This window comes from Xyrauchen texanus, chromosome 2, assembly GCF_025860055.1.
Source record: "Xyrauchen texanus isolate HMW12.3.18 chromosome 2, RBS_HiC_50CHRs, whole genome shotgun sequence".
NCBI classification, from domain to species: Eukaryota; Metazoa; Chordata; class Actinopteri; order Cypriniformes; family Catostomidae; genus Xyrauchen; species Xyrauchen texanus.
This window is the reverse complement of record NC_068277.1, coordinates 41,973,823-42,262,180: the sequence shown is the minus strand read 5'-3', so window position 1 is coordinate 42,262,180 and position 288,358 is coordinate 41,973,823. Positions and strand designations below refer to the sequence as shown.

Below are 288,358 nucleotides of genomic sequence, written 5' to 3'. Positions count from 1 at the left end.
CTGAACATGCTGTTTGGCAGAAAATGAATTTGTAATAATGGACAGACTGTTTTGCACATTTGCATTCAAGCTTGCTGTTCGTATCACTTCATAAAATTGGTATTAAACCACTGGAGTAACGTGGGTTACTTTTACCTTTATGAACTTTTTGAAGCTTGAAAGTTTTGGTTAATTGGACTGTAAATAGAGGGACAGAAATATTTAAATGGAAGGACAAAAATATCCCAGGTTTAATTAAAAATGTCTTCATTTGTGTTCCGAAGATGAACGAAAGTCTTATGGGTTTGGATTGACACGAGAGTAATTGATGACAGAATTTAAATTTTTGCGTGAAGCATCCCTTCAAAATCTGTGATATGTTTGAGTAAAATATTAAAATCTGAGTCAAGCTTCTATTGGTATTCAATATGATCTGAGGGATTCCTTTAACAAAGGAATTACATACGAGTTTGATAATGTTCTGCAACTTTTTTGGTAAAGAAAACAATAAAAGAACCATACAAATAGGATGTGATCGCTATATTTAGATGGCTGTGTACAATTCTAGTAATAACAGGATCAGACCTGCCAACCATAGGAAAATATTTTGAGTACCACATTAGTGCAATGCTTAGTTCACATGCTTTTGCAGCACTTTGCTTTGCATACTGTCATTCCCCACTCACCGCCATATCAAGTTATTCAACATGTAAATCAGCTATAAAGAAAACGATACAATCCTATATGCTTGAGAAGAACTCTTTTAATCTTTTCATATTCAAGTATTTACAGAAACTTATGTTGTGATGTACTGTCAATTATTAATAAAACCCAATGTTCTGTTCAGGATTTCCATTTTATTTAAAAATTAAATAATTAAATTTACTTTTATAGGCACACATCATATAGCCCTAATGAAAAATATTTTGCCAATTAAATTAAAAAAATTAGCTAGGAATGTAGGCCTTTGAAACTAGAGGCTTAGCTATATTATTACCTGAAGCTCCTTGGTGACTAATGTATAAATCGTAATTGCACAATGTACATGATTTGGCAGTTTTGAGACACAGCCATTGTTCCTGATACTTTGTGAGGAACTTCTTTTTAGATCTGCTTCTTTCTCTCCCTGCCAGTTCCTCCTAATCTGATGTCATGTTTATTTTAACTGCAAGGCACACACACCTCCCGGTACATTTCTAGGTAATGTTATTTATGCGACGTGCACTTGCTTTTTTTTTCATGCTGCCATTTATTTATTTATTCATTTGGCAGATGCTTTTATCCAAAGCGACTTACAAAAGAATGCCATGATCTGCTCCTCTCATTACGGTGATGGGTTTGACTGCAATAATTATTATGAATACTGTACTTTGAAAAGTAGCGTTTAACAATCTGTGACTCACCGACCATATAACTTAATGTTACTTTGCCAACTTAAATCCCTGGAGAACAAGCAAGATAGCTTGCAAATTACATAATGTTAGGCTAACGTTACTAACGTTAAACATTTTCCCAAGGTTGGCAGGTATGCGTTAACTCTGTTCACAATTTCAACTTTCACATCCACCCCAGCCCGTTTACCTTTGCAAAGGAGTTAAAAGCACCATCCTCTTTTGAGGAACCAGCCAGACAGAGTGAGGAGGGGGAACGAGAGGGATAAAACCTATTTCTTGTTGCTGTCAATTTGCAGTCTCTTGAAATGATTGACATTAAGCATTTGTCAATCATCCCTGCTTGATATTTGGGGGAATGAACCCAGCGCTATGATTGGTCAAACTCTTCTTCTTCTTTTGCTTTTTGGCAGAATAGACACAGCTGCCTCTTTCTGTAAGACTTGAGTACTGCACGTACACAATTGAACACAAAGGCATCACCAGCGTTTTGCGTAGTTTAGAGTGGCAAAGCATACCAACATATTTTGATGTCAAAATGTGTACCTGCTATGCAAAATATGTACAGGTTGGCAAGTCTGTATTAAGATACAAAACAAGTTTATATTTATAGTAGATGTATTTCAGTGACTGGGCCACTCTTACTACTTTTGAATCATTTGTATCAGCTAACGTAAAAAATTTATTAAACTCTGCTCCTTTGTTTAATTTACTCTATTTGTGAGTCAGCTTGCTGCTTTGTTTTTGTGCTGTAATTCTCAGAATTGTCTGCACAAAATGTGATCAATGTTGTATTGATGGCTAAGTTAATCCTAAACATACCTTGAGATCACAAGTTCCAAAGATCTCTAGCATCACCTCTGCTGTCTTTCCTGTCCATGACTCCTTCTGCCTGTACAAGACAATCAGTTGTGGTGTGTGTCGGTCGAGCTCTCTGTAAAACTGGTTGCGTAGGTTCACATTTGTAATGCGGTGGAACTCAGCAAACACCTGCAGACACACAAATACATATAAATGTCTACAGAATAAATTACTACTTGTTTAAATCATCTTGCTGGCTTGCAAAATGACAAAGTATAAATTAGATATAGTGATATTGGCACAGTTTTCTTCACCAGGGGTGTCCAATCTTATCCAGAAAGGGGCAGTATTGGGAACAGGTTTTAATTCCAACCAAGCAGAAGCCACACCTGAGTCTGACAGCAAAGCTCAACTGATTAAACAGGTGGAATTTTCTATCAAATGTTTGAGGATGGGCAGACTAATAAGAGTACAGTCATTAGCTGTGACTCCATTCGTAGGGCTGGCCAGCTCTTCAAAAAGTCCCTCACCAGTAGCTCTCCCTTAACAATCTTGTTGACGAAGAGCAAAGGTCGTCTGCATGAGCTTCTATCAATAACTGGTTTATCTCAGCCTTTTCAACTTCTTGTATTATTTGTAGTCTGATCTGTTCCAAAGTAGCCTGGTTCTCTCCTCTAGGAAAGTTGGGAAGGAAGTTAATTTCAGAACATCGGGCTCTTTTAATGTTGGAATGGGGGTGCTCATTCTCAGGGTTCTTTTTGCTCCTCCTGCCTGCGTTGACAGATACCTCTGCACACCCAGATCTGGCCAGATTTGTACGATAATTTCCCATCTTGAATTTTAAACTGACCTTCCATCCATACCTCCATTGTCACTTCCACGCTCTCTTAGGCAAGGATGTGCAGTAATTAGAGCTTCAGCTGCCTTAGCCACTTCCCTGTCATTTTGGTATGGTTTGAAGCTGTGCATTGTTTCAGCAATATTTTCCAGGATATTGTGTTTTTGTGATCTTGTCAATTTCAGTGTCTTTCCAGAGCTCTCAAAAACTTATTTCCTTCTTCAAGTACATGTTTCACTTCAAACGAAAAAGTTGGAAAAGAAAATAATCTGGCCAATTCTTCTGACGCTGTGTTAAAGGTACATGCAGGAGTATGTCTGTATCAGAACTTGCAGCTGAAGTGTTATCACTTTCTGATCTCATTACTTTCAATATGCCCTTCTCCTGCAATTCCTCAATGTCCACAATATGCTAAGCTGCCCATCGAAGTCAGGATCCTCATAGACTGAAGACTGAAGTCAATGTTCAGTCTTGGCTTGAACTTTCCTTGCATTATGCTCTTCAGCTCCTCTACTGACTTAGGTCGCTCATCTAGATTTAGCTTCATGGCAACATCTGTGGCAGAATATACACGTAGCACAAATGTCTGGGGAGAAGCCATCTCCTTTTTTGCGGCAGCGTTTGGCATTACACACACTGGAAACATTAATGGAGTTTTTTTTTTTTATACATTTATAGATACAAACTTGGACAAGTAAAAAGAGCTATACTTGGTGTGTCTCTTCCAAGAGGCATTATCTTCTATTAATTATGTAAGCTACCGATGGGAACATGCTAAAAGAAGTAATCTACTTTTCAGGGGAGTAATGTGTATCGTTTTGGTGTTATGAGCAGTCTTCCTTGTGTGTTGTATGCAGAGAGAGGTGAAGTGTCATTGAGCTCTGATATGGTGTGAACTATCAAATTTCCTGATAAAAGTTCATAGGATCACAGGTGTTCAATGTAGTATGATTTGTGTTCTCGGCAAAGTAAAACAACCTGGTTGTTAACAAGAAGAATCTGTTCAATTTTGCAAAACTGAGGCAGTTCTCCATCAAGTCCCACAGACACAAACATATCTACATCAAAATCAGTTCCATCAATGTTGACTCTTGATGTGCTGTAAATCATGTTGCTGTCTGTTTTTTGTGCAATGTATGCCTCTGCGATATCAGGAAGCATTGAATCCATCACAGAGGAGACATTAGATGTCTGCTGGTGAGGTTCAAAGAATGATGGGGCACTGAGATGGTATGCCAGCATGTACTGATGTCTGCTTGCTAATGTTTCTAGCACATTCTTAAAGTTTTGTGTGTCATGAACAACACGCTTAAAAAAGCGATATTTGTCCTCAAATCTCATTGTCCACAGGTGGACAAGTGGCCCAAGGCAGTGTATGAGATCAGGGTAATGTTCACTGTAGTGATGTTTAGGGCCTAGTGTGAAATAAGGAAAAACCTCCTGCAGCATTTGTCTATAATCCTGTAACTTTGTCTGCAAATACTGTATAGCTTCCTCTGTAAATGTTGAGGATAGCACCAACTCAACTACCTCTTTCAAATCCATGAGTACTCACCATCTCCCTCTGGAATTCTATCACCAATTATCAAAGGGAGCAGTCTAAGCCATGTAGCATTTTCATGACCATTACCACCAATTGTTTTCTATCATGTGTTTGGGATAGGCTGGGGTTTGTCAACCTTGTTTGTGTGCTGGTAAGGCAATGACACATTTCTTTTGTTTAAATACTCAAGAGTAAAGTATTTGCAATGAATCATCTCTCCAATGCACAGTGCCAGCTCTACAGGCATAATGCCCTCAAAGAGATTATGCAGGGCATCAGGTGGGAAACCAGTTATTGATTGAAAATACTCTAAACTTTGGTTAAGGACACAATCTCCTTGAACACCACACTGACCCTGATCCTCCCCATGCATCACAGCATGCACGTCACAGTCATGGCTGGCTTTTGCCTCAGACTAAATTCCCCACCTGCAACTTCATAAGACTGAAATTGGTCTTGAGTAGCTGTGCAGAATCTGCAAAAATATTTGGCTCTGAAAGACTTTGTAAAACCTGCTAACACATGGGCTGCAAGATTGTCAGACACCACACACATGACGGTGCCCTTAACTGCCATACCAATGGACTCAATTAATACACCATCTTGTTCAGGAGTACAAATGTCTTGTAACATAGGATGAAGTGCTCTTTCATAGACAAATCTCAGAATGTCTGAAAATGTACACAATGCTGCTAGCTGAATCACATGCAAGGGTGATCTGTATTTACTAGAGATATCAGCAAATACCCAGTACACTGCACTTAGCTTGTGGATTTTCCTTGATGTTACAAGTGGAATAGCTATTTCAAGATCATTAGTGTACAAAATGAGAGGTAGTATTAGCTACTCTGAAGACAGTAATTAATAATCTTTCAAATATGAGCCATCTTGGTGGCTCACATACTGACCGTATTGTGCTGTCTTTGTTTCTTTAATTTTGTCAAGAATGTCAGTATGTCTGAAAATTTGCTGGATCATCTCAGGAATGGAAATGAAGATAAAGCCTCGCCTTTAGCTGTTGCACTGGCTAAAATGTTAATGTCCATAACAGCACTGACTACCTCATCTAGAGTTGTTTCAATAGCAAATATGTCAGACTGTGTAAGACTGTGAAAATGTAAGACTTCTCTAATAGACTTCTTGATCAGGGGTTAGGTCAAAGAACAATTTTCAGCTTTACGATTTCCTGAGTTGCCATGTCAGATACATGAAGAACAGTTTGCATCTTTAGAAATAATGATGCTAAGTTATGTTGCAACTGGGTACTCAAATTGTCAGTGTCACATTGACTCTCAACCTCAGAATGATCACATAAGACTGTGCTCTAACATTGAGCAGCAGGTCCTTCATCAACACAGTCAGCAGAAGATTTTAGTGGCGCACTATCATTCTCTGATGACACAACATTATCATCAAAGTCTGAACTATCTACATGTTTTCTACTTTTGTGTGCGTTAAATGTTGTGTATAAATTTGTGTGGTAATTGCAGTTCTTGAATGAGCATGCTTTTGTAAATAATTTTTCAAATGACTAAACATTGCTACCTCAGAAAAGTGCTGCATAAAGTTACACATGTGGCATGAAAAAAAATGCATGTGCTTCAACTTCTATATCTGATCTGCTTGCATCATTATGAGCCCATGACAAAATAGTTTTCATTGCATTAAATGACTGAAAGGTACAAATACAATTGTCATAGAGACAAGGCAGAGGGTTAATTCTTGACAAATGGCTATGCAGCAAATGGCACTACCTAAATAATATTGCCCAGGTGTCTAAGGATACAGAACACAACTTGCGCTTCCACTCCATTGAATCACCTGCACCCTGAAATTGTAATAACACTTTTTTTTTTGAGTAAGCAGGCATTCAGTTCAACATCACTGCACAAAAAAATTCAACCCACTGTTAACAACAGTGTTCGTAAAAGCTGGCTTAATTTTTGACACATATCTGCTAAGATTTCTTTGCAAACAAATGGAGTTAAATTGCTTAACATAAATTACTCCTTAGAAAATCTGTCACAACTTATGATTTGTTTAAACCAAAATATGGGGCAAAATATCAACTCTTTCATGTGAAAATTGGATCTACTATGACATTTTGATGGCTCCTAAACTAGCAATGTATTATTTATTTTTATTTTTTTTATCTCAAGCGTGTCTAGTATTATTGATTTGACCTAGTATCTGTCATGTTCTCTGTTGTCTTTTGTTTTTGTGCTTTTATGTTGAAGTTCAGTTTAGTTCCTGTTTCCTGTTTGGTTTTTGTAGTCCTTTGTAGTTTCTTTTTATGATTGGTTTCCCTCTGATGGTTTCTCCTTCCCTGATTGCTTCACCAGGTGTCCCTCATTCCCTTGTTTGTTCCTGTGTGTATTTAAGCCCTGCCTTTTGTTCACTCCTTGTCGATTGTTGAATGTTGTTTAGCCTGGTATGTTTCCCCTGCCCGTGTATTCAGTTTTATGTTTATTTCCCCATTGAGGGTTTTCCTTTGTGTTTATTGGTTTGTCTGTTTAAATAAAGTTTGACTGCATTTGGATCCGCATCTCCTCGTCTGCCTTCGCTGCTCATTCGTAACAGAACAATCGACCACCAATGGATCCAGCGGTCCAGCAGGCTAACAACCGGCTGCTCAGCCTGAGGCAAGAAGGCCGACCTATAGAGGACCACGTCCGCGACTTCATTGAATTGGTGAGTGTCGCGGACTTCCCTGAATCCTCCCTTGTGGCCTTCTTCAGGGGTAATCTGGACGGTTCGCTGAAGGAGCGGCTGCCACAAGCGACGCGTGGCTGGACTCTCCGCAACTTCCTGGTGGCGACCCTACTGGTGTGCGACTCACCGCTTTCTGTGGGCGTTGCTGTGAAGGACCCTACCACACCATCCACAGTGGAGTCTCTTCAGCCACCCACAGCGCCCCCTATAACACCAGCCCCACCTGTCAGCGAACCGCCCCCCACGCCAGTCGCGCTCCCAGAACCCACACGGTCCACTTCGTCTGCCCGGAGGAGGGAGAGAAGACGGGCTTCCGCCTCCCGGCCCACGCCTGCCACGGTCAACCAGCCTGAGCCCTCTTCAGCCACGGTCAACCAGCCAGAGCCCATAGCCCCCGATGTCCCTGAGCCAGCACCTGTAGCCTCGACCGTCCCTGAGCCAGCGCCTGTAGCCTCGACCGTCCCTGAGCCAGCGCCTGTAGCCTCGACCGTCCCTGAGCCAGCGCCTGTAGCCTCGACCGTCCCTGAGCCAGCGCCTGTAGCCTCGACCGTCCCTGAGCCAGCTCCTCCCGAGCTATCCAGGGCTCCGCCTCCCGAGCCTTCCAGAGCTCCGCCTCCCGAGCTTTCCAGAGCTCCGCCTCCCGAGCTTTCCAGAGCTCCGCCTCCCGAGCTTTCCAGAGCTCCGCCTCCCGAGCTTTCCAGAGCTCCGCCTCCCGAGCTTTCCAGAGCTCCGCCTTCCGAGCTTCCTAGAGCTCTGCCTCCCGAGCTTTCCAGGGCTCCGCCTCTCCAGTCTCTCGAGCCTTCCAGGGCTCCACCTCTCAAGCCTCTCTAGCCTTCCAGGGCTCCGTCACTCAAGTCTCTTGAGCCTCCCAGGGCTCCACCTCTAGAGCCCCTTACGGCGCCACCTTCCTCAACACCGTCTCCTAGGTCTTCCAGGGCTCCGCCTCCAGAATTTCCCGAGCCTTCCACGGCTCCGTCTCCCGAGCCCCTTCGGCTCAGCCTCCTGCGGCTCTTCTCCCCGAGCCTCCCTCGGCTCTGCCTCCAGAGCCTTCTACGGCTCCACCTCCAGAGCCTCTTGAGCCTCCTATGGCTCCGCCTCCCGGGCCCCCTATGGCTCCGCCTCCCGGGCCCCCTACGGCTCCACCTCCCGAGCCTCCTACGGCTCCGCCTCTCGAGCCTCCCGAGCCTCCGATGGCCCCGCCCTCAGAGCCTCCCGAGCCTCCTACAGCTCCGCCTCCCAAGCCTCCTACGGCTCTGCCCCCAGAGACTCCAGAGCCTTCCTGGTCTCCGCTCCTAAAGCCTCCTACGGCGCCGCCTACCTCGGCTCCACCTCCTGAGCCTCCCTCAGCTCCGCCTTCTGAGCCTTCCAAGCCATCACCTCCCTCGGCTCTGCCTCCCAGGCCCCCTACGGCTCTGCCTCCCGGGCCCCCTACGGCTCTGCCTCCCGGGCCCCCTACGGCTCTGCCTCCCGGGCCCCCTACGGCTCTGCCTCCCGAGCCCCCTACGGCTCTGCCTCCCGAGCCCCCTACGGCTCTGCCTCCCGAGCCTCCTACGGCTCCGCCTCTCGAGCCACCCGAGCCTCCAACGGCCCCGCCCTCAGAGCCTCCCGAGCCTCCTACAGCTCCGCCTCCCGAGCCTCCTACTGCTCTGCCCCCAGAGACTCCAGAGCCTTCCTGGTCTCTGCTCCTAAAGCCTCCTACGGCGCCGCCTACCTCGGCTCCGCCTCCTGAGCCTCCCTCAGCTCCGCCTTCTGAGCCTTCCAAGCCATCACCTCCCTCGGCTTCGCCTCCCGAGCCTCCCTCGGCTCCGCCTCAGAGGCCCTCCTTGGCTCCGCCGGCTTCCCCAGTGGCCACTCCTCCTCCCAGGCCCCCTGAACCGGTCCTTGCCCCATGGCCATCTCCTAGGCCACCAAAACCAGCCTCTGTCCTGTGGCCACCTCCGAGGTCCCCTGATCCTGCCCTTGCCCCACGGCCATCTCCCAGGCCACCAAAACCGGCCTCTGTCCTGTGGCCTCCTCCTAGGCCCCCTGAGCCGGCCCTTGCCTTATGGCCAGCCCCCGGGCCATCTAAACCTGCCCCTGCCCAGTCGATACCTCCCAGGCCCCCTGAACCGGTCCCTGCCCGGTCGACGCCTCCCAGACCTCCTAAACCTGTCCCTTTGTGCCCCCCGGGACTGCCTAATTGGCCCCATGGACTGTCTCATTTCCCCGTGTGCCCCCGTGGACTGTCTCATTTCCCCTTGTGCCCCCGTGGACTGCCTAATTGCCCCTTGTGCCCCCATGGACTGCCTGTCTGCTCCCTGTGCCCCCTTGGACCGCTTTATTGCCCCCGTACCTCCTTGGACTGCCCGCCTGCCCCCTGTGCCCCCTTGGACTTCCTGCCTGCCCCTGTGCCCCCTTGGACTTCCTGCCTGCCCCTGGTGCCCTCATTTTGTTTTTTGTGGGCTTTTTTGTCTTTTGTTTTTGTGCTTTGGGATCGTCTGGAATCCGATCCTTTGAGGGGGGGTTCTGTCATGTTCTCTGTTGTCTTTTGTTTTTGTGCTTTTATGTTGAAGTTTAGTTTAGTTCCTGTTTCCTGTTTGTTTTTTTTTTAGTCCTTTGTAGTTTCTTTTTATGATTGGTTTCCCTCTGATGGTTTCTCCTTCCCTGATTGCTTCACCAGGTGTCCCTCATTCCCTTGTTTGTTCCTGTGTCTATTTAAGCCCTGCCTTTTGTTTACTCCTTGTCGATTGTTGAATGTTGTTTAGCCTGGTATGTTTCCCCTGCCCGTGTATTCAGTTTTATGTTTATTTCCCCATTGAGGGTTTTCCTTTGTGTTTATTGGTTTGTCTGTTTAAATAAAGTTTGACTGCATTTGGATCCGCATCTCCTCGTCTGCCTTCGCTGCTCATTCATAACAGTATCATTTTAATTTGCAAGATGATTTACTGCAGTTATATATTAGATTGCCAAACAGGTAGGTAGTTTAATTTGTTATTTTTCAATAATTAATTCAACAGAAATTAATACCTGAGGTTGTTGTAGAAGGGAAATTGCTGGTTGATAATCAATATGATCTGGCAGAAAACTCAGATTTTTGAACTGATTTCTGGTGAATCTGGTTTTGAGTTCAGGGGATTTTTCAACATGCTGGAACGAATTCAGTAGCACTATCTCTAGTCCTAGATGTGTACACAATATATGAACAAAAACTTTTATAATAAAAAAACAATAATAATGCCCACATAAAAGTGCAAAAATATGACAAGGGCAGTGTTTGTTGTTATGAGTAATTAACTCACAATTGACTGAGTTTAACATATTCATATTGATGTGACACTCAAGTGTGTGATACATGCACCTCTCAGATGAGCCGACCAGCCTCTGCAGAAGGAGGCCAAGGAAACCCTTACTGTGTTTCCCACAGGATTTTGTGAAACTATGGTGAGTGGACTTCCCGTCGGGGGGCATGGAAATTTTTTACAATTTAAAGTTAAATTTAAATTGAGGAGAGCAAAAAGAGGGTTTAAGAGGCTAGATCTATGAAAAATGTTGTTCTCTTGCAATTTAATCATAAACACATAGGCTGTATAGAGATGAATGGTGATGACATGGCAAAAAAAGTTTCAGCAACAAAGCATGGAACACGAAACAAGAAAAAGTTTAATACCATTCACAAATGTCCAAACACATACATATACAAGGAGATTGACAGATAATGGTGTTAGCTAACGTTTACCTCAATCACTTTGGCTATACAATTTATAGATTAACGGTAAACGTTATCAGTAACTATGTTTCCATCCAAGGATTTTTTTGTGAAAAAAGTTTTAGCACATCAAAATAAAGCTGATGGAAATGCAAATTATTGCTAAAATTTCACAAGTGTCAACATAATATTTTTACGTGTAACTAGCACATAAACTCTATGTTGATACTTCAAATGTCTCGAAAAACTGGTCTGGAAACTGCTTTTGTTGAGAAAATTAGCATTAACGCAAAAACTTAGTGTTACATTACAGAATTTACCTGAATCATGTTAATCGTGATAACAAGGTATACATCCTTGAAAGCCAATTTATTGTGTGTGATTATGGATTGATTTTTACGGGATGTAGATCTGATGCTGCAAAAATGACATTTCCAGGAGTGCCATAACAAATATCTCTTATTATGCACATTGACAAGTGCAAGCAGTATACGAAAAGTGGATGGAAACTATGCTATTTTCAAGAAAACAAACATATAACGTTATTGCAGGTGTTATCAACAGCATAGATAGATAGATAGATAGATAGATAGATAGACAAACAGACAGATAAATAGACAAACAGACAGATAAATAGACTGACTGACAGACAGTATTTATAATGTATAATTGTACTTGTGTCATTGTGGTGTAATTACATTTTTTTGGACTTTCAGGAATGAAAAACGCTTGCGCAAGTAAATTTATTTCCTGAACGAGTGCGCACCAAAGTCCAAGTTGCTTTCACATTCATGCAAATCGTGCTACAGTTCTATTGCAACCAATCTCAGACCACCTCCTCTACAGGTAGTCTAAGGTTCGATACCGCGGTGCGCACCCCGGCCCGCATGACAGCTTTCACATTACCAATTTTTTATGCGAACCGTTACATCTCATAATTCAGAACTTTTACTCGAAATTTAGACGTCTACTTGACATTTAGTAAGTTACAAAGAATGCACCCACAAAGCATCAATCATTCTCTATAAATAGGCTATACATATATACAGTTAGAACAACGCTAGTCAAGCCAAGGAAAAGCAGATGCTAGAGCACACTCATTACCTGTTGTTAGTCAAATTTGCTACTGCGCCAAGTGTAAAATGCGAGTAAAAAAGTCAGAATTGTTAGATGTAAACTCAAAATTGTGAAAAATAAAGTCAGAGTTGCGAGATTTAAAGTCGCAATTATGAAAAATATAGTCACAATTACCTTTCTCCCTCCATGGCAAAAACAGGCTTCCATATTTATCACAAGTTAAGGACTTACCACACAAACATGTTAAATAACATATTTGCTGAATCCCCCAAGACTTCTAACAAGCTGAACAAAAAAAAAGAATCCTGTGAAAAGAAAGCATGAAAAAATATTTTTTTATATGTTGCACGGCTAGTCTCATTTTGGAATAACCCCGAAATGGATTAAAAATCTCTTTTCATGCTGGAGAAGGAATTCATTTTATCAAGCTTGTTAGAAGACTCTTTATGGACTTATTATGAATTAAGTTATAAACAATGCAAACTGAAGGCTAATGTTACTTCTACGATTTACCCAGCTAAATTAATTTACCCTTCCTTTTCATTTCTGTGACTGCCAACAGATAGCTAAGCTAACTGCTTAGTTAGCTTAGCTATCAAAACATAGACTCAAATCAAATTAAAACATCATTACTCATGAAGAAATGCAGAAGCTTATTGTTGGGTTAACTAAATAACGGGTTTTAATTGCTACACCGGTAATATATATAAGTTAGTAGTACTGTTCGGTTTTACAGTACAGCATATACACATCAATAAGTTTCTCCCACTACTTGGTGCAGGTTGCCAGCTTGAAAAGGGCCAATGTCGATTTGCTGTTTGGTCGGAACTATTGGCGATAGGCGCAACATCAGGACCAATGTTACAGTCCTATCAGAAGGGCAACTGCTCCCTTTTGATTTCAATTCCTCGTCTTCTGATTGCATTTGTTTGTGAAATTAAAATGACAGTAAGCTGGTTAATTTCAATGAATTGTCTCAATACTCCCCCCATTTTACCAAAACTTCAGAGGAAAAAACATTAAGGACATTTGTGAGGCAAAAGGTACCCAATTAGTGATAAACACATTTCTGTATGCGGCTTAAGGGCAGATTTCTTTTGCGATAAACCAAAACTTATGTGACAAAGTGTTTTTTTTTTAAGCATGACGTCATCATGCACACCATTTTTATCGATAAAAGGCCATTTGAATGGAAACAGGCAGAAGACAGCAAATTCGGCTATTTTAAAAAGATTTTTGTATGCAATTTCACTTTGTCGATGACAAAATAGCGTGAAAAGGTGGATGGAAACTAGGCTACTGTTACTCATCTGCTAAAAGCTATCTATAGTTATCCACTAGCCGAGCACTCAGCCTAATAGTGATTGCTTTCTGACACTCGTCCTTGGGATGAAGCAAGGAATGCAGCAAGGGGGCAGGAAGCATAATCTTAATGCCTTAAAGCTACACTATACTGTATATACAGTATCTGTAAAGAGCACATACTATCCACAGATGTTAAGTGCAACTGCATACACACTTACAAAAAAGCAAGCAGACTCGTAATGTACAATGCACATCTTAATCCAAAATGTGCACATTTGCACTTCAGTAAGAGAAATGCATTGATGATGGTTTGAGACTTTTAGTGTGAGAATGTTTATTTTACTTAAAATTGGTCAAATTTGCATTTCATATTCAAAACATTCAAGAGCCATAAATAGTTTTGTCTTAAATATCATCCTAATGGTGTTTAGCGCTATAGCACTCTCAAGGCTGGAAATAAATTTTAATCCTAACTAAATCCCATGGGGACCTGTATGGTTGTCTAACTCTTATATTGCAGACTTTGATCCTTTTAGTTCTCTAAATTGTGTGATTGTTGGCAGCCTTCCTAAATACAAGCAATGTGAACTGAGAATGAATTGGTAGGTGGATTGGCAGCCAAAGCTTTACAGAAATTCCCTGTATAATATCATTAATAAAGTATCAAAGTGTCCAGACAGTATAAGATTAGCACAATAATAAACAAATCTTAGAATTCATCTCACTGTCTCACTTCCATCATGTGAGTGTCAGAGTGACCGACAGCACTTGCCTCTGTCTACACCCACGCTGTAATTGGCTTGGCTGGGGGAGCTGTGTGTCTGTGTGAGTGTCTTCCTTGAATGGCTATTAATTAGCATTAGAGAGCACAGTCTGCTCACACCTTGCCTCTCTTAATCCTGAGCGTGTGGCTTTCGTGAATCCATTAGCCACGGCGTGGAAGTTGCCTCTGCGCCAGAGTCAATTACTTTATTCATGCCACTTTGCCTATTTTGGAGACTCAACTTTGACATTGTCAGCAGCCAGGCTGAAACAAAAGCATGAAAAAGAACTAGCCACATTTACATTTCAGACCTCGTCTGTAATCTAACTACTTTTTAAGTAAAGATGTTATTACTTTTTGATGAAATAATCAGTAATCTGATTACATTTTTAATAAAAAATAAAAAAAAGATTTTTTTAAAACATTATAAGCTACTTTTTGAGTAACACACCAATATTGCTCATGGCACAATATTCATACAATATATTTTCCAGCATTATTTTTGCGTTAGTTTAAGTGTGAGCAGAATACATTCTTGGCAGAAACTAAAATGCAAATCATTCAGATTTGGCTGAGCTCCCAAATCTAAACCCCATTAAGAGGTACATCTAAAAGCTTTCAGATTGACAGTAAGGGGAAGCGCATCCCCTCGGTATGAAATTAGATTGTACTGTGCTACTATGGGTTAACATATGTTTCTTCATTCCCAGGAGGAGCTGTCACTTTCCTGACACAATGCTTTTCATTGTGGGGCCCTTAGCTGTTTGTGTTGTCCGTAGCTGATTGTGGGGCAATATATCCTACTTCACTACCAACTTCCCATTTATAAGTGACAAAAATAGTCTGTTCTGACCTATTCGTGACTGGCACTGGCATTTAAGAAATACCAGCAAGAAGGCAGTGCAAACTGACAGGATGGACTGGAGGAGGGGTGCATAGCATTTTAATCGTCAAGTGCTGGCAAGGACATGCTGTCACACTGTTCCTTCATGCCGTGCCTTCAACCCAAAGGGTGAATAGGGCTCATTTGTAGATGATGAGCACCATGTGAGGTCACCTGCACTGCTGAGATTGCACACTGGCAGGCTTTGGAATTCCTCTGGCAAATCAGGTAGTTTCTTGATGTGGGGACTAAAAGAAAACCAGAGCTATAGAAGGTCAGGTCTTCATGTCTGTAATGGCTTCATCTACATTACAACATATCAGTCATAGATTAGCTCATTATCACTACTGTAAATGTCTTTCACTGTGGGGCCCTCCATGATCAAAACGAATGTGTTTCTACGTTCCAGTACTTTAGCTGCTGTAGCAGCACACTGAAGCGGGAGAGGTCTACAGTTGAAGCTTAGTTGAGTTGGGTGGGTGAGAGTTGACTATGAGGGTTTATATTGATGGAACTCTGTGGGCGAGGGGAGGTAAGAGCGGATTTAGGGGAAAAGGCTGCAGTGGAAGGCCAGAATATGATGGATGTGCCATGTTCATAATGCAGGCTGAATGCTCCCTTTGCTCTGATACCACTATGAGAGGCATAAGAACCTCACTCTGGACTCAGACTTTAAGATCAATAGGATTAAAGGACTTGTTCTAAAAGCTTGTCTTAGCTCTCACTTCAGCTTGCCTTGCACTTTCATTAAAACTTCAGTTCTTTAGTAACCTCATCTCTGACTCAGAGGATCATGCAATATGTGGACTCTAAATAGTGTTACTTTATTCAACTTTTTTGGGATATTGAGAATCACTCTTCTTGGGAATGGTAATGTTGAGATAGCAAGCCTCTGAACATTTTTAATATAAATAATACATTTAATATGTATTATCCCCCCCCAACATATAAGTTTGTTGTTGTTTTTATTTTTTTTCTGTCAGGAACTGTGCAAAAGTATTTGCGTGTTCGCTTTAGTGCTCCTCTCAGTTTTTTATTGTTTAAGTTGTTTTGACCTCATTCTGAATTTCGTTGTACATATTGAAAGTCCTACCTATAGAAGTCAACAATAGTTATTTAATAAAATGTTATAATTCTAACTATAGCTGTGTACATAGACAAACATAAAAAATATTGGAGATGGAATACAAGGATGCATCCTGTGTGAACAGCCCCTAATTTGAAATAGTGTCTTAAAAACAAGGTAATGAATTGCTGTAGATTGTTGGCCAGTGATAGGCTTATGCTCAAACATATTGAAATTAAACAAACAATATGTTGACTTCTGAAGCCACTTTGTCTATTCAGTGTTGTATCATTTGCCACAATAATGTAACGTCTCTTGAATTATCTTTATTTTGGGCAGTTTTATTTTGATAGCCTTAATTAAATTATTGTACAAAAAAAAAAAAAAAAAAAATACATCCTGGGGTGGTATGTAATTAAAATCTTAAAATAACATTTATTCATTTAAATTTGTAATACTGGGTACTTGGAGAGGAAGAGAGGGCACGCAGCATTTGATACCTTTCAATCTTTTAATACTAAACGCAGGAGTGGAACAAACTGAAAGCTTAACGTGGAACAAACTATAAAGCTTAACCCTCTGGGGTCTGAGGGTGTTTTGGGACCTGGAGAATTTTGACATGCCTTGACATTTGTGCTTTTTTCAGTTGCTTAAAAACATATTAATGGCTAAAGTCTGATAACACTGTATTCAGCACAAACTGGGCTACAATAATATGTGAGCAACAAAATTCTAAGTCATTAAAATAAGGCCATATAACACATAATAAACATTTGTCCACAAGACTTTTGAGATTTTGATCTTGTAGCATATAGTGTTTGCTACAAAATGATGTGAAAACCATCCTGATCACTCATTCAAACAAAATAATTTTGTAATTTAACTTTTGTAAGACACTTTTACTGTTAGAAAGGTCATATGCGAGAACTATAATGAATATTGATGTGATTCATACCTGAGGAGACAAAAGACCCCTCCCCTGGGCCTATCAATGAGGAATGTGACAAAAAGAGAATGGATATTAGGAGACTTAATTATCAAAAATCAAGTTTTAAGTTAAAAGAAGTAATCTGACAATACATTTTCTTTACATAAAGACTTAATTTTAGATCTTCACTACTTTTTAAAAGAAGTCTCTTCTGCTCACCAAGACTGCATTTATTTGATCCAAAAAACAGTAAAAACAATGATATTGTGAAGTCCTTTTACAATTTAAAAGAACAGATTTCTATTTGAATATATTGTCAAATGCAACTTGTGATCAAAGCTGAATTTTCAGCATCATTACTGCAGTCTTCAGTGTCACATGATCCTTCAGAAATCATTCAATATGCTGATTTTCTAATATGGGCATATTTACATCACATTTAACACATTTACACAACACATATTTGCAAGCACAAGCTTCATTGATGATGAGGCAGCAAAAACACTAGTTAAATTATATTCTAAACATTCATATTATTTGTATATCATATTACATATCATATTTATATCATACATCATACAAATGAAATGCCTGCTATATCCGAAACAGCATTTAAATGTAACTAAATCTTACATATTAGGAGTCACATTTCAAATTTCAATACTCTGAATCCTGGCTGGCAAGTCTGGAAACCGTCCCACTAGTAAAATATGTGTACATGTTTATATAAAATAGCATGTCAACTAATATGTAAGTAAAACTAAATGACTTACTCAACCAAAAGTCTCTCTTCAAAATGCAAATGTTCATCGGAGTCCCGCTCTTCTTCTGAGGACTTTTCCTAACCTGTGTATAGTCCCATCTTCCAAATGCGCAGAAAAGTGAATGAACTTGTTGTTTTTAAGATACAGACTGGGGCGTTTACCATTTGCATTGATTGCCTCAGCACATTACCATATGAATAGCACCCTCTGCCCTTGGGTGTGATAAAATTAGGGATAATTAGCTGTGCCAGAAGAAACAGTACATCACTTTGTTTCATACAGATTACATTGCAGGAGAATATTTGTTTTAAATTGTAATTATTTTAATTAAAAGTAGACATTTTAAGCTTTCTTTAGACATATGTTTCATGTTTGTGTGATAATTATTCGCGGAGCTTCAGTTAATTTTTGTGACGTGTTTCAGAAATATGCTCGCGAACACACAGACAGCTGAATGCTCACCCTTTTTATTTTCTTTGTTTTACAAAAGCACTAGGTTTTGTTGTTATTGTGAGTGTACACAAATAAAAGTAAACCATTTATAGTCTCTAATGACGTCTTACACTTATCTGTATGCCTCAAAATGACAGAATATTTTATGTTGTTTCCGCTGTAATGCCGAAAAAATGCAGCAGGACGTGCCGGCGCGTCCGACGACCCCAGAGGGTTAACGTCACAAAATCACAACACAACGTAACACTTCAAGTACTGACAATCTAATGAACAAGCTTCAGGGCTGGGTATGGATCCGGAGGCGGAGCTGCTGCAGGAGGAGTCTCTAGGTGAGAGGGCGGAATTGCTGGGCGGAATTCTGCCTGTTGGAGCAGGCAGAACCTCTGGAGGAGGAGCCATGGGAGGCTTGAGGGGTGGAGACATGAGCGGCTCAAGGGGCAGAGACAGGGATCTTGGTGCCCGTAGAGTAGCCGACAGCTGGAAGGGCCAGGGTGGAGCTGAAAGTTCGGCTGACCAGGAGAAGGAGGAGGAAATGTCCTAAGTAGAGCCAGCAGAGAAGGAAGGACCAGGGCACTGGACGGAATCAGGGTGTCCAATATGCTGACCTGAACAAGTGGAGGATGAAGTCAGGGTGGGAATCAATTCTAGGTGTATTAGCTTAGGTGCAAGAGCTTGCTCTGGGACAGATGGGGCTACTGTCACTGGCTCTGGGATGGTCGAGGCTACAGGCACTGGTTCTGGGATGGTCGAGGCTACAGGCATGGGCCCTGGCTTATTAACAGTGGCAGGCTTTGAGGGAGGAGCTGTGGCAGGCTGGGGGGCGTCCACTGTGGGAGGAGATGCAAAGTCATCATCCTTCACACCCACAGTGAAAGTTGAGCAGCTAATTTGTAGAATCACCTCCACAAACTCGAGTAGCATCCAGTGAGGATCCACCACAGGCATTAGCTCCTTTAGTGCACTATTAAGACCACAGAGAGTGGTAAACTCTTGGACGTGATCCTCAACTGAATGTCCCCTTTTTCGAGGAGGAGTAACCTGACGCCAGTGGGTATCTCCAGCTTGTTCTGGTCACTCCTTTGTAATTTGAGGTACTTTGAGAGGAAGAAAGGAGATGCAGGAGTTGATACCTTTCAATCTTTTAATAGTAAACGCAGGAGAGGAACAAACTATAAAGCTTAACATCACAAAATCACAACACAACGTAACACTTCAAGGACTGACAATCAAATGAACAAAACTAGAGAGTATAAATGAGGAGCTAAATGAGGGAATGGAATACAGGTGAGGAGCTGGAAGTGATGAGGGCAGTGCACTATGGGAGATGTAGTCCGGGAGAAAACTTCAAAATAAGAGTCCCAGGGAAACCATGAGGGAGACAGACTGTGACAAAATGACTTCTAAAATGTAAATGTATTTACTTATTACATTGTGCTGCCTGCTTTGAGGATGTCAGTTGACTTCTAGGCACTAGTCCACCTGGCACCATTTTCTCCAAATTTTATATAAAATATTTCTACCAGGCTCCAAATATTGGTGTCTCTCTGTAAGGGTAGGTTGGGTATAATGTGATTCCATCTCATAAATCATAATTCTTGAGGAATTTAGATTCTGTGAAAAAGACCTACACCAATTTGCCCACGCAAAAACCTCTCCCAGTCCCAGTAGTAACCACCTAATGGGTTTGCTTCCATACCTTTCCTAAGAATTTCTAAACTCTAAATGCTGTTTTGTGGAACCATTCATTGTCGTTTCAGACATAACACTGCTGGTCAAAACATAATGAAAAAAATTAAATAAATATTAAACAGGAATACACAGGGGACTTTAACCAAAACTGTCTGTGAAAAATAGTGGGGGAATGGGGAACGTGTGTGTGTGTGTCGGTGTGAAGGAATTTAAAGAGAGAGGAAAAGAGAGAAAAGGGCCTCTTTTTGCATTGGTGAGGTGTTTGAGGCCAGGTTCTAAGAGGAATTGTGCATTATGATTCTGTGGCTGTTGTGTGTTGTACACTTCAAAGATCTTATAACAAAACATATAAGTATTCATGTGCCATTCAAAATGCAAGTCCAAACCATGCATGGTTTAAAGAGTTCTTGCATAAGGACACTTTAAAAAAGAGATAGAGAAAGCAGCTGAAGGAGATGCTTTCAGCAGTCCCTCTATGATTATTTGATCAAGGTCTCTTGGAACAAGTATTAGCAATAGCACATGATGCATTTGGGAAATAATTCACACATTATAGCATATAACAGGTTTAATCAACTATGTAGATCAAAATTTGAGAAACTGACAGAGCCTGCTTTATCACAATATAAATGCCACATTTAAAGTAGCTATTTGTCACCTTAAACAAGATTGAAAAGGGTTTATTTTAGTTGTAATATTTACTGTATATAGCAAGTGGACTATATTTGGATCATCAGGATTCTTCAAAAACGTTTTTGAATAAAACAAAATGTTGCTCTCACCCAACAGAATGTTGGTGTCTGCATTTGTATAGTGCACTTCATGTGCAAACTGAAAGTGTGGAAATGGCCTGATGCTGCAATCTCAATTTATCAGCATAATAGACACAATGTATCCTCTGGCTATTCCTTTAACATTTACGACTGTTATAATGCCACGTAAATAAATAAAAATGTATTCATATTTTGAGAATAAAGTAATAATAGTTAGTAATAATTACAAGATTAAAAACAGCATTATTAGAATAAAGTAAAAATTTCGAGAATAAAGTTGTAGCGTTACAAGATTAGTAATAATTCAAGATTTGTCAAAATTACCAGAAACGGTGCGTCATTATCACAATGATAGAACGAAGAGCCACCAACTTCATCAATGCAAGAAATGTATGTGGATGATTTAGTTAAAATCATACTTTAGTTTAGGATTTAGCAACAAAGAAATCCTTTTTCATCTTTTGGCACATCACCACAAAGTTATTTTTGGGATCCAGACACTGCAGTGGTTATCACCGCTCGCCATGGGTGATGCTTGGGCTGGTTTTCCCGAAGCTCTAAGTTGAACATTAGTTGCACTTAAATTATACTTACTACAGCACGTTTCCTAAAAGTATCGTTATCTAAGTAGCACGTAAAAATGCTCGTAAATTGACAAGAGCTATGACTTGCTCTTAGGTCCATAATTTACAGTTGATCAGATACAAAGGGACATTTAATAAATTCTATTCAAAAAAAATTTATAATTGAAAGCCATTGCACACAGATTCAAAGGATAAAAAAGAGTTGACAAAAAAATTGCATGACATCAATAGGCAGTCCCCTCATTCTGTTCATGTGATGTGATAGGTGTAAATTACGTCTGAAGATAAATGTCTCTTTGCATCTGATAAACTGTGAAAGATGCGAGAACAATACCTGTAATTGCACTTTATGGGTTTAAGAGCAGTTCATATCTCTAGTTAATTTACAAGTGTTTTTACATGCTACATAGTTAACAGTGCTTTTGGGAAACGTGCTGTAGTAAATACAAATTTAAGTGCAACTAATGTTCAACTTAGAGCTTCGGAAAACCCAGCCAAAACATCACCCATGCTGAGCGGGACTGCGCAAACCTCTATCTGGTTCTTTCTCCAGAGTAAATTTAATTCATAACCGCTGCAGTGTCCGGATCCAAATAATAACTTTGTGCTGATGTGCCAAATGATGAAAAAGGATCTCTTTGTTGCTAAATCATAAACTAAAGTATGATTGAACTAAGTCATCTACATCAGTTTCTTGCACTGATGAAGCTGCTGGCTCGACGTTCTATGTGATAATGAAGCATTTATCGTAAAAAACGAGTTTATCGTAATTTTTACTTCATTCTCAAAATATTCAGACTTTAATTTATTAATGCTACGACGTTATTCTCGTAATTCTGACTTTATTCTCAAAATAATATGACTAATCTCATAATGCTTTATTATTGTAATATTACGACTTTAATCTCGAAATGCTACGGCGATATCATCATTTTTACTTTATTCTCGAAATCTTGGATTTTTTATAATTTTTTTACGCGTCACTAAAACACAGTCATACAGTTACAATGAGAGAATTAATATAAAGAACCAACCTTTAACCGTAAACCTTTATCCTCATACCAACTTCATTAGGCTGTCTGTAGTTTGGTATTATCTATCAAATTTATTCTTGTGCAGAAGAAATGCTTGAAAACAGCTTTGGTCAAATAGTTGACTACTATACACATTAACTGATCTGCTTTATTGTCTTTAACTTTCAGGAAACAGCACAAACCTTACGTGCTGCTTGTGGCACTACACAAACTGCAAGTGAGACATGTGCTGTGTCTGGGAGACACAAGTCTCTGTACTTTACTGTTTCAATCCAGAAGCACACAGTCAAACCCTGCTACAGTATATAATTTGGTTTGCAGTTCAAAGCCATTACAGAAATGGTATGGTATTTCAGGTCTACAGTCAATACAGTTGGAGTATCATTGCTGTGGAATACGAGCAGCCCTAGAAAATGAGTTTTGATGATTTAAGAATAACTCACGGCAAACTATTTGTGCACTTTATCAAGTCACAGTGAAAGAAGAAGAAAAAAAAGATTGTATTGATGAAACATAGACCAACTTATTTACTAAAAAACTCTGTTTTGCTTAAGTAAGGGCAACTTTTGCCCTTAAATAGGGAGTGTATGCATCAATGGCTTTGACAGTCCATATAAATCCTACTGGGCTATCTTCACTGAGGTCAAGTCTGGGCTGCTGTCCTGTTATCAGCTCTTTTATATTAAACTGCATCATGAGACCCTTGGGGTGTATAGTGACAAATACAATAGTTTATATTAAGACACTACACAGTATATTTGTCTTCAGATCATCATAAACATAAAAAATGACAGTACATTTGGATATTTTGGGGGGTCTTTTTCAGTGTCTTCCTGAATTCTAAAACATAGCCATGACATTTTATGATTATGACATACTAAACACCAGTGCTGGTGTCTTCTCTCTTGCACCCTACCCTCTATGGTATGATGCAAATTAAAAAAAAAATGTTTACTGTAAATCAAAGCAGATCATTAGCTGGGCAATTTTGATATACATATTTAGGCAGTGCCTTATATGGTAACACTTTACAATACAGGTTGTATAAGTTATCATGAACAAACAATTAACAATACTTTTAAAGCATTTACTAATCTTGGTTAGTGTTAATTACAACATTCGCTAATACATTTTTTTAAATTAAAAGTAGAATATGTTAAAATTAGTTAATGCATTATGAACTAACTTGAATTAAACATGAGGGGGAAAAATCATAAATTAACATTAACCAAGATTAATAAATGCTTCAATATTTACAAAATTACCTCTAATATTTTTTGATTCAACGAGCTATAAAGTTAGAGTTTATCCCAAAACATCATTTGTTGTTGCATGCTACTTTTATTTATTTTTTTCTCTCTTTTTGTGGCTTGGTTTACTGCTCAACTGTGACAAAATGGACAACTCTACTACATCTTGCAGACCCAATGCCTGGCTAATTGGCAGGGCTGGACTTAGGGGGTGGGGACCCCTGGGTTGGATTCATTGTTGGGGGCCTTCCTACACCATGACATTTTGACAAAAAATTTGGAAAGAATAAATTAAAGGTATTTCTCAAAGAAAACTATTGGAAAGTGTTACAAAGTGCTTCATACTCTGGCTACAAACACATAGAGAACAGAAGCAGTGTATGTGATAGGAGTGGATTCCCCCTCCCTGCTTAAAGCATTCTGTAATCACTCTGCTTGAACTCCACACTGGGTTTTATATGCCACACATCATCTATTCTTAAATTTACATATATAAATGGAATGGCATACATCTATAAAATTATCAAGAAAATATATATAAAATAGGAAAAAAATTTATAAATCTAGACCATGGCTGGGTTTACCGAAGGACTAGGTAGAGCGTTAGACACAAGTACAGTAAGTAGCAGTAACTCGATTTCTATAATGCATTTCCCAAAAACATTGTAAATATGGGCAACCTAATCAATCCTTGGAAAGACATTGTACCACTGATCTACTGTATAATAGACCATTTATTGTACACTTTTTCAGAGGAAAAAATAAATAAATACATAAATAACGTGTCAGAAAGGACCAAATTTAAAACAGTCTCTGGACATGCAACGTTACAGGTGTAAATTTGACTGACCTAGCCTACATCTGAAACCTCTTACCAAAGCCAATAAGCCATCATTATTTATTTTATGAAATGCCCAGCCTCCCTGATATTGCACAATATCTGTGCAACGAGGCTCACTGGGGGAAACGCCTACTTGAGCAGCCCCCAAGGCCAGCTCTGTGCCAAGGCATCCATGCAGAGGGGAGCCTCGGACAGGGAGTACCAAATGGAGAAATCAGAAATCGATACCACCTGCCTGTTGCACACGGTGCCTCATCCCAAATTCGAGGCATCTGTCATGACCACGATGTGCCTCGAAACCTAGGATCCCCAGCCCGTAGAATTGCCAGACAAGGTCCCTGTGCGCACACAATCAATCTGACGAGAGAGCTAGGATCATCCGAAATAATTGAGGATGCGAATGCCCTTCTCCCTCAGTGGGGCCAGGGCAGCCTCGGCAACCTTGAAAGGTAGGACCTTGTACTGTATGCTCATCCCTCGAAGGCAAACCAGAAAAAGGGTCTGTGTCGAGGAAGGATTTATACGTGAATCTACGCATCCTTCATGTCGATGGCCGCAAATCAATCCATACGTTGCACTGATCTGAGAATGTGCTTCTGCGTCAATATCTTGAATGGAGGCCCGATATTCACAGCTGCCCAGGCAAGAATGGCTGTCATCTCAGCGTCCACCTCATCCTGAGCTCTAATGCCCGAGGGCAGGAGCTCTGAAGATTTGTTCGCTTCTGAAAACAGAAGCCCACCCTCCAATGCTGCGACCGATAACTCATCCTCACAGCACAAAGGCAAAAGGACATCTTTAAAAAGATGCCAAATGTTTGCATGAGCTCTTTTAGTTTTTTGAGAAATATATTATTTTACACCTGTAAACAATATATTTAATGGCATCTATGCTTACATCTTTTTATTTGTTTCCCTGTCTCAACCTCGGGACTCTTATCCTGAGGTCAGCAGAACCGGCTGGATCCAGCACAATTCCTGCTTCATGTTGGACTCCACTGCTACATGTCGCTGAATGATGATGACTAAATGCAGCCGGTGCCAGCCATATATCACTTCAGTCTATTATGATGGACTTCAGAGGATGAACTGTTGCCAACTCCAACCTGCATCACCTCGGTCTATTGATGGACTACGATCTTGAAATGGAATGCATAGACAAACTATTGCCAACAAAAGCCTTCATCAGCCAATTAACAAGGACAATTGCATCTATGTGAACTACTGCAATTAATCAAGATGGACTTCAAAGACTGTGGTCATTAATCTTACAGTTCAAACACAATCAATGTTTAAACACTGACCCTTAACCCTTACTTAGATTAATAATTTTAAACCATGATTTTAACTATACATAAGTAACATTTACATTACATTCATAATGTTAGCCAGAGGGGAACTGGCCCACACAGTGAGTCTGGTTTCTCCCAAGGTTATTTTTCTCCATTAATCTACATCTTATGGAGTTTTTGTGTTCCTTACCACAGTCGCCTACAGCTTGCTCACTGGGGTTATTAATACAATTATTATTGAATTATTTTTAAACACGATTAAGAATCGTATTTTATCTAAATTACACAATGATGATTCATCGACTTTATAGTCATTACAGTTTTATCGTCTGTTAATGCTGATCATCTGTAAAGCTGCTTTGAAACGATGTGTGTTGTGAAAGGCGATATACAAATAAAATTGACTTGACACCTGTGGACTTAGTCGCCGAAGCGCTCAGGGGAAGCACTCGACCATGCAAGGAATTCCAGCTGACAGCAATGTGACAGGACGAACACACACATGCGCTCGGCTCCGAAGAAAAAATCTGAATGAGTGGTGCACACCATCTCCTTTTATACCTGTATGCCCGGGGTGGAGAGCGGCAAACAAATTCCACTCGCCAATTTTCAGTGGCCTTTTCTGAATAAAGCAAAGGTGATGGGGCTCTCAAGATCGAACGCCTAGTGTCACTACATCGACACAACATTGACTGAGTGACAGACAGGGAACATTTATGCAAATAAATGATTCGATCCAAAGTACATTTGAACAGCGGTGAAACACTTTCTTATGATGTGTTACACTCATATGAGCAGACAGAAAAGTAAGCTTGAAGTAAGTTTGGAGCAGAAGAAATAGAAATAAACCTTGTTTAATTTGTCAGCTTTATGCTAAGCTAAAATGCTATTTCTAGTCATTTTACATGCACATGATACCAGGCACAATCATATATTTTTATCAAGAAAATTCACATTGGATCAAAATATTTTTTTCAAGTAAGACATGATATTAGGGCAAAAGTCTTACTCTTTTTTTATTATTATACTCTTGGTAATAATTTTTTATTGTTTTCCTGTAAAACTATCTAAAAATCCTTAAAACAATACTGCATAAGATATTTGGGTTTTTAGTAAAAAACAAAAAGGGAAAAAATCTACCTGTGCTGAAGAAGTAATCCAACATATTTAGATTTTATTCTAAAGTATTTAGTTACTGACCTTGAGTAATCTAACGGAATGTTACAGATTACATTTTACAGCATGTATTTTATAATCTTAGTGGAATAGATTTCAAAAGTAACCCTCATGACCCTGGTTGTAAATCAGTGTTGTATTAGTTGGGCAAATGATAGAGAACCTGGAAATAATTTTACAGACTTGTATGGTGAAATTAAATTATCATTAAAGATCAAAATGTATGAAATATATTTTATTTTCTTAAAGGGTAACTAAACCCTAAACCAACTTTTTTTAGTTTGTGTATGTGCCTACTGTTTAAATTAATTTATATAAATACAATTAAGAAATGCGTATATTGGTATTTTCCTAATTTCCTAAAATATATTTTAAATTGTGCATTTTGCAATACATTCAATGTTTTAATTTAATATTAACTTGTAAGGAAGATACTGATTCAAATTCATTAAAACTTCACGTTGTAGATTATGAGATATTTCAGACCTTACATTTTTATTTGAAATTAAGTCAAATAAAAAACACTGTGTGAATACAGTTAATAACGTACCTCTTTTGAAGTGAATGTACCTGCATGCTCTCCCAGCGAGAACTGACATGATTGTTGATGTGCATGAGACAAGGATGGCAGATCAACAATGCTTGTTGTCACATTGTACTTTAACACACTATCATTGTTTATGCAGTAAACATACTGTTCATCTATAGAGAAATGATCCACAATTACACTGACGTGCATTTCATCTTTACAAGCTGTTTTTTTATTTTGTGTTGCTGACAGGATGTGACATGCAGCGTGCAAGCAGCAGTGCACCTCTAGCAACAGATGGCTGTATAGACAGTATTTTCTCTATCTGCTTGCATGATTACTGAATGCATTTGTGTTGAAATGAATTAATCAACAGCTTAATTGGTCAAATTATTAACAATGATTAACAATTATTAACAATGATTAACAATTTTTAACAATGATCATCAATCATTATTAAATATTTGTAATGGTGATATACACTCACTGAACACTTTATTAGGTACACCTGTACACATATGTGATTATCTAATCAGCCAATCGTGTGGCCACAGTGAAATTCATAAAATCGTGCATATACGGGTCAGGAGCTTCAGTTCCCCATCTGTCGCTCACTTCGACGTTGTGTCGAAGAAGCGACACTAGGGGTCTCTCTTGAGCGGCGAATATGTCTCTGATCTATGAAAAAAGGTGGTAATTAGGCAGAAAGTATTTGCATACCCCGCCCCGGACATACGGGTATAAAAGCGGGCAAATACGTCAAGTTCATTCAGAAATCTTCTTCAGAGCCGATGGTCGTGTTGCAGTCAGCTGCGAGTTACACACCTGTTCCTGTTTTCGTCTGACACTTTCCTGTTGGGTTCGACGGCACATTACAGCGGCTTTCTCCTTCTCTGCATGGTAGTGCAGTTTGCCCCTGGGCGCTTCGACAGCGCAAGAAACGCAAAGAGTTATTTCCTCTAAAAGAGCAAATACGCAGCTGGCGTTGAAAGTCCTTTTCAGGACGCGTCTTTGTAAATATGCCCTTCAGCCCCTGCGTAGTTCCTGGTTGCGGTAGAGTGCTATCTGCTTCAGACGGCCACAGGCGTTGTCTCGTGTGTCTGGGTTGTGACCACACCGAGGCAGCGTTTGTGGATGGTTTATGTTTTCACTGCGAGAATGGTCGCGGCTTGCTTTTTTTGAAAAGCACACCACTCCAGCCATCCCCCGCATTGCTCCTTCTTCCCACAGGATTGAGGATGGTGCGGCTGGCGATGGAGGCAATCTGGGTGTAGCTCTGCTGGGTACGCCCCCTCAGACCACCCGCCCCCCGGTACGCTCGTTGACTCCCATCCGTGCTTGAGGCAACAGCGGCTCGCCCCACGGCCAGTCTGCCTATCCTCTAGAGCTTGAGGTGGATGAGCTCGCCGCTGAGCTCGTCGGACTCCCCTGGGCTGCCGCCTTCGGGCCTGCATGCCCAGGCTGAGGCCGACGCGCAGATGTCTGATATGCTTGCCTGGGCCGCCACCAGCGCGGGGCTAGACTGGAACCCTCAGTCCTACCCACAGCCATCGCGGTTGGATGACTGGTTCCTGGGGGAACCCCCCCGGTCCCGTTTTTTCCGGAGGTACATGATGAGCTGACATCTGCATGAAGGGTACCGCTCCACATGTCACAAAGCCATTCGCTCATCCACTCTTGCTATCCTCGATGGCGGAGCGGCCCACGGGTACACGGCGATTCCTCAGGTGGATAGGGCTGTTGCGCTTCACCTATGCCCCGAAAACCCTACCACCTGGCGGGGTCACCCTGTACCAAGGTCTGAAGGACAACATCGTCACTAACGGCCAAAGGGCGTCCTCCTGCGCCGAGAAAACGCCAAGCTGCTCCGCCTCAACCCGGGCCCAGCTGTCAGCCCATGCGTCGAGCACCCCCCCAGGAAGTCGACGCCCCCCGCATCACGGACCCATAAGGATCCCAGATGCTCCTGAGGCGATCGACCCAGGGTCCAAGACGTTAGCTCCGGAGCAGGTAAGCAGACTGCTCCGTCCCCCTGTGGAGGGCCGGGAGGAGAAACCTTTGTTGAATTTATTTCATTTGCCGCACCCCCTACACGGGGCTTCGGTACCCATATTCTCAATTAAAAGAGCTATTTCCTTTGTCTCTGGGTCACCTGGCCCGCAAATGGCATTCTCACGGCACTCTGCCGCCATACCTCAACAGTCCAGGCGCGCTGGACACGGACCCTCCACCCTCAGCCCCACGACTGTATCCCGGCCGGCCGGTTCGGACGAGTCCAGAGGAAGCCGCTACAGGACCTCCTCCTCAGTCACGAACCCACCCCCTGCCGGGAGTGCGGAGCAAGGTAAGTGCTTTGAGTCTTTTCTCAGCACTTGAGCCTCGGCGCCATACTACCTGCTCCGCCCCGCTGCGAAGCCCCGCCGGGTACGTCAACAATAATCGTCCCATTGGTGCCCCAAGCACAGAGCTTAGATGCGTGGCTCTCACTTCCTAACCCGTCAGGCTGGCTGGCCCAGACCATCCGACTCGGTTACGCAATTCAGTTTGCCAGGACCCCCACCCCTTCACGGGCGTCTGCTTCTCCGCAGTACACAGCAAGCATGCCAAATCCCTGCACGTGGAAATCGCTACTCTTCTACTCAAAGATGCGATAGAGCCTGTCCCTCCAACCAACTTACTTCATCGTACCCAAGAAAGGCGGCGGCTTACAACCTATCTTGGACTTGCAAGTTTTCAACTGGGCCTTGTACAAACTCCCGTTCAAAATTCTCAAGCAAAAACACATCCTAACTTGCGTCCGGCATCTAGATTGGTTGGCAGCGGTAGACCTGAAGGACATGTTCTTTCACGTCTCAATTCTGCCTCGACACCGACCCTTCCTACGGTTCGCGTTCGATGGCCAGGCGTATCAGTACAAAGTCCTCCCCTTCGGCATGTCTCTGTCCCCTCGTGTCTTCACGAAAGTCACAGAGGCAGCTCTTGCCCCGCTCCGAGAAGCCGGCATTCGCATACTCAATTACCTCGACGATTGGCTCATACTGGCCCACTCCCGAGAGTTACTATGCACTCACAGAGACCAGGTGCTCAGGCACCTCAGCCGTTTGGGGCTTCAGGTCAACCGAGAAAAGGGCAAACTCACACCGGTTCAGAGTATCTCTTTTCTCGGCATGGAGTTAGACGCAGTCTCGATGTTAGCACGTCTCACCAATGAGCGTGCACAGTCAGTGCTGGACTGCCTCGCCACCTTCAGGCCATACGCAACGGTCCCTTTAAAACTTCTCCAGAGGCTCCTGGGGCATATGGCATCCTCCGCAGTGGTCGCGCTGCTGTGGTTGACGCATATGAGACTGCTTCAGCACTGGCTTCAGACTCAAGTCCCGAGACACCCGGCTAGGCTCGGCGTGCTCCCTGATGGGCTCTTCCTGCTTAGGGGCATTGGGGATGGTAATTAATCTACTCGTACTGGTATAGGTGCTCCACTGGTCCGGACTCCTGCGTGGACTCCTCCTGTGTGTATTTTCCGTGGTACGGTCCCCTTGCGAGTGGACCTGTGTCTCCCTTGGGCAGTGCCAGCTGCCCTCCGGTCGCTGTGCTGTAGCAACTCCCCCCTCCTTGAGGCTGGATCTATCACCGTGCCATTTTTCCACATGCGACCTGAGGGACCCATGTGATGTATCTTGCCACTTACCTCCCCATTGCTGGGCAGGTGTGGTCTCTGCAGGGTCTTTTCCCCCTGAAAGAATAGGAAACTGGTAAGACCCCCTTCCCACGATGCGTGTAAGGGCCCCAGCCACTTTGCTCTATGCAAGAAATATAGAGAGAAAATATACGCAGATGGGCAAGCGTCGCCTTGTTCCCCTGCTTAGGGTAACCAAAAGGGCTCTGACGTATTTTATGGGGCATAGGAGAAGGGTACGTGCAGCCTGACACAATTGGTTGCCTTTGCACGTAAATATACATGCCCGCTCTTGTGTCAGCAGTCCACATACACGGCTCTGCGCATGGCGTGATTTGAATTGGACCCCTAGTGTCGCTAGACGTTAATGTTCATATCAACCAGCAGAATGGAAAAAAATGTGATCTCATTGATTTCGACCATGGCATGATTGTTGGTGCCAGACGGGCTGTTTTGAATATTTCTCTAACTGCTGATCTTCTGGGATTTTCAGACCAAGCCTATACAATCTAGAGGGGATCCAATACAATCACTGGAAAATCTTAAATTGCATAAGATGCACCCTTGCATCTCTAGATGTAGACTTGACCATTTTTAGAATCCTAGCCCACACTCCCTCCTCGAATACCAAGTTTAAATCTTTCTACCATAATCTCTTGATTGAAGTTAAAGCGCCATACCCCAGACTCTGAATTAGCAGGGAGTAATACACTGATGTCTTTTGACCTTTTCCAAAAGCAGTAATTGCCACTCCCAGAGTATCTGCTGCTTTAGGGGGTTAGGATGGCACAGCTGTAAATACCTAAAGAACTGAGATCTGGGAATCCCAAAATGTTGAATCATATTTTCAAAGGATCTCAACACTCCACTCATATAGGTCCCCAAGTGTATTACAATTACAAATGAAGACTTCCCTATGCTTGAAATAAGAGAGGGGGACATCTATAGGGAGAGATTGTAGCAGGTATATGAATTTTTGGAATACAATTCATTTTAATAACATTAACCTTCCCAATCATAGATACATTTAATGAAGCCCACCTGCCCACATTGCTCGAAAACCTTTTTAATAAAAGGGTCAAAATTAACACTTTTTCTTTGCTGGTAATATAATATCCAAATACTTAATGCCCTGCTTGGGCCACTGGAAGATGCCCGGCTGAAAAGCCGTTACCGGGCAGTATGCTGTCAGGGTCAATGCTTCAGATTTAGACGAATTAACGCTGTATCCCGATAACTTATAAAAGGAATTAATAATTCTGCGGAGGCAAGGCATAGATCTAGTAGGGTCGGAGACGAATAATACATTTTCATCTGCATAAAGTAAAAGCTTATGCGCCACACCTCAGGATACTGAGTCAATTGGTCTAAATCCGAAGCTTTGGCTCTACAGCATATTGCCGAGTAATGACTTTTCAGCCAGGTACCTTCCGGTGACTCAAACAGAGCATAAAGTATTTGGGCACTTTATTCCCAGCAAATTGATCTTATTGAGTTAATTTTGACCTAGCCCTTAATAAAAAGGTTTTTGAGCGATGTGGGCAGGTGGCCTTCATTACATTTATATATGATTGGTAAGGTTAATCTCTCAGTTCTTTAGGTATTTACAGCTGCACCACCTGCTCTGTACCAATTTTTGGAGTAACACCCCCCCTTACTGCTTTTGGAAAAGGTCATGAGGCATCAGTGTATTACTTCTTGCTAATTCAGAGTCTGGGGGACGGAGTTTTAACTTCTATTAAGACATTATGGGAGAAATATTTATACTTGGTTTTGGAGGAGGGAGTGTGGGCTAGTATTCTAAAACATTTTAAGTCTGTATCTAGAGATGCAAGGGTTCGCCTTATGCAATTCAAAATTGTACATAGATTCTATTGGACCACCTCTATATTGGATAGGCTATATATTGAATGTCAGACTACAGTTTGCAAGTGCACATGGGGACAAAGATCTAACTTTTTGGAGAAATGTCCTCTGGTCTTATGAAACAATAGTTTAATTGTTTGGCCATAATAACCACTATAATATTTGGAGGAAAAAGAGTGAGGCTTGCAAGCCGAAGAACACCATCCAAACCATGAAGCATGGAGGAGGCAGTATTATGTTGGGACTGGTGCACTTCACAAAATAGATGGAATCATGTGAAAGGAAAATATGTGGATATATTTAAGCAGCATCTCAATACATCTGCCAGGAAGTTAGAACTCAGCTAGAAGTTAGCAAGGAGGCCTACAAACCTAACTCAGTTACACTAGTTCTGTCTGGAGGAATGGGCCAAAATTCTAGCAACTTACTGTGAAAATCTTGAGGAAGGCTACCCAAAAAAGTTTTACCCTAGTTAAGCAATTTAAAGGCAATGCTACCAAATACTAACAAAGTAAACTTCTGACCCACTGGGAATGTGATGAAAGTAACAAAAGCTGAAATAAATAATTCTCTCTACTATTATTCTGACATTTCACATTCTTAAAATAAATTAGTTATCCTAACTGACCGAAGACAGTAACTGTTTTCTATGATTAAAAGTTTAAATGTATTTGCCTAAGGTGTATGTAAATGTCTGACTTCAAATGTACATATGTGCAAAACTAATTACAGGCCATGCCTTTTTAATTTTTTACTGCATTTCACCAGGAACTACACTCATGGTTGATACATGTTTTACTAATCCTTAAATCAGGTATTACCATTTGTTGAAAGTTTATTTATTTATTTATTTATTTAATTTCAGGTTGGCATTTTTGAGACTATGATTATAGTATAATATTTTTACATTTGTGTGCCACAGCAGAACTATAGAGTGAAATAATCCTCACAAGATAGTCCTTTGTATAAAATGTCACACCTCAGGGTTTTAAATTAGTAACAGGAAGAGGAAAGTGGAGCATGGGTTTTTAGTCTTGTATTTCAGCTCCCTATTTCAGTTTTGCCTAAAATTTTTGGGCAGCAAATTTAGGATAAAATTGGACTCCATTATAACATGCTTTCAAAAGAAGGTTGAAAGTTAGTGGAACATAGATTTGGGTGGTTAATATCTGTGATCACTCAGGGAATGCAGAGACAACAAAGGCTCTTTAAAACACACTGCCACAGCAACTAAAGAGGTTTTCCCTTTTGTGCTAGATCTCCATGTTTTTCAATTTCTTGATGTCAGACCACTTTCACCAGAGACTGCTCGGATGGCTTTGATGGACTTTTAAAAAAAGAGAAACTCAGTGCACCTCCTGGGGAAGTCGAAGACTTTTAATCTGTTGTGGAACTGATCACAGTTGACCAAATAATCTGCCAATTCCCTTCACCGGACTGCAACGCCAACATAAGCTAAGTCCTTGGCCCTCTCATCCCAGAGAGCTTGCTCAGCACTATAAAGAAGCATTAAATCCCAAGAAGAGAAAATGAGAGGTTTCAAAGTAAAGGGATGATGACTGGATTTATATAGGTTGGGGCAAGGGTTTCATATTATCTGGATGTATTATAGCAATCACACACTTTAAAAAAGTTTTAAACAGTTCAACCAAAAATAAAAACTCAATTTACTAACCCTCATATCATCCCAAACCTGTATGACTTAACTGAAGGGGCAGTCAGTATAGACTTTGAGCATGCAACATTTTTCAGACACCACAATGCACCAGGATGTAATATCACCCACAAGTGCTTCTGGATGTAATAAATAATGAATCTCAAATAAAAAATAAAATTTTATTCAAAATGTTAAATTATACAGTGTACACAGTCTACAGTCTTTCCTGCAACAATAAAATCATACAGCTTTGAAATATGCCTTCTATGTATTGAGCACATATGTCAGTGTGACATTTAAATTTTCTGTTGGTCACCTGGATTTGCTGGTCAGATTTCACCAAGTTTCTTTCATCCACAGCAGAGTGCAACATTTTACACATGAGCTTACTTTTCCGGTCTCCAGCGTTTGAATGGGAGTGAAGTGTAATTTGAATACAGCTTTACTGTGTGACTTTGAGACCATGCTCTGATGGTCTGTGTAAAGTATTTAAACACTACACATTAATGGACATATTTTTCTCTCTCTTTCTTGGACTTGACTTGGTTTCTTTGTATAATGATAAGTACAATATTCGGGCCACTAAGGAGCTTGGCCCCAATATTGCTTCATATACTTAGCATTTTTATTTTACCTGTTTTTACACTCAAGTTTTGTTCTTTGAGTTGTGTTGCTACATCTAGTTGAGTGAACAAAGACTCCCCACTTAGCCGCCCACCACAGTGTATACACAGCATGACATCCTCTTGACTGCATTCCGACAAAAATGGAAACATTGTTTGTCCTCTATGCTGTTTGAATCAGGCAAATTTTCTAGAGGTAGGGATGTTTGCATGCATAAACAACATAGCTGTGCTTTTGTTTCCCAAAGATTTCGTCCCATCTCCTATCTCTTAATATTCTGCCAGTTTAAGTCAGGCACAAACTGGGAAACATTCCAGGAACCTTTCTCAAGCAGCTGAAAATTCATCTTCATTAGGGTATCATCACCCCACCGCACTCCAATGCTGATTTCTGTTAACACTGAGCAAATGTGCAAAATGGATGCTGGGGGGAGGTGACTGTGACAGGGATGAAGGCTTCGAGAAAAAAATGGAAAACGGAATAAGTGACAGAGCTGGAGAAATGTGATGAGGATAGGATGAGCATGGACAAGATCACGAAGGACACGTTGAACTTATTGCTCTACTTCGGCAGCGGGACCCTCACACTGATACTGCCAAATGTGAAATGCTGAAGAAAGCAAGGACATTAGCAAAGGTCTTTCTTAATTAATTTCTCTTTTTTCCTAGTGTTTAGTTGATGTTGATGTTGTTTTTTTCTCCAAGCGATTAATGAAGGGACTAATCTTAAATAGGATTTCTTGACACAGATTAATGTGCACTTCAAAAAGTGAGTTTTAAACAAATCTTTTTTTTTATTATTATTTATTTATTATTAATAGTATTAATGATACCCAGTCATGTTGAGGCATTTCTAGTTTGTTCATTTAAAGTAGATCCTGTTTACTCTGATAATAATATGGAGTTTCCACATTGGCCAGTGTCCACGTACTCAATACAAAATAATGGTCGACCAATACAGGTTTATTAATGGCCAATGCCGATATCCAGAGAGCAGGGTGGTGGATAGGCCGGTACAATGCCGTTCCCTGTCAAAAAACTACACTTTGATGCTGCGCTGACTTAGCGCTTTGGGAACAACTTTAGGTGTGACCAGCTGTGAATATGTGTGCAACACGTCAATGAAATAGACCAGACTTTATAGCCTCTGCTGGTGACACCATTGGATGCACCTGTAGCAGGGCTATAAATAGATGTGTCACAGGTGCATCATCAGATCTTTTGTCTTCAGATCACTTTGTGTGTGTGTGCTTCATGAGCCTGTCAGAAACTTTCTACTTTCCTCTGTTAGGAGTTAGATTTTGTTAGGCAGTGTGCAGAAACCTCTCTTTTCTCAAAAAAAAAAGAAAAAAAAATGACTGAAAGACAGAGCAAGCGGTGTGTGTTCCCTTGTTTACCCTCTATGGCTGAGAGGGACACACATCAGTTTTGTTTTGAATGTTTGGGGGAAGAGCATGCTGCTCTTGTGTTGGGGTGGGGCGGGTACGATCTGCGATCTGTTCTCAGTCAAAATGCTTCGCACTCGTCTCGCTTACTTCCAAGACCCAGCACCCACTTTTCATCTGGCTGAGGAGCGAGAGACGGGTCCGTCCCTATCGCTATCGTCCGTCCCTATCCCCAGATCCAGCTGATCCTTCTCGTGAGCCTGAAGTGCATTTCGGCGCCTCTTCGGTTCATGATGGGGACGCTGAATCTCTTGAGTCTGCAGACTTTGAGCACCCACCTCTGAACATTCCACGCACAATAATAAAGCGGCTGGAATTACTCAAGGTGGTTACTCGGGATGTGACCAGGCTACAGTTAGACTTTCCATGTGAATAAGAGACCCCCAAACGCTTCAAACTAGAAGACAGATTTCTGTCTGGTGGCCAAAAAAAAGAAAAGAAAAATGGGACCGCTATATCAGTCCCTTCCTTTCTTTGATGACCTCCATGATGAGCTTTCTCGTTCATGGAGGAATCCTTATACTTTCTGTGTCTTCGTGCCCTCAACGTCGACATACTCGACTATCGTGGGTGCTGAGACACGGGGGTATTCGGTGATTCAGCCGGTAGAAGAGACACTTGCGGGTTATCTCTCACCTGGCTTGGCATCATCGCTAAAGAGACCCACTCTCCCCACAAAGCCGTGCAGGACCACCTCCATGCTTGTGGGGAAGGCTTATCAGGCAGCAGGTCAGGTTGGTGCTGCCCTGCACACTATGGCAGTGTTACATGCATACCAGGAAGGACCTGAGTGCGGGCAACACAGTCGACGAAGAGGCTTTCTCTGAGCTTCGTTGAGCCACGGATCTGTCTCTCCACGCGACCAAGCAGATGGCTCGCGCTATTGGCCAGTCTATGTCTGCTTTAATCAGCACTGAGAGACACTTATGGCTCAACATTTCGGGCATCAGGGATAAGGACAAAGTTTTCCTTCTCGATGCCCCAGTTTCGCCTTCTGGCTTATTTGGTGACACTATGAATGTAGTTATCACCAGGTTCCAGGAGGCAAAAAGCCACGAGGGAGCCTTAGGGCAATTCCTTCCTCGCCGCACTCAGGGGGAGGGGCCATCGGCCATCCAGCCCCACCCCGGTCCTTCTAGACGGGAGGCTCAAAAACAAAGTGTGGCGAATCGTGCTTCACCTCGTAAAGACTGGGGGCCGGTTCATCGCCCTCAGCAGCCCCCAAAGCAATACCTCAAGGCACTTATTTCTAAAAAGGGAAAACCCTGACGGTTTTACACCCAGCCTTGTGGAGGTAGCCCCCTCTTGGGACTGGTCACGTGAAACATCCACCTGTACCCTCCCGATACCCCCACGAAACTGCTCCATTCCCACCGCCTCTGGTGTTTCGGGAGTTAGCGGTTTCCAGCGAAATGTTGGGTTTTCCGTTGCTTCCAGCCATAGTTCAGGACAATTGACATCTCCTCAACAGGAAGTGTCAGAATCGATACCCAACTCAGAGAACCTGGTAGCATGGAAAATACTGCCAGGTATTTCTCTGTGGGTCCTAAGAACAGTAGAAAAAGGCTACAGAATTAAATTCGTTCACTGTCCTCCATGGTTCAACGGCGTGGTTCCCACTACCATGAAACCGGAGCAAGAATGTCTACTGTGGAAAGAACTGCAAAACATCTTGGTAAAAGGGGCCATAGAACATGTTCCACTTCAAGTGAGAGAGAGTCAGGTTACTACAGCAGATACTTCCTGGTTCCCAAGAAGGATGGGGGGTTGCGTCCGATTTTAGACCGTCGAGGCTTGAATCTCTCCGAGGGCATTCAAGTTCAAGATGTAAACTGTCAAGACGGTCGTGTCTCAAATCCAACATCGCGATTGGTTGGTCACGATCGATCTCATGGATGCGTACTTTCATATAGAAAGTCTGCCACAACACAGGAAGTTCCTGAGGTTCGCTTTCGTGGGCAAAGCTTTCCAATATCGAGTTCTTCCATTTGGTCTAGCCGTATCACCCCGCACATTCACGGAATGCATGGATGCAGCACTGGCTCCTTTGCGACTCCAGGGCATCCGTATTCTAAATTACATAGACGACTGGCTGATACTAGCAGTCACAAGAACTGGCATTACATCACAGTGATATCGTCTTAGCTCATCTGGTTTCTCTGGGTCTGAGTCTCAATGTCAAAAAGAGCGTTCTCTCTCCCACTCAGGGAATTACCTATCTGGGCGTTGTATGGAATTCGATCACGATGCGGGCACACTTGTCTCCCGCTCAAATCATGTCCATTCAGAACACCCTGCGCAAAGTCAGGCTAGGCCAGTAACAAAAAATACTAGGTCTCATGGCATCTGCGTCCTTGGTGATCCCTTTGGGCTTTCTGCACATGAGACCATTTCAGTTGTGGTTCAAAGGCAGGGGATTTCATCCAAGGGCCAATCCCCTAGGCTGATAAGGGATACGTGCCACGTGCTACATACCCTTTCTATGTGGTTCAGACCCCGGTTCCTCACTTTGGGTCCCACTCTAGGTGCGTCTTGCCGTTGCAGGTTGGTAACGACAGACGCCTCTCTGATGGGCTAGGTAGCGGTCTTAAGTGGTCGTCCAGATCAAGGGGAATGGGAGGGTCGTCAGCTCGTTTGTCACAGTAACTGTCTCGAGTTGATGGCTGTATTTCTGGCCCTGAAATACTTCCTTCAGAGGCTGCCATGTCTTGGTGCGGGTGGACAAGACAGCGGTAGTCTCTTACATAAATCATCAAGGAGGTCTGCGTTCACACAAACTGAACAGACTGGCATGGCAGATTTTCCTTTGGGCCCAGGGCAAGCTCCTGTTAATCAGAGCAGCTTATATCCCAGGATGCCTGAATGGGAGCAGATTTACTGTCCAGACAGAAAATACCGAAGGGGGAGTGGAAACTCCACCCCGAGGTAGTGGAAAAAATCTGGTTGAGATTTTACAAGAGCTTAGCTTCCCAACAGACAGCGCAATGTCCCCTCTACATACAGGCACAGAATGTGCCTGTATGCTTTCCCCGGTTTCTCTGCTCCCGGGAGTTTTGGCCAGAGTATGCCAGCAAGGGTCCTGCCTCTTACTAATAGCACCATGCTGGCCGAACAGGGTATGGTTCTCAGAGATTTATTTTTTTGCCATGGGGGCCGCAACAGGGGGCGGACACCACCAAGCAGACTATGTCGCATTGGGTGAGGGACGCTATTGCCCTGGCCTACGAGGCGCACGGTCAAGATTCGCCAGTAGGTATCAGGGCTTACTCTACCAGAGGGGTCACCTCCTCTAATGCCGTAGCTAGAGGTGTCCCTCTGCAGCATGTTTGTGATGCGGCAGGCTGGTCCTCTCCACACACATTCATACGATTTTATAGTTTGGATGTTCATGCCACTCAGGGCACTTATGTCCTTGGGTCAACATCACAAGCTCATGTCTGAGACCTCTCACACTCTTGTGAGCACACTACATAACAGTAAGGGGTCCGGACATCGTGGGTATTCCTCATTCCCAAAGCGCTAAGTCAGCGAAGCATCAAAGTGTAGCTTTTTGACAGGGAACTTAACTCATTACTTAACTGTAACCCCTGTTCCCTGATAAAAGTGGAATGAGATGCTACGCTCCATTGCCGCACTGGGATGCCCCAGGACTGCTCTTCAGACAAAATACCTGACGATGCACCTGTGAGGAATCTATTTATAGCCCTCTACAGGTGCATCCAATGATGTCAACAGCAGAGACTATAAATTCTGGTCAATTTAATTGACGTGTTGCACATATATTCACAGCTGGTCACACCTAAAGTTGTTTACAAAGCGCTAAGTCAGCGCAGCATCTCGTTTAACTTTTATCATGGAACAGAGGTTACAATTAAATAACCCGAGACGATATATCACACAATTTAATATAGTAAATACACTGCAAAAAATGATTTTCTTGACAAGTATTTTTGTCTTGTATTCCTGTCAAATTATCTAAACTTTCTTAAAACACGATTTATTTACTTGTCAAGCAAAATGGGATAAGATATTAAGTCTTGTTTTAAGATAAATCTGACTAAATTTAGTGAACTTTAGACTCAAAACAAGAAAAAATCTGCCAATGTGGTAAGCAATATAAACTTAATTTAAAAGGAAAACAAGTTTATTTTGCTTATCCCATTGGCAGATTTTTTTTCTTGTTTTGAGTCTAAAGTTCACTAAATTTAGTCAGATTTATCTTAAAACAAGACTTAATATCTTATCCCATTTTGCTTGACAAGTAAATAAATCGTGTTTTAAGAAAGTTTAGATAATTTGACAGGAATACAAGACAAAAATACTTGTCTAGAAAATCATTTTTTGCAGTGTAACAAACAGAAAATTGCTAAAAATAAATAATTAAAAAACTCTTATTTAGCACTATATTTACTCAATTTCACACACACACACACACACACACACACAAAATATTTTTAGTTTCTTCTGATTTCTGTTTAATCATCAAATTTTTGTAAATTATTTGCACATGAAGAAATTGTTAATATAAAAGAAAGAAGGAAATAACAGTACACACAGTAGACCAGCAACCATGGATGACATGTCCACATTAGCAATCGTATTGACTCAAAAAATACCAAATCAAAAAAATTGTTCATACAGTGCTTCGTGAATTAGACTTTTACTTATAGCACTTGGCTGCATCTGAAAATGTAGGCAGCTGACTTGCTACCTTGCTGTCCAATAAGTTAATGGTTTAACTGAAATCTGTTTTGAATGAATGGAACTCTTAAGGAAACTGGTCTCCGAACAGTTTGGAAAGCACCTTATTTTCATCCTACCTCCTTACACAGTCTCTGAAGGTCGGTATTTTACAGTTTTTGGACACAGTCTTGAAGTTGCACCTACACGCACATACAGATCCAGAGTCTCAATCTCCTAATCATTTAAATGGTCTTGATTGCCTACTTGGACTGTCACAGGTCAGACCCTGATGATCTGTGAATGAGTGGAACTTTTGATCCTGAAGTTTTTGATTCTGGCTGATAGAATACACGCTTCAGAGGAATATATATTATATGAGGTTTATACAGAATTACATCTGTATAAACAAGATATCTGCATATTTGCAAATGGTATATAATAGAAGTTTTATTTATATTTGTCTTTTATCATTAGAAAAGAAAGCTAAAAGAGACAGGGAACTGCTGAGGAGTGACTGTTAGAAAATATGCTTTAGAGGAAGATTTATGAGCACTCTGCAGGACGCTGGATCTTCTCAAGTGGTGTGAGGTTTATTACATCTGTTTTAACGGGACGTGCATATTTGCAGATGGTATATGATATTAGTTTTATATATATATATATATATATATATATATATATATATATATATATATATAACAGTAAATTTTTATATAAATTTACAGGGAACTGTTAAGGAGAGAGAGGGAGAATGAAACATGTGAGAACTTTAACATTATGAGCTCAAACGCATCTGCCGCAGCTCTGAAATGCAGACTGTTTAAATGAGACTGTGTTGCACACCGGTCTATTATTGCAGTAACACGATAGCACGTAACAACAAAACAAAGCGTGACTTGTCATTTACATGTCTCAGTAAGGATGGGCAGTACCACTTATTTCCTTTTTGATCCGATACCAAGTAGTTTTAGCCCAATATCGCCGATATAGATACCAATACCGATACTTTTAAACAGATTTTTTACTTATTCTTTGAATAAAATTAGTAACTTTATTATTACACAAATATTTTATATATTTATGGGCCTAAACAGAAAATGATTAGGCTGCTTTGTTTACTCCTTAAAAAATAGTTAGTATAAGCAACATATAAAACCTCAAAATTAACCATTGTAGCATCTGGACCAATCAGACACACAATTATTCATTATTAAATGAATAAGAAAACAGATGTCTCAAGACTGTAACAAGCCAAGGTCCAAGTAAGACCAAACTTACTCCATTATGTCTGCCTCCCAACTGATCATTATCAAGCCTTTACATTGTCTTTACAAGGTCCAGCATCTAGAGGACCTCAGTGACATTCCAAGCGGGGGAGGTTAAGAAACCCCATAATAAATGGACTAAAATCCCAGAATAACAGACTTTTCTTTATTAAATTATAGAAAAACTGTTTATAAATTCACATGTATATCCTCAGGACATTGTGTATAGGATCATTACTGTCTTGTAAAGTGTTTTTGTACTGTATACTGTTTTATGCATGACTTATGACAGGACTACCAGCTAATGTAAAATTATTTAGTATCATGATTCTGACCAAATTAATCCTTGTGTGACATCCTGCACAATGGTGTATATATATATATATATATATATATATATATATATATATATATATATATATATATATATATATATACATATATATATATACACATATATATATATACATATATATATATATATATATATATATATATATATATATATATATATATATATACACACACACACACACACACATATATATATATATATATATATATATATATATATATATATATATATACATATACATACATATATTTCTCTGGGCTTAAACTAACCCCAATTGTCCAAATTATTCAGCTTCCAAACAAAGCAACATTTTTGCAACTTTCTCATTGGTCAAGCCAGACTCGAGAGGAGGGACCTCCAAGTTAAAGATAAAAGACACGTCCCGACTCTTACTCTTTCTCTTTTCCCCTGACTGTCTTTCCCCGGACACGAGGAAAGTTTCGAAGCGCCCCTGAAACGGGCTGCCCAGGAAGTCTGTAATCTGCATTTCGGGAGCTGGTAAGAAGACCACTCCTTCCCAGGCCGGGCGGAGAATCCTTATTTCCCTTTTCTTTTGATTTCGACCAACGGGGTTGCGGCACCCGGTTTCTCAAGAAAAGAGCAGTTTCCTCACTTCCCGGGCCCTAATCTCAGTGTCCACGGTGTATCACGACCGCCGGGCACTGTTTCTTTCTGGCATGTTTAGCGCAGAGACCTGCCTCTGCGCGTGCAGCTGTGGCGCAAATCCACCCCTGATGTGATGGCCTCCATGGGCTATGAGGACGAAAATTCTTCCTCTCCCATCCCAGGATGTTCTGGTAGCAGTCTCAAGGAGCCAGGTAAATGCTTTGATGTTCCTGGACTTGGCAAGGCCACAAGTGGCACCTCAGGCTCTGCACCATCGCAAGGCCCCGCCCGCCGGTACGTCTGAAACAATTATTCCCTTGGTCCCCCTTGTGCAGAGCTACCCGTTGCGGTGGATGATCAGGACTGTCCGACTCGGCTATGCGATTCCGTTCGGCAGGCACCCGCCGAGGTTCATTGGCATCTGCTTCACTGTGGTGAGAGGCAAGAATGCCGCAGCCTTGCATGCAGAGTTCGCCTCCTCCTACGGAAGGACGTGATAGAGCCTGTCCCTCCAGCAGAGATGAAAAAGGGGTTTTACAGCCCCTGCTTCATCGTACCCAAAAAAGGTGCCAGGTTGCGGCCAAACTTGGACCTGCAAGTTCTGAACTGGGCTTTGCACAGACTCCCGTTCAATATGCTGACGAAAAAATGCATCTTAGCGAGCGTGCAGCATCAGGATTGGTTCACGGTAGTGGACCTGAAGGATGTGTACTTCCATGTCTCAATCCTTCCTCGACACAGACCCTTCTTTCGGTTTGCTTCAAGGGCTGGGCAAACCAGTACAAGATCCTCACCTTTGGTCTGTCCCTGTCACATAGCGCCTTCACGAAGGTTGCAGATGCAGCCCTTGCCCCTCAGCTGTTTGGGGCTTCAGGTCACCTGGGAAATAATCAATAAATAATACTCTAAAACAAGTGAAGCACTGTTTACAGAAACTAAAAAAACAATGATATTTTACACGCACTGGATAACCAACTCTAAATCTATCAGAGAATACTGTGGGACAAGTCAAAACAATATAGCACACACAACAACACACATTTAAGCGATGTGAGTTCAAGAGAGTAAACAAACATCACAATTCTAGCAATGAATACCACTCTTTAATAATGTAAAACAATGAAATAAACACACTTGCATACAACTGCAGAGTCCTGTAGATAGATCGCTTCTGCCGTTGATCCGGGGCAAGCATGTATTGGCCCAGCTGGACAACACAGTGACGATTGTGTACATTAACCACCAAGGCAGCCTATGCTCTAGTCGAATGTCGCAACTCGCCCGCCGTCTCCTCCTCTGGAGGCAGCAGGGACTCAAGTGGTTGCGACCCACTCATATCCCATGCCAACTCAACAGCACAGCGGACGCGCTGTCGCAGCAGGTCATGCTCAGGGGAGAGTGGAGACTCCACCCTCAGGTGCTACAGCTGATTTGGAGTCGGTTCAGTTAAGCGCAGGTAGACCTGTTCGCTTCCCAGGAATCATCCCACTGCCCGCGCTGGTATTCTCTGACTGAGGCTCCCCTCGGCGTAGACACACTGGCACACAGCTGGCTCCTGGGGCTGCGCAAATACGCGTTTATCCCAGTGAGCCTACTTGCATAGATGTTGTGCAAGGTCAGGGAGGACGAGGAGCAGGTTATTCTAGTGGCTCCTTATTGGCCCACCCAGACTTGATTCTTGGACCTCACACTTCTTGCGACTGTCCCCTGGCGAATTCCCCTGAGGAAGAACTTTCTATCTCAGGGACGGCGCACCATCTGGCACCCGTGACCAGACCTCTGGAATCTCCACGTCTGGCCCTTGGATGGGACGCAGAAGACCTAAGTGGTCTACCACCTGCAGTGGTAGACACGATCACTCGACGAGGCGTCTGTATGACCTGAAGTGGCGTCTGTTCACTAAGTGGTGTTCTTACCAACATGAAGAAACCCAGAGATGCGCAGTCTGATCAGTGCTTCCTTTCTGCATGAAAGGTTCTTGAGAGGCGTGAGGAGGTTAAACCCCCCAGACCGTGCCTCGTTCCCTTGCGGGACCTCTCCATGGTCCTTCGAGGCATACGGGGAGCTCCTTTTGAGCCCTTAGAGTCAGCTGAGTTAAAGGTGGTCTCCTTGAAGACTGCCCTCTTGACGGCACTCACCTCCATCAAGAGGGTAGGGGAACTGCACGTGTTCTCTGTCAGTGAACTGTGCCTGGAGTTCGGTTCGGGTTACTCTTACGTCATCCTGAGACCCCGATTGGGCTATGTGCACAAGGTTCCCACGACACCGTTCAGGAATCAGGTGGTGAACCTGCCAGCGCTGCCCCAGGAATAGGCAGACCCAGCCATGGTGTTGCGGTGTCTGGTGCGTGCTTTGCACATCTACTTGAAATCGCACGCAGGGCTTTAGAAGCTCTGAGCATCTCTTTGTCTGCTTTGGTGGGCAGCGGAAAGGAAGCGCTTTCTCCAAACAGAGAATCGCCCACTGGGTCATTGACTCCATCGCTATTGCATATCATGCCCAGGAAGTGCCGCCCCCCGTGGGGCAGCGCCCATTCTACCAGGGGTGTAGCAGCCTCCTGGGCTTTGACTAATGACACCTCTTTAGCAGACATCTGCAGAGCAGCGGGCAGGGCAACAGCTAACACCTTTGCAAGGTTCTACAACCTCCGGGTTGAGTCGGTTTCATCCCATGTATTATCAGGTTCAGTCTCGGGATAGCTGGCTGGGTGTACCGCTTGCATATAGTGCCTTTCCCCTCCCTTGAGGCGAAGATGTGCGCTCCTCTCAGTCGCGTTCACAAAAGTGTGGACCCTGGATGTCCTTCCTCCTTAGCCCTGTAGCTGGTGGGTTTTCGGAGAAAATCGCCGCCAGCCCAGTACATGTGTCAGTTAGGCCCTGTACTGGGGTAGGTGCTCCACATGCGCTAGTCATCCAGTTGAAAACCCCATGTGATGTATTTTCTACAAAAGGGTTGTCCCATTGGTAAACCACATCTTCCTTTGGCAGAGGCCTATCTGTCCCCCGTCACCATGTTTGTAGTAACTCCTCCCCCTTCGGGAAGGATCTACCATGGGTCCCCTCCACACGACGTGCTTCCGGCAAGACTCTGTAAGACCATGTGACGTATTCCCACTCAGCCGGTCGTTATGTTTTGAGCAGTTGATTTGTCCCCGAGGTGCAAGGGACCATTTGATGCTTACGTGTGCATTGGTGTAGTTACATGATGGCCTGGTGTGCTGGCTACTGCCCGTCTTGCACCGCCAGTCCACATAACACAGTTCAGTAGTTGTGGCGTTTTCCATAGGGACCCCTAGTGTCACTACATCGACACAATGTTGAGTGAGTGACAGAAGGGGAACATCATGTTATTAACGTAACCTTTGTTCCCTGATGGAGGGAACAAGACATTGTGTCCCTCCTGCCACAACAGTGAACTACCCGCTTAAATGTCCAGGACCTTGTCTCGGCTCCTCGGTGCGAAACATGAATGATTATATGCATTCCAGCTCCTTTATATACCCGTATGTCCTGGGGAGTGGCATGCATGTTCCACTCGCCAATTTTCATTGGCCTTTTCTCAAAGATCAGAGATGTCTGGGGCTCCCAGGAACGACTCCCAGTGTCACTACATCGACACAACATCTTGTTCATTCCATCAGGGAACGGAGGTTACATTAGTAACCATGACGATTCTCATATAGGCTCCAGTCAGGTGAGAGTTTTATGTGGACAACATTAGTTAATACTATATAAACAATGATAAAAATGACCAATAAACATAATTCTTGACTAATCTCCCAAAGGGACCAATGTCATTCCTATCATAAATACTTTACTATATACAGGAGAAGACTGTTGTTAAACTGTCCTGATTTCAAAACAAACTTCAAGAAAATCCAACATCTAAAATAATGCTTTATGACTGTGGTTCCATTTCAAGACACATGGTTGGAGACATGAGTTTGGCTTAGCTGTAGGATCATTTATGATGAGTTTTACTGTTTGGACTGGAATCATTTTGATGATGTTACTCAGTATGATGTCACCACAGGTTGATAGACCTAATAATAATAATTTGCAAGTCAGTAATTTTTGAACCCACCATGCTCTCTATTTGTTTCTATTGTATCCAGTGTTTGTTATCCTGCTGTATCTTCCAGAATTAATTATCTGCCATGTTAAACAATTTACAGATTTGTCCTTAGGATGGGTGTCATATGAGCAGAAAATGGCCAAGTAAAAAGACTGGCACAGTAAAAATTGCACTGGCAAAATTAGTAAGCTCATTCCCAAAGTACCCCATATGTTACTCTACAGAAAGGAAGCAAGGGCTCGATAAAGATCTTTCTAGCCGTACTCTCAGCACTTCCATTGATATGAGGCAACCAGTCTTGATTCATTAAGCTCCACACAAATCACAAATCAAACAATAGCTAAACAAATAATTTCATGCAACAATCTGTAGTTAAACTATTAAGACTGCAGCTACATATTTTTCTTTGTAATGAAATACTACTGTAAAATGATTTTGAAATAACAGACCCATATGTATTACATATAGTTAGGAAATACAAGTCGGGCTGAACTGGATCTCAACAGGGATTTTTAAAAGGTAGGAGGTCATAATGAAGTATAAATTCTTGCTTTATGCTCAGTCAGAGATTATGGCCCCTGGAGCACATCCCCCCAGGCTCTCCTTACTTCTGAAAAACCGCCACAGCTTCAGATACTCTTTTCTACTTTACAATCAAAGATTAATGGGAGAAAGAGATATCAGATCACTGAGATTAATATGCTTCCCTTTTAAAAGAGTTAAATGAGTTAAATCTGCAAAATCAAAATTTCTATATTTTATTTTCCATATATTGTTACCCATTCAAAGCCATACCTCTTTGAACATACTTTCCATTGCACATTCCTGTATATAACAACTCTATGTACATATATTATTCATATTATCCTTTAATTATGTGTCTAGCTGTTGTATTTCTGTATGAACTGTACACATTTCATTGAGTACTGGAAGCTTGAGTTCAGAGGCCAAATTCCTTGTGTGAGCACACCTACTGGGCAACAAGACTCTGATATCTAATGGTATCAGATGGCAATACCATGCTACTTTTAAATACGATTACTATATTTATTTACTATTCTGTATTTACATGGTGCTTCAAGGTGCTTCAGAAATCTAAAATTCAAATGACCTTATTTCTGAAAGACCGCCACAGCTTCAGATACTCTTTTCTACTTTACAATCAAAGATTAATGGGAGAAAGAGATATCAGATCACTGAGATTAATATGCTTCCCTTTTAAAAGAGTTAAATGAGTTAAATCTGCAAAATCAAAATTTTTATATTTTATTTTCCATATATTGTTACCCATTCAAAGCCATACCTCTTTGAACATACTTTTCCATTGCACATTCCTGTATATAACAACTCTATGTACATATATTATTCATATTATCCTTTAATTATGTGTCTAGCTGTTGTATTTCTGTATGAACTGTACACATTTCATTGAGTACTGGAAGCTTGAGTTCAGAGGCCAAATTCCTTGTGTGAGCACACCTACTGGGCAACAAGACTCTGATATCTAATGGTATCAGATGGCAATACCATGCTACTTTTAAATACGATTACTATATTTATTTACCATTCTGTATTTACATGGTGCTTCAAGGTGCTTCAAAAATCTAAAATTCAAATGACTACACAGGCCCATACCAGACTCAAATTACAGCAGGGGCCAATCGCAGCAGCAAATCAAGTGATTGATTATATCAGCAGCCAATCACAGCATCAGACCAATTTTGTAATTGCTATTGCAGCATGAGTAGTTTTTGGGCTTTCACTGGTTGAGTTATATATATATATATATATATATATATATATATTCTCAACAACCACAACATGGATAAATACATGGGGGGAAAAAAGAGGTAAAAGATGAATTTCTCAGTTGTTTCCATGTATTCACTGAAATATTATTAGATACATTGCTGTCAGTTGTGGGTTGAGATGGGAGAGATGTGTCCTCACCACTTTTTGAAATGGCTTACGTCAGGTTTGTGTATAATCTCGTTGAAACTTCTCCAGTTCTGGAATAGGAGTTTCTGTTTCATCTATGTGTGTTTTTGACTAGCAATCTAACGCTGGAATGTCTTATTTTGAATGTTATGGTAAGTGTTTGTTGTGGCTGTTATCAGTGTCATTAGTTTTAGCAGTTTTTTTCGCCCCTTGCACTCTTTTCCATGTCCCCCAATGTGATGGCATATTGTTTGTGTGTGTCATCTCTTTCTCTTCCTCTCTCTTAATTGCTCTCAGGTATGGGGTAACCAGGTGCTGATTGCTGGTGGGGATTTTTGATTGTTTTCTGTAAAGCTGCTTTGAAACAATGTGTGTTGTGAAAGGCGCTATGCAAATTAAAATGACTTGACTTGACTGGACCATGGCTGGGATGTGCGATGGGCAGACGGGTGTTCGTGAGCCATGTCATCTCATTCACGGTTCCTAAGGTGTACAATTACTGTTTTCTGGATTACTACTGCTGGTGCAGAGAGTTTGTGGTTGTCGCTGTCTGAACTTAGGATTTTGCTGTATTTTCATATACAGAACTGTCAACAAATATATCTGTGTTTCCGTTACTGTCTTCTCCCTGCATCTATTATTGCATTTTATTTTCAAGTGTAATGCCCATCCAATGACATACAGATGCAATGTTGTTTTTATTAAAATAAAGTTATATTTGGGCAAATCTGAACACTGAACCCCTAAAAACTAGAGGCAAAAAATGTCATGTTCTTAATCAAAGTGCTGATCTATGAATAAATCTACTGAATAAAAAAAAATCCCAAGACTGATACAGGCAGATGTAGAGATGGAATTACCATATTATGTGAAATATTTATTTGAGTGCTCGAATCAGTCATTAAGAATGACTGTTTATCACAATATAATTTAAAATAAAATTTTTTTTTTAATGTTGGCAAATCAGTAACAAAATGGTTACTATGTGATTCCTGTGGAAATGCAGTTGTATTGCAAATTCATGGGCATTTGTAATTTGATAGTGACTCGAATTATTGAACTAATAATTGCAATTAAACTTGGTACCTTAATCGATTAAAACCAAGCATGGACACTTGCTAAGATGTTGCCATCCCTCATAGTCTGCATACCACCCCCATGCCACCTCACAAAGAAATTCTAAATCTGCCCCTGTTAACAAAGTCTTGAAACATAATTGACATTTTCACACCACTATCTAGTAATTACGGTGCAATACAATAGTGAGAGGATGGATTCAGTACATAATGCCCTTGTCTCTGTGGAAGCTCCTGTAGGAAAATGTAGTTACAATCGGCCACCGGAGGTCTCCTTCGCTTGAGTATTAATATTGGACTACATTTCCCAGTGCCCGCACACCTGGACTGATTACGAAACCCCTGTTCCACATTCCTCAAACTATTTAGGCCCTGTGTGTTTGTTCACTTATTGCGAAATCTTGTTTGCCCCGGATACATTTCTGAGCATTATTCATTCCCTGTGTTATCCTACCCATGTTATGACCTTGCCTTGGATTTCCTCTTTACGATTGTTTGCTGCCTGCCTATTAGTGACTTGCCTGGACTACTTCTATTACTCTTTGCTGCCTGCCCCGATCCCCTGTCTGTTTACCTCGTTTCTGCCTTGCCTCTGATATTGTTGATTGCCCTGTACTCTGAACTTGCTGTGTTAAACCGCATATGGATCCCTCTCAACCAGAGTCTGTGTTACATTAGTAGCATAAATGCACACAGTATGGATTAAAGTGTCTGCGTACCTTCACCATAATATGTAGGATCTTTATAATGGAATTAGCCACGTTCGACCACTAATATAAGAAGGATAAATGACAACTAATTTGATTATTTGTCTGAATAATATGCTCCACCATTAAAATGTAAAACAATGGCTTGTTGTATCTGCTCACAATTTCTATTGTAATGAATTAGCTTTAACAAGGGAATTGTGATTAATTCACTTATTGGAGAAACACTATTCTCATAGCTTATTGAAAATCATATCACAAATATGTTTAGACTCCCCATCATGTTGAGACCTAGCGTAGAGAAGAGAAGGACGAGCCTTCCTGGGCTCTACATTGTACGGAACTTGAGGGGTGCCGGAGAAGGCTACAAGCCAAGAGCTTGGAGAATTGAAGTGAGATCCAGCAAGGAAGAGAGCAAGAAGAAGAGTTTTCTTTTGTCCGAGACGGGGAGGTTTTTTTGAGTCAAGACTGACGCACAACAAAGGTTTCTTGAGCCAATCAGAAGAGTCTTTTCAGATACCATGTGCTCATCTCTCCTGAAGGTGACTGATAATCCTTTTGAGTGTGAGGATTCACTGCCCCAGCCTGAAAGCCCTCCAAGAATGCCAAATATTTGCCCCATTTCCCAACGAACAAATCTAAATTCCCCAATCTTCTAGATGACCCTTCTTTGAAAGCCGCCACCCTCCCCATCTCCGAGCACCACTCCTGAAATGGAAGTGCTTCAGCCGACTTTCATTCCCTTAAAATAACTTGTTTGGTGATCATGACACTGGTTAGGACCCAATTGTTTATGTTTATTCCCTATAATGATGACCACTCCATCGCCTAAAATAGAGTCTGGGGCACAATGAAAGTTGAGTGTCCAATACGTCACACATAAAACTCTGATCCTTCAACCAAAATTCTTAGATCATAACATACCACCAAAAAACATGTATTGTGTCTCCATCTTCTGATTGGCATTGTCAGCAGGTGGGTGTGTCTTTAAGACCAAGCCTATACAATCTAGAAGGGGTCCAATAGAATCAATGTAATATCTTAAATTGCATAAGGCACACCTTGCATCTCTAGATGCAGACTTTACATTTTTTTACAATCCTAGCCCACACTCCCTCCTCAAGTACCAAGTTTAAATCTTTCTCCCATAATTGATAAAAGTTAAAGCTCCATTCCCCAGACTCTGAATTAGCAGGGAGTAATATACTGATGCCTCGTGACCTTTTCCAAAAGCAGTAATCACCACTCCCAGAGTATCTATTGCTTTAGGGGGGTGTATGCTACTCCCAAAAATAGAACAGAGTAGGTTGCACACTGTAAATACATAAAGAACTGAGATTTGGGAATCCCAAAATGTTGAACCACATTTTCAAAGGATCTCAACACTCCACTCTCATATAGGTCACTGAGTGTATTAACATCCCTCACAATCCACTCATAATTTTGGGTTCAGCCATATGTTCGAGGCAACATTTAAATAAATGTCAGAATTAAACACTCTGGACACTTTTGTCCATACTGAGTGCAAATGCGAGATAACGGTGTAACTTAACTTCTCAGATTTGTTTGATAGAAAGGGTTTACAATGGCGAAATGGGGGCAAGAAATTCCTGTTCAATACAATACCAAGGAGGGGCTCTTTCAGGTGGAAGCTACCAAGGAGGGGCTCTTTCAGGTGGAAGTGACCAATGAGCCAAATGTCTGAGACCGAATGTATAATAATAAAACAAAAAGCTTGGGTAGGCCTAGCCCACATTTGTCAATCGGCCTATGCCATTTACTGAAATGTAATCTGGGACATTTACCATTCAAAATGAAGGACTTCGCTATGCCATCAAATTGCTTGAAATAAGAGACTGTAGCAGGTAGTTGAATTTTAGAATACAATTCATATTAATAACATTAACCTTCCCAATCAGAGATAAATGAAATAAAGCCCACCTGCCCACATCGCTTGAAAAACTTTTTATTAAAGTGTCAAAAGGATCAAAACTTTAATGCCCTGTTTGGGCAACTGGGAGGCGCTCGGCTGAAAAGCTGCTACCGGGCAGTGTGCTGTCAGAGCCAAAGGCTTGGTTTAGACCAATTAACTCTGTATTCTGAGAATTAGAAAAAAAAAAAAAATTATTCTGTTGAGGCAAGCACAGATCTAGTAGGGTCGGAGACGAATAATACATTTACATCTGCATAAAGTAAAAGCTTATGCACCACACCTCCCACCACCACCCCTGGAAAATCATCCTCCTTTCTTATCGCGGCTGCTAATGGTTCGAGGGCAAGAGAGAACAATAATGGGGAAAGAGGGCAACCCTTCCAGGTGCCCCTTTACAGAGTAAAATAATCTGAAATTAATCCATTATTTTGTTCCACAGCTACCGGGTGTCTATAAAGTAACTTAATCCAAACAATAAAAGTATTCCCAAACCCGTACATTTCTAAAATCTTAAAAAGATAATCCCATTCTACCATATAAAATGCCTTTTTGGCATTAAGTGAGATGGCAGTGAGCGGAGTCTGATCATTTGCCACTGACCACATGATATTGATGAATGTCTAATGTTATCAGAAGAGCAACGGCCCTGAATAAGCCCCACCTGATCTATATGTATAAATAATATCATAACTTTATCGGTTAGTCAAAATTTTGACAATATTTGAATGTCTAGCTGGATCAAGGAAATTGGATGGTAACTCTTACACTCGCTTGGAGCTTTGTCCTTTTTAAGAATCAGACTGATCTGGGCTTGTGTCATGGTTGGTGGAAGCTTTCCATTCTTGAATGATTCAGTGGCAACACCTCTAAACTCACCAGGGCGTGATCTGTAAGACCAAGATTTTCATGGGGGGTGCAAGCTGCTGGCACCCCCCATGATAAAATATTGGGAGGAGACTTTAATCTTTTGATGGACTCAGTCCATGATCATAGTGATGCGTCAGTGTTTCTCTAGTGGACTTACACACTTTTGCTTCACTATGATCATGGACTGAGTCCATCAAAAGATTAAAGTCTCCTCCCAATATTTTATCATGGGGGGGTGCCAGCAGCTTGCAACATCCCTTAAAGATCTATAAAAAAGCCCTCATCATCAACATTAGGTGCATAAATATTAGCCAAAATAAGACTTTTCCCCTACATTTCTGCTAAAAATGTATCTTTAATCTGTTTGAGACATTTGAATTTTAAATGCTTACTTATAATTGTAATGACTCCTCTGCTCTTACATGAGCCAACACTAAAGAAAAAATGTCCACCCCATATCTTCCCAATTTTTCAGCTTCCTAAAGGGAAAGATGCATTTCTTTAGGAAACAATGTCATATTTATGCTTAAGAAGAAAAATAACCTTCCTTCTTTTTTTTATGGGGTGTCCCAACCCATTCACATTCCACTTGGAGAGTGACAATCCACTCATTAACATTTTACATTCTGACATAATATAAAAAATATTCCAACATTATTGCAACAATCAAACCCCAAACATCCCCCGAACCAAACAGACAGAAAAAAGAAAAATGTGAGCATGAACCCCACACATGACAGTGCCAACTGGTGTCCATCAAACTCAAACAGTCCATGAACGCCTACGATGGTCTCTGTGACAACTTTGCCGTCAGATTGCTCAAGTCAGGTGTTTCTATACAAATTCTGTGAGACCGAATTGCACAACAAAAAATTATTTCTAAAACAAACTCCAGCCAATAGGCAAAATAAACCCAAAGAATGCATAGATCCATCCACAGAACTGTCACAAAGGTGTGTTCCTCCACAAAACAAACTCCAGCCACTAGGCTTAACCAGAACAAAAAAATCAATTTAATTAAAATACATAAAAAATTTACAAAAAAAATATTTGGACAGTCAAATTAATGTTCAGTGAGCCGGCCTATTCGGCTTCTACATGAGTGCAAAAAATTACTTAATCACTCCAATGACTTGCAAGAAATACTTCACAAACAAACTCCAGCCGCTAGGCGGAACCAGCACAAAAAGAAACAAAAAGGTGCTCAGTTTCCTCAGACAATCAATTGAATGTTAAGTGAGTCTGTCTACTCAGCTGCAACATGAGTACCACAAAATAACGAAATCATTCCATTGACTTTATGAAGGACATCGCTTGCTGGGGACGTGTAAATGCTTAAAGGTCATCATTAGCATCTATTCTCAGTTTGGCCAGTAACATCATAGCAAAAGCGACTTTCCATTTATGTAAGAGTTTCTTGCAATCCTTGAATCGATCACATTTCTCTCTTGTCGATTAGCAAAATCTGGGAACAAGTGGTTCTTCCAAGAAAGCCTTCTGTTATTCCTCACGTAACACAAAATCTTTATCGGATGATCTCATAAATTTGTCCAGAATCGATTGGGGCCTGTCTCCCTCAGCGGATCGCAGAACTGGAACCCTGTGAGCTCACTCAATTTCCAGCTTATGGCCTGTTATATCAAGCAGATTTGGAAAGAGCCCGTCCAGGAATTTCACCATATCTTGACCCTCTGTGGCCTCAGGAATTCCAACAATTCTGACGTTATTCTGCTGGCTACGGTTCTCCAATTCCTCCAATTTCTCCCAGACACACTCCAAATCCACCTTGGTTGCTAGCAGATTAGCAGATACTTCCCTCTCCGATGACTCTAGATAATTGATCCTTTTCTGGACATCCTCCACTCTTGTAACCACTTCAGTGAATTTCGTCTCCATGGCAGTGATCGATCAACGTATTACAGCAAGATCCTCCAAGTCAGAAACAACCTTTGTCAGCACTGCCGACATGTTCAACATTTGTCACAGAAACTCACGCACTTCTCTGACCAATTCCACTCCTGGGCTTGAGGCCTCCGCGGGGGTGTCAGCTTGAGCACGTACGTGTCTTTTAATGTCTCCAGAGCCTGAGGGTTTTGAATTCTTTGACACATTGTCCTCCTAGAACAGTTATGGGATGGAGTATATCGAATCTCACCAGTTTATGACATTAATAGTGTTAAAACTGGCAAAGTGCGCAGAGCTCACCGTTCACACGTCTGAACATCGCATGGTGTCACACGACTCCGAAATGTCTAATTTAAATGTTTGTGTGTTACTAAATTAATTAAACAAAGGGATTTTAGATTTCTGGCATGGGGGGTTCTTCAGAAGAGTAGTCTTTATGTCATGTGATGACCATTAACGTCCAGGGCATTCCTGATTTACAACCTGAATGAGGAGGAATTGTGGTATGTCCACAGAACTCTTCTTTGTTCTCAAGATGGTCAACATTAGCCAGATGATGGTTTTAGCTAGACTCCTTGGAGCCAGCTGAGCAGAGTCTTAAATTAATGTCATTGAGGAATTTTAGTGTGACTGCTGGCCTCTGAGTGTGGAAATGTACAATTATTCTGACCATAAGAAACACTCTACAGAGTGTTTTCTAATCATAATCTATTGTAATCATGAGTGGGAAAAGAATGCTTTGAAACATGTTCAGCATGAATACTTTTAGAGAGGCTTTGATTCTACATTAGCGTGTAAGTGTTTGCATATTTGCAATGTTGTACAGACTACGTGCTAAACGTAAGGAGTTGTATTGTGTTGCTCTGTTAGAAGTGGTAATTTTTGGCAATTATAGAGTGGTCTGCTATAGTTTGCGTTCAGTTATAAGTTGTAGATTTTAGGCTTTCTCTTGCTTGTATTATAGTCGTAAACTTTGTTTTTCTGAATGAAGAGGATTGTTCAACTGTAAAAACTAGATTTGGGGACATACTTATATCCTTAATGCTTATGTGGAAGAATCAGGCCAAGCTCAGGACAGTTCAAATCAAAAGACCTTGTTGACCTGTCAGGAAATAAAAGCCCTAACCCAGCCCCTATCTTTAAGCCTAACCATACATAGCTTGTGAGGCTAAGTAACCTGCCAGAAACAAATTTAGGCACATTTCTCCCTTCATGACGCCAATATAAATCAGTCTCGTCTCTTCTCTATCATTGCCAACTTTTCTGCCCTTTCTACCACCACTTGTCTGCAGGTGGAACGGAATGAAGGCAATGGCATTATGTATTTTAAATTCAAAATATAAATAACTGTATTCCATTACTGTTACAATTTAAAAACACAATTGCATTCAAAAAGTATTTTGATTACAAAAGAGATTACTTTGCATATTGTTTGCATATTGCATATTGTTTGCATGATTTGTTTAATATTTATTCAGTTGGAAATCATTTATCAATTGAATTGATGCAATCTGAGGAGTGTTTTAACAATGGTTAAACACATTCTTAGATGTTTTATATTCATACGAGCAGGCAGAGGGCAGTTTCACACTGTTATGAGTGAAAAGGTGGCTATGACATCATTAAGGAACTTCCCATTCAGAGGTTAAAGACCCTGTGAAATCAACTTAATTTAGCTGCTTTTAGTCTATATTTATTAGCTTTAAGGTCATATGCTAGTGTACTTCTAAACATTTACAAAATGTGTTTTCAGAAGATTTAAGCATTTAAAACCTTCAATCTCGCTCTTTCGGCTAAAAATACTCAGGAACATTCATGACATTACAGAGAGGTTGGAAAAACCTTGTCCAATCAAATGCTTTCTAGAACGAGTACCCTCAGTCTACAACTGTTCAGTGCATCTGGCTGTGTTCTAACTACAGCTGATCATGTCTTCACAGTCAGTGGTGGACGAAGTACACATACCATGTACTTGAGTTAAAGTAAAGATACTCAAGGTAAAATATTACTCAAGTAAAAGTAGAAGTGCTGCCTTTAAACATTCACTTGAGTAAAAGTACAAAAGTATTTGCCTTCAAATGTACTTAAGTATCCAAGTACTATGATTTTATGGCCATAATGTCCTATTATAATTTGTCACAAGACTCTTGCTTAACTCAGTCTACATGAAGACTAATGTCACTCTTGGCACACCAATCTATTAATAAAATGACATTAATTAGTCAGATGTATATATATATATATATATATATATATATATATATATTTGAATTGAATACATTTTTTGTGTGTTTAATTTTGGAGGGAAGGGACTGTTCCCATAAGGTATAATACATTTACATTATTTACTGTATATATTTTTCTCGAGTGTCTATGGTCATAATTATTAACATCCTAATGTTATGATACATTCACATAAACCTGCACAACATTATATATATATATATATATATATATATATATATATATATATATATATATATATATATATATATATATATATATATATATATACACACACACACACACACATATATATATATATTCTATGTATGTGTGTGTACGTACATAGTGCATGCGTGTGTGTGTGTGTGTATATATATATATATATATATATATATATATATATATATATATATATATATATTCTATGTTATGGGAGCAGCCAATTTCCCTCCAAAATTAAACACAAAAACATATTAATGCAGTGTTTCTGCTACTCCCCAGGAAAAAAAATGCTATTATATGCAAGTCATTTTAGTGTCAACATAATAAGCAATGTACATTGTGCGTCAATATTTACCGATAATTGCTGCAATAATAGCTGCTGCTCTCTGCCCCGCCTAAAATCATTGGCAACGCAATTTGTTTGAAAGCTACACGAATCACGTGACCGCGCGGCGGCGAGATCACTGTCGCAACCGTCTATGTTCGCAACTCTCATATTTAACGGCTCTGGGGTGCGTTTCCCGTTCAACGACGTAACTTGCTGCTCCACTACCGTAGTACGATGCACTGTTGAAGAAATCAACTTGCTAGTCACGACTGTTTCCCGAAACCGTATTGTCGCAAATTGGTTGTTCAAACACGTTGGTTAATGATGTCACACATGTGGTGGAGTAAAAACTACTTTTAATGAATCTGTTTGCGATCGAATTAATGCTAATTAATGCTGTTTTGCTATAAATTACAGACATGTCATCTGAGGACTATCTCATATTTTTCTCAGTTATTTGCTTTATTTCCAGATTCAATCATAGGCTCGTTCTTACGCACTAGAGCACGTTCACACATGCGCACTCTTCAAAAACGGTGCTTTAAATCTATTGACAAACTAAAAGACATAAAGGACATTTGTATGTCTTCTAAATACTGATAAACAAATCAGAATCAAATACTGATTGTACTGAATGGCATCTTGCTTATTTGGCTCAAGATAATAATTTATTAAGTCCACATGTTATAATAACAAGAAACTCTGCTTCTAACTACAGGTGGAGAGCTGTCGTTCCAACCACACAACTCTGTGATGCTGTTTGCGAATGTTCGATGGAACGATGGTTTCGGGAAACACCGACTCGTTGAACTATGATGATAACGACGGAACTTGCGACCATAGTTGGCTAACGATGCTTTTGGGAAACGCACCCCTGGTTCGCGCTTAGTAGATGCCGCCAAGGCAAGTTCAAAACAAAGCGCGCGCGCTGTACTGTGATTGGTTTTTCGTTTGACCGGTTACGTTTTTATCCACTCATAAATAAAAAGGAACGACTGATTTTGAAAATGTAGTAGAGTAAAAAGTAAGATATTTGACTTTGAAATGTAGTGGAGTTAAAGTAAAAGTCTCCCCAAATGTAAATACTTCAGTAAAGTACAGATACGCAAAAAAGCTACTTAAGTACAGTAACGAATTACATTTACTTCGTTACTGTCCACCATTGTTCACAGTACACTTCGAAGGAATAACAAACGATGCTGTAGGGTCGTTCCAAACATAATTTCCTATAAGAATCATTTGAAAAGTGAGGTCTAACTGATTGTTATAAACTTTCAGCCTTCTGAGGCTCTGACAGTTGAGTGTAATTTATTTAGAAGGGAAGAAGAAATAGGGATGATCACTTCTGAATCGGATGCACCAAAATGGGAGATGGACGAAAGGAAATTTAATGAAGTTTCTTGATGTAAAGCTTGAATGAGTGTTAACCCTTTAAGTGGTAAGAATTGCCTTAAGATGATCTGTCCTAACTCTGTTGGACCTGTCAGCCACTTTAGCAGTGAAGTAACATTACTCCTTGTATATCCTTTCTGCATTGGGCATCATAGAAAACAGTGCCTTAACCCTCTGGGGTCGACGGACATGCCGGCACGTCCTGCTGGATATTTTCGTCATTACAGTGGAAACATCTTAAAATACACCATCATTTTTGGGTATACAGATAAGTGTAAGACATCATTAGAAACTATAATGTACTTTTATTTGTGTACACTCACAATAACAAAAAAACTTGTGCTTTTAAAGAAAATAAAAAGGGTGAGCTATCAGACATCTCTGTGTTCACGGGCACAAAAGTTGTCGGAGTCCTTCTGGTTACCCTAGACAGGGGAACAAGGCGATGCTTGCCAACCTGGGAATGGGACAAGCCTGGCCGGACCTCTTTTCTCTCTATGTTTCTCGCATAGAGCAATAGATGGCCGGGGCCCTTATATGCATCGAGGGAAGGGGTCTTACCCAATTTCCTATTCTTTCAGGGGGAAAAGACCCAGCGGAGACCACACCTACCCGGTGGGGAGGTAAAGTGGTGAATACATCACATGTGTTTTTAGGCGACACGTGGGAGTGGCGCGGTGGTAGATCCAGCCTCAGTGAGGGGGAGTTGCTACAACATGGCGACCGGAGGGCAGCCGGAACTGCCTAAGGAAAATGCGGCTCCGCTCATAAGGGGACCATATCAGGGAGAATACACACAGGGCGAGTCCGAGTAGGAGTCCTCACCCTGTGGAGCACCTATTCCAGTACAGGGTAGACTTCCTGAGCAAGTTCCTCCGCTGAACTGCGGACCCATGAGGGCTAGGGAGGAATCGACCAGGGATTCGAGAAGTGGAATCTCCTGGGAAAAAAAGACGCACAATGTTACCTCAACCGAGGGAAAGGGCGCTATATGCAAGCGATTCACCCGGCCAGCCCATCAGCGTGTTACAGAGTTCTACTGGCTCAGACCTGAGAAAACATGGGATGAAACTGACTCAACCCTGAGATTGTAATATCTCGTAAATGTGTTGGGTGTTGCCCAATCCGCTACTCTACAAATGTCTGCTAGGGAGGTACCCCTGGCCAGTGCCCACGAGGACGCAACACTCCTTGTTGAGTGAGCTCGGACCCGCAAGGGGGGGGGGGGCACGGCCTGGGTGTGATAGGCCAATGAAATGGCGTCTATTACCCAGTGGGAAAGAGCTGCTCAGAACGTCTAAAGCTCTGCGTGCGGTCCAGATGGGTACGCAAAGCACGTACTGGACACAGTAACGAAGGGGCTGGGTCTGCCTCCTCCTGGGGCAGCGCTTGCAGGTTCACTACCTGGTCTCTGAAGGGCGTGGTAGGAACCTTGGGCACGTAGCCCAGTCGCGGTCTTAGGATCACATGAGTGTCTACCGGACCGAACTCCAGGCAAGTGTCGCTGACAGAGAACGCTTGCAGGTCCCCGACCCTCTTGATGGAAGCGAGCGTGATCAGCAGGGCAATCTTAAGAGAGAGGGCCCTGAGTCCAACTGATTCTAGCGGCTCGAAGGGAGGTCTCTGGAGGCTCGTTATTAACACACAAACACCTTTAGGGTGGAAGGGGACAGCCTCCCCTCCAGCCTCTCTTGCAGGAATAAGAGCGCTGACCTAACTGCACACCTCTGTGGGTCTTCAGCCCGGGAAGAACAGCAATCTGCGAACAAGCGCCACTTCAGGGTGTAGAGAAATTCAGGCCTGAATTTGGCGAGGCATCTCAGCACCAACTGCGCACACTCGTTGGTGAGACGTGCGGACATTGAGACTGAGTCTAACTCCATGCCTAGAAAGGAGATACTCTGAACCGGGGTGAGCTTGCTCTTTTCTCGGTTGACCTGAAGCCCTAAGCGGCTGAGGTGTTTGAGCACCTGGTCTCTATGAGCACATAGTAACTCGGGAGTGGGCCAGTATGAGCCAGTCGTCGAGGTAATTAAGTATGCGGATGCCGGCTTCCCGGAGCGGACTCTCTGACTTTTGTGAAGACGTGAGTGGACAGAGACATGCCGAAGGAGAGGACTTTGTACTGAAACGCCTGGCCGTCAAACGCGAACCGTAGGAAGGGTCGGTGTCGTGGCAGAATTGAGACGTGGAAGTACACGTCCTTCAGGTCTACCGCTGCAAACCAATCTAGGTGCCGGACGCATGTTAAGATACACTTGTGCATGAGCATTTTGAACGGGAGTTTGAGCAGAGCTCGGTTGAAAACTCGCAGGTCCAAGATCGGTCATAAGCCGCCGCCTTTCTTGGGTACAATGAAGTAAGTGCTGCACTCATCCCGAGTTTAGAAGGGAGCAAGCAAGCGTGCCGGGGAGGCAGTTGGTTCGCAGGGATTTACCCGGCGAACACAGCCCGTCATTTTTCCCAAATCGCTTCCATCACCCGCGGCGCCTGCCTCAATCCTGTAGGAAAGAGGCGAGGCGCGGGGGCGGCTGAAGTGGCTTTCTCTCATGACAAAAGAAAGCCGCGACCGCAATGCTGCCACAGCTATGTTCTTGCACTGAGAACATAACCCATTGGAGAGAAATCGCTCAGCCCGAGCTCGGACGGAAGCCAGCAAGTGTGCCGGGGAGGCGGGTGGTTCGTGGGGATTTACCCGGCGAACACAGCCCGTCATTGTCCCCAAATTGCCTTTATCACCCGCGGCGCCTGCCCCAATCCCGTGGGAAAGAGGCGAGGCACGGGGGTGGCTGAAGTGGCTTTCTCTCATGACAAAAGAAAGCCTGTGACTGCAATGCTGTCATGGCTATGTTCTCGCCCTGAAAACATAGACCATTCATAAAAACGCTGCCTGCGTGTAATCGTAGCCCAGGAAGGCCAGGCAGTTTTTATGACCGTCAGAGGTGGGGAGAAATCAACCGCATCCAGAAACTACACAGAGGCGGAAACACGTCTTTAAAAAGACGCGTCTTTTAGAGAAAATAACTCTTTTAAATAACTCTCTTAGAGTTTGGGTTTCTACACTGTCAAAGCGCCCATGGGCAATTTGCACTGCCGTGCAAGAAGGAGAAATCGCTTCTGTAATGCACCCTCAATCCAACAGCATGCAGAGCGTCAGAGGAATACTGGAACTGGTGTGATTTCACGCGAACAGCATGCAAAACCATCGGCTCCAAAGAAATGTTCTGAATGAACTCTAGTATTTCCTCGCCTTTATACCCATATGTCCGGGGGCGGGGTATGCAAATACTGGCTGCCAACTTCTCATTGGCCTTTTTTCATAGATCAGAGGTATATTCGGTGCTCAAGAGAGACCCCTAGTTTCGCTTCTCCGACACAACGTCGAAGAGAGCGACAGACGGGGAACTGTTCTTTTAAATTGTAAAAAGAGTTCACACAATGTTTTTACTGTATTTTGGATCAAATAAATGCATTCAATGTTGAGCAGAAGAGACTTCTTTTAAACAGTAGTGTAGGTCTAAAATTAAGTAAAGTCTTTATGTAAAGAAAATGTATAGTCAGATTACTTCTTTTAACTTAAAACTTGATTTTGATCATTATGTCTCCTCACATTCATTCTCTTTCTGTCACATTCCTCATTGATAGGCCCAGGGGAGGCGTATTTTGTCTCTTCAGGTGTGAATCACAATCCATATTCATAATCGTTCACGCCTCCTCGCATATTACCTTTCAACACTAAAATTGTCTTACAAAAGTTCAGTTACTATATTGTTTTGTATGAATGAGTGATCAGGATGGTTTTCACATCATTGTATAGAAAAACTCTAAACTACAAGATCCAGTTCTCAAAAGTCTTGTGGACAAATATGTATTGTGTTATATGGCCTTATTTCAATGACTTAAAATTTTATTTTTTTCAAAAACCATGCATAAATGTTATTTTCTCAAAAATACAAACATGTTCACATATGTTGCTCACATATTATTTTAGCCCAGTTTGTGCTGAATACAGTGTTATCAGACTTTAGCCATTAATATGTTTTTAAGCAACTGAAAAATGCACAAATGTCAAGGTATGTCAAAACTTCTCCAGGGCTCAAAACACCCTCAGACCCCAGATGGTTAACAAGTAATTCTGTGCCCCCTGACTGTACAGTACAGTATATCAGTCTTTCATTTTAAAAATACAGTTTTACATTTGTTGTGGGACCCCCAGGACCTGTGGGGCCCCAAAATTGTTACCAGTTTTCACTCTGTTAGCTATGGCCCTAATAGGAACTGTGCCTTGCTTGTCTGAATCAGGGGCATCACTACATGCTAACATTTATCTATAAGTTTCTTATATTTTATTTTTTTTACATTTTGAAATACAATTGTCACTCTTTTTTTATATTCTAGCTGTGCCCCAGTAAAACTGTACTAACAGTCTGATGATTTATTTTGCGTATTCCGCAATTCTGTCTGCTGTCTAACGATGCCCGATTCACAAATAAAATACTTTGAGTTACTACTTTTCAATGAATTGGTCAAACGTTTTAGCAAAACAGTCTCCAATCAGTTGATTCATTCAAACAGCTCATTTGCGCTGTTTCGAGCAGTTTCTCACTCAGGGAGAATTCCAAATTTTTTCGTTTGGAATCTCTGAGGGTAGAGGACGTCATAAAAAGGTAATTCCAAATGAAAATAAGCAATTGAATCCTTTCCACAAGTCTGTTAGCAAAGATCATAAAATCATACAATACTGTCCTGTTCTCTTCAGAGTACCCACTAAAAGGGATCTGCCCATCAGAGTGACCATTTCGATTGAAATTTGCACTGAGTAAAACAGTAACGAGATACATGTTTTACTTAATGGGGGACCTGTGCCCCAGTATTCCTAAATAACTAGAAACCCCCCTGGTTTGAGTCTTACCTCACAGGCAAATACTTAATTCTAATGTTAGTCACGTCTAATGTTACTGAAGGATGAACTTTATGTGTTTCATCATTCCATATTTGCATGTCTCTTTTGATAAAGGCATCTGGTATATGAATACATGTAAACATGTATATGCTCCCAATGAGCCAAATAATGAAAAATAACCAAATTGCTTACCACAGCTATGCAGACGACACACAGATCTACTTAGCCCTATCACCTAACGATTACAGCCCCATTGACTCCCTGTGCCAATGCATTGATGAATTAAACAGTTGGATGTGCCAAAACTTTCTTCAGTTAAACAAAGACAAAACTGAAGTCATTGTATTTGGAAACAAAGATGAAGTTCTCAAGGTGAATGCATACCTTGACGCTAGGGGTCAAACAACTAAAATTCAAGTCAGGAATCTTGGTGTGTCTCTAGAGTCAGACCTTAGTTTCAGTAGTCATGTCAAAGCAATAACTAAATCAGCATACTGTCATCTGAAAAATATTGCAAGAATTAGATGCTTTGTTTCCAGTCAAGACCTAGAGAAACTTGTGCATGCTTTCATCACCAGCAGGGTGGATTATTGTAATGGACTCCTCACTGGCCTTCCCAAAAAGACCATAAGACAGTTGCAGCTCATACAGAAGGCTGCTGCCAGGATTCTGAGCAGAACCAGAAAATATGAACATATCACACCAGTCCTCAGGTCTTTACACTGGCTCCCAGTTACATTTAGGATTGATTTTAAAGTATTATTACTGGTATATAAATCTCAATGGGCTAGGACCTCAATATATTGCAGATATGCTCACTGAATATAAACCCAACAGATTACTCAGATCATTAGGATCACATCAGCTAGAAATACCAAGGGTTCACTCTAAGCAAGGAGAGTCTGCTTTTAGCTATTATGCCAGCCGCAGCTGGAACCAGCTTCCAGAAGAGATCAGATGTGCTCCTACAGTAGTCACATTCAAATCCAGACTCAAAACACATCTGTTTTGCTGTGCATTTACTGAATGAGCACTGTGCCACTGTGTGTCCGACTGTTTGTACTGTATTGTATTTTATTTTATATTCTAAAATGTTTCAAATATTCTTATTTTTTTGTTCTTATTTTAATCTCTTCTATGTAAAGCACTTTGAATTACCATTGTGTATGAAATGTGCTATATAAATAAACTTGCCTTGCCTTGCCTTGCCTAAACGTAAGTCTTCTTCGTAAGTGTTGAATAGTTTCAAAATTAATAATTGTTTTGACTTAATATGTGATGAACATGATGAATGGGACTAGAATAATAGAGAAAACCTTTGCCTTGATCCTCAGCTAAAGCGTTAGTTTGATCACAATTGAATTTATTGAGTAAGTATATAGGACCTGTGTAATGAAATCTACGAAATGGACTGAAGAAACTTGTCTGATATTTCGGCAAACCATGTGCCACATTGGGACACATCTTGTTTTGTTACCATCCTCTGCTACTCGCAACTATTGAAGGAAAGTAATGGAAGAGATTATGCGATTATAGTGAAAATGTGAAATAGTGTTATTAAAACTAGACTGCGGTAATAGTGAACGTGTAGATATCAAACTTAAAACTTAATTAAGATTTCAAACTATGGGAATGCTAAAATTGACTAGTGTTCCTCATGGCTGCTGGCATAAATCAAATTTTACCTCTTTTTAACATCAGCCTCTCATCTTGTTATGTGGCCTTTCACACAAATGTTGCACTGTTTTTGAATGTCAAGGGTTGTTGCAGACATTTTGAATTTGCACTGATGGATATTGGCAAACAGCTTGCTTCTGTGAGTAAGGATAACCTTCCATTTGATCAATCTTGGACCCGTCACAAAGACTATTCCCCTCAATAAATCAATAACTCACATTTGTTTGTCCTGGTGCTTTATATACCCCCCTCTCACTCTTTCTGCATACATTTCTCTCGCTCCCCCTCATTCTCTCTCTCACTTTCTATAGTGATACGCCAATGCATATACATTTACTGGTTTATTATGTTACTGAGGCTGTCATTGAGGTTGTGATTTAAGTTGAGAGAACCAAGCTTGTAGTGCATGACATTTACATTTTTAAAATATGCAAATTATTAAAACATATGGTTGCCTTAATGTGCTGATTTCACATGTGTGTAGAATTAACACAATGTGTATAGAATTTGCATGTCAAAAATAGACTTACTGTATATCACAAACTTCTGGGTATTCATCCCACATGATGTGCAATGGAAATTCATTGTCTCTACAGAATGGCCCACACTGTACTTCAGGAAAAAGGTTTATGAAATCTCTCTGTGATGACATTGCTAAATAAATCTACTATCTGAAGTTGGGGCAATGGGGGGTTTTAATCACCAATCAATTGCAACTTCAAAGCTGAGCTCCTGGCTTGACAATTCTGTTGTTCCATTAAGATTATCTCTGCTCATAGAAATGTCCTTTCCTTTTAATTTCATGTTCGAACTGAGTCATTATTTTGTAATACTCACAGGAACAAGCCTGTAGATTGTGCAATTAAGTTTCTAGAACAAAACGCTTTTGGTGCAGTGTTGCATTCCCACAGGACTTCTGAGATCCTTGGTTACGATATTAGAATGGGCTGCACCAACATATTCTGTACCAATCTTATTGGGTGTCAACCACATGAACCACTTATTAATTAGAAGATAGGAAACCCACTGTGGACTTTTCTCAGTGAACGTGTGAGGAGCCTGAATCCCCATCTGTACTGGAATGTTCTGCTTAAAGCTTTGTGTAAGCACAGCAAGCAATCTCTGCACATGGCTGAATCCTCAGTGTGGGAGGTTCACAGGGTAATATTCTCAGGGTGACTGTCGTAGAGGATTAGATGTTCAAAATGATGGCACTGCGATGTTTCTGAAGTAGACTTTTGTTCTCTGCAAATCTGCTGTCCCACAGAGCATAGCACGCCTCATGATTTTTTGCTGGAATGCTCATAAATGACTGAGCTGTCCAGCAGAGTTGATCTAAATATTAATATTCACTATAGAGAAATATTGATAGATCCTTTTCAGAAACTGTTAGAAAACAACAGCTCATAGTTTGTCTGTCAAAAACAAAACTTCTGCAAAAAAAAAAACAAAAAAAAAAACAGACAGACAGGAGGTGACAACACTGTTTACACTGTCAGATGATTAGCTGTCTTTGAGCATGTCAGCTTGACATGTTTATGGCTGCAGCCAAAACAATGACATTTGAAAAAAAAAACAAATAAAAACAATGTGCTGTGTTAAAAATAAACTAAGTTCCTGGTCACAACAGATTGTTTTCTCTTTTACGTTTGCTTTTGACACAGTAGTAATTAAAATAAGCTCCCTTCATATGCAAAACATTATATTACCTTAAGATTTAATTGTATATTAAGAAAAATATTAAATTAATAAAAATATTATGAGTGCACATGGTTACACACAAACTAAGTATGTTTACATATGGGAAAAGTCACTGTGCAATTCCGTTAATGATTCTGTTTTTAAAGTAATATTATGGGTTGATTACAAGTTAAGCTCAATCAACAGCATTTATAGCACAATGTCTATTGCTACACATAATTATTTTGACTTATCCCTCATTTATTTATTTATTTTTTAAAGCATCAATCTGGGTTACAGTGAGGCACTTACAATTGAAGTGAATAGGGGTCAATCCATAAACATTAAAATACTCACTGTTTCAAAAGTATTGCCACAAAATGTAAACAATATGCGTGTTAGTACATACGAGTTCTCATAAGAACTCGTATGTACTCGTACGTAAAATTGGTTCTAGCAAACGTACAATCTCTTACATTTCATAGACACCGAAATTTTCAATATTGATGTATTGACAGCATGCAAACATCATCATTTTAAGTATTAACACCTATAGAAAGGTAAAAATGTTTACGTGTACTGTTTGAATCGATTAATATGGAGTAATTCATAGAATTAATCAGTTAAATACATTTAATTTTTAATCAATGAGATAAGTTAAATGCCATCACATTTATTTAATGCAGTTTACATTAGAATATGTAGCATTTTGACATTTTAATGGTTTCATTCAGTTCTGTGTGATTTCTGTTGCCCTATATAAAGTTTTAAAGGATTATATCACTTTAACCAAGACTACACTTTAAATGTATAAAAACTATGTAATCGTTTAATCATTTATTAAACATTTAATTCGATTTTTGTTTGCCATGGGACACAAAAGGAGTTTTCAGAATAGGCCAAAAAACTAAAAACTAACCACAAAAAGCACCATAAAACTACAATACAATTAATCCATAAAACGTTTTATCTATAATCCACATCTTCAGACTGCTTTCTGTGAAAAATAGACCCAAATTCAAGCCTTTTATTCAACAATCTCCATCTCTATCTGCCGTAGCACCCGCCGTAACGTCAACATGTGATGGTTTCAAAATTCAAAAACTTCTAAGCCAATATTTAAGCTCTCAGATGCACGCTCTTGCTAATGCACGCTCACTCTAATGCACGCTCACTCTAATACACGCAAACACACATGCTAATAGGTAAAGATATTATAGGCCTCAAATATAAAGTTACAGTCCCACCGGCAATCATGCCCACAAATATTATTACCGACTATCCATTACAGAAAAGTATAAGCATGCAGTAGATAATAGCCAAGCTACGTGATCCAGCAGCAAATAAGTAAATAAAGATATATGGCCTACCTTTCTTTGATGTGAAGTAACTTTACAGAAACTGGAGAACAATGTTTCAAAAACTCTTCGCCAACTGGCTAACGTAAAAAAAAATTATAATAATCAGTTGAACTGTGTACAGGCTGAACTGTCACTGTTTATTGCCGGTGTTGTGAAGAAAAAGAATCGCATCCACCGTTGAAGGCTTCAGAGCTGTTCTCCACTCCTCCAGCGTCCTCCCTGCTGTGCTGAAAACACGTTCGCTGCTACTGCTGCTTGCAGGTATGCTCAACACATGACAGGTGAGTCTTGACAACAAAGGAAGGGTCTTCTCATGTTCACTCCACCAACCCAGCAAATCTTGGTCATCAAATTCCCTGGTTAAGGTTGAGGTATATGTGAACCTCATCCACAGCTGTGTTATCACCCTGGGCGACATTCACCCACTCCAATTCTAAGTTTGACAGTGTTCTTTTTTTTGCTGCCGGTGACGGCGGGCAGCTAGCTGACTCCTCAGTTGCATTTCCACCGGTTGCTCGACAGCTTGCGATCCAATTCTTCACATCTTGCAGCATGGTATCTCTCTCAGTAGCACAGAACATCCGCAACTTATTGAATTTTGGCCACAGGAATATTGCCAGTTTATGGAGTGGCTGAATCTGGACCTTCTTGCCAATCCACTCCAAGTGGCGCTGGCGGATGGTGGATTGAAAAGGCATGTCAGTGCTTACTGGCTGGGAATGACGCGTCAGCTTCTCGTGCCACAACACAACAAGGTTCAAAGTTGGATATTGATCCCCTTCCAACTCCCGCTGGACTTCGTAGAAGGAAACATCCAGAACATCTGGGGACACATCAGCCATTCTATGGCCTTCTCCATGGCTCTTCAGCTTTTCCAGTAGTTCAGCATACACATCCTTGATAGACTTGAGCTTGAGAAATACAGTGCTGTAACATGTTTCTCCCAGAACTGTCTTAGATAACTGGCTTGCCAGACCGCTTTGTTTCAGAAACCGGACTACTTTCTTGACAGCCAGTAACGTTTCACCAACCTCTGGGACTGTTACTGACAACTCAGTGATGTCCAAGGCATGTCGGAGGACCGTGTTGTAGATGTGATCATGACAGTCCAAGCGCCGGTAAGGTCGTAATGCAGCAACAATATTCAAACCTTGGTCTGTTACCCACACCACCTTTACAGAGGGATCAAACTTCAGAACTGACCCAAGCTGTTTCAGCAATTCCTTGTGGATATTTTCAGCTGTTTTAGCATCATCGTGAGGTAACATGGCAGTTGTGAGTACATTACTCTTCAACTTGAAATCTGATGTTATATAGTGACATGTAATCGCCATTTAACTGACCTTGCGATAATCATCAGTCCACATGTCTGTGGTCATCCCAACATTAACTGAACATATTACCTCTTTTATCTCAGCAACAATCGGTTCTTTTTTTGTTGTTGCCTTTTCGTGGCATCTGCGAGAGACAGTCGTGGGGTCGGGCAGCAACTTTTCAGCAGACAAGCGACCATAGACTTCCCCGGCGTTAATGAGTTAGCTAACTTTATAAATCCGCCTCCAGCCATTATGTGTGTGTGTTTTGAATTTAATTAAATATTATTTATATTGACAAGCCGGTTCTCGCCTCCTCCTTGCCCATCTTAACCCCTTACATTGGTGCCGAAAACCCGGGAAGGAGGAGGGATGCCTGGCGCAGTGTCCTCGACACTACCGTCCACCCAGGGGAGCGCCGCTACCATCTGCCGGGCGACTGAGTAGCCCGACCGCCTGGACGCGGGGAACGGCCGCCGTCCGCGGGGCGAGTGGGGACTGGATTCCCCGACCTCCTGGAGCGATGGAGCTGCTGCCAGGGGCGGAGGGTGCCCTGCCGTCCCCCAGAAACACGGAGGGGTCAAGGTTAGACCGCCGTCCGCGAGGGGAGGAGGGAAGTAACTCCCCGATCGCCTGAAGCGGTAGGTCCACTGCCAGGGGCGGAGGAATGTCCCCAGGTGCCGCCAGAAAAGCGGAGGGGCATCCTGTCTGCTGGGGGTCGGAGATTTGACTCCAGTTCGCCCGGAGAGGAGCGGCTGTCGTCCGCCAGAGAGTGTGGCGTAGTGTTCGAGGACCACGTGACGGTACATCAGAGAACCGGTGAGTGAGCTTCTTCTCTCTCTCCTCTCTCTCTCTCTCTCTGTCGCACCGTGTTGGCCTTTTCCCTCGCCTATTTTTTGTTGTTGTTGTTTTCCCCTCCTGTCTCGTCCCAGGTCGAGTAAGGCGGGGATGACCTGACATGGCGCAAAGCACGCCCCTCCCCAGGGAAAGGGGGTGTAGGTCATGCCGGTGGCACCCCGGCCTGAGGTAACGCCGGGAGGAGTGTGGCGCAGAGGGGGGCGGGGCCGGGCTACAATGTCACACGCCCGGTCCCCAATCGGCCTGATGGGGCGCACGAGGGATAAAGGCGGCCGATGACGACGGTTCGAGAGAGAGAGAATTATGGGCATGTCCGTCATGTGTGTGTTTATGTTTGTGTGTTTTGGTTATGAGTTTAATTAAATATTATTTATATTGACAAGCCGGTTCTCACCTCCTCCTTGCCCATCTTAACCCCCTTACAATAACCTTTTAAAAATATGTCGAATTTTACAACTTTGTTGCCATAACGATATAACGCTATAAACACTTAAACCCTAAAATTACCATTAAAAAAAAATAACTATTTAAAAACTTTACAGCTCAAATTCACAAGTTTTTACAAAATAAATTATGTAAATGCTTTTATAAATGTATAAGTTTCACATTTCTGTGTTTAAACTCTCCAAATATTTGCCCCATTAAATTCCATTGTAAATGCTTCACTGTAACCTTGGCTTTTGCTTCTTTTTTTTTTTTTTAAGAAAAGGAGAAACGATTTGAAATAATTTTTTATGATAATCCACATTATGCCACAAATGCTATCAACTGAGTTTAACTTGTATTGAACCCAGAATATTGCATTAAGTATCTTTTAATTATTTTAAAATAATGATGAAATCTATTAATTCACTTCAGTTAAATAAAACCTTCTTGTTGTATATGAGGGGAAGTGGATATTTCATAAAGGTTGACATTTTTTATGACATATGCCCTTCGTCCAATTTGTAACTAATTTTAATGATACCTCCCTGAAACAACCTTACGTATACATTCTTTAGTCTAAGTCATTATCATAATGAGTCTCCTCTCATCTCCTCCCAAACGTCAGTCTTAATGAGCGCTATTAAAGGTAACTTGCACCATTATCACGCCACCTCTGTTATTTATGGCAACCATCAACTTCTACTTTTAGCAGCCTGGCTCAAAATGGATTCCGCTTAACATTTTTTCATGTCCAGCTTCTTCCTCTCATGATGGGAGGTCTGCCACTATATCCTATTCTAATCAACTTGTACAACTTATTAAGACAGGTAGGCAGAGCTGCGTTGCCCTGAGGAGAGCTTAATTCAGCTACATGACAGTTTCTGAATCTCACTGCCAAAGAATGAGCTCTTGGCTCATGGCTTAATGTGAGTGAGGCCCATGACCACCAGATGCTCATTTCAATTTCATTCACATCATACCTTCTTAGACAAAAAGTTCACTGGCAGGATATTAACGTGTGTGTACCTGGCATTCCAATAACCTGTTTGACACGGCTCCATCTATTTGCTTTTGAGCCAAGGAATTAGAAAAGAACAATAATTACTGCAATTGGGATATAACCTCAATAAATGTAAGTGTTTGTAAATAAATAAATAAGGTAAGTGTAATTAAAAGGGGGGCCAAAATGAAACCCACAATAATCAAATCTGCTGTGTTTTTCAATTTGCATGATTAAGATCTTAGTTGTGTTGTTCATTTAGCATCCAGGTTGTTCATTCTCAAAATGTCAACATATCAAAATTCTGAACACTGCACTTAATTATCTGCAGAGCTTTAAAATCATCAACGTAAAAAGCAATTAAATTTAATTTGCAACCAATTAAAATTTGACTTTTAGGAGTGTTAATATGCTATTCATGGCACTAAACCTATGCTGGAAACTGTTGACACATCGTAGGCCCCCGAGGCCAAGAATAGATGTGTGTTTGTGTGTGCCTGCATAGAAAGATTGAGAAGTGATGGTGGGAAATCTTGTCATAAATTGGTAATGCATTATTTATTAATTTAGAGTGAACTTTGACTATTAAATTCGATTGATGAATTACTGAGGAACCTTTGGAATTGTTGTCTGTTTTCATGATGCGAATGGTGATTACAGTGCATGGAAGGCCACATTGTATTGACATTCCACAAACATTCAGTTGAGGGATTTGTTCTAAACCCCTAAATATACGTAATTGAAATTCTGCCAGTTGATTGATTCAGCCAAAATATAGTACAAACTCCTTTCAAACATTATTTTGTAGATTATTTCAGACTTAGATGTGCTTTCTATTTTTGGTTTATTATTCAGACAAGAATTGTAATTTTGCAATGTATGTAGGTGTAATGAGGTTTTTAAGATGGGCAAGGAGGAGGCGGGAACCAGCAGAAATATCAACATAAAACTTTAATAACAAACGGAACTCAAATATAACACAAACTGCAAAACAAACAAAGACGCCTACACACAGCTTTGTGTGTCTCTCTATCCCCCTAACTGGTGTCTCCGGCTCATCCTTATCCCCCTCCCGGCTGATGATGGGTCGGGGGGAGAGAGAGAGAGAGAGAGAGAGAGAGAGAGAGAGAGAGAGAGAGAAAACGTTGCTCTACGGTCCCCGAACATGCTGTCACCTGGTCCTCAGCAACTCCTCCACCCCCTGGCAGACAACAGCCACTCCTCCCATGGTGGTCATTGCAAGTCCAAGATGACACAAAGATTGTAACTGATAGAATATTCTGCATTGGAAATGTCAATTTGGCAATTGATGTTGTCTTCCCTTAAATGTTTATAGCTGCCTTTTACAATGCAGTCACGTGCTGATGTGTGCAGTCAACTGAAAACAATACATTTGTTCAATGCCATGACAATGGCAATGCAGCTCTGAAACAGCATTTTATTTACACAGAACCGAAACTTAAAACCTAAGTTTATATTAAAAGTTAACACTGTACTTTTGCTGCTTAGCAAGCACTAATATTTCCATCAGGAAAATCAAATCAAATGTTATTTTTATTTGTATCCTCTTACAAATTTGAGGTGGGAGAGAGTTTAGTTTAGGTTCAGTCTTGTGTCAGATGGCATATCATTGTTTGGCATACCATACATTTGTGTAACAGAGATTCTATTACGCTGAATGAACAATAACCTTGCAGAAATGGAGTCATCCACCTGAAACTATTATTATACAGTTGAGACTGCTCTTTAAAAAATAGTGTCTCTTTCTTGTTTTGTTTGAGATTAAATCTATAAACACTGTCCATTATCTTCTTGTAGGATTGTGTTTTAAATGGAGAGACCAACAGGGATCCTCTTTCACCAAAGCTGATGCATGGCTGGCTGTGCAAAGCAAAGAAGTGGGAAAAAATGTATGGTTTACACAACTGCACATAGTGATGCCTTTTTCCAAAATGTTGAACATGCTGACAATATTACATTGATGATAAGGAAAAATAAGCTTGCATTTATGTACTAAAAATCATGGTAGTTACAATGTTTTTAAGCAGGATAGTGTCTGGGCATACAGTAGATATACAATCTTGGAAGAAGTATGAAGGTGCATGTATGAGTCTTCAATAACAATGCCAATTGTTTTGGACATAACTTTACATTAACACTGGTGGCCAAAAGTTTAGAATAATGTACAGATTGTGCAGTTTTGAAGGGAATTGGTTCTTTAATTCACCAAAGTGGCATTCAACTGATCACAAAATATAGTCAGGACCTTACTGATATAAAAAAAAGAAACAGCACCATCACTATTTGAAAAAAGTCATTTTTGATCAAATCTAGACAGGCCCCATTTCCAGCAGCCATCACTAAAACACATTATCCTTGAGTAATCATGCTAAATTACTAATTTGATACTAGAAAATACCTTTATATCAAACACAGTTGAAAGCTATTTGGTTCATTAAATGAAGCTTAAAATTGTCTTTGTTTGTTTTTGAGTTAACACAGTATGTAATAAGCTGGCATATCTTAAGGTCAATAGGAAAAAATGGGAAAAAATAAACGTATTTCTCTAGAAACTCATCAGTCAATCATTGTTTTGAGGACTGAAGGCTGTCTTGAAATGGCCAAAAAAACTGAAGATGTCATACAAAGGTGTACACTACAGTCTTCAAAGACAAAGGACAACTGGCTCTAACAAGGACAGAAAGAGATGTGGAGGGCCAGATGTGCAACTAAACAAGAGGATAAGTACATCAGAGTCTCTAGTTTGAGAAATAGATGCCTCACATGTTGACACCAGTTTCATGTACAACAGTAAAGAGAAGACTCAGGGGTGCAGGCCTTATGGGAAGAATTGCAAAGAAAAAGCCACTTTTGAAACAGAAAAAGAAAAGGTTTGAGTGGGCAAAGATCACAGATATTGAACAACAGATAATTGGAAAAGAGTGTTATGGATTTTAACCCATTGAGATTTTGCGGGATCAGCTAGACTGTAAGGTGCGTGATAAGTGCCCAACAAGACAGACACATCTATGTGTGCTACAGGAAGCGTGGGGTGAAATATCACCTGAGTATCTAGACAAACTGACAGCTAGAATGTCAAGGATCTGCAAAGCTGCAATTGCTGCACTTGGAGGATTTTATGATGAGAACTCTTTAAAGTAGTATAAGAAGTTCTGAAAAAATTAAATGAAATTTAAATTTGTCACATTATTAATGTCCTGACTATACATTGTGATCAGCTGAATGCCACTTTGGTGAAAAAAAGTACCAATTTCTTTCCATTAGAGCAAAATCTGTACATAATTCCAAACTTTTGGCTGCCAGTATATGTCAGACAGCTGAGAATACCACCATGTAATTGTCTTGACTCTAAACAATTTGATGTAAATGCAGGGACAAATGAATAAATCACGGCTTGTTTCCTATGTGTTTGTTGAGACTGTTGTCACCATTCGCAAATGACAGGGCATAGTGTGTGTAGAAGGGTGCCAACAGTTCACGGTGCTCCAGCCCTGTGATTAATTCCACTGACAATGTAGTAACCAATGATCGATTGAGGAAGCTTGGGCTGTAAAGACTGTTTCCCCTTCACTTACTTTGCCTTTTTCAGAAGACATCTGATATTTTGATCACCGGTAAAGGCTGTGTCAGTGGAATTAATCAATGACTGAGAGAAAGAGCTGTTGGAGAGCAGCTTGATAAACTGCACAACAGGATCAAAATACAGTTTGAAAGAGAATCTCTGGCAGGATGCAAAATGCGAGCTGTTTTATATCCATGATCATTTTGTGATGTGGCAGCCAAAATAATAAACTAAAACCAAAACAACCAACCTAGATATAATAATAATACTGAGATCCGGGCTCTGTGGGGGACATGCCATCAGTTGCAGGACTTATATGGAAACATATATTTATAGGTATATATCTATATAGACCTGGCTAAATGTGCTGAAGCAGTGCCAATAAACAAAAATCATGCATACACAGTGGATAAGATTGTGGGGATACATTTCTATAATATACTAAATTTGCTGCAAAATATATGTTTCTCTCTGTGTCATAAGTATGACTAGTATACCTGAGTAAAGCTTAACTCTTCAAAACATTTGAGTAATATTGTGATTATCAATATCTTTCTAACAATATTGTTTTGCTTAAAGCTATAAAAAAAAATATTTAACTTACACATAATTATTATCATTATCAGATATTGTCAGCTAAATTATTAAAGGGATGTTTCACCCAAAAATGACAATTATGTCATGATTTACTCACCCTCATGCAGTTTTTCTTTTCAAACCCAAATTACTTTCTTTCATCAGTTCGGCTGGTTCTTTCATCATGCTCGGCACATCGGCAGAAAGACAGCCTTAGAAACCCTTCACTTTCATTGCAAAGGTGACTGAGACTAACATCTCGTTAAATAATCAGACAGGTTTGCAACATGGGAGTGAGTAAATGATTACATAATTTTCATTTTTGGACTAACTATTCATTTAAAAAGTATATACATCACATTGTGTTTTAACTGTCTGTGAATGCAACATGTGTTATATGCATAGATTTTGTTATATGCTGATATCTAGCTATTAAAAAGCTCTTGCCAGAGAAGCTGTCAATTTATTTATCTTTTTTGTATTGTTGTGGCTTTTAACTGCTCACTGTCCAGAAAATTCCTAACGCCTCTTTAGATGTTTGTCCGCTAGAGGGAGCCACTTCAATCGGAGCTTCCGAATGCAATGCATCCAGCATCCAGACACCCGATTACAGTATATTTGGTCCACGCGGGTACCTGTTACTGGAGAGTCTCAGTACAATGCATGCAAGCAGGCAAGAAACGTGTTAAGATAAGTCACATGTGCCCCAGTGAATGGTACACGAGTATGTTTGTTTTTAAATACATTTCTTAATCTAAAATTTCAGATAAATAGCAAATGGTTAAAAACATGAAATAGCCAGAATTATAGGCAAACAATGCACGTACTTGTTGATTGATTGGCAAAACGTGGATGTTGAACTGTGAATACTGTATCTGTTTTGCTCCTTACATCATCTGTCTGATTTTAGTGCCCTGTGCAAATGAAAATACCAAATTCCAAAACAGCTTGTTTGTTGTTTACTTATTACGTTAACAAAGTGTATGTAACTATGCTAAATTATTCTGCCTCGTTTTAGATTATCCAACTCTTTTTTTTAATACCTTAGAGTTCTGTTGATACATCATGATACATAAGCTGTGCCAGAAAGCTTTGAATTCCATACCTCGACGTCGCAACAGTCTCAGAGTAGCTCACACAGTGTAGTATCAGTGTGGGGGGAAATAACAGCTCCGTAAAACCTAGTGAAATAATGCAGGCCACAGAAAAGAGTGCCAGTTAGACTTGTTGGCTTGTGGTCGTGTAAAATCTCATTCACTTCAAATCGCAGGAGCACTTAAAGCCGGCCACATACGCATGGATACTTTGTTAACACAATGCGTTTAGAAAAAAATTAAAAATGAAGAAGAAGAAAAAAAAAACACCAACACTCTACCATAAAAGTTCAGTATTCCCAGGGTAGGGGCGCATGCATTCATTGCCAAGGCTGAGGACCTGCCTCTTTATCAGCCCAATGAGCGCAGCAGAGGGGAGGCTCTTCCCACCAAACACCTCTCGTCCATCTCTCCTCACTCTTCCACTCAGCGAGCAGGCTTGCCGGAGCTCCCCGTCCCCGACATCCTGTCAACGCCAAGTCGCTAAACTGGTACGGATCCTAATTGTTTCCCACTGCATCTGCCAACTTACTCTCGTTCTTATTTTTGTCCATATTCAATTGACACACACACACACACACGCACGCACACAAAAAAACAAGTGCCAGTGGTATTCTGAAACAAGTCACGTCTTTTTTTCCTTCTGTGTTTGATTTTTCTGTCTCCTGTAAATGACATGGAATGGATGTCCGGATGAGAAACCGTAAGTACTAAATACTCTCATTAATGCGCGAGCATGTTTCAGACAGTATTTGTAATTTGGCAGGAGGCGCGTGCATCGTTCATTTGGCTTTTCTGAAACGGCGCATATTTTTGTTTGATCCTGTTTGCGCTACAGTGATTGATTCAGGAGTGATACAGATTGACTGTCTGGTCTGTGAACACCTGCAGACTAGAAAAAAAAAATTAAGAAAAAATCCGAGAAGCTGTTGTTTGTCAGTCGTTGGGCATATCGTTCATGAATGTCGTTCATCGATTATTTGAATTCATTTCGCAGAAGAACGTGATTTGTCAGTGCCTCCATTAGTTAACTTAGTAAGTTCGAGGTGGCGTGTATTGTTATTTATTTTTTTAGCAGAGCTACACTCCTTTTTAGAGTGGTTTTAGGTAGTTAAATCCTGCTTTTTCGTATGCATTTGAAAGAACCAGCCAGAATACAAACCTAGATGGTAAGCTGGTTTCTCAGCGCCACTTTTTGCGTTGAGCTGTCCACAGTGAATGGTGCTGAAATTCTCGTTCTCGCATCGCTTTACTCGCTTAAATAACCCGTCTCCGCTCTGTTTGCAGCTTTCTGTATCTAGTCATTGTACAGATAAAGCGTTAGTGCGAAGTTATACTGTGCGGAGATGGAGAAAGCTGTGAGGGAGCTGCTTGTTTCAAATGTTTAGCTAACTTACTAGCCTACAGGGTAATTATTATTTAAATGTATAACGTAGACGTGGCGCATCTATTAAAATTGTGGCTTATTTCTACTATTAAAGGTTTATTTAATATACATTTTCTTGTTTTTATTACATCATTCTACTTGTGAGGAGATTACATTCCTCTTGATTACCGTCCTAATTTCTATTGATGCCCAAAAACATACGAAATAAAAGATAACAGAGTTCTCAAGAGGATACTGCTTGAACCCATTCGATTTAATAATCCGGTTTAGTGAATGCAGCTAACCATTGCTGTATGATGAACTAGAAAGGCGAATACCCTTGCTGTTGTATTTTAATTTCGATATAACATCCAGTGACACCAATATATTTTAGAAGTATCATAAGTGCAAAACAATTTTATTGTCGGTGCAAACTGTTATCTCTTCAAAAACCATAACCAATAATCATAAATACCTTAATAATGTTTTGTGGGAAAATGTACTAATTATATCCATCAGTGTTGGAGTTAGATCTAAAAATGTCCAAATCCCTTTGCTTTAGCTATTTTGTATACTACAATGTAACACATGTTATACCATAATGTGGTAATTTTTTAGGGCATTGACCTCAAATTTGTTCACTAAAAAAGGCAAAATGGGCATAAGAAGATACTGTTCTTTAATGTGTGATTTTCAGGTTTACTGCAATCATAGGCTACGCTTCATTTAGACGCCTAATGTGCAGTGTTTTTTTATTTTTTATTATTGTCTTCATTAGCAGGTATTTAGCTTGTGACTGTCTGCTTTTTAAAGGGTTGGTGTAAAATATGTAATTGGTGCTTGCAAAGTATGAGGGCACAAGGCATTGTGTTAACCGAAACAGTAATTGCTCATACTGTGCTTAATCGCATAGTTCCTAAAAAATGTCCCTTAGCTTGAAAAACATGGAAGACAAATGTCACATCAAACTGAACTGACCTTGAGACTTCTCCTTAAGCTTGTCCAATTTATTTGCATGCACTTCCTGTAAGGTTGCATTTCTTTCTCCCCTCTAGATCTCATACACAGGTGAACCAATGAATGGATGTCGCATTTCACTGCGTGCCTCCCTTCTCTCTGTTCTGGAGACAGATTTGAGTACAACCATGACCCTCCTCACAACATGAACTCAAGCTGGGAGATACGTAGAACAAAAGAGTAACCAGTCAGCTGTCTGTCAGCTGGTCAACCCCTTATTTTTGAAGGGGAAACATAAGATAGACAAAAAGAGAATATTTTACAAAAATGCTGAAACGAGGAGGGGACATGCAGCGAGATCTATGGACTTCCCTCTTGCTAGTGTGGATTACTTGTGTGCCGTACTCTTCCATGACTCCATTAAACAATCAGTCACAAAGTTTACAATCGGCATCAGCCATGATCCTGCGAAACCAGCCAAGTGAAGGACAAAGAATCCTGAGTCGTGCCAAGAGAGGATGGGTTTGGAATCAAATGTTTGTGTTGGAGGAGTTCTCTGGACCCGATCCAATTCTGGTTGGCAGGGTGAGTACTCTAATTGTCGAGTGAATATTATGCTTACTTATCATGTGGAAACATTAATTCTGCTGCCTGAATACCTTTTTGTTTGACATTTTGTGAGGGAGCAATAATTGCTTTGTTGAAGCGGCCAAGGTTAGCATCAATGCCAGAGCCTAACTGTCCCACAGATTCCATTTTTAACTGTTTCAAGGCAGTGATCAACTCTGAAAATACAGCTCTGGGAAATCCTGAAAATCTTCGGAAACACATACAGTATGAAATGAAACTCCAGTTTGATGTGTATAAAATCCTCTGCCTTCATAAGTATGTGTAGTGAGGTGAACTTGAGATATTTATGAGAATCGGAGAGTGAACTGGCACAGGACCTGTGCCAGCTCTGTGTCCTGAGATGACTGTAGTAGGAGCAGGCCAAAGCAGCTTGTTCACAGATCATTGCAAGCGTAAACTTCAGAAGCCCGACCTGGCACTATAGTTGTCCCACCACTAGCACTATACTACAGCCAACGAGATGTTTGTTTCTCATAATCTTATATTTTTTTTTAAATTATTTTTTCAAATAGTGCCAACAAAACGTCCTGGCATTCCTGGATAACATTATTTTTATCCATGCATCATAATTTGTTGTTACTAAGAAAATATATGTTTAAATTGTAATGTTATCGAAACTTGGAAAAACCAGTAACTTTAAGAATGCATTAGCATTGCTGCTCTGAGCACTCTCCTCACCATCACTGAGGTGGAAAATGCCATCTTTTGCATGTCTAAAATTTGGCAATGCCTCAGCTAATTAAGGCCTCTTACTTGAATTCTCCATATTTTTTGCTTACCTCCTCTCGCTACTCGGGCATGTGAATAAAACATGCGCTTTCATGTGGCCTTTACACCTGTGTTTTCTCAAAATCGGCGTGACACAAAAAAGTCCTTAAGAGCGGCATACATTTTTCAAGAGCTGCAATTAAATTGACTTTGTTGGATTCTGCTGTAGCTTTTGATTAGCAAAAATGAATAAACAAACACAATAAATGTGCTCCTTGTGACAATCTCCAAAGTATAAGGGCGAATGAATGCGATGCTTTCTGGCTGACACATTTACATTCGATGCTACACAGCTTTCTGTTGGTGATGGAGAGGGAGCCGGGAGAGCTTTGACAGTGCTGTTCTGTTCATCTGTAATTTGTTTAGCTTTATTTAATGCCATGAAGTATTTCTGCGCAAGGTTGCTCTAGCTAACTTGGCAAATAACAATAATTATTGTCTGTTGGAGGACAGTGCATGGAGATTAGAGGTAAATGGTCAAGTACAAGTGGTGCAACTGTATTTGGCTTCCTTGTCGTGCCAGAATTGATTGAGCTTCGTTTTTCTGCTGTGCTTTTTTTTTTTCTCACTGCAAGGTTAAGTGCTCATGAGCATGGCTTGCAGAGCTCAGATAAGTTCCATGTTGCAGTGAGATAGGAATCCAAGCGGTCGGAAGAGATTGAACACCCCTCTGCTCTCTGTCTCTCCATCATTCCATCACCTAAGATCTGAAGTTCTTCCTCACTGTGCCTCTCTAATTAAAAAAATGAATCAAATAAGGAGTGGGAGGTGTGTGATTTCAAATGGGTCATTCAAATCAGCATGTTTTTTTTTTTCTTCTCCTTTTCTCTTTTCCTGCCATCTCTGCCAGGCGTGTGGTTGTGGGCTGATTATCGAGAAACCTCAGGCTGAGATTACACTCATTTCATCCTTTAGCTTTTATTATGTGCCGGTCTGATGTTTAATTATACACCCAGCTCATGTCTTGTCAATGCACGAACTCGCCTTGAGCTCCAGCTGCCAGTCGGAGGAGATGATTAGCATACATGTAGAAGTAGGAATGGCAGGGCTAAGAGAGGAAAAATGAAAGAGAGGGAGAGAAAGAGGTACAGTACCTATGGTACATGACAGCATGCTCCTCACTGTTCCACGTGGCTTTGTGGTCTCGGTGCTCTGACTCACAGGGCTGAATGCAGCTCACCATCACCTGCTTCTGAAGGGCACGTTAAACACAGCGCAACTCACACTGCTCCTGGTGCTCTGATCTGCTCCTGGCATAACCCATCTATACAAAAACTGATCTGGTTTTCTCACCAACATTTTTGGCTTGTTTTTTTTGTGTTATGTATTTTTAACACATACACTACCGTTCAAATTTTGGGGTCACTTGCCTGAAAAGTTTCTCATGATCTTAAAAACCTTTTGATCTGAAGTCGTATGCTTAAAAGTTTGAAATATAATTGTGCCAACATATTAATATATTTAATTACAAAAATAAAATTTAATAAAAAAACGGTTTTGAAATGGATGACTTGGACCGAATTATTATGAAAAGCAGCTACTAAGTGCCCAGCATGTAGATGGGAACTCCTTCAATACTGTTTAAAAAGCATTCCAGGGTGATACCTCAAGAAGTTGATTGAGAAAATGCCAAGAGTACATTTCTGCAAAATCTAGGAAAAGGGTGACTACTTTGAAGATGCTAAAATATAACATAGTTTTTATTTATTCACAGCATAATTCCCATATTTCCATTTCTATTATTCCATAGTTGTGATGACTTTACTATTATTCTAAAATGTGAAAAAAATAAAAAAATAAAGAATGAGTAAGTGATCCTAAATTTTGAACGGTAGTCTATATACAGTATGACAAATGTATTCAAGAATGCAGTTCTTGCAAATCTCAATTTAATGTCCTGCACCATACAGTTCAGGCTTTAACATTACTGGCTCTAAATCCATTACTGGCTTGGATCCACTAACATTGCAATCTATAGCCCAACATAGAGAGTGCATTTAATTTATAAATAGGATTTCTGACAAAGTACTAGTTGTAGTACATTTGAATGAATTCAATTTTCATATAAACACTCATAAGAATGAGCAGAGGTGGAAAGTAAAAAATTACAACTACTCTCGTTGTTATGTATTTATGTGCATTTTCTACTTTAAGTATAAATTAATAATCGTACTTTTACTTGAGTTGATTAAAAATGAAGTATTCAACTTTGCTACAGTTATTTTCACCACAATTACAAAGTACAAAAAATGCATAATATTTCGGAATTTTTGGGAAGAAGAATTTGGCAAGTTAAAATCTGTTTATAAATTAAAACGCGCTGTGTGCGGCACAACGGATGCCCACAGTGCACAGCATCATGAGCACAGCAGCTTGTATAATCTGCCACCGGTGTCCTCTCTTCTCTAGCTTCTCCAATACTTTCTGCCCTGTCACTATACAAGAACAGTAATACTGTGACTTTCTGCATAATTAATTTTATTCTGGAAAGGATCCGTTCATTCAGGTACAAGGGAACTGTCTGAACACATTTAACCACTTATCAAACTTCACTTGTTTTTAAGGTAGGCAATGTTTTACCTGTGTCATACATTAACACAATGTAGAGATATATGTCGGTATATATCATTTACATGCCACTATATGTCTAAAACAAACTTTTTAAATACCTTATAAAGATATATTGCCAGTAGTGTCAGAAATTAACGGGGGACTCCGAAATTGTCAAATATATCCCCAAATTCAAAATATGGGGGCAAGAAATCCCCATGCAACGAGTTCCCATGTTTTATTTGAATAATATCTGATATAGTTACAATTCCATACATGTGATCTTTTGACTTTTCACTGAAATTCTTTTTTTTTTCCCGCCGTCCGGTTCCTCGCACCATCGCTTGCACAGACGGATGAGTTTGGTATTGTACTCCTGTGTTAAATTCCGTAACCGTTCGGCCCTGTTGTCCTGGTGGTTACCATTCTTGCTCATGGTGCTGTACTGTACTACCCTGCCCTGTGCTGCTGTTTATCTGTCTGAAAAGCCTCACCTGCAAGAGGTGTGCAAGAGAGATGGATGTTATATATAGAAAGTATGAGCAATCACAAAGTATAATATAACCAAACTCTACAATTTATAATATCTCAATATGTTAAATAACAATGTTAATTAAGATTGTATTATTACAACTGTAATACAATAATACAGAACAACCACTTTTAGTGTTTGAATCAGTCATATCTCTCACTAAACAGTGTGAAATGTTTATTTCTGCCTTGTTTTATTCAGTTGGCATGTAGGTGTTGATAAGTTTGCTTAATAATCTCATTCCATATCTGGATAATTGCTGCAATATCAAAGATACGTCTCCTCCTCTATGATATTACAGTATTTTTGTTTTGTACAGTATATTAACTTAATAGCCAATATACTTGGACATTTATGAATTGGAATAAACCTGAAATAGGAATGTTTCAGTCACAATGTACATTATGTAGTTTAGAGATGATTTAGATACATTTATAATGTTACAAATGGTTATTTCTATTTAAATAAATGTTGTATTCTTAATGTTCAGTTTGTCCAAGAATCCTCTTGGAGCAATGCAGGTCTTTGGCATTTAGAAGTTAGTTTAGGACCTGTGAGGAGTCGGTTTCTCAAACTAGAGACACTTGTCTTTTTGTTGCACATCTGGGCCGTCCACTTTACCTTTCAAAACAGTATTGCACGGAAAAGCCTTAATCTCTCTAAATCAGTAGACTTTAGGAGAAAATAGAATTTCAGAAGAAATGGCAAACTACTTATTTACACTTACTTGAGTCATAATATTTCTCAGTACTACTACTTGTGCTCAAGTGAATTATTTCTTTCGTAGCAGTGCTTTTACTTAAGTAAATATGTAAAACAAATTAATAAACATCAGGACTCTTTCCACCACTGTGAATGAGAGCCAAAGAATAACAAATTACAGCCTTTGCCCAACAAAGAGTGATGTGGATTTGTTTTCTTAAATCATTGTCAGTTTGATTACAGCATATGTCAGTTAGATACAATCTTGCACATGGCTTTGTTCCCTCCTATTTTGGCTGGAGCATGTTGTGGTGCCTAATCACAACAGATAATGATGGACACCATTCTTCTCTGTGGAGTGCAGATGTACTACAAATGAATAGCATTGCTGTCTGATGTCTTTTATTACCATACTGTGCTCTTATCTCTTATGGGATTATGTGTGTTTTTGGAGAAAAGAGAATGGATAATAAGCTATTTATATTTAGCAATCTGAGCTAAAGAACAAGATCACTGGGAGTGTCAGTTTGAATGAATGAAAATGGCTTTGTTTATTAATTCAGAAAAGAAAATGGATATGTGCCTGTAGACATTTGTTTTACTATCTTCCAGGGAGTATGACAACACTTGATAGATAGTGTGCAGCCAGACTGTAGATGTTTACCTGTATTTTTTGTTGAATCTGTTGTTTTTTTTTTACATTAAGAAATTATATTTTGCACAAGCAAACATTAGTTGATTTGACACATGTCTCCTTTATGCTGATGTCCAGTGTACTGTGGAGCTGATTTCAGCACTGCAACCAGAATAGCTGCTCATTCTATGCGTTTGAATGATATTTATATAAATGGGGAGGGGAGGAAATTAAAGGGAAATTTACTAAGCACAGATTTGGCCTACATAAAGGCATGACTTGATTTTTGGGTTCAAATCCATATCATCATCTCACATTCTGCATTCAACACGAATTAAGCAATAATGCATCCATGTAAATAAGCGTGTGGGCTCAGTATTATTTTCCATTGCTTCATTTAATGCAAGCCAACAACTTACATTACAACACTGAAATATTCATAATGTTATTATTAATTACATTACAATATTAAATATGAATAACTTTTCTATAAAATATTAATTAGTAGTGCTCTGTCATTTTGTAATGAAAGCCAGAGTGGATTAGTTTCACAGAGTACAATGACTGCAGTTGAGAAGGGATATAAATCTAATGTTGGCCTGTCTTAAAGCTACACTAGTCTAATTCCAAATGAAAATGGCCATTTTGCAGTGGAGGTACATTGTAGAGATGTTGCTTTCAGATCTAGCTTGCTCTATATTAGTGGCATTTGGAAGTGTACCCTATAGCTAAGCAGGAAAGCAAAATACTGTGACCGTTTAAATGTAACAAGCAGTGATTCCCCGAATAGGACAATCAATTCATGATCTCTGTGTGATTGGGATTGCTGTTAACTGCCACTGTGTGTGTGTGTGTTTTTTTTTTTATGCTACTTTGACACATCACTGGGAAGCCACTAAAACTGCCCAAACAATTCTACTGAGGAAATGTTTTTGTTATTGATTTAAAACTGGAACAATGTATAACAAAAAAAAAAACCTTTCTATTTTCAAGGAGAAAGTGTCTCTTTGGAAAACAATTATATCACAATTATTGCTTTTAGAGGGTTTCTGTATGAAGCAATTGTTGACTTTTATATTACTACAATAGGAATACATGCACACTATAAGCAGTTCTGTGGTTCAGTTGCCCCAGAGCAACTGAGTGTTGCAAGTTAGACCACTGAGCAGTGTTGCAACAGAGTGTTGCAAGTTAGACCACTGAGCAGTACTTGCCCGGCTCAACCTTCTTGACACCACATAAATTATCTATATTCCTCCCACTGATCCACTCTGGAGAATTACAGTTCTAACTCTCAGCTGTTTACATTTGCGCCATGTTTCTGCTGCTCTTATACATGCTACAACATCTCATATTCAGTTAGCTAAAGCTGTTTACCAATCTCCTAACATCTTCTATCAAACACTGTGTTGCATTTATTTATGTTTTATAGAAATTAAGCTTTATAGGTTTTAAGCTCTGTTATTTATTGTAAAATTGCACATTGATTATGTGATTACATATGTAAAGAGTTTATAACGAGTGGGTCTGGAGCATTGCTCTGATGTATGAGTTTCCTGGTGCTTCGATTCAATCACATCAAGTCAAGTCAAGTCAAGTCAAGTGGTTTTTATTGTCGTTTCAACCATATACAGTTAGTACAGTACACAGCAAAACGAGACAACGTTCCTCCAGGACCATGGTGCTACATAAAAACAACAAAGGACCAACATAGGACCACATGAGACTACACAACGAAATAAAATACCTATATAAACTACCTATATATACCTATATAAAGTGCACGTGCAAACATGTGCAAAAAGTACAGGACAGTACAACAAATTACTGACAATGAACAGGACAATAGACAGTGCAGCGCCGACCAGTACTCAGTAGTGCAAAAAGATGACAGTTTCTAAAATGTAAACATAACATACTATGAGATAATGTTCTATGCACATAGCAGTTATTGAGGTAGCAGACAGTTATAAAGTGACAGTAATTAAAGTGCAACTCAGGACACGTGTGTGTCAAACCAGTCTCTGAGTATTGAGGAGTCTGATGGCTTGGGGGAAGAAGCTGTTACACAGTCTGGCCGTGAGGGCCCGAATGCTTCGGTACCTCTTGCCAGATGGGAGGAGGGTAAAGAGTTTGTGTGAGGGGTGTGTGGGGTCGTCCACAATGCTGGTTGCTTTGCGGATACAGTGTTTTTTGTAAATGTCTTTGATGGAGGGAAGAGAGACCCCAATGATCTTCTCAGCTGTCCTCACTATCCTCTGCAGGGCTTTGCGGTCTGAAACGGTGCAAGTCCCAAACCAGGCAGTGATGCAGCTGCTCAGGATGCTCTCAATAGTCTCTCTATAGAATGTAGTGAGGATGGGGGTTGGGAGATGTGCTTTCCTCAGCCTTCGAAGAAAGTAGAGACGCTGCTGGGCTTTCTTGGTGATAGAGCCGGTGTTGAGGGACCAGGTGAGGTTCTCCGCCAAGTGAACACCAAGGAATTTGGTGCTTTTGACGATCTCCACAGAGGAGCCGTCGATGTTCAGCGGAGTGTGTTCACCTTGTGCTCTCCTAAAGTCAACAACCATCTCTTTTGTTTTGTCGACATTCAGGGACAGGTTGTTGGCTCTACACCAGTTCGTCAGCCGCTGCACCTCCTCTCTGTATGCTGACTCGTTGTTCTTGCTGATGAGACCCACCACGGTCGTGTCATCGGCGAACTTGATGATGTGATTCGAGCTGTGCATTGCTGCACAGTCGTGAGTCAGCAGAGTGAACAGCAGTGGACTGAGCACACAGCCCTGGGGGCCCCAGTGCTCAGTGTGGTGGTGGTGGAGATGCTGTTCCCGATCCAGACTGACTGAGGTCTCCCAGTCAGGAAGTCCAGGATCCAGTTGCAGAGGGAGGTGTCCAGGCCCAGCAGGTTCAGCTTTCCAATCAGGTGCTGGGGAATGATTGTGTTGAATGCTGAGCTGAAATCTATGAACAGCATTCGAACATATGAGTCCTTATTGTCTAGGTGGGTGAGGGCCAGATGGAGGGTTGTGGTGATGGCATCGTCCGTTGAACGGTTTGAACGATACGCAAACTGCAGTGGGTCGAGTGAGGGGGGCAGCTGGGTCTTAATCTGCCTCATGACGAGCCTCTCGAAGCACTTCATGATGATGGGTGTAAGTGCGACGGGACGGTAGTCGTTGAGGCAGGACACTGAAGAATTCTTTGGCATGGGGATGATGGTGGTGGCCTTGAAGCACGTTGGAACAACGGCACTGCTCAGAGAGATGTTGAAGATGTCGGTAAGAACATCTGCTAGCTGGTCTGCACATCCTCTGAGCACTCTGCCAGGAATGTTGTCTGGTCCAGCAGCCTTCCGTGGGTTGACTCTACGTAGAGTTTTCCTCACATCTGCCGTGGTAAGACAGAGCACCTGGTCGTTGGGAGGAGGGGTGGACTTCCTCGCCATCACGTCGTTCTGCACTTCAAACCGAGCGTAGAAGTCGCTCAGTGCATCTGGAAGGGAGGCATCTTTGTCACAGGCAACTGATGTTGTCCTGTAGTTGGTGATGGCCTGGATGCCCTGCCACATGCGCCGCGTGTCACAGCTGTGCTGGAAGTGACTGTGGATTCTCTGGGCGCATGCGCGCTTTGCCTCTCTGATTGCCCGTGACAGTTTGGCCCTAGCTGTTCTTAGGGCTGCCTTATCGCCTGCTCTGAAGGCGGAGTCTCGGACCTCAGCAGCGTGCGCACCTCCGCAGTCATCCACGGCTTCTGGTTGGAGCGTGTGGTGATGGTCTTGGAGAAAGTGACATCATCAATGCACTTGCTGATGTAGCTGGTCACTGATGCTGTGTATTCCTCCAAGTTGGTAGAATCGCCATATGTTGCAGCCTCCCTGAACATGTGCCAGTCAGTACACTCAAAACAGTCCTGAAGAGCAGAGATGGCTCCTGCTGGCCAGGTTTTCACCTGCTTCTGAAGCGGTTTTGTGCGCCTGACTAGCCGGTCTGTATGCTGGAATTAACATAACAGAGATGTGGTCTGAGTAGCCGAGGTGGGGGCGGGGCTCCGCCGGTACGCGCCTGGGATGTTTGTGTAAACAAGATCAAGCCGTTCGCCTCTCTCGTTGCAAAGTCCACATACTGATGGAATTTAGGGAGCACTGTCTTGAGATTTGCATGGTTGAAATCTCCGGCGACAATAAACAGTCTGTCGGGGTGAGCGTTCTGCAGTTCGCTCATAGCCCCATACAGTTCACAGAGCTTCCTTAGCGTTAGCGCTGGGGAATGTAAACTCCGGTTATGCAAACAGTGGTGAATTCCCGTGGTAGATAAAAATGTCTGCATCTAACAGTCACAAGCTCCAACAGCGATGAACAGTAACTAGAGACTAGCATAGAGTTCTTGCACCATTCCGTGTTGATGTAAACACACAAGCCACCACTGTGAGTCTTACCGCAGAGAGCTGTATTTCTGTCGGCACGAAACGAGGCGAGCCCGTCTAGCTGAATGGCGGCATCCGGAACTCTGTCGCTGAGCCACGTCTCCGTGAAAACAAAGACGCAGCAGTCTCTAAACTCACGCTGCGTAGCCTGCTGGAGTCGGATATAGTCCAGTTTATTGTCCAGGGAGAAAACATTTGAGAGCAGGATAGACGGGAGAGCCGGCCGGCTAGGGTTTGTTTTTAGCCTAGCATGGACCCCCGCCCTCTTTCCGCGCTTCCGTTTTCTCGCACACCGTTTACGATGTCCTCTCCCCCGGCCAAGGGCTGGAGGCCTGGTCTCCGCAGCAAGCCGAGTACGCGTAGCGCCTCCTGCAGGTCATCATGCAGCTTGGTTTTTGCATGAGTCTTATATTTCAGTAGTGTCTGGCGATGGTAGACATGAACACTGGTTGCTCCGATGTCCATGGGTTGCAAAAGTCGGGCTTTTTTAACAAAAATAGCACCATTGTGGATCCGGAGTGGCCGCTGCGTGCTACCGCGCCGCCATCTTGGATGTTTCTCATAGGCTAGAATGACAAGCTTATGGTGCAGCAGACAACTTCTTCCCTTGCAGTATGTGATAAGGGCTTTTTCTTTCAGATCAAAGGTCCACCTCCTGATCCCGCCACGATTTACGCCTGCCAACGCACACTCTGATCTGAGAAGATCTTGTGCATTAATCTGCATTTGCTCAGGTTAGGAGCGAGGCAGCACAGGTTCTAATGGATATCGAGTAATTACAAGTGATTGAAGGACCGGCAATTGGGCACTAACGAGGGTATTAGTGGACTTATCAGTAACCGAAGTAATGAGACGCTGATGATCATTATTGGCCAATGCATCCATATGCAGCTATTACTCTGACCTGTGATTGGGAATATGCCACTTGTGATGCAAACTCCTTTTGTTTTGTGTTTTTATGTTTTCTGATTTTGCCCTTTTTGACACTTTTATTGATGGCTCCTCCAGGTTTTTTTTAGAGGTCTTTGAACCCTATTTGTTAGCATTCCCATTCATTTTAATGACATCTGCTCATCAAGTGTAGGGTTCTCCGGAAGTATGTGATTTGGAGGATGCCATCTTTGCTCCTGGGTGCTAGGGGTTTAACGATACATTGATTTGGATTGATGCATCGATCAAATCACCAATGATACCATGTCATCGATTCAACACGTAAACATTTATGTATATATTTTTTAACAGTGCTAATGAGGGAAAGAGCCTGCCCTTCACCAACATCAATTACAAGACTTTTCGCATCTTTACATCAACACATGTACTAACGCTTATGACAGTAAACTGTAAGAGGATGTTTCAATACAACTGTGGAAGTTGACAACTGAAGTAACTTATTTTGTTGTTTCAGTGTTGATGTTGGATTTGCACTTTTCAGAGCTCAATAAAATATTCCAATTATAATTTGGTTGCATTTGTGAGATAATAAATGTAATCAATTGTGTAAAATAGCAGACTTTGAGGTATCGGCAAACATCAGATCGCTGGAAAAAGAATCGATATAAGATTGTATTGTAATGAAACCCCTACTGAGCACTCAGTTCCAGGATCGGCTATTGGGTTACCGATCACTCGGCAGTGGCAAAACAGAATAATTACAAGTTAATTTCATGCTTTTAAGAGTCCTTCAAAAACAGTCTGCCATTGGAAAAGATGTACTATAATGTAATGAAACGATTAATAAAAAAAAAGAGCACACAACATGGCTACTTTTGAATGGCTGCCAATGGAGAAACATGCTTTTTTGCCATTATATGGTGTTGTTCCAGCAGGGCTATCAGGGACCTGCTAACCAGCAAATTCCTGACCCCCTGATGGGGATAGAAAAGTGAGGACAGAAAATTATGGAGAGAAACAGGATTGGTACACAAACTCATGTCACTTGCATGAGCACTACAGCCTAACTTGTTGGAGAACATGCGATAACTGCCAGCCTATAGCTCCAAGACATGCTCTGTTTTACTGTTGTCAAATCAGTATCATGATATGGTAGTGGTAGCATTGCAATGTTAGTAATACATTTCCCAAAGGATTCTCCACCACATGTCAATGGCCGCTCTTTTTCTTCGCTCAGATTCAATGCCTTTTGTTGTTTTCTTTCTATTTCATGCCTTCTATTCAACATGTTATTTCACCCAAGAGCTGTGGGTCATGCAGGCCTTTAAAGCCATTATATCATTGCTAGGTGAGCACAGTCTCTGTCTGACTCTGTCTCTCTCTCCCTCTGTAATAAAAAACCAGGCCTCTCCACAGCATCCAGCTGAGCTGTGGGATCACATTAACACCTCCCTGGACCAGCTAGACAGCTTGTCTATTGCTCTTTGTTGTTGTCTTCGTCCCCATTAACAACATCTGCTTGTGTGTCTCTGTGTGTGAATGTTATTGCTGTGTGTACTGTACATGTGTGTGAGTCTAAACTTGACGGAGGAGCATTTCTTGAGCTAAGCATATTTCCATTACAACACTGGGGTCACAAAAGGCTTGCTTTGCCTCTCAGCAGGTGCTCTTGAATAATTAATTATATATATACGGCCCAGCATTTAAATAAATAACTGCTGGCATTTTATTTCTCTCACCGATCTCCGTTTCTTAATACCCCGCACAGCATCTCTTCTCCCTGGCTTTTTACACAAAGGTACACACACACACACACACACACATTCACACACACACACACACACACACACACACACACACACACACACACACACACAGAGATATACAGCTCCAGCAGGTTTAATGAGCCAGTATGGCTGAGGTGTGACAACAACAGAGTACCTTTGCAGTGACTTATAGGGTCTGGATGCAGTGAGAGTTGTTTGAGGTGTAAATCCCATATCTCTTGGTGGTAACAATTACACAAACATACATACTCGTGCATGCATGGATCCGCACACATTTTTTCTCTCTGCTCTGTTTCCTCTGTCGAAAGGCTCGGGCAAGGAATCTGCTTGCAGTCGCCTACCTCCTCATCTGTCTTTTTCGGGAACGTTGTGGGAATCCACAATGAACGCTGTGTAAACGGTTTCATGCAGCGCAGAAAAGGCGGGAGCGAGCACAATACTGCAGCCATGCCGATGAGGAAGAGTGAGATTATACAGGCAGAAAACAGGCAGGCAAGCCTCTGAAAAAAGCAAGATGCAGCCAACTGTACATGCAGACGATTTCATTCATGCTGTCAGGTAATGGAAGCGCACAGTACTGGATAACCAAAGCCGTCTTTTCTGTTGATCTCTGTTCAATAAGTGAATAGATATCATCTGTACAAAGGCCACCCACCTCGGATCATACAGCCGAGGAAGAAAATCTATACATTGATGAACATTTTATAATGGTTTTGCTCTGTGGGCCATATAGACACTTCCCTTTTGATACTTTGCTATATACTCCGAGGCTGCAGGGGATTCTATCTCATTTATGCTCTTTGATTAAATGTGTGCATGCTCAAGTTTTAATAAAACAGCAAAGTCAAGTAATTTTGCCCTTCTTTGAGGAGCCATGAATCACTGATCATGCTTTGGCGTTGGACTGGATGGTGGAGGAGGCCCCCTCCCACCTGGGTATTTCACATAGTACCTGATGTTAACCTTTGTTTGCCAGCAGTCTCTGGGTTTTGGCTGTTGAGAGAACTTGTGGAGGTGGTGCATTGAACTCCTGCATGGACTAATCACTGGAATTAAACAGTTAACCTTTAGTGTGCTGCCTGGGCTCGTTCTTTCGCTGCTTAAGCGTGTTATATGACTCTTTCATTCAGCACAGCTAGGGTCTGTGGATTGCACTATAATGAACCATTATAATGCATACATGTTTACATTCTGTGTTACATTCTTCTATTGAATTTTTTTTAGATTTTTAGAAGAATATCTCAGCTCTGTACATTCATTATACAATGCAAGTGAATGGTGACCAGAATTTTTATAAACTCCAAAAAGGAGATTAAGTCAGCATAAATGTAATCCATAAGACTCCAGCGGTTTAATCAATGTCTTCGAAAGTGATCCAGTTGGTTTTGGTTGAGCACAGACCAAAATATTTCTCCTTTTTCACTTTACATCTTGACAGCAGTCTCCTTGGTGATCATAATTTCAAGGTGGATTACACTGCCTATTGTGCCTTCTGGCACTCTGCGCATGCGTCTAGTGCTAGGAAGTGTAATCGAGCTTGAAATCATGATCGTGCCTAGAAACTGCAAAGGCAAAATCTGGGATGGCATGAGGGTGTGAACATATTCATTTTTGGGTGAAATATCCCTATAAATGAGAATCTCCTCAGATGCTTTACCACTTGTATTTTTTGTACAGTGCTTTATTAGATATAGATTATGAGTTTTGGTATTTCATACTTTACTATTTTAAGAGGAAAGTTGAACTTACTGCACTCTTATGAGACTCAACGTTGTCAGCGTTGCAGAATACATTTACTTCTATAAAGTGAAGAGTCAGCTGGATTCCGTCTTTGCAATGACAGGTAAAAATTTTCAGCCAGGTGATTTTCACAGGTTTTTGTCTTACTGATGATTTTAGAGTTCAAAACAACAAGAAATAATATACAACTTTAAACCAATATAAAGTGATGCAAAATGTTATTTACCAAGTTTTGTTTACAATTTAGAAAAAAACAACAACAGCTTGACTGCTTCCTATACCAATACAAGAAAAGAAAGTAGTGAAAACACAATATATTCATAAACAATAATTATGAATTAAAACCTTATTTAAAATATGATAGTTTTAAACAATGGTGTAAAGCAAGAAATAAAAAAGGTTTTCAAGAATTAGTAAACATTAAGCTTCTTCCAAATAATCCAGGAGAGTCCCACGTGTGGCTTCAAATAGTTTTTGTGAGCCAGACTCGTATTTCTATTTTACCTTATTGTTTCCGTGCATCCAGAGACCTAATTTCTTGAACTAATTTTAATTCACCAAGAACATCCCAAGGACATATTTCTCTTACATATTTCTCTTAAGTCCAAATTCCAATAATGTTAAATGTGCACACCTCAAACTTTCTTGCCGTGGAATCTCAAAATGCAACACTTTTCATTTGGAGGTCAAAGAGGCGCTTGACACTGGCGTTGAGCCGTGCTTGGATGCCCCAGCGCAAATCATGTAAAAGAACCTTCAATAACTTAATGCATGAACAAGTGGTTCGGTTTAAACTGGCAGTCAAGCTAATTTCTCCATCATATTGGATTTCCATTATTCAATCCTGTTTACTTAAACACTTAATTATAATTATTTAAACCTTCTAATTGGTGAGGATTATCCCTGTGTCCCATATCCCATAAAAGCCTAGGAGCCAAACTGGGAGGATAGAGTAATCTTGTTAAGAATGGATGTTGCTATTGTGCTGTGTGATGTTTAGTTGGCTACGTAGTTAACTGGGAGCAAACGTGGGCAGGCGATGTGTAGACAATGGGAGCAGGTGGGAGGTGAGACCTATTTCTAGATCTTTAAGAAGCCACCATGTGCTGCTCTCTTCAACCAAGCTTTAAAATACCAACAAAAGATAAAGTAAATCCACGCATCTGGTATATTCGGTCATTGTGGCACCTGCTGTTGTTGGTTTCCAGCCATTTTGAGAAGAACAAAAAGTAACCATGGAGAATCAATTGCCCCGGTTGTCTCAGTGACACATCCGCAAGATTGTCAGGAAGCGAGCGAAGTGTGGCACTGACCTTTATCACAACTGAAATATTTTTGTTTAATGATCCTGGTTGAGAAGCTGAAAAAAAAAATATAGCAGAGAGAGCAAATGCTTCATGTGACAAACACAGGGTACACACATCCATGCATTAACACATACACACACACACCTATGTTGATGAAGCTATCCTTATGAGGACTCTCCATAGACATAATGATTTTTATACTTTACGAACTATAGATTCTATCACCTCACCCACACAAAAAATAAAAAAACTTTATGCATTTTCACACAATCAAAAAAACATTGTTTGGTGTGTTTTATAAGCTGTCTGAAGTATGCGAACACTAGAAATGTCCTCCTAAACCACATGTATAGCATAATACCCTTGTAATAACCAGTTTGTAACCAAAAAATATGTCCTCGTAAACCACCCAACCCCCCACACACACACACACACACAGATCAGTCACACATGGCCATTCTCACATCTGCACCTTGACAATGTCCAAACATGATCCATTATAATGCAGACATCCTAAAAATGATGATTACACTTAGCAAAATTGAACAAATTTGGTCACATGTCCTATTGTAATAGTACAAGTTTTTAACATTATAATGAGTTATACATTCTTTCAGACAACATTCTTCTAATTTCAATTCCTTTTTTGCTCTTCTTGGCATTGAAGGGTTGTATGAAAAATTCAAGCCGTTATAATATGAGATCCAGATGAATCATGAATCCTTAATGGCTATCAGGCCTGTATAGGCTGGCCTCTGGAATTACACTCAAAGAATGATGGCTTTCTTTGTATTGGCCAAATTGGTGGTGTGTGTGTGTGTGTGTGTGTGTGTGTGTGTGTGTGTGTGTGTGTGTGTGTGAGAGAGAGAGAGAGAGAGAGAGAGAGAGAGACTTATGATAATATTAGAATAATTATCATAATATTAATTGAGACATAGATTCGATTATTGTCAAAATGTTACACTGCTTCAAACTACAGAAAATTAAATATACCACTAGTGAAACACCCTAACATTAAAAGTGGAAGAGATTCAGGAGGAATTATTGTTTGGTTTAAAGAACATCTTTTCCATTACATTCAGCCTGTTAAAAAAGGAAGAAAACATATTTAGATGAAAATGAATAAGGAACTTATTTGTTCAGATGAGGATACTTACCTGCATGCCACCTACATCCCCCCCCACATGAGTCACCCTATTATAGTGAGGAGATATTTTCTACATTACAATCTGAGATCATTCGGTTTCATTCTCTAGGCTCAGTCCTGATAATAGGGGAACTGAATGCAACTAGAAATATTCTGCTGCATAATGAAGGACAGTTTAGTTCAATATCTCCAAGAACACAAGACTTTAAACAACTGTCAAATTGGATTCATGCCAAAACATAGAACAACTGATCAGATATACACACTGCACACACTTGTACACAAACATGTCCACCAAAAAAAAGAAGGAACATTTTTGGTCGCTTTATTGATTTAAAAAAAGACTTTGATTCAATTTGGCATAACATACTCTTTCTAAAACTGATTCCAGAGTGGAATAGGAGGAAAGGTTTATGATTTAATTAAGGACATGCAAAAGTTGCATTGAAATAAACAACAAAAGACCAGATTTTTCAGCCAGAAAAAGGGAGTTTGTCAAGGCTGCAGCCTAAGCCCAACTTTATTCAAAATGCATAAATAAATTGGCCACAATGCTTCAATACTCATGGAGCCCTGGAATCACTCTGGACAGAGAAATCAAATGTCTTCTGTACGCAGACGACCTACTGCTGCTCTCACCTACTGAAGAGGGATCATTTGAGTCTCTCAATTCTAGAAAATGACTGCAGTAACTGGGCCTTACCTATAAACATGGACAGGTCATAATTGTTCAAAAGAAAAATAGTCTAAAAATATGATTTTACATTTGGGGGAGAGAGTATTAGCCATGTTACCGGTTACAGTTATTTAGGTCTGACAATCTCAGCTTCTGGACAATTTGACAAGGACAACAGACAAGTCTCTTAGGGCATTTTACAGCAAAAGAAAAATATTAGTATTATAATATTAATCCTCCAATCAAACTATGGCTGAATATATTTGACAGTGTCATCCAACCCATCCTTCTGTATGGTTGTGAAATCTAGGGACCCAAATTTAAACAAAATTATGATTCCTGGGACAAAAGTTAAATTGAAACTTTCCACTTCAAATTTTGTAAAAACTTCCTGGGAGTTCAAAGAAGTGATTCTAACCTGGGCTGTCAGGCAGAACTGGGCAGATTCCCTCTTTTGACTGACATTCAAGAGAGCCAGTAAATTCTGTTTCCACCTATCAGTGTCAGGAGGCAATCAGGCTCACTCACATCCACAACACAAAGATCACACTCACCCGAATACTAATCACCTGCACCTGTCATCAATCCAGCGATCCAGCAATCACCAGCACTATTTAAGAGCACAACTCACCTCCAGTCTCTGTCAAACCTTGAACGAGGAAATATCCACTAACCTGCTCTCTGTGCTTTTCAGACGATTGTTCTTGAGACCATTCCAGTCTGTTTCCTCAGTACACCCTTGTGTTACTTACCTGTTTTCCCTCGTCCAGAGACTCCTCCATCTCCCTGGTGTTCATACTCCGCGTCCTTTGGATTGTGATACTTACCACACTCAAGCCTGCCGTTATCTGCAAGAGAAAAGACGGTCATTCACCAGTATAATACTCACAGCGCCCGTTGATGCATCTGAACTTCCCTACTGTCCTACGAAAGCTTCATTAAAAGTTATTCTGAATCCTTCTAACCTTGTTGTCCTAGTGTGTATCCTGACAGAATGTTTGACCAAAACTGCTATGGATTCGGAACAAACTAATCCTGTGATTAATCCAGCTGGAATTTCCCCGCCTGAGCTCGGTGAGCGCGGAGCTGCAGCGATTCCCACTTCCGCATCTGACGCTCCACCACCACTGTTTACTTTCTGCCCTATGATGAAACCAGCACCTTTCTCTGGCCGGGAGGAGGATTGCAACGGATTTCTCCTTCAGTGCTCACTCGCTCTAGAGGTACAACCATACAATTTCCCAACTGAACGTTCAAAAATCTCCTTCATTATTTCACTCTTATCTGGCCGAGCACTTCAATGGGCAGAATCCATGTGGAATCAGACAGGACCGGTTACTGACTCTCTTCAAAACTTCATAACACACTTTAAAGAAGTATTTGGTTGTCCTGTAGGTGATTCATCAGTCTGTGAGCAGTTATATCACCTCCAACAAGGACAAATGTCTATAACTGACTATGCTATAAAGTTTAGAACCCTTGCCGCCACGAGTGGATGGAATGAGAGAGCACTCATGACAACCTACCGTCAAGGATTAAATCCAGCCCTCAGATTACAACTCACAATTTATGATGATGTCATGGGCCTTGAGAAGTTTACTCAACAATCTATCCGAGTCTCTCGCTGAGTTCAAAATTGTTACCCAGATCTTCACCAATCATCATATGCTTCCTCGTCTAGGCCTGCTGATATCCCAGATCACCGCGGGGTTGAGCCTATGCAAATTGACCATACCCGTCTTTCTCCATCAGAAAGAACCAGACGCATGACCCATAATCTCTGTCTGTATTGTGGGGACAACTCTCATTACATCGGTGGTTGTCCTGTCCGTCCACCTCGTCTCTTGGTGAGTTCGTTGGTAGTCAGTCCCTCAATATTGCTCCTTTATCCACCACCGTTTCATTGATTTCTACTGATGTTACCATCTCAGTTACAGCCCTCATTGATTCAGGATCAGCGGGTAATTTCATCTCGGGCGACCTCTGCCGGCAACTTCAACTCCCGAAAATCCTCTGCTCAACCCCGTTCACAGCCAAATCAGTGACTGGAAAGACCTTGAATCCTGGGTATGTAAAACACAGAATAAAACCAATCACTTTAAGAGTCGGTTGTCTACACGAAGAACCATTCACTCCTTTGGTGTTAGAAAATTCCACTTCTGCGATCATTCTTGGCAGACCCTGGCTCATCCAGCACAATCCTGATGTCTCATGGAACAACGGAGAAATTCTGCGCTGGGGTTCTACTTGTTTCTCTACCTGCTTCCCTAAGCTTCCAAGACCTGCCTCTACTTTGTCTCAAACTATCTCCATTGCTGTGACATCTATCGAGAGCCCTCAAGCAAAACGGACCATGGAAATTCCACCCTGTTATGCCTCCTTTGCAGATGTATTTAGTCCTGAAAAGGCCTCTCATCTTCCCCCACACAGACCTTGGGATTGCGCCATTGACTTGGAACCTGATACATCGGTGCCCCGCGGCCACATTTATTCTCTCTCCATCCCAGAAAAACGAGCCATGGAAGAGTATATACAAGAAGCCCTAAATCAGGGGTACATTCGTCCATCAACTTCGCCAGCAGCATCTAGTTTCTTCTTCGTGGCAAAGAAAGATGGTGGTCTAAGACCTTGCATCGATTACCGGGCTTTGAATAAGATCACCATCAAGTTTCGGTACCCACTCCCTCTCGTACCCACATCACTCGAACAGCTACGAGCGCTAGTATCTTCACCAAGCTTGACCTCAGAAGTGCGTATAATCTAATCCGGATACGAGAGGGGATGAGTGGAAGACCGCATTCATTACCCCCTCTGGCCACTACTGAATATCTTGTTATGCCGTATGGTCTGGTCAACGCCCTTCGGTGTTTCAAGATTTCATGAACGAAATACTCCGTGATTTCCTCAACAAATTTGTGATAGTATATATTGATGACATTCTTATCTTCTCCCAAGACGAATCTTCACATCAACGACATGTCTCCAGTGTTCTCCAACGATTACGAGATCACTCCCTCTTCCTAAAAGCAGAGAAATGCATCTTCCATCAAGATTCGGTTACTTTCCTTGGGTACATTGTGGGTAAGCAGGGGTGAAGATGGATGAAGGAAAGGTCGCGGCAGTCACCTCATGGCCCACTCCACAAACAGTAAAAGAGCTCCAACGATTCCTTGGCTTCGCAATTTCTATCGCAGGTTCATTAACAATTACAGTACCATAACCTCTGCTCTTACCTCTCTCCTGAAAGGGAAACCAAAATCCCTGTCCTGGAACCTTGAAGCTGACCATGCCTTCCAGACGTTGAAAAACGAGTTCATCTCTGCTCCTCTTCTACGCCACCCTAACCCAGACCTCGCCTTCATCGTTGAAGTCGATGCCTCCACAACTGGAGTAGGTGCCATACTTTCTCAGCACCAGGGGGATTCCCATAAACCGCTTCCCTGTGCCTTCTTTTCAAAAAAATTATCCCCAGCTGAACAGAATTATGATGTGGGTAACCGGGAACTCCTCGCCATCAAATTGGCTTTGGAAGAGTGGAGACATTGGCTCGAAGGGGCACAACATCCTTTCACGGTACTTACCGATCATAAGAACCTTCAGTATTTCAAAGAAGCCAAGAGACTAAACCCACGTCAAGCCCGTTGGGCTTTATTCTTCACTCGGTTCCACTTCTATATCACCTATCGTCCAGGATCCAAGAATACCCGTCGCGGATGCTTTATCCAGACTCCATGCCCTTCCAGACACCATTGATGAACCTGAACCGGTTCTGCCCACTACAGTTTTCGTCAATCCCATTCAATGGGACATTAATGATCAAATCCAGGAAGCCACGAGACTAGAACCTACTCCACCAGAATGCCCAGACACCCTCACGTATGTCCCAGACGAATATCGCCTACCTCTCATCGAATCTGCTCATTCGTCAGTTGGTACGGGTCATCCTGGAGCGACACAGACTTACACTCTCCTACAGCAACGATATTGGTGGCCAGGCATGAGAAAGGAAGTACAACGCTTCGTCCAGGGGTGTCAAATTTGTGCTATATCTAAAACTCCACGTCACTTACCTTCTGGGAAACTATTACCTCTACCTATTCCTCAACGGCCGTGGTCACATCTGGGTATTGATTTCATTACTGATTTACCTCCATCAGGAGGCAACACCTGCATTCTCATTATAGTTGACAGATTCTCCAAAGCCTGTAAACTGATCCCCTTGCCAGGCCTTCCTACAGCTCTTGAGACAGCCGAGAGCCTCTTCAACCAGGTTTTTCGTCATTTTGGCCTCCCTGAGGACATTGTGTCCGATCGAGGACCTCAATTCATCTCTTGGGTTTGGAAAGCTTTCTTTTCTCTTCTCGGAGTGACGATAAGCTTGACATCGGGATATCATCCCCAGGCTAATGGGCAGACTGAGAGGAAGGTTCAAGAAATTAATCGTTTCCTCCGCACGTTCTGTCAAGATCATCAAGACACATGGAATCAATTCCTTGCCTGGGCAGAATACGCCCAAAACTCCTTGCATCAGACCACCACAGGGCTAACACCTTTCCAATGTTTCCTAGGTTTCCAGCCACCACTGTTTCCATGGTCCGGTGAGCCTTCCGAGGTCCCTTCAGTTGATTTCTGGTTTCGAGAAAGTGAAAGAGTGTGGAATGATGCCCATCATCATCTCCAACGGGCCATACACAGACACAAAAGATTTGCAGATGTACGTCGAAATGACACCCCTGTGTTTGAACCTGGTCAACTTGTCTGGCTCTCGACTCGAGACATCCGTCTACACCAAACATGTCGTAAATTGAGCCCACGATATATCGGACCTTTTAAAATTCTCCATCAAGTCAATCCAGTCACATATAAGCTTCACCTACCTCCTCGATTCAAGATTCACCCAGTTTTCCATGTATCTCTCCTGAAACCTCATTATCCTTCTGTTTTTCCTCCCACTACAGAGCCTGATTCTGACCAGACCCTCCCTTACCTACCATTGAAGAGGACCCCATCTACTCAGTCCACGAAATCCTGGACTCCCGACGTCGGGGTGGTCGTATAGAATACCTTGTCGACTGGGAAGGTTACGGGCCAGAAGAAAGATCTTGGGTTTCTCGAGACGATATCCTGGACCCGACTCTTCTCACTGAATTCCACCAACAACATCCACATCGACCAGCCCCACGACCTCGAGGCAGACCACCACGACGTCGGGGTCCTCGATCGCTGGCGCTGACCCTGGAGGGGGGGGTAATGTCAGGAGGCAATCAGGCTCACTCACATCCACAACACAAAGATCACACTCACCCGAATACTAATCACCTGCACCTGTCATCAATCCAGCAATCCAGCAATCACCAGCACTATTTAAGAGCACAACTCACCTCCAGTCTCTGTCAAACCTTGAACGAGGAAATATCCACTAACCTGCTCTCTGTGCTTTTCAGACGATTGTTCCTGAGACCATTCCAGTCTGTTTCCTCAGTACACCCTTGTGTTACTTACCTGTTTTCCATCGTCCAGAGACTCCTCCATCTCCCTGGTGTTCATACTCCACGTCCTTTGGATTGTGATACTTACCACACTCAAGCCTGCCGTTATCTGCAAGAGAAAAGACGGTCATTCACCAGTATTATATTCACAGCGCCCGTTGATGCATCTGAACTTCCCTACTGTCCTACGAAAGCTTCATTAAAAGTTATTCTGAATCCTTCTAACCTTGTTGTCCTAGTGTGTATCCTGACAATCAGACTCTTCCCCAGAAAATCACAATCACCCAGAGAGCGACCCTTTACAGTTCATAGTGGACAAAATTAAAACAAATACAGAACATGACTCAAGAAGAATATATTCATCATTGGCAAAGAAAACTCAAAGAAATAAACAAATTAACCTTTTCCAAACATTAAGACAGAATATTAAGACAGAATAGGCACCATATCTGACCAAAATTAAATACTATTGCCATAGGAAGCTTGTCATGAAGTATAGTGAGAGTGAGTACAGTCTGACTGTAGAGACGGGTCAGCACAGACAGAGCTGGAGACCCAGAGAGAACAGACTGTGTTCACAGTGCACTCAATGAGACCTAGAGGATGAACTACACTTCCTCACTGAGTGCAGTAAATGTAAGTCTATTAGACACAGATATTTTAAAGTCATAGGACAGATTTTTGACTTTTAGCATCTCTTCATTTATCAATGTTAAAAAAAATGTCAAGCACACAAAAACAAATTACAATATCATCCATCCATCCATCCATTGTCAACCGCTTATCCTGTGTACAGGGTCGCGGGGGGCTGGAGCCTATCCCAGCTAACATTGGGCGAAAGGCGGGGGACACCCTGGACAGGTCGCCAGAATTACAATATCAAAATAATACAATTCATACAAAGGAAATTTAACCAAACATGAATTTCGTTTATATTCCTATCATATTTAGGACCATAAATTAAAAAAAAACTAAGGACTGAAGACTTCTCATAGAGTCTGACACCACTCCACAAGTTTGTTAAACAAAAAATCCAGTCTCACTCAATTTAAAAACAAATGAAACACTGATTCTTGTTCACCACAAAAAGGATAACCCTCTCCCACCTGTGGATCAATATGTGCTCTATGTCTGTTTTTAGCTATTATATCATGCACAATCCTCCACTGAAGATGTCCAGATCTTTTCTCAATTGGAGGCTTATACAAGGTCCTCCAGCTACCTTAGAGGAAAATGTTAATCTAAAAACCACTTGCCAGCAAGATTCATTCTGAAGAGCAGGCAGATGTACTCCTTTCACACACAGTCCATAAAGTCCTTTCTTTCCAGTGTCTCAAAATTAACCCAGCATAGGTGTTACAAGAGATAGAATGCCACCTTCTATTTCCTGCCAATCTCCAGCTGCAACTTGAATTCTCAGCTCTGGGAAGATAGAGATATCCACTCCTGGATCATACATTTCTAAAGAAAGTCTATAGTCTGGCAGCAGGGGATCAGAAATTTGGGTTAGCAATCTTTTTGCCATACGAACTGAACTTATGCCAAGTATGTGAGCTAAAGACTCAGCAGATATCCATCTGTTCAATGACAATAAATGTCCAAGTTTAGTGACCTTTGCAGATAAAATAACTTTCCTTAGAGTAGCTGAATTTAAAATATTGAAGTTCAAGGCAGGGTTGAAAAGTACAATTTCTTCTCTCAGCCATAAATGCTTAATTCCATTTAGCTCCTGTGAAAAATTTACAAGAGTCCATGAATTTAAAACAGACCTATAAAAGGCTGTTAAGCCAGACAGATCAAGTTTGTTAATGTCCATTTGTTTTAGCTACTCTTTAGTACCTAACAACACCCCTAAATATTTCAAATGTGCCTTACCCCATGAGAAGCTGCCTTACCCCATGAGAAGCTTACCCCTCTTTAAACCACCAGGTAGAGATGGAATTGTAACATTTTGACCACACCATAAGGCATCACACTTTTCCCAGTTAATTTTAGCAGAAGTAGCTTTTCCAGAAACCTATATACTCTCTCTCAAAACTTGAGCATCTCTTTAATTTCTTATTATAATAGTAACATCATCAGTGTAGGCAGAAACTTTATAAGAATGTTGAGAATTAAGAAAAAGCATTAACCTGCCAACCCATTAAAAAAACTTCTTAATCTAAAAAGTAAAGGCCTCAATGACATTGCTGTAAAGCTGTCTAGAAAGAGGACAGCCTTGTCTAATAGCCCTCTTAACACTTATAGGAGTACTAAGGCCACCAGCAATCTAAACCATTCAAGTGGCCTCAGTATAAAGCAACTTTATCTCTCAAATAAAACCATACCCAAAATCAAAGGCTTTCAAAGTATCAAAAAGAAAAACATGATCAACCCTACTAAAGGCTTTTTCCGATACAAAAACAGAAAACTCGTATTAGAGTTATTATAATATGCCAGATCAAAAAGATATTACACTAAATGTGGGTTGTCTGTAATGGATCTATCTTTAATACAATAGGATTGATCTTTATGTATTTCCATGTAATACATTATTAAGCCTGTTTGCTAAAACTTTGGAAAGGATTTTATATTCAGAGCATAAAATTGAAACAGGTCTCCAGTTCTTTAGCTCCTTTAACTTTCTCAGAAAAAAAAAAAAAAAAAAGAAAAATCAGCTGACCTCATTTTTAAATCTCAAACCCAGTTATTTTAAGTTGAGTCCCATACAGTCATAATCTTCTCTTTAGCAATCATTTAATTTTCCAACCATTCTAATTTCTAAAATTTTAGATGCTGTCCATACAGTGATCTTGAATGTTTCAGGCTATCCAAATTTATAAAACCACACTTTATGTACGAATATGTACATTTTTACATAATTTTTAAATACATATTTTTAGTTTTAGTCTTTTGACGAAAATGTCCTTTAAAATTAGTCAATATTTCATCATGTCATACTCATTAATTTTAGTCATTTTACTCTGAAATAGCATATCATTTTAGTCAACGAATGTAATATCTTTTAGTTGACGATGATAATGTGCAAAATTACATAAATGTGTCATTGTAACAAATCAAACTTAAATAAAATATTCAAACAACTAGAAAAAATGATAACAATGTTTATAAATGTTTAATTTATTCATGGAGAAACCATATAAAAGATGCACTACATACAAAATACTGCTGTACTTATTGTGAAAACCTTAGCTCCTGAAATTATCACATATAATGAATATACTGAAGTATTACAGTAGCTACTCTTTAGAAGTTAGCCTGGTGTATTCTGAATTCTTCATGCTTTAAAGACATTGATTCATTTTCTGTGTCTTCACTACGCAAGTTATTCACTTAGCTCAAGTACACATATTACAAGCAAGTTGTAATATTACTTATATGTTGTGGATAAAGCAATTCAGTTGTTAATAAAATTGTTTTATTATCGTTATGATGCTGTTTTTTCTTTTTGTATCTGTTATCATTGACTAAATAAAAAAAACCTTAGTCAACTAACGTTTTTACGAGTGATATCTTTGACGAGATTAACATGCATACGAATTCCTATGAATACAACTGAGATATTGTGTAATGCCTCAAGATGATGTATAATTTTTAGGGCTGTCAATTGATTACAATTTTTGTCAAATTAATTGCATGCTATGCCAATAATTAATCAAATTATTTGCATATATAAATAGTTGCTGTTAAAGCCCCTCAAATAACAATAGATCAATATATATATATATATATTGATATATTGTTATTTGAGGGGCTTTAACAGCAAATATTTATATATGCAAATAATTTGATTTTATATATATATATATATATATATAAAAAAAAAGACATGCAGGCTAGGTTAATTGGTGTCTCCAAAAAAATTGCCCTAGGTGTGGATGTGGAGGTGAGTGTGAGTGTATGTCTGTGACTGGCGACCTGTCCAGGGTGTCCCCCGCCTTTAGCCCAATGTTAGCTGGGATAGGCTCCAGCCCCCCGCGAGCCTGTACACAGGATAAGCGGTTGACGATGGATGGATGGATGGATGGATATATATATATATATATATATATATATATATATATATATATATATATATATATATATACACACACACTGGCAGCCAAGTTTAGAATAAGGTACAGATTGTGCACTTATGGAAAGAAATAGTTACTTTTATTCACCAAAGTGGCATTCAACTGATCACAATGAATAGTCAGGACATTAATAATGTGAAATTACAATATTTCTTTTTAAAAAAGAACTTCTTAAACTACTTCAAAGTGTTCTCATCCAAAAATCCTCCACGTGCAGCAATTGCAGCTTTTTCTAGCTTCAGGCATTCTAGCTGTCAGTCTGTTCAGATACTCAGGTGACATTTCACCCCACACTTCCTGTAGCACTTGCCATAGATGTGTCTGTCTTGTCGGGCACTTCTCAAGCACCAACTGATCCCACAAAAGCTCAATGGGGTTAACATGTTGATACGCACCCCTTTTTTGAGCACAAATGAAAATGACATACCTGAACTTAAATGGTTGTATTTACTGAACCCTTTGGAGAATGGACACAGTTGTAGTATCTTTTGAAAGAAGACTTTGGGCTTTATTTCCCAAGTTTCAGAATGAATATATGTTGTTATTTCTAAAAGTTAGAGAAGCAGAAGTTTATAGGAATGGAAATATTTTGTGCTGAACTTGTTTTTTATAATCTAAAAAAACAATAATAAAAGTACCAAGACAACTCAGAAATACAATGTTCTGAAAGCCACAAGTCTAAAGAAGTTACGTTTAAAATTTTAAGATGATCTAACGAAAAATTTGGTTTCTGCAAGCTTTTATCTCTGAAAATCGCTGCCGGTATACAGAGTAAAATTAAGGCTCCGCCTTTCAAGGCGACACAATATCTGACTGCACTGCTTGGCTACTCTGAATAAAACTATGCCGCATTTTTGGAGACAGGCTCATTTTTTTTACAGGACTCTAATATATAAGATAATATACTGTTTTACAACATGAATGCTGCTCAGATTGCATAGTTTGTTGAAGAACGATGACAAAGGGTAATTCTTTCAGGCGAGATCTCATGTAAACAATGGAGAATATATCAACATTTCTCAGATTTATCACTTTTATGGACAAAAAGTGCTATTGGATGTTTTTCAATGAACGCTTGACACGGACAATTGACCCAAGAGTGGCGAACTGGATTCATCTGGTGATCGCGTTTTCATAAAATAGGTATGATGTCCCGTTTTGATATTGCATGTTTTCATTTGTACTCCTGGCACAAATAACTAAATTTCTGTTTCTGGAGAATTGCTATCGTGAAACAGAGATCGGATATCAATGTTGAACCCTTAGACCTTTGAAAAGATGTATAATTTGTTAACATTAATTACATTTATAGACGGTAAATTATATATTAAATGTAAGCAGAATGATGTGACTACCACGTGTGGGCGATTGCGTATCTACAGGTTAAGATCCACAACGCTCTTTTCCAATTATCTGTTGTCCAGTGTCTGTGTTTCTTTGCCCACACTAAACTTTCTTTTTGTTTTTCTGTTTCAAAAGGGGCTTTTTCTTTACAATTCTTCCCATAAGGCCTGCACCCCTGAGTTTTCTCTTTACTTTAGTACATGAAACTGGTGTTGAGCGGGTATAATTCAATGAAGCTGTCAGCTGAGGACATGTGAGGCATCTATTTCTCAAACTAGAGACTCTGATGTACTTATCCTCTTGTTTAGTTTTACATCTGGCATGCCACATCTCTTTCTGTCCTTGTTTGAGCCAGTTGTCCTTTGTCTTTGAAGACTGTAGTGTACACCTTTGAAAGAAATCTTCAGTTTTTTGGCAATTTCAAGCATTGTATAGCCTTCATTCCTCAAACAGGGGTCGGGAACATATGTTTTCATTCAACTGAAAACTGATACTTGAGTGATGGCAAATTGGGGCCGTTGGAGACAGTAAATGTTTGGATTTGGGGAGGTGGTTATAGATAAGATTTTTTATTCATTTTGTTATTTTAATTGCTTTGTATCATTTAAAGTGCGATTTGAATTTAGAAATGTCTTTTACGTTTTTTGTGTTTCAAAAAAATAATTAAATTTTTAAAGCAAAATCAACAAAGCAAAAATACTCACCCACCTTGGGGGTTGACCATATAAACGGATATCATGATATTTTATGTGATTATCATTCAAATATGTTTTTACATATCACTTTGCCTAAATGGGCACAAACACGTGTATTCAATTCCATTTTGCAACATGTTACCTATTAATGTTTGCATATTTTTTAGTTTTATTTGAGTAGTCTATTGTAGGGCTCACAGTTTAGGAGTGGGTTTGGTTATTAGCAATAATTAATTATTATCATCGATAACTATCAGTTATTAAAATCAATAGAACATTGATTAGAATAAATGTTAGCTTTTTAATCCTTTAAATCAACAATCATCAAATTGAATAAAATATTAATTATTATCCAATATAATAATTAATTATTAAAATTAATTAAACATTGATTAGACTTAACACTAGCTTATTGATCTTTCAAATTCAACAATCACCAAAGATAATTGTCAATTATCAACATCAATAGAATATTAATTACTATTAATGTCGACATATAACGGTCTCAATATTAGATTGTTCTCTTAGGAGAATTGATGTCCGTAGATCTTCAAGATTCAAAAGGAAACACCGAAGGTTTAAAATCGAGCACTGACATCCCCTGCCAGCCTTTGACACATGTGTATGCAAAACAAACCAAAACACTTCTCTTTGAAATATAACAAAGTTTATTGATGCAGTAATATCAATGAATAATTAATACAATGCAGTCAATAAACTTTCCAAACTACATCTACAAACTAAACAGTGACATGATTAGATATGGTAACCAAAATAATACATGAGAATAATACAAGCCTATAACACATGAGAGGACGGTGTGTGTGTGTGTGTGTGTGTGAGGATTGACACGCACAAAATGGCGGAAGTGACTCTCGTCACGTGAGATTTCCGGCCAGAGTGTGGGCGAAGAGAAGCCGGTTAATGGCGTCTGCCCGTTTACAGCGTGTCTCCGCTTGCACAATAACTTGGGGACAAAATGTTTGTGAGGGGGTCGCACGCGCACTGAAGCCTGTTTCGCGATCGTGGGAGAGAAGGCAACTGTTTATCACTCAGAGACGCAGTGAACGGCTCGTAACCCGTCCCGAGGCCTTTGGTCCTTTAATGGATAAATACAGTGTGCCGGTCTCATCTGCAATGGCGTAAATACACAACAGTCCAACGTGGTTGGATTACAACACAACAAACTCTCATTTGTGATAACAGTATGTTACATTAATACCTTGAGTATTATTAGCAACAATGAGAGGACTCGGCGGTCCATAAAACTGTACAAAAAATAAACTTGGTCCACAAGAATAACACACCTAAATATCCTATCTCTGCCCAGACGTTAACCTCTTACTTGGATGTAGAACGTGTGTTCATCCGTCGTTTGACTCCCGACTCAGTTCCTCGAGGCTCGGGAAATGACGGGAGGCCGTTTCCTCGCTCTGTCGGTTGGCAGTACGACTGTTGATTCTCAGCGGGCTGGCAGAGAAATCAGCGACGTCAACTTGATTGAAGAGAGAAGGGAATTCTTCTTTCTTCACTTCTGCAGAGAAACGGATGAAGATTGCTCGGCGGATTACTCGGCGGTCTTCTTCAGATCCGTTAAGATCCGAGTAATCACAACTCGTCCAGCGAGATAGAGATTGTATGGACGCAGTTTCAAGTTGCACGTTACTTCCATGTGCAATGAGGCAACACCTGAGAGCAGCGATGAACTGCATCTACGCACGGCTAGCAAAGTCACTGGAAGCAAGGTACAGAACGATTTACGAGGTATTTCTACTCCTGATGACATCATAGTTGAGGTGCGTTCTGTTGAGTGCCTCATCCAATAGGAGTTGAGAGTTCGATCCTTTGGAATTTCACACAGTTGTAAAGTGAGCAAGGCTTCTTGGGATTTGTAGTCAGTTTTGTACTCCCTTTGTTTAATTTTGGCGCGGTTTTTATCAGGAAGATTTATGACTTTGTTTTTGTGGACCTCAGGCAGGCTTTACGACTGTGTTAGGCCTGCCATTGTCTTGTATCTAAATACATGAGGCCCAACACTATGGGCAATATAAACATTTTATTTTATTGAAAAACTTTGTTTTTGAAAATAGTAAATTATTCATTTGTGGTATGGCTCTTTCAAAAAAATGCATCAAACAAACATTTAAAAAAATTAAATGTTTATATACATTATTGTGGCAGATTAGTAAAGCATTGATAAGACAAAACAAAAAGGATTTTATATATATATAGCTCAGCTGATTATTTTTCCTCAAACTACAGTTCTTTTAAGTTAGCAGAGTCACATACAGTCATATTCTTCTCAATAGCAATGTCTTTATAATCCATAAGCCTATTATTCACAGCAATCCATTTAAGATAAACATATTTTGAAACTTGGAGAGCGCAAATCCAAATTTCTATCAAGCTGTTGCTGTAGGCAAGAACGTGTTCTCATCTTGTACAGTACCGTAATTTCCGGACTATAAGCCCCAACTTTTTTCCGACGCTTTGAACCTCGCGGCTTATACAATGACGCGGCTAATATATGGATTTTTCCGCTTTCAGATTTTATAAAAAAAAAAAAAAAAACTTTCTGTGGCGTGCTCAGTTTTTTGGCGTGAAGCTTTCATTAGACCAATGAAATTGCAGAGCGGGTTAAGGTCAAACAACTTTTTTGTTTACTGTTTAGATTAAATCGAGCGTGCTCAAACTTCCCATTATTCTGATTACGGTAGTCATTTTGTCACCCTCACCATGGCAAAGACATGGAGAAACTCATATGATGCTGCTTTCAAGTTGAAGGCGATTGATCTGGCTGTTGGAAAGGAAATAGAGCTGCTGCACGGGAGGCGTTGGAAACAGCAGCGTGAGGAATTGACTCAGTGCAAAAGACAACTAAATCTGAGGCTATTCTGAAGCTATTCAACTCCGACACCGAAGGAGATGACTTCAGTGGTTTCAGTGCACAGGGCGAGGAAGATAGTGACCAATGACTTTCTTGGTAGGCTACTGTTTACTGCAAATGTTTTATTACAAGCCGTGTGTTTCAAGTGCCCTGCTTCCACGTGTCCTTCTTGGGAAAACTGTCACACGGGCACCAGTGTGACAGTTTTCAGCAGGGCACTTGGCGTTCCAGGTAAGGCTTTTAATGGCCACAGCAATGTTTACAATCAATTTTATAAAGTTTCTCAATTCTTCTATCGCCAACACTAGACTGGCGTGTGTCACTTTCTCAGCTCTGTGGCTGCTGCCTTTTTATGCCGCTCTCCCCATGCTTACTGAAATTAGACACCGGTGTTAGACATAATTTAGCTCAGATGTAAGCTAAGCTTACCGCTTTTCTCTCCGGACGGGCGCTTGATCACGCCCCGCTGCCACACCGTGTTTCGTTAAAGCCTATTTATTTTTGTTGCAAGCCGTGTTTCGTTAAAGCCTGTGTAAAGTTAATTTGTTTCAATGTACCGGTAGGCACCTGCGGCTTATAGACAGGTGCGGCTTATTTATGTTCAAAATAATATTTTTTTTAAAAATCAGTGGGTGCGGCTTATATTCAGGTGCGCTCAATAGTCCGGAAATTACGGTACTAGTACATTAATGGACTCTCACACGCATACACACACTTGCAGATGAGCACAAACACATAAGTAAACTCTGGCATACAATCATACAGTAACATGAACACATAAGGAGAGACAGACGGTGTAGCAGAAATTCACAGCAAATAACAGATCCATGATGTCATGCCAAACATTACAGGTGCGCACATTACAAATGCAAGGTCATTGTCATGCTGCTTCTGTGTTTTTTGTTTTTTTTTGCAGTGTGGAGAAAACCGAAAACATGTCATGTATCCTTGCTTGTGCCTTGATAGCTTTATGACTCAATATTTTCATGGATCCTGAAATGCACCACACTTAGTCAAAGGGGATGACCCGGCTAGCCGATTGCATCCTACCGGATCGATGCAATCTCACATTGCCATATTTCAGTCCATTTGTCTGTGTCTCTCCAACAATTTAATAGCATTTCCAGGGTATGTTTTTTCTAGTTCATAAAGGCATAGTGTGTCTGTGAGTGTTGTTGTTTTTTCCCCAACCCTTAACTGAAAATTGCAGTGAAATGGTAATGCGCATTTTGCTTATCAACTGGTTGTGGACATGTGCTGTGTCTGCCCCAAAAATCTATTCCAGAGACAGCCTACCAGTGTGTGTAACCTTTTTCTTTTGTTAATGCATAGTGTTTTCATAAATACTGTGCTGATATCCCAGGCTTGATAATTACTGCGCTCCTGCACACCCAGCCTCTTTATTAGTTTCCTGACAATAGGCTGTCTCGTCAGCCACACCGCTGCAGGGCCAGGAAAATGTACTACCCCCCTGCCTCTCTTGTTCATGACCTGAAATAAATTAGATGAACACCACCGTCCCCCTGACATCTGAATACTGGTAATAAAGCTACGAAAACATGATTTAAAACATCACTCACGGATAGAGCTTAGTTTCAAAATCATCATTATTTTAAGCTTTAAAAATATTGTATCTTGAGAATTTATGTGATTCAGGTATAATGGAGATTGACTGGAGTCAGATGTGAATGTGTCTGCTTATTAATTCACTTTCCAGCTAAAACAATTTGCCATTTTTAGAAACACACTTCAGGAATTTTCTTTTCTCTAAACAATGTGAATATTTTCCAACAATATATAAAAGTAGTTTGAATAATGAAGGAGAGACATTTTTTTGTTTAGACCCAACAAAGACACCCCCCCCCACACACTTCAACATCAAACTATATTTGCTCTGTAATTACCTTGGCCTGAATCTGTATAAAGTGTATCAGGTGAATATGATTGTAAGAAGACAATTTGATTTTAGTGGTGATGCTAAGGTTGTACATATGTTATTGATTGATTTGTTTAATTTTTTTTGCACCCCTTGCAAGATTTTTTTGTAGTTCTCGTCACTACAGATCACTCTCTTCAGGTCAGTACTTAGAGAATAGGTCACTGAGGTTTGAGAGAAATGAGATGATGGAAAGGAGAGAGCGGCCTGGGTGTGATAGTCCAATATAATGGCATCCACTACCCAGTGGGAAATCCTCTGTTTGGAGACAGCGTTCCCTTTCAGCTGTCTGCCAAAGCAGAATAAGAGCTGCTCAGAACGTCTAAAGCTCTGCATGCAGTCCAAGTAGATAAGAAAAGCACGTACCGGACACATCAACAAAGGGGCTGCGCTTGCAGATTCACTACCTGGTCCCTGAAGGGAGTGGTAGGAGCCTTGGGCACGTAGCCCGGTCACAGTCTTAGGATCACCTGAGTGTCTGCCGGACCGAACTCCAGGCAAGTGTTGCTGACAGAGAACGCTTGCAGGTCCCCGACCCTCTTGATGGAGGTCAGTGCGATCAGGAGGGCCGTCTTCAGGGAGAGGGCCCTGAGTCCTACTGATTCTCGTGGCTCAAAGGGGGGTCTCTAAAGGCCGGAGAGGACCACTGAGAGATCCCAGGAGGGGAACAGGCTTGGCCGGGAGGGATTTAACCTCAGGGCGCCTCTTAGGAACCTGATAATTAAGTCGTGCATACCCAAAGACTTGCCGTCTACTGTGTCATGGTGGGCCACGATAGCAGCTACATACACCTTCAAGGAGGAGGGGGACAGCCTCCCCTTCAACTTCTCCTGAAGGAATGAGAGCACTGACCTAACTGCGCACCTCTGTGGGTCTTCAGCCCGGGAAGAACACCAATTCGCGAACAAGCGCCACTTCAGGGCGTAAAGTTGCCTGGTAGAGGGGGCTCTGGCTTGGTTGATCGTGTCTATGATGGCAGGTGGTAGATCAGCTAGATCTTCCGCATCCCGTCCAGGGGCCAGACGTGAAGGTTCCAAAGGTCTGATTGCGGATGCAAATTGAATTGCATAACCGAGTCGAATGGTCCTGGCCAGCCAGCTGACGGATGGTCGTCAGGAGTGGAGTCGTCAGGAGTGGAGAGCTCTCTACCGCATCCAGGAACTACACAGGGGCAGAAGGGCATCTTTTTAAAGACGCGTCCTGAAAAGGACGTTCAACGCCAGCTGTGTATTTTCTCTTTTAGAGGAAATAACTCTTTTAGAGAAATAAACTTTTAACTGCACTGTCGAAGCGCCCAGGGACAAAGCTGCACTGCCGTGCAGAGAAGAAAGAAAGATATGCGCCGTAGATCCAACAGCAATCGCACTCAGAGATGGGAGGAACAGTGTGTGACTCGCAGCTAGCTGCATACACAACCAGTCGGCTCCGAAGAAAATTTCTAAATGAAACAGACACATTTCCCTCCCTTTATACCAGTATGTCCAGGGGCAGGACATGCAAATTATGTCTGCCAATTCCTCATTGGCCTTTTCTCATAGATCAGAGATGCAAAAGGCCCTCAAGAGAGACCCCTAGTGTCGCTTCTTCGACACAACATTGAAGTGAGCGACAGATGTAGGTCCTATAGGGCTGTCGTGTGACAAATGAACGAAAGACTCAGATCCAAAGACCCATTCGGGAGATGAACTAATAATTTCTGTGTTCTGAAGAGCCTATATGGCTGTCACGTTACAAATAACCTAAATGACTTAATTAATGATCCGTTCATATTACTGAACAAGATTCAAAGGTTCAATACAGTAAAATGATCCAATATTCCCATCAATAGAACCTATAGATGGTAGATGGGAATAAAACAACTTACTAGTGAGAGGGGCTGGGCTGGATGTGTCTGTGAGGGAACATAATTACTACTAATGACTATTAGGAGTTCAGATTTCACCCTCCAGGGTTTGGTGAAAGGGCTTTCGCCTTATCAGTTGATTAGTGCAAATCGAGGAGGCCGGATCCAGCATGTTAAGTAAACGGTACTGAGAAGTGTAGCATTATCTGGGGAAGACTAATGGAGCAGCACAGAGTTCATCCTGAGCTAATGTGGACCACATATACGGAACCGCTTACAGAAATCTAATAATATAAAAAATGTAGCCAACTCCCCATCCCACTTAACACTTACTTAAATAGACCTCACACATGCTCCATCTACAAAGCGCTTCTCTAGAATTATTCTCATTTTTGAAGCAGCTCTTGTTACCACCCATGTTACTTTTACTTCAGTCCTTCGTATTTTCTTATTCAAATGAATCCTAATATGGATCTGCCTTCTTATAGATGCCTTTTGCAAAGGAAATTACAGAGAAAGTAATTAGATGTTGACTGAACAGTATCACTGTAATGATCACATGAGGTGCACACAGGGCCACGTTTGATGTGTTCAGATTTAACCATACTTGGACTAGGGCTGGGAGGGACAAGACCATGTCATACATGCCTGTACATGTTCTTTCGCCTCTGGTATGCTTATAGAGTAGTTTTAGCATAAACCATATCATCTTGGAAGTGTGTTTACTGGGTAAACTCACAATTCAATTTCAGACCAAGCAGAATGATGGAGATTGAGAGATGAAAGTGGGTGGATGATGATGATGAATTCTCTTCAGCATGACGTAAACCTCAAGTAAAATTATACAGTATTTATTCAACAGTTAGATCAGTATTGATCATACTTTATTTGCACTCATACCATTTTTAAGATGTGATAATTAAAAAATAAGGATTGATAAGACAATAAACAGTTTCAAACAGATTTCCATATAAACCAAGCTGTGAGATGCTGTTAAACAAACACTGTATATTGGTCTAGAGTTCTTGATAAAACAATTCTCAGATTGGCTTACAGACATACACAAAACCTATAATTACTCACTGAAAGACAAATTGAGTGAGTAGACCCATATGATGATACATATTCTGCTGAACATGTGTGACTAATAAATTAGTAAATGCATTGTAAATATGTAGCCTAGAACTGAATGAATAGACAGCAGGCGGTTTATTGCAGTACATCTTTATGTCTGTGATCTCAGCCATGCATTAGATACAAAAATGCCACAACATCTTGAAATGGATGACTCTGTAATACTTAAAAAAGTGTATATAGGGGGTGCTATTCCGAATGATGCATTGGAATACAGCCTTATTATGAAATAATACAGACGTTATTTTGAGTTATGAGTTAAATGCTGTACTACACATTGATCCGTCAACATAGACATGACATCACGTTTATCATGACTACCATTCTGGCACAGCAAGGAATCTGTGTGTCTCTTTCCCAAATTATAAAGAGAAGGTCTCAATGGAGGGGGCCACACATTTAATTTGAACTTGGAGATATCATAATGCTTTTTGACATTGAGCAATTAAATCAATGAATAATAATTTTATGGTTATGTGACCTATAAGGACCTACCTTTCAACTGGGCCTTTGTAATTCTCTCCTTTGTAAGCCCACACCACAAGATATTTTATTTGAGATTGTCACAAGTGACAAAAAAAAGAAAGAAATCAGAGTATGTAGTAGTGTCTCTTTTCTTATCATCCTGTGTTTGAAAGCACCACAAATGTAAAAGAGAGAGAGAGAGAAAGAAAGAGATGAAAAAGAAATAAAACTTGTGTTGCAGCATTTTTGCCTGTGCGATAGTATACCTTGAAGGGATTTCATTTTTCTTCATCTCCTTGGGACCACAGGACCTTTAAACAGATCCATGCGCTGAAAGAAGAACACAATTATAATTCCGATAGTCTTGTACAGTAAATGTAAACTGATAGCAGCTTGCCTCACTGCCCTGCTCTTTTTCCCAAAAGGCAAGTAATGAGGTAGAATAGATATAATCGTCCAGACCGAGGGCTGTTTACCTCAGTCCTTATTTTTTTCATAATTTTTTCAAATTGAAAAGTGTTGGCTGGTCTACAACTGGCAGGTAGAGATGGACTTTAAAATATATATATATATATATATATATATATATATATATATATATATATATATATATATATATATGGGAGTACAGCGATTACAACATAAGCATTAAAGTGATTTATAGCAATTTTAAATGCATTATTTAGTATTTGAATTATTAATAGGATATTGAGATTTTTGCTCTTTCACCTCATTTCTCTTACAAACAGGCTCACAAATTTGAAAACTTAATTTGTTAGAGTGCATTTTGAATTGCTTCAAGTCATTTTTCTGTTATCTGTCAGCCTGGTGTATCACTATGATTTGTCATCAGGGTTCTACATTAGCACACTGTCTTTTCACCTACTTGTATTTCATTCATGATGAAACTTAGTACCAAACCATAGCATGGTTTAGATTCAAAGCCTAATTTGTAAAATTATGAAAGCCGGCAAGTGGATTCCCAATACGAGCTCCAGTCCCAGAGAACTGCATGACTGAGTGTCATGAATGATTTGATTGACAGTTGAGAGTCAACACTTTCCACTCCATATATTTCAAATTGTCTGTACATCACTAAGTGTGTTAAGAATTTTGAGAGCAAGAGAATAAGCGAAAAGTTAACACCCCTACCAAAACATTTTAAAAAAGCTGGTTGTGCATTCCAAATCCTTGCCTGAGGACAAATTTTACGGCATCAGTGTCACAGCAGATGGATGACATGCTACAGAGTGTCTTCCCAATCCTTTTAGACAGTGAAGACAGTTTCTGCCTGTGACTTCCCTTCACGGCACCATAGTTGATTTACATGTGGTGGGGGTGGGCCATCTGGATCATCATGTTTACTGCCTGCCCAGGCCGGCCCCCGCTAAATGACTAACTCTATGAGATTGAATTCATATGCTAAAGGTCAGAGTAGTAGATCATGACTGCATATGGGTGTAGTGAGATAAATTCTTGAACTTAAGCAAATTAATAACTTGCTGTACTCCTAGAGGTACTTAACGACATTCTGTGTTTTAGCCATTTTGAAAGTTCTTTTTTATGTCTACGAGTAGATGTCTGTTGCTAATTAATATTGAATTTTTTTTTTTATTTCACTGGGTGTACATTTGTGAGAGTGCACAAAAATGGGACAAATTGTGCACAATGTGTGTAGATGCATAAGCCTTCATGCAAAGTGCAGCTGAACTGCTTGACATGTCATTCCAAGTGACCTGTTTATGCTTCAGAGATGCCTAAGATTTCCTCCAATACTGTTCTCTGAATGTATAATGCATTCTAACATTTGCCCTAACAGTTTCACTCCTTATTTTCCATAATTTATATTCAACATGTGACAAGTGAGATTTTTAAAAAGTGTCCTCCTTTTTAACCCTCTGGGGTTGACGGACACGCCGGCACGTCCTGCTGGATATTTAACAACATAAAATACTCTGTCATTTTGGGGCTGCAGATTAGTGTAAACTAATTAAGTAAACAAAATAAAAAGGGTGAGCTTTCAGCAGTCTCTGTGTTCACGAACATTAATCTGAAACATGTCACAAAAATGAACTGAAACTCCACGAATACATATCACACAAACATACTTTAGAGAAACACCATCTATATGTAGATGATGCGGCTTGGACACATCATCAGTGATGAACCCAGGGTCGTCTGGTGTTTCGGGTCTAATCATCAGACACCCTCACCTGGGTGACCCAACCGGGGATGATCAGTCCCCAGCTTGTGTCCAAGCAGCGCGCTACACCATGGATCCCCCCTCTTGATCCATAACCACCTTGAAGCTTTTTCCACAGCTTCAATGATGTTCCTGGGTGGCTTTTCTTTCCTGCAACCCTCTAATGCCAAGGAGCCTGAGTGCCCGGTGCAGAGACTGCCCTGGAAATCCCCTGCAACCCACCTCGATAGGCTCACAGCGGGCCTTCCATCCATTCCCTCTACAGGCCTCCAGCAGCTCAAGGTATTTGGCCCTCTTCCGCTCATGGGCTTCCTCTATGCGGTCTTCCCAGGGGACTGTAAGTTCCAAGATCACTACTTGCTTCGAGGAGTCAGATGTTAAGACCACGTATGGCCTGAGTCTTGTTTTCTCAATGTGCTCTGGGAACTTCAGCTGTCTTCCGAGGTCCACTTTCAGCTGCCAGTCATAAGCCGTGGCTAGCAGCCCTGTTGAGGTCTTCCACTCTGCCTGCGTTTTCTCCCCTGCCCTGATGAAGGCGATGTTGTGCCTTGCTGGGAGCTGCTGTTTGCTCTGTCGTATTCCTGTGCAAATGGTATCCGCTACTGCCTTCAACACCTGGTCATGGCGCCATGTGTACCTCCCCTCTCCCAGGGCTTTCGGGCAGCAGCTCAGGATGTGCTCTAGAGAACCTCTTGCCAGGCAGAGTGGGCATGCTGGAGTTTCCACAAGACCCCAAGTATTCAGATTGGATGGGCTTGGAAGGACATCGTATACCGACTGAATCAGAAATTTGAGTCTCGCTGGTTGTGACTTCCAAATTTCTGTCCAGGTGATCTTTCTGGTAGATACATGGTCCCAGGTCGTCCAAGCTCCCTGCTGACGCATGGCCACTGACTTGCTGTGGCGCTCCTCCTCTACCTCAGCACGAATCTCCTCCTGGACCAGGTGATGTCTCTCACTCCCCTGCGCTTTGTCATAGCGGGGTCTTATATGACTACCAAGCCCTGCTCGTCCGACTGCCACAGAACCTACCAATACACCATGTCTCAGCCTAGCTTCTGCCTGCTCAACTGCCTCCTGAGCCCGCCACTTCCTTCCAGTTCTCACTGTGATGCCTGCAGAGGAGACTCTGCAGTCAGATGAGTCCCTGTAAAGTAGGACCACCCTGGCTCTGGTAACTTTAAACTCCTCTGTCAGGCCGTTGAAGGGAAGCTGCAGCTTGTTTGTGTGCCCATATAGAGCAATACTACTAAGGCTCTTTGGCAGGCCCAGCCACCTGTGAAGGAACTGGCTGATGTTTCGCTCAAAGCTCTCCACGGTGGTTATCGGGACTTCGTATATCAGCAGTGGCCAAAGGAGTCTTGGCAGGATTCCGTGTTGATAGATCCATGCTTTGAACTTCCCTGGGAGACCTGACATGTCCACTGCTGACAGCCATGATTTCAGTTCCCTCTGTGTAGACTGGACTGCCATGGTGTCTCTCAGGGTTCCGTCGAAGATCTTCCCCAGGCTCTTCACGGGCTTCTCGGACACTGATGGAACTAGGAATCCCTCCAGGTGGAAGCGATACTTATCGACCACTATCCCCTTCCTCAGAACCAAGGACCTGGATTTGGCTGGCTTAAAAGCCATCCTTGCCCACGTGATGAACCTCTCCAGCCCGCGAAGGAGCCAGCGGCATCCTGTCACTGAAGTTGATGTGACCGTCAGATCATCCATGAATGCTCAGTATAGGAGGTTGGCAAATACCAGATCTGGACAAGGGGCCCCTGCATTCCACTTCTGCTGACTTGACGAGCATATTCATTGCCAGGGCGAACAACACCACTGAAATGGTGCAACCAGTAATGATGCCTTTCTCTAGGTGATTTTATTGTCCCGGAGGTGAATCTCAAACTGAAGGTGCCATAGTAGTCCCGAATGAGTTCCTGGATCTTTTCTGGGACATGGTATGCTGCCAAGGTTTTTGCCACCAGCTTATGCGCAATGGATCCGTAAGCATTCGCAAGGTCAAGCCAGAGGACTGACAGGTCGCCTCGGTTTTCCTTTGCTTCACGAATCAACTGGGTGACCACTCCTGTATGCTGTATACAGCCAGGCATGCCTGGAACACCTCCCTTCTGCACTGCGGTGTCTATATAGGAATTCCTCAGGAGGTACTCAGTAAGCCGGTTTGCAAGGATCTTGAAAAAAAACATGAAACATATGTCTGAAGAAAGCTGTTTACTTTTAAATAAAACAATTCAAATTTAAAACAAATATTCTCATGCAATGTAATCTGTATGAAACAAAGTGATGTACAGTTTCTCCTTGCTTAGCTAATTATCCCTAATGTAATCACAACCATGGGCAGAGGGCGCTATTCATACACTAATGTGCTGAGGTGATCAATGCAAATGGTAAATGCCCCCGACTATGCCTTAAAAACATCTAGTTCCTCAGAAGAAGAACGAGACTCGCTCATTTCCATTTTGAAGAGAGACTTGATTCAGTCGAGGATACAATTTTCGGATGAGTAAGTAATTTAGTTTTACTTACATATTAGTTGACTTGCTATTTTATATAAACATATACATATTTTACTAGTGGGACTGTTTCCAGACTTGCCAGCCAGGATTCAGAGTATTGAAATTTGAAATATGTCCTAATAGGCCAGTTTTAGTTACATTTAAATGCTGTTTTCGGATAAAGCAGGTATTTAAATTGTATGCTGTATGATATAAATATGATATGTAATATGGTATAAAAATAATATGAATGTTTAATTTATATTTTAACTAGTGTTTATACTGCCTCATCTTCAATGAAGCTTGTGCTTGCAAATATGTGTTCAGATTAAATGAGTAAAATGCACTTTAAATATGCCCATATTAGAAAATCTGCATATTATAATAATTTCTGAAGGATCACGTGACACTGAAGACTGCAGTAAATGCTGAAAATTCAGCTTTGATCACAAATTTCATTTTACAATATATTCAAATTGAAAACAGTTCTTTTAAATTGTAAAAAGAGTTCACAATATCATTGTTTTATTGTATTTTGGATCAAATAAATGCAGCATTTGTGAGTTGAAGAGACTTAAGTAAAGTCTTTATGTAAAGAAAATGTATAGTCAAAAACTTATTTTAACTTAAAACTTGATTTTGATCATTGTCTCATCACATTCATTCTCTTTCTGTCACATTCCTCATTGATAGGCCCAGGGGAGGGGTCTTTTGTGTCCTGTGTGAATTACAATCAATATTCAAGATCGTTCACGCCTCCTCGCATATGACCTTTCTAACACTAAAAGTGTCTTACAAAAGTTAAATTAATATATTGTTTTGTATGAATGAGTGATCAGGATGGTTTTCACATCATTTTGTAGCAAAAACTCTAGGCTACAAGATCCAATTCTCAAAAGGCTTGTGGACAAATGTTTAGTATGTGTTATATGGCCTTATTTCAATGACTTACATTTTTTTTTTTTCAAAAACCATGCATAAACGTTATTTTCTCAAAAATACACACATGTTGCTCACATATTATTGTAGCCCAGTTTGAGCTGAATACAGTGTTATCAGACTTTAGCCATTAATATGTTTTAAAGAAACTGAAAAAAAGCACAAATGTCAAGGCATGTCAAAACTTATCCAGGGCCCAAAACACCCTCAGACCTCTGAGGGTTAAAATCAGATTTTCCAAGGGTGCCATTTGGATTTTATTCATGTCACGAATATTTAAAATAAAAACAATTCTGGAAGATTACATGTCCCCTCCAAAGACAAGGTGGTTTTAGAAGTTATTTTAATGGGGCTTGGTGACTGTGGACATAAGTGCTGGGTTACAGTGAAATTGAATCAAAATCATCTCAATGCTAGTGGCAGAATCAAAGTCGGTATGCAGTACATACAGAAGAGAAATTTGCTGACCCACTGTTTTTCTGTTAAAAATGTAATATCTGCAAAATTTACAGAGAACAGAGACAAAACAATAGACCTGCATCATCTCCTGGGCACATTTTGTTTTACACTGAGCAAGACTAGAGAGAGGACAGATGATGAGGGGTTGGTGAGTGAGAAAAAGCATCTCATGATTTTGCTAATTTACTATTTCTTTCCATAGTTTGGCAGTGACAACATAGAAATTCTATAAGCTATTTGTTTTTCAACTTTGAATTTGTCTTTTTTACCCCCATTCTCACTTTATTATTTTACTCAGGTCAACGGATTGATGCCCTGGTTCTATGGATGAAAGCATTTTTCCTCATTTTGTGACTAAATTGTTATTGGGACCCGTAAGAGGAGAGAAAGTAGCACAGGGCAGAAGTAAGATTGATGAGTGTTTGGGCACTTTCCTCATGACCCCTTCACATCTGGCAAGAACAAATGTAGGGGGTGTGACAGCTGACATTCATCTCCCAGTCAGTGGCAACAGGAAGGGGGCACACATACCACTCCCCAATCATCCTCCTTCCAGTTGGCCTCTGTTGCCAGGAAGTACCCATGTGTGTGAGTGGCCTTCACTGTTGGCTTGTTTTCACTTTGAGTCTGATTAGAGTCAGGAACTGATAGTCCATACCACTTGTCAAATGCCAAACTATAATATTTATACATAAATAAAGACATCAATTTAACATGTTAATTTTGTATACATAAAAGTGCTGGAGCTACACTGTTGCACTGTGATGAGGAGGGGGGCATGGCCGGGCTGTGACAATGGAAGCCTTGTGCTGAGTTTCCCCAATCAGCAGGAGAGAGATAAGGAGGAGCTAGAGACGCAAGTTGGAGAGAGAGAGAGAGATGCACACAGCAGTGTTTGTGTGAATGCATGTGACTTTTGTTATGCTGAAAAGCAGTTTTATGTCACTATTTTGTTTATTAAAAGTATTTTTGGTTGATAACCCTGTTCCTGCTTCCTCCTTTCCGATGAACAAAAGGCTTGTCAGCCACAGGCACCTAGGGGCATGAATGCAACATCATTCAAATGCAATAGTTTACAGTTAACGAAGCCATTGTTGTAATTCACTATTGCATAATTAATTCAATCCATGAGTGTCCAATAAAAGGGTAGTTAGTGATATTAAGAGCTGGAATGGCAAGATGTACAATGAAAAAGTAGTTATATTTTGCTCTGTTCTCTCCCAAAACTGGATCGCTTCATAGACATTGATTGAAACCACTGGAGTCTTATGGATTACCTTTATGCTGACTTTATCTCCTTTTTGGAGTTTCAAAGACCTGGTCACAATTTACTTGCTTAGAGCTGAGATATTCTTCCAAAAATCTTTGTTTCTGTTCTGCAGAAGAAAAAAGTCAAAGATCTGAGATTGCATGAGGGTGAGTAAATATAATAATAATAATATAATGAGAGAATTTTCAATTTTGGGTGAACTATCCCTTTAAGGATGTTTGTTGGTTTTTACAAGTTTTCCTGCAGTGTTTCCTCCCGCACCCTTAAAAAAAGCTGGAGAAAATAATGATGGTAGGCTTTAAAAATAATGCAGAAAACAGAGAAGACCTATATATTTGTCTTCCCAAAGAGAGAAAATGAAAGTAAAATAAATATCTGCTGTGGAAATTTTTTAGCTGGGTAAACTGCTCATTTTGCCCTTGGCACACACCAAAAAAGAAATGCTAGAACCACAGGTACAAAAACAGTGCAGCAAAGCAACAATGTTTTGGGACCTGTAAAATTTGTTTGATCCTTTCATCACTCAGTATATCTTTCATGAAATGTACAGTATACCTTAAGGGAGAAACAAGAAAGTATGCTCACCCTTTGTTTTCCAGTGTATGAAACATTACCCCATGTCTCCTGACTGCTGGTTTCAAAACTAAACACTTATGTGGGCAGCATAGTAAAAAATATGCATATACACACACTCATACACACATGCGTTCATGCAGTCTTTAGTTTGATAGACAAAGGAACTGCTTGTTGTCATGTCTACACTGCCATGATGTGACATGTTAAAACAGAGCTCTTAGTAATTCCACATTAGAACAGACAGCAAGCATAGATAGTGCTGCCTTAGTACTGAACCCCCCTCTGTCCCTAAAGCTTTTTGTGGGGACAGCCAACAGACACTTTAAAGAATAAGAACATGATAATTACAGTTCTATCAGTTCATTGGTCTCTGCCAACGAGAGATAGATGAGTTATTTGCATGGCTAATGACACTGTTGTACCTTCATGGCATTAGGGAACCACTTTAAAATAAAGCATTACTAGTGGCATGTGGTTTTCAGGTCAGTGTGATAAAACAGCTTACGGGTAATAGTTCTGTATAAAAGTGGAACCAAGCAAAATGACAACCAGTGATCAACATGTATTTTCGTTTTATGGAAAAAAGTAGCTTTGATAATTAATTTTGTGTTCCACATTGTGTTATCATGTCGAGAGACATGAGGGAGTGTAGATGATGACAGAATGTTCAGATTAAAGGAAAGTTTTTGCATAAGGTGCTACTCCACTGCAGTGACAAAAAAAAAAAAAAACATGTTAATGGGTGATTTCTGCCACAGCTTTTAAAAACACAATTACATTTATTTCACCAACAGTACAAGTATCTTGGAACTTAATTATTACAAAGCAGCTTTGTAGGTTATGCCAATCTTCTCTTCTCCACTCACGTTGACTCCCTAGTATACACTCTCTGCCACTTGTCCTGACATGGAGCAAAATCATTAATTTGCCATGTAGGGCTTAACACAGCACTTTATTGTGCAGCCAGTAGGCATAGGGGGATGGAGGGATACTCATTATGGGGCAACTGATTGTTCCTCAGGCTACTATAAAGGTTCATCTCCAGCAGTCGCTGACATATTTTCTCCCAAACTGACAATAAAAGTAGTTCTCCAAGGCAGAGGTTCAGGAGATTGGTGAAGAGAGACGGGTGTAAAACCCACTGTTGCTCCTGTTCAGCTCCAGTCGGGCAGCTTTGAATGCTAATCCACACCAGTCTGCGGGCAGATTTAAGACCTCATGTTTTTGCATATCCCATTGTTATTCTTCAGCTTCATATTTCTCAGTGTCTACTACTATTAAGTTTTCAATTAAATGTATTATGTGATCAAGGTTAAGATATTTCCTTGTTTACTTTGACCTTATTAGCTTCCATTAAATTATTATTCATATAATGTATCACTCATTTATATGGAAGTATTAAAGTAAAATTACAAAATTACAATTCTAAACTACCAGACACCTTTACATTATTTGTGTGTCAAGTGATTTGGGTAAGGTACTGATGTCATCAGATGTGAGAGCACTGGAGTTGCCTTGGCAACCCGAATAATGACAGACTGCCTACCCTCTGCAACCGTACTTTCAGGCGATTGTTTACACATTGAGATTAAACGATCACTCATCAGAATGGGACTGGTGTGAGCACAAGTCTGTACACATACTGCAATAAGGGTGAACAAACAGAGAGGTTTGAAGTTTCCTCAGCAGTGGCAATTTGTTCCTATATATTACAGTGATGTACAATATCATATATTATTATACACATTTGAACATTTATGAAGCAAAATTACAAGAAAAAAAAAAGTTTTCTGTCAGCAAAAGCACATTATTAATCAAGGCTAATTTAAATCTTTTGGAAGAGTGCAGTATGTTGTGAAGCTGATGTTTTAATGAGATAGATCTTTCATGTGGAATGATAGGACAATTAGGAGAACAAAAGTGTAAGGTGTGACAATTTAAGTGTGTGTACTTTGTCAGTGCCTGGGACAGCACTACTGACACAACATATGCAAACTGTAAAACCATAGTTATTAAGCAAATGCTTTTATCTTTTTTGAAGTCTGTGTTTAAAAGCTGCAGTCTCCCACCTCGCAACAGGCTGTATTATTTCACCCCAAATATGAAAATTCTTCTGTCATTCCAATCCTGTATGCTGTTATTTTTTACATTTTAAGGCGTTTACATGACCGTACACGTGTTCAACAAAGTATGGTACTGTAAGACTGGCTCCAAACTGTCTGCATCACTTCCGGGAAAGACAAAGGACTCTGCGAGAACCAACGTCACAAAACTCCTACACAGATGAGCATCTCCACCTGAGTCAACGCATCCTACTTAGCAAGGACCATAAAACACATATCTCACATCTGACCTTTATCTCACCTCAGGACAATTAAGGCCTATTCTCCTAAAACTCACTCATCTGTTCTCTCTCTCTTTCTCCCCCTTGTCTCCCACACTAGGCACAGACACAGACAAACAAAATTTATATGTGAAAATGTACCAAAGAAAACCATGAAAACAAATAATGTGACTAGGCTTCTGTGGTATCATTTCAAATGTCTCAGTGCGACTGGTATAATGGTCTCTTTCCCATGTTGATAAAACTAAAAGTAACAAAGTTATAAGGTCTTTGCCAAATGCTGTTGTAAAGGGATTAAGGGAAAGGAGGAGATGAGAATAGGCTTGGCGATATAAATAATAGTTTAATATAAAACTGAACCAAAAACACACTTCATTCTCGCTCTCTCTCGAACTGTCGTCACCGGCAGCCTTTATCCCCTCGCGCACCCCATCAGGCTGATTGGGGACCGGGCATGCTTTGTTCCAGCCCGGCCCCACCCTCCTCCGATCTACAGCTATATAATTCTGGAGGTCTGTCCCCATCCCTGCCTGTATGGTAATAAGGTATGACCCCAAAACTTCCAAACCTAACCACTCCCAAAATTCCCTTTGTGATGTTTTCTCTGGTTTGGGTATTTAAGGAAATGTGACATATTGTTCATGGTTCTCTGTAGACAGACAATCCCACACTTTTACGTGTGTAATTCTAATCATGTAAATCTGTGCTCCCATGCTTTGCCACTGCATGAAGTTTTGTCAGGTATGAATGCCTGACAAAACTTTTGTTTACATTTACATTTATGCATTTGGCATACGCTTTTATCCAAAGCGACTTACAGTGCAATTGTTACAGGGACAATCCCCCCGGAGCAACCTGGAGTTAAGTGCCTTGCTCAAGGACACAATGGTGGTGGGCATGGGGTTAGAACCTGCAACCTTCTGATTAACAGCCCTGTGCTTTAGCCACTATGCCACCACCACTCTACCACCACTCTATTGTGTTCCTCTGAACTCTATTGTGTTCCTCTGAAATCATTTATATCATTACTGGAGCTTTAATATATGATACACTGCCCTGGAGAAGCCGGGCAGGAGAAAGCCATTTAAAGAATTTCAGTAAATCATGTATATCTTAACTAGAGCTTTAATATAGGAGGAAGCCATTTAAAGAATTTCAGTTTGAATTTCATTAGAACAATAGAACAGAACTATACTGAAGCTTTAAAATAGGAGAAACCACCCTGGAAAAGCCAGGGAGGAGAAAGCCATTTAAAGACTCAGATCAAATGGACAATGAATAGAAGAGGATTTAGAGTAATCAATAACTTAAAAATGTTATATTAAAAGAATGATCAGAAAGTAATTAGAGCTTTAATCTAAATTAGAGGTCAACTTAAATTGTCAGATCAAATTAATTAATAACGGCATAAATTTGTAAAGTGCAAATTAATAACTGTTCAGTTCAGCGCCCAGAAAAGACAGAACAACACAGAGACCTTCGAAGGGAAATCTATTTTATTCTATTCTTTTCAAAGGGTTCCACTGTGGACCGATAGGTTAGTGCGTGTGCCTTTCGCACTTTTTCGTGTAGTTTTACAGTACATTGTCATCCATATACAAAATGTGTTTTTCTCTCTTGCTTTTTTTCTTTATTTTACATAATTGCAATTAATATGTAAAATGATTATGTAGATGCATTTCATGTTTCTATTGAATATGATTAATTTTTGAATCTCTGAGCATTTAGAAACTTAAAAGATTTGTTTGTACTTAAGATCAAACTAATTTTACTCCTTATTTATATAGGGCTAGTTTTAATATTCTGAATGTACTCATGAGTAAACCATTTTACTGATTTTGGTCTGTGCAATTGAAATTTTGTAACAGTTATTGTTATCAGGTTTTTAATGATTAAAGAAACATTTTGATTCTAAGAATATCTGAAGGCAAACCATAAATAATATTGAAGGCCATAAATATATATTACACATGACTTTGTGCATAATTATTTTAGGTCCAGACTTTTATTCTACATTGTACTCGCCCTTATGTTTACCATATTTCTTCCATTGTTTAACAGTACCATTTGCAATGCCATAACCACAGGTCAGTTAGTATAATTGGGGTACTCGAATAGAGTCCGAGTCACAAGTCCAATTTTAATGGACTTGGACTTGGACTTGTCATGGACTCGAGCCTTTAGGACTCTGGAGTCCATGGAATTTGTGATGCAATGCCAAACAAACAGGCAAACAAATAATGTAACATAAGGTGACCACACATCCTCTTTTTCCTGGACATGTCCTCTAATTCAGACCTGAAAAAAATAAATAATTGCCTCTAATTGTCTGGGATTTGGCTTTGTCTTCATAATGATGTGCTCTCTTCAGTTAGTACTATCATACATTCTGTGTATTTAAAACTGCACATCAGTTTTTAAGCATGTATGTCCTTAGGTGTGATTATTCTGACTGAGAGCGGAAGCGTGCACTCTTTCAAAGTACTTTCTCTCTCTCTCTCTCGCCGGCGTGCTGTATGTGTGTGCACGAAAGAAATTGTCACACGTGCTCTGCCACTCTCATCCAGAAACATCTATAATGTAAGTACACTTTTAAAAGTACGTTTCCCAACTCTGCAAATTATTAAATAGAACAAATGTTTAACAGACGTTGCTATGCAACCCATTTCTAACTGAAAATATTGACTATATTGGGACAAAATCAAATATGCTACGTATTAATATGAAAGATGAAACAGACCATGGAAATTGTACAACTCAGTCTTTTACACATTTGTAGTGCAAAAGTGTGTTACCTGTAAGGCTGGCACTTGCATTAATGACAAAAAAAGTCTGAAAATACAATGAAGAACACAAGTGAGGGGATAAGTCTCTGTTCACCTGTTATCCATACTAAATATAATGTGAAAAGAACAACATGTCAGCTAAAGGAGAGTTTGTCATAAAATATTTGATCTTAATTTTAGGGAAGTAGGCTACACCTGGACACAGCAGGAGGACTGGAAAGTGTGAAGTGTAGTAGAATAAAAATAAATTTCTAATGGTAACTGATCTTTTCTGTTTTAATTTTTTGTTTAATTTTATAGGCATTATTAAATGTTTTAATATGACCAGTTATTAAATGCAGTAAAAAACATTAAATGTATTTAATTATTACATTACATGTATTTCACCCTTAACTTTAGATAAAACTAAACTGAATTGAATGGACAAATTGAAAATAAAGTAGAAAAAACGTAATTAAAATTCTAAATAACAATAACTGGTTGTAATCGCTTTCTTTAGTCTATGTTTGAGTGGAGGTGAAAAAATCAACAAATAATTGAAAAATTCAACAGAACACAATAAGAATTGCATTGAAGGACAGTTTTGTCTTCATACACCTAAAGCAGATGCTTTTATTTTGAAACCAATTTGAAGTTTGTTCAGCAGGATACTAATCATAAAATATGAATATGAAATGCAACAGAGATATTTTTGTTGTATTTATAATGACAAATTGTTTTTATTAGTTGTTTTTATTATTTGTTAAAATATCGATGTTGAGTTTTTTCCAATTTTAATTCAGATTCATGAACAGATTAATTTGTACTCTGACTCGACTTGGACTCTGCCTCTTATGGACTCTGTCTTTAGTCCGAGTTGGCCCCTTTTGGATTCTGACTCGACTTGAACTTGGACTCGATTGTTTAAAGACTCAGATTTGACTCTGACTCGATAACTGTATATTTGGTATGACAAAAATAAAATTATAATAAAAAACCCAATGGCATTTGCCATCAATGACATCTCACTTGTCGCCATGCATCTAATGGTGCAATATTTGAATTGAACGCATGCACAAATTTGATTTGTCAGCTCTGGCAGGGGGGTAATATGAGTAGTGAGTTAGTGTTCTAGTGTGCTTTGTTTACAAAGTTTTCACATTTTTGTATTAATCTAGAGGTATAGCAGATTAAAAATAATGCTCTCAGAGGAAAATAAAGAGAAGGCTTTTATTATAAGGAAACCAAATCAACAAACTTATGAGAGAGAAACATGAGAGAAAAACAACAAAACTGTAGGGAGGATTAGCTAGATGTGGGCATTCTTCCTATTGGTTGGCAGATGTCCATCTGTGTTCCCTCTCAGAAGCACTCAGGGATAGTCTTGGCCTTTCCCTTTTGTCCTTTTTTCCCCCTGGCACAATCCAATTGCCTTCTCGTTCTGGAACTGTGACCTGGTGGCTGATTTCAAGTTGGTAACAAGGCCCTTAGGCAGGTGTGAGCAGAGCGCTTTGACCTCCACCCTCTACTAGCGATGTATGAAGAGGTGAATGACAGATGGGTGGGATACACAATCCAAGCATTACCTGGAAATCCAGGACTTAGTCTGCCCTTTACCTCTTTTGTCTGTGAGATTAAACAATTCAGCTGTCACAGTAAAAACACTAGCCTTTTGGAGAGACTACACCGCTCTGCTCTTGGCAGTGAGCATTAATTCTTTTACGTGATTGATTACAGCTCAGTCCAGTGAGGACAGAATTGATCTGGTCCTGCTCAAGTGGTATTAGTTACGACTGGTAGTAGTCTCACTCCTCCTCCTCTGTATCTCTTTTTAGCTCCATACGGATTTGGATGTGGGGTCTAAGAACATCAAGTATGTGCTGGCAGGGGAAGGGGCGGGCACCATCTTTGCCATCAATGAGAGGACGGGGGACATTCACGCAATGAAGAGGCTAGACCGAGAGGAGAAGGCAGAATACACGCTCACAGCACAGGTCATCGACAGAGACTCTAACCAACCTCTAGAACCACCCTCAGAGTTCATCATTAAAGTGCAAGACATCAATGACAACCCCCCACAGTTCATTGAAGGGCCTTACAAAGGTTCAGTGCCCGAGATGTCCCAAGTGGGTAAGTGATCTCCTTTCATCATCTGTGCTTGTCTCAGCTGAACAATGAACAAGGCGCTGTATGTCATCATAATATGAGTAAGAGAAAAAGATAGACAAAATACACAAGAATCAAAAAATTAACATGATTAAGGATATGCATAAAGAAATATGAGTTGACTATTATATATCAGGTGATTGAAATGAAAATATATGACAGGAAATGTCTCAAAAAAATTGGATTTTCCAATTATTGATTTTTTATTGAAAATAACACAATTATATAAGCATTTAAAATGTGCAGTATCTGTTCTCCAGCTAAAAAGACATCCATGCTTTCAATAACGAGAAACTACCCCTATGGTGCCTATACTATGTATCTATCCACCAAGGGGTCCAAAGCCTGAAAAACGTTGGAAGACCATTTATATGATATTCATATGTTGCTCTTATAGTAATCCCAGAGACCAAAAGATATATCGTTTTTAGTTTGTATTTATGACATATTCTGTTTCAGCATTGGAGCTCTGAGAGCTGGTGCTGAGATTGTCCAGTGTGACCATAAAAACTACTTTCATTATTTTCCAAGCAAAATAATGTATTCATAATTTATCCAAAATTTCCAGCCATGCATTCTAATCAATGTCTCTTTAAGACTTTCTTTGCATAGAGCTCATGTTCAGTTGACAAAGCCTGTGTGAGCTTTCTCTGTACCATCCTGGGCATGACCTTGAGCTAGATTTGAGTAAGGCAGTGTTGGAGATCTCATAAGAATGCCACTTAAGGTATTCATTACAACCCCTGTGACATTCTGAAAGCTGTGCTGTTCTGTAATGCACATTACATGTAGAATGTATATAGTGAACCCCCATTTGCTCAGGAAACTTAAAAACTTAGCCTATCTTGTGTTTTTTTTAACTATGTGCAGGAAATTGCCATATAAAAGAAGTATATGGACTCACAGCTTGTTTTTGCTTTTTGTAAATGTGTTTTGTGGTTGATGGCTTATACACAACATGAAATAATGTAATGCAGAGAGTGGAAAACTATATTCATTGATATAGATAAAATATGAGAGTACTCTGAGTTACAGGAAGTGCCATTAATGAAATGATCGATGTCAATTTGAGCTGGAAAATGGCACTAAATAACCCCTCCTTTTGAATCAAGTGTTTCTAGACTCACTTTTGAAGTGTAGAATGCAGTCTGGGGAATAGTGCTCTTCTCCTAATACATTATAACCCAGCCATGTATAAGAGAGTGCATCCACGTTTCCTTTTAAATCCTTCTTGACTTTTTCATATGGGTGTTTTCTCCTCTGCATTGTTCTTCCATCGTGTTTCTCCAGCACATAGAGCATACAGAATGGGAGATATAGGTTAGGGTTTTTTCTTTCTTTCTTCCCTGTCCTAACAGACTGATGCAGACTGACTTGTGAAATCCTCAGTGTATGTTTCTGAGGAGTTTGAAAGTGAGGTGGGATACAGCAGACTGTAGGGTGAAAAGCTCATTGGTGGAGGAGGGCAGGAAGGGGATCCACATGTGGGAATACAGCAAAAGATGCCTGAAGTCGACTTCTTTCACGATTGTTCTTTGTTTTTGTCAGTGCTGATTAATTAAACATTAGCTGATGTTCTCTTGTTTGCTTGAAAGGCATTCTCAATAACGTGTTTTTGGTCTTATAAAGTATTTATGTCGTGGGAGACAGTCATACAGAGAATCAAAAGCTCTTTGGCTGGAAAAAACAAAACAACAAACAGACAAATAAGGAGGCCTATTTCCCATTTCATTTACACAAATCACAGAAAGTTTACCTCTCATGCTGTTGTCACATGTTTTATTTTCAAATTAAGGCCTTAAAATAAGTTTAAATATGAACAAGTTTTTTTGGATTCCTTTTTGGGGATAGTTCACCCAAAAATTACAAATATATCATTATATGCCATTCCTGATTTGTATGACTTTCTTTCTTCAGCATAACACAATTTTTTTTTTTAAAGAATATTTAAGATCACATTCAGATGTGAAAGTGAAACTAAATAGCACCACATGTGGCTTTCAGATTTAAAAGTGAAAGAGGAGTAAAAAAATACTTAATTTTGTACATGTTTTTTACCCACATCTATCATATCACTTCTGAAGATATATATTTAACAACTAGAGTAATGTGGATTACTTTTAAGTTTCTATTATGTGATTTTTGGAGATACAAAGGTCTGATCACCATTCACTTGAATCTTAAGGACTTACAGGGATGTTATTTTTTTTTAAATCTTTGTTTGTATTCTGCTACAGAGAGTCATACACATATGGGATGACATTAGGATGAGTAAATGATTAGATCATTTGAATTTCTGGGTGAACTATCCCTTTAAGTTTGGGATTAGCTCATTTGTCATACATACTGCAAAAGGTGTCCAAACAGTATTAACCTTTTCATGCGAAGGGTCTTAATTCCTCTGCAGTGCCCCCTGGAGTGAGTAATTTTTGCACGTGACACTGCACAGCCGGTAGAGGAGGGCAAAGTTTGGAGGAGTAATTAGTTATTATAATTAGAAAAAAATTTAGTTTTCTTCTCATAAAAAAATTATGTATATTATATCGTAAAATGTGAACATACGGGTTCATTCTGTTTTTGTTTAATTGATTTAATTTTTATAGCTGTAAAAGGAACAAATTATATCAGCAGTCCGGTTTGCCTATGCACTTTAAAATCTCAGACATTGTGTGTGTGTGTGTGTATGTGTGGTCAGGTTTGGGTGGTTTACGAGGACATTGTTTTTAAGTTACAATTTTTAAGGATATTATGCTGCAAATGTGGTTTTTGAGGACATTTCTAGTGTTCCCATAATTGTAATTGCTTAAAAAACTACACAATGTTTTTGTTTTTTTATGTAAAAATGCTGAACGTTTTTTTGTGAGGGTTGGGTTTAGGGATAGGGTTAGAGGATATAATCTATAGTTCGTACAGTATTTAAAATCATTACGTTTATGGAGAGTCCTCATAAGGATAGCCGCACCAACATGTGTGTGTGTGTGTGTGTGTGTGTGTGTGTGTGTGTGTGTGTGTGTGTGTGTGTGTCAAGCGCTAATGTAAACAGACTTGACTGCGTGCATCGGATAATCATGCTCGATCAGCATGTTTTCACTGCGAGTATACTAGATTTAAACAGTTATTGTGGTGCTTTTGTGATAGTTTGGCTGAAAACAAACGTATTATATGCCTGAAAAGACTGTTTGAGTTGCTTTTTGTGTGAATGAAAAGCGCATTTGCACCTAATCAGCAGACATGGCTTTGTGCATTGGAAAATTATGTTTAGATATGATGGCTGTGTATATACAAGCTTTGAACTGTTATCATGGTACTTTGGTGACAATGTGGCTGTTTGTTACATAAAATAAAAATATTATGTGCTTGAAAAGACTCTTTGTGTAGCTGTTTGTATGACAAATAAAAACCTCTACTAATGTAAACAAATGGCAGCACACATCATGATCACGTTTGATGTATTGACTGTGTATAAGAGCTGTAAACTTTTTATCATGGTACTTTGGTGACAAGTGTAATGTATGTCAATAAAAGAAACTCATTGTATTGTTTAAAAGATTGTATGAGTAACTGTTTGAGCGAATATAAATTACAAATGCTTGACCAACGCAGCCTGGGTTGGTGCAAAAGCTGCATTATATGAAAGGGTTACAGTATTGCAAATATTCAAATGCATTCTATAGTTGATTGACAGGCGATGTCTGTAACTAAAAGTTGATTTGCTCTTTTAACTGTAAGACGGGCAACTTTTAACTTCCTATAAAAATAGTATACTATTTTTTCCGTTGACTTCCGTTGACTATTGGAAACTCAAAGCTCCTTGGTTGAAAGTTCCAATTTCTCCCATTAATTTAAATAGAAGTGGCCCATCTCTGTTTATAACTCAAGAGTGAGAAAAACCAAGGGCAAAATCAGTTTGTTACACAAACTGCTTGATTCATTTGTTTTTTAATTTGAGAAATGACTGCATTGAGTGTTTAAAATAGATAATGTTGTAGAATCAAGAAAGTATGATAATCACAATTCAAAAATTATATATATATATATATATATATATATATATATATATATATATATATATATATATATATATATATATATATATATATTTATTTATTTATTTGATTTTTTTCACTGTAAACAAAAAAAAAAAACATGCAGATGAAACTGGACGCTGCTGTCTAATGCCATCACCATTGTACCATTTGACCCTTAGATCACCAAAGGCGTTGGAGTCAAAAAAATAAATCATTAGAAAGGCCATGCAAGGCAGGACAAATCCTTAGCACTTTCTCAACATTTAATTGTAGCTTATGGACACAAAATTTTCCCTGTAGAATGCTGTATGTATATTCATTAGATTATCACATATTTTAATTGAACTTTAAATAATTTAAGCCTGTTACTTACATTGGTCCATCTACAATGGGGAATTATGATGCCATTTGCAAAGATTGAACAAATCTCATTGGATTATGGAGTCTGTTTATTTTTTATTTTTTATTTCACTAATGGGGTCTTTGACTCTAAGGCCAGTACAAGCAGGCAAATTCCCTCATCAGGTTTTCCAACCATATGCTGGAATTACAATACTCCCTGCCTTCTTGTGCTGACAAGAGGATTGCAACATTGTTGAAATTAGCAAATCTACTTGAAGTGATTATTAGGGTAATTAACATTGAGTTGTCCATACGTCCTCCCTTCCGTAGAAAAATGTGTGAATGACAATAATTGCTACAAGGAAAAGAATAAACCCGGGAAAGTTGTTTTTGTCATCTGAAAGACGAGTGTGTATGAGGCCTCTGCTACGGGGGCTTCATTATGGAGTTGGGTAATAAAGTCGGGAAGAGACAGATGGCACATGGCTCCTCCGCCCTGCTCGCTGTGTGCCCGCTTTCTCTTGGCAAAATTAACCTGTGTTCAGAGACACCGTGCACAGGAATGTGTCAGGATCTGCTAAATTGGAGTACTGATATAAAATTGAAGTGACGTTAATAGATTACCCAGAGTTAATTTGCATATACATAGTTATTACGGGCTCCTGTAACAGGGCTAACAGGCGAGAGGTCTGTTCTTCTAATAACATTTCTGATTATGCACGCCATATTCATGGCAGGTAAAAAATAAATAAGGGCTTGTAAGGGGTATTCTTGTCAATGATTTGGAAGCAATTTTCTTAGACAGATTTATGAAAATAGATAACATATATCCAGCGTACTGCTCAGCCTGAGATGTAACACACATTTTAAACATCAACCCGTGTACATTTACAGTCTGTACATTAATTTACTAAGGCAATTTTTGAAAAGTTAGATATGATTTTAAGATATTTTTTTAGATGCTACGCTTGTCCTCAGGTTTGTATAAATGATGCTGCACAAAAGTGAACTTGCGTGTTACAACAGTAAGTGAGCATTAGCGGATACCATACAAATTAATGGGGAGAGGCGTAAACTTACACCTACCTGTTGCAAAATTGACTTCTCTTATAAAACAGCAATTTTATTGTGGTAAACTCCACACCTACTTAATTCCAAAAGGATTGTTTAGTGTAAAACATGTTGAAGATTAGTGAAAAGGCAGTCAATTAATTAAGTAATGAGCGGTTTTCTCACAAAAGCAGGTTATACAGCACACTGAAACATCTCCTCCACAGACATCCATTACAAAATAACCAACAAAAAAAGGCCTCTCGTCACCTTGCCAGTTTACCACCCATATAATGCCTATGCTGGGACTGCCGAGGTTACACTACATTATTTTATGCTAAGTTTGTAGGCTGTCCTTGGTAGAAGGGCTCTGGTTCTTGTCTTTGTTATGTGATTTTTCCCAGTTTGACTGACACTCATGTCCTATGTGTTATGTTTTATAATGTACTAGTTTTGTCTTTTCTTTGTTTCATGTTTATTATTCTTGTTATCTTGTTATCAGTTCTGGTTTGTCATCGGTTATCTTGTTATTTTGTTACCTTTTAATTTGTGTATTTATAGCCCGCATGTCTCTTGTCCTAAGCCATGTATTGTTGTTGTAACATCTCTTCTTGGTAAGTTCCTGTTCATTGTTTTTTGCTTATAGTTAAGTCAAGTTATCATTTACTCAAGTCTTTTGTTTTTGTATAATTTATTACATTTGGAATTAATGGCAAGCGGGTTCTTAAAATCATCATCTTCTACTCCTGTCTTCCTGCCTGCCATGTTACATTACCATCTTTTAGTGATGTCATTAGAAGCGCTGATACTAAAACATATTATATTTTAATACCAAATAATATAAATTAATGATACCTTTCCACAGTATCGATAGCACCAAATACAGACTCAATTCAGTACACATGCTGTTTTGTTAGCAGCTGCTTTCCAGCACTCATATATGTGGGATCTTGCAAGAAGAGCGCTCACAACACGCAATTACAGCTATGTGTCTGGTCAACATTCCTGTATTAAGGAGATATTGGAAACTGTGTTGAGAGTTGTTCCATGCAGATGCTCTAAGTACCATATATACAGGTGAAACTCGAAAAATTAGAATATCGTGCAAAAGTTCATTAATTTCAGTAATTCAACTTAAAAGGTGAGACTAATATATTATATAGACTCATTACACGCAAAGCAAGATATTTCAAGCCTTTATTTGATATAATTTTGATGATTATGGCTTACAGCTTATGAAAACGCCAAATTCAGAATCTCAGAAAATTTGAATATTGTGAAAAGGTTCAGTATTGTAGGCTCAAAGTGTCACACTCTAATCAGCTAAACACCTGCAAAGGGTTCCTGAGCCTTTAAATGGTCTCTCAGTCTGGTTCAGTTGAATTCACAATCATGGGGAAGACTGCTGACCTGACAGTTGTGCAGAAAACCATCATTGACACCCTCCACAAGGAGGGAAAGCCTCAAAAGGTAATTGCAAAAGAAGTTGGATGTTCTCAAAGTGCTGTATCAAAGCACATTAATAGAAAGTTAAGTGGAAGGGAAAAGTGTGGAAGAAAAAGGTGCACAAGCAGCAGGGATGACCGTAGCCTGGAGAGGATTGTCAGGAAAAGGCCATTCAAATGGGTGGGGGATCTTCAAAAGGAGTGGACTGAGGCTGGAGTTACTGCATCAAGAGCCACCACACACAGACGGGTCCTGGACATGGGCTTCAAATGTAAAATGTCTTACCTGGGCTAAAGAAAAAAAGAACTGGTCTGTTGCTCAGTGGTCCAAAGTCCTCTTTTCTGATGAGAGCAAATTTTGCATCTCATTTGGAAACCAAGGTCCCACAGTCTGGAGGAAGAATGGAGAGGCACACAATCCAAGATGCTTGAAGTCCAGTGTGAAGTTTCCACAGTCTGTGTTGGTTTGGGGAGCCATGTCATCGGCTGGTGTTGGTCCACTGTGCTTTATTAAGTCCAGAGTCAACGCAGCTGTCTACCGGGACATTTTAGAGCACTTCATGCTTCCTTCAGCAGACAAGCTTTATGGAGATGCTGACTTCATTTTCCAGCAGGACTTGGCACCTGCCCACACTGCCAAAAGTACCAAAACCTGGTTCAATGACCATGGTATTACTGTGCTTGATTGGCCAGCAAACTCGCCTGACCTGAATCCCATAGAGAATCTATGGGGCATTGCCAAGAGTAAGATGAGAGACATGAGACCAAACAATGCAGAAGAGCTGAAGGCCGCTATTGAAGCATCTTGGTCTTCCATAACACCTCAGCAGTGCCACAGGCTGATAGCATCCATGCCACGCCGCATTGAGGCAGTAATTAATGCAAAAGGGGCCCAAACCAAGTACTGAGTACATATGCATGATTATACTTTTCAGAGGGCCGACATTTCTGTATTTAAAATCCTTTTTTTTTATTGATTTCATGTAATATTCTAATTTTCTGAGATTCTGAATTTGGGGTTTTCATAAGCTGTAAGCCATAATCATCAAAATTATATCAAATAAAGGCTTGAAATATCTTACTTTGCTTGTAATGAGTCTATATAATATATTAGTTTCACCTTTTAAGTTGAATTACTGAAATTAATGAACTTTTGCACGATATTCTAATTTTTCGAGTTTCACCTGTACAGTATACACCGATCAGCCACAACATTAAAACCACCTGCTTAATATTGTGTAGGTCCCCCTCTTGCCGCCAAAACAGTGCCAACCTAATTTCATTCTGAGATGATATTCTTCTCACCACAATTGTACAGAGCAGTTATCTGAGTTACCGTAGACTTTTTTAGTTTGAACTGAATTTCTCTGTTGAACTCTCTCATCAAAATCCACAGAACTGCTGCTCACTGGATTTGTAATATTTTTTGGCACCATTCTGAGTCAGTTCTAGAGACTGTTGTTTGTGAAAATTCCAGGAGGTCAGCAGTTACAAAAATACTCAAACCAGCCAGTCTGGCACCAACAATCATGCCACGGCCCAAATTACTGAGATACATTTTTTCCCCATTCTTATGGTTGATGTGAACATTAACTGAAGCTCCTGACCCGTTTCTGCATGATTTTATGCACTGCACTGCTGCAATACGATTGGCTGATGATTGTTGGAGCCAGTATTTCTGTAACTGCTGATCTCCTGGGATTTTCACACACAACAGTCCCTAGAATTTACTCAGAATGGTGCCAAAAACAAAAAACAAACAGTGAGGGGCAGTTCTGCAGATGTAAACACCTTGTAGATGTGAGAAGTCAACAGAGGATGGCCAGACTGGTTTGAAGTGACAAAGTGAAAGGTAACTCAGACAACTGCTCTGTACAATTTTACAGGTTTGTGGCATGTCCATCATGAGTGTAAAGCGAACAATGGAAAGGAGGAGGCGAGAACCGGCTTGATAATATAAATAATAGTTTTAATAATAAATTGAAACTTTAACAGACAAACACACATGACAGACATGTCCGTAAACGATCTCTCTCTCCCGCATGATCCTCTGCAGTTGACCCTTATCCCTCTCGAAGGCTTGATTAGCCTAATACAGGACTGGGTGTGTAGGATCACGACCCAGCCCCGCCCACCGCCCTGCCACAAGGTTATATAAGCCTGAAAATGTTATTATATAATGATCTGCTCAAAGAACTTGCAAATTTTAAGCCATGAGCTATGACATGAGGTTTTTTTTTTGCAAATCAATTTTATCAAGACACTTTGCCATGAACTCTGAAAACTTTGGCAAATTTAGCAACAGATTGTCTCATCACCTATTTTGGCCCATTTACAGCCTGCTATCTTCTAAACTAACTTAAAACAGTTTAGAAGTACAAAGTGTTAAAAGAACACAATTTCTTATCTTCAAGCATATCTAAAGCTGAGATAAATGTTAATCAGATCTTTTTAGGGGCCAAGCACCGAAGATGTATAGGCCCTTTTGTATTCCTTAGTATTATTATTAGGGCCCAAGCACTGTAAGTGTGCACACCCTATTGTTTTCCTAAGGATTAGTGTTAACATTAAACTTTTCAAGGTTTCAGGGGCTTTTGGGTCCCTTAACATACTCCAAAAAATTGCACACACATCAGAATCGTCAGCCATTAGAGCTTGGCAACAGCTATCTCTGCCAGCCCCTTTAAAATTTTTGGGAGGCTCAGTCACACATACCTTTTCACCTACAATCACCAAACTTTGTACACATATATATATATCTCATCAAGCTGGACAACTTTCACCCTCATAGTCAAAGGCTGTGCCCAACAGGAAGTCTGCCATGTTGCATTGCTTAAAAAACGCATGCTCTGGAATTTCAAATACCTCCTAGGGGATTTATGTGACAGGCACCAAATGTGGGCAACATCATGCCAAGACATTGAAGATGCTAAATTGCAAACAGATTTTTGATATTTCAAACGGTCTTGCCATGGCTAGGCGATAAATTAATGGCGAAAAATGGAGGAAGTGCTCATATCTTCGGAGTGCATTGTGCAATTTAGATCACAATTGAGATTATGTTTGGCATTGGGGGCTGATCACATGGATATGACTATTGTGGGACACGAAGTGGGGCAGCAGAAAGTGTGGAACTTTTTACAAACTTTGGAATAGCACTCTTATTTCATCTGAACTGCTTCATTTTTTTTATAATAATGTCAAGACAGGACAGATTTAAAATTATTAATTCCTTTGGGATTGAAATACTCCTCATAGTGAATACATCTGACTGGCACCAAACTTGGGCAATGTCAAGCCAAACCATTGAAGATGCTGAATTGTGAACGGAGTATTGATGTCTCAAACAGTGTCTCCATGGCGATGCGATAAAGAAACAAAAAATAGGGGAAAAAATTGTCTCATATCTTCTGCGTGCATCATGTGATGTACAGCAATGCTGACCCGTATGTTTGGCCTTGAGGGCTGATACATTGATGTATCTACTGTGGGTCACGGTCATATCACCACCAACTGACAGCAGGGCCATTTACATTTACACAAATATCTTCAAAAACATTGTATGCATTGTTTTATTAAAACCGCTGAAGGAAATGGGCCCACAGTGCTTGGGCACGTAGATTGCTGCTTGCAGCTATATTTATGATTATTATTCCTCCCCAGTGAGAGTCTATGACAGCCCATAGAACCATACATAGGAAAATGAAATTTGGCACACTTATAGGTGTCATCATGTATATACATGCATGGGGTCTATAGGACATAATATATAGCGCTACCACTAAAAAGTGATATATCTTTTAAAAGCACTATCAGATTTAAGATAAAATTTGTATGCATCATCAACACCATGTCCTGAAGATAACTGATAAATTTTGAGACAGCGCCACCTATAGTTGAAACGATAACTCTAACGTGAGTAAGTATCTTTGCCACTCAATGGGCATGTCAATTGAATGGCTCAGTGTGATAAAGCACTGGTTTATAGTTACAAGCCTTGTGGGTTCTAATCTCTGCTTTTTAATGCAGATTTAATTTATGTTGTTACGGAGATCTTTGCGGTGTTTTTAATAAACGGTTGCTTGGCTTTTCTTCAATAATTTTTTTTATTTTCATTTTGTTTTAAAGTTACATGAATATTAAGTTGATTATGGTTACTACGATGATTGGTTTTGATTGGTCTACGCTTGCTATGTCCCTTTGGTTACTGTAAATGTTGTGTCTCTGTTGTGCAGTGGTCTGTGAATTGACCTGTTGAACAGAAATCATAGGTTCAAATCCAGCTTGAAGTGGTGTATTTGTGTTTATCAGATCTTTGGGTTGTGGTTAATGCTGTGCAATGCTTGTCATTTTGAGTGCTTGCCCCTGTAATTGCTGCTTGCAAATATATTTACTTTTAGTTTCAGTAAGATTTAAAGATTTGCTATATACATGACCTCTCACAGATGTAAAATTTTAACTTTTATTATAAACAGTTATTTTATTAAAGGATGGCCTCATATTTATCCACAGAGTTCTGGGCCAAGCCCTGAATATCCACTGCCACTAGAACCTCCCCTGCTAGTTACTACAGCTGCGATGGGGTTTCTAATACAGCTGCTGAGTAAATGACAGTAAATTTGGCATGTTTCTCTCTTCTTACAGCTGTAATCCACTGCTCTTGATTTTTAACCTTCTTGTTTAAATTTGTAGAAACTTAAAAATATATATTTTTTAAACATATACATTTTTCATAATTACTGTATATTTACTACTATGTTTGACACATAAGTGCTTTCAGAGCAGACGTCCTCTGCTGCCAACCTGAGAGCAACCAGGGATTATGTTTGGCTCAGGAGTTTCTAGATATGCTAACATTTCTCCTAGAAATCTGTAGCTGTAGCAGCAGACCTTGTGAGATATGGACTGGCCAAGAGTGTGCTCACTTACCCTTTTATAAATAGCTGAAAAATGTTTGTAAGCTCTGCTATTACAAATGTGCAAGACAACTTGTCATATCATTAAAACTGCTTTAAAGTTTGTCCTGATTTGATACAAACAATTTGCAGAAAACAAGTTCTACTTCTTAACCCCCTTACTAGACTCTTTTTTTTTAAACACTCTAAAGGCCTTTTCACACAAAAATAGGCCCTTTCCTATAGAAAGCAAAACAAATGTTTACCGTTAGCACATTCATGCCTTTATGGCGTCAATCGACAGTCAATTTCACCCCAGTACGGTAGGTGGCTCAACGCACCTTTGACGTGGTCCGCCCTCCACTCATCACCGGGTTAGAAGAAATAAGCACTTGTTTGCAAACAAACAAGAAAAGAAAACGATTCTCTATCGTGCCGATTGAAAAAATTAAACGCTTCTCTCTCTGCCAGCTGAAGCAGCGATGATGAATGTATTAAAATAACTTTTGAGACCCTTCACAAACTATTTCAGTTCACTTGCTGGACAACATGACAGTATTATCATGTATATACAGTCCGAGGGATGATTAGAAAGAATCAAGACTAAAAAGTGGTTTAACGGTTTAAAACATTATAATTTGAAACAATATTTTATATGCCACCGTCATGCATATTGCATATACTTGCGTTTAGTTAATTTGTTGAATATCACTGCGTAGTGCACACTCATATAATGACTGTTCAAACAAATGTTTGACTGTATCTTATCACCATTTACATACTAGTGTTATATTTGCTTAAAACCCTGCATGTTTTTAATTAAACGTGATGAAATTGAAATGCCCCAAGAGTGCAAGCAATAAGTCAAGTCATTATTTATTTGTATAGCACTTTTCACAACACATACCTTCAAAGCAAATTGACAGAAAATTATGCTTTAACAAAAAAAACAAGCTGTCATATCTGTAATGTCTGAGATTCATAATTGTGTGGTTTGATTAAAAAAAAAATATTGTAAATTTTACCTTAAAATAAACAAGTCAATAATAAGATTAAATGCAAAGGCCAAACAATGCAGACATTTTAAATAAATTATAAAGACAATCCACATAAAATCAGATAATTTTTAAAGGGGATGCAAGGCAGTGATGCAGCAATATAATTTACATGTTAGGAGAACCCATTTGAGAAAATGGGTTCAGTTTCAGTTATTAAAGAATTTGATGCAGATAAAATAAACATCTACACTGCTGTTTTAGGATTTCCTCCTCGAGTTACTTCAGTGTTTAATATTGGTAGTCAAAACAGCTTTCTGTCATTTACTGCCACCAGTTGCTCTGGCTCTGGTAACTGCAACAGATTCTGACATGTGATCTAAAACATATATAATATTGGTCAGGGCATTTCTTCAACTGGCGTAGAAAAAATAAATCTACACACTATGTATTAAAAGGTTTTTGCTGCACAATTCGGTGCGAATGTTCGCTCCTTGTGAGAATGGCTCTCTTGGAATCCATTGTTTCTCATGGCGAGAAATCGCTCCGAACATTCACATTTGGTGTGCAGAGGCCTTAAGGCAGCCTTAGTTTAATCTTATTACACTGTGGTACGTGTTTTATATTCAGTATTTCCATCTAGCATTAAATACTGCTTTTACATGACACTGTTGGAGCAAAAGGCGGAACATAGATCTTTTTCATTTCCGTCTTCTTAATTATGCATTTTTTCTGGAAGTATCTCTAATAACTTTAATTTCTGACAAGACCATCAAAATACATGATTGCTTGGCCAAATAAAGCCTTTTTGTATAAAGTCTGCTCTGTTAAATAAACCATGGCAGATCCTATATCTGCTATGAAGCTAATTTTTGCTTCTAGGTTCAATGCCAGTAACCCTCCAGAATTACAAACAAAGATTTTTGAAAATTCCCAGAAATTCCCAACCATATTAGTGCCATATTTCTCATGGTAGATTCCAAAGGTCATAGTTACATACTTAAGCGTGTAATGTGGTGTGTGGCAATGGCAGATGGAGGAGAATGTGGGGGTGCTGGGCCTTTAAAATGGTGTGCAGCTGGGCCACTGCGGAAGCACATCTGCCAGTCAGACTCCACGCTGAGGTTTGCCCATGGCCTCAGCTGGATTTTAGGGTCAGGGAGTTAACCCATTGCAGCCAGCCTCAGAAAAAATAATACTAGGAAAAGGAAGCAATGATCAGCAGGAATGTGTAAGGGTGTACACATGTAGTTTGGTTTTCTTGGTCCGGACCAAAAAAGAATATGATACATTTAGTCCTGGTTTGCTTAGCATTCTCAATGGCATTTTAAACACTGAACCTAAAGATACAAAACAAAAGGCATCAGGATAAAGTCACAACCTGAATAGACAGCTTTTATGACGTATATTTTGCGACGGAACTTGCCGAACATCCAAAACAATGCTGGCTGCTGGGCTAAATGCGCTCATTGGATTTCTGTATATGTATATATATATGGTGGTATTTTTACCAGCTGAGAACAAACGAAGCGTTAATAAAATGTGTAAAGTAGTCAGAACAGTGCTAGGATTTCCTCCATTGCACACACAAACAAAGACAGCGGTTTTGATGCCTGTACCGAACTGAAATAGGTAACATAGCTCCTATGATGAGAAAAACCAGGAATACTTGAGGTCAGTATTAAGCAAATTACTTCCCGTAATTGGTCTGTTTAGACGTCTTTGGTGTGGTTCGATTGATATATGAATTCAGCATGGACCAGAGTTCGTTTGGAAGCGGTCCGAGACCCACTATTCAGGGGGTCACAGTCTGCTTGTTTGGTGCGCAACAAGGTTCGGATTCAGCGTTTACACTTGTTCAAATTAACCGCACTAACACAGCAATCACACCAGAGTTAATTTTAATCTAACCAAACCTGCCAAGTATGAACACACCCTAAATTACCTCTTCCACTCAGAAATTATTTGTGTGTGTGTGCATGTGTGTGTGTTTATTTTTCTGAACATCAATATATTCTACCCTTCTCTCTCACTGTAAATATTGTTCTCCAAGCCAATTCAGAGTTTTTTCGTTAATCTATATTAATATTAACTATCACTTTGCTTTTCCCATTGAGTTCAAAGTGGGCGTTGGTGCTCTAGTGTGAATCATGAATGCAGCTTCTCAATTGCTGTAGGAAAGTGTATAGTCGCAATCTACCAGCAGATTAATATTGTGGAGGATGACAGTTTAAGAGATTTAATGCCCAATGCAACACTAAACCTATTGGGACGAAAGCCATCTTTAAACAGCAAAGATTGCACAGAAGCTCCATCTATGCGTGGTTATTAGGTTTATTTTCACAGAGCAGGAATAAATAAATTAACAGCAGTTGCAAATGCATAATGTTATGAGATTAATATTTTAAATCTAAAATTATGAATATAGAAAAATTAAATTAATAAAAATATGAATGAATACTCAATATGGGGATTAATTATTTTAATAAGTCAACCTCCCAATTAGACTTTGGGAAACGTTTAATGTTACTTGAATAGGTGATATTTTAGCTCATTTCTATCTTTATATTGTTTAAGGCTTTGTTTGGAAAATGTTAATAAAGCATTGTATTTTTACATATTGTTTTTTTTTTCTTTCCTAAGATGTAAATTAATGACTTTTGGCAGGAAAATATGTACAATTTCAAAATCTGTGATTTAACTACAAAATAAATATTCAATTACAAATTTTAATCGACAAACAGTCCTACTTATAACGTATCTTAACTTTTGTTAACTATCTAGAAGCATTTGAAGCTCCTTTATTGGATTGGTTACATTATCGATACTGAGTGCTTTGTCCAGTGTTTGAGTCAAAAGCAGAACCAAAATTGAACATCTAATATATTTACTTGTTATTTTAACTTGTGTTAAACTGTGTTGTTTTATTATTTTTTGTTTACAACATCTTTGCATATTCACTTGTAAAAAATGTTTTACAATTCAGTAAATATTGTTTTTACTACAATGTATTATTATTAGTAGTATAATTATTATTGTCATGATACTTTTTTATAATTTAATTCCACACTGGCATTTCTATAAAAATCTCCTCTTAAAGGGTCTGTTGTGGTAGAACTAGCTAATTTAGGTAACTACTGAATGACAAAATGTCACTTATTTCAATTTTATTTTGTTTTCTACAAATATCCTGTGATAATTATCCCTTCTCTTTAAAAGTACCCCCACCCCCACCAATTCCTGGCATGTTTAGAAATGAACCATTTCGAAGGGCTGGACTCATTGAAGGCCTGAATCCATAGAGGTTTTGCAACAGGTGTGAATGAAATTAATCCGATACATTTGAAAACGGCATTTTCGTTTCACAACGCTCTCCAACAACAGCGGCGCTATAAAATGGGCCGCCATCTTGATTGTTTTGGTTGGATAGGTCAAATGACTGCATCACATGACAACAAATACATCATCATTTTCAGATATATCCATTTTCACAGTCCACACTACAATGCAAAAATGCCGTTTGCAAATTTATCCACTTTGGAGTGCGTTTTCAATAAGCTCCGATTTCGCAGAAAAAAACACTGTCTCAGTGTGGATGGAAGGCCAAAGTTTTCAAACGAAAACATATTAGTGTGGACAAGGCCTCAGATGTAACCAGTTCTTGCTGTGAATATGCAGCTGTAGGACTGGTTTTAGGCACATTCTTTGAAACCTTCTCTCTTGCTGTCTGGACATCAGTGCTATATATAAAATGTGAATCATGAAGAAAGAGCTTACAAAATGATGACTCTCCACTCCACTGTCTCTGCGCCTTATTCTACTGAAGTCATGTTCAACTGCTTGGGAAAATTAGAAAAAGTACTATAGACAGTTTAATCCATTTCTATCAACAGTTATTTTTCCATTGTTGAATCTGGTGTCTATTGGTCTACATGTATTTTTTGTTTCTCTTTTTATTTGTTTGTTGTTACAATTCTGTGTTCTTGCTGTATTTTGATGCTTATTAGAGCCATTTATCTTTTTTTTCTACACAGAAGCCTAACACCATCTACTCCTGCCATTCTTGAAGCATAAATAGTTTTAAAGAATGTGCACCAAAAAATCTACTCAATTGTAATGCATGACTTGTATTACAACATGATTTTCTGTTAAGCTGCTTTGTATATGTTTAGTTAATTGACCTATTAACAATTAACTTTCTACTAAACAGGGCATGCTTATGTTGAATGCTCTCAAATCTAGCACAGTTGTACAGGAATTGCACTGGTTCAGACTGGTCTCACATCGGAAACAGTAGGTTAACATTTCTTGAGCTAAAATTGGTCTGTGCTTACCCAAATTTGAAATACTGCCCCAATAGACAAAGCGGTATGTGGTATGGGCACATGTGAGCTTCATTTTCCAAGTGAAAATTCCACGGATGGGCACCAAAATCAAGTTGTAAAGAGAGTTGTTTTCAGCTGTACAGGTTGTAAAACAGTGAAGAGGAATCCATATGTTATAAACTGTACTCCTCAAACCTAAACCTGACCCATCAGTGAAGTAATCTCCTCTCTGATTATGCAACCGCGATTACTTCCTGTTTTCACGGGATACAAACCTTGGTCTCCCACAATGCTGGCGCAACATGTTTCCACTCCTACCGCAAGGGAAGGTAAACATGCTTGAGCCAATGTAAAAATGTCTGATAGTTGGTGCTTGTCAGTGAGTCAGCATAATGTGGACAATCCTAGGGTACTGAATTTCTCAGAAACAACATGCCGACTTAAGTTGTGATCATTTTGAGGTTTAGTCTGAAACCTCAGTTAGTGCATTTCAGGGTACCTGACCAAAAACACACACATGCACAATAAATGATGCCATTCATTGTGTTCAGTTTAAGAGTGCATGTGATGATTATGTTGAAGTTCAAAAGAATAATGGATAAGAGGAAGGTTTCCAATTTATTTTTTCAAATACTGTCAGCTTCTCAAAAGTTATCCCTTACACAGGAGAGCATAGCAAAAATGGAATAAGGGTAGAAGTAGACAGAAGTGATGAAACAGAGTGTTTTTTGCAGTTGGGTGATGAGGAGAGCCCATAAATAGCCCAGGCCAGCACTAATTGGCCCAGGAGTGTATTGTGTTGGCTTAGAGTGACACTGATGCCATATGACAGGCTAATCAGCGCTGAGGTGGACACTGACATTATCTGTCTCTCATGATAAGTGAAAGCATGGAGGTGAAGCTAACCTCACATCATTCAGATCTATCTCCCTTATCCTCAACGTGAAATGAATGATAGATAAATGCTATTATTCAATGCTCCAATATGGGATGTGTGGAATAGTCTTTGCAGTTTTGGTAGACCTAGTTAACCTGATTTACTGCAGATTGGAACTTACTCAGAACAAAAGATATGAAATCCAGCTAAAAAATCCTAAAATCAGTTGAAGCTGAGATTTCGGTGAATGCTTGAATGTTCTAATCTACACTCTTTCCATTGGCACTGCTTATTTATATCTGACACAAGGCCTGTCAGCTTTCTCACAGACAGCCCTCTGTTCAAAATCTCATTCAAGTATTAATTATGCAAGAGACACTGCGTGGATATTTAATGTTGCGTCAGGGCTTTCTCTTTCACTCCTCACCCTAGGACCTCATTTCATCATGCTATATAATTGTGCTTCTATCTCTACTTTTCTGTGTTTTCCTTTAATTTCCAGCACCTTGCTAGCATTCTATTGAATATACTGCACTCTCTCTCTCTCTCTCTATGCACATATTATGCAGTGACATAGCAGCAGTGTGCACTTCCCAAAGGCATTTTATGTTGCCCTCCCAAATTAAAAGTGCTGATTACATCCTGTGGGCAATGTGTTTTTTATTTGCTCTTTATAGTCCTTTTATTAGTCTATATTCTAATGAGCGGCAGTATTCAGAGTAAACACACAATCGCAGAGAAGCATGTGATCAAGCCCACTCATAGTGCAATTACACATGCGCTTCTCTAGTGAATGACACCCAGAGCTCAATTGCCTTTGTGCTGCTTGAGCTAACCAGCATGATGTGTGTGGAAAAGGTGTTTGTTTTCATTTGAGGAAATGTCTTCATGCAGGGGTCGTCCCAGAGAAGATTCATGATGCCTGCCTGGGTTGGGGGAACATAAATGTGAGGGAAACGCATTAATCACTGCTGCACAGATCTAAGCTTAGAGGTGCATCCAATCATGGCTCAGAATAAAATGCCAGGCATAAAAGTCTGCACTGCAAGGTCATTTGAAAAAGAAACAGATAAGATGGAGAGATCAAATGGTAAATCTCCACTGCATGGAGTCTTTGTGGTTCTCACAGGGGACTTGCCTATTAAAGCAGGCCTTTGCTCCACTGAACATCTCCTGCATGTATGAGGAGTGCTATCATCTCTCCCCTCCCTATCCCAAATAGCCAAACTCCAACATTTACAAACAAGTTTTGATGGAAAGAAGGTTGCATGCTTCCCAGTTTCCCCGTATTGTTGAAAAATCAAAATGTCAAAATATGCATAGTTCTGATTTCCCTACCTATGTGTCTGCTGTGAATTTTTTTTTTGAGAAAACCATCGTCCACATCAACTGTGTTTGGCTCTTATGAAAGCTGCAGTCTCACATCATGTCTGCTAGCTAATTGGAAGTATCAGTGGTCCAGAGAGACTCCTTTTTTATGTCTCTCTTGATCAGAGGCTTAAGAAACTCATTCATTCATTTTCTTTCTATTTGTTTTAGCCTTTCTTTTATCCATCATTTATTTGAACAATTCCCTTTAGGTATAAGCATGTGCAGGTGTGTATGTTAGTGTACAGTATATGAGGGTATGTGTGTTCCGTTTGATGGATTGCTTGTCAGAAGGCACCAGGAGCGCTACCTATGGTCGACTGAAACATTTACTCACCAGTCACGTTCACCAGGGTTTGTTTTTACCTTTCAGATGCACTCAGCAAATGTGTTAACCCTTATCACCCAGGCCATTTTGTCTGAGGGCAAAGGGTTGGTTTGTGTGATTCCCTTTTGTCTCATGCCATCACTGTGCCCATATTATTTGCAATTGCCATGTCAGAGATGGCGCCTTTACCGTGAAAGGAAATCAGTGCAAAACTCGTCCACTCCCACTCCCACGTCCACCCAACCCCTTTGACTGTTATGATATTCATCACTGTCTAACTATTCTTGTTCACAGTGATAGTTAGATGTCAACATTGATGGTCCCATCATGCTTACAGGAAGTCATACATAGCATTGCCTCATTGCCTCACACACACACACCTTTGTTGCGGCTATCCTAATGAGGACTCTCCATAGACATAATTATTTTTATACTGTACGAACTATACACAAACCTTCACAAAAAACTTTGCTTTTAACATTTTTAAAAAATATCATTAGTGTTTTTTTTTTAAAAGTTAATTGAATTATGGGGACACTAGAAATGTCCTCATAAACCATATTTATAGAAAAATACCCTTGTAATTGCCAGTTTGTAACCTAAAAAAATGTATTTGTAAACTTCCCAAACACACACACACTTCCACCTGCTCATTGCTGCCTTTTATCACCTCTCCTTTCCACTTTTCACTTTTTCTGGTGAGGGGGAGTAGACTTGGCCAGCATCCTCTGTGACAATCACAATCACTTCAATGTGTCATTTATTCTCCTGAGTGCTTCAATACTTCTCACTCTAGACAGAGCCAAAAATGGAGCTGGACCACACCCAGTATTTCAGGCCAACCAGAGGGCCATAAATATTATTTTGACCAAATTCACAACAATAACGAGACTACATTGTCATTTTTGTGATGAAAATTTTATGTTGTTCCTTTTCAAAAATTGTTTTATTCAATCGTCTTTGTCATTTGCTTTTTTTTTTTTTTAAAGTTAAAATTTAATAGAAGAGAACAGAACTCAAAGTCATGGAGCCTGGCAGATTTGCAGTCTTCTGTGTGTTAGGGATATTTATTCGTCTTACAGCAAACAGTGCTTGGAAGTTGAGAAAATGATCCACCTGTAGATGTCCTCTTGACTTATTGTGCCTCTTAAGTGTAACATATCTTTCTGTGTCTTGTTTAAGTTAATACTGACTGTCTAGGGAACAATTAAATATGTGAAGTGTAGCAATTTTTCAGGAAATTACTTGACAGCACCCTCCACAATTCCCGTACACATTTCCTAAGAACTAATTAAAATGAATCGATGACATGCCACTTCAAAATGGTGGCATATGTCAAAGCCATCAGCAGCAAGCAAAGGACACTCTTAATTGTTTTGTTCATGTGGTTCTTGTAAACAACTTGTCAAGGACTGCACTCAAGCATCCATGTAAAAAAAAAAGTCTACTCTCTAACTCAAATGCCTTTCACAAACACATACTTTACAACCCTTGCCACCCCGCTGCCACATTAACTCACCCCAGGATGCCTGCATGTTGTGCTAAATGTTGGTTGCCTTGCTGTCTCATCAAATGCCATTAATTGTGGCACCAACATGATGGTCACTTACACTACATCAGCCTGAGGCCTATTTTCCATCACACTGGGTCAAGGGAGCAGACTGCAAAACATTGACAACAATATCAGTAGAGTCTCTCACGTCCTCCTTGCTGGTGATTTAAAGGGATTGTTCACCTAAAATGGAAAAGTCCATTATTAATTACTCTGACTATAATTTACTCATTATTTATGTTCAGGATAACGTTCTGCCTACCATCTCCTTTTGTGTTTGTTACGATGAACAGGAAGGCAGACGAGGGGCTAGGATCTAAATGCAGGGTAGGCTTTATTGGACAACTAAAGAGACAAAACAAAAACAAAGGAAACACCCGCAATGGGGAAACACAACAAAAACATGAAAAATATACAAAGATAAAACTGGCAGGATGAACATTAAAGACCACGGAAACAAGCATCCATATACATCGACGATCGACAAGGGAATGGAGAACAAACAGGGTTTATATACACTGGAGACATGATGAAGACAAACTACAATCAGGTGAGCACAATGACACAGGGCTGGCAGTGATGAGGGCCGAGGATCATGGGAAGTGTAGTTTCTGACAAAGACAAGTGAGACCCAGGGCAGAGAACAAGGGAATCGTGACAGTGTTCCACAGAAGGTATGTCTTGTGGGTTGAAACAAATTGAGAATCAGTAAATTAGGACAGAATTATAATTTTTTTTGGTAACTATCCCTTTAATACACCTTCTTTCAGCTGCAGAGCCTTGCGTGTAGTAAGCTGAAGTTCATTCCCCTTTCCAAAAGCCATCGTTTTGAGGCAGAGCATGAATGTGATTGAACAGCTGTTGTGAGGACAGATCAGGTAGACTACTTGATGGGACTACTATTATTTATTGTCTCCCTCACTGAGCCTCTGAGCGACATTCATTTCCCTTGATAAACAACACAGAGGAAACACCCTTTTCAATTATACCTCCAGCTGTAAATCATGGCAGAATGAGTGGTGCTATGAAAATTACACCCTTCCATATGACAGGCAGGGAAGCACACACCTTGATATCCTTCTCCTGCCAATAATTTTTTGTATTTGCCATAAATGCCTACCCGTATCAACAAAGAGACAAGTTTTGCAGTCTCAATCCAGTAGGTTTCAACGTACTCTAGTTGACATGAGTTGCCTCGTGTACACAGTTCTAAGCCTAGCCCATTATCCCTGCCATTTGGTATAGGCCATAATTTGGGGAGAATGATGTCTCTTTGATGAGAGCCTTTACAAGGTTGGTAATACATCTCTGACCAATACATTTCAATCTTGAGGGTCAGCTTGACTGCCATCCTTCTAGCAGGTAGTATGGGTCTGTTATTTTAACACTCACATTTTATTGCAGGTCAGACTGACTCTGGCTCTTTTTTCTAATTTTTTAGAATGAAAGAATGAAAAATAATTAAATGGGTTCGAGACTAACATGAAAGCAGGGGCACCAGCACCAGTGTGGGGTGGAAGGGTAAAGGCCTATAAAAAAAGAAATAAATGACAGGACAGAAACTAATAATAATAATGAAATAACACCTTAATGTCATATTACATTTGCAAGTGCAATTTATATGTGAAATGCACATTTTACAATAAAGAATTGATTTTGAGTTACAAATGCAGAATGCCCTTATATTAACAATAACACCTGTAAAATATTATCGCCTCATATATATATGACTAATTTAAAAAATACAGACAGTGGGAGTTAGTTGGCTCTCCTTAAACTGGGCAGTATCACAGTATGTGTCCATTGGCAAATCATTCCAATGAGAATCCACCTCATGGTCAAGGCACTTCGCTCACCATGCGCAAGTGGACACATACCTTATGACCAAAACATCACCGCATCGAAGTTTTGCTGTCGTTCTCACCTCAGTTCAAAAGAAGGCCAATCTTCGGATTTATTGTGCATGTTTTGTGATATTGTACAATCATATTCATATTTTAGATCCCCTAAACCAACACAATTCCTGAACCTAACCACTTATATAACAATAATTTAACCAGCCAACAATATAAAAGAAATAACAAATAGATACAAGTACAGACACAGTAACTCACCAAATGACTCGTGCTGCATTTTAAGTCTTGTGAAATCATTTAATAGGTGCAAATGTTCCTCTCTGTCAAAATACATCCAAACATTAGATTGCCACAATTGAACACCTAACAAGATCAGTCACATGACTGCAAGTTGCCATTGGCATTTGAGTGATGACTTGAACATACAGCATCAGTGACTTTTCAGTAGAGCAGGCAAAAAATAAATAAATAAAAACAATTTCAGTCATGAAAATGTGTAGCCTTAACATCTATTGTTCTCCTTTCATTTTTTTCAGTTTCTGAAGGCAAACAAAGCCAGACATTTTCAACCAAAGATAACTAGAACAGAACGCATATTGTATATTACACAGGAGAATTCATTGAAGTCCAGGTTTTAGAGGCCTCGGTTATACGTTGTACTTGCACTAATAAATATACCATAGTTATTGAACATAGTAATGACATGCATGGCTTTTTGCATGTAAATGGAACTATGGTTTCTATGAAACATTTACATCATGCCCTCCAAAATACTTTAGTTACTGCAGTTACCTACCTGAGCTCTTGTCAACTTTATCAGATTCAGTTACTGCTCTATTGACTGAATGTGTCTATGCCACTCATAGAATAAGACCTTTATTCCTTTTTTTATTTGCTGGTCTTTCCAATGGTATTCATTATATCTTCTAATAGGAATGATTGACCTAGATTCCAGTGCTCTTCAGATTCCTTCAGTACCTAATTTTGTTGGAGTACTTCTTACTATTGCCAAAACGTCACCACTGATGGTGATTCCATGTTGCTTGGTATGGCCAGATACCATCAATCCAAAAAACACTCACATTTTCATTATTCTTTTAGCCTTGACTCTATTATTTCAATTTATATTCTTTCTTTTGTGTGTTTGTGTACAGTAATTATTTCTGTTTAAGGAATTGATCATTATTGTACTGTAATTGTATTGACATTTTTTACTTTGGCTAGGATTGCAGTATCAAAGTTAGTCATACTCCAATTCATTCCTAAAAGGGATTAGAATAATTTATATATGCTGGTTTTGTCATACATACATAAACATAATGTATTCAACACTAACTTCTCATTTAAAAATATGAATATTCAGTCAAAGCTGAGACCCTGATAGTGAGGTATTTATGTGTGCTCTGAGCTATATCAATCAACAACATTTAGAGGTCTTCACTCACTAGAATGAAATGGCCTGACAAGTATAATATAATTTTGCTATCTCAAAATGATTTTACACCATTCAGGAACTGTGATCATGCTAAAACTACTGTAGAGATGCCGGCAGATAATGATGCAACCACAGGCAGAACCATGGAGAAGCACAGCATGGCCCAGGGCTATAGGAGCAAATGCACTGAGATGTAAACAGCATGGAAGTGACCTGGCCTGGGGACATGTGGTGGCCTGCTCAGGGTGATGCTTTCCTTATATTTCTCAGTGCCTTCATGAATATACATGTAACTCTGTTTACACAGGGGAGGGAAGCATGTCTCTGAGCTAACAGTGTATGGAGAACTATCAAACAGAGGAAGCTGGAGTTTCAGGAGGACCTGTCCTTCCAAATCCCTGTCATTATACTGCTAATAATACTGCACTTCAGTGCGTATCCACCACCCACCAAAACCTCAATTCATAAGGAGGTTTGGTATTGATTTTCTTTCACTGCATCCATGTACTATAAGCAGTAAGTACAAAGCACAGTTTCCCTTTATTTTTTCATTAGGTCCAATGCCCCTGTGTAGTGTTTCAAGCATGGAGTTGACATTTCTCCAGACACAAATACGTTTTTTTTTTTTTTTTAGATCCCCAAACAACTCCTATGGCTGGAAAGGCAATGAAGCACCCTTGATTTCCCAAATGTGATGGAAGAAATGTCACAATATTTAGATTAATTTGTGGCATAACTTTATAAAGCAAGCTAAGTAGCAAGCCCCAACAACTCAGTCAATGTGGTCATATACATATATATATAGGGTTTGTCAATGACCCTTAAATGTTTTCTGTTTATTTTCATAAAATCTAAAACCCTCATTTTCACTCTTGTCTTTTATAGCACTGGCATCATGACAACAGTTGGATGCAGCAGAAACAATATTTATAATTGAAAAGATCACCAAAATAAATGTTGTTCCATACCTGACTTTCGTTCTCCATTGGAACCTTAAAGTGGATCGACAGCCTCAGTCACCATTCACTTTCATTGAATCTTTATTTATTTATTTGACATACAGTGAACGTGAATAGTGACAGAGGCTATGATTCTGCCTAACATCTCACTTTGTGTTCCAGAGTAAAATGTATACAGGTTTGGAACAACATGAGTGGGAGTGAATGATGACCAATTTTCAATTTTTTGGGTGATCTCTTTAAATCAAGTTTCCGCAATTGCCCAGCACCCAAGGGTGTAGCCAACCAGTACCCATAAGTCTCTGACTTCGCTGTGCAATACATTGCAAGGACAAGCTAATCTGTACTGATTTGGAGCTCTGTCAATGGAAGGCTCTAATCCTTCATTCTTTTTATCAGAGGAGAGGCAAATTTCACTTCCGCACAAGCGGGGGAAAGGAGCTATTTCATGGCTCACTGACTCCACTGTTTTCAGAATGGTTGTCTTTCTTTTTAATACACTGCATAGATGCATGATGTGGGGGAAAAATGCTGTATCCATAGCCTTTTTGCCACTAGAGGTGGGGAGATAAAGATACCTTTGCCAATTAGCACATTGGGTCTTAGTTGTCCTGTGTTAGCACCACGTCATTAAACATGCAAATTCAGCATTCATTCTTTTATTATTGTTATAAAGTAAAGATATTCATTACAAAATTGAATTACAGCACATTGTTTTCAACTGGCCTCCCAGTCAAAACAGATTGTACTCGTATTTGTACTCATATACTCATATAGTGGTGTAGTCGGGGCCATACGCATGTACTTGCTTTTTTCCTAGGGCTGTTTGTGTATAACGACTTCCAAGGATCAATATTTGCGTATACCCTCAGTATACCCACTTGTTTTTCTTCTTCAGAAGTCCATAATCTACTGTCATGCTAGTTTCCCTTTAACTGTATTGGATGCTGTTTTGTGAAACTGGAGATTCTTTGTTGTAATTGGTGCATTATTACTTCAATTCTGCTATTCCCCGCCACTGACAACCGTTGTCACCACCATCATCAACTGAGGGAATTCATGACAATGTGTGGAGAGAGAGTCACCCTCATGCTGAAGCAGTATCTGGTCAAATTAATTAACAAAATGTGCCAAACATCCTGTAAAATAAGAAATTGTCCCATAATAAAATAAAACAATTGCATTCCATATGAAATCCATACACAGTGGCGTTTGTCCAGTATTTTACACACTCAGACTGCTGAGAATGTTTCACAAAGCGAGAGAAATGGACCTGAAACACACACACATTTTGCGTGAGTTTTGTGAGATATCAGCTGTTGCTTTACACGAACGCTACACTTGACCGAAACGGCTGGGGGAAATGATGTGTGATGACAATCAGCATGTGTTTTCTTTCAGAAACAAGACATTTTCTCCGAAGGGGAAGACACCGCAGAGAAGACCACACCCTGTCCAGGGAAGGGGGGGGGGGGGTATTTTGAGTGGAAATACATCACATGGTCTTACCGAGCCTTGTCGGAAGTATGTCATGTGGAGAAGTCCCATGGTAGGTCCTACCTAATGGGGGAGGAGTTTATATAAACATGGTGACTGGGGTAGAGGGCCCTCTGCCCAAGGAAGATGCAGTTTACCAACAGGGAAATAATTTAGCAGAAGATGTACATTTGCATAGGGTTACCTATGGGGCACCAGCACATGTGGAGCACCTACCCCAGTACAGGGCTTAGTTAGCACATGTACTGAGCCTGCAGCAAGTTTCTCTGCAAACTTGTCTGCCACTGGGCTAGGAGGAATTCATCCAGGGAACACATTTTGTGAACACTACTGGGAGTCAACAGCGCATATCTTCAGCTCAGGGGAGGTGGAAGGCGCTATGCACAAGTGATACACCCGGCCAACTGCCCCAGACTTACCTGTTTGTTCCTGCCAAGACACAGGACGAAATCGGATCCACCTGTAGGTTGTAGAACCTCACAAATGTGTTGGGTGTTGCCCAGCCTGCTGCTCAGCAAATGTCTCTTAGAGAGGTGCCTCTGGTCAAGGCCAAGAAGGCCACCACACTCCTGGTAGAATGGGCTTGTAGCCCTGCGGGAGGCGGCACGTGCTGGGTGTGATATGCCATCGCTATGGCGTCAATGACCCAGTGGGCGATCCTCTGCTTGGAGAAAGTGCTTTCTTTACCCCTTGACTGCCACTCCATCGAGGGTAGTGAGGGCGGGGGAGCTGAATGATGGGTAGTAAAAGGTGCCTCCCATGACCTTGTCAGCTCCTCGTGCACTTCCGGGAAGAAAGGAACTGGGGCGGGGCTTGGCTGTGAGCGGTGCCGCGGGCCTAGGAACCAATCATCGAGCCAAAATGTTTCAGGGGAAAGCGGAGGGTTCCACTCGAGCATGTCTGTCATTTCGACATCAGCATGCAACTGGGCAACAGTACCCAAGGGGGGAAGCCCAGCCGAGGCCTCTGTGTCCGACTGGACAAGCCCTCGATCCCGGAGAGCTCATCACCTTCACTGGTCCCGAACAAGAGGTCGAACTCGCCATGAGATAAGCCGGCGCACTCATCTGGAAGCCCGATCCTGTTGGGGAATGTGAGGTCCATGGGGGAATGCCCGGCAGAGGTGGTCACATTGAGGTCCCCAAATCTCCCCCAGTGCTAGCCTCGCATGCCTCATACCCGTAGGTAGAAGGACCGAGGCGGGAAGCCGCTGTGATGGCTTCCATTCTTACGATCGCAGTGAGAACATGACCCATCCATGAATGATGTCTCCAGGTGGGCAGTGCCCAGACATGAAAGACAGTGATTGTGGCCGTCAGAAGGTGAGAGATAATGACAGCAACCAGGAATAACACATGGACGGAAAGGCATCTTTAAAAAGACGTGTCTTTAAAAGACGTTTCTGTGTGTGCCGCTCTTTTAGAATATACTCTTTTAAGACTTATAATCTTTTAGAATATACTTGTTTAGTTGTTCTGCCGAAGGGCCCAGGTGCGATCTCTGCAGTGCACCGTCAGAATCCAGCAGAGGTGAATGGAAGCTGCGGTAATTCTTCTCAATGAAAAGTGACCGCTTGGCGAAGAGAAAATCTGAATGAGCGGATCGCATGCCAGCTCCTTAATACCCGTATGTTCGGGGGAGTGCCATTCTACTCGCCAATTCCCATTGACCGTTTATCAAAGATCAGAGGTGTCTCGGGCTAGTGTCACTTCATCGACCCAACGTAGAGTGAGTGACAGATAGGGAACTGCATTAATTCAAAATAAAATTACAGTAACACAGGTTTAGTTAAAACACTTAACGTGATTTTCTTACATTTCCCTTAAGATAAACACTATTTACTACCAAAACAACAATACTAATCCAAGGAGAAATGCACTATTCATGTTAAGCCTTTACTCCTCTTTTCTCTCTTCTTCATGGTCAGTTTATTAAAGTGTTTTTAATTTTAAGTTTAGTAGGGGACACTTTTTTGTTGTTGTGTCCCTCATTGCTGTTTTGCAATTTAAAGCAGCATCTCACACAGGAACACCTGTAAATATGGGTCATTCCTACAATTATGTGACATTTAAGTACACATTACAAGTGTTTGTGGTATTTATGTTGTTTAATTTCACCCGATTACAATTTCGATTGGCTTGTTAAAAATAATAAAGATGTTTTATAATGTTACACATGTCTGTTGGCTTGAAAGTTACATTTTAAATCATTGAAATCTTAGCACGGTGTCATTTCCTCATGTCCCCAAAACTGCATGTCAAACTGCATTTCAAAAATAACGAAACAAAATGTCCCCATACAATTAAGAGTTTAGTATTACATTCTCTCACTAACATGTATTCATTTTTGGTAAGTGTGTAATTTTTACACTGATAGAGGAGGTTTTTGTGTGCCCCTTGATTTACTTCCACCCTGTTATGTCATGATACTATGACCTTTCATTGAAGATTTAAGTAAGGAAGTGACATCACACACACTGGAGTTGGACATCAGCCATTCTGCTAAATTACTTTGAGTTATTTAGGTTTATAACTCTATTTTTTTGTTTATGCTTTCTTTTATTGTATGGTGTTAGTCATGTGTGGTCAAGCATAACAACATAAAATTTCAATATACAGTATTTATTTTAACAGAAATAAAATCCTAAATATTAGTTTACAAATATATTTCCTAGATATCAATCACAGACCATGTAGTGGCTCATTTATCCACTGAATGTCCACACTGTTATTTTACAACTTATGTTACCCATTTATCTGGATGGACATCTGATTAATAAAAAGAAAAAATGATTTAGCTTGACCAGTATGACTAATACAATCTTTAATATGAACAGACGAACAGGGACTGGGCAATAGTAAACCACTTTTGTTGGAAGGACGACACAACTGTACTTGCACTCATATACTTTATATCCCCTCCTCTCACATACGCACATACACACATACACTCTTTTCCACTACTACAGTAGTAAAACAGATTAAAGACTGTATGAGCCTGTTCGGATGGTGTGTTTTATGTTTCTCCTTTAAGATTTTCATCTGCTGTCCAGTACATGGCAGTAAAATGAAGAGAAAACAGCTTTATTAAGCAACTCTCCACACTCCACAAGTTTCTAGTAATGTCTTTATTAATCTTTGTGCCTCTAAGGCAGCTTTGAGAGGAAACACTGAGTAAATAAAGAAACATATTCCAGTCCAAGACAAAGATAAAGTGATTGCTTTTATCTAAACATGAATCAGCTGTCTAACTCAAAGGCAGCCATATAGAGTACCTCCCCAGGGCAATGTTGAGAAAGCGATCTTGTTTGGATTTGAGATAAGGAAATTATTTTGCACATGCATGATGAAAACACAAAGAAACACCAGTATACAGTGATAATGAATTGTTACAAGGGCATATCTAGAAAATTATTTATTTATTTATTAAGGAGTGGCATGAGGACCATGAGGGGTAACAGCAAAGCAAGCGCCCATGCATAGCTTTTGTGTATGAAGGTCTCAAGCTTCATTGCAACAATTATTGTTAATTAAAGTCAATTTCAAATTACAAATGAGAACACATAGTAATTATTTTGCATTAAAATAATGTTTTTTTTTACATTTTAGATTTACATTTGTTTACATTAAATGCATTTCTTTCCGTTTTACATATCATTAAAAAAAATCAATAACACAATGTCACTCTACAGAGCACCAAATCATTGTCTTTTAAACACATCAACAGATTGTACATGTTATTTAGCTTGACTGGTGTTAGCGGTCACATTTTCTTTTTCTTTTTACTCCCATGAACAATTTTCAGAGTAGGTGGTTGGTTTATTTTTTAAAGTCATATTTCTTTATAGCCACATGCTGTACATTGCTGTATTGCCTATAAAAAAGGGAAAGTTTACTGAACACACATTGACCTTTTGTCCACACTGTAATGGGTAAGTTGTCACAATTGAACCTGCCATTAAAGGTGCATTCAGTTTTTTGTTCCTTATTACAAAATTAACTAAAGTTTAACTAAAGACATGAATTATAATTTTGCAATATATGTACGAACTCACGTTAAAATGAAAACTCCAGTCATATCAATAACCTTCCAAAAGCATTTTTTTTCTAAATGGTGAGGGTCTTTATATGTGGGCTGCCATGTTAGAATCACATCACCTGCCAAATACTACTCGCTTAATCTCAGTAACCGTCCTTTTGTATATAATCATATGCACTTACTTAGTTTAATAATTTTAACCACTAATAGTTCTAAACATAACTATCATTGCATTATATTCATTCATTCATTTTCTGTTATAGCATAATTTCTTGTACAGCTGCTATGAAACAACGGCTGTTGTGAAAAGCGCTATACAAATAAATTTGATTTGACTTGCCTCATAAGATTGAAATAATGGAGGTGGTATACTACCATTACTAAGAAACAAAATATAGCAATACACGTTTAGATAAATTAGAATTAAAGCCTTAAAGCAAATTACAAAGACAAATTAGATTCCCCACAAATGCAAGGATGAAGTGAAAGGAAATATATTAGATGGAGAGATCAATAACATATTATTTTAAGATTAAAATCCTAAAATTTGACACAGATGGTAACTGCTTAAAGTAGTAGTTATATAATATTAAATGATGACAGTTCTTTCTGTTTGACAGAAATGTAATAAGCAATTATACTGCCCTACAAAGGCAAAATCCAATATTGAGTTCTGGCTGAAACATGCCTCTTATGATTTGTCTGGTGTCATACGAGTTTGTCTCATATGCTGAAATTCAGCGAAACTATTGTATGAAAATGCAGTAACAAAAAAATCCACATCAAAATAATTCAAGCCATTTTTCTCAGTTTCAATGTTAGTTAATAATTACCATTTATTGATTAATATTTGTATTATATTAGTTTTTTTCTGGATAGGAATTGTAATAAAAATAGCCTATGATACCAGAGCAAGACAGAATCTTAAGGGAGAGGGACTGAAAAATTCACGCAAACCACTACCTGCGGGCTTTTGCGGGCAGGAGCGGAACAAAACATGAAAGTTGCAGGCGGGAGCAGTGCAAAATATATTTTTTTTTACAGGAGCGGGACAGAATCTCTTGGGAGCGGGGCTGAAAAATCAATCCCGCACAGACCTCTAATTTATAATTCAGGTCCTTAACGAACACCCACAGCATGATTTTGGGTAGCTGATGTGGAGGGAGATATTTGATAAGAGGAAGCCTGTGATTGTCACGATCCCTTGTTGTCTGCCCTGTGTTTCACTAGTCAATTGTCTTGAACTACAATTCTCACAATTCCTGGCCCTCATCACTGCCAGCACTTTGTCATTGTCCTCACCTGTTTGTTGTTTAGTCCTCATTACCCCTGTGTATTTAAACCTGTTTGTTGCCCAGTCGTTGTCGATCATTGAATGTGGATGTCTGGATGTAGATGTTTGCCCAGTTTGTCAATGTTACCTTTGCCCACCATGGATGTTTCTCCAGCCCGTGTATTCTTGGTTGTGTTTCGTGTTTTGGTTTTGTTTTTCCCATCGTGGACTTTTCCTTTGTTCCAGTCTTGTTTGTTGTCAACTTTGTCAATAAAATCCTGTACTTAGATCCTCACCCCTCGTCTGCCTCCTCCTGCTTTCGTAACAGTGATACATTAACAGCAGCTATATTGTGACTGCACACTGAGACAGCACCAGGCTTCTATATGGGCTCTAAAAACCTATACATTGCACAAAAATATCTCTTATTGCCGTTCTCGCTCGCATAACGTCTCGGACTCTCTGGATTGCAGCAGCCGCTTCTTGAGTGTGTCTTCGCTTCCGGTCAATGACAAAAATAGAAAAACACTAAACATTTCTGGTGCTGTATTGTGATGTTTGCATCACACAGCCCACCCATACTGCTTTTAACCTATACACAAAATGGGAAAAAAGTAATTGCCAGCAACATCCAATCACTGCCAACCATGTTAAAATATAAATATACATTATATATTCTGAATCTATGTGCTGATTACCATTGCCCCATGTCTGCCAAACATGTTGAGTGGTCCAAACATCATCTGAAGCCTGAAACTTGACTTATGATATGAAGTTTGAATGGCTCCCTATTTACTGAATAACTTAACCTCCAGTGTGCTGTCTGTCTACGCTGGTCTCCGAACAGTTTGAAATGCACCTTATCCTAAATCAAAATAAAGCCTCTGAAAGCAAATTTTTTCAGCCTTTTGATGAACACCTTGTTTCTCAATATGGTAATGCACAGTAAATGTAGGATTTCTAAGGAAAAAAATTTGAAAGTAGACATTAGTGTACATTGTGTTTAGTTTATTTGTGTTTCAGTAAATCTTTTAAATAAATAAAAAATGGCATATCGGATGAAACTATGGACTCTAATCATTTGACTCAGACAGGTTTCAATGTAAAACTTAATTAGGTTTCTTACAGATGTAATTTTGTTGGCATTTCTCCTAAAGACAAACTCCACTGTGGTCACCATGTTGTAGCACTCCGTGCATTTAAATTTTAAACACTTCATTGTCAGCACAGATTCCCCTGAACTGAGATCAGTCGGTTTAATTCAATTTAAATTATGTGTTGCATATAGCGAAGCCAAAATACAACATTCACGCAGGGTCAAACGAGGTTAAACATATCATTGTGCTATAGTGTACATGCCACCATCAAGCACTAAAAACATGACAATATTCTGGATATAAGTGAAACATGTGAATGCCCATATTTATACACTCACCGACACACCTGTACACCTACTTATTTATGCAATTGTCTAATCAGCCAATGACAGTGTGACAGCAGTGGGAAGAGGCTCACCAAAAGTAAAGATTTCTGCTGAGGTACACAGATGGAAGGCATAGCAGCCTCAACTTTCTGTTCTTGGCTGATAGAAGTGGAACCTGATGTGGTCTTCTGCTGTTGAAGCCCATTCGCCTTGAGGTTTGATATGTCGTGGATTCTGAGATGGTGTTCTGCTCACTATAATTGTTCGAAGGGGTTATCTAAGTTACTGTAGCCTTTCTGTCAGCTCGAACCAGTCTGGCCATTCTCCGTTGACCTCTCTCATCAACAAGGCATGTCTGTCCACAGAACTGCCACTCACTAGATGTTATTTGTTTTTGGCACCATTATGAGTAAACTCTAGAGACTGTTGCATGTGAAAATCCAAGGCGATCGATCAGCAGTTACAGAAATACTCAAACTAGCCCGTCATGCACTAACAATCATGCCGCGGTCGAAATACATGAGATCAAAATTTTTCCATTCTAATGGTTGATGTGAACATTAACTGAAGCTCCTGACCTATATCTGCTGTATATGCATTGCACTGCTGCCACATGATTGGCTGATTAGATAACCGCATGAATAAGTAGGTGTGCATGGGTGCCTAATAAAGTGGTCAGTGAGTGTATGATAAAAAATAAGCCCAAAGTCTCTAATAATAATAATAAGCAGAATTGGCAACTCAGATGCAGAATTACTGCACACCCACTGCAGTAGCCAAGCACAGGATTGACATCTGCTGTAATCAATCATGCGATCGGCCATGATAGTCAAGGACCATTGTAGTCATTTACACATTTGGTTAGAGATGAGGCAGTTTGACATACTGTAAATAAACTTTTACAGAACGTCAGCATCAACTATAATGTACTAATGTGGCGGGCAGTGGTTGGACAAAAATTACACTAAATGTACAAAATGAAGCAAGATAAAGAGCAGACTACGCCACCCCGTTTCTATGAACGGGGAAATTTCATAAGACACACAGGTTCGCTACCACAGAGGACAAAAGACGTGGATATGAATACAAAACTATTTTTATTTTCACAACAATAATACAATTTAAAATGTATAAAAACAGGTAAGAGTTCTCACTGCTTCAGTGGGCGCCAGACCAAAAATGGAAAATAAAGAGGAAAAACTTTCAGGCTGAGGCTTACCAGTAGGGTGGCTAGCTGCACAGTGAGTATCCTAAGACCACACCAACACTCACACACACTCACACACGCCAAGTGAGAGAAAGGCAAGTGCCAACGGCAAAACACTCTGTGAAGGAAACACCACAAAAAGGACAAGGACAGCTAGCTTCCCTACACCGGGGGCCTCCAGTTCCTGAAACAAACAAAAAAACAAAACAATTTATTTCACAATTAACAGACACTCAGTTATAGGAAAGCAGATTCCAACGCTGAAGAAGGTCAACAACTGGCGAATTACTGGCCACCAGTTCGACAGACGGGTGTAACCCGGAAAGGTTTGCACTAAATTGCCAGTAAGGCCTGAACAAACAATGAAGCAGCCAACAAAAAAATAAAAAAAATAAAAATAACCGACAAACATCATAAGTCAAACAATACAAAATAGAAATGACAATTAATTATGCTTCAAACAAATTAAATCACAAAACAAAAATTAGAAAATTCAACTAGGAAAAGCACAGACCAAAAAAAACAACAAATTAACAAACAAACAAACCAACAGTTGGTAGCGATATCGCAAAAGGTGGGGCTAAGGTGCAACATTGGAAAGTCTCACGCTTAGTGACGGCCCTGAGACTAGCCACCCTTCACCAAGACCACCAGTATTAGCATAAAGCTGTTTACAAAACAAACAAATAAATCACACTATAGTATAGAAAGCAGCAGAACAGACAGTGCAGTCTAAAAAGGTTGTCTAGGAAGCATTTGCCCCGCAGTCCACAGTGACGAACCGCTCCAGAGCAGATTAACGCACTAAAAATAAACAAAATGAATGAATAAAAATACTCAACCTCATCATGCTCAAGTGGTTAAATATACATACCGGTAGAAGATCGCTAGAGCCACAGATTATTCGGTTACTCACAGCTCACATTCATAAGCAAAACCGCCAATGTACCGGTGTTCCATCGGAACGTACACAAACTGTAATACGATAAAAGCATAGGTTACCGGGAGTCACACCAAAACAAACATTAGTCCGTTGATATAGACATACCGGAGAAAAGACAGCCTGCACCCCAAAAGCAAAGTCACACCAATCCAGGTCAGAACCTGGCTACAACAAATACACCACCACTTTAATAGTGTGTGTGTGTGTGTGTGTGTGTGTGTGTGTGTGTGTGTGTGTGTGTGTGTGTGTGTGTGTGTGTGTGTGTGTGTGTACTAGCAGTACACTAGCCAAACAGCTAGGTACATACCTCCCACAGAGCTGCGCGCGCACACGCAAAAGCGAATCTGACGATGACGCATACCCAGGTGGCCCGAACTCCGCCTTAAATAGGTCAGGGACAGCAGCCCATTGGCTGTCACACCCCTCAGTCATTTAATAATCACACATAATAATAGGGTGGGTTCTAACCCGCCTTGCCACACTTACATTTACTTTGGGATACCACCATGCCACCCCTGGTTGACTGGCCCCCGCCTTGTTATAAAACATTTGATAACACAGTGCAGTTTGTTAAATAACAGGATCCTTTTGTATCCTTCTAGGTAACTCTCTTATATTTCACTGATCATGTTTCACACATCAAGGATGTGACTGTCATCAGTCATTGTGAAATACTACAGAACCTCATCCCATGTGGGACTTAAGTCAGGTATGACCAAACATATGGGAGAAAGAATTCCATTGGCAGCAGTTTCTTTCAAATTTTAATTCAGAGTATAATTGTATCAGTGTTTTTTACACTTTTATTTTGTTGCTTGCGACAAAGCCAGGATGGGTTGCCAATAACCTGGAGGTTTGAATCGCATTTACGGAAGAAGAAAAAAATAAATAAAATTTACAGTCAGTATTCTTTGTGAAAGCCTGTGGTGTAGGTACAGTGCCATATTCATGCTGGAAGGGTATGAAAACATCAAAACATACCCACATGTTCCTCACTGCAGTTCAGAAGGAAAAGCTTCACTCGTGTTGTTTCTTTGAGAAGTGGGACTGTACCTCCACTAAGGAAATTCACATGTTGATCTATTCTTGTTTATAATGATTAGTGCTGGTCAACCTGTTTTTTAAAAACAAAATGTTACGCTGGTTAACCAATGAAGTCTTGTTGGTAAAGCTAGTCAAAAAGCCTTGTTCGTATACAGTAAAAGCATATCAGTACCCCGTGTTTTTAGCAGGGTGAGTCAAGCTGTTTATATCCCATTTTTATAGTGAACACTTTTCCTGCGGTTTCCGACAGCTCCTGATACCTGTAGCTGCAGCACAGGCACACTTGCTGGTCAGATGCTTACCAAGCTGTCAGAGTGCTGTGGAACATGCTTTACAAACAATTACCACACCATCTGCACTGTCAGTGAGCTGTTTAGCATTAGCGTCTCAGTTTATTTTCTCTCTTTCTCTCCCCCACTCTAACTTTCATTGTTGCCTCTCTCTATTTTCTTATTTTCCCTCTGTCTTCTCAATTCATTCAAGCCATGGGTTAATAAGGAGTAGGTTAGAAGAGCAGCATGGATTGTTTGTTTGTCTGACTTCCTTCGTTTTGATCTTTTTGAGGCCTGAAGCTGTGATGTTTTTGCATCGTGCGAGTCTCACAGCTTGAGTGAGCACTTGCGCATGTCTGCACACCAAAACACACTTTTATGAGTTTATTCCAGAAAAGCTCTCACACCATGGCTAGGGGTGTTATTGAGACATTGATTAGGAAAGGACAATATTTGTTCTCAAAGAAAACAAGTTTAAATCATGGGAACAATAGTGAGGTAAATGGAACTAAGTGATTTATTTGTTCATTCCCAGTCATTTTTGGTTATTAAAGTTTTTTGTTTTTTTTTTCTCCTCTGCTTAGGTGCTTCAGTCACGAGAGTCACTGCAACCGATGCAGATGATCCAGTGTATGGAAACAGTGCCAAACTGGTCTACAGCATTCTGGAAGGCCAACCTTATTTCTCCATTGACCAATCCACTGGTAAGTTAGCTACATAAAAAAATAATAAGTATAAAATAAATAAATAATTAAAGTCAACCCACAGTGTCCAGATGGTTATGAATCATTAAAATGATTAAACATCCTTATTATTATGCTTACACAGCTTAGAAATAGGTGTAAGATTGAAACCCCTTCATGTGCCAAGAAGCATTTTAGTTGTTAAATAATTTGTTATAATTATTGCCTTAGTTATTGGAGGTAGGAAATGAATATTAGTTAACAACTAAATAAACAATATAATTTTGCCTGAAGGACACATGCAGCTTCTGATTTTCTTCTATAATGGCGCACAAAGCAATTTGCGCCTTCTTGATTTAAATGACAGCACTATCTTTGAATTCCATCTGCATTCTGCTTCCTTTTCAACCTTGACTTTGTTTTTCCCTAATTGCATTTTCAGCTGACTTGTTAACTGTGTGTCTGTAAGCAACATGATTAAATAATGGTGAAATTGCATTAATAAGCAATGAGATGGAAATTAACAGCACGTAATTTGGAAAAAACAACAGACAATAAACAAGGACCTGTATCTGTCCAAATTGTATGTGCATATTAAATGAACAGACTTTAAAGATCAATACTTTTTTTCTTATGAGAACACTTTGTCTGCATCCTAACCCTTGCATTTTTAATCACTCACTGTCAGCTTTGTTTGAGAATGCAAATGGTCGAGAGAAGGTATGAAAGCCCAAATTGAGGTGCCGTGTGCATGGTTTGCATGATTACTGAACACATGCAGATGGCTTATTCAAGTGAGCCAGATGTTTTAATGAATGTTAATGAAAAATAAGAGGTAAAGGGAAAACAACCATTTGAAATCATTTGACATTTCCAGCACCTTACAGGAAATGAGACATGTTTAATAAATAAGTAAACTGTATGTTCCAATTCATTACTTGGTTAATGGCTGGCAAAAATAAAATAAAAATAACAGGAAAGTCTTCAGATACGTATGGAAATGAATGCTTGTTTCGCCTCCCTTCTCTGATCATCAGGAATTCATTTGAATAGTTAGTCATAAATCAAGATGAGAATTGAATAAGGGTTGAAGGAAGACAAAGTGTTGACAGTGTGTTAACAGTATGTGTTAAAGCATTAGAATCAACGTTTTACAAAGCACACACAGCTTTATCAAGGACTAAGTGCAGTATTTTCCAGATTCTAATAGCCAGTGAGAGCAATGACCTCTAAAAATTCACCTCCTTAGTTCACAAAAATGATTGCGGTCTTTTGGTCTAATTCAAAGACTATGATCTCCTTGACAGAACAAGAAACACGAATGTGTAAGTGCAGTATGACAAGTCTTGAAGACAATGCTTGTCATACGCAATCGAACCAGAACTGGCCATAAAACACACTGATTCTTTCTTTCTTTAGAATGCCTTTGTTTCTTAAGTTTTAATACTTATTATCTATATAATGCAAGGGCGTAGAATTGCTTTTAAAGTTCGTTGGGACATATTAAAAGATATTTAAAATGTTGGTTTAAGAAAATGTGAGAACATCAGTCTGGTATTATAGGCAAAATATCCTTATTTCATAACATTATAAGTTAATTTTTCTGGCCCACCACATTAAATATTATCCTGGCCCCCTATTCACAAAGATTTTTATCTTACCACTAGGAGTTCTCAAATGAGTTCCTAGCTAGGAGTTTTTGCTTAACACCTATTCACAAAACTGCTTAGAGTAAGTTTTAGTAAGGAAATCTTAAGATAGCAGTAAGGCGGAGTTGACCTCGTTGCTATGGATGACGTCACGTTTTATTTGCGTGCTCTTTTAAATCGCCCTCAGTAATTGGTAGAAAGGGAACTGCTATTTATCAGCTAGCAATGAGATACATTCGTCCTGTTTTGATGTAATGAAACGAGTGTGCATCCCGTAAACAGCATCAAAACTCAAAGTAGCCCCGCGATTGCTGTGATTCCCTGTGAAAGCCCCCTTTTTTCTCTGCAGCGAGCGCACATCCATAGGAAAAAATAGGCTATGAGTTGTCAGATGATGTGCGGTCTGGAGAGGGCATAAATAGTTTGATTGATTTTTCTGCTGACGGATGACAGAAATTCACATTCATCCGTGCAACATGGTTTCATTTTGCCTGTGGCTAGGGAGCGCAGAATTGTCAAAACCTTTATCTCTGGTGTAATTGGGTTGTTTCGGTTTGTGGGAGAGGTAACTGCATCTCTATATCTATGTTTACAATAATAAAAACACCCTTGCGATTCAGGTGATACCGTTTTAAAGGTCAATATCAACATTATAATATTTATAATATTACAATATTAGATTGTTAAAATACATAGACTCAATTGTGATTCAGGTGATTTCTTTTAAACCGTCAGTGTCATCATAACATTCAAATATATTGTTTTTAATGTGGATGGACTAGGGAAGCTGATATGCTTTCGATAATTTTCGAGTTACTCTTAGGGAGTTAGAATTCCTCAGGACGACTTCTAAGCTACTTTTAGTGTTAAAATGCTTCATGAATTACTCTTAGATGAAAATTTTACGAGTCCTAAAATGAAGAGCGCCACGGCCCTAATTTTTAAAAGTTGCTTTTCCTCATTAGGAGCTACTTTTAGCCTTACGATTTTTTGCAATACGGGCCCTGATATGTGTTTGTTTGTTTGTATGTTTTTTTTTTTTAAGAATAAACAGGTTTATAACCGACCACAAGAGCTGCACGATATGGAGAAAAAATACAACATGTGGAAAAACTTGTTGGTTTACATGACAACGATATGTGATGTGATAAGCCTAAAATCAATGTGTTAAAATCAAATTCAGTTGTTTATTAGTAGATCTACACTGAGAAAACAATGGTATCCAAGGGACATAAAGTGACATTCTATAAATTGTATTATACATCATAAAACAAATGGAAATCTAAACAAAGCTTGGGCTTAATTAACAAGTTACATGCCCAAAATGATATCTCAAGATCAAGACAAATTATAGGGAGAATTCAGATATTCTCCAGAAAATCAGTAATCAAAAATGTCTGTGATTGGTGCATCCTTAATAGTGCTAAGTAACGTGACAGGTGCCATGCGTCATGTCAGTAGTAAACGTATTCAGTAGCATACTCTCTGAGTGAGTGTTTGTGTGTGGACCTGTGCACAAACGCCATTTGAGAAGAGCATATGCAATTTTTGGAAAAGATGCAGTACCCAGTGCAGCAGGTGGGGAAGCTAGATAACAGGAAGGTGCTAGGGGCTAAATTTGAGAAAATAAAACAACTTATAACATCCAGAAAGTTTGAAGGTGAAAGGTCACAATGGTTCAAAATTGACTAGTTAAGACAATGGAAGGAAGAATTTGTTTAAATTGTATTTCTCTTAAATATATCAATGTTTGTTCCAGTATAAAAACAAATCTTAAATTATAATGTATTATTAAAATTTCATGGGCCAAAAATGACACCTACCACAATAGGAGAAGATTATCTGTCATCCTAATCATTATAGAATGCCTTTAAGATCTTGTTCTGTAGCATGTGGACATTTTTTTCTGTTTATTGAAGGTGTTTTGAGACTAATCCAAGTGACTTCATCAGAATGGTGGATATTTCCCAAAATGTAAGCTCATCACACACCGTAACATCATAAAACTCACAAATTGCTTTGGCAGTAATCTCCCGAATGATGGAAATTGTAATCACTATGTGAATTGGGGTAAAACTTCTGACGTAAAGATGAAAGGACAACATTATATGGTTGGGAATCTCATCCATTCTACAACCAATGAAAACATTTAAATTAATGTCAAAACATCTACAATAAATGGAAAATACACCCATATGCTTTTGGTTGACTGTTAAAATCATTATGTAAAAAATAAACTAAAATGAAAAACAAACATATATGTAGACATATTTATTTAATACAGGCAGTTTGCATTTATTTGATGATACTGTAGGTTTCCTCTTGTATGAACCAGTTACGCAGGGTTTATTTTCTTTTTCTTTTCTTTAATCTTTTCTTATTTTGATGGTGGATTCAATGGTGGTGCATACACTATTAAAGATTATAAAAGACATACAGCATAATTCACATTCACCAGGAATACAATTTATTCCAGATGCTGGGACAAGTCCTCATCAAACAAACAATCTCATTTGCAATGCCAAATGAAAGTAGCACAGGCAATGCATGACATCCACTAAGCTGGTCGGGGTGTCAAGGACAGGGGAAGACATTAGAGATCATTTAAGATTTCTTTCATAAAAATAAAAAATGGAAAGAAAATAGGATTTTTTTTAAACATGATAAATTGAGATATATATATATATATATATATATATATATATATATATATATATATATATATATATATATATATATATATATATATACACTCACCTAAAGGATTATTAGGAACACCATACTAATACTGTGTTTGACCCCCTTTCGCCTTCAGAACTGCCTTAATTCTATGTGGCATTGATTCAACAAGGTGCTGAAAGCATTCTTTAGAAATGTTGGCCCATATTGATAGGATAGCATCTTGCAGTTGATGGAGATTTGTGGGATGCACATCCAGGGCACGAAGCTCCCGTTCCACCACATCCCAAAGATGCTTTATTGGGTTGAGATCTGGTGACTGTGGGGGCCATTTCAGTACAGTGAACTCATTGTCATGTTCAAGAAACCAATTTGAAATGATTCGAGCTTTGTGACATGGTGCATTATCCTGCTGGAAGTAGCCATCAGAGGATGGGTACATGGTGGCCATAAAGGGATGGACATGGTCAGAAACAATGCTCAGGTAGGCCGTGGCATTTAAGCGATGCCCAATTGGCACTAAGGGGCCTAAAGTGTGCCAAGAAAACATCCCCCACACCATTACACCACCACCACCAGCCTGCACAGTGGTAACAAGGCATGATGGATCCATGTTCTCATTCTGTTTACGCCAAATTCTGACTCTACTATCTGAATGTCTCAACAGAAATCGAGACTCATCAGACCAGGCAACATTTTTCCAGTCTTCAACTGTCCAATTTTGGTGAGCTCTTGCAAATTGTAGCCTCTTTTTTACTATTTGTAGTGGAGATGAGTGGTACCCGGTGGGGTCTTCTGCTGTTGTAGCCCATCCGCCTCAAGATTGTGTGTGTTGTGGCTTCACAAATGCTTTGCTGCATACCTCGGTTGTAACGAGTGGTTATTTCAGGCAAAGTTGCTCTTCTATCAGCTTGAATCAGTCGGCCAATTCTCCTCTGACCTCTAGCATCAACAAGGCATTTTCGCCCACAGGACTGCCGCATACTGGATGTTTTTCCCTTTTCACACCATTCTTTGTAAACCCTAGAAATGGTTGTGCGTGAAAATCCCAGTAACTGAGCAGATTGTGAAATACTCAGACCGGCCCGTCTGGCACCAACAACCATGCCATGCTCAAAATTGCTTAAATCACCTTTCTTTCCCATTCTGACATTCAGTTTGGAGTTCAGGAGATTGTCTTGACCAGGACCACACCCCTAAATGCATTGAAGCAACTGCCATGTGATTGGTTGATTAGATAATTGCATTAATGAGAAATTGAACAAGTGTTCCTAATAATCCTTTAGGTGAGTGTATATGCACATTAAATAATTAATAATAATTGATAATTTTGACATTTTCACAATGCTTGCTTTTGTTGATTTGTTCTTTATAATATAAATGTATTATAGTCAATTATGTGTTGAAAAATGTACTGTCAATATTTTAGCAATCATTAGGGTGGCCCTGGCAGGGATGGATCGTGAGATGAGGGAAGAGTATCTTGTTGTTATTCAAGCGAAGGATATGGGAGGCCACATGGGTGGATTGTCAGGGACCACCACTGTAACAGTCACTCTTACTGATATCAACGATAATACACCAAAGTTCACAAAAGGTAAGAGGCACACCCTTTCACAATCGATATAAAATGTAATGTTAAGCACCTTTAGTGTAACCTCTTTTTTTTCTTCTCTTTAATGCCAGTTGTCACCTGATTGAGCAGCTCTTATACTTCCTTGTCCTTGTTTATTTCTAAAGGCTCTTATGAGTTCAACATTCCTGAGGATCTTGGCATTGGGAAGCCTGGAGGAAGAGTAAAAGCGAATGACAGAGACATCGGTGAGAATGCTAAGTCAACTTACAGCATCATAGGTGGAGACGAGAGGGATGTCTTTGAGATTGTCACTGATGCTCAGACTCAGGAGGGAATCCTCAGACTCAAGAAGGTAAGACCGAAAAAGCAGGCTTAATGTGCCACAGGGACTCTCTAGCAGTTGTAAACTGTCAGTTATAAGATTGTCACTGTGCTGTGTATAATGGCAAATATGAAAAGTGGCTTATTACAGATGACAAATGACTGCCAATGTTGCAAAGACGTGTATCTGTTGAACTCTCTCTCTCTCTCTCTCTCTCTCTCTGCAATAGTGCTTTTTAACCAGCATTTCTCAGAGAGACTATCTTTTAGTTTTACATGGCTGCAAATCTATACTTAAACCCCCTATGCACCGAAAATTGGAAGTAAAACTGCAGCGCAGGTGTTCTGAGATTTGAGAATTACTGTAACTGTATACCCCTTGATTTGGCTGTGCTCAGTTCTCAGCCCTTGTGTAGCAGTGTATATTTGCATATGGAATGGCCATTGTATGCAAATGAAGACCCCTTCACAGTCAATGAGAGGACAATGAAGCACTTTTATCTTCCAAGGACATCTACAGTGCAAATGTGCAGCAACAATGCTGCACAAACAATGTGACCAAAATATGGTTTGTCCTCATTCTTTTCAATAATAAACAACTTTACAATATATTTAACATTCTTACAGATTATTGCATATGATGTGCACAAAATGTGATGAGTATGTATGGGAATTAATTTAGAGGTAATTTTTGGGCATGATGTCCATTATTAATTATGCAAATAGATTGGGGGCCTGGGTAGTTCAGCTGATTACCACCCCTGGAGTCGCAAGTTCGACTAAAGCCAAGTCTCCTTAGCAACCAATTTGGCCCGGTTGCTAGGGAGGGAAGAGCCACATGGAGTAACTTCCTCGTGGTCACGATTAATGGTTCTCGCTTTCAGTGGTGGGTGTGGTAAGTTGTGCGTGGATCACAGAGAGTAGCATGAGTCCCCACATGCTGTGAGTCTTGTGGTGTCATGCACAACGAGCCACGTGATAAGATGTGCAGATTGGTGGTCTCAGAAGCAGAGGCAACTGAGACTTGTCCTCCTCCACCTGGATTGAGGTGAGTAACCATGCCACCATGAGGACCTACTAAGAAGTGGAGAAAAGGGGATAAAAAAAATTATGCAAAAGATATGGTTCACATCTTCTTTTGTATACAACTGTGCCATACATCATCCAAAGATATTCAGCAATTCCAGTTCTCCCTAATCAGTTTCCAATCTCCACATGTACATTATCAATTAACATGGATCTCAAATAGCAGACAGAGATGAAAATATCAAAACAAGAAAGAGAGAAAAAGATGCAGAGGCAGGGTGAGAAAAGAAAATGTGATAGGGTTTGTCCCTGGTTTCACTCAGCTGAATGTCTAATGGCATGCCTGTTATTCTCCGTCTTTTCATCCCATAGCACTTGGCCTGTAATCTGTTGTCTGCATCGCTAATAGCATGATGGATGGCTATGTATGATAAAAACAGGCAATCAGCAGCCCATTCCCCTCTAACCTCTATACCTCCAGACAGTGTTGGGGTTCAGGAGAGCAGAATAAGCTTGTAAAGCACTCAACCCTTATTTTGTCAAAACTTTTTACACCTGCCAATGTGCGTAGACACACATTTTCCCCATGTGCTGGGGCCAGACCAGCATCCGGCAAATATCATCTGCAGCATGTCGACTGATGGAGACTTCAACAACAATTATAATTTTTTATAACTGCTGATAAATACTGAGGTATCAGATCAATATGTTTAAAGGTTAAACATATTGATCTGAGTTAGATCAGACAGAAAAGATACTGCTTTGTTGCTTTGCCCCCCAAAGGAGTGGTGGATAGGGATGCTGTACTTCCCCCCCCCCCTGCAGATTTTTTTGTTAGCTCCAAAAGTGCCCTGTTTACACACATTCTCAAATCTTGCTGGGGGGTTTTGAGGGTAAGCTAGGGGCTCTGAAATAGATGTCCAAGGCACATACACGCATCAGCTTCAGGCTGAAACTGGTGTGTGAATGTCAAACACAGCTATCTAGTTCAGTGTGCATTCAATAGACACATGAAAGTGTAAATCACATCTTCTCCAAATGATAGATGTCTAGTGATAGCCATAGTCATATTCATAGACCATTCTGCACAATGAGTGCAGTAACAGAGACCCAGAGGGATGCATAAAAGACTGTTGCATTTTTGAGAGTCAAATGACATGCATGGTGATAAAAAAGGTGTTAGCATGGTGTTTTTATTTTTATATGTTTTAGAACAGATTTGCAGTGTCTGAAATGAGATGCACTTGTTTCAGTCTTACCGATATGCAAAGCTCCACTTTAATGATGGCCTCCATAACCATTGAACTACACTAAATTGGTAACATTTCTAGCATACTGGTGAAAGAGAGGAGTTTGAAAGGAAACTAACATATTCTTCTGTTTGTTTATTTGCTTATACTTTTTCTTTCTTTCTTTCTTTCTTTCTTTCTTTCTTTCTTTCTTTCTTTCTTTCTTTCTTTCTTTCTTTCTCCATTTACTAAATTCTAAGAATTGCCCCCAAAATGAAATAGCATAGACCTTTTCCAGAGTAAGCAAGATGCCTGGCATCTGCCAGGCTGCAGCTTATTCAGAATTTTTCATCATACTGTAGGAAAGCTTCTGACAGTAAATTTCTACTGAAAGCTACAGTGCCATGCAAAATTATTCATACACAAATAAAATGTTCTATTTTACAGAATTATTGATTCTGCACTGAAATGTAGTCCTCTGTGACAGTTTTATTTCTGAGCACTGAAATATATATATATATTTTATTTCATTTATTAACTCTTTTGTTTTATTAGATGCAGTACTAGATATAACATTGTATTAGATATACAGCAGTACATTGAAAGACAGGACATTTGGGCAGAGAGAGGGCAATTGTGTAGAAGGGGCCATAACGCAGATAGGAATCGATCACTACAGTTCCAGTTTGCAGGGAGCATGCATACAATTGCTTCACCGCAGCTCCTCCAATATAAGCTATTGTAATTTGTTTAATGATTTGAGATATTCTTTAAAAAAAACATGCTGCTGAAAAAATATCCTTTATAATGAACAGAACTGGGGCTCCAATTACACAAATACAATTGCCTTAATGAGGACACAGATGCCTTACAATTGGCCTCTACTTGTGAATCATTAAAATAGCTACTACAATTTCTAGATTAAAAAGCATGCTTTTAAAGGGTAACTATTCAAGTTATAAATCTGACGACAGTAAAAAATGACTCCCATTAGAGTCCTACTGTATATGGAAGGGTGCTTATTTAAAGAATGTCTAGAATTTGTCTAATATCATAATATTTGAAAAAAAATTGCAGTTAGGGTAGATGAGGTAGAGCTATTTATTTAACATTGTAAGCAATGCCGTGGTGGTAACATCATGCTGTGACACTGTATTTCATCAGCAAGCCTGAGAATCTCTGTAAAATAAAGAATTAGAAGGAATTGAATATACTGCAGGACAAGCTGTTTCAGTCGTTCAGACATTTAAGTTGCTTTTACATTTATACATTTGGCAGACACCTTAAGGTATACATTTTACCATTTTCTTTTTTTTTTCTTTATCATTTTCTCCCCAATCTGGAATGCCCAATTCCCAATGTGCTCAAAGTCCTCGTGGTGGCATAGTGACTCACCTCAATCCAGGTGGTAGAGGACGAACCTCAGTTGCCTCCGTGTCTGAGACCATCAGTGTGTGGATCTTGTCACATGGCTCGTTGAGCGCATTACCGTAGAGACATAGCGCATGTGGAGGAACACACCACGCACCCCACTGAGAGCAAGAGCCACATTATAGGGACCACAAGATGTTACCCCATGTGACTCTACTCTCCCTAGCAACCGGGCCAATTTGGTTGCTTTGGAGACCTGGCTGGAGTCACCATTTAACCATTTTCTGTGTTCCCTGGCAATCAAACTCATGATCTTGGTTTTGTTAGTGCAGACTGAAAGCTGCCATTGATGTAAATGTTAGTGCTATAAAATGTGGGCCTGTATTATTATTGTTTCTTACATTTTTTAAGGATAACTTCCAGCATAAAAAAACAAAAAATATTTTTTTTAGTTTAAGAGTTTTGAAATATTTTTATTTATTTTTTTAATGTAGTGTGTAATGCAGTAAAATGAGAGAAGTGGTCAAGGGTGTAAATATTTTTACAAGGAATGCTGACCATGTTTACATTTCCTTAAGAAAATTGTTTATTCCAGGGTTTTTGCAGTACGTGATGTTCTAAAATGGCATGTATACATTTATGCGGTTTAAAACACAGTTTATGTGGACATGTAAATGCATAAGCAGCATTATAGCATGTGTGTGAACAGGATGGAGCCCAACAACAAGTCAACAAAGTGGAAGGAACATTTCTGGGAGTACTGTGGAAAAAGCACATACACTGTAACTATACCCATTTATACAAACCAATGTAAAATATTGACAGTCCCTCACATTAATTTAAATGCACTTGTACATTAGAGGAATCCCAGATTTTTACATAAGAGGGAAATCCCACTATTCCAGTAGAATTCTGCTGCAGGTTGCGATAGAAAGTTAAGAAAACAAACAACTCTGGAATATCTAGGACTAAAGCGAATCAATGGGTAATTAAAATAGTGAAGTCTTCCTCGGATAACATGTTTGTTATTTACACAAGCATCCACATTGCTGTGGATAAAGCTGCTTATTGAGCTACATGTTTACGGGAGTAAAGAGGATGCTGCCTATGATATAAATGGGAACCCAATGGGAATCAACGTGGTGGTAGCAGCTAGGGGGTAAAAAATGTATCTCAAAAGCTTCCTGGACTGCAGCAGACAGAGGCACAATGGCTGTTCTCATACGTGTGCCCTGCTTTCAACCGCTATGACTTCAAAGCTGGCTAATACAGGAACACCAGCTGCTCTCTTCTCCCAGCTGGGGCTGCTCTCGGCCCAGCTCCAGTGTCCATCTGACCTTCCCTATGGGACAGGGGCTTGAAAACATCAGAATTTACATCCTGTAAGTTCTTCATTGTACCACTTCTGTTAATTCCTAGAGTCAGTTTCTTTTCAGTTTCCCTTCAGTGGTCAAGTCAAGTCTAGTATATTTTTATCTATACAAAGCTGGTTATAGAGCAAAAGCATTTGATGACTGACAGAAAGAAGTGTTTAGAAATGCAGTGGTATCAGTCTGGTATTGCCATGGAGAGAGTAAAAACCATGACGTTATATTATTCATGGCAATACTGTGGGAGGAATTGAATATAAAAAATAAATAATCAAAACTGCATTTCTTTACTGTATCAAATGCACATTATACAGGTGGGATGAGTTCTTTTCACCTAACAACAGGGCCTGTCCCTATACACAGAAATCACATATATTCATCCTGGAGTACAAATTATTCCCAAATTATATTGTATCTGCTGCTTCAATAATATCTCACTATTAAATAATTGCCTCAGAGACTGCATTAACAATGTTAAGTCATGGTATTGTGGGCAAGGATTAATTTTCTTTTCAGACAACACAAACATACAAATGATATTTTTCATGATTTCTTAACAATTTGCAATGCAGTCCTTGAGTTTCCATTAGATTAACCTTATTTGTAGCCTAATTTAAATCCCAAACACATGCTGTCATCTCCACAAATTAATAACACACCCCACGCTCCAGGTGAATGTGTGGTTATTGCTACTAAAGATTATTTTTGTTTTCTCTGTTGTGGGGCTTGCAGCAGTTTAAATCTTGGCTGTTGTACATTGTAATTTGGGAGGAAGGTATGCAAGGTGCAATTATAGCCAGACCTGTAAGCCCAGCAAACAGAGTCTGCTAAAATAATAATAATAATAAAAATTGCTTGTCTTTGTTTTGGTGCCCAATAATAATGCAAATATATCTTTCTCTGTGTCTTCCAGCCTCTGGACTTCGAGAGTAAAAAATTCTACAACCTAACAGTGGTGGCTACCAACATACGTGCCGATTCTGTTACGGGTGGGCCTTACATGGACCAAGCAACGATCAAAATTGTTGTTGAGGATGCAGACGAACCACCAGTTTTTACAAAGACCACTTATCTCTTCGATGTACATGAAAATGCTGCAATCAACACAGTTATTGGAGTGGTTACGGCAAGAGACCAGGATGCCACACACAGCCAAGTCAGGTAAGGGCAACCATTTCCAGTACATTTGACCTTTACAGGTGATCAAGGTCTGTGCTCTGTTGTCATCCTTGCCGAAAATAGGCCAAAACGTATTCATTAGATGAAGAATTGATCAAGCTTAAACATCTGCATGGATCTAATATCCAAGTACTCCTTTACAAATTAATGCTACCTGCCATTATATGCTGCTGATGAAATTGCCTGTAGAGATGCATTTGAATTCAAACTAAATAGAGCTCTCACCTCCACAAAATTGGTTGTACTGCGAGATAGAGAGAGAGAGAGAGACACAATTACACCCCCCACCCCACCCCCTTGCTGATCTATTTCACTTCTGTGACTTTCTTCATGAAAAATTACAAGGGCACCTTGAGTATAGGTTATAAAGACAATTTCTTTCAGTCCAACCTAGCATTCCATTAATTCTCTAGTGACTTCTGAAGTTTCGGGAACAACACTCAACAGGTTGTGTAATTACAAGGGGGAACTGGGAGCAGAAGAGAAATCAGAGATTGGGTTTCAAGAGTGCAATGGAGTTTATACCAAGTGAGCGTTCTTATGTGTACTGCATGGTTTATTTATTTATTCAAAGTGTATCTAGTGTCGATGTCCTCAAGTGTTGTTGTCCTATATAGCAAATAGCATAAACTCAGGGCAGCAGGCATACTTGTTTGTGTCTCTTTAAATAGTTATTTATTTTGCTGTTGCTACAGAGTATGGGTTATATTGGGGTTATTTTGGGGTACTTTACATATGGTTTATTTAATTTTCAGATCACATAAAAAAACATATTTACAATGTTTTATTTAGTTTTTTTATAATGTAAAAATGCAGGAAGTTTTTTGTGAGGGTTAGATTTAGGGTTAAATTTCTCTCTGTGTGTGTGTGTGTGTGTGTGTGTGTGTGTGTGTGTGTGTGTGTGTGTGTGTGTGTGTGTGTTGTCTGTCTGTCTGTCTGTCTGTCTGTCTAAGCTTTCCTTGACTGGAATGCATTTTTCCTCTTGCTGTCAATCACATTTGTGCACCTGATATTCTGACATCAACGCTCTTGGTATTGAAGCACTGTGTTATTTGGAAGATTAATTACTTCTATCCTGAGGCTTTCCAGTAGATTATGTTAGGCAAAACATGACAAGGTCCACTTAAGCATTAAGAGATGAATTACCTTTTCTAATGTAATAAAATAATTTTTGCAGTAGCATACAAAAATGAATTTTAAGCCATAATGGGGTAAAGTTGCATGCCTTCCCATAAATTAATTTTAAAACATAAAGTGGTAAAGTTGCATGTTTTCCCATAAGGAGCAAAATAGTTTTTTTTAAATTGGAAAAATTATTAAAAAATGACTTACTTTATCTTCTGAGTCACCCATGTTGAATTTCTTCACTGAAAAAGAGAAATAAGGTTACCATACCTCACCACAAATGACAAGATTTTTGCTTGAACACAGCTAATTGTGCACATCGGTGTGGCTGTCACATCAATGGCAGAAGCTTTCAAGGTGAAATGGTACAAGAATGTAAAAATATTGAGTAATTGAAGCTTTTAAAGGACTCAAAATGTCAGTTTTAATCACAGCACGACATGGAAACAGTCACTCATGGAAATATTGTTCCACATTGTCAGTCTGACCTCTCAGACGACCACTCCCTTCACTCCACATCTCTTCTTCTCACACTTCTTATTCATTTCTCCCCTTTTGTTTCTAGGAACAACCATAAAGCTATATTAGTGCTTTGAACCATATGACATTCCAGGTAAATGTCTCCCTAAAACATTGCAGGATTTCTCTTGTTATTGTGAACTTGACTTGCATGAAATGCTGCCAAGATGTGTCCATGTTCAAATTAACCCTGTTAGGAGTATTGTCTGTCAAAAGAAGTGTGAGTGTAATCAGTGGGGATCTTTTAACCTTGCTGACAGAAGTGCCTCTGGCTCCAAATCTTGTTGTGATACCTGATATGCAGCATATGCTAATACATAGTGACTGCTCTTAGTGGAGATTGTGATATTTTGATGTACACTATTCCTTTATAGAGTAGTGTCATTTAATTTGGGTACTGTTGCACATTTACAGATGCAGCCGACTGGAAACCATCTACTACAACAAAATAAATTGTGCTTTTGTGAAAATCCATTTAATTTCTCTTTAACTCAGCATAGTAACTACACATAAAAAGGCTTTGAGAGCAAGTTTCATTCTGTTCTTATTTAGTAGATAAATCATATGAATATTAATATCACTTAGTGATAGTTTCCCATTTTTTTATTAATTATGTTTAATTCATGATTCAACTCTTTTTTTATCTTCCTTTTTTATATTGCTGATAAATGTCATTTAACACACTTAACATAAGAGTGCTCATTTAACAATGTAATTATGCAAGTATAAGTCATACTAATCATCAACATGTACTTACTATAATATGGAACTATTTTCTGGAGTGGCTTGTAAATTACATAATGTTATTGTTTGTGCTATTGCAATTAATTACATTAATGTGTAGTATGTGGTTTGGGTATAAGGGTGGTTTGGGTATTAGGCAATTTTCTTTATGTTGCTCATCATGTTTGTAAGGTCACTAAAGCTTTTACTTTAATTATAAATGTCTGAAATGGGCCACTGAGAGAACCTACTATGCAGATTGGAGCTGACACTAATTAATCCTCAAGATATCTTGATCTGTCTTTAAATCCATTTTAGACATGATTTTGGATGTGAAAAGCAGACTCACATTTAAATAAAACTGAAATACAGGGAGAATATTGTAAATATATAGCATAGTGAGCACTATATATTAAATGAGATTACCCTAAAAAGAAAGCAAATTGGTCCTGGATATTTCATTACACCTTAAAAAAAAAATTAATATCTACATCATACATTTTAATCCATTGAATAATTAATTACAGATTTGATTGTTTATTTCTCCATTTTTTATCACTCCATTCCCCACTGTAACTTTGTCAGTTTGATTGACACATAGCAGAACATTTGAAGGTCTGTCCCTTGGTGGTACATGGAGCTGTCAGAGCTTGACTGAAATCTACTCAGCCTCCTGGAGACTGCTCCCAGGTGGGGAATGCTGTCTGGCTGCCTACGCAGCAGAGCACTCCTCCTGGACCCTCAGTCTCAGGATATCTAACATTTCCCTCATGTTCCCACTCCAGGCCAACGAGTTATTTACTTCATTGTAAATGCATTGTTTGCATCTTTTTTGTTTTTGTTTTGCTTTACATCCTCTTCTTTATCCACTGATGAATTTTAATAGATGTAACTTATGGAAGATGCCCAAAATTACTTTACATTGATAATTCAAAGATGAGTAAAATATAGGTGCATATGAACTGAGATTAATATAAATATGCTATGTTTTTTCACTGTATAAATGTTTTTTTTTTTTTTTTTTTTTTTAAGTGTTAACCTGCAATTGTTACCCTGAGGATCTATTTCTACTTGATGTAACACTTAAAATTATTTCTGTTTGTGTAACCTACTCCGCCTCAGACGGCACGCCCACACACATCACCCGCAGTCTGTTCTTTAACAGTCTGATGCTTATAGCACACAAAGCTAGAAACGCTTTCTTGATCAACTAAGCGCAAATCGGATTGGCTGGTTCAATGGAACTTCTGTGAGTAGATGCACACCGGACATTTTATCAGTCTGCCTGGAAGCCAAGTTGTATTCACAAGGTTCCACTTTGATAGAATAAGTGATTTTGAGGACTAAATAATCACAGAATTTGTCCAGGTTTGCCAGGTTAGTGCGAGCAAATCTTTTAAAGATATTCAGAGTTTCATTTGAGGCACATAGCAAAAAGTGAAGTGGATATCCATGAGCAGAGCTGCATTTTCTGCTTTGTTTATGTCTTTGAAATTCTCTATGATGAGGTTTTCTGTGCTGTACTTAGACATTTTCTGCTGTTATCCCATGTGCTTTCTGTGCCATCGCTCTTGAAGACTCACATGGAATTATATAAATTATTTTCCCTCATGTTAGTCTTTTATTGTGGTATGATTCATCTCCGATAACACTGCCCCTAAACATGCATTCATGTTGATACAGTTATGTTAAATAATATTTTTGACTCAAAACAATACAGGTAATTTATATTAGGGTGCATTTTATTGGGTTAGTATGGTACACCACTGTCTTTAATATGGTATCGCTTTAAACAAAATGTTTACTTATCCACATATACTAAAGAGGTCCATCACCTAGAACAATTTAAAGGTAATTTAGATTTTTCGATGATTTTAACTGATATACTAAGGAATGCTCTCTGTTCTCTCTGTTTTCCTTCTGCAGGTATTTCATTGATAGACACACAGATTTAGAGAGGCAGTTTAACATTAATATTGATGATGGGAAGATCACATTAGCTAAAACTCTGGACAGAGAAACGGATATGTGGCACAATATCACAGTGACAGCCACTGAAATCCGTAAGTAATATCTTTCTCTTTCTTCCTCTTCTTCATTGATACATTCAATTTTGTTATCGTGTTCAGAATGACTATATAACAACCTCAAAGAGATAATTAAGGTAAAACACAAAGTCCCTGATTAAATAAAGGTTTGCGTGTATTAAAACATGAAATGAAACACCTGACATGAATTTGCAATTTAGAGGCGTGCCTTTCATTAAAGGTGCTGTAATCGATTTTTTCATGGAAAGGTAAGCAAAATATTTTACTACTCCCTAAAAGTGTCCTGAGAGATCTCACCAGTCTCTGTTACAGCTCTAGAATCTGTAAACAGCAAACAAAAATGTGTCCGCTGACAATGACACTTTCTACCTGTCAATCATTTTGCACATTCTCATAGTATTGTAGTTGCAGCAAATTATTGAGACATAATGCCATTTTTATGCCATATTGCTCATAACAGTTGTAAGTAGAGGGCACAGTTTTGCTGTTCTTTTTGACAACTGTTTCTGCTCATATCAGTCTTAATACTTCAAATCTTTGGAGTGCGGAGTTTTGGGAAAATGGGGCATGGCTAATCAAACGGCTGAGCTTGTAGAAATTCTAGAATGGCTAAAATCACTTACAGCACCTTTAATGTGATATTTAATTATTTATAATAATAATAAAAAAATCTGTTATATATATATATATATATATATATATATATATATATAGAACATTAAATCACAACTGATAACATTACTGTTGATCATACAACTCCTTACTGAGATAAAAATACCCTACTAAAAATACACTTCCATATTATGTTGTTTTTAACTGGTGGAATATTAAGCAGCAGTTCTATCCAGTGCTCGATCAAAGTGGTCTTTTCATTTTAAAAGACGTGTCATACACGTGAATTCTAATCAACTACTCTTTCACTGGTTAAATAGCAGGGATTTTATGATGATATCATAAAAGCCTACAAATTATATTAACAAATGCTTAAGTTATTAAAAATAAAATGGTATTTAGTATTAGTCTGTGAGTGTGTATTTGGTGTAATTGTCACAAGCAAAAGCCTCCATTTGGAGGGTGTGTCCAAAATATTTGCATATTTTTGGGGGTAAATCAGCCGCAATAGGCCCACGACATGACTTTGATAGACTCCACAAGAAAATGATTCCGCTTTATTTGGGATCTTAGTAAATCGAGGCCAAAGAGATGATTAAAACCCTGTATACAGGCACTTTTTATTTAGAAGACCATTAAAAATGTTTACTTCGCCATTGCCGTAATTCTTAATAAGATAATGGAGCAAAAAATGTTTTTTACAGTGTGTATTGTATATGTCAAAAGGCTCTATAAGATAGATTGAAAAGCCCAAACTCTGAGACACAGCTTTAAATAAACTGTGACATCTAGAACCAGAAGAAAGCTTCACCTTAAACTCCAGTTTTTAGTTTTACCGTTAACAGATATTGAGGTGGTAAAGTTTCCTCTCAGAAGACACATAGATTTTACTGACTTAAATAGCTCAGCAGTCAATTCATGGACATCTAATGACTAAATTGTACTTGAGCCAGAGCTGTTTGCTATACGTCACAGATAAAAGAACATCTGTTGACTGGATAAAGAACTTATTAAACACAAGCTGTGGACCAGAAATAAATACTGCAAAAGCCATCCACAAACCAGGAGATTCATTTTGATTGGCATGTAGAGCTACATTATTTGGATGTTGGAGCCAAAAATCTTTCCCTGGAGGAGAAGAAAATAAATAAATAAACTGACGTTGTCATATACAATTTAAGTAATATTTCTTTGAGCTCATAGAGTAAAATAAATGTAATTATGTAAAGACTCCTCGCCTAGCAATATTGTATCTTAAGTTAAACATTTAAAACGTTAATCTTGCCCATCGTTTTGAACATGTTGTCTATCAAATCTGGATTATTTGGTCAGAAATCAGAGTTTATGACTTGAACAAAAATATCAGGGTAAAAACATAATTTTTCCTTACTTATCTTAAAAAAGCAAAAATCTAAGTTACAGTGAGGCACTTACAATGGAAAACAATGGGGTCAATATTTGGAGGGATTAAAGGCAGAAATGTGAAACTGATAATATTATAAAAGCACTTGCATTTGTTCTGTTAAAACTCATGTATTGTTTAAGCTGTAAAGTTGTTAAAATCATAATTTTTACATCGTTTTAGGTTTTTAGGATATATATGGTGTTATGTAATTATGTCAATGAAGTTGTAAAATTCCATATAACTTTACCCGAAAAAGGCTGGTAAGTGATTTTATAATTCTAAAGCCCAGTGCGCACTATACGATTTTGGCCACGATTCTGCCGTCTAAGACAAATTTCAGGAATCCAAAAGGATTTCCAATACACTCTCATAGCGAACTCACCAGGATTTGTATGACTTTTCAAAATTTCTTATTCATATGATATCGTGTGACTGCACTCGTTTGAATTCCTACGACTTTCACGACAGCCAATGATGTAGCTGGATATCGTTTCCATCTAATACGCGACAATTACTTTGTAATTTTGCTTCTGTCACACACAACAGCTTCCTATCATGTTTACACACTCTACTGATTGGTTAAGTTTAGATAAGGGGTCTGGGTTAGGGCATAATATTAATAAATATGTCCTTAATGCCTCGTGTGTGGAATTCATGGTTACTTCCGCATTAGACATCCTGGAATTTGCACGTGATTTTTGCAGTTCAAAATCGGCAATCTTACAACGTTCAGTGTGACATGTTCACTGACAGGCAAATAATAGCCTTTGGTTCAGTGTGACATGTTCACTGACGGGCATTTAAATAGCCTTTGGGATGATCTTTAGTCTCCGACAAAGTTCTGGCAGTGTCAGAAATTTTGCATCACAGCCGTGTGACCGCTATTCCGCTCCTCTCTCACACCCCAATTCACTTGGAAAGAAACCTGCTCTGCATTTGCACCACCATAGCAACATTTATGAACAGTTATCACTCAATGACTTTCAATAATTTTTCTTCTTTTAATTTTATATAAAAACTTTTAATAAATAGAAAAGTGTAACACTTCAGCAATATGAAAGCACAATTCCCCGAAATAAATAAATGTATTTATTTCCAGGTTTAATGTATATTTTGAATAATTTATCTTTTGACATGTGTTTTTTGAACCCTACGATGTGGGTTTATGTTTTTACTTTTAATCGTTTAATGTAATTTTGAGTGTGACCATGGTTTAAGGAGTGTATTAAGTACTGTACGCTGGGTTGGAAATCTCAATGATTAATAGTGGTGTTGTTCTGAAAGCAAAAAGAAACAAATGAAGCACAGAATTTAGTCTGTCATCTGCACAGACTGACTGAAGCAAAGCGGACGTGTTTACTCCTGCGCTAAACCGAAAATGAACCGCTGCTGGCTCGTGATGCACGAATGGCTTGTATGCGCTACAGGGGTCTGTTGGGTTTACAGCAGTCTCGTCACATTTTAACTTTTTGTTTAGCCTCCTATTCAGCTGATGAAAACACACTGCGTGATCATGAGGAAGGATTACATCAAGATGTATATTGGAATGCAGGCGCATAATTTCATATAAATAAAATAGTCTACACCTCTATCGCTGGCACACGTGCCATAGGTTGCCGACTCCTGGTTTAAAGGATAACATAAATATTGCTTTTCAAGTCAGTGGTTGCAACCCTAATTAAATACAATAATTTTCAGGGGTCCTCAAAAAGGACTGTAAATATCTGCCAATTAATAATTCCAATGAAAAGTCAATCTAATTTATTGGCAGTCAATCTGTTGTCTTCTAGACTTCAGCTGCCACCATTTTATTAATACAAATTGTTTTAACCTCCATGTATAAAACATTCACCTGTACTGGGGATTTCATGAGTGAGAGAGAGAGAGAGAGAGAGAGAGAGAGAGAGAGAGAGAGAGAGAACTGGGTGTGAGGCAGAAAGAAAAGAGAAATATCTGGGTCATTGTATTTACCTGGGATTTGCAATAGCTCACTTCTATATTTGGCCACTATCCTTCTGTTTTCACTGCTTTAATAGCTTGTCTCTTTTTGTATTAGGAAACCACAGCCAGATATCCCGAGCCGTAGTGGCAATCAAGGTGCTGGACATAAACGACAATGCCCCTGTATTTGCCACCGAGTATGAAGCCTTCCTCTGTGAGAACGGCAAACCTGGACAGGTATGAGGGCATCAATCAACCCTGCCAGCAGTTTCTCCCTCTAACATCTCCTCAGTAACGATCAGCCATGGTAAATTATAGCCTATTGATTTCAGAGAGAGAAGTAAGAGTTGCCTGGGTGGCCTTTTTTATCTACTCTTTCTCTCTACAGAAAATAAAAACAATCAGATCCATTCAGAACTGGTCAGAATTTTTGCCGACATGCTGTGTCTGCAACTAACATTATCAGTATATACTTTCTCATCCTCCTCCTAACACAGTCACCGTGAGAATACTGTCAATCTATGCAGGGGAAAGAATGACCAGAATGGCAGGGCCCTACTTTTAAACAAGCTGTTAATCATGTCCTGTCCTGAACAGGGATGGCAGATGTATAGATGGACTTGGCACAGAAAAGTGGGCTGCCAATGACAGCACCCCTTAGCTTAGAGTCTCTTCTTTTATGAGTGAATTGGACCGATTTTTCATCCTGTGTTGGCTGCTCTCAATGTCTGGCCTCATATGATGTCAAAAGTGGAGTAATGGATGACTGAGCCCTTGAGCTGTCCAACAGTCCATCTCTGTATATCCACAGGTGATTCAGACCATCAGTGCTGTGGACAAAGACAGTCCTTCCCAGGGGCACACGTTCCACTACCGTTTGGAGATGCTCAACAATCCCAATTTTACCATCAAAACCAATTTAGGTAAGAAAAACAAATTACTGTGAAACAGAATGAGAGAAAGAGAGACATCTGCAAGAACACACACTTTGTATCAAGTGGAGTCCTGAGGCAGTTTTGTGTGTTTAAATAGGAAATCTTGTGGAATTAGTGTACCCAAAAGTTAGCAGATGCACAATTGTCTGGACATCAGCTATTGTTTTACTCCCCAGTGCATTTTGAAAGAAAGCAAATGAACAGAATCCAAGCCACTTTTAGTGAGGTTTAGCGATGTATGGTGACTTATTCAAAACTGAGGCTATGCAGCATATGGTTATAAATGTGTTTGCGAAATACACTGACAATAACCTATCTGACTTTCCTCTCCACTCTGTGCTCGCTGAACAACCTAATATTGCCCGATGCTTTCGAAGACATTATGGAGAACTGTATTGATCTAGTTCCATTTGGCATGTGGTCTTATGGCTGTTTTTTTGGCAGCTCACCAAAAGGAAGAAACATGAAATTTTTTAACCAGACAGATATGACATTACATCAAAAGAATTCCGTCTTACAAGGTGCAGTTATGTGTTGAGTTAATATTAAAGTAAGTTAGTGAGTGAGAGTATAGGAAATAATTTTTGGATTATCCCCAACACACACTATGTAAATCCCTTGGAGGGCAATGCGGCACTTGCCGCTGGCGTTGAGCTGTGCATTGATGCCTTGACTCAACTCATGTGAAATGTTCTTTACAATGACGAAATAACATTATTGAAACTCAAAATGATTTTTATTTGTCTATTATTGTGGTCTGTTCTGATAAAAGCAATGCTCAGCAGTTTAAATATGCTACTGTAGGAAAATGATACCGTAGATCAGCTTTCTGTTCATAATTATTATACTGAAGTCAGTAGATTCATGCAAGTTTTAATAAAGGAGAAGTTAAGGATGTTATTGAAACTCACTATTATTAGACTATTATTGTTGTCTTTTTGGATGAAAAATAATGCTCAGACTGAAGGAAGACTATATATCTGCTTTGTTCTTTTATTGCTTAACCACTATAAAGTCTTTTGATAGATTCCTGTCATGAATGTCTCAAAATGATTCACTGACTCACTCATTCACATTTCCTGAAGGGGTCACTAAAAATTTAACAAATTTGTGAAACAGAAGCATGCCTCACCAAAATACTCTTTATTTTGCAGCTAATCCTGCACAATTGTAAACTTGAATAAACTTGAATCACTCAAATAGCTGGAATTGGTGCTTTTAGCTTATTCTTTAAAAGAAATATCCCCAGAAAGAAATGTCATGGACCAGTGATTGTCTTACCTTTTTTGCCCCTCATGAGTTTGCATCCCTGTAATTGTTGTGGCATTGCAAGAACATATCTACAAATTAGAAAAGAAGCAAATTTGTTTTTTCATTACCCACTTAGCGCTCTTGCCACCTGTGACCTCACACAGCGTAGCCTACCTGACTTTTTAATTTTTGCTTAGCCGAATTTCAAACATTACAAGTAAACATGCTACTAAGACGGACAGAAAACATGGACAAGTTCTTGAAAAGGAAAAATATTGACAATGGTTTGCCATAGAATTTTTAAGTTGTAAAAAGTGTGCTGTGGCAGAATTTTCTTTAGGAAACACTGATCTAGTGCACGATTCTGCACTGGCAGAAATGTACTGGCACTAGTTATAATATTTGTAGCTTTTTAAAAATACAATACTATACATGCAAAAACTATTGAGCTTGTTGCTTATATAAATAATCATCTTAGAGCTGTTTCACACTGTGCTCTTAAATAGAACATTAAAAAAAACGGGTTAGTTAGACCATAGAAAGCATACAGTATTTGTACATTTTGCGTAGTAAGCATACATATAAACATATTGTTTTATGCCTATAATTTCAGAGAACAAGGAGCCCAGACAGAGGATTGGTATTGAAAAATAATAGCTGTTTCAATGAGAGAGAAAAAATAAGATAGGTGTGAAACAATACTGGTAGGAAAATCGACGAACAATGGACGGCTAAGACAAAGGCAGACCTTGAGAATTGTAAGATGAAGCAGACAGGCGGAATGTCATTAGTGACAATCCCAGTGATATCTTGAGAGGTAGCATGTATTGTGAGTCAGCCTGAGTGTGTTCAGGTTAAAGATGGCCACTCCATCACAGAGACAGGAGAAAGCTCTGTAAGGACACCAGGCTTTCATGCAGCCTGAGGTGTCTGGTGCATAAAGGCTGCTTTCTCATCTCTTCTGCTCTGTATGTGTGTGTGTGTGTGTGTGTGTGTGTGTGTTTGAACAAGCTTGGCATCAAAACTTGTGCCACAATTTTAAAGAAAGTCCAAAACTGTGGTTCTTTATCTGTCACTCACTCGATGTTGTGTCGATGTAGTGACACTAGGGGTCACCCTTGGAGCACCAAACACCTCTGATCTTTGAGGAAATGCCAATGGAAATTGGCGAATGGAATTTGCTTGATACTCCCCTGGACATACGGGTGTAAAAGGAGCTGGCTACTCCTAACAACTCATTCAGATTTTTTTCTTCAGAGCAGAGCTGTTGTGTTTCAGCGAGCTGAATTTCTCTGCTGGTCCATTCGCCTCTTCGTTGGATTTATGGCGCATTACAGCGGTTTCTCCCCTTCGTGCACCGGTTGAGTGAAGTGAACGCCCCTGGGCGATTGACAGAATAAAATAGTATATATTCTTGCAAATAAAAGTATATTATCTCAAAAAGAGTGGCACTGACGGAGAACATCTTTGTAAAGATGCCTTTCCGTCTGTGTGTAATTCCTGGTTGCAGTTGTTACATCTCCGCTTCCGACGGCCACGATTGCTGTCTCACATGCTTGGGTGCTGCCCATGCGGAGACGGTATTCGTGGACGGGTCATGTTCTCACTGCGAGAACAATCCATGACAACGTTATGGTCGTGGCTTTCCTGCCTCAGAGGAAAGCCACCCCAGTGGCTCCCTGCCTCAGACCTTCTACCTATGGGTATGAGGTCACATCGGTTAGCACTGGGGGTGATATGGGGACCCCAATGGGAGCCGCTCCAATCCTTCCATTGTCCCCTCCGGTATGCCCTGACCGAGGCTCCCCTCGGCACAGGCACACAGCTAGCCATCTGTGCAATGTCAGCAACCTTACAGTCCCCTCTCAGGGAGCTCGGAAAAAATGGGCACCATAAGTCACCACGAAAAGCCCTTGGACGGGATGTGTCTTTTCGCTATGTGGTGTTTTTTTCCGTCACGAAGATCCCAGCGGTGCACAGTTGGGTCTGTGCTTTCCTTCCTGCAGGAGAGGCTGGAGGGACAGCAGTCCCCCTCCACTTTGAAGGTGTACGTGGCCATTATAGCGGCGCACCATGATGCAGTTGACGGTAAGTCTCTCGGGAAGCATGACCTGGTCATCAGGTTCCTTAGAGGTGTGAAGAGGTTGAATCCTCCCAGACAGTGCCTCATTCCCTCATTGGATCTCTCCTTGGTCCTGCAGGGCCTGCAGGGAGCCCCGTTTGAGCCCCTGGAGTCAGTTGCGTTAAGGTGTTCTCTTTGAAGACTGCCCTCCTGACTGTGCTCACATCCATAAAAAGGATAGGAGACCTTCAGGTGTTCTCTGTCAGCAATATGTACCTGGATATGTCCAGAATGCTCTCATGTGGTCCTGAGACCCCAACCGGTTCTATGTGCCTAAGGTTCGCATGAACCCGTTTCAGGATCAGTTGGTGAACCTGCAAGCGCTGCCCCAGGAGGAGGCAGACTCAGCCTTGTCGATGCTGTGTCCTGTGCATGCTTTGCACATCTATTTGGATCGCATGTAGAGCTTTAGACACTCTTAACAGCTCTTTGTCTGCTTCGGAGGACAGTGAAAATGGAGTGCTGTCTCCAAACAGAGAATCATCCACTGGGTCATTGACACCATTGCATTGGCATATCACGCCCAGGGCGTGCCACCCCCCTTGGGGCTACGAGCACACTCTACCAGGAGTAAGTTCTCAACAAGTAAGTTCTCAACAAGTAAGTTTGGGACAACTTGCCGTGTGTACCATTTGCATACACCGCCTTTCCCTTCCTGGAGGGGGAGATGTACGCTTTTTACCCCCCAGCCGTGTTCACAAGGTCGTAGACCCTGGATGTCCTTCCTCTTTAGCCCTGTGGCAGGCGAGTTCGCAGAGAAACTCAGTACATGTGCTATTAGGCCCTGTACTGGGGAAGGTGCTCCACATTTGCTGGTTGCCTGTTTGAAACCCCTTGTGATGTATCTTCCGTGAGACGGTTTCCCTGTTAGTAAACCTGCATCTTCCTTGGGCAGAGTTCCCCTCTGCCACTGAATCTCGTGTTTGTAGAGGTCACCGTGTTTGTAGAGCTCTATCCCCTCTGGGTTGGACCTACCACAGGGACTTCTCCACATGTGACACCGCCGACAAGACTCGGTAAGACCATGTGACATATTTCCACACAATTGCCTCCCCTTTGAGCTGGCTGTGGTCTCCTTGGTGTCCCATTGGAATTTTCTCAAAGATAAGAGGTGTTTGGGGCTCCCAAGGGTGACCCCTAGTGTCACTCCATCAGGGAACAGAGGTTATAAAAGTAACCAGGATGTTTTCTTATCACATTAAATCATAGTATATATCTATTAGTGATCCATGATTATAATGCTTGACATGTTGTACATTGTTAGAATCCCTTAATTGAACAATAAAGATTAACTGCATATAAAACAAAAACAAATGTATTTTTTCAGTATACTGTTCCATTCAAAATATCTAAACATTGTTAAAACAAGATTTTCGGAACAGAGCATGTGAGCAGAGTGGAGCGCGTTGTTGTTCCGCTCAAATATTTGCTCATGTGTGATCCCTCAACTCCAATGCTCAAGTTCAAAAGTCATCACAAAAGTCATCACTGAGTGCTCATGAGTGAGAGAGATGTTGTAGCGGCATGGAATGAGAAAGAATTTAGGCATTGTAGAACATAGGCATAATTTCGTCAATATTCTTGTTTATTTTTTGCATCAGGTATAAAAAAATCTCCCTCTTCATATTGGCATACAACCTAATATTTCATGGCGCAAATAACAACTGCACAAACAATGCCTCAATATAGGCTGCTTAAAAAAATTGCTCTGACCTCTCTGCCCTATTTGGACGTGGTTATTTTATAAGGGGACGTGGGGTAAATTAACAGCCTAATTACCAGAGTTTCTCATTTATTTTAATCCCGTGTTAATCGTTCATGTCTCTAATTGTTCCAAGTGTCTGAAGTGGATGTCGGTCAATGAGAAGACACCAGCTAATGTAAGGGTCACTTCAAAACTTAATCTAATGGTGACTGTTACATTTGGACTGATGCATAAGAAACAAACAAACATGATTTATTTTGATTAAGAAAATTTAAAAAGGACACAAGTGCTAATTTTGAGATTTGAGCAGAGTGAATGGGAAAAATTGGGTTAAGCCCCTCATTTTGTGACATATTTTCCACAAATGTTTGGGATTAAGCAATGTTGCATTCACAATGCATGCAAACGCGAACTGCTCTTTGGAAATCAATAGAATGCTGGAAATTATTTTAGATCATCTCAGAAGGTGTTCAATGTTCTTGCAGTTGCAAACTATTTTCAGATGACTGAAACAGCAGAAACAGTGAGCATGCATGCACATGTTCCATGAGAAGCACTGCGCTCATGAGCGGAAGAGTGCCTCTGAATACACAGCGAATCAAATATGTGCATCAATGGCTTTATTCTTTCGTTTTTTCTTCAAAATATAATCAAGTGTGTTACTTCATATGCACATCTTTGTGTCTGACTGTGACCTGTGACTATTACTTGTCACAGGTCACTCCAAGATTTGTATAAATTGCCCGCCACAGCAATAACACACCACTGCACATAAAATATCACATCTAGCAGGTTGGTGGGTGCATATTTTACACTGAACATAAGGAAAAACACAGAATTTATTAATTTAATTAACCAGAGGTTACATCACAAATACGCACACAAATAGTAAAGCAATAATATTTTGGAGCTTTAGCCTCAATAAACCTTCTGAAACCGAACATAAATTGCAATGAACTGAAGCCTGATTAAAATTCAAATTGATGGAAAAAATGCAACAGTTATTACATATAATATTTATCCTTGGACCTGTCCATGTTGACATTATTTCTGTGAGAGAATCTTCACTATGGGAATATGTGGTCATGGAACTTGTGTGTGGTCACCCACAAACATGTGCGGTGTTCGCTGATCTGCCTGACTCTACGAGCGCTGAATGTCCCGCATAATTAAAAGAAATTCCACTCATCATACAAGCTATAAAATTGCTACATGCAACACCACAAATTTTAATGTTTAAATGTTCTGATGTTGCTAATAAAATATTATTATGAATACATCTTACCCAAGTTACAGTCTAATTCAACATTAATGTTTTCCACATATCATCTCGCGGGCCAGAGATGACTCCTTTGCAGACCGGATCCGGCCCCCGGGCCATATGTTTGACACCCCTGCTGTAGTCTGTTGTTGGAATCGGCACCTGTCACCATCAGCTCGCGAATCACATCGAGTTTAAACACTGCCTCATCTCTGATAATCCACTCGGTTTAAAATCTTGGACCTAATACATCCGCCAACACCAGATATTTGTCAGTGTAGAAGCACACACATAGCTTATTAATGTGGCCACACGTGACATGTAGCACATTCTCTATGGAGCGGAAAGTGAGCGCCTTTTGAGTGGCTGGAGCAGGACTGAGCGCAGTCTCGTGAAACACGCTCCTCGCTCCTGTGAAATTCTCTGAAAGCTCCACTCCCTCTCTGCTCACTCTGTTTCAGAACAATTGTTTTCAGAAAAGATAATTCATCTTTAATGAGATATATATATATATTTTTTTTTTTTTCAAGTCAACTTTCTGTATTTTCAGTTCGAAGTATGTATAGTTGTGCTTTGACAGCTTGAATGAAGCTTATTCAAGGCTACGTATAGAGAAACGTCATCATAATAAACATCGCTATTTCTAATCATTCAGGTGGCAGAGTTGCACCGGTTTCATACACCAACCTGCAAACTCATCGTCACATTGTTCATTCTTGATTCTCTATCTAAATGTCATATTATCTTACATGATTTTGATTCTCAAGTGAATCATCTTGTTTTAAGGATGTTTAATATTTTGTTAGCTTTAACATTTTATGTAACATTATTATGTTTTCCTCATGAAGGGTAACTTGCATGGGTGCTTATTTGTTCAGTAGCTGTTCATTGCATAATTATCCATCCTAGAGTCTTGGCTCAAACATCATATGCAATAATGCCAGACAGGAACATCACTGAGTTATACAGTCCTGTATACAGTGGCTGTTCTGTGATGGTTCCCACCTGCACACAGCAGGCTGGTTGTCTGAAACACAGGCTGATCTCTAGAGCAAAGCATAGCTGAGGAGGTTTGTTTATAATGATATCTGTAATTGCAGTGGCTGGTAACATGGAGAGGCAGAGGTGAGCCGGGAACTGCTAGGCCCATCTCGGGTATATTGACCCAAACGAGATGAGTTATTCTTGAGGGCATTGTGCCCTAAAAATAAGATAGAACAGTGAAGCGCAGCATATTAGCGACCATATGCTGCCACAACCCATGGTATTTTAGATAATATTAGCCTATATTTTGCTATACTTGAATGCAGGCAAACATATTAAAGTTTAATTTGATCATAGCAATGCATAGAGAATCTAACATTTTGTCAGATCAGCAAAGCTTTGAATTAAGTGCACATATTTATTGTTGAAATAAGACTTAAAAATTAGGTTAGTTCAGTGGATAATGTATTTCACACATAATGACACATACAAAAAATATGGAACTTTAATTAAGTTGATAAATCAGCTCACAGCATTTGCAAATAATTGCTTTGTGATCTCAGGGAAACAAAAAGAAAGCCATATTTAAATTTTTCATTATCATGTTTATTAACGGAAATTAAATTCCAACCCTATTCAGTTTACTAATGTTTGTTCCAGTGAGCTCTGTGATGTCCTTTCATTTCATTGTTTTAAATTATGAACTTCCAGTTGTTCACCTTAATGGGAAGTAATAACTAAATAAATATATACATTACCATCCCCATGGTTGCTGCTAATATTATATCAAGTAATAAAAAAAGCCCTTTTCAAAGCTCCGTTATTTTGTTGTTTCACTGTCTCAGTTATTGAGGTGTTTCACTCTTAACCTTTCACTCAGTGGCTGATTTTAATTGCTTTCATTGATACACTACCAGTCAAAAGTTTTGAAACACTTACTAATTTTTTATTATAATTATTTTTTCTTCACATTTTAGATTAATAGTAAAGTCATCAAAACTATGGAATAACATAAATGGAACTATGGGAATTATGTTGTGACTAAACGAAACCGTGTTTTATTTTAGCATCTTCTAGGTAGTCACCATTTGCCTAGAATTTTTCTCAACCAACTTCTTGAGGTTTCACCCTGGGATGCTTTTTAAACAATATTGAAGGAGTTCCCATCTATGTCAGGCACTTATTTGGTCCAAGTCATCAATTTAAAAACATTTTTTTTATATAAAACTTTAGTTTTATAATTAAATAAATGAATATGGTGGCACAATTATATTTTTTGTCAATTTCAAACATTTAAGCATATGCCTTTTTAAGATTTTTAAGATCTTGAGAAACATTTCTGTCAAGTTTTTCAAAAGTATTGACCGGTAATGTGTGTGTGTGTGTGTGTGTGTGTGTGTGTGTGTGTGTGTGTGTGTGTGTGTATGTATATATATATATATATATATATATATATATATATATATATATATATATATATATATATATAATGGATGGAATACAGCAGAAAGTGAAGGCTTTTAGAGAGATATTTTATTGTGTATCAACTGAAGGTACTACTTGAGAGAGAGTGGAGAGGTTAAAAATGCGCTGTGGGGTATAAAGAGAGCAGAGAATGAAGTTACAGCTTCTTAAAAGAGCCATCAGTAAAGCATCAGCACTTTGCTCTGTTTCTTTTTCTGACTTTCTGCCTCCCTAGTGCACTTCCTCAGTTTCCTTCCACTTCTGCTGTAGACTTTCCAAGAGATTGACAACAGAGATGAATATCTTCACATTTAATTGATCTGATTTATATGTCTAACTAAGTATGTGAAAGACACTGTCTGTGTTTGGATAGAAATGTAATCATGTATTATAAGCCTACCATTTTCTTTCACAAATCACATCACAGCCAAACTTTATCTCTCCCTAGATAACTCGATCAGTGTTCTTGCCAAGCACGATTCCTTTCGGCGACAGAAACAGGAGACGTACCTCCTGCCCATCGTTGTGACTGATGATGGAGAACCTCCAATGAGCAGTACAAACACTTTAACTGTCCGAGTATGTGGCTGTAGCAGGGAAGGAATTGTGCAGTCCTGTAACGTTGAGGCCTTTGTTCTACCCATTGGTCTCAGTATGGGAGCTCTGATTGCTATTCTAGCTTGTATAATACTACTACTGGGTAGGTCATTTAGCTGCCTCTTTGACTCCTTCATATGAATTCCATTTTGTGATTTGCATGTAAAATATGAATTTGAAACTTTGCTTAGAAAAAAATTGCATATCTGAAAGGATGAATGGAATTGAAAATTGACACACACAGAGACTGCAGGGCAAAGGTAGAGATTACTAAGTTCATGTATTTGTGCTTTACAGTCATCGTGGTCTTATTCGTGACATTGAGGAGACACAAAAATGAGCCTCTCATCATCAAAGATGAAGAAGATGTGAGGGAAAATATAATCCGCTACGATGACGAGGGAGGTGGAGAGGAGGACACGGAGGCCTTTGACATCGCCACCCTGCAGAACCCAGATGGCATCAACGGCTATCTGCCCAGGAAAGACATCAAACCTGACCTGCAGTTCATGCCCAGACAGGGGCAGAACTCTGGTCCAAATGGAGTAGATGTCGATGAATTCATCAATGTAAGGCTTCACGAGGCAGACAATGACCCCACAGCTCCACCATACGACTCCATCCAGATCTACGGCTACGAGGGCAGGGGCTCAATTGCGGGCTCACTGAGTTCCCTCGAAACAGCCTCCTCGGACACTGACCAGAACTATGACTACCTTAGGGAGTGGGGTCCGCGCTTCAGAAGACTAGGAGAGCTCTATTCTGTAGGTGAGAGTGACAAAGAGACTTGACCTCCCACCACCACGGACATTTTGCTTTTGTCCACTTAACTTGTGTATTACGCTATGGGATTACCAGATGTTAGACACTGCTGGGGTTGGGGCACCTTGTTTAAAACATGTTAGAGAGACCTAATAGCATTAGTCATCTACCACATCAGTGTGCATTGTAATGTCAGAACTTAACAGTGTCTATAGTAGGAGGTCAATGATTCTTGTGGAGTGTGAGTTTAGATTACCATCATTGAGTGACTAGCAGTATTTTGGGTGTTTGTTGTTCACTGTGACCACCAGAGGCATTGGTAGTCGCTTGACAAGATTGGATGGAAAGAAGACTTTTGGACACATTGTAGCCCAGCATGGCTGCTCTGGAGAAAAGAACTGCAGAGGCCTCAAAATGACACCACTCCCCAGCAAACACAGATCTTTTGCCGTCATTCAGCCAATCAGATAAAGGAACATTTAAAGAAGAAGGTCAACTAAATAGCAATATATGGTCTACATTACTTATGAATGTATGTGTGATTTAACAAATGCGAGCTCAATGAACATGCATTACACTGGCTTTTGGATCTGCCTGCTGAAGTAATGTTGGCCCTTTGATACTTCGTGGCCAGATTAATTGAGTAAACTGGAAAAGCCTCACGGCTTGCTTTATACAACCCTTTCTATTCACATGCTTTAAGTGTGGTTCACACTCAGTTAGACTGTGTGAGACTGAGTTGAGGACAACAAGAGAATTGTGGAAACAATGAGGCCTTCGTTTTACAAAAGCAAAGTAGTATTCAAATGTTTTTTGGAGCATTGATGGTGTTTCTTCATTATTGTGTATGTTTTATATAAATACTGTATATAAATATTCATCACCAGTCATGTCTTTTTTGTGCTGCAGGTATGAGTATATTTGTACTTTTTATGTTGATTTTTGTATTTATTTATTTATTAATTTTAATTGGATTATAATTTGTATTTTTTTATTATTATTATTTAACATTTTAATTTAAAGTCTTTCCACTTCAGCTGTGTTTCATCACACTACATTATTCATTGTGAGGCTGTTTTTATTTTAAAAGCTGTACTGAATTTCTGTACACAGTGAGATACAGAGATTTGTTAACTATACTGAACTGTGAAACCAGTGAGAACTTGTTCTTGACCAGGAAAGTTAAGTCAATATTATATTGACACTGTGTGTGTATATATTTGCATAATATACAGTGATATCAGTGATACTTTTAAGCACAATAGCTGGAAGCATTTAGTTCATATTTATATTTGACCCCTGCCATTTTAAAATCAAAAACTGGTCATATCAGAATCTGTTGAATAAAGAGATACAGAAACAGACATGCGTAATGTGCTGCACTGTATTATATATATAAATGATGTACATAGAGTCACTACTGATTTTCTTAGCTTTTCTTTGAAGTGAAGGTTTTGTCTATGCACGTTAGCCATTGCACATGGTGATCTGAATGACAACGGAGCTACGTGCATACTCTTTTTTTTTATTTTTTTTTTACTGATACTATATATGGCAATTTTCTTGAACAAATAGTATATATAGAATAGTCTTTCATGCAAATCATATTTTCTACTGTGCTTTAATGCTCATACACTTGTATGTTTAATTAGCTATGCTCTGTATTGTAATCTAAGATATCCATGTATTGTTTCCTACTTTATGAAATATATTTTTATAAATACTTGTGGGCAGAACTTTTCTAACCACCATACTTCAAGTCATGCCAGGGATGTCATAGGTCATTTTCACGTTAAACAAGATCTCTGTCTCTCTTTTTTGTTTTCATAAAAATGTTTCTCCCATTTGGCATAAAGCAAACGAGTAGAAGTTTATGTAAGGGTGAGGAATATAGTGCTGAACCGTTATCACTAAGAATATATGCCTTAATTGCCTAGTGTGTAAGATCTTACTGTGTTTCCTGGCTGCAGTGATTTCCCTTCCACACTTTTTTAATCCCTTTACCTATTACTGCTACCTAATCTTTGTGTGACTGTCTTCAGGTAATCCCTCAATATCGTGATTTATATCATGATTTATTTGAAAGAGAAAAAAAAGTTGCTGAAATCCTTTGCCGATAGAGTTTTAATTATCTGTCCCCCACAGTGTTTTCCAACAAAGTGAAGGCTTATGCACCGTAATCCTCTCCCTTCTTTTCACCTCTCCTTTTGAAAGATTTGAATTTATCCTCAATCCTATCTGATAGTAGAGTCTTTTCATGAATAACAAAAGCTCTTGATCTTGTCAATTAGTGTGCTAGAGTTGATTTATCATTTGTTACACTAGAACTAAAAGCAATTTAAACATAAACCCATAAAAGATTAAATTTGTTCATAAACAATGTATTTATTTATTTAACTTTTATGCTCTGGGTTAGCTGCGATGGACTGGCGACCTGTCCAGGGTGTCCCCCGCCTTTCGCCCAATGTTAGCTGGGATAGGCTCCAGCCCCCTGCGACCCTGTACACAGGATAAGCGGTTGACGGATGGATGGATGGATGGATGGATGGATGGCTCTGGGTTAGAATTATAATATCAAACTAAATATTAGAATGACACACTGGTTGTACAGTACAATGTCCTTAAATAGCTTTAGACAATACTGACCTAATAGAAATAAAAAAGGCAAATATATATATATATATATATATATTTATATATATGATCATTTCGTTTTTCTATAGAAAACAAATGGTGCTTGGGTTTTATTACTAAATTAAACAATTACATAATAGTCAGTGTACAAAGTTAAGAATTTTATTTAGTGCCCCAAGTACTGTATTGACATGTTTTTTGTTTGTTTGTTATTATTATTATGATTATTATTATTTTAATATTGCATTGGGGGAAAGAAGAGAATAACAAAAAAGGGAGAAAGTTAGATTAAGTATAAACGCTGCAAAAAAATCTATTTCTCAATCATTATTTTTGTCTTTTTGTCAAGTAAAACATTTTAAACATCCTTACAACAAGACATAGTTACTTATAAATCAAAATTATATTACATCTAGTTTTCAGAGAAATCTATATTAAGTAAATGTGTAGTTTTAATGTTATATTGATATTTTTACTGGAAAACAAGACAACAAAAGAGAAAGAATATATTTTTTAGTAAAAGTCTTCCATTGCTTGTAAACATGTTTTCATTTCACTAAATATGTTGCAAGTAGAATATAAATTATGTCGGTGCAAGCAAGAGCTCTACATACTTAAAAAAAAAAAAAAAAAAACTGTTAATTATGCTCAAATCTGCTCTGCTCTGCTCTACTATTTTATTTTTCTACACATGTGGACTAGGCCGGTCAGATAAAAATCATTTAATTTAAGTGGGTAATACTGTATGACTTCAGATGTACATTCTGCAAATTCATTCATACCATTTTCTATGCAGACTAGGTAAAAAACTAGAAAATGGCATATGTCCCCATTAAAAGGACATCTTTATGGAAGTCAAGCAATTTGGAGCAGGCCATTACTCTGCCTCTCTCACAGATCACTGGAGCAGTGGAAATACACAGGCACCATATGACCACCCTGTCATACTTATTAATATTGTTGACAACTTTCCTACTTTTGACAGTGGGCTATAAAGGATCTGTCCACTGATCCAACAGCAAATGTCTTTATGCCATGTGCTGATCCAAGTTGCAGCTTGATACCAAAAGTTTCAGAAATGTCAATAAAATACATTTCTGTGAAATCAATATATTACATCATTTTGCATTTATTTAAAATAATTGAACGATTCAGTTAGTCAGTCAGTCGGTTGATTAGTTCATTACTTTGTTAACCCAATCAGACTGGCCCAGTTTCTCCACAAAACATCATCTCACTGCATGTGGCATGGATTTAGAAGGAACTTATGTGTAAGTGTACTTACAGAACAGATGTCCTGCTATTGTTAAACAAGACAAGCTTAAATCAGTTAGTCTGCTTAATTCTGGCATGTTTCTTGAAAAAGCATTTCATGTTTGGCAGCTAGTTGTTTTTATGTATTTATTTATTTATATATATATATATTTATTTTTTTTCATGAGAGTTCAATTCAAGTAGAACATATTTCATAATTCTCCTCTGTCTTGCTCATATGGAATAAAGCAGCTTTCTTTTGGGTCCTCCCACATACATGAAGTTTGATTTAGGGGACATTGGCTTAGCCGTACATCAAATGTCTGCTTTTTATTCAAATCCATCATCAAAGCATCTCCTTTATATTTTGACTGTATATGTCATTAAATAGTTGTTTTGAGTTGTTATTATTTTCTACACATTACATTACATGTCTTTAATTGACTTTACTTTTGATGGACTCTGGAAATGTATCCAGGTCAAGATTGAATGATAATGTAAAATGACAAAATAATCCTCCTACTGGTCCTTATGGTAATGATGGATTCATGCATATTCATCAGAAATGCAGATAGGTTTGATGCATTGACAATTCTAATTAAAGCAACCCTGATGAAAATTAGGCAGACATGACAAAATGAGAACAGACACTGATGGTGAGCAACAAATAACACAAAAGCCTTTGGGGGGAAAAGAACCATACATGTTAAAACTATCACCAGAATGCATAATAATATTTCATGAATACATTTAGGTTACACTTTCTGCATTTTTTATTATTTTTTTTATTTAACTGTGATATTTAAAATAAAACGTTACTGGAAAAGTTACTTTGCAAACTTCAACTGCTCAGAGATGTGGTCAGTCCTCTTCCTAAACAGCCATTAACATCAACAACCCAGCTCTGGATGGAGAGACATTTCAAGCTGATGAATTATACAGCAGTGGAGGAATCAGATGGCAAATCCTCTTTTGCAAGTGGAGTATATCAAAAATCAATATGTTCTGGTCGGAGGATCTTTACCACAGCACCTACCCCAGTACCTACTTCAGGAGCTCAGCTGCTGTTAATGATAAGAAGAGGGTACACAACAGCCGCAAAACATTTCTCATCTCAGCCTTTACGGAAGTTGGGTCAGCTTAGTGTCAGCCGAGTCTCCTCACAGATAAACAAAGAAAAAAACTTGACTACAACACACCCAAGACCAACCACAGTTGATCAAATTAAGTACTGGCCAAATGCCAAGAATTCAGTGCTAGATGCCTTTTTGAGCCAGAGCCCAGTTAGTCCTTACCAGAATCCTACTCTGCATTGTATGAAACTACATTAGCACAAATTATATCTAAGTAATACAGCATGCACTTCCAGTACAAAGCAATTAACAGTTCTAAGGCTACTGAGCCTACAAAGTAGGGAATACTGTCAGTAACCCCAGTTTATTTTGCGATAAGGACAGGCTAGCTGTACACTGTCCTGCTTATTACATAGCTATTTACCAAATACATAAATAAATGGACACAAAGTATTGAGTTGAGTTAAAATAATTTTATTATGTGAGAAGAAATAGACTATGGGTGCTTCTGATTTCTTAAATTGTGCATCTTAGTTCCCTCGCTCATCCGTCCTCGTGCCCGTGACTCGTAAAGTTCCGATCAAAGTCCCAAATCAATAAGGATGTACCATTTATCTAAATACACCACGAAGAAGCAAGGATGGAGGAAACTTCCCTGTGAGACTTGAGCGAGAAAGCATAAGAGCATCCTATGCAGAAGTCTTTAATGTCAAAACACCTGACGCACGTATAAATTCTCCTCCCCCTTCACATCTTGGACAACTGCTTTAATTCATGTTTCACATTTGCAGTTAACAAACTTACTTGCTAAAATTGCATCTTGAATTTTTAGGTTTTATTACGAAACTATCAATAAATCAAGTTTCAATGACAGAACGGCAAGCACTCCAATGTGATGCAGCTGCGAAAAGAAAGGACTCTAAAAAAACAAGTGAGTGAGCACGACATTCCATTTGACAAATACACCTTGCATCAGTTCCTTTGTCCTCGCTTCCTTTCCTTGAATCTTTTCCTTGTATCTTAAGAGGGTGAAGCTAGGACACAGGGAAAGGAAACAAGGATGCACAATATCAGAAATGTTAAGTACCTTGTGGAGTGATATGGGAGACATAAAACTAGCACAAATTTGTATCAATCTATATTTTTTTTATTAAATTAATTATATGACTGAATTAATGGCATTTAAAAATTTGCTGAGGAAGGTCCCCAAATAAAGAATTGATGCATGAGTGATATAAATAAAACAAACTCATTCAAATAATTCTAAAAAATAATATGTAGAGTGTATAATAAATAAAATAATTCAGCTTTAGATTGAAATATATTGCATTATTTTGGCATATGAGAAAAAGACTGATTGGGCAATATAAAAAAAAAAAAAATATATATATATATATATATATATATATATATATATATATATATATATATAAATAAATAAAATAGAAAAACGTTGCCAACAAAAAAAGAAAAAAACAATCAAGAGCATTTATCAGTGTATGCCCTATTTTTATTTGTAGGTCTGTGTACTAATGCATCAGAAGGATGGGTTTGTAGCATCACACTGGTTTTCAGCATCATATGACAGTGTGTCGAGTTAAAGGGGTCATGACATACTAATTTATATTTTTATATCTTCCCTGAGGTCCACTGATAATGATGAATTAATTAAGTAATATATAATACGTTTATTTTCCACCCTGTCTCTGGCCCTCTGTCTGAAACACTCGGCATCGTGCGGGGGTATAAGATCACTGTGAACTGGCACCGGTCCAAAAACTTTCCAGAAAATATGGCTGGGCATAGAAATGCATGAATTCTTAAACTACAAACTCTTCAGACATGTTTGTAAGTTCTGTTCTCTGTTTTGTGTGCAGCTGTGTTGTGTTCTGCTGTCGCTATCGCTGAGAAGGACCCTTTTTAAGATAAACAAAACAAGTTTTCGCATGAATGCCCCAATGTTGTAAAGAGGACTCGTGAACTGTTGCTCTGTGCTCTATCATGAATGCAAACAGGAGATCCACAGTCAGTGAACATTTTCACTAAATATTACATTCAATTTGGTTTGTTTCACACCAAACCTTATTATATGCTTTCATAAAAATCCTGAGTCTCATGGAATAACTTATTAGACTTCTGAATTATACTTCTGTGTTCTTCTGCAGCTTGAAGAGGTGATTACTATAAACTGCCATTGTACAGTATGCCATCACTGAGCACAACATTTCTTTCTCAATTTCTCCCTTTGTGTTAAGAAAAAGAAAGTCATATAGGGTTTTAATAACAAAGGGGTGAGTAAACAATGAATACATTTTCATTTTTGCGTGAACTAATCCTTTAAAACTTAAACATAAACTGTTATGTCTGAGTCACTTTGTGAAGCCCCTAAAATACAGCCATATTTTAAACTCAATCAGAAGAGAATGAACAAGCTTCACAATATTATAAAACTACATTTCAGAGTTTACATATAACGCACATCCAACACATTGCATATGAATATGTTAACTGTTCACAGCACCTTAAACTATCAAACAGTAATGACATTAGAAATATTCTTGAATGAATCTGTTTTGCAATCTGTACTCACGGTTTTGCAATCAGGATCAAGTATTTTTAACTGCCCCATTCTCCAGTAGCAGTTCCTTTGCAAAACTTGAATCATATTATGACTGGTTCACAAGCAATCCTCACTGATATGAGGCAAAGAAACTTAAATCCCATGCTGATATGTACCTAAAAACATGTTTTGCAAAAACATTGTTTAGTGCATGTTTATATACAAATGTAAGCCCGTTTATCGGTCCAATGGCAGTCTCCAATAATACGGGTGAAGGTCTCTGCACGTTACTGTCTTTCCTTTTACACAACACAACAAGATTAAATGAAATCCATTTTCTCTTATGTATTACCTCTTTATTTCATCTGACTCCATAAATGAAAAAGGTTTAAATGATATCTGAGCATCATTAAAAGTGAGCAAATGTTTGATTATTCTTTTTAACTATTTATTTATATTTTACCCGTTCAGATTAGGAAACGTCTCGGGTTACATGTGTAACCCTTGTTCTCTGAAAAAGGCGGAACGAGATGTTGCGCTGCTAAGCGCTATGGGGAACAATCTTGCATTGTGAGCAGCTGTGAATTTGTGTGAAACACGTCAATGAACATTGACCTGAATTTATAGCCTCGGCTGGTGAAGATCATTAGATGCACCTGTGGCCAGGCTATAAAATAGAGGCGTCACAGATACCTTTTTCTGAAGAGCAGTCCTGGGACGTCCCAGTGCGGCAAAGCAGCGCAACATCTCGTTCCGCCTTTTTCAGGGAACAAGGGTTACACATGTAACCCGAGACGTTCCCTTTACTAAAGGCTTCACTACGATGTTGCGCTGCTAAGCGCTACAGGGAACGCAATACCCACGCCGCCGCACTTGGGGCTGTCCGGACCCCTACGGTTGTGCAGTGTACTCACAAAAATGCGAGAGGTCTCAGACATGAGCTTGAGATGTCAACTCAAGGGCATAAGAGCCCGGAGTAGCATAAACATCTAAACCATTCAATTTTGCTGAATGTGTGCGGAGAGGACCAGCCTGCCGCATCACAAACTTGTTCAGGCATTAGCTGAGATGTTGACTCAAGGACATAAGAGTCCAGAGTAGCAAAGCATCTAACCCATAAAGTTCAATGAATGTGTGCGAAGATAACCCTATTGCAACACAAACTTGTCATAAAAACTGATGAATGTGAGCGGAGAGGACCAGCCTGCTGCATCACAAACTTGTTCAGGCATGAGCTGAGATGTCGACTCAAGGGCATAGGAGCCCGGAGTAGCATGAACATCCAAACTATAAAATCTGATGAATGTGTGCGGAGAGGACCAGCCTGCCGCATCACAAACTTGTTCAGGCATGAGCCTGTCATAAAAACTGAAGAATGTGCGCAGAGAGGACCAGCCTGCCGCGTCACAAACCCGTTCAGGCATGAGTTTGGGATGTTGACTCAAGGACGTAAGAGCCCGGAGTAGCAAGAACATCCAAACTATAAAATCTGATGAATGTGTGCGGAGAGGACCAGCCAGCCGCATCACAAACTTGCTGCAGAGGGACCCCTCTAGCCAAGGCTTTAGAGGCGGCGACCCCTCTGGTGGAGTGAGCCCTGACACCTACTGGCGAAGCTTGACCGCGCGCCTCATAGGCCAGGGCAATAGCATCCCTCACCCAATGCGACATAGTCTGCTTGGTAGCGGCTGCCCCCTTGTTGCGGCCCCCAAAGCAGACAAACAATTGCCCAGACTTACGCCACTGGCTAGTGTGGTGGACATAAGTTTGAAGGGCACGGACTGGGCAGAGTCCGTGAAGACTTTCCTGCTCCGGCGTTAAAAACGGCGGGAGCAGAAGGCTTCCAGAGTGACAGGGTGTAGTGTCGAAAAAGGCACCTTAGGAAGGTAGTCAGGATGAGGATGCAGGATAGCTTTGGCCATACCTGGGGCAAACTCTAAACAGGCCGGCAAAACAGACAGAGCCTGTAGATCCCCGATTCTCTTAAGAGAGGTAATCGCCACAAGAAAAACCAGCTTGAGAGTCAGAAGTCTATCAGACGCTGACTCTAGAGGTTCAAAGGGGTTTCGGCCAGACCCTCCAGGACTATTGCTAAGTCCCATGAGGGAGTTCTGGTCCTAACAGGAGGCCTCAGTCAGCCTGGCTCCACCGAATGAAGTGAGCGAGTAGAGGGTGCCTCCCAAAGGCCCGTCCATCAAGGCGTGGCAAGTCGAAATGGTGGCCACATAAACCCTGAGAGTAGCGGGGCATATGCCTGCTGACAGTTTTTCCTGCAGAAAGTCCAGAACTGAAACAATTTGGCAGTTAACTGGATCTGCACCATGTAAACTGCACCACCTTTCGAAGACACCCCATTTATTGGTGTAGATTCTTCTGGTGGAGGGAGCCCTAGCACTAAGAATGGTCTCGATAACTTCAGGCGACAGCCCTGTGTTCCTCAGTTGGTACCCTTCAGGGGCCAAACATGAAGTTTCCACAATTCGGGCCGGGGATGAAATATCGTCCCCTGTGCCTGAGACAGAAGGTCCCTCCTGTCCGGAATCGCCCAAGGCGAGCCGCCGAGGAGAGATATAATTTCTGAGAACCAAATCCTGTTTGGCCAGTGAGGCGCTATCAGTAAGAGGCAAGACCCTTGCTGGCGAACTCTGGCTAAGACTCCCGGGAGCAGAGAAACTGGGGGAAACGCATACAGACACATTCTGGGTCATGTATGCGCCATCGCGTCCAGACCCAGGGGGGCTGGGTGACTCAGAGAGAAGTAGAGGGGACATTGCGCAGTCTCTTGAGAGGCGAAGAGGTCCACTTCTGCTCTGTAAAATCTCTCCCAAATTTGTTGTACTTCCTCGGGGTGGAGTTTCCACTCGCCCCTCAGTGTGTTTTGTCTGGACAGCAAATATGCTCCCACATTTAGGCGTCCAGTGATGTAAATTGCCCTGAGTGACAGGAGCTTGCCCTGGGCCCAAAGGAGAATCCGACGTGCCAGCAAATTCAGGTGGCGAGAGCGTAGACCTCCTTGACGGTTTATGTAGGAGACTGCTGCTGTGTTTTCCACCCGCACAAGGACATGGCAGCCTCTCAGATGTCGGAGGAAGTATTTCAGGGCCAGAAATACCGCCATCAGCATGAGGCAGTTGATGTGCCAATCGAGCTGATGACCCTCCCATTCCCCTTGGGCTGGACGACCACTTAAGATTGCACCCCAACCCGTCAGGGAGGCGTCTGTCGTTAGCATCCTGCGACGACATGACGCACCGAGAGTGGGACCCAAGGTAAGGAACCGGGGTCTGAGCCACATAGAAAGGGAACAAAGCGCTCGGCACGTAACCCTTATTTGCCTTAGGGGACTGGCCCTTAGATGAAATCCCCTGGCTTTTAGCCACAGCTGAAACGGTCTCATATGGAGAAGGCCCAAAGGAATCACCGTGGACGCAGACGCCATGAGACCTAGTATTCGTTGATACTGATGAACAGTGCAACTTTGACCAAGCCTGAGATTGCTCAGGGAGTTCTGGATGGAGCTGACACGACAGGGAGACAACTGTGCCCGCATCGTGAACGAGTTCCATATAATCCCTAGATAGGTAATTTCCTGGGTTGGAGCAAAAACGCTCTTCTGGACGTTGAGTCTCAGACCCAGAGAACCTAGATGAGCCAAGATGATATCTCTGTGCTGAACTGCCAGTTCTTGAGATTGTGCTAGTATCAGCCAGTCATCTAAATAATTCAGAATGCGGATGCCCTGGAGTCGCAAAGGAGCCAGTGCTGCATCCATGCATTTCGTGAATGTGCGGGGTGATAGGGCTAGGCCGAATGGAAGAACCCAATACTGGAAGGCTTCGGCCCCGAAGCTGAACCTCAGGAACTTCCTGTGCTGTGGCAGAATTCCAATATGGAAATATGCGTCCATGAGATCGATCGTGACCAGCCAATCGAGATGTTGGATCTGAGACACGACCGACTTGACAGTTAGCATCTTAAACTTGAACACCCTGACTGAGCGGTTCAAGCCTCGAAGATCTAGAATCGGACGCAACCCCCCACCCTTCTTGGGAACCAGGAAGTATCTGCTGTAATAGCCTGACTCTTTCTCTGGAAGGGGAACATGTTCTATGGCCCCTTTTGCCAAGAGATTTTGCAGTTCTTTCCACAGTAGACATGCCTGCTCCGGTCTTACGGTAGTGGGAACCACGCCGTTGAAACGCGGAGTCGGCGAGGGAATTGATTTCTGTAGCCTCTTTCTACTGTCTTTAGAACCCACATAGAAATACCTGGCAGAAGTTTCCACGCTGCCAGGTTCTCTGAGATGGGTACTAATTTCAACACTTCCTGTTGAGGGGGTGTTGAGTGTTCCGTGTCCTGGACTCTGGTAGGAAGCAACGGTACACCCAACTCTTTGTTGGAAGCCTCCATCACCCGAAACACCAAAGGCGGCGGGAGTGAAGAGGTTTCGTGAGGGTATCGGGAGGGCCGAAGTGGATGATACACGCGCCCCGTCCCGAAGGGAACTACCCTCACAAAGTTGGGTACAAGAACGTCAGGGCTTCTTTCATTTAGAGATCACAGCCCTGAGGTCCTTCTTGGGTGGCTGCTGAGGGCGACGAGCCTGTCCCCAGTCCCTACGAGGGGGAGCACGACTCGCCACACTCTGTTTTTGAGCCTCTCTCCTAGCAGAGGCGGGGCGAGACTGGGTGGCCGACGGCCCCGCCCCCTGAGTGTGGCGAGGAAGAAACTGCCCAAAGGCTTCCTCATGGCTTTTCGCCTCCTGGAATATGGAGATAACCGTATTCATGGCGTCTCCGAAGAGACCAGAAGGCAAAACCAGGGCATCGATTAAGAAAACTCTGTCCCTATCTCGGATGCCTGACAGGTTAAGCCATAAATGCCTCTCCGTACTGACTAAAGCGGACATAGACCGGCCAATGGCACGGGCTGACTGCTTGGTCACGCGGAGAGACACATCCGTAGCTCGACGAAGCTCTGAAAAGGCCTCTTCGTCGAGAGTTTCACCCGCACTCAGATCTTTTAGCAGGTCAGCCTGGTACGCCTGTAACACAGCCATGGTGTGCAGCGCAGCACCAGCCTGACCTGCCGCTTGATAAGCCCTCCCCACTAGCATGGAGGTAGTCCTGCATGGCTTAGAGGGAGAGCAGGTTTTTCAAGGACGATGCCGAACCCGGCGAGAGATAACCCGCAAGTGTCTCTTCGACCGGCGGCATCCTCGAATACCCTCGCGCCTCAGCACCCACGATAGTCGGATATAATGACGTTGAGGGCACGTGAACGCGCGAGGTATAAGGGTTCCTCCACAAACGAGCAAGCTCATCGTGGAGGTCATCAAAGAAGGGAAGGGACTGATGAGGTGTTCCCTTCCCTTGGCCATCAAAATCTATCCTCTAATTTGGAGCGTTTGGGGGTTTCTTGGTCACGTGACCAGTCTAATTGAAGTCTGGCCACAGCACGAGTCACCACATCGAGTAACTCCTCAGAGGATTTTGCATCATGTTTTGAGTGCTCTGATGTGGGTAACTCGAAATCTATAGACCCAAGGGAATCGAGGTCCTCCTCCTGAACTGAAGAGGCGCCGGAGCGCGCTTCAAGAACACGAGAAGTACCAGCCTGGATCTGGGGAGAGAGCGAGCGAAAGGGACGCACCCGTCTCTCGCTCCTCAGCCAGATCCATACAAGAGCCCCACGAATGAAGTGCGGGTGCTGGCTCTCGGAAGTAAGCGAGGCGAGCAAAGAAAGAAAGTTCTGCGCACTGCCTAACAATTTCTAACAAAGAGGGAAGAAAGTTTTCTAGCAGGTTGTGAGACACACAGCATAGTATGCTCTGAATGAAAAATATCTGTCGACACGCTGGTGACGCCTCTATTTTATAGCCTGGCCACAGGTGCATCTAATGATCTTCACCAGCCGAGGCTATAAATTCAGGTCAATGTTCATTGACGCGTTTCACACAAATTCACAGCTGCTCACAATGCAAGATTGTTCCCCGTAGCGCTTAGCAGCGCAACATCGTAGTGAAGCCTTTTGTAAAGGGAACTATGTCGCTTTGAGGTCCTCGCATGTTTTTCTCTTTTATGCGGGTCTCACGCTCACAAGCTCATCAGCTTTGGATCATCAAACATAGGTAATTGCTATATACCTAAGATCAGTCACATTAACGTTTACAAAATCAAAGATACTTCAGTATAGGCCCCATGGAAATTGCATACACTTGAATTTAACTTAACATTTTCTTCAGTAAAGGTCACGGCCACTATTACAGATGTAAGTTGACCAACATAACTTCTTTTGTAATAGCTTTGGATTGGCCATGCGTGGTTTCCCGCATACACTTATCTGGAGAAACATCAAATTAAATTAGAGGTAAGACACCCGAATTTAGAATGGTCAAGCAGCGTTTGCTGTTCTAAATGGAAATTCAATTTTTGTCTTTGCAAACCAAGTACACTTGAATTGATGCCAAATATTAGTCGTCACTAATCTGATGCAGACTTGCGGTAACATACGAATCCTTTAATCTGTTGGGGGAAACAATTTCAGAGTCAGTCAGAATAAAATCAAATGTTTACAATTTATTGACCAGGTAATAGAACAATTATTCAAAATCTAATTCATAGAGTAAAATCATCGATCAATCAAATATAATAACAACAATTCGGAAATTGAGGAATTTATAAATATTTACATGGCAACGAAAACTACACACAGCGATCATGTGGGAAGTCTACCTACAGACTCCTCGAACCTTTTGCTCAATTTCCTTATAAACCCAGATAATTCAATATGCTTACCAAATTGTCTGTCATTATAATTAGATTTTGGTCCCCTATTGAGGGGTTCACAACAGTGTGATCAGAATTTGTAATTGAATGGGTTCTTGATTCCTGTATTTTTACATACAGGAGATAGTTTGTATGGGGGATCTGGGGGAGGGCACACCTTTAAGGGGCACACCACATTTCTCATATTTTATAACTTATTTTAGCTTTTCATTATGGCTGGGAGAATGAGACCAGTTTACCAGGTGCATTGAGACACTTTAAATGGTACCAAACATGTATATTTTAGAGCTTTAAGTGAGGGGGAGATGATGAGACTGCAGAAGTGAGGTGTGAGCTGCAATGTGTGCTGCGTCTCGGATGTTGCTGTTACATATGCAAGAAAGAGTTCAAATGTTAATTCTCATGAGAGCCTTTTGTTTTCTCGAGGAGTAGCCCAGACTCGCTGGCACCCGCCTTACACAAACATAATAAAAAATAGTCTGGATGGGTCCCCTAGCAGAGCACCAGTGGGTGGGGCCAAGGGTGCAATGATGTAATGTAGGCATTGATGTTATTGCTGTGGGCCCCCTAAGAAATAATTTTATTGAATTGGGGATTAAGTTTTGAGTTCTGAAATGTACAATAGTTCTCTTACGAGAGGTTCTCTCGTATTGCGTAAGCTAGCTTACGCTACGGGAAAGATTCATCTTTTCTGAGATATTGAAGCCAAAAAATTATCCTTAATTTTTGTATCCATTGTCAACGCAGTGCGGCAGCTGCAGACCTTGAGCGGGCTAGCTAGCAAGCTCATAGGTTGCTCTGCGGCAACTGCTGCAGCCTATAGACGAGCTTGGGCTGAACTCGCGATCCAATGAGAGGCGTCCGCGCTCACTGCATCAAAGCCCGCCAAAATGGGCGTGACTAGAGTGCATATAAGCGTAGTTCAGTAGGCTGGAACCCTGATTTTCATCTCTTCAGCGAGCTCTTCGCGATCTCTGAACTGGAAGCCGCTCGCCGTTCGAGGGGCATCAAGCAAGCGTGGACAGCGCTCGAAGAAGCCGGCCGTCTTTGCCACCTTCAGCCGTCCTGCGAGCTACGCCATCCGGCGACGTATCCTTTTTAAAACAAGCTAGTTCTTACGAACTTCACAAAAGAGTACGAGCGTCTTTTTAAAGATGCCTCGCTCCACTTGCGCCTCATGCCTCGCCCCTCTCAGCACCGGAGACCGCCACGTCATCTGCGCTCTCTGCCTGGGACTGGGGCATGCAGAGCTCGCCCTCGCTGAAGGCGGATGCGATCTCTGCGAGGAGCTTCCGATGTCGACCCTGCGGGCTCGACTCGAAGCGCTCAGGACCGAGGCCGCCGTGCCGCCTTCCATTCAGCCGTGCAGAAAAAAGCGCCGCTCTCAAAGGCTGCCGGAACCAGTGGTAGAAGCGATTGCCTCGCCACAGCCCCTCCCTCGAGCATCGCCTTCACCCTCCCCGCCCACCCGGGATGCGCAGTTGCCGCCGAGCGGCTGCTCTGCTGCCATCTCGGACGAAGAAGCCAGGATAAGGGCTGTTCCATCATGGCTTCGGACAGCGAGGAGTGGTCAGGCTCACACGCCTCCTCCTCCTCGAGTGGTCACCGCCCCCTGAGCAGGCTCCCAACAGACTCCACGCCGCACCTTTGCCCGCCCTCCGCGAGAAGGCGGTCTAAGCTGGTGCTCCCGTCTAAGGCCTGCAGAACTACTTCCGCCTGTGTTGGCCGCGCCTATACCGCCGCCAGCCAAGCCGCATCTGCTCTGCATTCCATGGCCGTCTTACAGACAGAGGCTGTTTCAGATCTGACTAGCCGACATGAGAGAAGCTGAACGCACTACGCGCCGCTCTCTCTGTCCGGTCTCTTCGGTTCCGCGGTGAGTGGCATTGTTGACCGTTTCTCGAAGCCCAAGCCATGAATCTCTTTCTGCCTCGTCGCGCTTAGCTCCTCTGCAGGCCGCCCACGTGACCAGCCTCCTGCACGAGCCTCTTCACAGCGCCCAGCTCAACAAGCCAGACTTCTCAGCGTCGACAGGGCGGCCGCCCTCGATCGCGCTCAGACAGCCGCCGCAGACCGCCGCCCCCCTGCGGGCCTCGGCCTAAGATTGTACTGAAACCTGAGCAACCGAAGTCATCCTAGCGTTGTTGAGAAAACGACGGCTCAGTCCCGCCACTGCCGGACCACCGTCAAAGCTTCGCCCCCTGTCAGTCCCCTTCTCTCAGGCTACTGCAGTGGTGGATTCAGCAGCCAACAAGCCGGTGATACTACCCGTTTGCCTGCACTCAAGCGCCGTTTTCACGGCGACCCAAAGAAATCTTGTAAAGAGTAAACATGCCTTATGTGTAGAAAATGTGCCCACAATCCAGTGCTCACCCCTACACACAAGCATTACACATCCCGTGTCCCTATCAGAGCACAGTCACATAAGCGGTTACGAACCACTCGAGTGTTAGAGTCAATAAATGCGCTCACGAATACGTGCGCACGCCCATTCTCTGCCCGCTCTGTCACACGGCCAGCAAACACTTCTCTGTATGTAAGTCCCGTGCCCGTGGCTATGCTTGCGCACCACTTAACAGACGTGACTCTTTCCCCATTCACCTCAATCGGGAAGTCACTCACAGAACAGCCTGTCCATGCTGTCTGCGAGCAGTCCAGCATAAGCACAGTAAGCGCGCTCACACATTCTGTTCAGCACGCTGTGTGCGGCAATCAGAGCGATTTGGCCATTCACCCTCTAACATTACGCTTCAAAGCTTGGGAAGATATTCCAGGGATATCCGAATGGGTGTTAAGCACAATAAAACAGGGCTATTTGCTACAGTTCGATCCTCCTTGCTTCAGAGCGCGGCTCGAAACTACTGTGAACACGGAAGCAGCGTGCATGCTTCGTTCAGAAATAGCAAACCTTCTGTGCAAAAGGGCCATAGAGAGAGTGCCGCCTCCCTGAGCTGAGTCGGGGTTTTACAGCCATTATTTTCTTGTCCCCAAGAAAGACGGCGGCCTCAGACCAATATTAGATCTCAGGGTTTTGAACAAAGCGCTTGCAAAAAGACCGCTCAAAATGCTTACAACCAGCAAACTTCTCGCGCATGTGCGCCAGGGGACTGGTTTATTTCTCTCGATCTGAAAAATGCATACTTTCAGATTCAGATAAATCCCGTCACAGGCCATTCTTGAGATTCAGCCTGACGGCCAGGTTTATCAATACACCGTCCTTCCGTTCGGCCTGTCCTTAGCACCTCGTACTTTCACGAAGTGCATGGACGCTGGCGCTCGCACCCCTCGCGGAGTCAGGGTTTGCGAATTCTGAACTATTTGGACGATTGGCTGATTTTGGCACAATCACATACGGCGCTTCTGTCTCACAGGACAGTTCTCCTCAGTCATCTGAACAGTTTGGGCCTTGCAGTCAATTGGACCAAGAGCTCACTACAGCCCAGTCAGGCAATTTCCTTCCTTGGAATAGAACTAGACTCAGTGGCAATGACGGCTCGCTTATCTACACAGCCGCGCCGTGTGCAGCGACTAGCCGCGTCATTTCAGATGAACAGCCTCACACCTCTGAAGAAATTTCAGAGAGTGCTAGGCTACATGGCCTCAGCCGCAGCAGTACTTCAGCTGGGTTTACTGCACATGCGCCGCTTCAGCATTGACTAAACACCACGCGTCTCGCCGGGCTTGGGCCACAGGCCGCCAGCCCATCAAGGTGACTCAGACCTGTATTTCAGCTCTGCAGCCCTGGACAGTGGCCGAATGGTATCAGCGGGAGTGACAATGGGAGCTGTATCTCGCCGAAAAGTCATCTCGACAGACGCGTCCAACACGGGTTGGGCGCGGTCTCGCGAGGGCTCTCCGGTTTTCGGCTATGGTCAGTTCAGGAAAAGCTCCTTCACATAAATTGTCTGGAAATGATAGCGGTCGAGTACGCGCTCGTGCGCTTTCTCCCGGTCATTCAGGGTCACCACGTCCTGGTCCGTTCGGACAACAGATCTGTGGTATCCTACCTAGCAGTCAGGGCGGTGTCGGATCCAGGAACCTCTTCCATCTGACGAAACGCATACTGAGTTGGTCCCAGTGCCACCGGCGCTCGCTGAGGGCGACGCACGTGCCAGGCCACCTGAACGACGGCCCGGACAGACTGTCCAGAGACAATATTCCCCCAGGGGAATGGTCCCTGCACGCTCAAACAGTCCAGACATTATGGCACCTATTCGGCAGAGCAGAGATAGGCCTCTTTGCGTCCAAAGAGAACTCTCACTGCTCAATATTTTTCTTGAAAAGCGAGGACGCGCTGGCCCAGGACTGGCCCAGACGCCCGCTTTACGCCTTCCCTCCCGTCTCGCTATTGCCACAGGTAATGCAGAGGATCAGGGAAACGCGTCACTCGGTGCTCCTCATAGCCCCGCGTTGGGAGAATCAGACATGGTTCCCGGAGCTTACGCAGCTGTCACTGACAGCGCCGTGGCCCATCCCAGTGAGAGCAGATCTCCTCTCTCAAGCTCGAGGCACAATCTGGCATCCCCACCCAGAGCGCTGCATGCGTGGGTGATCAATGACTACCCGTCGCTCTGCCAGAAGGAGTAATAAACACCATCATACACGCTAGAGCCCCTTCCACGAGAAGACTCTATGCGTCAAAATGGTCTGTGTTCTCAAAATGGTGCACCGACAGAGACCTGGACCCGCGGACATGTGGGGTGTCGTCGCTGCTCGTATTTCTACAAGAGCTGCTGGATAAGGGCAGATCCCCATCCACGCTCAAAGTGTATGTGGCGGCCATTGCGGCGTTCGCTGAACCCCTGCACGGCCAGTCATGGGGTAAAAATGAGCTGGTCATCCGCTTCCTCAGGGGAGCTAGAAGGATGAACCCCCGCCCCCCCATCGGTTCCTATCTGGGATCTTTCTATAGTTCTCGAAACTATGAAAGCCCCCCCTTTCGAACCACTTCAATCCGTGGATTTGAAATACCTTTCATTCAAAACCGTTTTTCTGACTGCCCTGACATCAGTCAAACGTGTGGGAGACCTTCACGCGCTGTCTGTCAGCGCTGCGTGTCTTGAGTTTGGACCAAGTGACTCCAAGGTCATTTTAAAGCCTAAACATGGCTATGTTCCCAAGGTGATCGGTACTCCTTTCAGAGCACAGGTCATTTCCCTATCGGCGCTGCCAGCACCCGATAGCGAACGCGACGCCAATCTCCTTTGCCCGGTCAGAGCACTGAGATTGTATACTGCGCGCTCCGCCGCTTTCAGACGCTCTGAGCAGCTTTTCGTTTCGTTCAGAGGGCGCACCAAAGGTCTCGCCGCCTCGAAACAGACACTATCTAGATGGATAGTGGACGCTATTGCTGCTGCATACGCGTCAAAAGACCTGCCATGCCCGTAGGGCATTAGGGCTCACTCCACTAGAGGCATGGCATCCTCGTGGGCATGGTCCAGCGGGATTTCCATTCATGACATATGTGTGGCAGCGGGATGGACTTCCCCCTCCACCTTTGTCAGATTTTACAATATGGAAGTGCCCGCTCTGCAGGCAAAACTACTAGCGGTTTAATACGCTACAGCTCCCCTGGTGAGCTGCACTGATGGGACACATTCCACACAGACCGGCACCGCCGCTCTGTCGTTCCCTTCCCACTATGTGCTTATGTATTACACAATCAATGACCCGCATTCTTGCCGGCCAAATATTATTTCCTCACTCATAAGGGCTCCCCCGGGTCCCCCCTTAATTCCCTGGGGCTCATACAGTGGATGCTTGGCGCGCACGGCGTTGACAATGGGTTCCCGTAGCATAAGCTAGCTCTCGTAAGAGAACGTCTCGTAAGAGAACGTATCGGTTACCTAACGTTACCACGGTTCTCTCTAGATGAGGGAACGAGTATTGCGTAGCCGGCCGTGCTCGCGCCACGAGCGACTTTTCGCTTCAGTCAATGAAAACCAGGGTTCCAGCCTACGAACTACGCTTATATGCACTCTAGTCACGCCCATTTTGGCGGGCTTTGATGCAGTGAGCGCGCGGACGCCTCTCATTGGATGCGAGTTCTCCCAAGCTCGTCTATAGGCTGCAGCAGTTGCCGCAGAGCAACCTATGAGCTCGCTAGCTAGCCCGCTCAAGGTCTGCAGCTGCCGCACTGCGTTGACAATGGATACAAAAATTAAGGATAATTTTTTGGCTTCAATATCTCAGAAAAGATGAATCTTTCCCGTAGCGTAAGCTAGCTTACGCAATACTCGTTCCCTCATCTAGAGAGAACCGAGGTTACGTTAGGTAACCGATACGGTTTTAATAGTAGAATGACCTCTTATATTGTAAAATGTAAAAAACAAAACATAAATAAATAAAGAAAATGTAAAGAAAATGGTCACATTTCTGGGGTGTTTTCAGATACCATATGTGAACAAAGTCAATATATTTTTCCCAATAAGATCAAGTAAAAAAAAAAGCAATTTTAAGAAAAAAAAAAACTCGTCTTTCTCAAAATAACTGGAAGATAAGGGTTAAAAGTAGAAGTTCTTTGGAAAATCGCTTCGCAAGATGCATTCTGTTTTGCTTTACCCACCTTTTGAGACATGCTGACTGCCCTTACTGATGCAGCTCAAAAAAACATGATGTACACAATGTACTTGAACTGCTCCTATGGTAGAAAAATATTTCCTTTAATTATTAAATTTATATACCGTTCTGAGGCCATGATTTATTTTGTTTTAAAAAAGAAAATGACATGCTACTTTTTATATAATTATTCACACTGATTTAACTTGCAAAAATAATATATATATATATAATATATATATATATATACTTTATATTATAATTTTTTTTCCATATGACAACGCAGAGGCAAGTAAGATCGGCACATTCCTTCAGAGACACTGTAAAACCTGAAATCGAATTTATTTAAGACATAACACATGATTAAATAAACAAATATAAAGTGTAATTGTGTAATGACACATTGGCTTAAGGTAGAGAGATGTTTAGATGCACCTCTTTCTTTCTCTATCTCTCTCCTTGAACTGTCTTTGATTGTACCATCCATTTTTCATGATCAATCCAATGCCAATAAGTGTAATCAAGGGCGTAGATTACAGGGCTAATAAAAACAAGCAAGAATGACACAATATTTACAATATTTATACCATGATCAATGGAAACGTATAAATGCCCCCCTAAAGTTCAATGAGTGTAATATGAATACACCTGAAGGAAGATGGACAACACTGGATGACATCAAACAGACTACCAAATATTCTACAGCACTATAGATTATAACCTTTTAAAATTGGAGCATAAAAATGTGCCTCTGTTTAAATCATCTTAAATAATATAAGGATGGTTGGTATATGGTTGAAATTGTTTTTTTACTAACCTTTGCAAGTGTTATTAGTATTAGAGAAGAACAAACTGCACTGGACCGACATGATGATGATGATAATAAACAAACTAATAAACTGCTAAAATGTTTACAATCTTCCACTGCATAAAGATGAATTAGTGATTTGCTTACTGCAGAGATCTTTGATTATTAGAAAGTCGGCTCACTTTTTAACTCAGCCATCAAAGACAGACTCAAATCCTTGTGGATTACAATGTTTTGGTGTAAATGGGGCACATTAAACTGAATGTCTGGACAATATAAAGGCTTTTGCATTTGTTTATTTGCAGAGGTTAACAAAATAACTCTGGCTGATTGGTATCTTGCAGTTAAGGATAGTGAAGAGACCAGAACAAGTGGAAGACGACTGTGCCAGATCTGTCCAAATGCATCTGCACACCAGCACATCTTTTAATTAGGCAGAGAAACTTTAATACTTTAATCAGAAAATTGTGTGCCTAAAAACAGTAAGAAAACATAACCTTTCTAACTGCTTTCGGCCGAGAGAGGCAAGGACTGATTGAAAAGTATACTCTAAACTAATTAAACATAAAGAAAATGTCAAAGGGCAAATCACTTTACTGCTGCAAATGACACTTTGTGTAAGACTGTGCATTCATCCCCTGCTACATACATTTTTTCCTTTTCTCATTGTCAGACAACAACCCATTATTACTCCAGAGTTGAACCTTAATTACATCTCACAATGCCACAGGACGCCATTTGTGATTACAACCATGGTCATATCACACCCTATCACCTCACACATCTAATCAGATTAATACACTGCTATTAATACTTCAGCTAAATGGCACCTCAAAGAGATGATTTGATCTAAAAAGCATACACACCATGGATCACATGGAAGGCCTAAGATGACTGTTTGAGATCAGTGGAGAATCAGGCACATGGCATCAGTGTTGTGTGAACTCCTTGACAATTTAACTAAAGGCAGGCAACTCGTTTAATTAAATAATTAAGCCAAAATATGAAGGGCTGCATTGAAGAGCAAATCCAGACCAGTCTTTTGTGAACAAATTGTTTTGGTTTGGAAATGTGACAGGACAGTCTCACTGGACTGATTTATGTAGTATGGTGATTCTAGAAAAGCATGTGTTTTGAATCTGGTGTTTCAGAAGACATAATCATGCCATAAGGGAATTTTGCAGGCAACCAAGACCTCTTCTCTCGAAGTTGCAGATAACTGTAGTACAACACAGAATAAAACCCTAATAAAATGTTTACAGAAGGGCTTCTTCTCAACCTCTGGACCTCCATCTGCTATGATGCAACCTAGTTACATTTGTAAGTTGTTAGTGGTTTCAAAATGTCAACTGTAGTTTCGGCCTGGTCTCATTATTATTCTTATGTATCCGTATGTAAAACATTAGCCCTCCTAGTCTTAATCTTAAGTGTGGTCAAAATGCTTTTGGATTATCTTCAACATTGACTAAATTAATTTGTTAAAAAAAAAAGATTTTAGGTTTTTAAAATACATGTATTTGTTTATATTTACTGTATGGAATGTTTTTGCCTACACCTTTTATGTTTGGGTTAAATCTGACCCAGCGGTAAATAGGCTTCTGCTGGTTTTCTATGCAGCTGTGAAGCTTCTCTCGAGTTAAGAGTGTCACAAGATTTACAAGATTGTTGATTTTACTTTATCAAAGTCAGCAAAGATTTAATAAAAAAAAGATGATCATTTTAGACGACCTTTTTAAGGTATTTTACTTCCAGAATTACAGAAACTTTCTCTGCTATAGAAGCCTTTAATCAGTGTAAAAATGTGTAAGCCTGTGCCAATTTTCAAGTTCTTAATTCATAGATGTGTGTATTGTAAATTTACTGAAAATCTATGGAACTCAATACTGGTCATTTTTGACCCAAATATCACAGGGTGTCATTATTTTTTTTAAATAACAGAAAGGTTAGATAAATGCTGGAACGCTGGATACTATATCAGTGTTTGACAACATCTAAAGCGTTGTAAAAAAGTAGTTCAAGTGTCGATGTGCTCCATTGAAAGTTTTCTTTACTGAAAGGAAATAAATGCATTTTGACAGGAATATAAGTATATATATAGAGTCAAATTTCAGCTCTTTAATAATCTGTGATTAATCACAAATAACTAAGACAAATGATGCGATTAATCATGATTCAAAAAGTTAAACAAGTGACAGCACTATTTATTATTTATTTTAAGAGGCTGTCAATACATCAGAATTGTATGTTTCAGTGAATATGCAAATGTACACTTTCCAGTACATAAGAATCCCTAAGAATACTCATGAGATCAAGTTCAGATCAGGTTGTTTAAAACAAAATCAAATAAGGGAAGTTAATAATCTTGAGAAACTAGTACCTGACTACTTTCAATGCTAATGACAACACTTCTATAACAAGGCTCATATTCGTCTTCTCCCTGATCTATTGGATGAGCTGAAATTATGTTACTACAGGTATACAGTGAAACCTGAGTAAAGAACTTACTGATCTAATCGCAGTCTAACAATCTGTTCTGTAAAAAGCATTGCTCTGATAGCTCAGTGTTCAATCACAATTAAGAATGCAGTTGGCATCACTTTAATGTATGTACCACCCATTTTAGCTCTGGGACTTGGAGCAATATGAGATGTGACAACAGAAGTGACAATGCATAGGAACTCTGTGGAAAAACAATGTCAACAAACTGCTTTGAGATGCAACGCTGAGAGGCTTTTATGTAAATAAAAGAATAACCTATTCCTATTAAATGACGGCACTGCTTCGAAGAAAAAAAAAATAATTGGGGAAAATAGCATGACAATTATGAGAAATGCAACTGATTTACCTTCAGAGGGAATTGGGAATGACTTGAAAGTGCGAACAACAACAAATAGCTTCTTTGCAGTTGAGAAGGAAATACCAGATTTATATATATATATATATATAAATATACACTGGCAGCCAAAGGTTTGGAATAATGTACAGATTTAGCTGTTTCTGAAGGAAATTTGTGTTTTAATTCACCAATGTGGCATTCAACTGATCACAAAGTATAGTCAGGACATTAATGATGAAAAAAAAACAGCACCATCACTATTTGATAAAAGTAATTTTTGATCAAATCTAGACAGGCCCCATTTCCAGCAGCCATCACTCCAACACCTTATCCTTGAGTAATGATGCTAAATTCCTAATTTGGTACTAGAAAATCACTTGCCATTATATCAAAGTTATATATCACAGTTTGATTCACTATTTGGTTCATTAAATTAATCTAAATAGTCTTTAGTGTTCGTTTATAAGTTGCCAAAGTATGCAATAGACTGACATGTCTTAAGATCAATATTAGGTCAAAAATGGCAACAACAAAAAAAGCTTTCTCTAGAAACTCGTCAGACAATAATTTTTTTGAGGAATGAAGGCTATGCAATGCTTGAAATTGCCCCCCAAAAAAGACGATTTCATACAAAGGTGTACACTACAGTCTTCAAAGATAAAGGAAAACTGGCTCTAACAAGGACAGAAAGAGATGTGGAGGGCCAGATGTACAACTAAACAAGAGGATAAGGGCATCAGAGTCTCTAGTTGAGAAATAGATGCCTCACATGTCCTCAGCTGACAGCTTCATTGAATTTTTCCTGCTCAACACCAGTTTCAAGTGCAACAGTAAAGCGAAGAATCAAGGGTGCAGGTCTTATAGGAAGAATTGCAAAGAAAAAGCAACTTTTGAAACAGAAAAACAAAAACAAAAGGTGTGAGTGGGCAAAGAAACACAGATATTGGACAACAGATAATTGAAAATGAGAGTGTTATGGATCTTTACCCCATTGAGCTTTTTTGAGATCAGCTAGACTGTAAAGTGCACGAGAAGTGCCCGAAAATACAGACACATCTATGGCAAGTGCTACAGGAAGGAGTATCTGGACAAACTGACAGCTAGAATGCTAAAGATCTGCAAATCTGTTATTGCTGCACGTGGAGGATATTTTGTTGAGAAATCTTTGAAATAGTTTAAGAAGTTCTGATTGTTTTTGTTATTAATGTCCTGACGATACATTGTGATCAGTTGAATGCCACTTTGGTGAATACAAGTTCCAATTTCTTTCCAAAAGAGCAAAATCTGTACATAATTCCAAACTTTTCACCACCAGTGTATTTTTTATTTTTTTTGCTTTGGTCCTTAACTGCATGAACTCATAACTAGATATCCAGAGAGCAGGGTGGCCGATAAAATTCGATGCCGATATATCACACAATTTAATACTGTAAATAACATATATAAAATTGCACAAAAAAAAATACAATTATACACTCTTAATTAGCACTATATTTATTCAATTTCACACTAAACTTTAACTTTGTAAACAATATTGTATATTAAATAGTACATAGCAGTTTCTACTGATTTTTGTTTAGTCATCAATCATTTATATCATTTATTTGCACATGAAGACATTGTTAATATATTAGGAAGAAGGAAATAACAGTACACACAGTATTCCAGCAACCATGGATGGAATTTCCACATTCTTTGCTATTAAGCTATTTAGCATCAGGTTTATAAATAGTAGGCATATTTCAAATTAATTTGCCTGAACTGCATACATTCAGTAACATTTCCAAAAACAATATTTAAAATGCATTAATGAAACTTTATCTTCTGACACTTATTTGTAGCTTAGATGAATTCAGTACATGAGGAAATGTTTCTTACACAAAAATAACATGATGCACAATGTGGGTTTCAATAAGTGAGAGACTACAGTGCAGTTTGTATGTTTGCAAAAGTTTGAACTGTAAAAGCATGTAGTGCTTTTCTTTTGTGAAAAGCTCTATGAGCATACACTGGTGTAACTAGTGATTTAATCATAAGCCACTTGGCAATTACATTGAGCTTTTGACTGATACTCAAAGCCAAAAGAAACCTAGAAACTCTTGTCCAAACAGTTTCTTGTACTCACAGCCACAATAAATAGTTCAGTTTGTAGTTTTCGATTGTGTGCCTTTGTTCTTGTGAAATGTGACATTTGGAATCAAAGCCAATCTTTTCGTAATACTTCACAAAGGAACTTATGTTGTGTGTTTTTCACTACCTATTTTTGAACTACAGGTCATATTGCTATTTCAGCTCTATTGGAATCAGATTTAAGGCTTATTATTGTATATCCTTAAACACAGTAGCAGTTATAATTATTTATTTTTTATCTTGAAATTACCCTTAAAGTTAATTACACATTTAGAAATTACCAATCTTAAATTTTAACTAATACTATATATATGGAGGTATTTCTAATTCTGTACGCAGTACAGATATATTAATATATGAACATATTAACAGAAGCAGGAACAACTTTAGGCAGGTTAGTCATTATTTAATTTCTACTGATCCAGCTAGTCTTGTGTAATTGATAATGCATATTTTAAAGGTTTATGAATTCACAAGTATGCGTAGGCCTCACAATTACCTTTTTTAAATTGGACTGTAATTGCTAATCATTGAGTTTATAGTGCCTCGTAAACATGTAGTGTCAACAGAGGACTGTGACAAAGAATTATTAGTTTTCATCTGCCATTTTTGGATGTTATTTTTTTTAACCCTAATCCCAAACACAATATAACCAAGGCAAACAAAGACCATTTAAAAATGCTCAATGAGTGCTAAATATCTCCAAAGGAAAAAATGTTGGCTGGTTTTGACATTTACCTTTAATTTTCTACAGGCTCTTTGAACAGCCCCTACGTCTCTTCTTACACATGATCATCTCTCTAATTAAATGAAGTGAGAGAGACTTGTGTAGCAGTTTCATGGATTTCATTTATGTCAGCAATTTGAATTTCAAATGATAAATGTAAATATAAATTCAGCTCTTAGTGTAGCAATTAAATTAAATCCCATATTATGGAAATAAAGACAAAACCAACAAAACACAATTACATTTTCTGCATTTAGTTCCTCATAGGAGTACAAAGAGAAGGATAGTGCATTTAATTTTGTAAAGTACACTCACCTAAAGGATTATTAGGAACACCTGTTCAATTTCTCATTAATGCAATTATCTAATCAACCAATCACATGGCAGTTGCTTCAATGCATTTAGGGGTGTGGTCCTGGTCAAGACAATCTCCTGAACTCCAAACTGAATGTCAGAATGGGAAAGAAACCCACTCGTTACAACCGAGGTATGCAGCAAAGCATTTGTGAAGCCACAACACGCACAACCTTGAGGCAGATGGGCTACAACAGCAGAAGACCCCACCGGGTACCACTCATCTCCACTACAAATAGGAAAAAGAGGCTACAATTTGCAAGAGCTCACCAAAATTGGACAGTTGAGTCTCGATTTCTGTTGAGACATTCAGATGGTAGAGTCAGAATTTGGCGTAAACAGAATGAGAACATGGATCCATCATGCTTTGTTACCACTGTGCAGGCTGGTGGTGGTGGTGGTGTAATGTGTGGGGGATGTTTTCTTGGCAAACTTTAGGCCCCTTAGTGCCAATTGGGCATCGTTTAAATGCCACAGCCTACCTGAACATTGTTTCTGACCATGTCCATCCCTTTATGGCCACCATGTACCCATCCTCTGATGGCTACTTCCAGCAGGATAATGCACCATGTCACAAAGCTTGAATCATTTCAAATTGGTTTCTTGAACATGACAATGAGTTCACTGTACTAAAATGGCCCACACAGTCACCAGATCTCAACCCAATAGAGCATCTTTGGGATGTGGTGGAACGGGAGCTTCGTGCCCTGGATGTGCATCCCACAAATCTCCATCAACTGCAAGATGCTATCCTATCAATATGGGCCAACATTTCTAAAGAATGCTTTCAGCACCTTGTTGAATCAATGCCACGTATAATTAAGGCAGTTCTGAAGGCGAAAGGGGGTCAAACACAGTATTAGTATGGTGTTCCTAATAATCCTTCAGGTGAGTGTATATGTGCTTAGTCTTCACTAAAAAACCCAATTAAGTCAACTAAAATTGAAACGTTTATATAGTACCAATCCTCTAAAATTGTTTTCTCCTAGTTGTTGCATTTGAATGTATAATGAAAGGGCGTTCATGCTTCATACCATGTTATTTTGCACTGCCCTAACACTGGAAAATATGTTCAGTAATTGAACATTTCAAATTCCATAATAAAAAATGAACAATTCCACCTCTAAATTCTGCCTCTAAAGTAGTAAAATGCAGTTTATTTTGAAATGCACACTTGCAACTGTGAGGGGTGCACTCTAGCATGAGTTCCGAGAACCAAATCCAGGAGGGCCAATAAGGGGCCACTAAGAGGACCTGCTCCCCGTCCTCTCTGACTTAGCACAACGTCTGTGCAAGTAGGCTTACTGGGGGAAACGCATATTTGCGAAGCCCCGGGGGCCAGCTGTGTGCCAGGGCATCTGTGCCTAGTGGAACTCCTGCCTGTAAGAACGCTAGGTCTGACCAGGGGCTGAGAGACAACATGTCTGCATGATGAGGACGCGGTCTGCAGCCAGTGCTGGAGTGGTCTCATATGCATCAACCCAAGTGGTGTAACCGTGACTGAGGATGCCATATGCCCCAGGAGCCTCTGAAAGGATTTCAGTGGGACCAACGTGTTCTGTCTGAACGTACGCAGACAGCTCAGCACTGACTGTGCATGCTCGCTGGTGAGACGCGCCAACATTGAGACAGAGTCCAACTCCATACTGAGAAAAGAGATGCTCTGAACCGGGACGAGCATGCTCTTTTCCCAGTTGACCCGAAGCCCCAAGCGGCGAACCACCGCGAACCAATCCAGATGCTGGACGCTCGCTAGAATGCGTCTCCTTGTGACCGCTCCCGGAACAGCCTGGGACGGGGGTGGAAGAATTTCGTCCTCATGGGCGGGGTTGTGCCACGGCGGGGCGCGTGGAAGCGGAAGATCCGGTGCAGGGCGCTGTACCTGCCAAAGAAAATAGGCAACCCGCCGTCCTGCGGGTAGCTCCGCGTCGGGGCCGGCCCCGAGGGGCGGGCTGTGGCGGGGCTGGTGTTGGTACCGCAGGGGGACGTGCTGGGCGACGAGCAGACGGGGTGCGGGGTCTGTAGCTCTGCTTGGGCAGGATGTGCTGTATAGCCTCCGTCTGCCTCCTCACCATTGAGAACTGCTGGGCAAAGTCTCCAACGGTGTCACCGAACAGCCCAACCTGGGAGAGGGGGCATCAAGGAAATGTACCTTGTCAGCCTCTGGTGACTCGACCAGGTTGAGCCATAGGTGGCACTCCTGGACCACCAAGGTGGACATCGCCTGCTGGAGAGCCCGCGCTGTGACCCTCGTTGCCCGGAGGGCGAAGTCGGTCGCCGAACCCAGCTCCTGCATTTGACCCGGGTCAGGACTACCCTCATGTAGTTCTCTAAGTGCCTTGGCTTGGTGCACCTGCAGGAGTGCCATGGCATGCAAGGCGGAGGCGACGTGTCCAGCGGCGCTGTAGTCTTTAGCTGTCAGAGACGACGTCAGCATACAGGCCCTGGAAGGAAGCCTTGGGCGGATCCGCCAGGTGGAGGCATTTTACGGGCATAAGTGCACCGCGACCGCTTGGTCCACCTGGGGAATCGCCATGTAGCCCCTTGCCGCCCCGCCGTCGAGGATAGTGAGAGCGGAGGAGCTCAACGCTCGCGTGCGGGCAGTAAAAGGTGCCTGCCACGAGCGTATAAGCTCCTCATGCACCTCCGGGAAGAAAGGAACGGGGGCAGAGCATGGACGTAAGCGGCGCTCTGGCCCCAGGAACCAATCGTCGAGCCGAGGGTTTGGGGGGAGGCAGAGGCGGAGAGTTCCAATACAGCCCGGCACTCTCGGCTGCCTGGGCAAGCATGGCTGTCAGCTCCGCGTCAGCCTGCGACTGAGCTGCCGCACCCGAGTGTGGGAGTTCAGCCGAGTCCTCAGCGTCAGACATGACGAACCCGCTCTCCGATACCGCGATCGAGATCTCATCGTCGTCAGGTGCTCCGAACGAGATCACGGGTCCGCTGTGAAGTGAACCGGCAACTGCGCCCCAGCGCTCGATTGGAGCATACGAGCGTGGCGGGGAGTGGGAGGTCCGTGGGGCTCTACCCGGAGGAGAGGCTTCCACTGAGGTCCCAATATCGCCCCCAGCGCTAGCCGACACTGCCTCATACCCATAGGTAGAAGGACCGAGCCGGGGAGCGACATAGCCATGGCCATACTCTCGCAGTGAGGGCATGAACCATCCACAAATGCTGACTCTGCGTGGGTAGCACCCAGACACAAGAGGCAGCGTTCATGGCCATCAGATGGGGAGAGAGAACGACCGCAACCAGGAAACACACACAAACGGAAAGACATCTTGAAAAAGACGCTTCACCGTTTGCGTTACTCTTTTAGAGAAATATACTCTTTTATTGGTGCAGTTGACTGTAATACATAATTTACAAATAAATAAAGAAATAATACATTCATTAAAAAAGAAAAGAAAAATACTACTTTCTTTTGATGCCAATCTGAGAACATTTCACCTGGAAACTGGTGCTCACACATGCCCATACAACACTTTCAGCTTCGGCCATTGGGGTTAGTGAGAAGAACTGAGCGAATTTAGCAACAAAACTTTTGACCATCTGTTGCGGAATTCACATCAGTCTCAATGCACAGCCTTAAGTGGCTAAGTGCTCCCATTTACAATTCTGATTCATTTTAAGGAAATTTTAGGGAGTATCTGAATGGGTCTCTTCATTGTGTCTGATTACATGACATTAAAAGACTATTCTTTTATATGGATTCTAGCCTTCAGCAATGCCAGACCTGTACAAAATAATCATTATTCCAATGTGGACATAGCAAGGATAATAAATAGGCCAAATTAAATTATTGGGTAGTCCAAACTTTATCATCAAATTGTCCCTATTTGTCTTATTGATCAGTGTCCGTGTGGCAGAATGACAAATCTTTGCTGTTGTCATCCAGTGGGGTCTCTCATAAACCACAATTAATAATATATTATATTTTAAAATATAAGATTATATAGATATTATGATTAAAACTGTATAAATTCACAATAAGAATATAAAGTTTATCACTCCATCTTATTTTTAATCTAAGTATTTATTTGGGCTTAATTATTTATTTTTCAATACAGCTCATAGTGATAACCTCCCATAACATACAGCAAACAGGATGCATTTTCAGTGGGAGCTTTCTGTATTTGTCTTTCAATTGTTTTTGCACCTGGACATTTCAACAGACAATTTACAAGGTACCACGCTGCACAAAAAATTTGGCTTTGACCAAAACTGTTTGCAACAACATGCTGTTCTATTGCTCCATTTTACATTCAGCATGCAGATTCATTTCCACAGTGTTGGTTGTTGGGGAGCAGAATGCACAGATGTGTTCCAGGGGGGGTTCTGTTGTTCCCTGCAGTCAGCATTTTCCTAAGTAGCTCACATATGTGCACCTCCAGCCTGGATCTCATCCATGTTGACGACTGAGAAAGGATTGCTGACCATTAATTGTGCACTGTGTGTGTGTGTGTGTGTGTGTGTGAGAGAGAGAGAGAGAGAGAGAGAGAGAGAGAGAGAGAGGAGAGAGAATAAAAAAATTAAAGATGGCGTAACAGTCAACTCATTGTCATCTAGGTGTTTATAAAGCAAGATCTGTGGTGTAAAAAATGAGGGAAGAGAATGGATGGATGCTACAGCTGAGACACTTAGCATGAGCCAGAGGGGAATTAGAAACTCACAGAAGCATAAAATTGCCATTGGCAAAATAATTTCATCCTGGTGAAATAAGCAGTACTTCTAACTTCAGACATGTCCCAGAACACGACTGCCTTCACTCGATATACATTTATCTCAATCTTTGCTATCTGACAGCTTGTTTCAGAAGATAAGTTTGTTTTTGCCTCAGAGTGGAATAAACCTTATCAAGTGTCATTTGACTCCATTTTGTTGGCATATGCTGAGGATAAGAAGTGCACACTAATGATTGCCTCTAGTTTGCCAATGAGGCTTGGATATTAACTCCCACAAAGGAAAATACAAGCATTGGTGTTACATGACAAATGTTATGCATTTTGTCACTACACTCTCACTCTGGTTGTACTGATGCACTCTAAATACATGTTTTAGCTAGATGCATGTGCAGCAATAGGCGTGGGCTTCTGGGGCTTAAGCCCTGAATGTTTTTAGTAAAGCCTTCAATGTTTTTTAGCAAATATCTAGGGCAAGCCAACCAATAGTGTAGTCCATGCATGCTTCCAATAAATGACCAATAAGCAGGCCCACATCCAGTATATGTGCACACAGAGATTTTCACAGAATTGGAAAACCTGCCATTCACAAAGATCTATATGTCCCCCACCCCTTGCATGTTAATGAATTTAATATTTTGTTAAATTGTATTATACCTTACTCTATTAATAAGTGTGCATTACATTCAGTTAAACACATTTTGACATGTTTAAATCCATTCCAAAATTATATTTTAATATTCCCAGCATTACTCGTCATAAATGCATTTTTACAAGTAAGAATTCCAATTACAGAGCTCTATAATAAAATCTTCACTAATAAGAATTCAAATTCTATCAGGAAGACCCGCAGACTAAAGTCTGATGAATATAAAACAGGAATATAATGTCTACCTTTGGTGTGAGCCCCGTCTGGCCATCCCAAGAATTTGTACTCGGAACCATCAGATCCTGCTGGAGATTGGAGGCAGGGACGAGGAGCCTATCCCCATGCAAGATGGGACTCAACTTGTGGCGGTGGGGTGGTGGAGGTTGCCGTGTTAGCACACTGAAACAGCAATGTGATAGATTGTGAGCAGACTTATAAAGCAATGGCTTACATGTGATTGGCTAGGAGTAACCTAACTAATGGTGCGATGATGTACAGCTGCTAGTCTTCCAGCCAGAACTATGCTGCGCTTACACTTAAAGAGCTCTATAATTTAATTTTCACTAGTAAGAATTCCAATTACAGATCTCTCTATTTGCATTTAACTTCAAATTCCAGTTAGAGAGTTCTCTTATTGGATATTTACTTGTCATGTTTCCATTGACTCCCAATCATTTTTAATTACAGAGCTCTAATTTAATTGCTACTATTAAATAATTCAATTAGAAATCCCTCTAATTTAATTAAAATGTTACTAGAAATAATTCAAATTAGAGAGCTCTAATTTTTTTTTACTAGTAACAATTCAATTAGAGAGCTGTACAATTGAGACGTTACTAGTACAAATTCCAATCAGAGCTCTCTAATTGAATTGGTACAGTGAAAAATTGCATTAAAGATATATTTAATGGCAGAGATGTTTAATTTAATTACTGAGCTCTGCAATTACATTCTTAATAGTAAGAATGCAATTGCAAAGCTCAGAAATTGGAATTTGTATTGAGTTACTTAATTGTTACCCCTGTTCCCTGATAAAAGCAGAACAAGATGCTGCGCTTTGGGGACAACTTTAGGTGTGACCAGCTGTAAATATGTGTGCAACACGTCGATGAAATTGACTAGAATTTATAGCCTCTGCTGATGACATCATTGGATGCACCTGTAGCAGGGCTATAAATAGATGCGTCACAGGTGCATCGTCAGGTATTTTGTCTGAAGAGCAGTCCTGGGGCATCCCAGTGCAGCAATGAAGCGCAGCATCTCGTTCCACTTTTATCAGGGAACAGGGGTTACAGTTAAGTAACCATAGATATTCCCTATCAAAAAGCTACACTTAGATGCTGCAATGATATAGCGCTTTGGGAACGAGAATACTCACGCCGCCGCACTGTGGATGTCCGGACACCTTACGGTTGTGTAGTTGTTCTCATAAGAGCACGAGAGGTCTCAGACATGAACTTGTGAGGGTGACTCAAGGACATAAGAGCCCGGAGTGGCATGAACGTCCAATCTATAAAATCTTATGAATTTGTGCGGAGAGGACCAGCTTGCCGCATCACAAACATGCTGCAGAGGGACACCTCTAGCCAAGGCTTTAGAGCAGGATACCCTTCTGGTAGAGAGAGCCCTGATACCTACTGGCGAAGCTTGACCGCACGCCTCGTAGGCCAGGGCAATAGAGTCCCTCACCCAACGTGACATAGTCTGCTTGGTGGCGGCCGCCCCCTGTTGCGGCCCCACATGAAGGGCATTGTAAATGGCGGGGAGCAGAAGGCTTCGAGAGTGTCCAGATGTACAGGCGAGAAAGGAACCTTAGGCTGGTAGTCAGGATGAGGATGCAAAATTGCTTTAGCCATTCCTGGGGCAAAATCTAAGCAGGCTGGCAAAACAGACAGAGCCTGTAGATCCCCAATTCTTTTTAGAGAATTAATTGCCATAAGAAAAAACATCTTGAGAGTCAAAAGTTTATCAGACGCTGACTCTAGAGGTTCGAAGGGGGTCTCAACCAAACCCTCAAGGACTATTGCTATGTCCTATGTAGGGATCCTGGTCCTAGCAAGAGGTCTTAGTCGCATGGCTCCATGAACGAAGCGAGCGAGCAGAGGATGTCTCCCCAACGGCAACCTGTCAGTCAAGGCATGGCAAGCTGATAGAGTGGCCACATAAACCCTGAGAGTGGCGGGGCATGTTCCTGCTGACAATTTTTCCTGCAGAAAGTCCAGAACTGAAGCAATCTGGCAGTTAACTGGATCTGCATTATGTGCACTGCACGATCTTTCAAAGACACCCCATTTGTTGGCGTAACTTCTTCTAGTAGAGGGAGCCCTAGCACTTAGAATGGTCTCGATAACTTCAGGTGATAGCCCAGTGTCCCTCAGTTGGTACCCTTCAGGGGCCAAACATGAAGGTTCCACAGTTCTGGCCAGGGATGAATTATTGTCCCCTGCACCTGGGACAGAAGGTCACTCCTGTCCGGAATCACCCAAGGCAAGCCGTCGATGAGAGACATTATCTCCGAAAACCATACCCTTTTCGTCCAATGCGGCGCTATCAGGAAGAGGCAAGATCCTTGCTGGCAAACTCTGGCCAAGGCTCCCGGGAGCAGAGAAACTGGAGGAAACGCATACGGTGCATTTTGGGCCATGTATGTTCCATCGTGTCCAGACCCAGAGGGGCTGGGTGACTCAGAGAGAAGTAGAGGGGACATTGAGTTGTCTGATCGGAGGCAAAGAGGTCCACTTCCGCTCTGTAAAATCTCACCCAGATTTGTTCCACTACCTCGGGGCAGTTGATGTGCCAATCGAGCTGATCATCCTCTCATTCCCCTTGAGCTGGACGACCACTTAAGACCGCACACCAGCCCATCAGGGTGGCGTCTGTCTTTAGCAATTTGAGATGGCAAGACGCACCTAGAGTGGGACCCAAAGTGAGGAACCGGGGTCTGAAGTGTGCGGCGCGTAACATTTATTAGCCTTAGGGGACTGGCCCATGGATGATATCCCCTGGCTTTGAGCCACAACTGAAACGGTCTCATGTATAGAAGGCGCAAAGGGATAATCGAGGATTCAGATGCCATGAGACCTAGTATTCGTTGATACTGATGAACAGTGCAATCTTGGCCTTGCCTGACTTTGCTCAGGGTGTTCTGGATGGACACAATTTGAGTGGGAGACAATTGTGCCCGCATCATGATCAAATTCCATACAATGCCCAGATAGGTAATTTGCTGAGTGGGAGAGAGAATGCTCTTTTTGATGTTGAGTCTCAGACCCAGAGAAACCAGATGAGCTAAGACGATATCCTTGTGCTGAACTGCCAGTTCTTGTGACTGTATTAGTATCAGCCAGTCATCTATGTAATTCAGAATGCAGATGCCCCAGTCGCAAAGGAGCCAGTGCTGCATCCATGCATTTCGTGAATGTGCGCTGTGATAGGGCTAGGCCGAATGGAGGAACCCATTATTGGAAAGCTTTGCCCCCGAAAGCGAACCTCAGGAACTTCCTGTGTTGTGGCAGAATTTCTATATGAACATTTGCGTCCATGAGATCGATCGTGACCAACCAATCGTGATGTTGGATTTGAGACACGACCGTGCAACCCCCCACCCTTCTTGGGAAAGCCTCTTCGTCGACCGTGGTGCCCGCACTCATGTCCTTCAACAGATCAGCCTGGTACGCCTATAACACTGCCATTTGTGGGGAGAGTGGGTCTCTATAGTGATGATGACAAGTCAGGCAAGAGATAACCCACAAGTGTCTCTTCTATCCTGTATCACTGTATACCCCCATGCCTCGGCACCCACGATAGTCGAATATGTCGACGTCACGAAGACACGAGAAGTATAAGGTTTCCTCCATGAACAAGAGAGCTCGTCATGGAGCTGGATCTGGGGAGAGAGGGAGTGATAGGGACGGACCCGTCTCTCGCTCCTCAGCCAGATCTATGAGAGAGCCCCACAATGAAAGAGTGGGCGCTGGCTCTTGGAAGTAAGCGAGACAAGTGTGAAGCATTTTGACTGTAAATAGATTGTAATGCTCGCACCCGCCCCGCCCCAACGCAAGAGCAGCATGCTCTTCCCCCAAACACACAAAACAAAACTGGTGTGTGTCCGTTTCAGCCATAGAGCCTAAACATGGGAACACACACCGCTTGCTTTGTTTATCAGTCATTCTTTTTTTTTTTAAAGAAAAGAGAAAGAGAAAGGTTTCTGCGCACTGCCTAACAATTCTAACTCCTAACAGAGGAAAGTAGAAAGTTCTGACAGTCAAGAAGCACAACACACACAGAATGATCTGAAAACAAAAGATCTGACGATGCACCTGTGACGCATCTATTTATAGCCCTGCTACAGGTGCATCCAATAATGTCACTAGCAGAGGCTATATATTCTGGTCAATTTCATTGATGTGTTGCACACATATTCACAGCTGGTCACACCTAACATTGAACATTTTATTCAATTTAAAAATAAAACAAACATTAAAACTACTTTCTACTATTTTGCACGTACACCTCTGTACTCTTTGCAAACTTTCACACAGTCTACACATTTACATTCAAAACATTGTGAAAACGTTTTTTTTATATAGTTTTTTCGACAAAATCCACAAGTGTCTAACTGGCAGGTTTCTAAAAACTATATTGTAGATGTTGCAGACCAGAGTGGACCGTATGAGTTTCTGACATGTATAAAACATCTATGAACTTGTTTCAAGAGTACACAGAAGTGAATTAATATAGTGCTTAAAAATTATCCTTCAATAAAGCATATTTGTGTTATATCTCAATATTCTCGATAGTTCTGACACTGTGAATGCAATCAATGTGTTTGCTAAATAAGCTTGCAAAAATATTTCATGCTAATATCATACCAATGTCACACATGGCTTTTATTTTAAAATGTAGCCTGCCTCAGGCAGGATTTGGAGAGGCAAATGGGTGTAATCGCTTCTGTTTTGAATCTAATAAATATAAGATGTACTAGTAAGAATGCAATTGTAGAGCTCTGTGATTTAAATTCTTACTAGTAGAAAATATATTGTAGAGCTCTTTAATTTAAATGTTACTAATACAAATTACAACGGGTAACTCTGGAAGCAATAAAAGCAAAATAGGCTTGCCATAAACAAAAAGCCAAAAGGGTAAAATTATTATTATTGTTATTATTACTATTTACAATAACATTTTAGAGCAATTAGTTTATTATTGTTTTACCTCCAGTAATTTTGAGAGATTCCTTAATTAAGGAATTACTTATCACAAATTCAACATTTCAACATTTATTTTAGTGTATCATATTTCAACAAAGGATGGCCCTCAACATTCACTGATCCTAGAATTGCCCCTGGATACATGTTCATGTAATGTTTGTCATATGTTTGTGTGATAGCAGATACTATTTAGAAAAGATGGGCTACTTCTATTAAAAACAATGAGAGAAATTGGAACGTTCAGTGGATGTAGAAAGGAAGTACTGCCTTATAAGAGCCAATGATCTTTTAGATACAGACATCTCCTGTCAATCAACTCAAGAACACGCATGCACATTAGCTATACAAGCTGGGAAATGTTTGTTTTTAACATAATCTGGGGTAATGAAGCACAATTTATGATACCAGTGTTGTCAGATTTTACTGCTGATTTGAAATATGCTCTTTGTTCGTAATCTTGACCAAGTGTTTTGGAAATTTCGTTCTTTCCTCATTCAAGTAGATAGGATCTCCTCGTGGTCGCTATAATGTAGATCGCTCTCGGAGGGGTGCATGAAGATTCCACGCGCGCTATGTCTCTTCAGTAATGTGCTCAACAAGCCACATGATAAGATGTGCGGATTGACATCGCAGACATGGAGGCAACTGAGATTCGTCCTTCGCCACAATGAGGACCTAAAGCAAATTGGGCATTCCAAATTGGGGAGAAAAAGGGGAGAGTAAAATATAAATAAATAAAAAAAATAATTAAAAAAAAGGAAATTGCAAAGTGCCACTTGAGCAAATGCTTTATGGTGTGCTGACATGAACACTTTGTGATCAGTGAGACTGATGATCATTGAAAATAAGAATATCTCAGTATCAAATTTCCAATTTGAATCTTTGGAAACAACACTGGGTGAGGGAAAATTTTATTTGAGTACGTAAATAAAGGATTTCTGACAAATAACTCAGATGCGGTTACAATCGTAGGACTCATTTTAATTAAAATATCCCTTCTGGATTTCATCACATGTTGGATATTGACATTGCCACTCAAGGGAATGCAGCATAATTGAATATCTTACACCACAGAGCTGCTGTGCATCATTGATGTATTTTGTACCACAAGGGGCTACAATAAGTGGACTGGAGAGTACATCGGGTGAATTCTGTGCTCATAAGATTCCAATAGATTATTTCAGCTTGATAGATGCTGTTCTTGAGAAAGTGTATCAAAGTAGTCACTTAGATGTATTGACAATGTGTCTCAGAAACATACCCGGTGTTCTAAATACTAATGACATAGTACTGCTGGTCTCAGTGCCCTTACTTCACTTTGATTTAATTATTATGTTGGTTTAATCAACAACCATGCATACAGTTACTGGTCTGCATTCCAGTACATTCGATTTACCGCCCCAGTTTTGTCTACTCAAGTTAAAGATATCTGAGCCATCTGACAAATCTATGGTCATGCCTGTTGTTTGGAATACAACAGAATATAGTAGATTTCTGTAAATAAAATCAAAAGTTTAACAGTTTATTTAGTTGAATCTGTAGGACTAGCCTTTTGTAACATTTGGAATGTGGAAAAGATTGACAGCGTTATTGTGAATTTCATTCCAGAGTTGTTGTGCAATGTAAATCTGTTTTACACTGTTTAGACAGTAATTGAATTATCAATCGAATCTCTCATCTCAGTAATTGTGTAGGTGGTGTAAATGAGCTGTTCATATCAAACATGTACCACAAATGGTACTATTTTTTTCAACACACATTTGATTCTTTTCTAATACATTTCTGCACACTGTGCTTGTGTTAGAAAGCAGTTTCACCAAAGTTCACTCTGTCAATAATTTCAAATTCCAATCTGTGAAATCCAAATCAAGCCATGAGTAATTGCAAGAAAGTAATTTCAGTCTCCAATACAACATTTTTTGACAGTACACTAACTGCTAATATAAATGTCTGGACTAGATGAACGACACCACATCTGCATATTCACATTCCTGAAAGACTTGAGGAAGTCTGATTCTTAGTACCATTTAAAATGAAATCTACCAGATCATGCCAGTTTCATTTTAATCCAAAGCATAATTTAAGTGCAGGGTAGAACAAAGTAATTGTGCAATTTTTTTTCAGCTTTGGTTGAGCTTCATTACCTCTAATAAGTATATCTTCAACCCACAGTGATCTGATGGGCCCCCTGTAAGGTATTTTCTGATGGATTTTGGTAATGAATAATCATTGTCCCCCTCTTTGTCACAAACAGCAGCACAGAGCAATGCTTAGCAGTGAGAATGGGAGACTGTAGGTAGGGGATTATCTGACCTTTTCTATCCCTTCCTTTATTGAAGCTGTCCTGCAGCCTCTGCAATGGTGGTATTTACATTAACATTTCAATACATCCAGCTCAGCCAAGATAAAATATTCATTTGACCTTTAAGGAGAAAGACTTACTTAAACACTGTCATGTCATTTAACCTTAAGAAATGTAGCAGCAGAGCCTGGGAGCAGTGGTGACCCTCATTACTGTTTAGTTGCAGAGTTAAAGGAATGCTTTCATTTCTGCTCCAAATGAGGTCATTTCGTAGAATTTGTGGCGCCATCTGTACACACTCTCTCTTCTTTCTGCTTTCTAGATTTGCGAGGTTATGACGATGAACAAGGCAACGCTAATTATGATGCATAAACACAATTTTTTCCCCTTTCTCTATCTGTCTCTCTCTCTCTCTCTTTCTCTCTCTCTCCCTTTCGCATGCGCACGCACGCACGCGCACACACACACAAACACAAACACACACACACACACACACACACACACACACACACACACAAAGTGAGACCCCACATCTGCTTGAAGCAGAAACAAAATGGATGCATGCCCTTTGGGAGCCCAGGCAAATGAATACTGTTGGCAGAACAATTAGCATTTAAAAGGGAGAGTAACCTTTGCTCAATCCATCATTTTTATTGCTGTGGACATTCATTTTCACCAGATACAGGGGGCTGTGTGTATGTGTGTGTGTGTGTTTGAGTAGAGTGAGAAAGAAAACATTTGGTAGTCTTTGGATCAGGGTCCAAAAACTTGATAAATCCAGAACTTTCATACATCATGGGTATAACGAATGGATGAGAACTGTCTGTTGGCAGCATTTTAAAGGGATATTTCAACCAAAAATTACTCACCCTCATATAATCTAAAACCCATATGACTTTCTTTCTTTCTTGAAACACAAAAGGAGATCTTAGGAACAATTTTTGCCTCAGTCACCATACACTTTAATTACATCTTCGAGGATGAGTAAATGATAGCAGAATTTTCATTTTTGGGAAAACTAACTTACATATTACTCCACTGACTTGATTAATCAATGGCAGCTGTATTAAACACTAATGAGCACACTATCCCTCTTGAACTGTGCCTGATGACTCTGTCATCATTTACTTACCCTCATGGTGTTTCAAATCTGTGGAACATCTTTTTGCTGTGGAACACAATGGAGTTGTGAGACAGAAGGCCCTAATTTAAGAGCGCTATCACTAAACACAGTGCTATGCTTTAATTCATATTAGCAAACTCAGTGGGCATGGCCATGAAGTTTTGGTATTTTTGTGCAAGCAACCGTTATGTCTAGATGCAAGTGGGTTTGGCGAATTTGCACACGCAAAGCGCCAATGGGCTAGGTCGAGTGCATTTTAATTCTGAGGCTCTTTTCGGCACAGTCTGCATCCTATTATATTGTCTCACTGTCAAGCACCAGTGATATAAACAAGGACAGCACATTCATGAGAAGTTGGTCATGTAAATGGACTGTATGCATATATATATAATGTATAAGAACAGAAATATGGACTTCTTTTGTGCATTTACTGTGTCCTTGTTAAATGTCAGGCATATTTATATGACAGTGACATGCTTCTTTTATATCCATGGAAAATTTGGTTTTCGTCAGAATTTGGATGTACTGTGCGGTCTGTTAAATTATAGTGAATGTATGTATTATTAATCACTTTTGCCTACTGACACAAAAATCATAGCTAGTATTAATAGTGATTATATCAGTACACATTTGACTTCTAACAGATGATTATGATTTTGAAATATTTAATTAATTAACTGAAGCACAAAAAAACATTTCTAAATTCAAATTACACTTCGAACAAAAGTGGTCATACCAAAAAAATCATACCAAACCCAAACATTTTACCCTCTTAAACTATTCCACCTGCCTCTTTTGTAGTCAATTAAGAATCACTCATTGACAACAGGTGGAAAAATAAAAAACAGATAAAATGTATATAATAAATAAAATTGTAAATATAAACATAATAATAATAATAATAATAATTGAGAAAATAAACCATGACCTCTAGAAGGTTTAATACAAATTTCATAAATTGTTGCTTTATACAATGGCTACAACTGTGATTGTCAGTGAAACTGGTGTCTGAGTCGGGTCCAATAACATGCTCATGGAATTGTACTCGTAAAAAATTATTTGATACCAAAAAACCAAAACCATCTGACATACAAATATCATTGCGTAACCACTCAACACACAGATTAACATCAAGTCATGTCCTAGTTAGATTATGTAAAAGCAAAAGCTGTAATTTAATGAGATTGTTTGCACATGCAGCATTTTAAATGTGAGTGCTTGTGAATGTGTAGAGCCGGTGTCGTACAGGCATAGAGACACAAACTGCTCATACCTTTAAGAGATCCTTGGCTCATACACGGAAAACAGGCAGAAAAAAGAGGCAGAGCGCTAATTCACTTTTTAGGACAATTCATATACAGACTACATATTTATTTATTTATATAGCTGCCTTTCGCAGTTTAATAATCACTGTGATTCACGTAGTGAATGGTTTTTCCGGATTGGGAATATGCTGTCATTACATCAGAGCTCCTTGGTCTAGAAATGCAGAAACACTTCAAAATAAAAGCTCTGCTAAAATAAAAGCTACATTTAAAAAAAAAAATATGACAGAAATAGATCACTACTTTAGTGATCTTATGTACAGTTTAGTAATATTCACTGTTATCCTACTACTACTACTACTACTAATAATAATAATAAATCAATAATGACTATAATATTTAAGCAATATTTCAAATCTGTGATGTTCTATTAGGAAGACTTGCAGACTTCGGTGAAATTTAAGATGACATTTATTTGATGAATATAAAACAGAAAAGTAATGTCTCTCTTTGGAGTAGGCCCTCTCTGGCGGTCCGAAGAAGTTGTCCTCGGAACCGTCATATCCTACCGGAGATAGGAGGCAGGGGCGAGTAGCCTACCCCTGTGCAGGATGGGACTCAACTGGTGGTGGAGGTTGCCGTTAGAGCACACTGAAACAGCAATGTGATAGATTGTGAGCAGACAATATCTTCTTCCCACTAGAAATATGCTGCGCTTACATTTCTATAATGCAGAACTTGATTTGACAAAAATAACGTCCATGTTGTAATTAGGACTGTTCTGTGAGGTTCTGTATAAAATCACTTCATTTGATAAAAACAATACAATTTCATGTTGGAAATTAACTGTTATACTTTCAATTAATTACAATTTTAATTTATTTATTTATTTAAACACAAGTGTGATGATAAAATGTAAACAAAAAAAATACTTAAAAAAAGTATTGGTATAAAATGTAAACAAACTGCTGAAATCGATAAAAAAACAAAACAGGTATCAGTCTCTGTATCGGCGTACTCATTCTCAAAAAAATTGTATCAGGACATCCCTAAATAATATATATATAATTATTATAATTGTTTTTTCATTAGAACTATAAATTAGACAGAGCATAACACAAGAAGGACATGATGCCCAGATCTCCACTTCATAGCCTCAGATTACCCAGAAAAAATGTAAAATGTAATAAGACAGATATTTAACAAATATAAACTTTCCTTTAATTCAATATAATTCATGCATCTCTGCTTATGAATGAACATCCCTGCAAACAGCAGACATCCGCCGCACATTTGCCAATGTCTGCTTGGGTCGGCAATTGGTCATTTTTGTAACGTTCGCTGCTGGATGTTCCATGGACATTTTAGATATTCTAAACGGGTCCCATTTTCGTCTGACAAAATGTTCTGAAATGACTTTAAGGGGACATCAACAAACATCCCTGTTTTATCCCTAAAATAACATTCATCTTTGGTCCCTCAACGGACATTTTCAGTGATCTCGCAAGAATGATTTTAACTGTAAGGAATGCAATTTACAGATGGGTTACTTACCTCCAAACATGTGCAAAATGTGTCCATCCATTTCCATGTGTTGCCTTCTCTTATCAGACCTGCCATGATAATTTTTCAGCATCTTTTACAGATTACAGAAACAAAACTTTGGATTTGAATCAGTGGTAAACGAGGAGTTCGAATCAGTTGGCAAGTGGACACATAGTGTGTTCCCTTTCAAAAAGCTACACTTATGATGCTGCGCTGAATTAGCGCTTTGGGAACAACTAATAGGTGTGATCAGCTGTGAATATGTGTGCAACACGTCAATGAGAATTGACAGATTTCTGTCTGGTGCCCAAAAAAAAAAGAAAAAAAGGGAAGGGAACGCTATATCAGTCCCTTCCTTTCTTCTATGACCTCCATAACGAGCATTCTCATTCATGGAGGAATCCTTATACTTCCTGTGTCTTCGTGCCCTCAACGTCGACATATTTGACTATCATTGGTGCTGAGGCTCGGGGGTATTCTGTGATGCCGCCGGTTGAAGAGACACTTGCGGGTTATCTCTTGCCTGGCTCGGCATCATCGCATCATCATGTGCAAGACCACCTCCACGCTTGTGGGGAAGGCTTACCAGGCAGCAGGTCAGGCTGGTGCTTCCCTGCACACTATGGCAGTGTTACAGGCGTACTAGGCTAATTTGTTGAAGGACCTGAGTGCGGGCACCACAGTCGACGAAGAGGCTTTCTCTGAGCTTCGTCGAGACACAGATCTGTCTCCCTGCACGACCAAGCAGACAGACTGTTGACTGGTCTATGTCTGCTTTAGTCAAAATGGAGAGACACTTATGGCTTAACCTATCGGGCATCAGAGACAAGGACAAATCTTTCCTTCTCGATGCCCCGGTTTCGCCTTCTGGTTTATACGGTGATGCTATGAATATAGTTATCACCAGGTTCCAGGAGGCAAAAAGTCACGAGGAAGCCTTCGGGCAATTCCTTCCTCGCGACACTCAGAGGGAGGGTCCGTCGGACACCCAGCCCCGCCCCTTCTAGACGGGAGGCTCAAAAACAAAGCGTGGCGAATCGTGCTCCCCCTCGTAAAGACCTCAGGGCAGTTATTTCTAAAAAGAAAAAAAACCTGAAGGTTTTGCACCCAGCTTTGTGGAGGTAGCCCCCCCTTAGGACGGGTCAAGTGAAACATCCACCTGTACCCTGCCGATACCCCCACGAAACCGCTCCATTCCCGCCGCCTCTGGTGTTTCTGGAGTTAGCGTTCTCCAGCGAAATGTTGGGTGTTCTGTCGCTTCCTGTCCAGGACACAGGACACTTGACATCCCCTCAACAGGAAGTGTCAGAATCGATACCCATCTCAGAGAACCTGGCAGCGTGGAAACTACTGCCAGGTGATTATATGTGGGTTCTAAGAACAGTAGAAAAAGGATACAGAATTTAATTTGTTCGCCATCCTCCGAATTTCAACGGCGTGGTTCCCACTAGGGTGAAACTGGAGCAAGCATGTTTACTGTGGAAAGAACTGCAAAATCTCTTGGTTAAAGGGGCCGGATCGTGATCATACACATTAGCCCTTATCAGGCTAATCAATCATCCGGAGTCAGCCTTTATCCCTCTCGGAGGCTTGATTAGCCTGATAAGGGACCGGGTGTGTATGATCACGACCCGGTCCCGCCCTCCGCCCTGCCACAGGGCCATAGAACCTGTTCCCCTTCCAGAGAGAGAGTCAGGTTACTACAGCAGATACTTCCTGGTTCTCAAGATGGATGGGGGTTGCGTCCAATCTTTGACCTTCGAGGCTTGAATCGCTCCGAGGGCGTTCAAGTTCAAGATGCTAACCATCAAGAAGGTTGTGTCTGAAATCCAACATCGCAATTGGTTGGTCACAATCGATCTCATGGATGCGTACTTTCATATAGAAAGTCTGCCACAACACAGGAAGTTCCTGAGGTTCGCTTTCAGGGGCGAAGCTTTCCAATATCGGTTTCTTCCATTCGGTCTAGCCTTATCACCCCGCACATTCACAGAATGCATGGATGCAGCACTGGCTCCTTTGCGAGTCCTGGGCATCCGCATTCTGAATTACATAGACGACTGGCTGATACTTGCACAGTCACAAGAACTGGCAGTACAGCACAAGGATATCGTCTTAGCTCATCTGGTTTCTCTGGGGCCAAGAAAAAGATCTTGGGATCGTATGGAATTCGATCACAATGCAGGCAAATTTGTCTCCTGCTCTAATTGAGTCCATTCATAACACTGAGCAAAGTCAGGTTAGGCCAAGGTTGCACTGTTCGTCAGTATCAACAACTACTAGGTCTCATGGCAACTGCGTCCTCAGTAATCCCTTTGGGCATTTTTGCACATAAGACCATTTCAGTTGTGCCTCAAAGCCAGGGGATTTCATCCAATGGCCAATCCCCTAGGCTGATAAGGGTTACGTGCAGTGTGCTACGTACCCTTTCTATGTGGTTCAGACCCCGGTTCCTCACTTTGGGTCCCACTCTAGGTGCTTCTTGCCGTCGCTGGTTGCTAACTACAGACGCCTCCCTGATGGGCTGGGTAGCGGTCTTAAGTGGTTGTCCAGCTCAAGGAGAATTGTAGGGTTGTCAGCTCGATTGTCACATTAACTGATGGCTGTATTTCTGGCCCTGAAATACTTCCTCCTGAGGCTGCCATGTCTTGTTGCGGGTGGACAACACAGCAGAAGTCTCTTACATAAACCATCAAGGAAGTTTACGTTCACGCCAGCTGAACAGACTGGCACGGCAGATTCTCCTTTGGGCGCAGGGCAAACTCATGTTAATCAGAGCAGCTTGTATCCCTGGATGCCTGAATGGGAGCAGATTTACTGTCCAGACAGAAAATACAGACGGGGGAGTGGAAACTCCACCCCGAGGTAGTGGAACAAATCTGGTTGAGATTTTACAGGGCAGAATTGGACCTCTTCGCCTCTCAACAGACAGCGCAATGTCCCCTCTACTTCACTCTGAGTCACTCAGCCCAGTTGGGTCTGGACGCGATGGCGCATACATGGCCCCGAATACATCTGTATGCGTTTCCCCCAGTTTCTCTACTCCCGGGAGTCTTGGCCAGAGTTCGCCAGCAAGGGTCCTACCTCTTACTGATAGTGCCACGCTGGCCGAACAGGGTATGGTTCTCAGAGATAATGTCTCTCCTTGATGGCTCACCTTGGGCGATTCCGGACAGGAGGGACCTTCTGTCTCAGGCTCACAGGACAATATTTAATCCCCGGCCCGAGCTGTGGAACCTTCATCTTTGGCCCCTGAAGGGTACCAACTGAGGGACACTGGGTTTTCCCCTGAGGTTATCGGGACCATTTTAAGGGCTAGGGCTCCCTCTACCAGGTGAATCTATGCCAATAAATGTGGTGTCTTTAAAAGATGGTGCAGTGCACATAATGCAGTTCCAGTTAACTGCCAGATTGCTTCAGTTCTGGACTTTCTGCAAGGAAAAATTGTCAGCAGGCATATGCCCCGCCACTCTCAGGGTCTATGTGGCTTCCATTTCGGCTTGCCACGCCTTGATGGACGGCGTGCCGTTGGGGAGACATCTTCTACTCGCTCTTAAAAATTATTTTTTCATGAATTCAGGGCTCTACCCCAAGACTGTTAGCAAAAGATACAGCTACACGCTCCCTTCAAAGTGCCCACATCAAGAGCTCTGTCCTCTGGAGTGATAACTTTCGATTTAAATTCACCCACAAACACTGCCAGACAGATATGCCTACACACCTGTGCATGCACAACTTCTGAATCTCTGAGGTCAACAATCAGTCAACGCTTCTCTAGAAATAGATAAGCATAAATATATTTTATTCATAATTTTACACAGTGGTTTGTACATATATCATTGAATATCACTATAGAGTATAATTCTAGTGTTTACATTAATAAGACTTTATTATGAAATGAACTAATGTTGAAAATTTCTTGGTTACAGATGTAACCTCTGTTCCCTGATGGAGAGAACGAGACATTGTATCGAAGTAGTGACACTAGGGGTTCGCTCTTGAGATCCCCAATCACCTTTGTTTTATTCAGAAAAGGCCAATGAAAATTGGCGAATGGAATTTGCTTGCCGCTCTCTGCCCCGGACATACGGGTATAAAAGGATATGGTGTTCACCACTCATTCAGATTTGTGCTGAGGTGCCGAAAGAGAGTCCCGGCCATGTCAGCGGTTGGCAGGAGGGACACAACATCTTGTTCCCTCCGTCGGGGAAAAGGTTACATCTGTAACCAAGATGTTCCCTGTCTGTCACTCACTCAATGTTGTGTCGATGTATTGACAGTAGGGGTTCCTCTATGAAATGCTGCAAGCGCTGAGCCATGTCACAAAGTACGGAGGAGCGGACACAGGCAAGCTGCTGAGTGCCTAGCAGCAAGCGCTCGACTGTGTCGTGACCTTCCAGTGAGTTATGTAAGGTGTCTCCCTGGTCCCGTTAAGGGTGGGAGGAGACACTTACCTGAGGAGGTGGCCTTTCTTAATTTTTGTATTAAGCAATTTCCTGCTGAGCACCTGCTAGAATAGTGCTGGGGAAGTGTTCTTCCCTCTCCAGGAGGGAGAGCACTACGGAGAGCACATCCAACTGGAGGGAGGTTTAAATGTGGAGAATACATCATATGAACTTATCGACTGGGAAGTTCACATATGAAATTAAGCCAGAGGGTACACAGCAACAGTGGCCGAGGCAAAGCGAAGTTCTGTCGAGGGGCATATTATCACCTTGAAAGGGAAAAGGTGCAAATGCAAGCGATATACCCAACCGGCTGCCCGGCCTACCTGTTGTTACCCCGTAACTCTCGTGTCGAGACTTTTTCTATGCAGAGGTTGTAGAACCTCACAAAAGTATTGGGTGTAGCCCAACCCACTGCTCTGCATATGTCTGTTAGAGAAGGACCCCTCGTCAGTGCCCAGGAGGATGCAACACCTCCAGTGGAGTACATCCGAACTCCCAAAGGGCATGGCAGGTCTTGTGATTGGTAAGCCAAAGAAATGACATCCACAATCCAGTGGACCAGCCTCTGTTTGGAGACAGTATCCCCTTCTGCTGCCCTCCAAAACAGACAAAGAGCTGCTCAGAGCGTCTAAGCTCTGCATCCGGTCAATATCGTTGTGCAGGGCATGAACTGTGAATTTTAATAGAAGTCACATTACCTCAGTATTTGTAGGGACTCAATAATTTTCCCAGAAATCTGTCCAATTTACTCAGTGTTCTTCTCCCCAGCCTCTCAAATGCTTATGTCCTCCCAGGATACAAGAAAAATAAATAAACTAATTTTAGGGATATTAAAGGCATCAGATGAGTTGTTACAGTTATTGGAATACTCCTGTGACCAGAGAAGATTTTATACTTTGAAATGAGCATGGCAATGTTTTAATTGTATTGTTTTTAATTGTATGTTTGCTGTGAGCCCCAGCTGAAGACAAAGAGAACTAAAAGATATTGGCCATAACCTGTGTTGACCTGGACAGAACTCTATTCCACACCAGACTTCATTCTGCTTTTATATGGATGGCTGTCTACTTTTTGTCTATGTAATGAGATCTTAGTTCGTGGACAATGGAGGAGTGAGGAGACAACAAAGCAGGTTCAAGGTCATTACTTTAATTTACACTTTGATGCATACACACGATGGTAACCGTCATTATAAACGTAAAGGTAATCAAAATGTAGCACACTCTCAGACACTCTGGCTGTGGTGCTTTCTGGACACTCTCTCTCCCCCACTGATGGAACAGCCCACACAATTACAAGACACTCCTTCTCGATGGTACTATATTTTGTCTCCCTTAAGGAGAGCTTGCGACTAATAAATAGCACTGCCTCCCCCCCACCTCCTGCGACAGCACCTTGTCAAATGCATCAGTCTGCAAAATAAAGGGGAGCGAGAAGTCAAGTGCAGACTTTACCTTAAGGAAGGCCTGTTGGTACGCCTCTGTCCACTGGACCGGATCGGGAGACCCTTTTTAGTAAGGTCAGTCAGTGGTCTGGTGACCTCAGAATAACTAGGCACAATCCTTCGGTAGTGGCCAGCAAGCCTCAAAAATTGCCTTACCCCCTTTTTGGTCTTGGGCGCCGGGCAGGCTGTGATCGCTGCGTTTTTGTCAACCTGTGGATGCACCTGCCCCAGATACGTAACCCTAAATTCTACCTGCACAATTGCACAATTCTTTGGGTTGGCCGTGAGTGCCGCCTGTCTCAGCGATCTCAGGACAGCCCTCAGGTCTTGCATATGCCGCCGCCAGTCATTACTGTAAATTATGATGTTGTCTAGATATGCGCCATCATATGCTGTGGGCGGTCTGAGGATCTTGTCCATAAGTGGCCGGGGCTCCAAACAAACCAAACGGAAGCGTCACAAATTGGTGTAATCCGAACGGTGTGGAAAAAGCTGTCTTTTCTTGGGACGTTGGGATTAAAGGGATCTGCCTATAACCCTTTAAGTACAGCATGAAGTAAAATTGAGCCACGCCCAACTGATCGAGTAACTCGTCAATTCGCGGCATTGGATAAGCATCAAATTTAGACGGCGCGTTCACTTTCCGATAATCAACATAGAAATGGACCGAGCTCTTCGGTAACAGAACTACCGGGCTGGCCCAATCCCTGTGCAACTCTTGTATTACGCCCATTCCGAGCATTTTCCTGTGTTACCTGCCCCAAAGTGTGGCGCTTTGCTCTAAGGTCAAGAACGTATTGAATTAGATTTTTACTATTCAAAGGTCCTTCCTCCCATGCTTCTCATATGATGTCAAGCATGCCGTGCGGCCGACACCCATACAGCAGCTAAAACGGGGAAAAGGTACTGCTTCCGGATATCGCGTTGCATAGTCATCCAGAACCAACAAAGCGATGCCCGCGTGCAGTCTTCTCTAATGGCCCAACAAGATCCATGGCAATTCTCTCGAAGGGGATCTCGATCAACGGCAGGAGGCGCAATGGCGCTTTTGGGGTGGCTGTTGGATTCACCAACTGACATTCACGGCACGCTGCACACCACTTGCGAATGTCACCATGAATGCCCGGCCAGAAGAAACATGTCATTATACGGTTCAAAGACTTTTCGTAGCATAAGTGGTTTGAGGGACTTGTCAACTGGGGGGGACTGCTCCAGAGGGAAATCCCCCGGGGAACGGGAATGCCGTTGACGGCCCTGGAACAGCCTCACCAGCCATAGTATTGCACATCACACCCCAACCCACTACTTTACAGGACCCATCCACACACATTACCCTCAATAGATTTTTAAAACCAGGCCAAATGGTTCCCAGAAGTAGTGGATGGGTGAGGTGGGAATTAACCACAGTCTCGACTCTATGCATTTTCCACCTGAATCATATCTCAGTGTAACCATTTGAAACTTGTGCGATTGGGGACAGTATATTGAGCATCGGGGATCCGGACCAGTGTCCTCACCTCCATTACTGGACACCACTCCTGGCTGTATCCGGTTTCCCCGCAGCTTGATTCAATGATTCGCATCTTGATTCAATGGTGTGAATGACGCTGATTCTATGTGACGTTCAAGGGATGTCATGAGGACGTTTAAATGACTGGTAGCGAGTGTCCCATAAAAGGTGCCCAAATGACCATTGGAAGTCCTGCAAATGTCCTTTTGATGTCTAAAGCCTGATTTATACTATGGGAGAAGCCGAAAGCCGGCATTTATAATACGTGCAGGGTCATTTTATAATGTGTTCATTTAGGGTGTTGTCACAGTGTTTAACATACTGTTCCAGTCATAGGTAAACCAATTTTGCAGGATTTTCTCTGTGTACTGCTGCTGTTCCGTTGTGTCCTTCTTTTTTTATTAAACTTGTCCCGGTGCCCCTACAATTTTTTAAAATCCAATCGCTCCCTAATCATTTGTCATGGTCGTGCTGTCTTTGTAGAGTTTGTTGCAAATCATGTAAAAAGTATATGAACAATCTCTTAGAGACGGGCTTCAAAGTTAACCATTTTAATGACAGCAACTTAGGTAACAACACCTCAGCTGTCACGCACTGCACTTCGTCATAATTTGTAGGCGAACCAAGCGCAGCCTGTTCGCCCAGTAAGTATAAATTAGCCTTAAAGGACTGTAAGGGGGTTAAGATGGGCAAGGAGGAGGCGAGAACTGGCTTGTCAATATAAATAATATTTAATTAAACTCAAAACCAAAACACACAAACATAAACGCACACATGACGGACATGCCCGTAATGTTAAAGTTTCGATAGCCTCACTTTCTCGATTTTTATCCTTTTCATGAGTAGGGTCTAAATTCATCTGCAGTGGTTTTTGCATGTGACACTGCACAGCTGGTAGAGGGTGGCAGAATATAGAGGAGTTTTGTTTTTATTTTTATTTTTTTTATTATATCTTGTCATAAAAAATAAAACTAAATACTGTATATAATATAGTAAACATGTGAACAAATGGGTTATGTCTGCTGTACTTTATTTATTTCATTTTTATAGCTGTAAAAACAAATGAACAACTAATGCACTAGTCCACCCAGATTGAAGGCTGGTCCACCCAATCCTAACTGCAGGAATATAAGAACAGTTTGCAAATAAAAATAAACTGCATTTTGTTGATCACAAAATAATAATAATATTCCTGTTGAAAATGTTTTTTTTTATTATTTCAAATGAAATGTTTTATATGATTATGGTGAACTGAAATGAGTCACGGTTCCCTTCTTACGGAGTCACTCATGTGCTCTGCACTGTGCAGCTCTCTACAGTCATGCCTGTAAACAGATTTGCTTACTGTGCTCAGCACCAAGATAATGTGTCCACGCTTTGTCTCACTTCATTTATTGTTATTATTATTTTACGTGGGAGTGTGGTAGATGTTTCTGTAGATGACATAGCAGGGTATGAAATTAGCTGGTAATTTTGCTCGTCATCTACCCGCAACTGTGTGGCAGGCAACCTGTAAGAAGTCTTGAAGAGACAATTGACAAGAAATACTGTTAGACACTGTGATGGACCACGGTGCAGACACACATCAGTGAGCGGTAATGTTGCACACGCGCACATACATACCACATACACATGCACATACACATGCATATGCTTTAATTTATTCGGCACATTGTTTGAGCTTCTCGTTTCCATTCACTTAATGGTTTCTGTATTCATATTGTATGTAGCAATAAGATTTATATACTGTTTCTTTCTTATTTCAATATTTAAGTTAAGTTTCAGTACATCATTAACTAGTTGGAGTACACACATTCTAGTTTATGGTGTACGTGTGGCGGAGTGGTACAGATTTTAGCCACACACCATGTTCTTTTATGTATAAGGATTTTTGACAACGCCACCCTGGGAATTTCACCCAAGGAAATATTAATAACAACCAAAAATGGTTATTAGGTCACACTGGTTCGATTCTCTAATAAAAATGGTAGGCAGAAAACGTGGGGATCATATCAACATACAAAACTTTATTCATACAAAAATGTATTAAAAAAGTGTCTCTTCTTTAAAATAGCCTCAATGGCCCTACACAGTGGATGACAGCTCTCCATTTCAAATACACTACAATAAAGAAAAATAAGAATACAATAGAAAGAAACAATTCACACAAAAAAATAAACATTTACACAAATAAAAAAACAAAATACACTACACCAACCTACAGGGCTGAGGTTCCCCACAGAAGGAGCGATCACCAAAGCTAGTTATCCAAAAGTACACATCCAAACACACCACCGTGCACTCAGATCACACAACCAAACACCAAAATTGTCACGAGGCACACGTTGAAGGAGTACCACCACCACAGGTAGACAAAGATCCTTCCACCCGTGGGACCCCAGCTCCTGAAACAAATACAAAAATAAGTAAATAAACTAACAACACTTAAATTTAAATCACAGTTGATGGTTTCATACAGCTCATTCATGCAACAGGCAACAGTGATGAGTAAATCACCAAAGTAGCACGATAAACAAATATTACTCACAGTTTGATAGTTTCGTACAGCCCAGTCACACCACAGGCAACAGTGGTGAGCAATCACAAAAGCATCACAAACAAATATTCATACAGACAGTGGGAGGGACAGTGCTCACATGGCATGGCCACGCCGCTTGTTCAGTTATTAAGTAACCGAGCCTCACCCCCAGAGAAAAAAATTATAAAACAAACCAAAATGATACCTTACAGCAACAATCCCTGCTGCTATTTATCAGATGACTGCGTTCCCACAGCTCGGCAGCAGAAAGCGACAGGGCTGAAAACAATTTCGACAGCAGAGGACAATGATCGCTAAAAATGAGAGGGAGAATCCAGAAAAAGATAAGTATAATTATAATAATAGTTTTTTCCACCTAAACTGTGCCATGAACCGGGGGGAAGGAAGGACAGCCCCAAAGACTGATCCAACAGAGAAACCGGAGGAAGTGTTCCAGGAGCTGGGAGAAGATGAAGCGAGGAAGGTGGAGAGCCCACACTTGCAGACTTGACTTGACTGTTTCGAGCTCATATGGCAAACATGGATGCCCGAGAAGCTCACAGGACTCAAGAGTACTCTCAGCAGGAGCGTCACTTTAAAGCCCTTCAACACCAGTTTAGTCTGTTGCAGCTGGAAGTGCAAGCTCGGATGACTCCAACTCTCAATCCTCTACTGACTGCTGGAGACCCCTTGGAAGGTGATGAGGAAGCTGTCTCAGTCCACTACCTGTCAGAAAGATTGCTCAGAAATTTGTGATACAGGTCAGTGTCAGTTTAAAGAGCTAAGACTTGAGAAGTTATCGGACTCTGATGACATTGAACACTTTCTAAACACCTTTGAGATACTTGCAGCAGTTTCCCAGTGGTCGAAGGAGGATTGGGCCTTCCGTTTAATTCCTATCTTGACGGGTAAGGCCAGAGCTGCTTATGTTTATATGGATGTTGATGTTTCTCTTTGAGTGTGATAAAATAAAATCTGCCATCTTAAGAAAATATGTCATCAACCAAGAAACGTATAGGCAACAGTTTAGTTCTCTGGATGTTGAATCCCTTGAGAGTCTCAAAGAACTATATGTGCAGTTAAAGGAACTTTATGGGAATTGGATCCAGCCAAAAGTAAATCAGTTGAGGAAGTTGGGGAAATCATAATTCTTGAACAATATCTAAGAATGCTTTCTCCTGAGCTCCAGGTTTGGCTTCGGGAACATGATCCTAAAACTGCAGCAACACTGGCCGATGTGTTCGTGGCTGCCCATAAAGAGCGATCGATCATGGGCTTGGAAAACCAGCAGAGATGACCGCAGACTAAATCCCCCGCAGCAAAGCTAGAGAAGTTTTCCCAGTGCCAGTAAGCCCCTTGGATGAGGACCTCCAAGGCAACTTCTCTCAAGAGCCATAAAAAAGTGCAGATCTACTATGTGTGGTCAGGAGGGCCATACCAAACCAATGGTAAATGGTTTCCACATATATAACGGTTTTATTTAAACTTAGAGGTTACCAAAGCACCTTAAACTATGTCCCAATCACCCATTCATAAACACACTCATACACCAATGGCGGCAGAATTGCCATGCAAGGTGCTAGCCTGCCACTGGGAGCAACACGTGAATCGAACTGCCGACCCTGCGATTAGCAGCTGACCCGCTCTACCACCTGAGCCACAGCTGACCCGTATGTGTCCTAAAAATACAGCCAAGACTACTCACCTATGTTATGTGCCCCAAGGTTGAACAAGGCCACAAGTAAAAGTTGAGTGGTCGCCACAGATGATAACGGTGGAGGTGAATGGAAAGGAGTTGCAGGCTCTGGTAGACACTGGGAGTGATCAGACCCTGGTCCATCACAAGTATATACCACCTGCCCTACTTATCTTCAGTGACAGGAAATCCATTCGCTGTGTTCACGGTGATGAAAAGCTGCTTCCTACGGCAGATGTGTACATCTAGGTGAAAGGACAAGCTAATCTCCTGCATGTGGGTGTACCGGACAATTTACCATTTGCTGTGGATTTGGGTCATATCCTGCAAATTCTCTGGGACTTATTGCTGCCTGTACCCTTGTGTAACATGGTCCTCACCCAGGCTAAAGTAAGTAAAGGGGAAAAAGGGGTACAGTTGCTGAGGGCCCTAACTTTCTTTAACAATGAAGTAGAAACCGTTGACTGTAAAGCCCAGGAAATCCCGTCCACAGAAAAGTTTGGGACAAATTCAATATACTGCTTTTAAGATGCCAGTTGACTCCCTCTCTGACTTTTCCCCAGAATTTAAGCTGCCTACTAACATCGCTCAAGTACAACAGGAGGATGCTAGTCCTGTCCCTTACATGGAAAATGTAAAGCAAGAGGGTGTAGAGAATTATATTGATGGTGATACTCTAACATCGGCTTGGGTTGTTGACACAGCTGATGGTGCTGCAGTGTGTCTGCAGAATTATTCTTATTCTGGGCAATTTGATTCCCTGGGCTGGCCACCTGGGGAAATGTAAAACCCTCGCTAGGATTAGGAGACACTTTTATTGCCCCGGCTTGAAGGCATAGGTAACCCAATATTGTAGAAGTTGTCCAGAATGTCACAAAGTTTCTGCATGTGGCCCTTGTTGGGTTCCTCTCCAATCGCTTCCAATCAATGGCACTCTGTTTGAAAGACAGGGAATGGATGTGGTCGGGCCTGTTGAAAGAAGTCACTCAGGTAACTGATGTATGCTTGTTGTCACTGACTATGCTACAAGGTATCCAGAAGTGCTCCCATTTAAGTCTATCAAAGCAAAGTATGTCTTGTGCAATTCTGCCCTACAAAGGCAAAACGCTGTAACATCATGTTTGGTCAAAAATTTATGTCATTTTTGGAGTATTCAAGACCTCCTTTATCATGTGAATAAATATCGTGAGTCAATTTGATTGTTTTAACGAGAAATTAAAGGGCTATGACAACCGTAACTTCCAAAACCATACGAGAAACCACAGCAGAACGCCGCAACAGTTGTTACGGCTCTTAGCCTTTGTTCCGGCACGCTGAAGTTGAGTGAAGGTGTTCAGATTTTGTTTCGCCTGGCATCAAGAAAGATGTTATGGTGCCGCTGTGATGTTACTGTACTCTGGCTTTGTCATACTGTCAAAGATTACCGCTCTTTTATTGTCACCAAACCGCGTAACATACACACGACACATCTTTGAAATAAAGTGTAGACTGCCGACTGCTTGTTTGTATTATTACTCTGTGATAGGGCGATGGTTCAGATCTGTCAATGTCAGTGACAGCCCGGAGCTAGCTAAATTTAATCTGTGTCACATAAATTAGCGCTAACGTTGACGCTGACACTCGCCTCACATCAGATGCTGAAAACCAAATATTAAATACAGAGGCATCCTACCTTTCCATGCAATCCGATATAATCCATAGAAGATATAATCCATAGCAATGCACAAGCAGTCTCTAATCTCTAATGTATTGGTCTAATGTTTAATTAATTATTAATCTATATCTTGCATTTAAATACATATACCTTTGTATTCAATTATAATTAAATTATCTTTATTGTGAAAATATTTGTTGTATTTATTCATACTGTACATACTGTACTGCAAAGTAACTTATCTGTCATACTGTTTAACTGTGTTAGTGTTGCCGCACTATCCTGATCATTATAGCACTAAATAGGAACAACCAAAGGTCTGCTATATAATTTAAAACAAATACCATGATGACTAGACCTTGGTTAGGTGTTCTTATAATGGATGTAAGTATGGTTAACAGCAAGTCCATTGATTATATGTCAGTTACGGCCTTTTGCCTTTGCATGACTCCTGATTTTTGGCACACGATACAAAGGCAGAGGACAGTAACTGCCAAACAAGGGTCAAAGGTCAATTTTGAGCTCAAGATTTTTTGCATACAAACGTTTCATCAGTATAGCAACTAGTTGTGAAATTTTGGGAGTCCTACCTATAATACTTTTGTCTGGACAAAACAGAAACTTTAAAGTCATTTTTCTCAGTTTCACACTCTAGTGAGTTAAGGTCTTTTGCTTTTGCAGGGCAGAATTGTTCTGCAGAGCTGGGTTCCCTTGTGAGATCTTCACAGATCAAGGAACACACTTTATGTCTGCCCTTCTGAAACAGGTATACAGGCTTCTGGGTATAATGAGTCTGAGAACAACTCCTTACCACCCCCAGACAGATGGGCTTACAGAAAGATTTAACCAGAACCCGTTTGAAATGTGAAGGAAACTTGGGCCCACCACCTATGAAATTTTGACGTTAGGCAAAGATTGTCCTACCCGAATTCAGCACATTAACCTCCTTAAGCAATGGGTCCCCCGTCCTGATCAGACTGTACAGATCTTAATGATTAGGCAGGTGGAGGAAGAAGAGGAATTGGATGACCAATACTTACCCCAGCCTGATCTAGGAGATGTCAGTCTGCATCATTTGTCACCACAGTGCCAGCAGGAAGTGAGGGCCCTGGGCCTACCTGGGGTTTTCTCAGAATATCTTGGGATCACAACTTTAATAGAAAATGACATTGTGTTGAAACCTGATGCTGTTGTAAGGAGAATGAGTTACTGGGTCCCAGAGCATCTCCAAGAGTCACTAAAGAGGAAATCAATTTGATGCTGAGGCTGGGGATCATCAAGCCATCCAGAAGTGAATAGTGCCATCCTGTGGTCCTTGTTCCAAAAAAGGATGGCACAATAAGATTCTGTATAGACTTCCGTTACCTCAATTATGTGACAAAATTTGATGCTTATCCCACTCCACATATAGGTGACCTTACTGATTGCCTGGGTAACTCACAGTTTCTGATGACCATCGACCTTTCAAAAGGCTATTGGCAGATGCCTTTGACTCAGGAGTCCAGAGAGTTCACCGCGTTCAAGACCCCATTGGGGTTATTTCATGTCAATGTCCTTCCTTTCAGGTTACACGGGCACTTGCCAGTTTCCAAAGACTCATGGACCAGGTATTACTAGGGTTAACCTTTACAGCTGCTTATCTGGATGACATTTTGATTTACAGCAACACGTGGGAGCAACATCTGGAAACCATTCAGGAGGTTCTGCAATGTCTCCAGAGAGCTGTTTGATGGTTAACCCACAAAAATCTGGGCCATTGAAAGCCCTCAGCCACGGACTCGTAAGGAACTGTGATCATTCCTGGGCGTGGCTGTATTTTACAAAAAATACATTTAAAAAAAATCCTATAAAAAAAAAAGGAATGTCTGGCTGTGAGGTGGGCTTTGGACTCCCTGAAATATTACCTTTTGTCAGAATTTGTCAGAGACGGCCACAAGGCTCTGCAGTGGCTCCAAAAAATGAAAGATAACAACAGTTGAATAACCCGTTGGTACCTGGCCATCCAGCCCTTTTGCTTTTCCACACAACAGGTCCCTTAACCTAAAACCTAATGGTGGACTATCTTTCCCGCTGTGACAGTGACATGTGTGAAGGGGGAAATATGTGATGGCCCACGGTGCAGCCACACATTTTATACAGTAATGTTGCACACGCGCGCACACACACGCACACACACTTGCATATGCTTTAATTTATCTGGCACATTGTTTGAGCTTCTCGTTTTAATTTCTGCATTCATATCATATGTATATGGCAATAAGATTTAGACACTGTTTCTTTCAAATTTAGATATTTAAGTTTTGGTACATATTTAATTAGTTAAGTGCACACATTCTAGTTTATGGTGTATGGTACATTTTATTAATATTGATTTCTTTGAGTTTAAATACCTCTCTGGTGCTGAGGAGTGGATGGCTGAGCTGAAGGCTGTGAATAGTGGTCGGCGAGTTTCCAGATTCTTGGTCTACGCGTGTTAAGAACCGACATTGCACTATGACCGCTGCTTTAGTTCCGCTTGCCGCTACCAACCAGCAGATTTTCTGTGGGGGGAAATGGGGTGTTTGTATTTGTATTTCTTTTCCAATTTGTTGGTTTTCTTTGTTATTGTTTCTTTATTTCTTCAAGATATGCATTTAATTTTATTCAAATTCTTTAACTGGCCATTTTATGGATTTTGGTTAATGTATTTTTAAGTTTGTGTTTTCTGTTTTCCCTTGTGTGTTAATGTGGACTAGTCCATTTGTATAAATGTGTCCCGGTTGTTTCATTTGGTGGTCAGTTCTGTTCATTTCTCACATGTATTCAGTTATTGGAGTTTAATTTTGTTCTGTTGACCTCATTATAGGTCTGAACATGGATTTGGTTATTTTGACTTTTTTTGTTCCTATTTGAATCTTTTTGTTTGATTCATTAAAGATTATTTTGCTAAACAATTTTTTCATAGCCCTCATTCCTTCCCTCACAGACACAAATATGAGCATTTGAAGAAACACACTTGATCATATTTTGAAAAACAGATGAAAGAGAAGCCACCGATGAGCGTCTCTGATACACTGTGTGTTTAGAAGTTTATTGGCACTCACGTGGAACAGGTTTCTATAAAAGGATTACAAAACAATCAGGAAACATGAACTAAACAAGAATTTCAACACAAAAGCACAAAAACAGGAATATATCATAAATATTTAAAACTATACTTTTCTCTCCATAGCCCCTCCCCGAGAGTCCCCCCAAAACGCTAAATATCTGCCCCATTTCCCATCAAACAAATCCCCAGCATTCTACATGACACCCTCCTCATCTCCGCATACCACTCCGGAAATTAGGGCACTCCAGCCAACTTCCATCCCCTTAAATAATTTGTCTGCCTAGAATACTGGTCAGAACCCAATTATTTATGTGTTTATCCCCCATATTGATGACCGCCCCCTCACCCAAATGGGGTAAAATGACATTTTTATGTGCCCAGTAAACCACACATCAAACTCTGTCCCTTCAACCAAAATTTTGGGGTCTTAACACACCACCAAAAAACATGGGTTGTGTCTCCATCTTCTGATTGGCATCGCCAACAAAAGCCTGTACAATCCAGAGGGGGTCCAATAGAATCTATATAAAATCTTGAATTGCATAAGGTGCACCCTTGCATCTCTAGATACAGACTTGACTATTTTTGGAATCCTAGCCCACACTCCCTCCTCCAGTACCAAGTTAAAATCTTTCTCCCATAATCTCTTGATAGATGTTAAAGCTTCAGCCCCCAGACTCTGAATTAGCAGGGAGTAATACACGGATGCCTCATGACCTTTTCCAAAAGCAGTAGTCACCTCTCCCAGAGTATCTGCCACTTTAGGGGGGGGTGCATGCTACTCCCCAAAATGGTACAGAGTTGGTGGCACAGCTGTAATTACCTAAAGAACTGAGATCTGGGAATCCCAAAATGTTGAACCAATTTTCAAAGGATTTCAACACTCCACTCTCATATACTGTAGGTCACAGAGTATAGTAATCCCCCTCACAATCCACTCTGACCAGCAGAAACATGACTTATTAATAAATAATTTGGGGTTCAGCAATAATCTTGAGGCAACATTTAAATGAATGTCCGAATTAAACACTCTGGACACTTTTGTCCATACTGAGTGCAAATGCGAGATAACAGGGTGTAACTTAATTTCTCTGATTAGTTTGATAGAAAGGCTTTGCAGTGGCGAAATGGGGGCAATAACTACCTGTTCAATACAAACCAGAGAGTGGCACTCTCTGGTGGAAGCGACTAATGAGCCAAATGTCTGAGACCAAATGCATAATAATAAAACAAAATCTTGGGTAGGCCTAGCCCACCTTTTTCAATCATCTATGTAGCTTATTGAAATGGAATCTAGGACACTTATAATTCCAAATGAAGGACTTCGATATGCTATCAAATTGCTTGAAATAAGAGAGGGACACATCAACAAGGAGAGATTGTAGCAGGTAGTTATATTTTGGAATGCAATACATTTTAATAACATTAACATTCCCAAACAAAGATAAATGTAATAAACCCCACCTGCCCACCTCACTCAAACTTTTTATTAAGGGGTCAGAATTAACTCCAGACAAATTTCCTCAGAATAAAATGCCCAAATACTTAATGCCCTGTTCGGGCCACTGGAAGGTGCCTGGCTAAAAAGCCGTTACTGGGCAGTATGCTGTCAGAACCAAAGCTTTGGATTTAGACCAGTAACCTGAGAACTTAGAAAAAGAATAAATAATTCTGTGGAGGCAAGGCATAGATCTAATGGGATTGGAGACGAATAATAAAATATCATCAATGTGAAGCAAAAGCTACGGTGACCGTGAGGGGACATGTTCGGTTCACTTAGTTTTGTGGTGGCCATGACATATTAACTCATGGGAACGTGATAATATGCTGTGGCCACGAGATATTAATTCATGGGAATATAATATTAACTCGTGTGTACGTAATAATTAGTCGTGGCCACGATATAATTTTGTCGAGGGAACGACATTCTTATGTTGTGGCCACGCGATGTGAAGTCGTGGCCTCGAGATCTTATGTTGAGGGAACGACATCCGTCACTTTAACCATATGCTACAGCATTCAGCATGAGATGGAGATGAATAAACATTTTACTTTGAATTAGGACTGTCATATAAAGATATAGTGTGGTCTCTGGCATAAGACATGGGTACGTTATAAGTGAAAGACACCTGATGCGCATTCTTAAGTTTAATGGGCTTTGCCGTTTGAAATTTGCTGGCTTGAATCAAATATTCAGATTCATCATTGACCAGTTAAATGGTCCCAGACGCTTCCACGGATACCGCACTGCGGTTAAGTTTGTTTTATATTTGACATTCGTGACAATACTCGAACTCTCCGTGCAAATCACATTTTGAAGTCAAACCAACTTTTTTCTTTGCCTAGCAAAGTATAAATTTATTAGCTCTATAAATCAATTAAACAATTTAACCATTTGATATTATGAAATCACAACAAATATAAAATGTTCTTAGAAATATCCCTTTCATGACACAAGTCTATGTTTGTGGAATTGACATTCTATATGTTAAATAAATATAGTTTGTATATGTTTGTAATAATCTAATTCCATTCAATTCAATGACCATGTGACATAGAGACATGAAACCAACTGTAAAACACTCAGAATATCACAGAATATTATCACGTTCCCATGAGTTAATATGTCGTGGCCATGACAAAACTAAGTTAACTGAACATGTCCCCTCCCGGTCACCATAAAAAGCTTATTCGTCATTACCTCATGCCACCACCCCTGTAAAATCTTCTTCCCTTCTTATCACGTCTGCTAATGGTTCCAGGGCAAGACAGAACAATAATGGGAAAAGAGGGCAACTCTGTCACGTACCCCTATCCAGAAGAAAATAATCTGAAATGAATCCATTTGTTTATACCACTGCTACCGGGTGTCAATAAAGTAACTTAATCCATCCAATAAAAGTATTCCCAAATATTCTACCATAACAAATGCCTTTTCAGCATCAAGTGAGATGACAGCGACCAGAGTCTGATCATTCGGCACAGACCACATAATATTGATGAAACGCCTAATGTTATCAGAAGAGCTGCGGCCCCTAATAAACCCCACCTGATTTATATATAAAAGATATCATAACTTAATCGGTAGCCAAAATCTTTGACAATATTTGTACATCTAGCTGGATAAGGGTAATTGGGCGGTAACTCTTACACTCACTTGGATCTTTGTCCTTTTTAAGAATCAGACTGATCCAGGCTTGTGTCATGGTTGGCAGAAGCTTTCCATTCTTTAATGTAATTGTTTCTTTAATAAACAGTCAGTTCTGTAGCATAAGATCTAAAAAATTCAGTTGCAAAGCCTGTTGGCAAGGCCTTAATTACCTCACCAAGCTGCTCCAAGTTTTATCAAGAGAATATTTTTGCTCAGTCCTCAGTTTACGGAGTTCTAAGGTTCCACAAAGTTTCTAATAACTTCCATATGTGGCAACACCTCTAAACACACCAGGGCTTGATCTGAGACTGAGATGTTTCCAATTGAGCAATCAACAACAGATGAAATGTATGATATATATATATATATATATATATTCTAGAATAAATCTTATGGACTCATGAATTTTTTTTTATAGTCCTACCAGATGGGTTCAAAAGCCTCTAAATATCTAGAGCAACACATCCAGTGTAGCATCAGTGTTGCTCTAGGGGCTAGATGTAATGTTTGAAGAAACATTATATCATATTTCTTACGTTTAAGAAGAGAAATAACATTCCTTCTTTTGCTTTATTATTATGTTAGACTTTTTTGCATTCCATGAATCAATCACGTTTCTCTCTTGTCAAATGCGCACATTCCGATAACTCCAGATAATTGATCCATTTCTCGACATACCCCACTCTTGTAACCAACTCAGTGAATTTCTTCTCCTTGGCAGTAATCGATCGACATATTTATTTCCTTTTTTTATTGACTTCCCCAATTTATTTAAGTTTTAAACTGCAGGGTCACTTTACTCACATATGTCTAAATAAATCTGTTTAATAATATAATCTTTCAATTGCTATCATAGTTATGATTATAAAATAAGGACAATAAAATGTTATAATTTATTATGTGTTATGTAAATTTAGATTTATCTTAAGACCTAATTTAGACCTATCACGTTGCATGCACAAATTGTGGAGACTGGTAGTTGATTTCAGTGCGATTTTTCACACTTTAATTATCCACTAAAAAAGTCTATAAGGGATTTCCAATAATCAACATAAATTAATATAATTAATTCAAAGTCCCTTTGTCTCTGATAAACTGTGAAAAATGCAAGAAAGACACATTAAATTGCACTTAATGGACTTAAGAGTGGTTCAAAGCTCTCGATAATTTACAAATGTTTTTACATAGATACTACTTAACTGCTACTAACATTTTTATAAGTGCTTCAGGATACCCAGCCAATACCTGTGAAAAGCAGGAGGACTAAATAGTATACTTATAATAATGTTTATTGCAATATCTCTTATTTTAATTTCTTGTATTTATTTCTATGGCAATTTAATTTGTCATTGTTTAAAAGGGTCAGAAACTTTCTTTCACTTGCTTTACTTAATTTTGAGGTTAACATCGACATGTATTTTGTTTGGTCATTTATGAATGTGTATATATGCTCTCTTCTCAAGCTACCATGTTTTATGTGTAGTAATTTTTTATTTAATGTTCATCTTCATTATACAACATGCGTGAGCATGATTACTGGGACTGATCCCTGGTTTTCAATGTGTTAAAACCCACCAAAGGGCTGAGATGAAGTGTTTATTCAACACAACGCAGAGAAAACCCCATTACAATTGCATCAATATGACTTATTAAGGTACATTTCTAATAATACATTTAATAATTGTAAAACAAATTATAAAAATAATAGTTATTGTTATTGTACATGTAATTATGAAACTCTAAGAATTGGGTAAATGATCGAATATTGACTCATAAAGGCTGAAATTAGGCACAGATTAGAGGTCCACCCTGTTTCACCAAAGTCCATTCATTTGGAGATTTCTGGTATCGACCCTGCTTTATAAGACATGACGACATTTCCAGTAAGGGAACACATAGTGAGCAAGGATGCTCCCTGGTTTTTACAGGGAAAGTTTCAGTGCACTGAAATTTGTGATCGACTCACTGATCAGTGCCCTGACAACTAAACTATGGAGCTGATTGAGATGCACGCTTAGTCTCAGTCACCATTCACTTTCTTTGCATCTTATTTTCATACATATAAAGTGTTGTGAGTTTATATCACCCCGCTGTGATTTTTGATCACATAAGAAAGGCTGGACATTTATTATTTTACATTTATATGTTTGTAAAGAGAGGTTCCACTGCCGAGGCTTGTTTGAAAGTGGAAAGTTATCATGCTTTTTTAAAGCATGACAGAGAGAGGCAGAAATAGGAGAGGGAGAAGAGCAGACCAAACATTTGCATTCCAGTGTGCTCTGAATTTGCAAGACTTATCTAAGAATAGATATTGTTTCTAGCTTCTTTCAATTCAAATCCAATCTGATTCTTCTCCCATGACAAGTAATACTACTGCTCTGTAATATGTCAGTGCTTGGTGATTCTGCCGGAACCTAAAAGAGAACGAGAGTGGGATAACAACATAAAGAATTAAATAGAGATATGTTTGTTTAAAAGATGGACTGTATTACAATTAAATCCTTGATAACCAGCAAGAAACAAAATGTCTATTACTGAACTAATTAAAACAGGAAGCCCACTCAGTATCTAAGAACTTATTTCTCAGTATTAATGTCACAACATTCATCATCCCTCAATTCTGAATGTCTGCTTGATGCTCAACATCAATTCTTACTACCCATTGGTAAAGTGTTGCAATCTGATATTTTTTTGTGATACTATTTGTATTTGTGTTCCAGTTTAAATGTATTAAATGTTTTGGTTCCTGATCCACCTTTCATTTGGTTGCCAATCCTTACCAAAATGGACTGTACAACTACTTTGACAAAACTCTTGAGTCATTCAGACATGAAACGTCTTAAATGCATTTATGCCACTTTCTCCCTCGCTAGCTGCAAACACTATAAAATAAGTAAATATGGCCAGGATAAATCCAGCGACTGTTAAGCCGTCCCCTTTTTGTGTATTTAATTTCACACATATTTGCACAGGAAAATTGCATTTTATTTATCTAATATAGCAGAGAATCCTGGGTAAATATCAGGACTGTGGATTTCCTCTGGATATTAGGCAGTAAACATAACCCTGTAGGTTTACAGAGGGTACACACACACACACACAATCTTATTCGGCAGGTGACAAATCAATGGCATTTAATGATACAGATTTAACAGTTTATACTGTTATGAAAAAGCTGTTAATATACAGTACACACGTTTGCTCTATTCACAAGCGATGAACAACAATCTAAATAGTGCTTTGATGCATGTTTAAATTATCCATTTTATCAGTAACAATATGCAATGGAACATGGACCATGTTTCCAATGGAAATTATATACATTGATACTGAACAATGTTTTGTTTGAAAACATCTTATCTCTGTCATCTGATTCATGAAAAAAATACTTTGTCTTGTCTCTTGTGCATGGTTTCTGTAATGTTTCAAAATGGTGCCTAGTGTATGTCACTTGCTTTTGTCAAGTAGATATTTTTTGTGGATATTCTATATGATTTGGAGACAACTGCAGTAGGAGAACAGCGAGATGAGGAGACCGGAGATTATTAGCTCCTCTTATAAATATGATATAAACTTGTCCGCTGATTTGCATATATAATTAATAATTAAATAAATTATGTGAGAATTTTCCATTTTAATACTTCCTTTAAGGAGATGCTAGCCATAATCACCATTTACTTTCACTGCATGTTTATTTCCTCTTCCATATTTTGAAAGGGAATGGTGACTGAGACTGTCAGTCCCTAACATTCTGTTTGTAACATATTCTGTTAGATTACTCATTCTGTCAGTAATGTATTCTAAATACTTTGTATTGCTTCTTCAGCATTGGTAGAATTTTTTCACTTGTTTTGACTATAAAAACTCCATTACTGCCATAACAGTAAGACAAAATACACGTTAAAAATACATTCTCTGAAAAATCTAAATATCTTATGCAGTGTTGTTTCTAAAACAAGATCAATCAAATTGATCTTGTTTTAAGGATTTTTTAATATTTTTACAAGAAAACAATACATAAATTATTACCAAGTATAGGATTTTTGCCCTAATATCAAAGGCGTTACTAGAAAAAAAGAAATTGTGATCCAATGTGAATTTTCTTGATAATAAAATATGATCGTGCCTGGTAACGTACATGAAAATGGTTTGAAATAGCATTTTAGCTTAGCATAAAGCTGACAATTTACACAAGGTTTATTTCTATTTATTCTGCTCCAAACTTATTTCAAACTTGCTTCTCTAAATGTATACATGTAACACATCATAAGAAAATGTTTCACTGCTGTTCAGATGCACTTTGATCGCATAATTTATATGTATAATTGTTTTCCATCTGAAAGGAATAAATATTAAATGAAACAAATTACATTAAAATGCAAAGTAATCTCTTCAGTAATCAAAATACTTTTTGAATGTAACCATATTTTAATTACCAATTATTTCAATTGTAACTGTAGTGGAATACAGTATTTTGTACATAAAATACATAATCTTGTTACATGTATTCCCCAACCCTGCCCATAGTTACGGTTTCATGTTGAAAATGAATGGGCATCACCATGACACAGACAAGCCCACATTATCACAAACTCTAATGTACCTCACCGTGTTTTCTTCAGTTGGAGCTGCAATTGTAATCTTGAAATATATCTTTGTTGTGCTGTAAAATGAAGGCAATGTGTGGAGTGATGAAATGTTTGTTTTGCGCGCTTGCTGCTGTAGTGTTGAACGTGAATTGAGTGACAGCGTGCAGCAGTGAAGTTCCGCTGTCGTGAAGAGTCCCATTCAAAAATCTCAATAAAAAAAAAAACATTATTAAATTAAAACCAGTAATGTAACACCAGGAATGCAACCCATTGTAACTAAGTATTTTTTTTTCATCAGAAATTTACTTGAGTAAGAGTGAAAAGTACCCACCATAAAACATACTCATAAAAGTAATTTTTTTCACAAAAGTTACTAAAGTAAATGTAACGGAGTAAATGTAGCACGTTACTACCCACCTCTGCTAGCTTGGTTGCCATTTTCTGAACGAACAATGCGTGCGAGATAACTTTGCATGTCGTGAGCCAACGCCATTCAAAAATGCTGCATGAGAGGATTCGTCATTGGATGGTAAGTGTTCTAAAGTCTCCTTCAATAGGGACCTATATTCTGAGACCATAGCCATGGTAACAGTCCTGCAGTGAGCAGTATAGTTAGTTGAGCTGCTGCTATTGGCTGTGTCTGTGTGAGCTACGCAAGCTTTTAGCTGAAAATATGTGTATTCCTGTTTGTTTGTGATGATTGATGCAAATGTAACATCCACATGTTAGTCATTGACCTCAAAGTAAGCCTATTTGATGATATTTGTGCTAACAGTGATCTGAACAGTGTTAGATGATTCTGCGTCATATGTACATGCCCAGACATGCCCTGAAGCGATCGTTCTTATTATTATTTAAATTGTGATGATTCAATCTTTATTAATATGCAAATCAGCGTTACTGGTTTTTAATGATGTCTTCATGATATGATGTAATCTGTTAAACTGAACACTCCAAACGAGTGATTAGCGTCATGTTTGTTTGAATGTATTTCATGTTAGCCACGATGCTATCCATATATGGGCATTGTATGTTATTAACGGCCAATAATCGCTTATGGCTTATGTTATCCTATAAAATACCTTGTTTCTGTTTACTGAACTGTATGTTTGGTACAGAAATGTCACTGATGTGAATTAGGAATATTTAGGTTTATTTATGTAACCATGAATGCCTGTTATTGTTTATATATTCAGGTTATTCATTACCTTTATTGTATTTCTTGTTTTTCAGGCTACAAAACTATATCTCTATATACATATTTATGTACATCACTGAATCTACATCTGTGGTCTATTCATCTATCATCAATACACAGTGATTAAGTTGAACTATCTCCTCATCATTTGTGCTCTGACAGGCACCCAGGGGGTTTACTCATCCATTAGTTAATCAGAACCTAACAGTTCAAAAGTCTCTACAACACTACAAAAACAAAATGGCTTTGTCCCTGTTGTCTTTCTCTGTGTCATTCTTGGAGAATGCTCAAGAATGAAGCAATGGAGGCACGCCTCAGCCTCTCTTTATATCCCCTCCCTGTTCGGAGCTTGGACTGGTGAACCCCGACTGCAGAATGAGGAGGCAGGAATATGAGAATGTTCCCCAATTGATTGATGGCGAACCAACAATTGAGGGTTTTCTATCAGGGGAAGACAACACATTTCTTTTTTTGTTGTTGTTTCATGGATTACACAAGAGAAGAGACACTGACTGCTATCTCTGCTCGGTTTTATGGTGGCGGCATGGATTTCGCTACAACAGCTGTTGGATTTGCACACAATGGTTTTTGCAGTCCAACCAAGTGTATAGCTTTAAGGAGTATTTGTTTGAGAATTAAAAATTCTGCTTGTTTTTTTTTCCTCTGTCTCCCCCGCAGCTCGCACTGGGGAACGTGTGAGTCAAGGCGATGCTTTTGCTTGCAAAAGGGATATGGAAAAGGCTTTATGCTTCCTTCTACAAACTGAGAATTGTAAACATTTTCCACTACACATTTGCATCTCTGGATACGCAAGCGCTTGGAATTTGGATCTGCACCATTCTTTTGGCTAGCTAAAGCTCCATTAAGTAGACGTAGAAGTCCTTTCATATGCTCTGGTCAGTCCCTAGTCTACTCTTCGTACATTATTGATTGATGTTCCCCGTTTATAATGCCTCGAATGCTCCAAATTTTGTTCAGTTGTGCTTTCCCCTTTGTGCAAGAGCACTTTGTTTCAAACAGACATTGTTCTTGACATTTGAATTGGGCCTCAGCCTCTAAGATCTTGTCGGAATGTGCAGAATTTAATGTGCAGCATGCATAGGTGTACACATAAAACACTGTCATAACCTCACACACTGTCCCCCTACAATAATACCCCTCATGTTCACGCCTTCTTATCTGACCTAATGCAAGGGCAGGTATGGACAAGGTCTTCAGACCACAAACGGCATATGCCACCGCATACCTAGATGACATCATCATTTACAGTAATTGATTGGCAGCATGATTGGCAGCGGCATATGCAACATCTGAGGACCTGAGAGCGCTGAGACAGGTGGGACTAACGGCCAACCCAAAGAAGTGCGCAATTGGGTGGGTGATATCTGGGGTTCCACTTGGGGCACCAGCAGGTGCGTCCACAGGTTGACAAAACCGCAGCGATCGCAGCCTGCCTGGCGCACAAGACCAAAAAGGGGGCAAGGCAGTTTTTAGGGCTGACTGTCTACTACTGAACATTTTTGCCCAGCTATTCTGATGTCACCAGCCTGCTGACTGATCTTACAAAAAGGGGGCTTCCGATCCATTCCAGTGGACAGAGTAGTGCCAACAGGCATTCCTTAAAGTAAAGTCTGCACTTTGTCAGGGGCACTCTTACATGCACCTGACTTCTCTCTCCCCTTTATTTTACAGACAGATAGATCTGACAGGGAGCTGGGGTGGCACTCTCGCAGGAGGTGGGAAGGGAGGTGCTGTTTTGTAGTTGCAAGCTCTGCTTCAAGGACAAAGACAAAGTACAGTACCATAGAGAAGGATTGTCTTGCGATTAAGTGGGCCGTTCTTACCCTCCGCTACTACCTGCCAGGGTAGGCCTTCACCCTCTATTCTGATCATGCTCTGGGGTCGATGGACGCACCGGTGCGTCCTGCTGGATTTTTTCGTCATTATAGCAGAAACAACATAAAATTCCCAGTCATTTTGGGGCATACAGATAAGTGTAAGACATCATTAGAGACTATAAAGGGTGTACTTTTATTTGTGTACACTCACAATAACAACAAAACCTTGTGCTTTTTTAAAATAAAGAAAATAAAAAGGGTGAGTTGTAACTCCTCGAATACTTATCACACAAACATGAAACACATGTCTAAAGAAACCTTAAAATATCTACTTTTAAATAAAACAATTCAAATTAAAACAAATATACTCTTGCAATGTAATCTATGTATATGAAACAAAGCGATGTACAGTTTCTCCTGGCTCAGCTAATTATATCTAATGTGATCACACCCACAGGCAGAGGGTGCTATTCATACAGTAATGTGCTGAGGCGATCAATGCAAATGGTAAACGCCCCCGACTGTGCCGTATAAACAAAGTTTATTCACTTTTCCGTGAGTTTGAAAGACAGCACGGTACACAAGTGAGAAAACTCCTGTATAGTGACGAAGAGTTAACATTTTCCTCAGAAGAAGAGCGGGACTCCGATGAACATTTGTATTTTGAAGAGAGACTTGATCCAGCCGAGGATACAATTTCGGACGAGTAAGTCATTTAGTTTTCATTAGTTGACATGCTATTTTATGTAAACATGTACATATTTTACTACTGGGACTGTTTCCAATCTTGCCAGCCAGGATTCAAATTTTTGGAATTTGAAATATGTCCTAATAAGTAAGTTTTAGTTACATTTAAATAATGTTTTGGCTTAAGCAGGTATTTAAATTGTATGCTGTATGATATAAATATGATATGTAATATGATATAAACATAATATGAATGTTTAGATTATATTTTAACTAGTGTATATGCTGCCTCATTATCATCAACAACATTATCATCAAGTTTGTGCTTGCAAATATGTGTTCAGGTTAAATGAATAAAATGCACTTTAAATATGCCCATATTAGAAAATCAGCATATTATAATGATTTCTGTAGTATCATGTGACACTGAAGACTGCAGTAATGATGCTGAAAATTCAGCTTTGATCACAAATTGCATTTAACAAAATATTCAAATAGAAAACTGTTCTTTTCAATTGTAAAAATAGTTCACAATATCAATGTTTTTTACTGTATTTTGGATCAAATAAATGCAGTCTTGGTGAGCAGAAGAGACTTCTTTTAAATGGTAGTGTAGGTCTAAAATTTAAAAGAAGTCTTTATGTAAAGAAAATGTATAGTCAGATTACTTCTTTTAACTTAAAACTTGATTTTGATCATTAAGTCTCCTCACATTCATTCTCTTTCTGTCACATTCCTCATTGATAGGCCCAGGGGAAGGGTCTTTTTTTCTCCTCAGGTGTGAAATCGTCTAGGTTACGGATGTAACCTCCGTTCCCTGATGGAGAGAACGAGATGTAGTGTCGAAGAGGTGACACTAGGGTCTCTCTTGAGAGCCTTTCGCATCTCTGATCTATGAGAAAAGGCCAATGAGAAATTGGCAGACAGAATTTGCAGTATATAGGGAGAGTTATGCGTCTGATTCATTCAGTCTTTTTCTGAGGAGCCGACATTGAAGTTCGCTGCAACAGTGGCTCGGTTCAGCGACTTGGCCAGGAGGACACAACGTCTCGTTCCCTCCATCAGGGAACGGAGGTTACATCCGTAACCTACACATTCCCCGTCTGTCGCTCACTTCAATGTTGTGTGGAAGAAGCGACACTAGGGATCCAATTTAAATAATGCCATGTGCTGAGCTGTGTTACGTGTACTGCCGACACAGGAGCGGGCACGTATTTTACGTGCCAAAGCGAAGGGCTGTGCCAGGCTGCACGTACCCTTCCCCAACGCCACGTAAAATCGTCAAAGCCTTCTGGTTTTGACGTGCCAAGCATGGGAGCAGGCCAAGCCAGCCACACCTTTTCTCTCTCTATGTTTCTCACATAGCGTTAAAGCGGCTGGGGCCATCTTAACGTTATCATATGCATCGGGGAAGGCGATCTTTTCCAATTATCCTATTCTTTCAGGGGGAAAAGACCCTGAGGAGACCACACCTACCCAGACTGGGGGAAGTAAAGAGTGGTGAAATACATCACATGGGCTTTTAGGTCACATGTGGAGAATAGCACCATTGTAGATCCTACCTCATTGGGAGGGTATAGTTGCTACAAACATGGCGACCGGGGGTCTGTGAGGACTGCCCAAGGGAAATGCGGGTCTGCTCGCAAGGGGACCGCACCAGGGAAAATACACACAGGGGGAAAAAGTCCATGTGGGAGCCCGTCCTGTGGACACCTATTCCGGAATGAAATTCAGGAATGAAAGCACTGACCCAGCTGCGCACCTCTGTGGGTCTTCAGACCAGGAAGAACACCAATTTGCGAACAAGCGCCACTTCAGGGCGTAAAGTTGCCTTGTAGAAGGAGATCTGGCTTGGTTGATCATCTCTATGACAGCAGGTGGTAGACAGCTAGATCTTCCACATCCTGTCCAGGGGCCAAATGTGGAGGTTCTAGAGGTCTGGGTGCGGATGAAAGCATGCCCCATCCCTGAGAAAGAAGGTCCTTCCTCAGGGGATTTGCCAGGGAGGGGCTGTCGCGAGGAGTACGAGATCCGAGAACCAAGTCCAAGTAGGTCAATAGGGAGCCACTAGAATGAGCCACTGTTCGGGCATACCAGAGCGGGCAGTGGGAGGTCTTTCGGGAGGCGAACAGGTCTACCTGGGCCTTGCCGAACCGTTCCCAAATCAGCTGGACCGACTGGGGGTGAAGCCTCTACTTTCCACTGGGCAAGCGTTGTCGTGATAGCGCGTCCGCTACCAGGTTGAAGTTGCTCGGAATGTGAGTGGCACGCAGAGACTTGAGTTGCTGCTGGCTCCAAAGGAGGAGTCGACGGGCGAGTTGTGACATGTGATGGGAATGTACGCCGCATTGGCGATTTATGTACACTACCGTGGTGGTGATATCTGATTGGATTGGACGTGTTTGCCCTGAATTAGTGGGTGAAACCTGCAGGGCAAAAAGTACAGCCAACAACTCTAGGCAGTTGATGTGCCAGCGCAGCGGTGCCCCTTTCCAATGCCCTGCGGCTGCGTGCCCATTGCACACGTTGCCCAACCCAATTTGGAGGCATCTGTGGTGACCAGGACGCGTTGGGACACCTGATGCAAGGGACCTCCTGTCCGTAGAAAGCAGAGGTCTGTCCAGGGTTTGAAATTTGGTGGCAGGCGGGGATGATAACCACACGGTATGTGCCGCGGCACCATGCTTGTCACGGGTCTCGAGTCTGGAGCCAGTGCTGAAGTTGTCTCATGTGCATTGACCCCAGCGGTGAAACCACTGCAGAGGATGACATATGCCCCAGGAGCCTCTGGAAATGTTTTAAGGGGACCACCGTGCCCAGCCTGAACACGGTGAGGCATTTCAGCACTGAATACACGCACTCTTTGGTGAGGCGCGCTAACATTGAGACTGAGTCTAACTCCATGCTGAGAAAAGATATGCTCTGAACCGGGGTGAGCTTGCTCTTTTCCCAGTTGACCTGAAGCCCTAAATGGCTGAGGTGCCAAAGCACCTGGTCCCTGTGGGTGCATAGTAACTCTCGGGAGTGGGCCAGGATGAGCCATTCGTCGAGGTAGTTGAGAATGCGGACGCCTGCTTCCTGCAGTGGGGCAAGGGCTGCCTCTGCGAACCTTCATGAAGACGCGAGAGGACAGGGACATGCCAAAGGGGAGGACCTTGTACTGATACGCCTGGCCGTCGAACACGAACCGTAGAAAGGGTCGATGTCGAGGCAATATTGAGACGTGGAAGTACGCGTCCTTCAGGTCTACCTCTGCGAACCAATCTAGATGGAGGAAGCAAGTTAGAATGTGCACGCAGGGATTTGGCATCTTCGCCGTGTACTACGGTAAAGCGAACGCCCCTGAAGGGGGGGCCTGGCAAACTGAATTGCACAACCGAGTTGAATGGTTCTGGCCAGCCAGCATGACGGATTGGGAAGCGAGAGCCACGCGTCCAAGCTCCGTGCTAGGGGCACTAAAGGGACGATTATTTTTGACGTGACGCTGAAAAGGCCGAACTGGGAGACAGGTGAGTTGAGGAAGCGTGTTTTGTCCACTTCACGCATCTCAACGATATTCAGCCACAGATTACTTTCCTGAGAGTGGCCATCGCCTACCCGAGTGACCGCGTTGTGACCTTCGTGGCCCTGACCCCGCCTGGTGGCGGCGTTCTCGGGGCACAGGTGGATCGCAACCGCTTTGTCTACCTGGGAGACCGCCATGTACCCGTGGGCCGCTCCGCCGTTGAGGGTAGTGAGAGCGGATGAGCGCATCATGCACTTTCTGGAAGAAAGGAACCGGAAGGGGGGTGCGGCTGTGAGTGGCGCGCAGACCCGAGGAACCAATCATCCAGCCACGAAGGCTGGACGGAGGGTTCCAGTCCAGCCCCACGCTGACGGCGGCCCGGGCAAGCATGTCGGACATCTGCACATCAGCCTCAGACTGGGCGTGCTGGCCTGAAGGTGGCAGCCCAGTCAAGTCATCTGCGTCAGGCGCCGGATCACTCTCCGATGCAGCGTAGAGCTCATCCGGCTCGGGGGGCTCAAGAGACAGGCTGGCCGTAAGTTATATGGCTTTATTTCAATGACTTGAAATTGTTTTTTCAAAAACCATGCATAAATGTTATTTTCTCAAAAATACAAACATGTACACACATGTTGCTCACATATTATTGTAGCCCAGTTTGTGCTGAATACAGTGTTATCAGACTTTAGCCATTAATGTGTTTTTAAGCAACTGAAAAAAGTACAAATGTCAAGGCATGTCAAAAATTCTCCAGGGCCCAAAACTCCCTCAGACCCCAGAGGATTAAAATATATTCCCCTCCCCTTATAATGGAAAAAGCACATCTCAACTTACACAGGCAAGACATGCAAATAATGTTCAACCTATGTAAAGCTTCACATGGCTGTAAGAGCCTGCAAGACCCATGATGTAAAAGCACATATGCAACCTATTTGAAGCTTAGGTATTACTAATAATGATTATTAATACTGATCAGCATGACATTTTTTGTCTAAAGTTCCCTCCACTGGAGCTATGGCCATCAAGCTCCACACAATCACCTCAAGGTTGTCATCTGTAATGAAGTGATAGGAGAGAGAGAAAATGACAGACCAAATAAATAAAAATAGATACACATACAAAAGAAGAGGAAAAGTAAGTATTTGCCATATTGTTTGTAAGGTTGTGTTTTGTAAGCAGTTAAGTCAATTCAAATTCAAATCAAAATTTAAATAAAAGAAAAGATTCAGGACAACATTAATAAACAACATGCGGCATACAAAAAATACTGTGCAATAAACAGAATACAGTCTGTATAACTAAAACATAAAACAAAAGGCAGAGAATAAGAAAAGATTTAAAACTAGCACGTGAAAGGCCAGGCTGTTCCAAAGTTTGGGAGCTGCAGTGGAGAAGGCCCGATCACCCTTAGATTTACAGCAACAATGAGGGACAGATAAGAGTATTTGATTACAGGACCTAGGTGCTCGTTGGGGAGAGTACGGAATCAAAAGGTCACTGATGTACTTCAGTGCGACACCAATAAAAGCCTTGTACACAGAGACAGCAATTTTAAAATAAATTCTATAATTTACAGGAAGCCAATGTAAAGTTGATAAAACAGGAAAAATATGATCCCTGTGTGGAATGGTGTGTGAGGAACCAACATGTTTTGAAATAACCAACTGGATAGGTTTGTTACTAGTGTTGGGTTCGAGCCTACCTTAGTTGAATCCGAATCTTTAAACAATTGAGTCTGAGTCAAGTCCGAGTCCAAAAGGGGACAAAAGAGTCGGACTTAAGATCAAATCCATAACAGGCCGAATTAATCTTAATTCAAATTGAAACCGTAAACTCAACATCAATATTTTAAGCTTAATTTAACTTTCACAACTAAGTAAAAACAATTGTCAATATAAATGTAACAAAAACACCTTTGTTGCATTTCATATACATTTTATGATTAGTATCCTGCTGAACAGACTTCAAAGTATTATCAGAATGAAAGCATATGCTTTATGTGTATGAAGACAAAACTGTCCTTATTGCGTTCTGTTGACATTTCAGATATTTATTTATTTTTCCCCTCCACTCAAACATAGACTAAAGAAAGTGAAAGCTGCGGGGTCACGTGATGCCATGCGAGCAGCAGACGTGAGCGATGAGCTCTGCGCACTTTGCTAGTTTTTAAATTATTTTCATGTTATAATCCGGTGAGATTCGCTACACCCAGTTACATGTTTTTTCTTTGAGGTAGTCAAAATCCTTGGACTCTGGAGACATTAAAAGTCACTTACATGCTCAAGCTGTGATGGGCCTGCAGACTGGGGATGCGATTTGGATGGCACAGCGAGGGAAGAAATCCAGCGTCAACTGTCCAACATGTTTGTGATGGTGACGAAGGTTGTTGCTGTCTTAGAGGATCTCGTTGTAATACGTGGATCGATTACGGTGATGGAAACATTCTCTGAGTTAGTTACTAGAGTGGCAGATGTTGCGAAACGGATTGATTATCTGGAGTCATCGAAAAGGGAATTATCCACTAATCCGCTCATGACTAAAACAGACCTGGGAAACATTTGAGAAAAACTGGAAAATCTTGAAAATAGGAGCCGAAGACGTAACATACGGATTGTTGGAATTCCTGAGCATGAAGAAGGCAGAGATATGGTGAAATTACTAGATGAGCTCTTCCCTAGTCGTTCCTTGTGCTTATGCCTCCTGTTGGCTTGAGTTTGTTTTGTGGAGTATTTTTGCTGGACATTGGAATGATTATCTTATCTGCTGCACTCATAAACAGCTGGCCCACTGAACAATTGTTTGTTTGTCCAAGGTAACTGAATGGCTTTATCAGTTGAAATATGTTTTTTGGAGGATCACACCTTCGAGACATTTCTGTGAATATATCTACACATTCTTTGTGTTTATACTGTCTATTGGCTGGGGTTTGTTTTACAAAGTATTTTCTGTTATGTAATTTTGCCTCACAAAATTTGTGCAGAAGCACCGGACTCAGCAATACAATGGCAAAGTTATTATGGAGGCTCTTGTAGGCATACATGGATCGTTAGAGGGATGGCTGCCGGTTGGCGCTGTCGTGTGTGGGGTTAATGCGCATGTTTTTCTTTTTTCTGTTTGTTTGATTCTGGGGATGTTCAGGTTTTGATTGTCATAATAATGTGGCAATGTGGTCTTTATAATCTTGTTTTTGACACAATAAATGTTTTCTATTATATTAAAATGTCAAATGTTAATACAAGTGGGTTATCTTTCTCCTTGTGGAATGTGAATGGGTTGGGGTACCCCATAAAAAAAGAAGGAAGATTATTTATTTTCTTAAGCATAAGAAATATGACCTAGTGTTTCTTCAAGAAACACATCTTTCCTCGCAGGACTCAATTTGGGAAGATATGGGGTGGGCATGTTTTCTTTAGTGCTGGCTCAAGTAAGTACAGGAGAGTCATTATACTGATAAATAAACATCTACAATTCAAATCTCTCAAACAGATTAAAGATGAATTGGGGAGAATCATTATTGTTTTTTCAGAAATTCAGGGGCAAAGGTTGGTATTTACGCACCTAACGTTGAGGATCAGGACTTTTTTATTGATCTTGAAGGGATGTTGTAAGTCGCTGGCACCCCTCATGATATAATATTGGGAGGAGACTTGAATCTTTTGATGGACTCAGTCCTTGATCGTTGTGAAGCAAAAGTGTGTAAGCCCTCTAGAGCAACATTGACGCTTCACAGGATGTGTAAAAAATCTTGGTCTTGCAGATATTTGGCGACTTTTGAACCCATCTGGTAGGGACTATACATTTTTTTCATCAGTCCAAAAGATTTATTCTAGAATAGATTGTTTTCATATTTACAATTAGTCCTCCATTTCATCTGTGTGGATTGCTCAATTGGAAACATCTTAGTCTCAGATCATGCCCTGATGAGTTTAGAGATGTTGCCACATACAGAGAAAAATAAATCATATAGTTGGTGCTTTAATATATCCCTTTTGCAAAATCATGATTTCCAACATACTATTTTATTGTGGAAAGAGTTTTGATTATTAAGGCAAGACAGTCATATTTTGAGTCGGGGGACAAAGCAGGTAAGATTTTGGCTAGATATATAAAGCAAAGAGAGTCTTTTTCTACCATTCCCTCAGTGAAATCTGCTGGTGGTGAAATATTTACCTCGGCCATTGAAATTAACAATGCTTTTAAAGAGTTTTATCTTGATCTTTATAGTTATATGTTTTTGTCTACTGATAAAGATATTAGAAAATGTATGGAATCATTAGAACTCACTAAACTGATGACTGAGCTAAACAAATCTCTTGATTCTGAGATAACCTTGGAGGAGCTTGACTTACCTACAGACAAAGCTCTGGGGCCAGATGGTTTTGCCACTGAATTTTTTAGATCTTATGCTACAGAATTGGCTCCACTTTTGTTAAAAGTTTATGCTGAATCATTAACGAATGGAAAGCTTCCCCCAACCATGAAACAAGCCGGGATCAGTCTGATTCTTAAAAAGGACAAAGATCCAAGCGAGTGTAAAAGTTACCATCCAATTTCACTGATCCAGCTAAATGTAAAAATATTATCAAAAATTTTGGCTAACCGATTAAGTAAAGTTATGACATCTCTTATACATATAGATCAGGTGGAGTTTATTTGGGGCCATAGCTCTTCTGATAACCTTTCATCAAAGTCATGTGGTCAGTAGCGAATGATCAGTCTCCGGTCGCTGCCAAGATTTGAATTTGGTATTGGAGGATGGAGTGTGGACTAAGATCATAAAAAATGTCTAGTCTGCATCTAGAGATGCAAGGGTTCGCCTTATGCTATATCATATTTTACATAGATTTTATTGGACCCCTCTAGATTATATAGGCTTGGTCTTAAAGACACACCCACCTGCTGGCGATGCCAATCAGAAGTTGGAGACAAAACCCATGTCTTTTGCGGGGGGTGTTAAGATCCAAGATGTTTGGTTAAAGGTTCAGAATTATTTGTTTCAAATTTTGAACATTGAAATTTTACTTTGTCCCAGACTCTGTATTTTGGGTGATGTGGTGGTCATAAATTTGGGGGATTATCACATAAAAAATTGGGTGCTGACCAGTCTCATGATCGGCAGGCAAGTAATTTTAAGGGGTTGGAAGTTGAATGGAGCGCCCTATTTTTCAGAGTTGTGTGTGGAAATAGGGAGTGTAGCTGCATTTGTGGAAGAGTTAAATAGAAGTCTGGGGTTTAGGGACTTATTTGTTAAAAATTGGGTAATTATTTAGATTTTTGGGGGGACTCTTGGGGAGGAGACATTGAGAGTGTAATTTAGTTTAATTATGTACGTTTATTACAGTATATATATATATATATATATATATATATATAGTGTGTGTGGTTTGTCTTTGTCATGTACATATGAATCAATAAAAACTGTTAATTACAAAAAAAAATTAAGAATGTGAGAGCTGTGTTAGTCATTAAAATCAGAGTATTATTGTTTTGAATTTTAATAAATGTTTTTTTTTTTACTTCATTTTCAATTTTTCCTTTCAATTTAGTTTTGTTTTATTTAAAATGATCCTTATCTAAAGAAATACTATATACTGAGAATATATACTGAGATGTTTCTATCTGCCAAATGGTTTGGGAAAATAATGAGTCAACACAGCAGTAATTAGCACTCACTAAATATTTTCATCTCATGACTTGACTGCAAATGCTACATCCAAAAACACTGGTAAAGCCCACTACTAATATTAGGGCCATTTAACACAGACATGTTAATTCGTGGAAAACGTGAGGCAGTTCTACACACTGCTTGTGCACAAAAAACCCTGATGGATCCATGTGTTACCATTTAAATAAATTAAGAGGTATCATAAAAATGAAAAACCTATTTGAAAACAGGTACTCATATATTCCACAAGACAAAATGGTAACTGAATTTAAACAAATTATCCTGTTCAAAAGTTTACATTCCATTGGTTCTAAAAGGGTTATTTCACCCAAAAAGGAAAATTCAGTCATTGCTTACTCACCCCTGTGTTGGTATAACGTTTGGTTACGTATGTAACCTCCGATCCCCGAGGGAGGGAACGACACGTTGTGTCGGAGAAGCGACACTAGGGGTCTCTCTTGAGCACCGATATTCACCTCTGATCTTATTGAAAAGGGCCAATGGGAGTTGGCAGTCAGTATTTGCATACCCCGCCCCCGGACATACGGGTATTTAAGCGGGGCAAATATGGGAGTTCATTCAGGATTTTTCTGAGGAGCCGGAAATGGTCCGGCCACAACAGTGGCTCGGTTCAGCGACATGGCGGAGGAAAGACACAACGTGTCGTTCCCTCCCTCGGGGAACAGAGGTTACATACGTAACCAAACGTTCCCCTTCTGTCGCTCTCTCCACGTTGTGTCGGAGAAGCGACACTAGGGGACCCATTCCAATCTTGCCATGCGCTGAACCTTGTACGTGGACCGCCGATACAGAGGCGGGCAGGGATTTCATCCAGTGCCACGCATCGTCTGTACCTGGCTGCACGTACCCTTCCCCAATGCCCCATAAGAACATCGGAGTCCTTCTAGTTACCCTGGGAGGGGAACAAGGCGATGTTTGCCAACATTAGAACGGGCCAGCCTGGCTGGGCCTCTTTTCTCTCTATGTTTCTCGCATAGAGCAATCACGGCCGGGGCCCTTACACGCATATAGGTAAGGGGATCTTACCCAGACCCTGCAGAGACCACACCTGCCCTTATTCTTGTTGAGGAAAAGTGGTAGACACGTCACACGGCCGTCTTAGGGCTCGTGTGGAAAGTATGGTGCGGTGGTAGATCCAGCCTCGAAAGGGGGGAGTTGCTACAGCACGGCGACCGAGGCAGCTGTAACTGCCTAAGGGAGACACGGGGGTCCGCTCGTAAGGGGACAGAACCGTGGAATTACACACAGGGGGAGTCCGAACAGGAGGCCTTCTTATTTTACCTGTGGAGCCCCTATACCAGTACGGGGTGGCCATCAGGGTACCCGCAGTGGCTTGGGTCGGTGAGTTCCTCCGCTGAACCCGTGGACCCGGAGGGCTGGGGAGGAATCGACCAGGGGCCCGACTTCGGAGTGGAGCGCCCTGGGAAGAAGGCGCACTACTTTACCTTGACGTCAGGAAAAGGGCGCTGTGTGCAAGCAATCCACCCGGCCGGTCAGTCTACATGTTACCGAGTTCTACGGGCTCGGACCTGAGAAAACACGAGACACAACCGACTCAACGCGGAGGTTGTAAAACCTCGCGAAGGTGTTGGGTGTTGCCCAACCTGCGGCTCTACAGATGTCTGCTAGGGAGGTGCCCTTGGCCAGTGCCCACGAGGACGCAACACCCCTTGTTGAGTGAGCTCGGACCCGTAAGGGTAGGGGCACGGCCTGGGTGTGATAAGCCAGTGTGATGGCATCGACAACCCAGTGGGCTGAGCCTCTGTTTGGAGACGGCATTCCCTTTCTGCCGTCCCCCAAAGCAGACAAAGAGCTGCTCAGAGCGTCTGGTGCTCTGTGTGCGGTCCAGGTAAATGCGCAGGGCGCGACTGGACACAGCAACGAAAGGGCTGGGTCTGCCTCCTCCCGGGGCAGCTTGCAGGTTCACTACCTGGTCTTGGAATGGTGTGGTAGGAACCTTGGGCACATAGCCCGGTCAGCGGTCTTAGGATCACAGACGTATCTGCCGGACCGAACTCCAGGCAAGTGTCGCTGACAGAGAACGCTTGCAGGTCCCCGACCCTCTTAATGGAGGCGAGCCGATCAGCAGGGCCGTCTTAAGAGAGGGCCCTGAGTCCAACTGATTCGAGCGGCTCGAAGGGAGGTCTCTGGAGTCCTGCCAAGACTACCGAGAGATCCCAGGAGGGAACTAGGCCTGGCCGGGAGGGATTTAACCTCCGGGCGCCTCTCAGGAACCTGAGGATCAGGTCGTGCTTACCCAAAGACTTGCCGTCTAAAGGATCGTGGTGGGCGGCGATAGCGGCAACATACACCTTGAGGGTGGACGAGGACAGCCTCCTGTCCAGCCTCTCCTGTAGGAACAGAAGCACTGACCTAATCGCACATCTCTGCGGGTCTTCGGCTCGGGAAGAACACCAATCTGCGAAAAAGCACCGCTTTAGGGCGTAAAGGTGCCTGGTAGAGGGAGCTCTGGCTTGGTTGATGGTATTCACAACGGTCGCCGGTAAGCCGGCTAGCTCTTCAGCGTCCGTCCAGGGACCAGGCGTGGAGGTTCCAGAGGTCTGGGCGTGGGTGCCAGAGCGTGCCCGTCCCTGAGAGAGGAGGTCCTTTCTCAGGGAATTCGCCAGGGAGGAGCTGTCGCGAGGAGCCTGAGTTCCGAGAACCAAGTCCGAGTGGGCCAGTAGGGGGCCACCAACGTGACTTGCTCCTCGTCCTCCCTGACCTTGCACAGCACCGGTGCAAGAAGGCTCACTGGGGAAATGCGTGCTTGCGCAGCCCCGAGGGCCAGCTGTGTGCCAGCGCGTCTGTCCCGAGGGGAGCCTCTGTTAGGGCGTACCAGAGCGGGCAGTGGGAGGTTTCCTGGGCGGCGAACAGGTCTACCTGGGCCTTGCCAAACCATTCCAAAATCAGCTGGACTGACTGGGGGTGAAGCCTCCACTCCCCGCCAGGCAGGCGTTGTCGTGATAGCGCGTCTGCTACGACGTTGAGCTTGCCGGGGATGTGAGTGGTACGCAGCGACTTGAGTCACTGCTGGCTCCATAGGAGGAGACGGCGGACAAGTTGTGACATGTGGCGGGAGCGTACGCCGCCTTGGCGATTTATGTACGCCACCACCGTGGTGCTGTCCGATCTCACGAGGACATGTTTGTCCCGAACTAACGGGAAGAACTTCCTGAGAGCAAGAAGGACTGTCAGCAACTCCAGGCAATTGATGTGCCAACGCAGCGGGGCCCCTTTCCAACGGCCCGCTGCTGCATGCCC

General features: G+C 40.5%; 1 protein-coding gene across 1 annotated transcript; it reads left to right on the top strand.

The window, feature by feature from the left end:
* The first annotated feature begins 81,186 nt into the window (after nucleotides 1-81,186).
* On the top strand, nucleotides 81,187-205,041 carry cdh8 (cadherin 8). Its single transcript, XM_052146801.1, has 11 exons — nucleotides 81,187-81,578; nucleotides 133,547-133,841; nucleotides 171,614-171,733; nucleotides 177,470-177,637; nucleotides 177,781-177,968; nucleotides 183,847-184,094; nucleotides 188,406-188,542; nucleotides 192,601-192,722; nucleotides 193,297-193,408; nucleotides 202,656-202,907; nucleotides 203,102-205,041. The coding sequence occupies exons 1-11, from the start codon at nucleotides 81,321-81,323 to the stop codon at nucleotides 203,593-203,595; spliced, it is 2,394 nt and encodes a 797-aa protein (XP_052002761.1). The 5' UTR covers nucleotides 81,187-81,320; the 3' UTR covers nucleotides 203,596-205,041.
* Nucleotides 205,042-288,358: the final 83,317 nt, after the last annotated feature.

Coding starts and splice junctions, on each gene's coding strand:
- cdh8 (XM_052146801.1), top strand. CDS start 81,321: ATGCTGAAACGAGGAGGGGACATGCAGCGAGATCTATGGACTTCCCTC. Junction 177,638..177,780: donor TACACCAAAGTTCACAAAAG/GTAAGAGGCACA, acceptor TTATTTCTAAAG/GCTCTTATGAGTTCAACATT. Junction 202,908..203,101: donor TTGTATAATACTACTACTGG/GTAGGTCATTTA, acceptor TGTGCTTTACAG/TCATCGTGGTCTTATTCGTG.